Genomic DNA, 239221 nt, shown 5'->3' on the forward strand with positions numbered 1-239221 from the left:
CTTGTCTGTGTTTGAGACAATGCTATCGATCAGATGGATGCGTGCGGGGGTGTAGTGCATATATTCACTCCCACGCATTAAAGGAATTTAAAGCTATGATTCCGTAGAAATACATACTATCAAATATTTATATATATGTGAGCTTTTTGCAAGTCGTGATATGTAATCGAATTATATTTGGTTTAATATCTGTTAATCAATTATTAGCTTTAATTATTTCTTCACCAAACATTTATAGTTTAGAATAGATTATGATCAACAGTAAAATAACACCTGGAGCAACAAGAAAGACAATGTCACGGTCATTGCCCATTAAAGCTCACATTATATTCTGAAAATGTTACAGTTCATGACCAACATGTTGTTTTCGTGGCGAGTCAGTTATAGTTCATGACCAACCAGTTTCAATTCAAAACCAGCCAACTATAGTTCCTGGCCAGCTAGGTTCAGTTAATGTCAAACCAGCTCTAGTTCAAGATCAACTTGGTATTGTTCATAACCGACCTGTTATAGTCTTTGACCAACCTTTTATTTTTCATGACCAAGGTGTTCGTATTCATGACCAACCCGCTGCAGTTCATGATATAAGGGTATAGTTCGTGATCAGTCTATTATTGTTCATTATCAGTCTGTTATTATTCATGATTAACCTGCTATAGTTCATGACCAACCTCCTAAAGTTCATGCCCAATTAATTATTGTTCATGACCAGCTAATTAATGTTCATGTCCAACCTGCTATAGTTCATGTCCAACCTGCTATAGTTCATGTCCAACCTGCTATAGTTCGTGACCAACCTGCTATAGTTCATCACCAACCTGCTATAGTTCATGTCCAACCTGCTATAGTTCATGACCAACCTGCTATAGTTCATGACCAACCTGCTATAGTTCATGACCAACCTGCTATAGTTGCAACTAATTAATGTTCATGTCCATCCTCCTATAGTTCATGTCCAACCTGCTATAGTTCATGACCAACCTGCTATAGTTCATGACCAACCTGCTATAGTTCATGACCAACCTGCTATAGTTCATGACCAACCTGCTATAGTTCATTCTATATGTCCATGTCATGACCAACCTGCTATAGTTCATCATGTCCAACCTGCTATAGTTCATGACCAACCTGCTATAGTTCATGACCAACCTGCTATAAAGTTCGTTCTAAGTTCATAACCAACCTGTTATAGTTCATGACCAACCTGCATGTCCAACCTGCTATATTAATGTTCATGTCCAACCTGCTATAGTTCATGTCCAACCTGCTATAGTTCATGTCCAACCTGCTATAGTTCATGAGCAACCTAATTAATGTTCATGTCCAACCTGCTATAGTTCATCGCAACTCCAACCTGTCCAACCTATAGTTCATGACCAACTTGCTAAAGTTCATGACCAACTTATTATTGTTCGTGACCAACCCTTACAGTTCAAAATCAAGCTAAATAACGTTGACAAAGCATTCATTAACGTACACGCAAAATAAACGGACATGACTTGCAAAACAATGAGTGGACCAAAGGATTACAATCCATACATCCATTCCGATGTTGTGTAGCCCCCACTGAAAGCATGGTCACGTGTTAGTGTTTGTCTACTCACGCCGACGCATGACCCACGTGGCGTCCTGGTATAAATATCGGTTCAAGTACAGCTTCCTGGCTGCGTGGACTTCACCGGCAACGTCACCACCCTCTCTGTCCGTCCAGCATCGACCTGAGCACTTACATCGCCGCCCACGGTACCAACGCCGTCTGTCGGACAGATGCAGGGAACGTGAGAGACATACCTTTGAAGGAGGCTCTGGCGATAATTATCATCGCTGACAAAGACCCACAATGGAGCAAATGGTATCGTCATCATGATCAACATTTGAAGGCAGTTTGTAAACACAAAGTGAACACGCCCACAATCGACGTCAAGGTTTAGACGTGAACGTTGTTTATAGCTCAAGCGTTGAATGTGTTCCATTCCTTGTTCGTCAGTGACCGTTGAAATGGTTGTTTTTCAAAACACACCCGGCTTCCAGTGAGATACAAGTATTTATAATCAACCTTCAACCAGTATTAGGAAAAGACTCAAAGACCCAGACTAAAAAAACATCATTGTCAGTGCTTATTCAGAAAGGCCTGGACAATGGCGCTCAACGTCATGCATATATTGGTTTTGAGTTTTGCTGTATCTGGATTGGTGGGCGGGTTCCACAAATTCAGGCCAACGAAACTGTTATCATATAGGGTTTCCTGCTGTTTTGTAGATATATTCTGTGATATGTCGTGTGTGGAGAAGGGGGACAGACCTGTAGGAGGATATAACTCTAACAAGAGAGACTGGGATATCACTACGAAGAAGACCACCATTGCTCATGATATAGTATTGCTCAGGATTGTGTCGTCATGGCAACGGTCTCTTGGAACCGATGGCATCCATCATGGGAAACACAAGTAAGGCTTTTAAATGTATTTGCATTTTAAATGACCTTTCTTACAATATCAAGAGAATGTTTGGGATTTAAGGTCACTATATGTTTAAGTCATAAAAGCCGATTTTTATTGTCTTTAAAGCAACTTATTCGATACCGTTTTATAGGGTCATTTATCATCCAAAACTTGGTGCCTATTCTCGTAAGTATCCCAGCTAAGACAGATCCTAGCTAGTTAGGACAGGAGTTAGGACATCCTACCGTTAGGATAAGACCCATTCTCGAAATGATCCTATCCTTGTCCTAACTTGAGCTACCGATCCTAGCTAGGATAGCGAGCTCTTCAGTAGGTGAGATAGAAGTTGGGGATTCACCTAAATATTACCCATGATTCATTCCATAAAAAAAAACACATACATATACAATCTCGTTTACAAGATATATGGTAAAACTAGAAATCGAAGTGAAAAGCTTGAAAGCGGTGAAACTCAGCTTTGGGTGGACTTAGTAGATCTAGAAGAAATCATAATTAATTATAGTTCTAATTAAAATACACATCTTGTATCCAGAAAAATAGAGTGAATTAGTACTTGAATAGATTTAAAATATTTAATGAGATTTGAGATTTTTTAATAACTATTTGTTCGAAGTACCATACTTCCAGAAAAAAAGTATTGTTATATACTAGGCACATAAAGAAACTGTGCATACAAAAAGTTAAAATCAAAATTTATCAAACCTGTGTAGACACATAAGGATTCAAACTCAGAGATTAGTGACATGTATCCAACGTGCATGCACGTTCCACGTTCCGTGACGTCAGTGGGTTCGTCCTTGAGACGTGCAATACGTTGTTGCACGTGCATTCCGGGAAAGAGAAACAGAGCAAATGAATGCCACACAATACTGTCACTTTGGAAAGCTCAACCCCTGCCCTTGCGATCGTTCAAAAAATTAAACGGCTATTGAAACGCATAGCATGCCAAGGCTCACGTCTGCACAACGTCATGAGGCCATTGGGATGGTCCGTGGGGGGAATGTCTCAACGACAAGTGGCTGCACATTTCCACTGGTGACACGCTACCAGAACACAAATGACGTCATTGATCGGCCACGTTCTGGACGTCCACGTGTAACAACGCCAAGACAGGACAGATGGATAAGGGTGACCCATCTTCGCCACAGGTTTCAGACTGCAGTGATGACTGCCCGAACCATCCCAGGACTTCGCCGTATCCACCCCAACACAGTTCGACAACGTTTACGTCATCACGGGATCAGACCACGACGTCCCGCCATACGGCCTATCCTGACACAATGTCATCGACAAGCTCGCCGAATGTGGTGCCAAAATCATGTCCGCAGACCCTTGTTTTGGTGGAGAAATGTTGTTTTTACAGATGAGTCCAGGTTTGACATTTCCCATAGTGATGGACGTCAACGTGCCTATAGACGCGTGGGAGAACGTCATGCACAGGCCTGTGTCTTGGAGAGGAATCGATTTGGTGGTGGTTCCGTGATGATTTTGGGTGGAATAACAGCACGCCAAAGAACTCCTTTGGTGATTGTTCAGGGCAACTTAACTGTTGTGGGCTACAGGGATCAGATTCTTCGACCTGTGGCAATTCCTTTTCTGCAACGTCATGGCCCTGGGTTAACATTCCAACAGGACAATGCCCGCCCTCATACGGCAAGGGTTGCTATGGATTTCTTGCAACACCACAACGTTGACTTACTGCCTTGGCCTGCAAATTCACCGGATCTCTCCCCGATAGAGCATGTTTGGGACGAGATGGATAGACGTCTACGCCGTCTTCCTCATCCGCCAGATAACGTCCTTGACCTTGCAACAGAACTTGAGAGAATCTGGCGTGACATCCCACAAGCCTTCCTTGCACGTTTGATAGGCTCTATGCGTCGTCGATGCACTGCTGTTCTCAATGCCGATGGTGGACATACCCGTTATTGAGGTTGTAACATGGTCGTTTGACCCCTGTCCCGCTTGTGGACTCGTGACGTCATTGTGATTGACTTTTCAATTGAAATTCTCCCGACTTGTTATGGTCTCATGATCCCTCCATTAAAGTTTATATGTACCTTTGACATTGTTATCGTACTTATCAACTGGGATAATATTTTGACAATGCACAGTTTCTTTATGTGGCTAGTAATGTTAATATATTCGATATTTTCATCACATAATAGTAGTTTTGAAGTTTTTGAAAAATCATCTATTTGACAAGGAGATCACATTTTTACTTCAGAGTTTGAAAGTCTGCCAAAAAGCAATAAGATATGTGCAAACAATATTTTCATTTGATTTGGGTTTCTTTGGGTGAAAATCATGACTTGATCTCTCATTATACGTCATCTCACAAACTGAAAATTCACCTAGGAAATAAACAGGAGTTACTCCCCCTATCAAGTTGGCCTTGACATTGACATTTAACGGCAATGTGACGTAAAAGACCAATGTTGTGATTAAAAAGCCTTTAAAGGCCGAGAATAGGTAAGAATTGAACAAATCTCTTTTGTAGATCTAAAGAATATGTGCATTGCAACAAGTGTGTCTATTCATTACCGATAAATTGATAATATAAACACAAAAAAAGTCATCAATGATCAAAACTGTGTGCAGTTGGTGAACAAACAAGAACCACACCATGTTGACTTCCACTAAGATAGACTTAGTACAAGTCAGAACCTATCCTAGTATTTGTCCTAAGTTAGGATATCCTAGCGCTAGGATACTTTTCGAGAATAAGGTAGAACACGTATCCTAGACCCTAGGATCATGTGAGTTAGGATATGCCTGCATGCGCGTGTGTATAGGATCGTTTCGAGAATAGGGGCCCAGGCATCCCAACTCCGTTAATCCTTTTCATTGTCCACTGTTTATCGTGTTTTGATGATTTAGAGAAAATATTGCAAAATGGATATGGCACTGAGCACCAGGGAGGCGCAGGTAGGCCCAGAAAATTGACTGTCGGTGACAGGAGGCGGCTTGGTATTCTTGTTTCTAAAAATAAACGAAGGAGTTTAGAAAACTTAAGGCTGGATATGATTGATAGAGGAACTGTAGCTGTCTGTAAGGAGACAATTAGAACTGAGTTGCATGCAATGGGTTGGCAGAAAAGTCGAGGAATTCCATCACCGATCATGAAACCTGACCAAAAGGAGCGAAGGTTGAACTGGTGCTTACAGCATAGAAATTTTAACTGGGACAATGTGATTTTCTCAGATGAAAATTATGTGTGGCTGTTTCCTAATACACTGAAATTCTGGACCAAACAAACTGAAAAACCTTTGTATCAGCGCCCAAAGTACAGTCCGAAATTTAACGTGTGGGGCGGCATATCTGTGTTAGGGGCAACGCCCCTCTGTGTATTTGAAGAGAATATGAACAGTGAGCGGTACACAGATATTCTCGAGGGACATTTACTTCCATCTGCTCACGTGTTCTATGGAAATGTTTTGATTTTCCAGCAGGACAACGACCCAAAACATCGGCCTTGTTTCGGACCCAAAATATGACATTATTAGATTGGCCAAGCTATAGCCCTGACCTAAATCCAATAGAAAATGTTTGGGGACTTATGAAGGAAAGTGTCAATAAGAAATATCTGACAAATATTGCTTACATACATATGGCTACCAACTCAGATTCACGTCTACGAGGACCCGGATTAGAATTTTTCTTCTACAACCCTTGCTTGTAAGAAGCGACTAATTACGTAGATCGAAGCTCGTGACATCAACCACCAGGTGACAATCCACCGTCATATAGCTGGAATATTGCTGCGTCAATCAACACACAAACTTACCAAAGAAGTGTATTTGGCAGGTTTTCCATAAGGCCTTGGAACCGTGAAGATCCGGGCTAGAATTGATCTTCAGTAACCCTTGCTTGTCGTAAGAGGCGACTAAAGGGATCGGGTGGTCAGGCTTGCTGACTTGGTTGACACATGTCATCGTATCCCAGCTGCGTACATCGATGCTCATGCTGTTGATCACTGGATTGTCTGGTCCAGACTCGATTATTTACAGACCGCCGCCATATAGCTGGAATATTGCTGAATGGGGCGTACAACTAAACTCACTCACTTACCAATAAGGTGTTGATGTGGTTATATATATATATCTAATTCATTGGCATCCTGCATTTCTCTTTCAGGTTAGCCAACAAGGACAAAGCCTGAATCCACAGCCATACCTATTAACCAGAGAGAATTCTATGGACAAGAAGACAAGACATGGGGATATTTTACTCCATGTCATTATAAACAGACCGATTTCAAAGACAGCATTTGTGACATTAACAGGTTATGTTACGGACTTTAGACAAGTATTCTACCATGAGTTCTGAAGTTATTCGATTCTGATTGTTCAATCAGAGGTTATCAAACAGCAATAAACCCCCTCTGATTGAAACAGCCGATGCGACAGCTGAATTATTGCGCAAGCTGATCTATATAGTACAAGTTGTACTACAACCCTTCTTTTTCTGCCATTATCGTAGTCATTTTTAAATAATTATATGTGCAATAAATAACATTATCAGATGGTGTGAATTGCAACGTGGCGCTTACTTCAATATTGAAGTGATATGTGGCAGTAGATTTTGCGCAGAAATGGGAATCTGCAAGCAGAAAGTTTGGGGGACAACTGCGAGCTTAGTTCAACGGCGATGTCATGGCGTCACAATAACATATATAACAGTGACGCGTAGTGTAGAACAAAACCTTCCTGCTTAGTTTACTTTAATTAGAACTGCAATCTCGATAATAACTGCTAAATACGTTTCTGTGCTGACTGTTTTCAATGCCTAGCAGATGTTGGAGTGAACTATTACGGCGTAAAGGAAACTTGAGAATATGCAGCTGATTATGTTTGGCTGTTTGTTTGTTGTTTAACGCAGCACTCAGCAAAGTTTCAATTAAATGGCGGCGGTATGTAAATAACTTTATTTTACCTTCATGTAAAATACTTTAATTTCATTGGTCAATGACTCTTTAACAAGTTTCCGTGTCACCCCTCCCAGGAGGGTGACAACTGGAAAGAATATTACCCGCTGCCACGGTAACCGCCAAATTCTCCGCCGAGAAGTTGTATCGCTAACAATCGTATGACGTCATAATATGACGCATGCAGTGCCAGGGGTTCGAAAAACGTTCGATTAGCTGTTTTTAGTTCAATATGTACAGATTTATTTTACCGACTTTCACTGCTTTATTTAAACTATTTTATACATTTAATCGTTTGCACACTCAACTTAAACATAATTAACCATATTTATAGCAGTTTTAAGCTTGTCAGAATATGTTTCACTGATGTTATAAATCCAGTCGAGAGGCAGACGCCATTTTGTGTACATGTCATATAGTCGGTCGCGATCTTGAACATAAAATAAAATGATATTTTGTACATTTAACATGTCGGTAAGATAAATACGTTGTATGCTTCTCCCTCGGGTAATACGGTCTGATGTACGCCTTTTTGTAGCTGTGTCATCCCTCTCCCACCGGCTCGGGTGACACTGCTACAAAGAGGCGTACATCAGACCGTATTACCCTCGAGAGAAGCATACAACTTATAGTGTGTGGACCAGACAATCCAGTGATCAACAGCATGAGTATCGGTCTAGGATACGTAATTAGGATACGATGACATGTGTTAACCAAGTCAGCGAGCCTGACCATGCACCCGGTCTCTCTTGCTGAAGACCAATTACAACCCGAATCTTTACGGGTGAATATTTTTGTGAAGGCTGTTATAGTTTGTCAACTGAACTTTTGGCACCCTCTTTTTCACAATATACCTTTTAACCAAAAATGCCTTCAAAATGTTTTTAGGCATACGCTTTTTATATCTTATGACCTATCTCAGGTTTAAATTTCATAATTTTATGAAGCCATCTTATAAAAATATGAAAAATAGAAGTAGTTATACAAGGGAGTAAAATGATACGATGGAACAGCAAACAACATGGTGTGACTCGCGTGCATCTTGTTTACATTGTTACGCCTGCAAGCAAATCTAAAGGGACTGTATAATCATCACAAATCCATTTTAAACAAGCAGATTTATTGAAGTCTTTAAATACTGGTTGGTCAATATCTTGTATCAAGATCCAAATTTGAGCAACAGCTTGCATATGGTATGCTTTGATACAGTGATGTCAGGACTTCTTTTGAACAATATTTTCTTCAGTTTGCTTGACGATATGGACTCATAACCGACGCATGACGTCCCTCACAACCCTTCTATCGAATTCATCAAGATTTCTTTTCTTTATACTATCCCAAAAAGAAACGCATAGGCCAGAAATCTGTTGCGAAAATGTTGTATTTTCAAACATGTATAACTCGTCCACAAATAGACTTTAGTGCATGAATTTTTACATCAGTTTAGAAGAAGGAAATGTCTATACAACCAAGTGGATAATTTTAGATAACGGAGACGTTGAGCGCGATGGTGACGACGTAGCACGGTCCCGACGTCGGGTCTCCTGGCTCTCAGTCCAATCTCTCTCAACCTGTTCCGTACAGTTTGACCGGATATCCTCCGAAGTCCAGGCACCCTGGCTGCTGTGCTCTCACCCGTGGCAGTACGATCACGCAAATGTAGTACCCGGATGTACCGATCTTGGGCTGCAGTGGTGACTCGAGGTCTGCCTGTACGGGGACGGTCATTTGTTATACCTGTTTGGTTGTAACGAGCTGCAAGCCGTGATATCGTGCTCAGACTAACATTCAGACGCCTGGCAACAGAAGATTGGTAATCTCCAGCGTGCATTCTTTCAATGGCGATGTTCCGTGTCGCAGCGTCAAGACGTGGCGTAGTGATTTGACCTTGAAACTCCTTCAAAACGAATGCCGATTTCCGAAAGTAATCTGGATTTTTATAGCCAGACAGTGCATGCTCTTTGCTGCACAATTTCAACTGGAAGGTGATTTTTGTTGTGTTGTGGCGATGCGTTTTTAATCCTTGTAAGAAATCTCATCAAATAAACATTTTCAGGTAAAGGCGATTTTTTACTTGTGCAATTGTGTAAAATCATGTTATCAACACTTTTGTTACATATTTTGACGATTGTTTGAACACAATAGGTAATTAATAGATTTTTAAAATACAAAACGCCTATGCGTTTCTTTTTGGGATAGTATACGTCCAGCATGGCCTGAGGACGACCCATTCTAACCCGGATCTTCACGAAAGAAAAATTACTGAGGGTAGGTCAACAACCCAGTGCCTTATGACGAGGGTGAAACGAGGACGCAAAAATATGAAACCGATTCACATTTTCATGTTTGAAGGTGTTAAAGATCTTGTCAAAGAGCGGTGTGTAGAGATGTGACGTATGTAGTTTTGCCACCGTGCGACTGTCGGTTGGGTAGTCAGCAGACATGGGTTCAATTACTTTGAAATGTAATTAATTAAATTACAATTACTTTGATTTTCCTCAATTACAAATACAATAACAAATACAATTACACCTTAAATTAAAATTTAATTAATTAAATTACAATTACATTACCAATGTAATTAATTACAATTACAAATTACTTTGTTAAAAAACCAAAACAAAACAAATATATTTCTGTATTCCTTTAATCAACAAGATATCGATGTTGGTAAACAGTGGTCACTAAATCCAATTCATATTTTTGTCATCAAAAAGTGAAATGCAAAATTAGATTATATCTACAATGTACACTATTTTATCAAATTTGTATTTTGCATATTTCTTTGGGCTTATTATCAAATACACACCTCTTCCATCTCTTGTTGCAAAAAACACTTTGTCCACCACTGTCAAGAACAATCAGCCTGGTCTAAGATTAGCACAAACACACATTGTGATATCAGTGAAATACTGTGCGAAGTAGTTCCAAACCTAATTAACTCACTCACACAAGAAACCAGAATCCATGCTCGGTTGTAACAGGGTAACGTAAACATTGCGTTTCAGAATACATGGTGTATGCCCAAATGTATTCACGTGGAAAGAAGTACTACTGTCTGCCTTGTCTCGAGTTGGAACGTTATAGGTATAGGGCCAGGTGATTTTAAAAGATGAAATTTAATAAACACGTCTTACACTCGATGTCATTGGCACAGGTTAAATTCTGGTATCAATGTTACCGATTGCCCTGTTCAAATACACCCGAGAAATCTGTAGTCCTGAATACCATACCATAATCATGAAATGGCATGCTTTTTGAAAGGAACATGTTCTCTCTCAACATATAGAAACGCCTATATTTTGAGAAGCGTGTGAGATGCTAAAATGTATGGAGTCCTAGAACGGACATTGTCATGTTGTCGAATTGCCACATTGTGGAAAAATATTATTCAAAACGGACAATGCACCAACGCGATTATATCCCTTTTAGGATTACTTAGAATAGACACACAACATTTAATTGTTGGATATGGGTTCAAACTCGTGAACAGTCATGTGCCAAGACATCCATTACCACTGTACATCGGGAATCCAGGGTACACCTTTGCTAGTACTATCCATTACCATTGTATGCATGTATTTCATTCTTGACGTATATGAACTGCCTAATGTTGGAGGATAGCCCTAAGTAATGTATGTTTTAAACGCTTACGATTTCTGTGAAACCCATGAGCATGGGTATGTGCGGACAAACAAACATCATATCCTATCGGTCGGAGCGTATCTTGAAATCCAACCTATTACCATCGGATTCACTTTATACACAAAGCATTAAGGAGACGGAGAAAGTCTACAGTCTAACTCCACACATACAAGCTCCTGTTGAGAGCTTGAGGCGGGCACCTGCTTAAGGGAGGTAACTCTAATCCCTTCTGCACCGATAAAACATGGTGTGGGTTAGAGTTTCAACACTACACCGGTCGGTGTTAAGAAACTTTTGTCTGTCTCGAAGTTTTAGTGCAACCGTATCTAAAGTAAGTTAACTGGAGGAGTTAACATTAGAGGAGTAGATAGTAGAATTGTTTATATCCCATGTTCAGAACAGACCCCCCACACTGACCTCTGTAAGTAATTTCTAAATCCATGGACGCTACATATATTTAGTGCCCATTGTAAATGACCGAAACTAACTGAAGCAAATTTGAAGGAAATACAGCCAGGAATAATGTACAGAAAAATTCAAAAGCAAAAAGAAGACTTACACCCGAAAATGTTATTGTCAGGATAACAGAAATATTTGGAGATTTCCAATTGATATGATTATCTCCCGGTATTATAGTGAGATAAACACAATGCTTGATATAAGCAAATTATAAATGTAGCATAATCCGAGTAAAACATTCACTGGTCTTATTGATTGTTTAGAAAAGTATGTATGTAGGACAGTAGAAAAGGCACTGAAAGCCTAATATCTTTGGAACGTGTCATGGAACAAGCTTATAGTGGCATGTAGGTTGTTTTGTTTCCTTTTGGGATGTCATCAGTTGTTTACAATCACTGTCCACAAGAACTTTTTGCCTATTGTCAGTGATGACACATTTTACAAAATTGCAGACAACTTTGCTAACCATTCCCCGCACGATGAGTAAAAGTGACGACCATCATGAACTCTTAGTACTTCTATTAAATTTATGAATTAGCATGTAATCAACTTGGATGACATTATGTTTTAGGTATTGGTTATGACACATTTCCTGTGATGCATGTTGCCATCTGTGTGTCTCTGCAGCACAGGGGCGTGGTCGTGGGTGTGTATGAGGAAGGTGAAGGGATCCAGCTCAGTCAAGCAGGGGAGACAATCAACAAGCAATGTGGTGGGCAGTTACAGCAGCAACTCAAACAGTGAGTGATGTAAAGCACATACACCATGATGCTTTTGGCAGTAAGGAAAACCAATTGCCGTTAATAGTAATTATCTGAAGACAGAGGAGATGCAGGATGGATGTGGAGTTACATTGGGTATTTTTGCTTGATTTACAGATCCACTGACCTCAGTAATTGAAAAAATCGAAAGAACAAAAATTAAAATAACAATATTTCTCTTTATGATGCTTACGGTCAAGATGGCCTTGACAATAAAATATACAAGGTGGTTCTAATCTACTGGAGATTAGTTCGATGAGTGACCATATTTGGCATACTTCTATTTTCAGGTCAGTTTGATAATGCTTAGTTATTGTTGACTGCTGACTATTATTTTCTGTGATGTCAGTAGAACAATCCTGATTGTGGGTTGAAAAAAATTCATTTACAGTATTTGTTGGTTGGTTATCAGTGGACTCTCCAGTATTTCAGCAATATTATGGCTGTAAAATTCTGTGAAGATCTGGGTTACAATTGGTCTTCCACAAGAGGCGACCAACAGGACATGTGGTCAGACACACTGACTTGGTTGACACATGTCATCGTATACCAACTGTGTAGATCAATGCTCATGATATCAATCACTGGATTGACTGGTCCAGAATCGATTATTTAGAGATCGCCATCATATGGCTGGAAAATTGCTGAGTGAGTTAGTCTTAAAGTCTGGACCAAACAATCCAGTGATTGATATTGTGATAAATGATTGAAAAATCGATATGAGGAAATGTATGGTACAGATGAGTCTGACCATTCAATCCATTTGGCTGCCTCTAAATACCAGCATAGATGGCTGGGGGGTTATTCTAACCCAGAATCTACACAGAGCTAAACAACATTCTCTCTCTCTTAAACTACATTCACTCAGCTCGTGAGGATTGGGTTAGAATTGGTCTTCAGTAACCCATGCTTGTCGTAAGAGGCGACTAACGGGATCGGGTGGTCAATGTTGTTGACTTGGTTGACACATGTCATTGTATCCCAGTTGCGTAGATCGATGCTCATGCTGTTGATCACTGGATTGTCTGGTCCAGACTCGATTGGTACAGACTGTCGCCATATAGCAGGAATATTGCGAGTGGCGTAAAACTATACTTACTCATTCACCCATTTCCTTGTCATGATTCAGAGCAGGGAGGAAGCTGAAGGCAGGCAAGACCCGAGTGTTGTTCGGACTGGATGAGGCTGGGTTCTCCTCCGTGGCTGTGGTAGGGGTGGGAAGAAGGGGGTCGGCTTCAACGAGCAGGAGCAGGTGGAGGAGGGCAGGGAGAGGGTCAGGAAAGCTGTGGCAAGTACGTGTCGCTCTATACACTAACACAGACATTGTCATTCATAGTGGTAGGGAATTTGGTGATCTGGTGATTAAAATATGGTAACATTCCTTTTCCATTGTTAAATGTTCTCATGTCATTGTTAAATTAATTTTCATAGTACATAGTCATCACAGTACTATGGTTAAAGACATGTAATGTGGTCTTCGTTCTACACCTGTCTTATATCAGGGGTGGAAATAACTTTAAAATTGCTAATGTACTCCCGATACAGTGGCACATGTAAAATCACTTACCCTGATAATTGTTCCACTATATCGGCCGTTTTCTTGTTGATTTTTTAAATAAACAACATAATTAATATTGGAAAGTCAACTGGACACCGGTACAGTGTGATATACAAATTTGCTTGCCCGACAGAAAAAAACACTGGACTCGGGCGTCAGGCATTGGGTTATTTCCACCCCTGTATATAGTAGTAATGAGCATCTTAGTGCTGAGATGTCTGTTTGGATCAGGACTTGATGCTGATAAATGTTCCTTATGGAAAAAGGGGCGTTGGGGTAGCATAGTGGTTAAAGCGTTCGCACGTCACGCCGAAGGCCCTGGTTCGATTCCCAACATGGATACAATTTGTGAAGCCCATTTCTATCCCCAGCTGTGATATTGCTGAGATATTGCTAAAAGCGGCGTAAGACCATACTCAGTCAGCCAGTCATTGTGGAAAAATAACATAGATAGCTGAACTATCACACACAGTGTTATCTCTCTTTGTCATCTTAAGACTTTTGCCTCCTTATGAAGGAGCAGATTAGAAATTGGTCTTCAGCAACCCACGCTGTAAGAGATGACAAAGAGGATTGGTTTGGGGATTTGTTTGCATACATCCCAGCTTGATACACATGATGTCAATCACTGGATTGTCTAGTCCAGTCTAGTGCAGGCTAATTACCAACCACGATCGTGTAGCTTTAAATAACAATACACTTTGCACTTTTGTGTCAGTAGCTGAAAATGGATTTTCAGGCAGATTCAGTCAGTTTCTTTGTTTCCTAAATATGGCAGGGTCAGGATTGATAATATTTTAACATAAGGAAAGATAAGCTTATGTCTATCACATGCCTGTAAACCACTGACCTACACAATCTCCATGTTGCAGATGGAGTGAGGCAGCTGTCAGAGGTTGGGGAGGTCAATGTGGACGTAGATCCGTGTGGAGATGCTGAGGGTATGTTTCAATGCTGGCACAGTTTGAGAAGCTTTAACAGATGAACTAAGCAGTGCCTGTCCATAGTGAAGATTTGGCATGATCAGATGATCAGAACTCTCCAGTTATGAGAATATGTAGAAGATTATGTTGTCTGTCTAAGTAAAAAGGAGTTGAACTCAAGTCTAAAATGATTGGTCACGTTGAGATTACCTCAGGTCTAATCTGAAGTTAAGAATTGTTCTTGGTTAATTTTGGATTTTATTTATCTATTCTGTTTTTGTTGTTGTCAATCTATATTTTTTAAAGACTGAATGTCAGTCAAAAGGTTCTGTGCTCTGTTTTATAGGTAGGTAGATAAGGTTTTAGGGCGACCTTGGGCCTTAAAAGGCCTATATGCACCCACTCTGTTTTATATGGGCCATTGATGGATTACCTCCCTTGATTCAACTGGTTACCTCCCTTGTTTAAGCGGCTGCTGAAGGTGCCCTGCTCTCTCTCTTCTCCTATGATGAACTGAAGGCAAAGGATTCTCGCAAACCACGTGTCCAAACATCATGCTTCACTGACCACATACAAGGCGACAGGTGAGATACAATGTAGATGGATCGCATCATACCCACAATATGTCGTACCCACTATTCGTCATACCCATGATCCAGATTAACTATGGTCCGTCACAGTCAAGATACATTGGCCCATGGTCCACTGATCCATTTTCCATTGACTCATGGTCCATCATAACCATGGTCCATCATAGCCATGATCCATTGACTCATGGTCCATCATACCCATGATCCATTGACTCATGGTCCATCATACCCATGATCCATTGACTCATGGTCCATCATACCAATGATCCATTGACTCATGGTCCATCATACCCATGATCCATTGACTCATGGTCCATCATACCCATGATCCATTGACTCATGGTCCACCATACCCATGATCCATTGACTCATGGTCCATCATACCAATGATCCATTGACTCATGGTCCATCATAACCATGATCCATTGACTCATGGTCCATCATACCAATGATCCATTGACTCATGGTCCATCATACCAATGATCCATTGACTCATGGTCCACCATACGATCATGGTATCCATTGACTCATGGTCCATCATACCAATGATCCATTGACTCATGGTCCATCATATCCGGCGTCCATTGATGGTCCATCATACCCATGATCCATTGACTCATGGTCCATCATACCCATGATCAATTGACTCATGGTCCATCATAACCATGATCAATTGACTCATGGTCCATCATAACCATGATCAATTGACTCATGGTCCATCATAACCATGGTCCATCATACCCATGATCAATTGACTCATGGTCCATCATACCAATGATCCATTGACTCATGGTCCATCATACCAATGATCCATTGACTCATGGTCCACCATACCCATGATCCATTGACTGATGGTCCATCATACCAATGATCCATTGACTCATGGTCCATCATACCAATGATCAATTGACTCATGGTCCATCATACCAATGATCCATTAACTCATGGTCCATCATACCAATGATCCATTGACTCATGGTCCATCATGCCCATGATCCATTGACTCGTGGTCCATCATACCAATGATCCATTGACTCATGGTCTACCATACCCATGTTCCATTGACTCATGGTCCATCATACCAATGATCCATTGACTCCTGGTCCACCATACCCATGATCCATTGACTCATGGTCCATCATAATCATGATCAATTGGCTCATGGTCCACCATAACCATCGTCCATCATACCCATGATCAATTGACTCATGGCCAATCATACCAATGATCCATTGACTGATGGTCCATCATACCCATGATCCATTGACTCATGGTCCATCATACCCATGATCCATTGACTCATGGTCCATCATACCCATGATCCATTGACCCATGGTCCATCATACCAATGATCCATTGACTCATGGTCCACCATACCCATGATCCATTGACTCATGGTCCATCATAACCATCATCCATTGACTCATGGTCCATCATAACCATGATCAATTGACTCATGGTCCATCATAACCATGATCAATTGACTCATGGTCCATCATAACCATGATCAATTGACTCATGGTCCATCATAACCATCGTCCATCATACCCATGATCAATTGACTCATGGTCCATCATACCAATGATCCATTGACTCATGGTCATCATACCATGATCCATTGACTCATGGTCCATCATACCCATGATCCATTGACTCATGGTCCATCATACCCATGATCCATTGACTCATGGTCCATCATACCATGATCCATTGACTCATGGTCCATCATACCAATGATCCATTGACTCATGGTCCATCATACCCATGATCCATTGACTCATGGTCCATCATACTCGTGGTCCATCATACCAATGATCCATTGACTCATGGTCCACCATACCCATGATCCATTGACTCATGGTCCATCATACCCATGATCCATTGACTCATGGTCCACCATACCCATGATCCATTGACTCATGGTCCATCATAACCATGATCAATTGACTCATGGTCCACCATAATCATCGTCCATCATACCCATGATCAATTGACTCATGGTCAATCATACCAATGATCCATTGACTCATGGTCCATCATACCCATGATCCATTGACTCATGGTCCATCATACCCATGATCCATTGACTCATGGTCCATCATACCCATGATCCATTGACTCATGGTCCATCATACCAATGATCCATTGACTCATGGTCCATCATACCCATGATGAATTGACTCATGGTCCATCATACCCATGATCCATTGACTCATGGTCCATCATAACCATGATCCATTGACTCATGGTCCATCACCCATGATCCATTGACTCATGGTCCATCATACCAATGATCCATTGACTCATGGTCCATCATACCAATGATCCATTGACTCATGGTCCATCATACCCATGATCCATTGACTCATGGTCCATCATGCCATGATCAATTGACTCATGGTCCATCATACCCATGATCCATTGACTCATGGTCCATCATACCCATGATCCATTGACTCATGGTCCATCATACCCATGATCCATTGACTCATGGTCCATCATACCAATGATCCATTGACTCATGGTCCATCATAACCATGGTCCATCATACCCATGATCAATTGACTCATGGTCCATCATACCCATGATCCATTGACTCATGGTCCATCATACCCATGATCCATTGACTCATGGTCCATCATACCCATGATCCATTGACTCATGGTCCATCATAACCATGATCCATTGACTCATGGTCCACCATGATCCATTGACTCATGGTCCATCATACCCATGATCAATTGACTCATGGTCCATCATACCCATGATCCATTGACTCATGGTCCATCATACCCATGATCCATTGACTCATGGTCCATCATACCCATGATCCATTGACTCATGGTCCATCATACCCATGATCCATTGACTCATGGTCCATCATACCCCCATGATGGTCATTGACTCATGGTCCATCATACCCATGATCCATTGACTCATGGTCCATCATACCCATGATCCATTGACTCATGGTCCATCATACCATGATCCATTGACTCATGGTCCATCATACCCATGATCCATTGACTCATGGTCCATCATATCCATGATCCATTGACTCATGGTCCATGATCCATTGACTCATGGTCCCATAATGATCCATTGACTCATGGTCCATCATAACCATGATCCATTGACTCATGGTCCATCATACCCATGATCCATTGACTCATGGTCCATCATACCATGATCCATTGACTCATGATCAATTGACCCATGGTCCATCATACCAATGATCCATTGACTCATGGTCCATCATACCAATGATCCATTGACTCATTGTCCATCATACCCATGATCCATTGACTCATGGTCCATCATACCCATGATGAATTGACTCATGGTCCATCATACCAATGATCAATTGACTCATGATCCATTGACCCATGGTCCATCATACCAATGATCCATTGACTCATGGTCCATCATACCCATGATCCATTGACTCATGGTCCATCATACCCATGATCCATTGACTCATGGTCCATCATACCCATGATCCATTGACTCATGGTCCATCATACCCATGATCCATTGACTCATGGTCCATCATATCCATGATCCATTGACTCATGGTCCATCGTACCAATGATCCATTGACTCATGGTCCATCATAACCATGATCCATTGACTCATGGTCCATCATACCCATGATGAATTGACTCATGGTCCATCATACCAATGATCAATTGACTCATGATCAATTGACCCATGGTCCATCATACCAATGATCCATTGACTCATGGTCCATCATACCAATGATCCATTGACTCATGGTCCATCATACCCATGATCCATTGACTCATGGTCCATCATACCCATGATGAATTGACTCATGGTCCATCATACCAATGATCAATTGACTCATTGGTCCATGGTCCATCAACCATGATCCATTGACTCATGGTCCATCATACCCATGATCCATTGACTCATGGTCCATCATACCATGATCCATTGACTCATGGTCCATCATACCCATGATCCATTGACTCATGGTCCATCATACCCATGATCCATTGACTCATGGTCCATCATAACCATGATCCATTGACTCATGGTCCATCATAACCGTGATCCATTGACTCATGGTCCATCATACCCATGATCCATTGACTCATGGTCCATCATACCCATGATCCATTGACTCATGGTCCATCATAACCGTGGTCCATCAACCCGTGATGCCTCATACCCAAGATCCAATAGACCGATGAACAGTGTTTCAGCCCAGATGTGAGGGAGACAGAGCAGCATGGTATGACACTGTTATATATATACTTTACCCAATGTTTCAGCACGTCAACGAAAGAGTCATGGCAGCGGTGTGACATTGGCAGAGGGGCAGAACCTGGCGGTACCTGATGGAGGCACCCTCCAACTACATGACCCCCAGTATATTTGCCAGGCTAGCCCAGGACAAGTTGAACCAGAGTCACCAGTGTACAGTCACTGTCAGGTAGGCAGACAATGATGTTTCGTATACAAGGAAACAACTATAGCACAAACCTGACCTTGTGATTTTTAAAGTTTCGTAAATGGACAGTCAAGGGGGATAACTCACTTAGTCAACATTTGACTACTATCATCTGTTAACGAAAATATTATCATGTTGAAAATATGTTATGCCAATGTATTCATATATTGGGAAGTTGTATCTTACAACTTGTATGTTTGCTAGTGAGTGAGTGAGTGAGTGAGTTGAGTTTTACGCCGCACTCAGCAATATTCCAGCTATATGGCGGCGGTCTGTAAATAATCAAGTCTGGACCACTGTGCAATTGGGAACCGATAACGTGTCAACCAAGTCAGTGAGCCTGACCACCCGATACCGTTAGTCACCTCTTACGATAAGCATGGGTTACTGAAGGCCAATATTGTAACCCAGACCTTCACGGGTTGTATGTTTGCTAGAATTGACAGAGAAATATGAGGGCTAGGGGTGGCCCTAGTTGCCTGCTTCATCACACAATAAAAACTCTCTTCCAGTTATTGTGTATGTGTTGACATTGTGTTCAGTGTTTTAATCTCCCCTTAAACCCATACACCCTTACTATTAAGTAGACTTTTGTCATCACCTTCTCCCTCAGGACCGCCTCCGTGGTGTAGTGGTTAGAGCGTCCGCCTCGGAGAGCGGAAGGTCGTGCGGGTTCGATCCCCGACCGCGTCATACCAAAAGACGTTAAAATATGGTACTTGGTGGTCCCTGCCTGGCGCTTGGCATTAATGGGTACAACAAGGACTGGTCGGCTCAGAGTCAGAATAATGTGTCTGAGTGGGGTATTCATGCTTCACTGCGGCATGGTATCTCAGTGGGCTAGCACTATAAAACCAGCTTAAGTCTGGGCTAGTACAAGCAGCCCCACATACACACACACACACATGCCCGTCGTCATATGAGTGAAATATTCTCCAGCGCGACGTTAAATCCAACTTCACCTCACCTCACCTTCTCCCTCACTCTCTCTCTCTCTTACCTTTTTCTTTCCCTCCTTTATGCTCCCCAAGGGCACAGGTGTCCCAGCTTCTGGGGCACGGCATCGTATACCAGAAACCAGTGATCCTGGGTTCAAATCCCAGATCCCTCCCTTGTTACATGATTTGTGATAATAGTAATAATATATAATAAAGTTGATATTCGTATTGAGCCTAAATACAAAATTTGCTCAAAGGCGCAGGTCATAGGCTCGTTTGAACAAGTGGTCTTCAGCTCACTTTGAAATATCTCACAATCATTGATTTGCTGGATATTTGGTGGGAGTTTATTCCAGAGTGAAGGGCCTGCTTTGACAAAACTGCTGTCAACGTAGAGTGTTGTTCTTGTTGGGGACATTTAGTTGTTGAAGAGAAGCTGACTGCAGCATTCTCTGAGGTTGGTATCTGGCTAAAACCTGTTCTAGATACAGAGGGGCTAGACCATGAAGAGCTTTAAACACAAACATCAGTAATTTGTAAACAATCCGATGGCGAATTGGAAGCCATTGTAGGTCGTATAAGATTGGCGTATGCAGCATATCCATTCACATTGGTTTCACTGAAACATCCTAGATGTGCATCACTTTGGGCTTTCCTACCAAATAAAGCCAATACACCCTGATACAACTGAAATATTGTTCAAAGCATTGAACTCAACTCACTCACTTCTCTTCACCAGAAACAAGGCTTGGGCTGAAGAACACAAAATGGAGTCCTTCCTGTCAGTGGCCAAGGGCTCAGTAGAGCAGCCTCTCTTCCTGGAGATTGACTATCAGGGTGGGGCACAGGGGACACGCCCATCGCCCTGGTAGGCAAGGGCATCACGTTTGACAGTGGAGGCATTTCGCTGAAGCCTGGGGCGGACATGGACAAGATGAGGGCAGATATGGGTGGGGCGGCATGCGTGGTGGGGACGCTGTTAGCTACATCGAGGCTCAGGCTGCCCGTAAACATTAAAGGTAATCTGTATGCTTGTTTGTAGTGACCCTTGTTTATATGCTTTGGTAGAAGCCACAAACCACGACTGGATTCGAACCCTGGACCTTCTGATCTAAATTGAGATTCCTTGTTCACATGGCCAAAGAAGCTGACGAGGTGACAAGGTATGGATGTCATCTGTGGGATGTCTCCACAGGTTTTCGTTTCAATTTGGTCCTTGGGTAGTATAGGTTTGTGAACCCAGTGATTGTTTTGAGAGCTTCTGATGGAATTCAATGTGAAAATGTTCACGGAAAATGATAACAGTTTGTCTGGATTTTTTCCAGTGTCATGGTCAGTAAGGGATATTTGGGCTGCCTAGTGGTTGAATTATTGCCTGTCAAAGAGCATTGTTTATATGGCCACATATGTGTGAAACATACATCTTAGGTGGCTCTGTCATGAATCAGTGTATGAAATAAGCCACAAATCCCGGATTTAACCAGACCAAATATGGTGAATTTACTCAGATGTTTGGAACATCTAAACATTTTACCAGACCATCGGGCTGGCTAGCTGTAAATTTAGACCGTCCGTGAGAATTCTAGACCATCTCGGGCGGTCGGACGGGCCTTATTTCATACACTGCATGAATACTGCTAATCTCAGAGTAAAGCCTCACTGATTCACCTTACCCACCCTGTTAGAAGGGGAGCAAGTTAAGATGTTATGTCGTATTAGCATTATTTCAGCCATATAGCAACGTGACCAAATTTACACATATACTTAAGTCCACCATCCTAGTATAAACAAGCTGAATAATTTACAGCTTTCGTCTTTCCTTATGTTGGTATGCACACATGATTCTGTTGAAAAGATATTCACTGTGATTCGATGTTAACAATTTGCACTCTCTCTTTGCCGAGATCTGAGTCCTTAATTGACTGACTTGTACTGTGATTCTGCTAATAGCAATTTCTCGTCATCTAGGTCTGATACCTCTGTGTGAGAACATGCCCAGTAGCCGAGCCCTGAAACCAGGCGATGTTGTCCAAGCTATGAACGGCAAAACTATACAGGTACAAATCTCTCTTGAACACCTGGATCCTTCCCAATATATTATTGAATGAGTGAATAAATCATTTAGCTTAGAGAAATTACACATTACCTGTCTGAAGTATAAGATATATTTTGATTATGGAAATATTCTATGGTTTTGATCCACCCTGTTACCATGGTTACAACTTGTAGATTGTTCCTGCAGGTAGACAACACAGATGCCGAGGGCAGACTTATTCTAGCTGATGCGCTCTGTTATGCCGAAACCTTTAAGCCCAGCCTCATCCTTGACCTTGCAACCCTCACAGGTGAGTTACTTCCCCTTGTATTCAAGGGACCTAACCCCTTCCCAATATGTGACGTCTTTACTCTCTGGTAAAATGTGTTTCAACTAATCTGGTTAGAGAATAGTCTTATATGAAAATCTATCTAAAATTACAATCCCTGATTTTCATTTCCAATCATTGCACAATGAAGGATGTGTGGCATTGGTGAGATACAGCATAAGGTATTAGACACACTCACTCACTCACTCGTGTCTTACAGGGGCTGTAGCTGTGGCTCTCGGCAGCGGTGCTACTGCAGTGTACACCAACTCCACTCCCATGTGGGACGTCATCCAGAAGGTATGGGATTCAGTAATCATATTTATTGATACGTGGAATCATTTTGTGTTCAACCTTAGCTGGGAGTTCTTTGACACTGCAGCCACAGCCAATTGTTATTTTCTTTAAAATTCTGCTTGTAGGTCATGTTGTTTTAATTATTTACCTCATGCTGCATGCTTGGCAACTGACAAGGTAGTGATGACTATTAGTTAACTGTGTAATGAGTTATGAATAGATGATGCATTTTAGAAAGTGCTCAGATGAATCATATACATGTTTCTCAGTAGAGTACTACCTGTGAAGATCCGGTTTGGAATTGATCTTCACTAACCCATGCTTGTCGTAAGAGGTGACTAAAGGGATCGGGTGGTCAGGCTCGTTGATTTGGTTGACACTTGCCATCGTATCCCAGTTGCGTAGATCGATGCTCATGCTGTTGATCACTGGATTGTCTGGTCCAGACTCGCCTATTTACAGACCGCCACCATTTAGCTGGAATATTGCTGAGTGCAGCGTAAAACTAAACTCACTCACTCAGTAAAGTACAGATTCTAGTTCTTTTGTTAGGTTGATTCCTATAGAGGATTTGAATCCAAACTCTCAGCGTGGGACATTTAATTGCCAGCACACTAAGCCAGCGATCTAACCCACTCAGTGTAACAAGTTGTGTTCATTATATGCTTGATGTGCAAAATAATAGCTCTGGATCTTTTGTTTTGTTTTTTACTTTAATTTTTTAAATTTAAAATCCTGATTTCCTTCCTCACTTTTAAGAATAATATGTAGCCGTACATACATTGCATTTCCCTGTATCAGATCACTGACATGGGTCTAACTATAATGAGCCTTTCGTTATCTTAGGCAGGTACTCGGACAGGGGATCGGGTATGGCGCATGCCATTATTCAAGCACTACACAAACCAGGTGACCCATTGTGACCTTGCTGACCTCAACAACATCGGCAAATACTCCCGCGAAGGTGGCTCATGTACTGCTGCAGCATTCTTAAAGGTGAGGGTCACGCGTAACTGTACAGGAACAAAGCATCCAGTGCTGGCAGGAGAGACTATCTTGGTGGTCAGATGTAAGGACAGACAAAGATTTTTGCACTTAAATACAAAAGTAATTGAGAAACGATTTGTGCGTTTGTAGACAAGTCCCCAGCTGGTTTTGTTACAAGTTGTTTCTTGTGCCTTTCCTTCCCATTTTTGAGAGTTTGACAAAAAATGTGAATCTTTGTCAAGCAAATGGCCTCATCTTGGTTGCAGGAGTTTGTGACAAACAAGCGGTGGCTCCACCTGGACATTGCTGGCGTGATGATGAACAAGGACGAGGTGCCGTACCTCGGCAAGGGGATGGCAGGTACTGGTGGCCACATACAGACTTGTGTTTATGTAGAACAATTACATTCTTTGATATCCTCTCTTATGCTGGGGGTAGTGGGGTAGCCTAGTGGTTAAAGCATTCACTCGTTAGGCCGAAGACCGGGTTCGATCCCCACATGGGTACAATGTGTGAAGCCCATTTCTGGTGTCCCCTACCGTGATATTGCTTGTATAATGCTAAAAGTGGCTTAAAACTAAACTCACTCATTTCTTATGCTGATTCACTTGTTTCACTGAAATTCTGTAAGTGTTTATATTCTTCGCAGACCTGTCTGAAATTGTTGCCAAATATGGCATTGAATCAGTTCAGTCTCTGAAAATGCCTCACATCTGAAGAAAGGTTCTCACTTGTGAAATAATTACTTGATCAAGTTTAACATCTTGTGTCAATAGTGATGTCACAGGGGTGGAAATAACTTTAAAATTGCTAGTGTACTCCGGTACAGTGGCACATGTAAAATCACTTGCCCTGATAATTTTTCCACTATACCAGCCATTTTCTTGTTGATTTTTTAAAAAACAACATAATTAATATTGGAAAGTCAACTAGACACCGGTACAGTGTGATATACAAATTTGCTTGCCCGACAGAAAAAAACACTGGACTCGGGCAATGGGTTATTTCCACCCTTGTGTCAGTGCTTGGATTCATACATTTAAGGATAAGGAATATGAAAAAGTTATTAATGAATAAGTCTGTTGGCATGTGTTCAAACCAAAACTTTTTTTACATGTGATGTTCTCAGGGCGACCAACCAGGACTCTTGTGGAGTTCCTCAACACCCTGAGCAGGCGAAAGCTGGATTGAGATCTGATGTCAGGACTGTACAGTGTTTCACTACCAGGGACGCAGATGTCACACCTGGTCAGATATGATCCTCCACCTACCTTGTGTGCTTCTCTGGTTCGGAGGAAGCTGCCATGTTTGGATCAGCCATGAATGTGGAGCAGCATGCAGCATAATGCTGGACTCTATATACTACTCAAAGTTTGATAGGGTTAACCAAATGTTATTTTTAATGTCCTCTCTATATATATTATGAGATGTAGTTGCATCATGGAAAGATAAAAAGACATACATATCAAAGTGGCCACATATTTTTAATACTCAAATCTTCATCAAATTTGATTTCTCAAGGGATTGATTTATTAAATCAGATACCCTATACTGTGGGCAATGGGGGTAGCTTAGTGGTTACAGTGTCTGCTATGAAGAATATTTCTGGCCCCGATTTCTCGAAACAAACTTAAGTCTGAGTTTTGACTTAAGTTAGAGTTTGTACTCAAATTTGAGAAAATGCATTTCCTAGAATAAACTGAAATTGATATTTAACTCAAACATAGTAGACAATTTGAGTTTGGTGGATAGATTACTTAAGTTGTTTGGGCTTTTTTTATTTTAAAAATGAAGTTGAGTTAAAACTTCAGCTGTTTCAAATTGTCAAACTCAGTTTGAAATTTGAGTAAAAACTTAAGTTTGTTTTGAAATCGGGGCCTGGTGTCCCAGGCTGGATATTGCTAAACATAGTAACAACTATATTCACTCACCTTATCCCGGAATATGAATATTTAACTGGACTACCCACATTGTGTATTCCATTTGTTTCTAAATGAGAACAATCAATTGCAAAATAACTCAAAATCGGGAATAGCCTACAAAATGCATGCATGGTACATGGCAATGAATACCCTGTACCCAACATCTTTCACTTGGTATTTTTATACCTATCACTGAAAATTATGTTTAAGAAACGATCATGGGGTTATGTTGACATCTTAACAGGAGGGGTGCACAACAGTAGGAGGGAGAGGACATGTACTACAGGTGCTTCCCATGACATGACAGCAAAAGAGGGGTCATCTCATAATAATTTTAGTCACAATATGACTCACTCATGTAACAAGCCACTTCGTCAAAACTGCTTGTGTCACTGCTGATGGTCACAACTATAATATATTTTTCAATTCATCGTTCTCATTTCAAGTCAAACAGACTAAAGGTTTTTATATTTTTCAATTCATTGTTCTCATTTCGCAGACTATAGGTTACAAGGATAGAGCAGTTTTTTTAGAAAGGGAGCTGTAGAGATTGGGGATCAAATGATTAGTTTGTCAAGGTCGTGTGTGTAGAAGATTAACAACTCACCCAGTAGATGTGTATATGGAACTCTTGTTGAAGAAAGCATCAGAGCAAACCATGGATGTGTGTTGTGTGTGAGTGCTTCAGTGTAATAAATATATAATACAGTAAATGGTACAAGTTTGTCCACTTTGTGAACTTGTGTTTACAGTTTGTGAACTACAACTCTGAGAACTGGATAGTTAACAATGCTTGCATAATATACCCGTGAAGATCTGGGTTAGAATTGATGGTCATAACAGGCAAATAACGGGATCGGGTGGTCAGGCTCGGTGACTTAGTTGACACGTGTCATCATATCTCAGTTACAAGTATCGATGCACATGCTGTGGATTGCCTGGTCCAGACTCAATTTACAGACTGCCGCCATATAGCTGGAATATTGCTGAGTGCGGTGTTAAACAACAATCAACTCTCACTGATGAAGATACAACCAGCATGGTAAATATAAAAAATAGCGATAGTGTTTGAAGCACCAGTAAAATATATCAAATGACAACAGTAAAAGCCAATACAGTTTTATTGCACTGTAACAACAGTTGACTATCCTACACAACCATGTATTGTACAAATACAATCCAATATACATATAACTGGTAACAGTGTTTACATGTTTGATTATATGGAATACAACCTCCAGCTACTGAAGGCTTCTGCACCTACATCTTGTAGCTTGAAGACAATTGAACACAGGAGGCAGAGAATTAACATACATAGGATATGAATAGTGAATCGGTGCTAACAAGATTGGAAGCATTTGGGGCAGACTGAATATGCATCCATTGTGATATTGCACTGCATGTCAGCCATTGGTGACTGAAGATATTTCAGCTCTGTAGAGCTTGTCGTAAAAGAGCGAATAACGGGATCGGGTGGTCAGGCTCGCTGACTTGGTTGACACATGTCATCGGTTCCCAATTGCGCAGATCGATGCTCATGCTGTTGATCACTGGATTGTCTGGTCCAGACTCGATTATTTACAGACCGTCGCCATATAGCTGGAATATTGCTGAGTGAGGCGTAAAACTAAACTCACTCACTCAGCGCTGTAGAAGGGTGTAGCCTTGTGGTTAAAGGGTGTAATTTTCATGCCTAAACCAGGGTTTGAATTGTTTGCTGCGAATTCTTTGTTTTCCCTACTGTGAGATTGCTGTAATATTGCTCAATCTGTGTACAAGCTTCCTCACAACACCTATGGTGGATGACCTTGACCTTCAGGAGTCCTCTGAGTAGATGCTAGACGTGTTCTCCTTGTCTTCGTCCCCACCGACATCCTCCATCACCTGGCTGTCCTCTGCCCTTGGCTCCGATTGACTCTCAGTTTGGGACTTGTCAATTTCCCCTTCCCCATGGGTGATATCTTCCTCATCGTCTTCATCTTCTTCCTCCTCTGCATCCATGAGGAAGATCCTCACACGACGTTTGGAGGAAAACAGCTGCAATGGGAAGTCAAAAGTCAGGTGTACATTTCACAAACAACATTAACGTAAGGTATTCATTTCAAAGATGGACAAAAGATAAAATGAAACCAATTCTGCAGTTGAATTACTTTCATAGGTTCATAAGGTGACTTCATAGTAAAAACAGAAGGCAATACTGTTGCCAGTGGGTAAAATGGTGTCCTGGTGCTGTGACATCTGTTCTGGTATGGTTAAAACTTGCTTGTCATAGGATGATTACATTGGATCTGGAGTCAGGCTTGATGAACTGAATGTCTCTGCTCCCCAAAGGCAGGGATCCAAATATATGTTTTCACAAGCCACTGTGAAATATTGGTGACTATGGCATCAAATAATATTAACTCTTCATCGCTACAGTGGTCACCTACTTACTAGAGTGGTAATAACAGTCATGGTCCTATACTCACAACTGTGGTCCCCTACTACAAAATCAGTCCTCTACAAACAACTGAGGTCCCCTACTACCAAATCGATCATCTACTAACAACTGTGGTTCTCTACTACAAAATCGATCATCTACTAACAACTGTGGTTCTCTACTACAAAATCGGTCCTCTACAAACAACTGTAGTCCCCTACTACAAAATCAGTCCTCTACAAACAACTGCGGTCCTCTACTACAAAATCGGTCCTCTACAAACAACTGTAGTCCCCTACTAAAAAATCGGTCCTCTACTAACAACTGTAGTCCCCTACTACAAAATCGGTCCTCTACAAACAACTGTGGTTCTCTACTACAAAATCGGTCATCTACTAACAACTGTGGTTCTCTACTACAAAATCGGTCCTCTACAAACAACTGTGGTCCCCTACTACAAAATCGGTCCTCTACTAACAACTGTAGTCCCCTACTACAAAATCGGTCCTCTACAAACAACTGTGGTCCCCTACTTACAACTGTGGTCCCCTACTACAAAATCAGTCCTCTACAAACAACTGTAGTCCCCTACTACAAAATCGGTCCTCTACAAAAAACTGTGGTTTTCTACTACAAAATCAGTCCTCTACAAACAACTGTAGTCCCCTACTACAAAATCGGTCCTCTACAAACAACTGTGGTTCTCTACTACAAAATCGGTCCTCTACAAACAACTGTAGTTCCCTACTACAAAATCGGTCCTCTACAAACAACTGTGGTTCTCTACTACAAAATCGGTCATCTACAAACAACTGTGGTTCTCTACTACAAAATCGGTCCTCTACAAACAACTGTGGTCCTCTACAAAAAACTGTGGTTTTCTACTACAAAATCAGTCCTCTACAAACAACTGTAGTCCCCTACTACAAAATCGGTCCTCTACAAACAACTGTGGTTCTCTACTACAAAATCGGTCCTCTACAAACAACTGTAGTCCCCTACTACAAAATCGGTCCTCTACAAACAACTGTGGTTCTCTACTACAAAATCGGTCATCTACAAACAACTGTGGTTCTCTACTACAAAATCGGTCCTCTACTAACAACCGTGGTCCTCTACTACAAAATCGGTCCTCTACAAACAACTGTGATCCCCTACTTACCACAGTGGCCGTCTTCCGGGTTCCGCTGACAGCGAAAGAGTGAGCCTTCATATTCTCTAGATGGCGGTAGGAGTGCTCACTGACCAGATTGCCAATATCCAGCTCATTGCTGAAACAGTAAACACATTCACTGAATGTCCTACACAATGACACTAGAGGCTGATAAATAATAACACTGGAATTTGTTGAGATCTGTATTGATTTGTAGTCAGAACGTGCTATTAAGAAATATATGTCTGTTGTGAACAGTATATTTTCTTAAAAATACCCTTGACTTACATTTGATTTAATTGATGAGTGAGTGAGTATGGTTTTACGCCGCTTTTAGCAATATTCCAGCAATATCACGGCAGGGGACACCAGGAATGGGCTTCACACATTGTACCCATGTGGGGATTCGAACACGGGTCTTCAGCATGACGAGCCAATGCTTTAACCACTAGGCTACCCCACCGGCCCGATTTAATTGATGAGGTGCATAGGGCAACACATAAAAACAGAATCTGTTGCAGTCATACAAGGATAGATAAGCAAATATGAAAGCACAAGTAAATGAGAACAAGTGATCTTGATGTGATGTCTCTGATAACATTGTCAAGACTTGAATACTGTAAACTGCAGATAATGGGTAAAACAAATTTTCATAATTATAAAGGGGTAGCGTGGCAGCCTAGATGTTAAAGCATTTGCACGTCCCACCAAAGACCCGGGTTTGATTCCCCATGTGTTTGAAGGCCATTTTTTGTGTGTCCCCGCCATGGTATTGTTGGAATATTGCTAAAAGTGGCGTAAAAGTATACTCACTCACTCATGCAGGGGTGGAAATAACCCATTGCCCGACGTCCGAGTCCAGTGTTTTTTCTGTCGGGCAAGCAAATTTGTATATCACACTGTACCGGTGTCCAGTTGACTTTCCAATATTAATTATGTTGTTTATTTAAAAAATCAACAAGAAAACGGACAGTATAGTGGAAAAATTATCAGGACAAGTGATTTTACATATGCCACCATACCGGAGTACACTAGCAATTTTAAAGTTATTTCCACCCCTGTCATACATTGTATAAATATGATCCAGTCTATCATCATCAAATGAACCGAGCAGCCAAGATTCAAACTGTACGATGTATACATGTACAGAGTAGATGATGTTTCATCCCCAACCCAAGCATTATTTTGTTCTTTAATTCCGCTTCAGGTTCTGAATGGCTGGTCTCCCTAGGGCTCCTTTTCAATATAAAAGCTGTATGATTGCAGTTGGTAAACAATCCTAACCCCAGCAAGCTTGGACCAGATAATCCAATGATTGACATCATGCACATCTTGTAGATGTGTAGATACACAGTGGCATATGATGCATGCAGCAACCAAGCCTGTGAGTATGGTCACCATATCCAGTTAGTCACCTCTTACGACAGGAATCGGTTGCAGAAGACCAATTCTAACATGGATCATCACAGATAAGACCCTCGTGTATGGGTGAGGTGAGGTGAGTTGAGGTGAAATTGGGTTTAACGTCGTGCTTGAGAATATTTCGCTCATATGACGACGTGCATGCGTGTGTATGTGTATGTGCGGCTGCTTGTACTAGCCCAGACTGAAGCTGGTTTTATAGTGCTAGCCCACTGAGATACCATGCCGCAATGAAGCATGAATACCCCACTCAAACACATTATACTGACTCTGAGCCGACCAGTCCTTCTTGTTCCCATTAATGCCGAGTGCCAGACAGGGACCAACAAGTACCATATTTTAACGTCTTTTGGTATGACGCGGTCGGGAATCGAACCCGCGACCTTCCGCTCTCCGGGCGGACGCTCTAACCACTACACCACGGAGGCGGTCCTCGTGTATGGACAGTAGCTGTATGTGATATAACCATTTTACTCCTCACCAGTGATTAAATTACAGTAAGGATCCGTTCTCCTTTTATATTAAATGAATTCATTCTCAAGCATTAGTTTGTGACGTTTGAAACGGATATGTATCAACAAAGGACAGATGTGTCCTCAGGGTATTTAGCTACAACCATGAAGATATAAACATGTTTTGAAAAAAAACATGACGTGTTGACAATCCAGTGAATCATAGTAAATTTACCATAAGTATCCAAGAGAGCCACAGGCTGGATTTTTACAAAGAATATTATTCTGATCAGCTTCAATGTCCAATTTCCCATGAATCTCAAAATATACAAAGAAACCATTTCCTCCCATCACCCGAAGCACCATGAACACAATTCGATTTACCTCTATCGACAATGTATTACTTGTTCCGCTGATAAACATTTCTAATTGAATGTTGGCACTCCGTAATAGACCCCTAGCTGGCAAACACTGCCCCACACTGTCATCCCTACCTTAACCCCCTCAGGCCATGGGGGTGAGGGGACTACTCGGACCTGGTTGGGGGGCCAGCTGTCATAGGTGAGGTGATAATCACACCTTTTTTGTCCACAAACTTCGTTGATAAATGGACATCGAAATTACTAATTACGGGGTTGCTCCGACCAGTAACAGAGTTTCTGTGATGGAATGGGGTAGTTGTTTACCTCTATTGTTTACATGAAGTCAAGGAGAGTTGTAATAGTTTACGAAGTTCACGCCTTTGGGGTTAGAAGGAATATGAAGTTGTAATTACGAGTGTTTCAAAGATTTTCTGGTTACAATAGTTGATTAATACCAAATTACCCCGCTCTTGACACACTTGATGGAGGTGATAATCTTGCTCTTTCGTAAGTTCAGGCTGAGGACAAACGTCTGCTGTGTTGAGAGTTATGTTTCCACAAATTACAAGGAGTGGGGTGTTTTTTTCAAGGACAAGTGGCCACAGGCTGACCTTGAATTAATGAAAGGTGGTTATCCACAGAAGTTTTTTCAAGATCAACCTCCAGAGACAAAGCAGATGCAATCAAGAAACTCAGGCTTGCATGGTGCTACAAGTTCAATTTGAGGACATAGCATTTAAATGGCAATTATCATTCATTTTGAGGCAAATAAGACATTTTAATACTACCTTTTGCACATGCTCACAAATTTGTTAAAAAGAAAATTTTGGATAGCATGCCAGTCAGTGTGAAGTGTCTTGAATCAACATTTACCATTTTGAGTGGCTGATAATGCAATATCTTCTTCAGAAGTCATGAAGTTTTAGTGAAACAATAAATGTTCGCATCATTTCATTTGTCCAAACTTGTTCAGCAACTTACCAAAAACCACTGGTATAGTCTGTTTGCAGTGAAAACGTACCGATGAATTTCACTTTAAACAAAAAAGTAAATCAAATAAAGTGAAATTAAGATTGCGAATCCTTATAATTTTACCTTGCCAATTGAACATTTAACTCTCAGAATTTTATTCAACTTATGATAAAAATTGTTTAACAAACGATCATAGATTCAAATCGTTATTATTGGTTTGTATTACAAGGGGGTACGCGCAGTAGTTGGAACAGTGAAACAAATGCACATGCTGTATGTGATGAGCGTTAACTTACACCAACCCTACTTGTTCTCAGGAGTTTCATTTAATGTGCATACCCCTTGTAATACAAACCAATAATAGCAATTTGAAACTATGATCGTTTGTTAAACAACTTTTATCCTAAGTTGAATAAAATTCTGAGATTTTAATGTTCAATTGGCAAGGTAAAGTTATGACAAATTTACAATCTCAATTTCACTTTATTTGATTTACTTTTTTGTTTAAAGTGAAATTCATCGGTACATTTTCACTGCAAACAGACTATAGTGAGGTTTAATAAATGTGTATGAGTCGACCTGCACGAGCAGGATGTAAGCGATTGATGTATGTCATCGTATCCCTATTGTGTAGGTAGTTTGTTTATTGTTTGTTGTTTACTGCAGCACTCAGCAATATTCCAGCTGTAAGGCAGCAGTCAAATCAGTCATGTTTCCTCCCAAAAGAAATAGCATACCTGTCTTAATATTTGTGACATTCTGATCAAATTCATATATAAAGAATTTAAGAACTTTCACATCCCACATTGCAAGTTAATCAATTTTGCTCATTTCAGACAAAGTATTTATTGAGTGAGTTTAGTTTTACGCCACACTCAGCAATATTCCTGCTATATGGCGGCAGTCTGTAAATATTTGAATCTGGACCAGACAATCCAGTGATCAACATCATGAGCATCGACCTATGTAATAGGGATACAATGACATGTCTACCAAGTCCATTGTGTCAGTAGATGCTGATCCGTCGACCCGGGTTCGATTCCCCACATGGGTACAATGTGTTAAGCCCATTTCTGGTGTCCCCCGCCATGATATTGCTGGAATATTGGTAAAAGCGGCATAAAAAACTAAACTCACACACTCACTCACTCAGTAGATGCTGATGATGTCAATCCATGGACATTCTGGTCCAGATTGGAATATTTGCAGACCATCATCATATAGCTGCAATATTGCTGAGTAATGACTTCAACAACGAACAAAACAAAGATTTTAAGCCTGAGGAGATACCGATAACCTTGCCCACTGATAAAGATATCCTTTGTGATTAAAGTAAGGATGTCCCTTATGTGCAAGCAAATTCAAAGCCATTAAGGGATAATATCAGCTGACTGTTTAGATTCTATTTAGGTATACCCAGTTACAAACCCAAGGGACCATTTATTTTAGTTCAGTACATCCATAGTTCGTAAAACGCATTTCAACTAAAATATACAGCAGAGGCTGAGACAAAAATCTGTTTGTTATAAACATAGTTTACTGTGTTATGGTAATGATGACAGCCAACCAATTAACTTTACTGTTAAATAGGTTAATCAGCCCCAATATCCTTGTCATTTTTCATATTCCAAATAATTCAAATATGCTTTATAAGAACTCCGGTGTTTGACACAATAGCAGAACCCCATGGGTAGTATGTCATGATTGAAAAAGAACATCTTTGGATTGAATAACCAAATGTTTAGCAGCTGAACTGGCTCTTATTTTATGTGGTGCAGTGAGGTAGGCTGCAGGTTAAAGCGTTCACTCATCATGCTGAAGACCTGGGTTTGATTCCCCACATGGGTACAATGTGTGAAGCCAATTTCTGGTGTCCCTGCCATGATATTGCTGGAATATTGCTAAAAGTTGTGTAAAACCATACCTGCTTGCTTACTTTTTTTTATGACCAAGATATGATAATAATGACCAGATATAATTGGCAGTTCTTTAAACTAATTCCTCTTGACTCCAGGTTAATCTAGTACCATGTGTCTTGTTATTAGACATGTCTAGGGTATAAGTCAAAAGGTTCAACACGAGCCACGAGCCCAGATGACAATGAAAGACATCAAAGACGTACATCCCCATCTGGCCACACTCCCACAATCAGTCTGCCACTCAATCCACACCTGACTACATTCAGGAAGTCACAGATATTTCATAAAGATTGACACAGTTTTTATCTGATTGGATGATTAGCTGTACTGAAGGTCAGAGGTTGGAGGACATCTGTGGAACATCTTTGTTCCTCCTTCAGCTGAAGATTCATCAGCGGTTCCCCATGACCCGTCTTTCTCCAGGGGGGCAAGGATCACCGCTGATGCCTGGACCTCCGCCCCCTGAGACACACGCCTTTCCTACCTGACTTCACCCACCATAGAAACAAGGAGGGGTGAGTCCCTTGAAGGAGATAGGAGGCTGACAAGACGGCTCCTGCTCTCTTTGATGAGAGGGACATTAGAGGTGACCTCGGTTGCTCCCCTTGCCCCGTGGACAATGGGATGACCCACCAAGTGTCGAGGAGGACACTGGTATTGTGCCCGCGAGGATCAAGGTTGGATCAGCCGATGAGAGTTAACGGATGCCGCCTCTTGGGACAATGGGGAGTACGCGGCAGAAGCTATTGTTGGTTGGCAAGGCTGGTTTAGTTATTCATGGTCATGGTTATGTGATAATATTTTGATTCATGGAGATTTTTCCGAGAATGAATGTTTTTTGACACAGGAAATATTCTTTGAAATACGAGAATCTGTTTTCCTAACTAGGATCAAATCTAAATATTGACATTATGGTTCTGGTTCCAAAATTGGGAAAGGTCTGAAGAGAAGTTAAGGAAGCTGATCCAGATACAATGATGTCTAACCAAGGCTTCTAACACCACAACCTTGTTTTTTGTTGTGGTTATTGTACAACACAAGCACAGAACCTCATCCCAGCAGATTCATTAGTGACAAAAACACATGACAACCATCATCTACATAGGCGGATCTAGAGAGGGGGGAGGGGGGCTTTGTCCTGAAAGTTTATTAAATAACCATTGAAACTCTCATGAAAATTAACTGTGCACCCCCCACCCCCCTTCTCAAAAAACTGTATCCGCCCGATCTCCTGCAATTTTCTCAATGTAACTTATTCTACTCACATGTGACTGACAGAGGCAATGTTCTCTGTATCACAACTCTACTCACATGTGACTGACAGAGGCAATATCCTTTGTATCATCAACTCTACTCAGATGTGACTGCAGAGGCAATATAAACTGTATCATCAACTTTACTTACATGTGACTGACAGAGGCAATATTCCCTGTATCACCAACTTTACTTACATGTGACTGACAGAGGCAATGTTCTCTGTATCACCAACTTTACTCACATGTGACTGACAGAGGCAATGTTTTCCATATCACCAACTTTACTTACATGTGACTGACAGAGGCAATGTTCTCCATATCACCAACTTTACTTACATGTGACTGACAGAGGCAATGTTCTCTGTATCACCAACTTTACTTACATGTGACTGACAGAGGCAATGTTCTCTGTATCACCAACTTTACTTACATGTGACTGACAGAGGCAATGTTTCTCCATATCACCAACTTTACTTACATGTGACTGACAGAGGCAATGTTCTCCATATCACCAACTTTACTTACATGTGACTGACAGAGGCAATGTTCTCTGTATCACCAACTTTACTTACATGTGACTGACAGAGGCAATATTCTCCATATCACCAACTTTACTTACATGTGACTGACAGAGGCAATGTTCTCTGTATCACCAACTTTACTCACATGTGACTGACAGAGGCAATATTCTCTGTATCATCAACTTTACTTACATGTGACTGACAGAGGCAATATTCTCTGTATCATCAACTTTACTTACATGTGACTGACAGAGGGCATGTGACTGACAGAGGCAATATTCTCCATATCACCAACTTTACTTACATGTGACTGACAGAGGCAATGTTCTCTGTATCACCAACTTTACTTACATGTGACTGACAGAGGCAATATTCCCTGTATCACCAACTTCACTTACATGTGACTGACAGGAAATATTCCCTGTATCACCAACTTTACTTACATGTGACTGACAGAGGCAATATTCCCTGTATCACCAACTTCACTTACATGTGACTGACAGGAAATATTCCCTGTATCACCAACTTTACTTACATGTGACTGACAGAGGCAATGTTCCCTGTATCACCAACTTTACTTACATGTGACTGACAGAGGCAATGTTCTCCATATCACCAACTTTACTTACATGTTACTGACAGAGGCAATGTTCTCCGTATCACCAACTTTACTTACATGTTACTGACAGAGGCAATGTTCTCTGTATCACCAACTTCACTTACATATGACTGACAGGAAATATTCCCTGTATCACCAACTTTACTCACATGTGACTGACAGAGGCAATGTTTTCCATATCACCAACTTTACTTACATGTGACTGACAGAGGCAATGTTCTCCATATCACCAACTTTACTTACATGTGACTGACAGAGGCAATGTTCTCCATATCACCAACTTTACTTACATGTGACTGACAGAGGCAATGTTCTCCATATCACCAACTTTACTTACATGTGACTGACAGAGGCAATGTTCTCCATATCACCAACTTTACTTACATGTGACTGACAGAGGCAATGTTCTCCATATCACCAACTTTACTCACATGTGACTGACAGAGGCAATGTTCTCCATATCACCAACTTTACTTACATGTGACTGACAGAGGCAATGTTCTCTGTATCACCAACTTTACTTACATGTGACTGACAGAGGCAATATTCTCTGTATCACCAACTTTACTTACATGTGACTGACAGAGGCAATATTCTCTGTATCACCAACTTTACTTACATGTGACTGACAGAGGCAATATTCCCTGTATCACCAACTTTACTTACATGTGACTGACAGAGGCAATATTCTCTGTATCACCAACTTTACTTACATGTGACTGACAGAGGCAATATTCCCTGTATCACCAACTTTACTTACATGTGACTGACAGAGGCAATATTCTCTGTATCATCAACTTTACTTACATGTGACTGACAGAGGCAATATCCTCCATGTCACTGACTCTACTTACATGTGATTTAGAGAAGCAATGTTCTCCGTGGTGGCCAGCTTGGTGAACTTGCTGGAGTTAAGGATGGACATGGAGAGTTGCAGCAGCACCGGGCGGCCATCTTCCCCCTCCTCCTGCAGCAGCAAGGACAGCGAAGTTGGGTCGTAGTAGGCGATGTCCAGCACAGAGTGTTGGCTGCATGTCCAGCACAGTGTGTTGGCTGCATCTGTAACAGAAGCGACATGGTCAGAGAAGAATGTTCAGAGAGAAAAAATACATGAGTGAGGTTGATGCATGCTGCAGTCTGCAGTACTGTGATAACAACATAAAAGGTTAGGTCGTACATGAGTGCTTTTAGCAATATTCCAGCAATATCATAGTAGGGGACACCAGAAATGGGCTTCACATATTGTACCAATGTGGGGAATCAAACTCAGTACCTTCAGCGTGACAAGCGAACGCTTTAACCACTAGGCTACCCCACTGCCCCAGGTCATATATGACAAGCTTGAGGTACTGCCCTGCAGGCCCATGGGAAGACAAGCATGAAATACTAGGGGCAATCTTGTATGGGAGGATGTAGGTGTACATGAGACCCACCCACCACATCTGTATGGGAGGATGTAGGTGTACATGAGACCCATACAGCACATCTGTATGGGAGGATGTAGGTGTACATGAGACCCATAAAGCACTTTGCATGGAATGATAAGTTGTTCAAGAGACCCACCCAGCACCTTGTATGGAAGGATCAAGTTGTACAAGAGACCCACCCAGCACCTTGTATGGAAGGATCAAGGTAGACATGAGAAACCACTGAGGACTATGTATGTGTATGACCCACCAAATATGGAAGGATTATGAGAGACCAAGCCAGCACCTTGTATGGAAGGATGAAGGCAGACATGAGAAACCACTGAGGACTATGTATGTACGCAAAAATGAAGCGTTTATGAGAGACCAAGCCAGCACCTTGTATGGAAGGATGAAGGTAGACACAAGAAACCACTGAGGACTATGTATGTACACAAAAATTAAGCGTTATGAGAGACCAAGCCAGCACCTTGTATGGAAGGATGAAGGCAGACATGAGAAACCACTGAGGACTATGTATGTATGTACAAAAATAAAGCTTTGCATGGAATTAAGTTGTTCAAGAGACCAAGCCAGCACCTTGTATGGAAGGATGAAGGTAGACATAAGAAACCACTGAGGACTATGTATGTACGCAAAAATGAAGCGTTTATGAGAGACCAAGCCTCCACCTTGAACTGAAGGCAGACGGTGTATATGAGACATCCCTTTATCCCTTCCAAATCCTACGTTTCATCCTCCCCAATCAGCATCATGCCACCTCACAAAATGGCCGCAAGCTCAATCCCTCCCCTGTCATCATTGCCTTCACGTTGAGGCTTCATAATTAACACAAGATGGATGCCGATGATGCCAATGTAAAACACAGCACGCAAAATCAACTGTGTGACAAATCTTTCACAAGACCTTGTCAAAAGCATCTGCTAGCTCCTAATACATAAGTGCCTTGACCAACTTTACACAAAACTCTTTACCAAGGTTTTCATCAAACTGTTTAAAGACTCTACCCCTCTGAGCTATGCTTTTTACAAAGGATAATGATCTGTCTCGGTGGATGCTATCATTACCAAACTCCTGCGGAGACGCACAATTGCCCATATATACACCATACCTCGGGTTCACAGGAACCTTAAGCCGCTCCAATTCATGTACAGTATGGTTTATTGTCCAAAATGCCCAGACAGATTAGCTGGAACGAATTTCAGAGAATTAACAAGACTTTAAGAAACTTGTAACGCTACATCAAACCCTATAGTTAAACCGCAATTAGGACGAGAAACCAAGGATTTTCATTTTAACCCTAATATCAGGGGATCAAGAACAGACAATATGGAAGACGTATGGTTTGACTGAACCAATAAATAGTTGAGTAATTTGTCCTGAAGGAACAGTCTTGTAGCCAGGTTTTTATTTCAGACAATTCCATCTCATGTGACACTTTAATTCATGTATTGCCAAACTGTGAAAACAACTTTCATGTTTCTCTTATTTTTATGAATATACTGAAAGATTTTGAAAGTGCAAAATGAATTTTCACTTTTGACAAGTGACTGGAAACTTTAATTCAGGCTGGCAACATGACAGTGGATTCAAACTCAAACAGCATTATTGCTTGTCTTCAGGTCTCAATACCACATACTACCAAACTTTATTTCCAACTCGCATTATTAAAGTGTGTCAGCAAATTATTCATTAAGGGGGTAGTGATAGAGAGTCAGTTTTAGGAGTATTTTTTAGAAACAGAAAAATACATCAGTCACCACCTCAGGACCTACAATATATTTCTCTGGAAAGGGAAGCAGAACAATTCTTCACATTAAATTTATTTAACAAATGTTACACTTCTTTGGGTAAAACCAGGGGTGAGTTTTATTCATAGCATTTTCGGTAATAACAAATCTCCTTTTTTTAATTTGAAAATTGTAACCCTCACACATGTACACATGCAGAGAAACAACAGAACCAGAATAGTAAATGGTCCACTGCTCACAGGTCAAATAATGTTTACAAATTCTACAGTTTGTTGGTCTTCATTCCACAAAATTACATTGCCAGTTATTACATTTGTAACAATATGTGTGGCCATGATATGATTTGTATCCTCATAATATGGGTGTAATATCTTTCTTATCCTCATAATATTGGTGTGATATGATTTGTATCCTCATAATATCGATGTAATATGATTCGTATCCTCATATTGGTGTGATATGATTTGTATCTTCATAATATGGGTGTAATATGATTCGTATCCTCATAATATTGGTGCGATATAATTCATATCCTCATAATATGGGTGTGATATAATTCGCATCCTCATAATATGGGTGTGATATGATTCGTATCCTCATGATATGGGTGTGATATGATTTGTATCCTCATAATATGGGTGTGATATGATTTTTATCCTCATAATATGGGTGTGATATGATTCCTATCATCATAATATCATTGGGTGTGGTGGGGTAGCCTAGTGGTTAAAGCGTTGGATCGTCACACCGAAGACCCGGGTTCGAATCCCCACATGGGTACAATGTGTGAAGCCCATTTCTGGTGTCCCCCGCCATGATGTTGCAGGAATATTGCTAAAAGCGGCGTAAAAACAAACTCAGTCAGTCAGTCAGTGCTCATAATATGGGTGCGAAATGATTCGTATCCTCATAATATGGTCGTGATATGATTGATATGTATCCTCATAATATATGGTGATATGATATGGTTTGTGATATAGATTAGTATCCTCATAATATGGGTGTGATATGATTCGTATCCTCATAATATGGGTGTGATATGATTCAGTATCCTCATATATATGGTCATGATATGATGGTGATCCTCATAATATGATATGGTATCCTCATAATATATGATTCGTATCCTCATAATATGGGTGTGATATGATTTGTATCCTCATAATATGGGTGTGATATGATTTGTATCCTCATAATATGGGTGTGATATGATTCGTATCCTCATAATATGGGTGTGATATGATTCTGTATCCTCATAATATGGGTGTGATATGATTTGTATCCTCATAATATGGGTGTGATATGATTCGTATCCTCATAATATGGGTGTGATATAATTTGAATCCTCATAATATGGGTGTGATATGATTGGTATCCTCATAATATGGGTGTGGTATATTTCATATCCTCATAATATGAGTGTGATATGATTCGTATCCTCATAATATGGGTGTGATATGATTCGTATCCTCATAATATGAGTGTCATATGATCATAATATGGTGTGATAGTGTGATATGATTAGTATCCTCATAATATGGGTGGTGTGTATCCTCATAATATGGGTGTGATATGATTCGTATCCTCATAATATGGGTGTGATATGATTCGTATCCTCATAATATGGGTGTGATATGATTTGTATCCTCATAATATGGGTGTGATATGATTCGTATCCTTATAATAAGGATGTGATATGATTTGTATCCTCATAATATGGGTGTGATATGATTCATTATCCTCATAATATGGGTGTGATATGATTCAGTGTATCCCTCATAATATGGGTGTGATATGATTTGTTTATCCTTATAATATAATATGGGTGTGATATGATTTGTATCCTCATAATATGGGTGTGATATGATTCGTATCCTCATAATATGGGTGTGATATGATTTGTATCCTCATAATATGGGTGTGATATGATTCGTATCCTCATAATATGGGTGTGATATGATTTGTATATATCTCTATCCTCATAATATGGGTGTGATATGATTCGTATCCTCATAATATGGGTGTGATATAATTTGAATCCTCATAATATGGGTGTGATATGATTGGTATCCTCATAATATGGGTGTGGTATTATTTGTATCCTCATAATATGAGTGTCATATGATTCGTATCCTCATGATATGGGTGTGATATAATTTGAATCCTCATAATATGGGTGTGATATGATTGGTATCCTCATAATATGGGTGTGGTATGTTTCATATCCTCATAATATGAGCGTCATATGATTCGTATCCTCATAATATGGGTGTGATATGATCCGTATCCTCATAATATGGGTGTGATATGATTCGTATCCTCATAATATGGGTGTGATATGATTTGTATCCTCATAATATGGTTGTGATATGATCTGTATCCTTATAATAAGGGTGTGATAAGATTTGTATCCTGATAGAGTACTTTTATTTCATAAGTTCATATTTCCTCCCTTATTCCAGATGAATGAAAACCCTGTATCATTTGTTTTCAAATTTCAGATAGTCGGGATATTGTAGAGGAGAAACATACAATCTTGGGGGAAATGTGCATATTCTGCTATTTAGATCCAAACAGGAGAATCTCCATACACTCAGGTACTTGAACAGTGTCTGTTATTATGTTCACGTTGTTAACTTGTAATCATCAGGTTAACATGTCATGTTATTAGTGAATGAGTGAGTATGGTTTTACGCCGCTTTTAGCAATATTCCAGCAATATCACGGTGGGGGACACCAGAAATGGGCTTCACACATTGTACCGATGTGGGGAATCGAACCCGAGTCTTCGGTGTGACGAGTTAACGCTTTAACCACTAGGCTACCCCACCACCCCCGTAATGAATTGTATGTATTGCAATACAGGAATAATAAATCAATGTATCATGAGACTAGTATCATAATACAAAACTATATTGCCGTATCAATACACCACTAGTGTTGTGACCAATATTTACTCTATCCAGGTGTTCATACGTATCTTTATATTTTTGCATGCTAATTGCAAGCCTGTCACAATACTGTATTTCCAGATCATACACCACTACTAGTCATGTGACCAATACTTACTCTATCCAGGTGTTTTTACTATAAAACAGTCAAGTGATGATATAAATTCACCATAGATAAAAAAGAGAGACAAAAAACTAATTATTTATTTCTTGTAAGCGATCTAGGAAATATTCTGTCTGTAACAAAGATCACAGGCTTCCCCCAGAAAGTTAAGTGCCCATCCCTTAATTACCTGTGACAAATCCGGATCTTAACCCGGATGTGGGTTCAGCTTACACAGGCTTTTGTTACAGGTATTTACCATCCTATGTAATTACTGATAATATAAGAGCAAGGCCACTTTGTAGCATCGTGTGGCAGTCAGTTAATACCAGCAGCAAACAAGATGGAGTGAGACTTGGTCATGTCTCAAGTGAAATACGACAAATACCAGCCATATGGTAAATAATCAGCTGGTAAATACCCCAAGTCAGCAGATAAATAATCAAGTCAGTAGGTAAACAACCAAGAAAGCAGGTAAATAATCATGTCAGTAGGTAAATAACCAAGAAAGCAGGTAAATAATCATGTCAGCAGGTAAATAATCAAGTCAGCAGGTAAATAATCAAGTCAACAGGTAAATAATCAAGTCAGCAGGTAAATAATCAAGAAAGCAGGTAAATAATCAAGTCAGTAGGTAAATAACCAAGAAAGCAAATAAATACTCAAGTCAGTAGGTAAATAATCATGTCAGCAGGTAAATCAGCAGGTAAATATTGAAGTCAGCAGGTATATAAGGGATGCAGGTAAATAACCAAGAAAGCAGGTAAATAATCAAGTCAGAAGGTAAATATTGAAGTCAGCAGGTATATAGTAAAGGGAGCAGTTATATAATGGTATATAATCAAGTCAGCTCACAAAATCAGTGCTCTAACCCACTCAACCACTGCACCTTCCACAAAAGTGGAAGTCTGGCAACTGGTAGTCTAGACCACAGATTTTGTGTACCCCTCTGATAAGTGTAAATTGGCACAGCTATCATGGCCAAAAGCAATAAACACACACAGTGTCATTTAGAAAGAGTCTAAATGTAACTTGTATAGATGGGATTATACTTTATCATTAAAGTCAGTTCCTGGTACGTTTGTGGTTGTCAGTCACATCTGATAAATATTATAGAATCTCACCCTCAAGTTGAGTGTTTGATATCAAATACATAACACCTATTATTAAAGTTAGCATTATTCCAGAAATATCACACTGTGGGACACCAGAAATGGGCTTCACACATCGTACCCATGTGGGGATTCGAACCCGGGTCCTCGGCATGAGGAACAAATGCTTTAACCACCAGGCTACCCTACCACCCTATTCAATTATGAAGTTAATCAGATCACTTCACACCAGCCTATCAAGAAAGACCTGTCATTTAACAAAGACACCACTGTAGAACATGGGCACAGCAAATATGGCTTAACTAATGGAATCAAACACATTTGAGGACACTCCATGCTTGAGCATCTAAGGCAAATATAGGACACTGGTAAGGTGAGCTAAAATAATCGTTGGCTAATGACTGAGAATATATGTCATGAAAGGGAATAACGTTCCTTTAGAGAGACAGGGCGGTTTGACCGTCACGCTTTGTGTTCTAGAAAGAGCAGTAAATTAAAGTAGTTGTCACATGACCACATCGGCAGGTGGCTCTAGATAAACAATACAGTCGGGTGGATGGGAATGTCGGCCCTTAAGTAGGAGGCAGGTGCCGGTGATAGGGGTGGAGGAGAGGGGAAATATGTGAAACTGGGTATGAGAGACAGCTAGTGAGCCAGTGTGAGAGTTAGTGTGAGTGAGAGAGTGATTTCACAGACTCAAACATTTTTTGGGCAGATGTATAAATTTTCTATAATTTTGCATAATGACTTAAATTAGTGTCAGTGTTATTTGTTCAAAAAGCATGTTCAAAACAGCAAGTGGATCTTGGTTCGGTATCAACATTTTTGTGATTTTCATCTGAATGATTTACATTTATGTTTTCTTGCAGGCTATTTGTGAGTGAGTGAGCCAGTGTGAGAGCGAGTTGATGAGTGAGTGAGTGAGTGAGTAACTGAGAGGTTATTTCATGCGGCAAGATATACCCATTATCTGATGCCATTGCAGAGCATATCATTCATATCTGATCTTTGTCCCAGCTGTCCCAAACATATCATCAAATCACACCCTGACCCCTGATAAATTCATCATACTTTCAAAATGACTGTCATAACAACAATGATTAAAATCCGGTCATAATGACATTAAAATTTAAATTAAACAAATTCGGGATTCAAACATAAAATAATAGCAGGCTCAAGGTCAGATTGATTTCGGAAGCAATGTTTATGATGAATAAATGATAGACATGAGAATGGCAAAACACTGACAGTTCAGTCGGGGGTCTTGGGGGTCTTTTATTGCAGATTTACATAGATCTCATAAAATTAAAAATGAAACAAAAATCCTGGAAATCTGCATAAAATTCTCAAGTCTGATGATAACTTGTCATGACACAAACTCACACAGACTTTGGTTCAGTTAAAATCAAAAGTAAAGATTTCAAAATCCTACAGTTATTTCATCTTTGTCTATGTACACACGAAATACCCAGATCATATTCTAGACGACTGTACAATAGTATCCATTTTTTGCGTCTAGACAATATTTATTCAGGCATCACATATAGCCTTAAGATGATCAGACCCTTTCTTCCATCCAAACAGCCTTGTGATAGAATATACAGATAACCTTCATCTCATACTGGCAAAAAACTATTTTAATGGGATTTGACATAACTGCACAAATTGGCACACGCGTCGCTTAATACCCGCGACAGACATACATGCAGCAGGTGCAAGTGCTGTTTGTTATAAATTTCATCCAATCAGATCTTGACTCAAGGTTGAGCCTCAGTCTGACGTCAGCAAATTGGTATCAGTGACATGACACTTTGTGAGCTTGTAATTGGAACAATTATGAGTAGTCAGATTCAGAAGTTTGCCAGTACAGGTGTGTTATTGTCAGGTAGGATGTTATGATACAGAGCTGGAGATGTGCAGGAAAAATTTGTGAGAAAAAGTACTGTCAGAAATTAAATGAAAATGTGAACTTAAACAACTATTTAAAGCAATCGCTGTTAATATTTAGTTCAATATTCTCACAAACTGAGAACAGGTTCCAGTGCTTGTTGATTAAAGAGATGAATAAAACAATAATTGAGATGCATCTGGTTAAGAGTTAAATTTTAATCAACTATAAAGAGTAGTGTCCCTTTGTGATGCCAGGATCTACTCACTGAGGATTATAATCCCAGATTCAACAAGAATAAGTTACTTTGCGTTTCCTTTCACAGATAATTGGTGCCCGGTAGTTAAATAACTTGTTATGTTGAACACCTGAGTTTGATTCTCCACGTTGATAGAGTGTGTTGAGATCATTTCTGATTTTTCCCCACATCATAATGTTTCAACAAAAGATACAAAAATTCAAGAAATTGGTGAATCAATAACAAAGCATAAAACTTTCAGGATGACAAGTTCTTGTTTATTGCTAAGAGTGGCATTTAACAGCAGACATTAGGATCTTTCAACGTCATGCCTTGAAGATTTTTGCCATGCTCAACCAATGTCCTGCAATAATAAACAAACCTACCGAAGCTCACATGCAATAAAATTTTCCTTTTCAAATATCAATATGATCATAACCATTACGTCCCAAAAGGGTTTACATCATTTTAAAATATTTTCAACAGATTGAAATAATAAGATGTTTATTGGAACGAGGAAATGAAGTGTAAGACATAGAAAATGAAAAATGCTTAAAAGCCTCAATGTGATCATCGTTTATGTTTGCGAAGTTTGTTAAAATACACTAACAGTGGTCCCTCAATAGATGTACAAAAGGGGCAGGATTTCACCCCTCAGAGATGATGGCTTGAAATGGACTCACTATATATTCAGTGCTCCATTAACCTGCCATTAGAGATGATAACAACAGCTCTGAGTCTTTTGTGAAAGGATTACTATATTCAAGAGGATACCTCAAATTGATGCCATTATGTGTAATTCTGTGAAAACATCCCGATTTCAAATTGTCTTTTAAGTGCGATCGATTGAGGACACAAGTCCAGTGAACTGGTGATTATATATGATCTTACAAAGTAGCCTATGGCCATCACTTTGAAGTTAAAGAATAACAGAAAGGGTAATATAAGGGAATTATAGTGCTGGCTCAATATCTAAAATATATACCAGCACATCAGTGTATATGACAGGCTGTAATGTAACCCTGTGTATAACAATGTGAGACATACCCCCATAAACAACCCCTTATTTCCTTCCTCCAATTTAGGACCGCCTCCGTGGTGTAGTGGATAGAGCGTCCGCCCAGAGAGCGGAAGGTCGCGGGTTCAATCCCCGACCGCGTCATACCAAAAGACGTTAAAATATGGTACTTGTTGGTCCCTGCCTGGCGCTCGGCATTAATGGGTACAACAAGGACTGGTCGGCTCGGAGTCAGTATAATGTGTCTGAGTGGGGTATTCATGCTTCACTGCGGCATGGTATCTCAGTGGGCTAGCACTATAAAACCAGCTTCAGTCTGGGCTAGTACAAGCAGCCTTACCTACACATACACACGCATGCACGTCGTCATATGAGCGAAATATTCTCCAGCGTGACGTTAAACCCAATTTCACCTCACCTCACCTCCTCCCATTTAGTAACTTTCAAAATCAATGTAATTTATATTCCCTGTTTCTACTGAGATTCTGGAAGAAGAAATCGGTAGAACATAAAGAATAAAAAATAAGATTTCAGTTTCTTTCTTCGACGCTTTGTCACATTAACATGAGGGTAGGTGTTCTTGTTTAGTAAGAGAGTCAGTTTGATTTCTTTGAATTTAGAAGTTGGAGTAGTAAGGAGAGGATAAAAATATATGGATGAACAACTTCTATGTTACAGTGAGGGGAGGTGGGGTAGCCTAGTAGTTAAAGCATTCGCTTGTCACGCCAAAGACCTGGGTTCGATTTCCCACATGGGTACAATGTGTGAAGCTCATTTCTGGCGTCCCCCACCGTGATATTGCTGGAATATTGCTAAAAGCGGCATAAAACTAAGCTCACTCATTTCTTATGCTGATTCACTTGTGTCACTGAAATGCTTTAAGAGTTTATATACTTCGCACACCAGTCTGAAATTGTTGCCAAATATGGCATTGAATCAGTTCAGTCTCTGAAATGCCTCACATCTTCTCACTTGTGAGAGAATGTCTTGATCAAGTTTTATATCCTGTGAGAGCGACTTTTCAGTGTAGGTTCTAACACCATTATGACTTGCTTGACAACAGTGTTAGAACCTACACCGAAACATCGCTCTCACTGTAATAAGGAAGTTGTCCATCCATATATTGCTATCCATCCTTAGAGTACTAGTCAGTTTGGTTTAACTCTGCTTTGAAGTGTCTGTAGTTATATCAGAGCAAAATGGCTTGAAATAGACCTTAAGTGATGCAGGTGGTAGATGCTTGTCTGATTAGAGTGAGTGAGTGAGTTTGGTTTTTACTCCGCTTTTAGCAATATTCCAGCAATATCACGGAGGGGGACACCAGAAATGGCCTTCACACATTGTACCCATGTGGAGAATCGAACCTGAATCTTCGGTGTGACGAGTTAACGCTTTAACCACTAGGCTACCCCACCGCCCCAACTCTGCTTTGAAATGTCTGTAGTTGTATCACAGCAAACTGGGTTGATGTAGGCCTAAACTGATGCAGGTGGTAGATGCATGCCACATTAGAGAAACCAGTGTCTCACTAGGTGGCAGAATATACGTTCAAAGGGACATTATTTTGTAAGATATAATAATCAGACCTCCAGAGAGTATAATTAAGACCGAGACATAAACAGAACAAAACACTGAGAGATTCCAACTTTGATCAACCAATTGAAAGTAGGTCTCGTTAATCAAATGACTGGAATTTTCCCCTTTCTCCAAAGCGCTATCAAAATATCAGAAAAAAACCCACTTCAATCATCTTGAAGGTTAACCATGTTTCAAATTTACATCCGAGAATAAATAACTATATTTCACACCCCGCTGTAAAAGAAATTTCCATTTCTCAAAGCACACGATTACATCAAAGATTCCTTAGATAAAACCCACATCAAACAGTAAAGGGGGCATGCCCATGAACCATATCCGTCTGGAAACACAAAAGCCATGTCCACAAACCCCCCGTGCACAATGGGGAGCCCCTCATCACCATGCTGTATGTAAAGATCTACTATTTATCAGAATTCTAGGACATCCGCTGTACATGCAGGACAACAATCGCCTACATTCACGATGCACAAAGTGATAAAATCGACAGGTGCAGTGCGCGCATCTGCAGATATAGGTAAACAATAGCAGCACCACGCGCCACCCGGCATCAGTGCTCGCACGCGACACAGCACCCATCACTGGTTATTGCCACGGAGGAGAATACGAGAGTGTCAAGGTTGTTGAGGGTTTAAGTAAAGAAATGGAAGATATAGGGAGATAACGTACTTCCTGTAATAAAGTCCACCTTCAGAAAGAAATACACTGATACATCCTGTATCTTTAACTGGCATGAGGACAGGTTTTACCTGTGGATTTTGACTTTGTTTATTTAATATTAAGCAAGATTTTGATGTTTCAATAGAAAATTGGTTCACCAAAGAATCACACTGAAGTCAAAATATAAGTCATGTGCCCATAGTAAGATGGAGTGAAAGAAAAAAAGAGTTGAAACCCTAAAGTCAATCCAGACTTCAGAATCCAACAAGTTTGTTTCTAATTGGTAATAATTGACAAAATTGGTACATCAAAGCATCACACTGAATTGATAAAAAAGTCAAAATATAAGTCATGTGCCCATAGTAAGATGGAGTGAAAGAAAAAGACTTGAAACCCTACAGTCAGTCCAGACTTCAGAATCCAACAAGTTTGTTTCTTATCAGTCAACATATTCTAGTTCTATAATGGTCAACCCAAGTCTGGTTACTATGGTTATACAGCTGGTTCCATTGTCAGTCCTGTCAGTGATGCCCATATTAACAACAACATTTTTATCACCTGTGGAGTTTTTATAGCTGAAGGGAGTTTTTAAAGTTGAAGGGATGTTTTTGGGTACTTTTTGTTGTTGAACACAACACTCAGCAATATTCCAGCTATCTGACGATAGTCTGTAAACATTGGAGTCCGGACCTGACAATCAACCAATTGACAACTGATTTATACAATTTGGAAACAATAACTTTCATCAACAGTCACCGAACTTGACAACCCAATTAGTCGCCTCGTCATTTGTTTGTTGTTTAACTCCATTTCAGCTAATATGGAGGCGGTCTGTAAATAATTGAGTCTGGACCAGACAATCCAGTGATCAACAGCATGAGCATCGATCTACGCAATTGGGATACAATGACATGTGTGAACCAAGTCAGCAAGCCTGACCACCCGATCCCGTTAGTCGCCTCTTACAACTCCAGTCAGCAATATTTCAGCTAATACGGAGGCGGTCTGTAAATAATTGAGTCTGGACCAAACCAGTGATCAACAGTAATGAGCATCGATCCACAAAATTGGGATACAATGACATGTGTCAACCAAGTCAGCGAGCCTGACCACCCGATCCCGTTAGTCGCCTCTTACGACAAGCATGGGTTGCTGAAGATCAATATTCTAACCCGGACCTTCACGGGTCCCTATGCAGCAGCATCATGAACCCTGCACCTAACTTCTTGAAGCAAACAATATACCTTTAAGGTCATGAATTCTCACAAGTTGTTCTACTTTATCAACATTCAACATTCACACATTTATATAATGTTATAATGAAGACATGGGGGGAGAAGTGCTGTCAAGCATTTTGTCTACACTGACTGTAATTACCTCCCCTGGCTCTAACAAAACATCAGGGTGGTGGGGTAGCCTTGCAGTTAAAGTGTTCACTCGTCAAGCCGAATACCTGAGTTCGATTCTCCACATAGGTACAATGTGTAAAGCCCATTTCTGGTGTTCCCTGCCATGATATTGCCAGAATATTGCTAAAAGCGGCATAAACCATACTCACTCACTAACTCAAACAAAACATCTAATGCCATCGTTTACCCAATCACACATTATACAGTGAAGTCTTTTTTGATTAGTTGCCTCAAACAGGTTGTGTGTGTCCAAGTCAATCTGGCTGATAACCTATCAAGCACCCTGGAATCCTTACTGGCAATGATTGTGGCGGAAAACTCAACTCACTCACTCACTCCTTACCGGCAAAGTGACAAGGTAGAGTATGAATGATCTATTATACTACATTTAGCAATATTCCCCACATTAGGAATCAAACCCAGATCTCAAGCATGATAAGCAAATGCTTTATCTGCTCCACTACCCAGGTAAGTTGAAGGATATGTTCACAGATTGTTGTACTATGCAATATTCCAGGTACATAATTGTGATCTGTACTCTGTCACCTCGAAACAACCTGTGGTTGTTATGGACAAGTTCCATGTCAGCTTGTGATCACATGCAGCCAACTCTAACTAGTGACAAAGATTTCCTAAAGTCATAAGACTGAAAAAAGAGATTCCGTCAAAATTCAGATCTTTCAAGACTACTTTAAAGTGGAACTTTATTACATTGGCCCTTGGTATGTAATAACAATAATAATAATGAGAAGTCTTATAATGCGCTAATCTCCACGCAGCAAAGCATGCTCCAAGCGCTAACACCCTGATTATTATTACCCCGGATAACCCAAGCTGCCTGTTTGGCGCTAGAAGGTTATAGTCACATGACTTTATCCAACCGGGTACCCATTTTCTGCTGGGTGAACAGAGGCAAGCTTGTCCTGCTTGAAAGAGAAAAGTATGTTTCCATTTTTTGGCAATTTTATACAGTTCTAATTTGTAGCAAACTGAAAACATTGAGAATTATAGCAATCGAAATGCAAATAATGTATGTTTATATCTGTTAGTTCTTCTACTAGATATTTACGTAAAGCATTAATTTTGAAAAATAAATATATACAATTTTTTTTGTCATGTAACAAAAATATCTCTGTCATTATGTAAATATCTCTGTTGGAGATGATCTGCATTGTCATCGAATGAAGGTAAGAATCTTTTATATCAATTCCTGGGACACACCTGTATAACACCTGTCTTAACTCTGAATTCTGTGAAGCAATTAAAGCATTCAGGTATAAAAAAGTTCTTATTGATGAGCTTAAGGATCCATGCTCACTTGAAACTATTTTTTATGGCAAATCGGTATAATATTGTTTTGTCATCATTCTTTCCTCCGACTGGGTAAGTATGACCTTTTTATACCGTGCACGTAAAAAATCATGAAAGAAGTGTCGCTTAGACAGCTATAAATGTTTCTGTACTACAACACACTACCCGTACCAGAAGTATGGATGATCATAATCGTATCAAACCACATGAAAGAGACAGACATCCAATAAAATCACAACATGATCCCCTGTCAAATCTCTTGACAATAACTGCCAGAGCCTCAGCATTGAAATAATATTCATAAATTTGTATAGCCCAGTTTTGAGGAAATATGGTATTATTAATTTCCATACAGGTGCTGCTCTAAATAAAGCTCGACAGTATGGGTCATAAACATGATTATATCATTGTACGTAGGGGCTGGGCAATGATGCGGGCCCTTACGGCCAATGGCGGTGGATGGTAATGGGCTTGCGCACGTCTCCTCGCCAGATTCTAAATTGTGCATTATTTTCTTCTTGGATGAGGGTAATACAAAGGCAATTTGTTTGTAGGAACTGAAAGAGATGTGTTATTGCTTATCAAGCCCATTATTAGACCCGTTCACCTTGCAGGTGGGAGACTTGCTGTGACGTCTCGTTGTCAACATGTCACTGTCAAATCTACTGGATAATACACAGGAAGGGGTTTCAGTTTAACGGAATTAGGTGAATAGAAGCCTTGATGTCCGATTGGTCTCAAAGGGGGGCTTTATCTTAGTTTTCTATGACTTATCAGACATGACAAGACACTGGTGTGATTTGCATGCTTCTTGAAATAAACAAAATTTGACTGGGAGGAAAAGACACTTCTTGAGTGAATGAAAGTGAAAGTGATTTGACTGGGAGGAAAGACGAGTGAGTGAGTGAGTGAGTGAGTGAGTGAGTGGGAATCTTGATTGGAACTTTAAACCCCATTTTACTTAACTTCATGAGAGGTGGATCTATCCTCAGCATCTCCCAAACCTCTTTAACTCTGAACCCTTATTACCACAGAAACGGTATATATTTCATATATTTCATATATATCCAACAGATGATACACCTATTATTACACTGGTCATGATCAGACGAGTCAGAATAAGAGAACAGCCATAGTCTGATTTTTTAAAATAATAATAATAAATCAAATATAACCACTTTGATGACAATCACTTCAGCTTCACTAGTAATAGCAGCCTGACGAAGCCTTTTCAGTCCCTACAGGTATCAGGAGTTCAACTCTGCACTACCCGTACAACAGGATCAGGTTACTCTTTTGTAATTTTAAGTAAGTTACAAATAGGTATGTTGTATTACCATATATGGTGATAAAGGACTTTAAGTGTCACCTGTTGTATTGAAGCCCATGAACATATCCACTATGTAAAAAATGACAAATGATTTGTCACCTTTCATACCAGAATATATATACACGTATAATAGCAGTTCATTGGTTATTTATCCAGTACATATAATAACAATTTATTTGTTATTTCTTATCCAGTATATATGTATACAAGTATAAAGTAACAATTCGTTTGTTATTTCTTATCCAGGATATAACAATTCATTTCTTATTTCCTTTCCAGGATATATAATAACTGTTCAATTGGTATTTCTTATCCAGTATATATACTACCCATCAAAAGTTTAGACTCACTAGTGTAAATGTAGCCACTTACTTCAGTCAACTGTTCTAAACTTTGCAAAATATTCCATTCAGTTTAAAGGTACTGTTTACACATGAACTAATGTATTGTAAAGAAAATTCGTAACGTTGAAAAGATTATTGTCATGAATTCAGTAAATGATGAAAATCAGTGAAAACTGGCGAATTCTTTACAAAACTTTACACCAAAACATAGCTGTTCACATGAACGATATTTGCACATGCTTTTTAGCTATTTGATGCATAATCCTCATACAATTCATCTGCAAAAACTTTGCAGTTGGTTCCCCGAAGTTAGTGGAGAAATTCTTCTTCGATGTAACCATATATATATACATAACATATACTGAATGCTTTAGGTGAGTCCAAACTTTTGATGGGTAGTATATATAAACACAATTCAAAAGTATATACAATAACAATTTATTTGTTATTTCTGGATGTAAAAATTAACAAATTATTGGATACTTCATATCCAGTATATGAAAAGTCTCAATTCATTTGCAAGCAGCTGCTTTGGTTTAATTTCTATATCTTGTCCACCAACTGATTTCTGAGTAATAAAAATGAAACTGGTCTTTCATATCAGCTACACAAGCGAGCATGACTCCCTTCCATCACAAAAGGAACACTGTGGCATAAAAGATTACAGGGAAAAAGCCATAAAAACAACCACATCCCATTGTGAACACTATTGGATACACATAAAACATCTGGACATAAGCATCAATAATTGCACTCATATGAGCAAGAAACATAAATTTTTCTTTTATTATTTTCAAATAATAAATGTATTTCAGTACCCTATATGTCTCCAATCTTGTGAGCAACCGTAATATCTGGGAGTTACTTTTCAATAAACCCACTCAGTTGTTCATAATGTGAACAAGCTAACCCTGAATATTTTATGTTATTGAGTCTTATAATGGCTACACAGGATAGCCATGTTTATTTACCTTACAGTCTGAAGTATGACTGCAAGCACCTGCTAACAGCGCTAAAATCTGTGATAGAATGTCACCTCATCCCCTGCATTATTGATAACATCAACCAATCAAATTACATGCTAGACTGAAATCAGCCAATCAGAGATAAGAGATATTGAAACAGGTGGTATAGCAAGGTTGTTATCTTAGACCTTGATTATTACTGTAAACCTTAAAAGATCAGCTCTGACAAATTACAGCAATATTTGAACCTCTTTGTACTGGGCCTGGATCTGTAACAGAGATGACTTAGCTGTTATAGCTTCATTTGTATGATATTCTTCCCATTATGTGATTTGATCCATTCAAGGGAGGAAATAATTGTGAAAATTATTGAGTGATTAAAAGATTGTTGGTGTTTGCTAATGGGCCTATCCCTTGTGAAAATATCTAGTTTCAGAGAAGGATTAAAACATTTTCCAATCAATTTACATCTATGAAGTTTAATTAAGACACTTTCCAATCATTTTATATCTGCTATTGTTCCACACAGGAAACTATTGCATTGAGTAATTAAGGTAATAATTAATTAATCATTTGAGCTATATCTTAAAGTTAGAAGATAAATGAAGACAGATAAACTTAGATTTATGTCACTTGAACCTGTGAAAAGACTTATAAATTATCAGGGATGGTGAACATGAAAGTGAGTGAGTGAGTATGGCTTAATGCCGCTTTTAGCAACATTCCAGTCAACGCTTTTACCACTAGGCTACCCCACCGACCCTGAATATGAAAGACAAATGCTACCAGACCTATGTATTTCCAGACTTCATGCAACTTATGATGATTATCAATGGCTGTTTACCTCAAAGTTGCCATATTCCTTCACCAGAGAAATTTATACTTTCTTCATGGACCTGACATAATCCTACTGTGGATTTGAAACCTCATATTCAGTAATTAAAAATCATGGTCAAGCCATAATCCTACTGTGGATTTGAAACCTCATATTCAGTAATTAGAAATCATGGTCAAGCCATAATCCTACTGTGGATTTGAAACCTCATATTCAGTAATTAGAAATCATGGTCAAGCCATAATCCTACTGTTGATTTGAAACCTCAAATTCAGTAATTAAAAATCATGGTCAAGCCATAATCCTACTGTTGATTTGAAACCTCAAATTTAGTAATTAAAAATCATGGTCAAGCCATAATCCTACTGTTGATTTGAAACCTCCATATTCAGTAATGGTCAAAAAATCATGGTCAGAAGCCATAATCCTACTGTTGATTTGAAACCTCATATTCAGTAATTCAAAAAATCATGGTCAAGCCATAATCCTACTGTTGATTTGAAACCTCAAATTCAGTAGAAATCATGGTCAAGCCATAATCCTACTGTTGATTTGAAATCAAATTTAGTAATTAAAAATCATGGTCAAGCCATAATCCTACTGTTGATTTGAAACCTTCAGTAATTCAAAATGAAAGCCATAATCACTGTTGATTTGAAATTCAAGTAGTAATTAAAAATCATGGTCAAGCTATAATCCTATTGTTGATTTGAAACCTCAAATTCCTCATCATTCAGCCATAATCCTACTGTTGATTTGAAACCTCAAATTTAGTAATCATGGTCAAGCCATAATCCTACTGTTGATTTGAACCTCCTCAGTAATTCAAGTAATGGTCAAGCCAAAATCCTACTGTTGATTTCAAGCAAATTCATAATCCTACTGTTGATTTGACACTTCAGAATCAAATAAAAATCATCAGGTCAAGCCATAATCCTACTGTTGATTTGAAACCTCACATCATGATTTAACATTATGGTCAGGCCACCCGCCTACAGTTGCTTTGTAACCTATAATCATTCAAGTCATGCACACATTGCATGTGTGCATAGTCTGCAACATCCTAGCTATATGAAGATGTTTCCTTAATGTAACATATCTAATATTTGGGATTACACTTTCTTAGTAAAGTACAAATTCTAGTACTTTTGGGGTTGAGTCCCATCCGGGATTCGAACCCATACCCTCAGAGTCAGGCACCAAATCGCCAGCACATAAAGTCAGCCTCCTAACCCACTCAGCTACTGTGACTTCCACAAAATGGAAGTCGGACAACTGGTAGTCTAGACTGCAGACTTTGTGTACCCCTCTGATAAGTGTAAATTGGCATGGCTCCCACGTCCGAAAGCTATGATTGCACAATGCCATTTAGAAAGTGGTCAAATGTAACATATGTCATATTTGGGATTACACTTTCTTATTAAAGTACAAATTCCAAAACTGCAAAACACTTAGCACTGATCTATGCAGTTGGAATAGGATAACACATAACACGTATCAACCAAACCAGCGAATCTGACTACAACACTGTCATTTAGTCCCACAAACATAAGTTATCTTATCTAAAATTATTTAAAGACATACTGGTATTTATCAACAACAAAATCCAAAGGATTTGTTTGTCCAGGACAGAAGAGTGAGTGAGTTAATATTTAGGGTCACATCGGCAATATTTCAGCCATATCGTGACCCAGGACAGAAGAAGAATTGCAGGCAGTAGAACCTGTACAATTTGTCATACCTGAATTATTACAACTATAACTGCTCAAAAGAAATTAAGGACCTGACACCACATTATGAAAGAATTGGGTGATCTTTAACATATTTTGAGTAGTATATGTTATTACAATATGAATTGTTACTTCTTCATTATTATGAGTGATATTTCAGTGTTGATTTTATTTAACACGTAAAATATACTGACTTATCACCCAAATGATAATGTAGTTAATAATACACCTCATAACTTTCAAGACAAGGAAGTGTGGGTAACAGCTTGGTTGTCGGTCGGGGGCACCTGTTGCACAGGGAAGTTCAGTCAACAATGAGATTACACTCATTACACGAGATGCTTACATATTGACTTACAAATCCGCCTGCTCAAAAATGTTTCATGGTGATGATTGAAACAGGTTGGTTTTCTTATTTTGTGATAGAAATAGGTATATGTTGAAAAAACTCATTTAAAGATATATACTGGAAAATGGACTTTTTTTAAATACCTTCAAACCTGAACCTATGGATAAAAACTGGTATCATCTCTATTTGATAGGGACTCCCAAAAAAAATGATCATGATCAAGTCTAAAATCTCAACTCTGCTCTTTGAGAAATATTTCTTGTGAATTTGGAAAGGGTTTTGTTGCATTAATTTTGCAATAGTAATACCGTATCATGGCAGGTAATATAACAAACATGTGCCCTTGTGGACCTTTTCCTATATACCTCAGTTTTAGTCCCATCTTATATCTGTGGGGTACTGGGACCAGACTCTGCCCTGGACCCCCAGTTTAGTACACTATCCAACAAGCTTAGGGTACTGGGGTCAGTTCTCCCCTCAGACACGCATTTTAGTTCCATCTAACAAGCGTGGGGTACAGGAACTAGACTCTGCCCTCAGATCCCCAGTTTAGTCCCATCTAACAAGCCTGGGGTACTGGGACCAGACTCTGCCCTCAGATCCCCAGTTTAGTCCCATCTAACAAGCCTGGGGTACTGGGACCAGACTCTGCCCTCAGATCCCCTGTTTAGTCCCATCTAACAAGCCTGGGCTACTGGGACCAGACTCTGCCCTCAGATCCCCAGTTTAGTCCCATCTAACAAGCATGGGGTACTGGGACCAGACTCTGCCCTCAGATCCCCTGTTTAGTCCCATCTAACAAGCCTGGGCTACTGGGACCAGACTCTGCCCTCAGATCCCCAGTTTAGTCCCATCTAACAAGCCTGGGCTACTGGGACCAGACTCTGCCCTCAGATCCCCAGTTTAGTCCAAACTAACAAGCGTGGGGTACTGGGACCAGACTCTGCCCTCAGATCCCCATTTTAGTCCCATCTAACAGGCATTGGGTACAAGAATCTGCTTACACTGAGGCAAAGCAAATCTTCTAAACACTAAATCTGTGTTTGAATATTTTCCCAAAGACATATCTCTGCAGCTCTTTCAAGCTTTCCAATTATTCCGTTTACACCATTTCCGTGATCATGTGACCCTTTGTCCATATATATTGACACAACAAGTTTGTCTTCAACCATTAGTGCACATCACATAATTACAACAAGACGCCCTACAACTCGCAACCTAAGCAAACAGCAATCTGTTGACTGAATTTCTGAAGTATTTACAGACTCACAGACCAAGTGACAATGTGACATTTCAACTCTGAGAGTACCTGCAGCACTGCCAGTTTTTTGACAAAACGTAAAGAATTCTGTCTTTTTATGTAGCAAAAGATCTCAATCAGCAAGTTAGGGCGATGTTTGAAGATCCCAAATGGATGCCCTGAGTCTGGTCCAACTCGTGTGGAAGATAAAGATTCTGAAAGGACTGCTTGTTTGAATAGTATTAATTATGCATTGACAAATCCTATACATTTTGAGCCCACTCAGCTACCACGCTTCTATCGTAACCCTGTGAGCGCCGGGATCAGCTCGGGACGGGTGAGTCGGTGCTTGGCGCGTGGCGTTTATGTGTTTTTATCTCCATCATGCTTCTCGGAAAGGTCACACCCATCTGTACGCTTCACAGCTCCCGGATTCTTTCAAAAGACATACACGAGACATAACACGCAAAGATGAGGTCAAGGGAGACTTGCTCGCATATCTTAAATATATTTCTGATGATGTAAAGGTCCGGCTTCTACTTTATACTGAGGGACTCCATGTCGTTCAATGTGGAGGCAAAGTTGTCAGACTCACTCTAAGTACTGAATTCTTTTTTTTTGTGTTTAAAAGTTTGAACACTTTAACATTTCTTTTCATTAAATTACATTAAACATTTGAAAAACAGGATATCCCAAAAGTATGGCAGAAAATTGTTTAATCACCCCTAACTTAGTTAAGGGTTAAAAAGAATAACTTAAGTTATCATGTTTTATTCAAGTTGCGAATACTAATTGCTGGACAACTCATTACACATGCAATAATGATGTTAGCTTGCTGCGATATTTTATATTTTACACATATGTTCTACTTATCTACCCATTCCACCCCAGTTATGATTTGTACAAGATGTTACACTGTTCAGTTATAATTCATGGAGTGAGTGAGTGAGTTTAGTTTTACACTGCTTTAGTAATATTCCAGCAATATCACGGCGGGAGGGGCACACCAGAAATATACTTCACACATTGTAACCATGGGTCTTCAGTACTACCAGCCAATGCTCTTTCCACTAGATTACACTGAGATTACACTCATTACACCTGGATACCCCATCGCAGCAAATTTGATGGACGACAGTGACTGTTATAGCACTCACTCACTCACTCATATCTCGCAATAAAACATAAATAAAACAATAAAACATTTACATAAATGTAAATCATTAAGATAAAATCATAAAAATTGTTGAACTTGATTCTGAACCAGGATTCACTTTCTGTTTTGAACATGCTTTTTTAACAAATAACAATTACACTATACTAAGTCATTATTAAAAATGATAGACAACTTATACATCCGCCATAAAATGGTTTAAGTCGAAATTACTGGACTCTCCTGATTCTGAAAGTAAACACAACAGATTCTCATCTTTTCTCCATTACAAACTACATTTGAATCCAAATACATGAATTGGCACTGTTGAAAATAACTGTTCTCAAGTAGACGGACCACCGCATCGAATCACCGAATCACCAAATCAAAAAAACTCTTGAAGTAATTTCAACACTGAATTTCCATTGAATGATGTTGAACATAACTGTAAAAACACAAATGGTGTACTGGATGTTGACAAAAGTAACATTCCCTATTCAATCACATTGCAAAGTAAACTCTTAAATGTTTGAAAGTGTGAATCTTAGTCCAATGAAATTAGCATTTTTGAACACCCCCTGTTTTGTTATTGCAGAGACTTATTTATACAGCTGCTGACAAATTCAAGACAACACTTTAGTTACTTATCGTAATTACTCTAATAAAGCAAGCCTTAAATATAGAAAAGTATTTTTTTAGGTTCAATGAGAATTTAAACAGGGGACAAAAGCAAAGTTTTTAACCAAACAAATTTTCAAAATATACCTTAAAAAATAATGTGTCATCTGTATTTGTCATCTTAAAATAACGTAAATAATATTTGTACATATATACAATTAATCACCGAAACAATCTGTAATTTTCTTAAGAGATTCCCAGTTTTGGGATGATTCTATACCAAACTAAAAAGTTAGGGATCATAAATTCTATTAAGGAAATTGTTTTGTAGAAGACAGAGAACCCAATCATTAAAAATATCCACAAAAATACTGAATATCCCTCCAACAAAATTTGTTCAGAATAGATATATTTTACATAATAAACAAGTGATTTTTCTTCATTTACAGATTAGTTACGGTATTACATTTTTGAGTTGTAAGTTCAACAAGCCCACCATGACTCTCCATGACAGAGGACGACCACACTTTGAGACCATTCAGACCCACCGTCTTCAACAACTTGCTGTCACGCTATGCAAACAAGCATATATTCTGTGGAAAATCTTGGCGTAACTTGAGAATCATGGTCATATTTTTATGAAAAGGTTTGGTTCATGTGACTTTGATGACTACCTTGTTCCCCCCTGTATATTACAGGTATATGACTGTATAGGTATAGGTATGGTTTCGGGGTTACTTATATTTTGTGACCGCCTCCGTGGTGTAGTGGTTAGAGCGTCCGCCCAGAGAGCGGAAGGTCACGGGTTCAAACCCTGACCGTGTCATACCAAAAGACGTTAAAATATGGTACTTGTTGGTCCCTGTTTGGCACTCGGCATTAATGGGTACAACAAGGACTGGTCGGCTCGGAGTCAGTATGATGTGTCTGAGTGGATATTTCTATAAACCCAGCTTCAGTCTGGGCTAGTACAAGCATAGCATACACATACACATACACATACACATACACATACACATACACATACACATACACACGCATGCACGTCGTCATATGACCGAAATATTCTCAAGCACGATGTTAAACCCAATTTCACCTCACCTCACCTCACCACTTATATTTTGTACTTCTTAAGATTAAATATTTCCCGCTCCTGTAATTATGATACAAGTTCAATATGGAAAAACAGTGAGTGAGTGCATTTAGTTTTACACCGCTTTTAGCAATATTCCAGCAATTTTCATGGCAGGGGACAACAAAAATGGGCTTCAAACATTGTACCCATGTGGGGAATCGAACCTGGGTCTTCGGTGTGACAAGGGGATCTCCACTGGCCCTGAATCCTTCAGGGTACTCAACTTTTGTCAGGGTGGCCATCTTTGCTCTTCATGTAAAATCTGCAGCAGCCTCGCAAGAAACATAATGTTTTTACACAAGCCTCTGCTAAGCTCTGGCATCCAGTATCTAGCCCTTCCTCAACCCTGACAGCCCATACTCATCCCCTTTTAGCTCTAGCAACCAAGAGTGATCCACTTCTCGGCTCTAGAAGCCTTCACTCTTCATCTTCAGCAGCCAAGATTCTTTTCCATCTCAGCTCTATCTTCCAACATATTTTCCCTTTCTAAGCTCTCCCATCCAAGATGTCTTCCCATTCTTAGCTCTATCTTCCAACATATTTTCCCTTTCTAAGCTCTCCCATCCAAGATGTCTTCCCATTCTTAGCTCTATCTTCCAACATATTTTCCCTTTCTAAGCTCTCCCATCCAAGATGTCTTCCCATTCTTAGCTCTATCTTCCAACATATTTTCCCTTTCTAAGCTCTCCCATCCAAGATGTCTTCCCATTCTTAGCTCTATCTTCCAACATATTTTCCCTCTAAGCTTCTCCAAGATGTCTCCCATTCTTAGCTCTATCTTCCAACATATTTTCTTTCTAATTCTCCCATCCAAGATGTCTTCCCATTCTCTCTATCTTCCAAGATGTTTTCCCTTTCTTAGCTCTACCATCCAAGATGTCTTCCCATTCTTAGCTCTATCTTCCAACATATTTTCCCTTTCTAAGCTCTCCCTTCAAGATGTCTTCCCATTCTTAGCTCTATCTTCCAACATATTTTCCCTTTCTAAGCTCTCCCATCCAAGATGTCTTCACATTCTTAGCTCTATCTTCCAAGATGTCTTCCCTTTCTTAGCTCTACCATCCAAGATGTCTTCCCTTTCTTAGCTCTACCATCCAAGTTGTCTTCCCTTTCTTAGCTCTACCATCCAAGATGTCTTCCCATTCTTAGCTCTACCATCCAAGATGTCTCAGTTCTACCAGCAATTAGCCTTCCTCATCTCAGCTCTACCAGCCCATACGTATCTACCACTACTAAATTAGAGACTTAGGTTCCTTAATAGTCAAGGGTCATATAACTTTTATAAACTATCTTTATTAAACCTTTTGCAAACTTTATTTTGGGGCCAAGAGTACACAAGAAACTGCTGATGGAACCTGATTGGGTAGGAAAACCAATGTGTGTCACCAACACAGTAAAGATTTATCCTTTAAAGGACCGAAATTTGTTTCAGATTTACTTTGGTGATCCCAGGAAATCTGGAAGAATGGCTCTTTGAAGCCGGGATTATGCACATCTCCCTCTGAGCAGTATCCTCGTGTGTGTAAGCAACATGGTGCAAGGGGGGTGCTTCCATACAGGGATGCTTCTATGCAGGGATCCTGGACGCTGGACAACCATCATTATCATAACAATAAACATTTACCTTGCCATGTTTATTTTGCCAAATATTGCAACAGACCATCAAATCCAAAGCTTTACCGGAAATTGGTTTAGAAAAGTAGGGATTTCCTCAATTCAGGCTGAGGAATATCAAATCAACAGAAATGCAAATTTTCTCACGGCATGTCCAGGTTTAAACCTGAATAAATTACATACAAGACTAAACCTCATTTGTTATAAGTTGGGCCAGTGAATAGAGCTAATCTGATGAAACCAGATTCACGCTGACTTGCGCATAATTCACTCAAAGCTTGCTGAAATGATCCTGGCTTGCGTCCAAGAGAGTGCCAGGCACGTCGCGTACTGTTAAGTTTTAATATAGCGGGACTTGATTGGTCGATGATGACCGAAAGCAGCTGCAGAACACGTGAAGGATATTGAGAATCTTACACTGCAGTGTCATTGAAGACACTCCCTGCCTCATCGTGACTGTAGTCTACCCGCTTCTGTTCTGGGCCACTGATCTCTAATGGAGAGTCCCCAACCGTCTTCAAAACACCTATCATTGACATACCGGAGTCTCGCTACAATGGGCCCATTTGAAAGAAACCTGAGAGCTTAGATGGACATTCTGGGTCATTGCCTGGCGCGCCTCCCCTCGTTCGGCACCCCTACAAACACCTCCCTCTTCTGTTTGCTTGAGCAGCGTTATTACCCAGTGTGTAGATCAAAGCTCGGTTGGTATCATTGTCCCCCCCTCCCCTAATGATTTTACCTGTAATAAAATATAACACAGTAACGCTTAGTTTCCTTCCACTGGGGTTCATAGATAAAAGTGGAACATAGATAAAAGTGGAACGTAGATTTTGTGGTTGCATGAAATGTCAAAGTTACATCTGGCCCAATTGTCTGAGGTGCTGTTTCCTGTTGAAAGTTGTTTCTCTGAGATGTTTTAGTCATATTTAGTAACCCACATGTTCTCAGTGTTGGATACAAGTCCTCCATGAACAAGACTTAAGTGTTTCCCATTAGGCCTCCACTGTATTACCGCTATTGCAATGCGCCGCCTTTCACATGATGCGTATTACAATGCTTTCTGCTCAGAACCTGTATATTGAGTAAAAACATATATGAAGTTTTGTGATTATCTCTATGGTTTAAGTTAAAATTTACATAGACATTCCTTCATACTCAAACTTTTCCATTGTAATTAATTGACAAAACAGCATACTTTACATACTATAAATAATATAAAATAGGAAAATTGAATCCCTCAAAATCAAATCTAAATTCAAGATTTCTGTTATCACAACCATAACATTTGTTTTTTGGCTTTAGTATGTAGAAAATAGGCTCTACATTAACAATTAATTTCACTCACCGTCACACAACACAGAGACTTACAATATATACGGGAATACAGGTTCCAGAATCACAATATACTGCAATACAATTTATTTGCCAATACACAGCCCTGTTTCCTATTGTTACACTTTCTGTCAGTTTTATTCAATTCCAGTTTTCAGTAAGCATTGAAGCATAAAGAGCTGGTTCAGAATTACAGAACTAAACTTCTACTGGTCAATAAGGAGTACTGTCATTGAATTTCAGTTTGTTGTTTAATGCCACACTCAGCAATATTCTACCAATATGGCAGTGGTCTGTAAAGTATTGAGTCCAGACAATCCAGTGATCAACATCATGAGCATTGATCTACGCTACTGGGATACGATGACATGTTTCAACCAAGTCAGCGAACCTGACCACCCAAGTCGCCTCTTATGACAAAAGCATGGGTTGCTAAAGACCAATTCTAACATTGAATGTTAACTTGCCCTGAGGCATTAGCTGTCCAGCTTTTCACACAATTTCAAGCACTGCACATAAACATCTAGATTTTACAGAATCTACAATTCTTAGTGATTACTGAAGCCCATTTTCGGACTATGGCACATATGTACATGTACCACAATCCTTAATTTAAAGAATTGCAACATTGATATTCCATATCAAGACAAAGAAAACATTCGCCAAGACACTTAAAAGTGAAACTTTTATTCAAGAAGCATGTACTACATTACCACCCAAAAGCATCAATTCACAATCTGCTTTATTCAATTAACTCTCACTTCAGGAAAAAGTACCACAACAAATTGTACAAGTCAATTCACGACTCTCTACAATTATAAGACTGAATGATTGATGAACCGTGTGTAATCTGCAGCAGAAGGAACGTCGGGAGGCGTGTGAGAAAGTAATCTCGCCCAGGTGACAAGTCTGTTCTGCCATACACCATACCTACATGCTACACTAAACCCAAAAAACTCCAGACACGTCTACCCTGACCATCTTCCACTCCAACACAATTCCAGCTCGACTAATCTCCCACAGGGAACAATCAACTTTTCATACACTTTTTCCCAACATGCCACAATGAACAACCGTACAAATTCATCGCCCGGCAAAGCCCCACAATTCACTGTAATCTCCCAGCGAACCATGTCAGCATCTGCCTGATTTCCACACTTCCTCACCCCTGATTTCATCCCACTCAAGGACATCCCGAACTTACTGAAAATCCCCTAAAACATTATCCCAGTGCAGTGAAGAGAAAAACATATCAATCGGGTGAAGCTGGACAAGCTATCCCCTGCCCAGGCTGTGGAAATGACAGCTTCTTCGCTTCTTATGATTATCATAATGAAAAGCCATGGAAGGAAAGGAATATGGTTGGTTTAAATATGTGCAAATGATCTGCTTAATGGCGCGATTATTTCCAGAGGTTTTTGAAAGAAGGAGAAAGTTTACTCAAGTCTATCAAGATAATGGCATCAATTGAAGTGCCAGATTCAATGAATCCACAGACCCTGTGGTGTCAATCTGCCATTAAGATGGAAAATTAGGAGAGAATGAGACAGGGAGCTGGATGGGACTACAGCAATGGCTGTCAGTGAACATCAGGAGAATAGTCAAATATTTCCTCTTGAGTAGCTCTTGATGGCTGAGCTCCAAAACATCTTTAGCAGCATCTGTATCATGTTCTCCCAGTAAGCAGATGGGGAACGTTGGCGAAACAATTCTTGTCATATTCAATACTCATCTATTTCATGGGTGGGCTCTTGATGTCCTGGAAGAATTGGAATTTCCAGTGTTATCTGTAACTTTACTACTTGAATATTACATCCAATGTTAAAGCTGGTTATGAAATTTTTCTTATAACAAATTAAAGCTGAAGTAAAATTATGTGTTTATTATCCCAATATACAAATTGGAAGTTTTGATGAGGCCAATTGAGGATAAAGGAATTTAACACTGTTTTCCAAGAATATTGCTCTCATATAGCAACATGTATGAATCCATAGTTTACAGTTTGTGATTGAGATACCATTTCCCAGTTTTACAGGAAATGCTTCCAAGACACTTGATGTTGACTCACGAGGTTGGCAATCTGACTTGAGTTTAGTATATCCCCTTGATGCCAACCATAGAGGACAGAAATAGGTAACAACAAGTTGAATATTTTAACACACTTTTGGTACCAAGCAACTAAAACCACCAACCAAGGCGCTCTCATCAGATGCTCTATCCCTTGATCACTGAATGAGTGGCAAAATTAGGGTATTATGCTAATTAAAATATGTGGGGGTTTTGGTGTCACTAATGCCTTGATATTCCAATTGTGAAAATCAAATTAAAACAACACTGTCAACTTTGAAAGCCATTTTGTTCATCAACACCTGCATTTTGACTTATAAAAATCAAGTTATTCCTAGAACAAAATCTTCATTGGTTTGGTTAAAATTGAAAATAACTGTATCCATCAAGTAAATTTTACTCAAGGTCAACAAATCCAATCTGTTTGACCTAGACACCTCATCGCTATGACAACAAAGTAAGAAGTAACCATAATCATAAAATTGTCTGTAATGATTGTCTGACACCCTCTATCAAAACTGACACCCATTTAGTAAAAATACCATGACAAAATACATTTTCTAATGGTCATCACCTCTGAAAAAAAGCCACTTCAACCCCGCCCTGTCCTGCACAGTGTATCCACACAAGGGGGCAACCTATGGGGGTAATTACGGGTCCCTAAAAGGGTCTGGCTCGGAAGCCAACGGATGGGTCACAATTAGATGGTCCAAAAGGGATCATTATGTAGCTTTTCCTGTCAATTTCTTAACTTTCCATTTCGAAAAGTCAGCTGGATTGTCAACAGTGTTCTAAAGAGGGGTCAAAGATTAAGAAACATTTGTCGTTTCTGGTAGATAAGTGTGAGCACCTGTCATGAAGTTAGAGATGTCGTGGGGATACGGATGATGCTGTTATTTAGGATGGAACAAAATACAAAGATGGGAGGGAGGCAATGTCTTAATAACATAAATACTGGTGTGACGGCTGTCAACACACGAGCATCCTCCAGATGTAGGAGTTGTGTGTCATGGGTGTCCTTCATCTCAATGGTGGAACTACTATATTGCTCTTGACAAGAGCCGAGAGTGCCACACAACATCTTGCTGTCTTGTTAAGAGCTGTCGAGGAGGAGTCAATGTAAGAAAATTATTTCAAAGTTCAATTTGGAGATGGAAGTGTTTTAAAAAATGACAAGAGAAAGATGTAGTCTGTCAAATGTAACAATGTTAATGTTTAAGTGCCAAGCCTTGTTTGGCAAAGGCATAATGTACAGAATGTTTTCCATTAAAGGTTTAGCCTTTACACAGTCTGATTGGGAGTTATGTTGAGACCAAGTCAGCCTTTTCACCTGTTGTATAATATCCTGTAGAACAGACCCAAACAGAAAAATGTCTCAAATATTTGAAATAAATCTGGCACAAGTTTAATTAACATATAGAAATATTTCTAGACAAAATCATAATACACATTTGAATATTAATCAGTGATGTTGAAGATCAATTGACTTGTAAACATATAGAGGTCTTGTTAGAAGTTAATGGCAGAAGATTTTTTTTTTAAACCCATGAGATGATGAAGATGTCGGAGTTTACAGCACATGGTGAGTTGAAAGGCACATGTCACAGTGCTACAAAGCTTCTTTTTCAGTTTACCTAAATACTGTATTTATCATTCCAATTCATTATTAGTATCCCTATAACAAGAGTAGTACATGCACATCCCTATAATATATAAACTTTAACGCAATGTTGAACCTAATTTCAAATCACCTCAGCTCATATTCATAGTGATTTGTTTTTATGCACAATTGATGGAGAATTGAATTTGTGAAATTTCAAAGAAACCATCTATTTCATTAAGCATTTGTTCAAAATTATGTTAAAGTTTTAGTCATTCAAGAAATATCTAAAGCATTTTCAGTGTTTATTGGCATTTGTTAAAAATGATGGTAATTATATATTGTCATTTAAGGAATATGTATAGTATTTTCTGTATTTAAGAGCATTTGTTCAAAACAATGTTTTTCTATATAGCAATTCAAGGATATCTAAAGTAGTTTTAGTGTTTTATAATAGGAGCATTTGGTTACAATTCATTTTAAATATATATAATCATTTGTGGCATGTCTAAAGTATTTTCAGTGTCAAGAAGATTTTTTCAAAATAATGTTAATTTTATATACAGTAGTCATTCAAGGAGTATCTAAAGTAATTTCAGTGTTTAGGAACATTAGTTCAAAATGATGGATAGTGAGGGATATCTAAAGTAATTTCAGTGAGGTGAGGTGAGGTGAAATTGGGTTTAACGTCGTGCTTGAGAATATTTTGCTCATATGACGACGTGCATGCGTGTGTATGTGTATGTGCGGCTGCTTATACTAGCCCAGACTGAAGCTGGTTTTTTAGTGCTCGCCCACTGAGATACCATGCCGCAGTGAAGCATGAATACCCCACTCAGACACATTATACTGACTCCGAGCCGACCAGTCCTTGTTGTACCCATTAATGCCGAGAGCCAGGCAGGGACCAACAAGTACCACATTTTAACGTCTTTTGGTATGACGCGGTCGGGGATCGAACCTGCGACCTTCCGCTCTCCGGGCGGACGCTCTAACCACTACAACCACAGGGAGGCAGTCTAATTTCAGTGAGAATTTGTTCAAAATGATGTTAATTCTATACAGCCATTCAAGGAATATCTAAAGTAATATCAAAATGATGTTAATTCTATACAGCCATTCAAGGAATGTCTGAAGTAATTTCAGTGTTTGCTACAAATGAAACTGTCAGTGCCATGATGATATCTCCAAGGAAGCCAGCTGTAGGGCACACAATCTACCAACCAGTGATTTTCTCCCAGTAACTTTCTCTCAGCGACTTTCTCAGTCACTCCTGACCCACTCTCAATAGCCGCCAATCACTTCCCCTCCCACACCTAGTGTATGTTGTCTGTCTCATTACACTTCCACGGCGAAAATAATGATTCTGTTGAATGCTCACGACAAATGATTAAAAACAAAATGCAAATATTAAAATTAAAACAGATTAAAGTTATAGGAACAATATCAGGCCATTACCTTGTTTGAGGAATGTATCCATCAATATCCACAAAACTGTTCCAAATGATGTGTCTTTTAACAGTTTAATATACGAAAAAGTGATAAATCTTTTCAGGTATTGGTGTATAGTCTCATTGGTCACCCAAGATAGCACACCTGGCAACTAATTGCATAATGTCCGCCTTTCATTAAAAACAGTAATTTAGTTAGCCAATAATCAATGTATTGCCGGTTAATCCTTTGAAAGAAGGACGTTGTTTTTACGCAGACACTGACACGGCAGAGTGTATCCAGTATAGATTAGTAAATCTACATACATAAACACTACCTTTTGACAATTCCGCTGTGTAAGATAAAAGTAATTAATCAATCAGCGTGTTATCGGTTAATCCTTTGATCGATGTTTATAATGTTGAATATTTACTCCAGACACAAGAAATGCCAAATGGGAACCTTTGTCGGGTAATCTAAGTGTGTTACCACTAATTATATCTGTTATAAATTCATTAACTGACCATCAAGTGAATGATGACAAATAACATGTGTAGAGTTTATACCACCTAGCGCGGGTTACAACAAAGGGAGTATTAATTGTTGTATTGCATGTGAAAACTTATGGGCGACACTGTTTTGAGAATACAAACAGATTTTTACATGACATGATTAAATATCGAGGTAAAAAACACAGAAATGGGATCAATTTGGATCAGTCATTATACAAATAGGGCCCTAACGACACCAATCAATTGTGACAGAAGCGTCTATGAAAACAAGTTGTAACTTCGGAAACTAGGAAAAGCAAGTGACAAAATTAAATGACAGTAGATTGTGAGAACATATAGCTTTCATTTTCCACAACAATTGTCACGATTTCAGGTTTATACAAGCCTGTAAACAAGATAATTTACCCCCTAAAATGTAGATGAATTCTGCATCGCCCTCAAAGCTATTCCTCATATGACGTCACAGAGTCGCACCGCTCTGATTGGTTGAAATTTCGTTCGCGGGTGAGAATTGTGCACTGTTGTCAAAAAGGTCGATTTAAGTCAATTAAAGGTCGAAATGAGTAGTTTTAATGACGGGGTTTCATTTATAACGATGCCAGTTAGTGATTTATGTATTTTTACCCCCTAGGGTTTATGTGACCTTTAACGCAATGTTGAACCTAATTTCAAATCACCTCAGCTCATATTCGTAGTGATTTGTTTTTATGCGCAATTGATGGAGAATTGAATTTGTGAAATTTCAAAGAAACCATCTATTTCATTAAGCATTTGTTCAAAATTATGTTAAAGTTTTAGTCATTCAAGAAATATCTAAAGCATTTTCAGTGTTTATTGGCATTTGTTAAAAATGATGTTAATTATATATTGTCATTTAAGGAATATGTATAGTATTTTCTGTATTTAAGAGCATTTGTTCAAAACAATGTTTTTCTATATAGCAATTCAAGGATATCTAAAGTAGTTTTAGTGTTTTATAATAGGAGCATTTGGTTACAATTCATTTTAAATATATATAATCATTTGTGGCATGTCTAAAGTATTTTCAGTGTCAAGAAGATTTTTTCAAAATAATGTTAATTTTATATACAGTAGTCATTCAAGGAGTATCTAAAGTAATTTCAGTGTTTAGGAACATTAGTTCAAAATGATGTTAAGTTTATATAGCCATTCAAGGGATATCTAAAGTAATTTCAGTGAGGTGAGGTGAGGTGAAATTGGGTTTAACGTCGTGCTTGAGAATATTTTGCTCATATGACGACGTGCATGCGTGTGTATGTGTATGTGTGCTGCTTGTACTAGCCCAGACTGAAGCTGGTTTTAGTGCTCGCCCACTGAGATACCATGCCGCAGTGAAGCATGAATACCCCACTCAGACACATTATACTGACTCCGAGCCGACCAGTCCTTGTTGTACCCATTAATGCCGGGCGCCAGGCAGGGACCAACAAGTACCATATTTTAACGTCTTTTTGGTATGACGCGGTCGGGGGATCGAACCTGCAACCTTCCGGCTCTCGGTGGACGCTCAGCTCTACAACACTACACCAGGGAGGCGGTCTAATTTCAGTGAGAATTTGTTCAAAATGATGTTAATTCTATACAGCCATTCAAGGAATGTCTGAAGTAATTTCAGTGTTTGCTACAAATGAAACTGTCAGTGCCATGATGATATCTCCAAGGAAGCCAGCTGTAGGGCACACAATCTACCAACCAGTGATTTTCTCCAAGTAACTTTCTCTCAGCGACTTTCTCAGTCACTCCTGACCCACTCTCAATAGCCGTCAATCACTTCCCCTCCCACACCTGTCATTAACTTCCGATTGCATTTCCCTGTGATTTCTCTTCCTGACACAGGTGATCACAAAGAGATGAACCTTTACCTGGAAAAATTACAGGAACCCCCCATGATTAGCACATGCAAAAAGGGGAGATAATTAGAGACGGCTATGATGACAGCCGGTTGCATGTTCCAAGGAGATACTAGTTAGAGCCCAACTAGTTCTCATGATGACTGTCGAGAGTATAATTACATGTTTGTCAAGGGGAGGGGATTTGTGACTCAATGCACGTAACATGGGTCAATGGCTATCAGAGAATTCTGATCGCACATGAATTGTTTGCTGGTTCTCAACTATAATTACTGCTTTCATAAAAACAATTACATGTTTCGTCTCAAAACACTGATCATGGTTGAACAAACTTGAGTCCAAACAGTCAGATTCCCACAACAATTTCAACTCCGACATTCCTAAAGTTTTACTTCTGAAACTTACAGCTTAATCAGAATGTTTGTAACAATGTTTCTATGAGACGACATGGTTCAGTGCCATCAACATCTTCTATATTTTTTAGGCACTTAACAGTTGACATATTAAGTAACCAAACAGACATTATGACATCACAGCTGCCAATATATACAATACAAGACAGGAAGACCACAGTGTTTATGATGCTGTTATGTTTGACTATAACTGAATGTGATACGTATTTATACAATACAAGACGGGAAGACCACAGTGTTTATGATGCTGTTTAATGTTTGACTATAACTGAATGTGATACATCAATAATTTAGATTGGCGGAATATTTGAAGCAACCAACTCCTTTTTTGCTACGTTTTCACTCTAGTAGATGCAGTACATTGGTAAAAAGATTTTATTGAGTATTATACACAGACAGAAAACACTACAGCTGATTGAACAGTTAATAACAAATTTGGTCAATAAACGAGTCACATCGTTGACAAGTATTTCAGCTTTTAATGATCACGGAATTGCAACACGTTATAAAGCATGTTCATGTCAAGACCAGTCGAGTAAATTAAAAAATGTTGGACTATAACTGAATGTGATACACGTATTTATACAATACAAGACGAGAAAATCACAGTGTTTATGATGCTATAATGTTGGACTATAACATGTGATAACGTATTTATACAATACACGACAAAGAAGTATTTATACAATACAAGACAAAGAAGACCATAGTGTTTATGATGCCGTAATGTTTCACTATAACTGAATTTATTTAACAATACAAGGCGAAGACCATAGTGTTTATGATGCCGTAATGTTGGACTATAACTGAATGTGATAAGTATTTATACAATACAAAGAAGACCACAGTGTTTATGAGTGTTTATAACTGAATGTGATAATGTTGGACTATAACTGAAGACCATGCGTATTTATACAATACAAGACAAAGAAGACCATAGTGTTTATGATGCCGTAATGTTTCACTATAACTGAATGTGATACAAGTATTTATACAATACAAGACAAGAAGACCACAGTGTTTATGATGCCGTAATGTTGGACTATAACTGAATGTGATAAGTATTTATACAATACAAGACGCGAAGACCACAGTGTTTATGATGCCGTAATGTTGGACTATAACTGAATGTGATAAGTATTTATACAATACAAGACGAGAAGACCACAGTGTTTATGATGCCGTAATGCTTGACTATAACTGAATGTGATATGTACCAATAATGTCGATTGGTGGAATATTTGACTCCTATTTGGTCAAATATTTGACTCCCATTTCTGGTGTCCCCGTCGTGATGTTGCTTTTCAGTCAGTTGGATCCTGAATATCTCCTCATTTTTTCACACCAGCTGATGCAGTGCATTGACAAAAAAGTTTTACAGAGTATTATACAGTTAAAAAACACTACCATGTGGTGGTCTGCAGTTGATAACAAACTTGGCCAATAAACATATCATATGATTTACGAGTATTTCAGGTTTTAATTATCATACAACTGCAGCAAAAAAAACAATGTTTATGTCAATATCAGTCAAGTTGATTTAACATGCACAATCAGATTTGCAAAACACATGATTTCTGAATAAATATTCTCTTCCCTGTTCATCAAATCATCAGCAAAAATTACAGTGTATGTGAAAATTAAATACAGTTGGCAGACCAATCAGAATGCAGGATTCTAAATTATTATGGTGGAATAGCTGTTTCTTGACGTCTCACAAAAACTTCACAAAAATATTCATACCCCTGGGTTCTGTTTCACCAAGCTGTCATAGTGTTAAGGTGATCGTAACTCCCATACTCTAAGACTTACTACTGAAACTGCTCTACAGGCCACCGGCGTATGAGTTTATGCAAAGTGGCTAGTCTGAGACTAGTACATTTTGAGTGAGTGAGTGAGTTTAGTTTTACGCCACACTGACAGCAATATTCCAGCTATATGGTGGCGGTCTGTAAATAATCGAGTCTGGACAAGACAATCCAGTGATCAACAGCATGAGCATTGATCTGTGCAATTGGTAACCGATGACATGTGTCCACCAAGTCAGCGAGCCTGACCACCCGATCCCGTTAGTCGCCTTTTACGACAAGCATAGTCACCTTTTATGATCAGAATGGGTTGCTGAAGACCTATTCTACCCCGGATCTTCACGGGTCAGTACATTTTGAGTATCACTAAGGACTATCTGTGCACATGACAAGAAGTGCATTGTTTCAATGTATGCATCACTGATCACTGACATATGCATTCTTTGTTATGTACTTACCCCAGTCATGTATACTTGACATAGAATACATCTACTTAATGATTTACCCAGCTCTTTATTCCTTAACTCATGTGCCCACTGCTTTCCACTTATATATACTGGACAAAATAAGTTAGGGATATTAGTATTTTTATGATTGATATTTTATCAGTGTGTCAATGAATAAATAGATCATTAGTCATAATTTCAAATTTACATATATCCCTAACTATTTTTGTCCAGTATACTTCATCCTGCAGTTGTTATGTATCCATGTACTGTAATGCAAAATGTCCATAGAAAAGTAAATAAAAATGACGAAAAAAAAAAATCAAGACAAGAAGCCTGACAACACAGTACCAAGTATCACACAGTACAGACTCCACAACAGACAACCATTAAAGCCTAGTGTGATGAGCTCTAAATTAAACCAACTGTCACCACGTTGAGCCATAACTTTCACCCAACATTCTGAAAGTGTAAAGAAAGTCGCCCCCTGGTGGGAGATAATTAGAGCAGCCGTCAATGTGGGTATTTTGCAGTGTTACACATTTACATGCCTCGCCAGTTCTGCAGGCAACTTCAAACAGACCAACTGAATAAAGAAATGGCCGGGTATTGTCCAGCAGGGATATCCCTTGGTCAGTCACAATAGATCTTGACCGCCAGAAGTCGCCACTAATCATGAATACAATGTAACTCTCGGTAGGGCTTTCCTGACAACACTTTGTAAGGAAGTGTTTTCTGATGGACCCTTTATAGAATATCATCTATCACAGACAACTCCTCCAGTTCTGTTCTTGATACACAGCAAGATGCTGAGAAGGTGCTCAGGTTTCACTTCCAGTCACTTGAGTTGCACTCACCTGCTTCAGACTTTGCAACAGATCAGATAAGTTTGGAAAAAACCCATTCAGATTCATAAAATTTGTCAAAAAATATAAATCCAGTTTTAAACTTCATAAAACATGGATGGGTAAAGATTAATGATCAAACGCTTTTGAAATAAATTGACATCAGATACAGATGACTGAGAAGCGAGTTTACAGATTATCAGTTATCATATTTAAGGCCTTTTTAGCAGCTTTTCAAGGCCCAACCAACAATTTTATGGAACTATAGAAACACATTTAACTCACAAGTAGTTGAAGACACATAAGGTTGGTGACCATCAGAGGGAAATAACGCTTACTTTGTGATGGAGATTAATTAACACCACTGTCACTGCAAGGTATTTTTATTACCGGTAAGTATTATTTTTGTGTAGAATCATAACTTGACAGGTTTTGCTAAGTAAAGGGGCCTTTTAGGGAAAACAGTGGCAAATATGGCCTTTTCAAGGCTAAAATATATTTACAGACTTTTAGGGTAAAATGTCCAAATTTCAGGCTTTTCAAGCCTGTGCGAACTCTTGACACTTTATACAGTATGCCATTATAGCACTGCATGTCAGGCTGAAGAGGGACGAAAGTCCGAACTAGTGCAGTTCTTAAACATTTACCATTTTGGTGAAACACACACACAAACCAAGAACATCATTCGGACAAACTGGGATTTGAACTCTTTATCAGAGTTTCCTGGCTTGTACAAGGGATTCAATTCTGTATGTCAAATTACAGAGCCTAAGATGATTTGGCCATCTTGGTTTCAAGATATTGTAGTAAATATGTGAACTTGATACTAAATGCATACCTCCGCAAATATGTCTAGTTTAAGATAAATTCAGCTATATTTCAGAACCAACAAACTAACCCAAACAATGTCAGTTCAAATGAAATAGGGACTTAAGAGTAGTCGAATGGTCAAAGCAATTGCTCGTCTCGCCAAAGACCCAGGTTTGTTTCTCCACATGGGTACAATGTTTGAAGTCCATTTCTGGTGTCCCCCGCCATGATATTACTAAAAGCAGTATAAAACCAAACTCACTCACTCGCTCGCTCAAATGAAAGAGAAAACATCCAGTTCCACAAAAACATTTTTATTTTGCCCTCCACAGTAATCTGTTACTTTAACTGTTGAATAGCATCATGTCATAAACACCTCTTCATCTTCCATTTGAACAAAGATGTAACAGTCATGGTTGCATCATAAAATAACATTACACTATGAATCACCGTAAAACTCTCCACATATCTCAGCAGCTGTGTTCTCCTAAACAAATCTAAATTGTTGGAATGTGCATCATGCTGTTTTTCATATTACAATATTGTAAAACAGAAATGAAACAAACATAAAATTTGAAAATTTCAAACAACCATTATCCCAAACTATTTTTCCAGACGACTGCCTCAGTTTATGCTAATCAGCTGATAGAAGAACTTGTTGTTAGCAGACAACACAAAATAACAAATTTTACATGTACGGAGTCAGTAGGGTAACTTCATCATGGAGCCTGCTTTATGAAGCTGCTTGAGTTCCGTGAACCAATGAAAACTCTTCAACCAGCTGGGCCAGTACAAAGACAAACTTTTAATTGTTTTCCACATGATCTGAACTTAACAAATTCATCTTGCTATGGTGTATGCCGAATCTGACATGAGTCAGTGAGCAGCTCCATATCAATGTGACAATAAAGATAGGAACATGCACGTTCACCTGGACTCTTCACACAGTAAATGTAGACAGCCACACTCACAGAAGGATGCTCTCATCGCCTTCTCTTCCAATGCTTATCCCTTGACTTTACAATCAGCACTGACATTGAAACTAAATCCCGTAAACCCAACCACACTTAGTCCAGGCAAACTAGTGGTTGATAGGGGCGGTGGGGTAGCCTAGTGGTTAAAGCGTTGGCTCGTCACGCCGAAGACCCGTGTTCGAATCCCCACATGGGTACAATGTGTGAAGCCCATTTCTGGTGTCCCCCGCCGTGATGTTGCTGGAATATTTGCTCAAAAGCAGTGGTTGTAGCATAACCAAACTAACAATGAAGATCCAGTCAGTGGTTGATAGCATAACCACCTCTAACAATGAAGATCCTGGGAAGTGTTGTCTTCAACTGGCCCGCTTTTAGCAATATTCCAGCAATATCAGCGCAGGGGACACCAGAAATGGGCCTCACATATTGTACCCATGTGGGAATCAATCCGGGTCTTCAAAGCGTGACCCAGTTTAATGACCACTAAGCTACCCTCACGTCGATTGTCTTTTAAGACAAGCATGTGTTGCTGAGTGAGTGAGTGAGTATTGCTTAACGCCACATCAGCAATTTTACAGCTATTCCATTGGCGACATGGGTTGCTGAAGACCAATTCTAAACCCAGAATAAATTTACAGGGTATGTACACCTCTGATGTTTACCACTTCAGTGAAACCCCAAACATGGACCTGATGCTGCAAAACATTAAACATAATCAGTGTCATTTGCAAATCGAACTCGCGATAATAGGATTCTGGCCAGCATAAGGGACACAACTCTGACCAAACAAACAAAAAACACCTTGAAAAAAACTGGCCTCATCAGCAGGAATCCGATAGACAAACACTAATCTGATGGACGACTCAGCTTTCACATGAAATATTAAGTAAAAATAGCCATTGTACGAGTACTGAAGTACGCCACTGAGCGTGCCCAGGAAGCCAAGTCACAGATCTCTACCAGCTCTGCCACTGATGTTGGCCAACATTATGTACAGGGGTATTAATACAACAAAGGCATTTGTCACCCGAGATGACCAGACATCAACTACTCACACCAAGACGCAAACACAAGTGACAGGTGCTTGTCTCCAGTAGGCCCAATCTCAAACACAAACACGAGCAGATGATCATAATGGTCAGCACTTGGGTCGAAAACTGTCTAAACTTAGAGCCTCCGAAATTAGGAACGGGTGGCCATGATGATGATAATCTTACAGTCAACAACTGAGTTAAAACAAAGACAACAAAATTTGAAAAAGAATTCAGGACCTTTCCTGAGATTTATCTAGGATCCCTAACAAAGATCCACTGAAAAACTGACGAAAAAGACATATCGTTAGGTTCATATTTTAAATTATGCTGAAGTTCTTTCTCCCCCTTAAATGTTGAAGTATTTTACCAATAAGGACAAATGTTACTTTTTATCCAATTACTAACGATATACAAATCAATCTTTAATGCTGTAAGTAATAATAATAATAATAATACTTAAGTGAGTAAGTTTAGTTTTAAGCCACTTTTTGCAATATTCAATCAATATCACGGTTGGGGGACACCAGAAATGGGCTTCACACACTGTGCCCATGTGGGGATTCGAACCCGGATCTTCGGCTTGACGAGCGAACACCTTCACCACAAGGCTACCCCAACGCCCCTTTAATACTATAAAAACAATCATAATAATACAAACCTGAATTAGGGATGTCCAAAGTTTTGGAGCTCTAATTGCTACTTGGTCTCTCTATACATTGGGCCAAATCATCAGCCTATACAAAATTGGATAAATCCCTGTACTTTCTTGCAATAATAAAACACGTTTTCTGACTTTTTCAAAGAAAGAGAGATCAAATTATATTTCTACACTCAATATCAAATTCATCACAATTTCTATGAAGATACTACAGTTTGTATTTAATAATAAGAAGAACAAAGTACTGTAACATGATTTAAACTGAGGTTTCTCCTTGTCTTTGTTTTACATTTCAACATAAGTCCCTTACAAACTATAATGAATTTCTAAAATCTAAGGAATTAAGTAAAGATAAACCAAACTCCAAAAATATATACTACGCAAAATTCATTAGGAAGACTGAGATATGTAATGCTCTTACAGGTTATTCAACTGGGTATTTGTGTTCAAACTGAAATGAAGTAGAACACACTTCAGTTCCTTGACAATACTGAATACTATTTGTCTGACAACTCCAAGCAGTCAGTCACATTCAGGCCTTTTCAGGACGCCCAGAATATCCCTATCAAAATTTGTATAATATAGTTCTTTCAGATAAATCTTCAACATCACCACATAAACTGGTCTACCTTACAGTAGGAGTCTTGCTGTTAAAACATCATCAGCAATCGGATGATACAATCAGATGTATCTGATACAATCTCTGCAAATTGAATAATGATACAAAACAGCCATTTTGCCCCAAACAGAACATAATGAAGGTAGCTTGAGTATAACAAATGACCAATGATTTGAGCAAATGAACAGATCAGAATCTTCCAGCAAGCATTCAGGTGACCTATCGATCCAAGACTGTACAAATCTGTTCTGGTTCATCTCTGATTGACAGATAAAGAGGCCATTGAGGGTTTTCCATGCATTTACTGATACGGACAAACGCGGCAAACATCAAAGCCTTGATACAACCTCCCAGTTTTATTGTCTGCTAGCAGCAAGGATCAAAGATTATTTAGATAACGGCCTTTAGTGTCCAAAACATTGAAAGTGTGATAGAAAAATGACTGGACTCTGGTTCGATGTACTTCTGATAGACCTTACACTGAGTTAATGTTCTCTGGTTTACTGACGTTGTGTAATAGGTAAAGGAAGACTGACGCCAAATACTCATTCTTGAGTATAATGACTTGGACTATTGTCAGTGTTATTTGTTCAAAAAGCATGTTCATAACAGCAAGTGAATCCTGGTTCAGAATCAAGTACAACAATTTTGTGATTTTTATCGTATTGAATTACAGGTATGTCACGTTTCATTGCAGGCTAGTTGCCTTTGAGTGAGTGAGTGAGTGAGTGAGTGAGTGAGTGAGTGAGTGAGTGAGTGAGTGAGTGAGTGAGTGAGTGAGTGAGTGAGTGAGTGAGTGAGTGAGTGAGTGAGTGAGTGAGTGAGTGAGTGAGTGAGTGAGTGAGTGAGTGAGGAGTGAGTGAGTGAGTGGGTGGGTGGAGTGGGTGAGTGAGTGAGTGAGTGAGTGAGTGAGTGAGTGAGTGAGTGAGTGAGTGGGTGGGGGTTAACGTTCTGAATAGTTATATGACTGACAGCTTAATTCTTCAGGAAAGCCTAAAATGACAAACATCTTTGACGTTTACCCACAAGCATATGCATAAGGCAATTCTGAGTTTTTGAACCAACAATCATATGTTTCTTGAAACACCAAAGGGACACAACTCTGTGGTGCTTTAGATGGCCAGGCAACCTGTGATGCCAACAGAGGGAAGGAGATGAGGTCAAGAGGGTGATTCTGAAACAACATTATCACCAAGATCACACAGCTGGGTCCTATACTGACCTTTCATTCTGCAACAGTCAAAAGACCAAAAACAGCCAAAAGGCACAGACACCGCCATCATAAAAACTACATCTCCCTGTCTTCAACAAATATTTACAACAACTGATTTAACGCCCTAAACTTTTAATTTCTGTTTACATATAATTAATTTCAAAAGGTACAGGGGAGGAAGGAAACGGAAGTCAACAAAAGCTGAAAGGACACAGCAGTCATCTGTCAAAATAGGCCAATATCACCCGAGGCCAAAAAACAAGATGGCCGTGTTTTCAAGAAACAACTTAATTGATATCAAATCTGATACAAAGAAATGTCTGTTGAAAAACCAGCATCTGTCCAGCACAGAGGAGGGAAATACATGATAAAGAACTGTTTTGAAATATTTTTATTTTCTCAAATAATACGGCTCTATCCTTCCCGATGTAATTTTTCAGTTAAATATACCACTCAACAGAAGTTAAGGAACACCCAATAACATATTTCATAAAACTTATTACTCTGTCATGGGATCAGGTGTTCTTTAACTATTTTGAGTATTATATAGAACACAATTAAACTTTATTTTCTTATATAGTACTGTCCGATCCTTCCCTGTAATTTTTTGGTTCACTATACTACTCAACAAAAGTTAAGAGCACCCAGTTATATATTTCATACTGCTTATTACTGTGTCATGAGATCAGGTGTTCCTTAACTTCTTTTGAGTTGAATCTGTATATCAATACAACTTTCTTCATACATATAGCATGCCAGTCCTGAGTGTAACTACTTGTTCTTGTCAAAAAAATTCACCATTTATAAAAAAAAAAAAATATTAATGAAAATAATTGTGTCCCACAGCTCTTTTTCTCAACAGTTACAATGATATTTTGTACTTCATATGTCCTTCTATCGATCTCACTCTTGAAAAATCTTGAACTTAATATGTGACACAGAAAGGTTAATATTCTTTTCATATAAAAATGAGACCAAGATGATCATGTTGAAACGCCTGTTTGACAAAATCTAAGGAGACATCATAGCTGAACAAGACGTGCATGAAGCATCTCATTCAATGTCCACCTGTGATGGATGACCTGTGCCTAGGGCTGAGATGCAGAAGGAGACATCACTGATGAAGCAGACGTGCAAGGAGCAGACGTCATCTCACCCGATGCCCGTCTGTGATAGATGACCTGTGCCTGGGGCTGAGATTCAATGAAGGATGAATCCTTCCTTTTGTCTGATGAACACAAGATACTGGCACTATTAACAAGTTATTAATGCCAAATTAACCCAGCAAATGCCCAATAAAATCAAAACAAACCTGAGGAGGGAAGAGTTGACTTACAAAATATCAACACATGAAGCGACTAAGGGCTGTCAACACAAACGCCATGGGGCATCTGGTTAGTGAAAAACCCTGACCTTTTCTTAAGAAGACTAGAATCTCTTTTTGTAACCTTTTCAGTCATTTTTTAAAATCTTTGCTGTAACCTATTCAGCTCCTACATAATTCCATGAATAGATCAAGGGTGCTTTCTTTGTTAGACGATAACACGCTGTGAATCAAAATGGTTGTCAAATTGCCATCGGATACTTTTAGTAAGTTTTGAATAAGGAAGTCAGCGTGAATGTTTTTCGTGTGCTGCTCTATCTATCATGTATCAGAGTGTTCTAAGGCCACTCTCTTGTTATTTCTTTGTACAAAGGTTGTTTTTTAAGACTCTTGGTCATCAGAAGGATAACAACAAAAAAGACACTTCAGATTTTTTGTTAGAATTGACTTTGCTATTTCTTGACACTTAGAGGCATAATTCTAAAACGCCAGTGCACACAATAGTTTATGCAAAGTAAGCCAAACATTTTTAAGTGTAAAACTCAATAAGACAAAAAACTTCTTATTAACAGACATTTCAACAATTACAACTTCTCACACTGCTTATTTAATCCTTAACTGCTATCAATTTAGTCACAACTGTTGACAACAACAGGAAAATATACACAAAAAAATGAAATACAAGCCCAGCCCATTCTAAGCCAAGCAGTCAATTGATCGTTGTGATGTAAATGTTTTTCAGTTTCTTGAAACATGTGTGGCTCGCTCAAAATGTAAGCAATACGCAATATTTCATTCAAGTATTCAAGCAGAGATGCAAAAACATTTATCAACAAGACTGGTACAATGAAATAACGTCATCATCCTGTGTCAACTTTTATTTAGTTTATAAATATTGCATTAATACAGAAGTTTATCTTTCCACAATTAAATCATCACAACTTAACTGTACTAAATTTAGATGTAACGCTCACAACTTCAAAGATTTACCAAAACTGTAAATGTAATAGATATCAAATGTCCATTTTGTAATCTACAAGAAGATGAATACCATGTATTACTTATATGCCCCAGGTATTTAGAAATAAGAGAAAAATATCTGCATTATATTTTCTACAACCAACCATCAATACAAAACTTCAGTATGCTACTTCGCATGGGAAATGTTGAATTATTGTCTTAGGTAGCCCTTGTGTTGTACCACATATTTTAGGTTGAGAACAAATGTAAATTGTTAATGGGTATCTATTGATTTATCTATGTCCCTATAATTCCCAAATTTACAGGTTGCGCATAAATTCACTGTTAACATTTTACACATGTACTATTGGCCTCAGGACCAGTTATATAAATGAAAATCTGTCTGTCTGTCTATGTACAAAGAACACTCTTTATTGCGACCCACACCAAATTTCACTTGTTTAAAACATGATTAACCTGAGCACAATAGTGGATTTGTTGATAGGCTACTTCTGATGACATGACTGACTGAGTTTGGTTTTACCCCGCTTTTAGCAATATTCCAGCAACATCACAGCGGGGGACACCAGAAATGGGCTTCACACATTGTACCCATGTGGGGACAACATTATTGTTGATAGGCTTTAACCACTAGGCTACCCCACCGCCCTCTGATGACATGAACATGTGTGATTGTTGGGGAACCTGTTTTTATGGGAGCCACAGATTATCCCATGGTTTAAGCCACACTGTATTATTGCAAAGGGCGATATTTCGAGGGATGACTATTTTTCTGCACATCAAAAAGTAATCTGAATATATAGCCATTAAAAAGAATGAAATGACGCTGAAGAAAAATTTCATTTGTAAAACACTGGAATCTTCATGCTTTGATATTTCTTAATATATCCTAAGAATTAATACATGGCCTTAAAATTTGCTTTTCAGGTCAGGAATTGTCCAGTCATCAACAATAAACTTCAGTTGAAACACAGTAGCTGCATATATGCTATCAATATTTTCTGACAGTTGGCTCGGTGTTGAATTAATTACATACTTCTACTGTCACAAAACATTCAGTGATCTACATAATGTTTTAGAGCTGACGGTTGATACTGTCAGGATTTAAATTACATCTGTCAGTATTATGATCCAGATGAGTGCACCATCCCACATCAATGCTGTCTAGTATGCATAACTACTAACATCCACACAAAATAAGCAAATCACATGAGGCGAACGTTCAACTTAAAAGTCTTTGTAATTGTGAATATTTAATGGCAAACTGTCTTTCAGCATGAGTTTCTTTTATGGGTTTCATTTGTGATGAAATTTGTATGGCAAAGATTTTTATATCTCTTAATAACATATATTGATGTAACATACAATTTTTCTCAATACACTTTATAATTTGGGGATTAATATTTTTTTGTGGAAATTTACCATGTGAAAATAACATTGATTGCCTATACCATACTATCACAATAGCATTGAATTGGTCTTCAGCAACCCATGCTTGCTGTTACAGGTGACAGGGATGGTTAGTCAGCATGTCTAACTTGACTGATGAATGTCATCACATCACATTTATCGGGAGCTATACTTGTTACTTCAGTCACAGGATCGTTTGGTCTATTAAACTTATTACAGACAGCAGATCCCAGCTGTGTATATCTTTTCTTGTTGTCACTGGTTCATCTGGTCCATTTATTACAGACAGCTGATCCCACATGCACAGATATATACTTGTTATGCCATTCACTGGATCATCTGGTCCATTTGATTATTTACAGACAGCACATCCCAGCTGTGTATATCTGTACATGTTATGTCAATCATTGGATGGTCTGACCCATTTGATTACCGGTATTTACAGACAGCAGATCCCAGCTGTGTTTAGCTGTACATGATATGTCAATCACTGGATGGTCTGACCCATTTGATTATTTACAGACGGCAGATCCCAGCTGTGTATATCTGTACATGTTATGTCAGTCATTGGATGGTCTGACCCATTTGATTATTTACAGACAACAGATCCCAGCTGTGTATATCTGTACATGTTATGTCAATCACTGGATGGTCTGACCCATTTGATTACTTACAGACAGCAGATCCCAGCTGTGTATATCTGTACATGTTATGTCAATCACTGGATGGTCTGACCCATTTGATTATTTACAGACAGCAGATCCCAGCTGTGTATATCTGTACTTCTCATGTCCATTCACTGGATCATCTGGTCCATTTGATTATTTACAGACAGAAGATCCCAGCTGTGTATATCTGTACATGTTATGTCAATCACTAGATGGTCTGACCCATTTGATTACTTACAGTGCGTGTGAGTGAGGTTGGTTTTATGCTGCTTTCAGCAATATTCCAGCAATATCACGGCGGGGAACACCAGAAATGGGCGTCACACATTGTACTCATGTGGGGAATCGAACCTGGGTGTTGGGCATGACAAGCGAACACTTTAACCACTAGGCTACCCCACCGCCCCCTGATTAGTTACAGACAGAAGTCATACAGCTGGAATACTGATGAGTGTGGTGTTAAACAACAACCAAAGGAACAAACAAATAAACGACAGAATGCCATTTAGAGAGTGGCCAAATGTAACATATGTTATATTTGGGATTACACTTTCTTAGTAAAGTACAAATTCTAGTTAATACTTGAGTCCAAAGTCGCAGTGGCTGAGCGGGTTGGGCGGCTGACTTTGTGTGCTGGTGATTTGGTACCTGAATCTGAGGGTGTGGGTTCTAATCCCAAATGGGACTCAACCCCAAAAAGTACTAGAATTTGTACTTTACTAAGAAAGAGTAATCCCAAATATATCATATGTTGCAAATAAAAGATGTTCATCACTTTGGGCTTCTTCCCATATCAAGCTGACACACCTTTACCCAACCACTCTTCCCACGTGTATGACCAGCTCAGGTTTCCTTTTAAAGACTGAAAATATTATTATTGTCATACTGATTAATATTTCAAAGTATTCAAATATTTTATTCTTTACCGTCCACTTGAATCAGAACAAAAGCCCTCACGTTATTCCCCAATGAAAGATGCTTCAGGCTCATGTCTGTATCGCACTCTGGAACTGCTACTTCAAATCTGAATAAACAACAGCTTATTAAAATCTCTTTTCATCACCGAAATAACCAAACTGAACCCAAGTTAATCAAACAAGCAAATTAGGCAAATAGTACTTCTGGGGTTCAGGAAAATACCCAACACAAACATATTTCAAGTGCGGATATGAAAACTAAACAACTCTCTTCCTGCACTTTCGACCTAAATTATTTGAAAAGGTGAATAAAGCACAATCATATCCCCTACAATCCCCTAACCCCTCTCAATCCCTAACCCAAGCATCTTGTGAGGTGCAAGTTTAGGCCTATTTTATTCTAATTGCCTTGTATTTGCTCTTGAAATCCACACATTTCCTGATCAGATTTCTGTTGGTGGCAGACGGACTCAACCTACAGCCCTGTTGACACAGGCTCCCTACTCCAAGTGAGAAGTCTATGTCTCCAACCTGGCCGTCTCCTCCCCTTAATTGATTGTAATTATTTGATTTTCGCCTTAAAGAATTTCGACCATGTTGGAGAAGAACTGACCAGAGGGCAGCCTCGGACTGTCCATGACTTTAACATCTTCATCCTGACTGTGCCCTTCTGACGGATCATCTGCCACTGTTTGGCCAAGGGATTTACTCCTTGTGCATTGAAAGGATGCTTTTTGCCTCGCTGTCTATTATTGTTGACCTGTGCTGTGTGTTCCTCATTATTTCCGAGGTCCTCACTCAATTGGTCGAGTCTCTCCTTGGGCGAAATATCATAATGTTGTCAAAGTCTACATGACAATGATGGCTATTCTTGTCGGTTTGTCTGCAGAAACATGTCCACTTCCAGCACTTATGACAGTCATTGTGTATGATATTGTCTGGTCTATTGTTCGAGGTATCGTCAGTACATGTAGATGTGCCTGAAAACACAATTATCTCCAGGAAATGCTGCTGATAGCTTTCAGGACAGGACTTGGTAAATACACTTCCATATTGCTGGCAGAAGTATGACAATTGAACACCCAAATGACTTTTGTGGAAACAGAACCTTACAATGCATGGATGACAAAGGATGTGATGCCCAATAAGTGCCTCTTAAATTGGACCAGGGAAGGGTTTAAAATTCAAACTTTCCGTTAGGCAGGTGTGATTTATGCAAGAGGAACTTAGAAAATGGTTATAAATACCATTCCAATAATTTAGTGTTTTGTTGTTTGTCACTTAAAAGACCAGACAATCCAGTGATTGATGATGCTAGCACTGTTCCACACCATTGGGGTACAAGGACACATGCCATCAAGCCAAGTCCTTGAGCAGGACCATCAGGACTATTCATTTGGTTTAGTTTAGTTTAAAAATATTTTATTCACAAAATGAGAAGGATCGGGGTCAAGTTGTTACAACATATAAGAGCAATGACACAAGAGTACAGTAGTGAGTGATGTTTCTGTTTGTTTTTTGACTTAGTAAAACAATTAAAGCACAACCAAGAATGTCTGACAAACGTCCAAATATGTCAGTGGACCGTAAGTTTGCAATATATGGATAGATGGGCAGACTGATGAACAGAAGCATGGATGGATGGATGGACAAAAGGATGGATGGATGGATGAAAGAAGGATGGATGGATGAATGGACACATGGATGGATGGATGAACAGGATGAATGGATGGATGGACAGGATGGATGGATGGACAAATGGATGGATGGTTGGATGGACAGGATGGATGGACAGAAGGATGGATGGATGGACAGAAGGATGAATGGATGGACAGAAGGATGGATGGATAGATGGACAGAAGGATGGATGGATAGATGGACAGAAGGATGGATGGATGGACAAAAGGATGGACAAATGGATGGATGGATGAAAGAAGGATGGATGGATCAATGAACAGAAGATGGATGGATGGATGGACAGAAGGATGGATGGATGGACAGAAGGATGGATGGATGGACAGAAGGATGGATGGATAGATGGACAGGATGGATGGATAGATGGACAAAAGGATGGATGGATAGATGGACAGAAGGATGGATGGATAGATGGACAGAAGGATGGATGGATGGACAAAAGGATGGACAAATGGATGGATGGACAGAATGATGGATAGATCAATGAACAGAAGATGGATGGATGGATGGACAGAAGGATGGATGGATGGACAGAAGGATGGATGGATAGATGGACAGAAGGATGGATGGATAGATGGACAGAAGGATGGATGGATATATGGACAGAAGGATGGATGGATGGACAGAATGATGATAGATCAATGAACAGAAGATGGATGGATGGATGGACAGAAGGATGAATGGATGGTAGAAACAGACACAGGAGAAGATTGACAGTTAAGGGAAATATTATAACATCATAATACAAAAGGTACAGAGAAAGAAAACAAGAAGACAAAGTCATCAATATCCCCCGCAATGGCAAAATACTCTTCATGATTATGTCTACGAGTTATGATTATGTCAAATGGTGACAAATATAGAAAGGTGTGTATATAGAAAAGTGGAAGGAGAGTATTGAAAGGTTTTGAAAGTTCTGCTCCAGAAAGAAGCACTATCACCAATTTCAGTGTAAGTCAAACTTGTTGCCATGGAAATGCCAAAAATATTTTATTCAGAATTCCAAAACAACCAAAAGGCACCAGTACACCACCAGATCTATCTATGTGCCACGTTTGGTGAAGAAATATTGAATGGTTTTAGAGTTCTTCTCCGGAAAAGAGCACAACCACCAATTTCAGTCTCAGTCAAACTTGTTGCCATGGAAACGCAAAAAATTGTTTATTCAGAATTCCAAAACTACCAAAAGGCACAAGTACATGACCAGATCTATCTATGTGCCAAGTTTGGTGAAGAAATAGTTAACAGTTTTAGAGTTCAGCTCCGGAAAAAAGCACTACCACAATTTCAGGCTAAGTGAAACTTGTTGCCATGGAAACACCAAAAATATTTTATTCAGAATTCCAAAACAACCAAAAGGCACAAGTACACCACCAGATCTATCTATGTGCCAAGTTTGGTGAAGAAATATTAAACGGTTTTAGAGTTCTTCTCCGGAAAAGAACACAACCACCAATTTCAGTCAAAGTCGAACTCGTTGCCATGGAAACGCCAAAAATATTTTATTCAGAATTCCAAAACTACCAAAAGGCACCAGTACACCACCAGATCTATCTATGTGCCAAGTTTGGTGATGAAATAGAGAACGGTTTTAGAGTTCTGCTCCGGAAAAGAGCACTACCACCAATTTCAGTCAAAGTTGACCTTTTTGCCATGGAAATGCCAAAAATATTTAATTCAGAATTCCAAAACTACCAAAAGGCACCAGTACACCACCAGATCCATGTATGTGCCAAGTTTGGGGAAGAAATATTGAACGGTTTTAGAGTTCTGCTCCGGAAAAGACAAATGTGCACGGACGGACGGACGGACGGACGGACGGACGGACTATGACGACGCCGACACGGACGGAGTCCATTTTAATACCCCCCGCAAAACGCGTTGCGGGGGATAACTACTGGAATTCATTTGGACTCCTCTAATGACCAGCATTGGTATTGGGAAACTTGTCTAATCTCCACTGGTTGGTCCAAGAGTATTTGACAAATACAGCCATGGTTTGCTTTGTTTGTTGTTTTAGGCCACACTCACCAATATTCCAGATATATGGCAGACATACGTAAATAATCCAGTCTGGATAGGACAATCCCATGATCAACAGCGTAAGCATCTATCTATATAACTGGGTCATGATGACATGTGTCAATCAAGTCAGCAAGCCTGACCACCTGATCCCCTTAGTCGCCTCTTACGACAAGCATGGGTTACTGAAGGCTATAGTCTGTTTGCAGTGAAAACGTACCGATGAATTTCACTCTAAACAAAAAGATAAATTGAATAAAGTGAAATTAAGATTACGAATCCTCATAATTTTACCTTGCCAATTCAACATTAAAATCTCAGAATTTTATTCATCTTAGGATAAAAGTTGTTTAATAAACGATCATATCGCTATTGTTGGTTTGCATTACAAAAGGGTATGCACTTTAAATGAAACACCGAGAACAAGTAGCGTTGGTTTAAGTTAGCGCTCATCACGTACTGCACGTGCATTTGTTTCACTGTTCCATCTACTGCGCTCACCCCCTTGTAATACAAACCAATAATAGCGATTTGAATTATGATCGTTTGTTAAACAACTTTTATCCTAAGTTGAATAAAATTCCGAGATTTAAATGTTCATTTGGCAAGGTAAATTTATGAGGATTCGCAATCTTAATTTCACCTAGCTTGATTTACTTTTTTGTTTAAAGTGAAATTATTTTTATTTTATTTTATTATAGGATATTTATATAGCACACATATCCACGCTGGTAATTCATCGGTACGTTTTCACTGCAAACAGACTATAATTCTAACCTGGATCTTCACAGGTGTAAATACAACCATGTGCAACATACTCTTAAAACTTAAAATATAACTGAACCCTGTAAGAGGTGTAACAAGTGAACACTATGTCCACTGTGCCACCCTGCTACCCCTTAGTTTTCTCATAAACTCTAATGCATGACCTACATATTGCAATCTCCACTGCTCAATTTAATCAGCAGATGTAAAAAAAAATATCTTCCATTCTAAACAAACTGTTATCTTGCTGTCCCATTTAACATCACTCCTGGACACTTCAAAAGAATCATTTTATCATTTTAATCCTTGTTTGACCAGCCAGAATGTCAACGCTTTATGGCTGTTTAAATCTGTCCCCACATTACTGAAACTTGATCTATCGATGTGATAGAAGAGCTGGTGTTGGCTCCATGGCAGTGTTTGTGTCCTTGCATGGTGTGTGGAGATAAGAGGTGCAGCATTTCATGTAATTAATACAAGATTATTGTAATAAGGAAACATAATATCATTTTCTGTACAATTTGCAAATTGATTGTTTGTTTTTTGGTTTAGCGAGATGGGGAGCCGTTGAATTGGTCTTGATTAGAGACGACCTTGGATCATTGTTGTTCATCTGTGTGTTATATTTCAAGTTTTTTTATTTGCGTTTTGATTAATGTTGCACTCGTATGAGAGAGGCCTGTAAATAATCCCATCTGGACTAGACAATCCAGTGATCGATAGTATAAGCAGGACACAAGAGTGAAGCAGTGACTGATGTTTCTGTTTGCTTTTGACTGAGTAAAACAATTTTACCACAAGCAAAAATGACTGACAAACATCCAAACATGTCAGTAAACTATACGTTTACAAAAGAAGGATGGATTGTAGGACAGGCAGACAGATGGATGGATGAACAGAAGGACAGCAGGATGTATAAATGGACGGACTGATGAACAGACTGATGGATCGATGGATTAACAGAAAGAAAGGATGAATGGAATGACTGATGAACAGACTGATGAATTGATGGATTAACAGAAGGATGGATGAATGGAATGACTGATGAACAGACTGATGGATCGATGGATTAACAGAAGGATGGATAAATGGAATGACTGATGAACAGACTGATGGATCGAGGGATTAACAGAAGGATGGATGAATGGAATTACTGATGAACAGACTGATGGATCGAGGGATTAACAGGATAGATGGATGAATGGAATGACTGATGAACAGACTGATGGGACAATGGATTAACAGAAGAATGGATAAATGGAATGATTGATGAACAGACTGATGGATCGAGGGATTAACAGGATAGATGGATAAATGGAATGACTGATGAACAGACTGATGGGACAATGGATTAACAGAAGGATGGATAAATGGAATGACTGATAAACGGACTGATGGGTCGTTGGATTAACAGAAGGATGGATGAATGGAATGACTGATGAACAGACTGATGAATCGATGGATTAACAGAAAGAAAGGATGAATGGAATGACTGATGAACAGACTGATGAACTGATGGATTAACAGAAGGATAGATGAATGGAATGACTGATGAACAGACTGATGAATCGATGGATTAACAGAAAGAAAGGATGAATGGAATGACTGATGAACAGACTGATGAATTGATGGATTAACAGAAGGATAGATGAATGGAATGATTGATGAACAGACTGATGGATCGATGGAATGACTGATGAACAGACTGATGAATTGATGGATTAACAGAAGGATGGATGAGTGAAATGACTGATGAACAGACTGATGGATCGAGGGATTAACAGGATAGATGGATGAATGGAATGACTGATGAACAGACTGATGGATCGATGGATTAACAGAAGGATGGATGAATGGAATGACTGATGAACAGACTGATGGATCGAGGGATTAACAGGATAGATGGATGAATGGAATGACTGATGAACAGACTGATGAATTGATGGATTAACAGAAGGATAGATGAATGGAATGATTGATGAACAGACTGATGGATCGATGGAATGACTGATGAACAGACTGATGAATTGATGGATTAACAGAAGGATGGATGAGTGAAATGACTGATGAACAGACTGATGGATCAATGGATTAACAAGGATCGTTGAATGGAATGACTGATGAACAGACTGATGGATCGATGGATTAACAAGGATGGATGATTGGATGGATGGACTGATGAACAGACTGATGAATCGATGGATTAACAAGGATCGTTGAATGGAATGACTGATGAACAGACTGATGGATCGATGGATTAACAGGAGGATAGATGAATGGAATGACTGATGAACAGACTGATGGATGAATGGATTAACAGAAGGATGGATGAATGGATGAACAGACTGATGGATAGATGGATTAACAGAAGGATGGATGAAAGGAATGATTGATGAACAGACTGATGGATCGATGGATGAACAGAAGGATGGATGAATGGAATGACTGATGAACAGACTGATGGAATGACTGATTAACAGAAGGATGGATGAATGGATGAACAGACTGATAGATCGATGGATTAACAGAAGGATGGATTAAAGGAATGACTGATGAACAGACTGATGGATTGATGGATTAACAAGGATCGTTGAATGGAATGACTGATGAACAGACTGATGGATCGATGGATTAACAGGAGGATAGATGAATGGAATGACTGATGAACAGACTGATGGATGAATGGATTAACAGAAGGATGGATGGATGGACAAAAGGATGGATGGATGGATTGACAGAAGGATGGATGGACAAAAGGATGGATGGAAGAGAGAATGATACATGGATGAATGGACAAATGGATGGATGGATGAACAGAAGGATGAATGGATGGATGGACAGAAGGATGGATGACAGAAGGATGGATGGATGAAAGGAAGGATGGATGGATGAATGAATGGACAAATGGATGAATGGATGGATGGACAGAAGGATGGATAGATCAATGAACAGAAGATGGATGGATGGATGGACAGAAGGATGGATGGATGGTAGAAACAGACACAGGAGAAGATTGACAGTCAAGGGGAATATTATAACATCATAATACAAAAGGTACAGAGAAAGAAAACTACTGGAATTCATTCAATGGACTCCTCTAATGACCAGCATTGGTATTGGGAAACTTGTCTTATCTCCACTGGTTGGTCCAAGAGTATTTGACCAATACAGCCATGGTCACAAATACAGTTTGTTGTTTTAGGTTTTATGCCACTCTCACCAATATTCCAGCTATATGGCAGACATATGTAAATAATCCAGTCTGGACCAGACAATCCCATGATCAACAGCGTAAGCATCAATCTATGTAACTGGGTCATGATGACGTGTCAACCAAGTCAGCGAGCCTGACCACCTGATCCCCTTAGTCGCCTCTTACGACAAGCATGGGTTACTGAAGGCTATAGTCTGTTTGCAGTGAAAACGTACCGATGAATTTCACTCTAAACAAAAAGGTAAATTGAATAAAGTGAAATTAAGATTACGAATCCTCATAATTTTACCTTGCCAATTGAACATTCAAATCTCAGAATTTTATTCAACTCAGGATAAAAGTTGTTTAACAAACGATCATAGTTTCAAATCGCTATTGTTGGTTTGCATTACAAAGGGGTATGCACTTTAAATGAAACACCGAGAACAAGTAGTGTTGGTTTAAGTTAACGCTCATCACGTACTGCACGTGCATTTGTTTCACTGTTCCATCTACTGCGCCACCCCTTGTAATACAAACCAATAATAGCGATTTGAATTATGATCGTTTGTTAAACAACTTTTATCCTAAGTTGAATAAAATTCTGAGATTTAAATGATTCATTGGCAAGGTAAATTTATGAGGATTCTAATCTTAATTTCACTTAGCTTGATTTATTTTTTGTTTAAAGTGAAATTATTTTATTTTATTTTATTATAGGATATTTATATAGCGCACATATCCACGCTGGTAATTCATTTTCATGCTAATGCTATTTCACTGCAAACAGACTATAATTCTAACCTGGATCTTCACAGGTGTAAATACAACCATGTGCAACATACTCTTAAAACTTAAAATATAACTGAACCCTGTAAGAGGTGTAACAAGTGAACACTATGTCCACTGTGCCACCCTGCTACCCCTTAGTTTTCTCATAAACTCTAATACATGACCTACATATTGCAATCTCCACTGCTCAATTTAATCAGCAGATGTAAAAAAAAATATCTTCCATTCTAAACAAACTGTTATCTTGCTGTCCCATTTAACATCACTCCTGGACACTTCAAAAGAATCATTTTATCATTTTAATCCTTGTTTGACTTGCCAGAATGTCAACGCTTTATGGCTGTTTTAATCTGTCCCCACATTACTGAAACTTGATCTATCGATATGATAGAAGAGCTGGTGTTGGCTCCATGGCAGTGTTTGTGTCCTTGCATGGTGTGTGGAGATAAGAGGTGCAGCATTTCATGTAATTAATACAAGATTATTGTAATAAGGAAACATAATATCATTTTCTGTACAATTTGCAAATTGATTGTTTGTTTTTTGGTTTAGCGAGATGGGGGAGCCGTTGAATTGGTCTTGATTAGGAGACGCACCTTGGATCATTGTTGTTCATCTGTGTTATATTTCAAGTTTTTTTATTTGCGTTTTGATTAATGTTGCACTCGTATGAGAGAGGCCTGTAAATAATCCCATCAGGACTCGACAATCCAGTGATCGATAGTATAAGCAGGGACACAAGAGTGAAGCAGTGACTGATGTTTCTGTTTGCTTTTGACTGAGTAAAACAATTTCACCACAAGCAAAAATGACTGACAAACATCCAAACATGTCAGTAAACTATACGTTTACAAAAGAAGGATGGATTGTAGGACAGGCAGATAGATGGATGGATGAACAGAAGGACAGCAGGATGTATAAATGGACAGACTGATGAACAGACTGATGGATTGATGGATTAACAGAAGGATGGATGAATGGAATGACTGATGAACAGACTGATGGATCGATGGATTAACAGAAGGATGGATGAATGGAATGACTGATGAACAGACTGATGAATAACAGGATAGATGATGGATTAATGGGACAATGGGGATAGATGGATGAATGGAATGACTGATGAACAGACTGATGGATCGATGGATTAACAGAAGGATGGATAAATGGAATGACTGATGAACAGACTGATGGATCGATGGATTAACAGAAGGATGGATGAATGGAATGACTGATGAACAGACTGATGGATCGATGGATTAACAGGAAGAGATGGATGAATGGAATGACTGATGAACTGATGACTGATGGACAATGGATAGATGAATGGAACAGATGAACAGACTGGATGGAAATGGAATGACTGATGAACAGACTGATGGATTGATGGATTAACAGGATGGATGGATGAATGGAATGACTGATGAACAGACTGATGGGACGATGGATTAACAGAAGGATAGGATAAATGGAATGACTGATGAATGGACTGATGGAATGGACAGACTGATGAATGGAATGACTGATGAATTGATGGATTAACAGAAGGAAGGATGGAATGACTGATGGAATGACTGATTGAATGGAATGACTGATGACTGATCGATGGATTAACAGAAGGATGGATGAATGGAATGACTGATGAACAGACTGAAAGGATGAATGGAATGACTGATGGAACATGGATTAACAAGGATGAATGGATGGACTGGATGAACAGACTGGATAGATTAACAGAAGGATAGATGAATGGAATGATTGATGAACAGACTGGATGGATCGATGGAATGACTGATGAACAGACTGATGGATGATGGATTAACTGAAGAACAGATGGATGATGGATTAACAGAAATGAATGGAATGATTGATGAACAGACTGATGGATTGATGGATTAACAGAAGGATGGATGAATGGAATGACTGATGAAATGACTGATGAACAGACTGATGGATCGATGGATTAACAGGAAAGGATGGATGAATGGAATGACTGATGAACAGACTGATGAATTGATGGATTAACAGAAGGATAGATGAATGGAATGATTGATGAACAGACTGATGGATCGATGGAATGACTGATGAACAGACTGATGAATTGATGGATTAACAGAAGGATGGATGAATGAAATGACTGATGAACAGACTGATGGATCAATGGATTAACAAGGATCGATGAATGGAATGACTGATGAACAGACTGATGGATCTATGGATTAACAAGGATGGATGATTGGATGGATGGACTGATGAACAGACTGATGAATCGATGGATTAACAGAAGGATAGATGAATGGAATGACTGATGAACAGACTGATGGATCAATGGATTAACAAGGATAGATGAATGGAATGACTGATGAACAGACTGATGGATCGATGGATTAACAGAAGGATAGATGAATGGAATGACTGATGAACAGACTGATGGATCAATGGATTAACAGAAGGATGGATGAATGGATGAACAGACTGATGGATAGATGGATTAACAGAAGGATGGATGAAAGGAATGATTGATGAACAGACTGATGGATCGATGGATGAACAGAAGGATGGATGAATGGAATGACTGATGAACAGACTGATGGATTGATGGATTAACAGAAGGATGGATGAATGGATGAACAGACTGATAGATCGATGGATTAACAGAAGGATGGATTAAAGGAATGACTGATGAACAGACTGATGGATTGATGGATTAAGAGAAGGATGGATGAATGGAATGACTGATGAACAGACTGATAGAACAATGGATTAACAGAAGGATGGATGAATGGAATGACTGATGAACAGACTGATGGGTCGATGGATTAACAGAAGGATGGATAAAAGAAATGACTGATGAACAGTCTGATGGGACAATGGATTAACAGAAGGAATAACAGGATAGATGGATGAATGGAATGACTGATGAACAGACTGATGGATCGATGGATTAACAGGATGGATGAAGGGAATGACTGATGAACAGACTGATGGATCGATGGATTAACAGGATGGATGAAGGGAATGACTGATGAATTGATGGATGATAGATCAATGGACAGAAGGATAGATGGATTAACAGAATGATAGATGGATGAATGGACAGACTGATGGAAAGTTGGATGGATGAATAGATTGATGGACAAATGGCAATACATGTAAATGATAAAACAGACTACAGAAAAAAACCAGGTCAACTATGATTATACAACAAAGACCATGCTGAACGACTATCTCACCACAAGCTCATATGGCCTTGACCTTGCCTGATATCCACTTATGTATGATACCAGCCCTTACCTGTATCAAGCACTACACTTACAAATGATTTACAACAATTATACAAAAACACGATTTATCAAACAAAGACTTTACTTGTGTGAGACCAATTCCTTGTCATGAGTATCAATATTTATGGACACGTAACAAGTACTTTAGTCAGTGAGAAACATCTGCAAATCTTCATGGCCACAAGAGAGCACCACAAAATCGGAAGAGGCATAGTGTTTAAGTGGAAGATGCGATGTGTGCACTAACCAAAATTTATAACATGTACAGTTCAGAGTTCATTAGCAACAGAGAAAGGGAGAGTGAGAGAGTGAGTGAGTGAGTGAGTGAGTGAGTGAGTGAGTGAGTGAGTGAGTGAGTGAGTCCTGAGTGAGTCCAAAAGTGTTATCATTCTAGTAAAACCAACCAGCATGTTTATGATGCTGTTAAACTTACAAATATTCCCAAGTGATCCAAGATTCAAAACTATGACCAGCAGATCCTGGCACGAGTAAGAGATGCAACTCTGTTTAGATAATTGTACAGCTCATGCTCTGTTTCTTCCACTGAACATATAACATGAAACTGCTTCTGTTCACCTGTGACAACTGTAAATCAAGTGTTGATCCCTTGCATGAATTATGACCTGAGATTAATACGAGTAGCCCTATTTTTAACTTGAAAAACTAAACTAGTCATCAATAACATTGTTTATATGAAGCTTTGAAATGTTTGCTACTGTTTCGGCCCCTCTGCAGACAACCTGACAAGACAAGCTGCCAATATGTTGGCTGTAAATCATCACTGTCCTAATATAAGCAAAGAACTCCTACATTTTTCAAATTATTTTCATGCATTTATTTATTCCATGGATAACAATATGCAAATACCTTATCATCATGAATGACAGGCGTCTCCAAGGCAACACGTTCTCTCCAGGAACAGTTTGTGGAGACATGTACAGGAAGTCATAAAAATGTCATGCAATATTCAGACACATGACATCTGAATATGACTTGAAGGTTTTTACCTGTTGTAATGCATTATTAATTGAATCCTTATAATATAAATATTAAAACTACTTAATACCTGTTACCCAAAAAATAGGTTCATTGTTCATATCACCATCGATTTTAAAGCTGTATTAATAGAGAAGCCATTTTTTCCCTCATTAAAACATTTTTTTCCGACAAATCCAATAAAACCTACATCACAGCTTTCCTTACCTACCATATTCTTGCAATAACAATCTCCAGCACGCTAAAATAGATAAGCTGAGGTTACACTTATTAGTAAACACCAAGTGTATTGATTGGTTTAGTTTGAGCATGCATTTTGTGGAGTATCATAAGCATGTATTGTGTGGAGTATCATAAGCATGTATTGTGTGGATAATTAAAAGCAGGTCTTGTGAGAAATATTATAAGCATTATGTGACCTTTATTTGGAATAATTTAAGCATGTTTTGTGTACAATATTCTAAGCACATCTTCTGTGGAATATTCTAAGCACATCTTCTGTGGAATATTCTAAGCACATCTTCTGTTGGAATATTCTAAGCACATGAAATGCTATGTGTACTTCTTGTGTGGAATATGAGAAGTGCAAGGAATATTGCGAATATGCCTTGTGTAGATTATTAGTACCATACAAATCAACAAGTAATTATATTGCTTGTCATTATTGTCAGTTCTAGATCCAAGACGTTTTCTTTCCATACAGACCCGTGAAGGTCCGGGATAGAATATTGATCATCAGTAACCCATGCTTGTTGTAAGAGGCGACAAATGGGATCGGGTAGTCAGGCTCACTGACTTGGTTGACACATGTCATCGGTTCCCAATTGCGCAGATCAATGCTCATGATGTTGATCACTGGATTGTCTGGTCCAGACTAGATTATTTACAGACCGCCACCATATAGCTGGAATATTGCTGAGTGCGGTGCAAAACTAAACTCACTCACTCACTCTTTCCATACATGGCACAGAGCTACAGGTAACCCATTGGGTCATTGAGTTATGTCCTAGCTTGTGTTCATTTCAATTGAGCATCCTAATTTTCCTTTGACTCACCAAATAAATTGTACCCACCTCACTCAAACTCAATTAGGTATTTTGCCATTTTCCATTAATTGTAAAAATATATTGAAGTTTAAATGTTGGTTTACATGTTTGTTATTTATATTTTGATCTGTAATATAAGAAACGATAAGGAAGACTGCAAGCTGCCAAGTTCATGTGTTGAAACAGAACCTCTCAATATACATCAGTTATTTCATCTATCCACTGGTATGCAAGCTAAGATTTGACATTTTTGTGTGTACGCTTGTAAGATCAAATTGATTGAGTATTTACAAAAATTTAAGCATACTTGTATGCAATAGATTAACAGGAATTTTCACATAAATATTAGCGTAATTTAGCAGACATGCAGCTTATCTGTACCACTGACGGAATGTGCTGAACTAACATGGTCCTGACATCCACTGCAGATGATCATCCAGTTCAGTGACATCCAAACAATCAGATCAACTGCAAAGACAACACTACCCAAACTTCCAAACAGGTTTCAAAATAGCGCTGAAACAGTCAGATAACGACCTTTCTTAATCAGGTGTCCCATGCTGACAGATGGACGGAAGGCTCATCACAGTCTTCATCGGCCATTGTCACGGCAGACATTAACACACCTTCTGTTCACACCTCTACAAACTTTCAGACGTTGCATCATCGCACAAATGTCAACAAGTTGGGCAACAGTCCCTTGAATGGTTTCCACTGATCATGTGACGGTTATCATTAGTTTAATTGGGTAATCGTGGCTCCTTGAATACAACATAGAGGGTCCTACAAGGGAGGAGATTAGTGTTAATACAGTGAGACTTAAGGACAGTGGGCTATGCGTTATAGGGTTTATTCAATGGGTAAACCGTTGACACCAGGGGGCAGTCTACAAGAGTGATGAGATGTGGCATGATGGATAATTAGATACAGAATGCTGATTGCTTCTTAGAAATAAACTCTATAGATGCTTGAATAGTCTCTATTGGGAAGATGGTAAACTGGTTGTCTCTTTAGAGTGTTCCCTCCTACTGTTCGTGTGTCACAGGCACAATGAGTCATATGCCTGTCATGATGGAGGTAGAGTGAGTGAGTGAGTGAGTGAGTGAGTGAGTGAGTGAGTGAGTGAGTGAGTGAGTGGAGTGAGTGAGTGAGTGAGTGAGTGAGTGAGTGAGTGAGTGAGTTTAGTTTTACGCCTCACTCAGCAATATTCCAGCTGTATGGCAGCAGTCTGTAAATAATCAAGCCTGGACCAGACAATCCAGTGATCTACAGTATGAGCATTGATCTGAGCAATTGGGAACCGATGACATGTGTCAACCAACTCAGTGAGCCTGACCACCCAATCCCGTTTGTCGCCTCTTACGACAAGCATGGGTTACTGAAGATCAATATTCTAACCCGGACCTTCACGGGTCAACATGACAAAAGTATTAGACAATGCAGCCATGCTGGAGAGAGATCCTGTGACGTGACACCTTGAACAAGACACTTGCAGAAAACTCCCTCCCCTCCTCCCCTTGCGACTCAGCATGAGAAAAGATTACATGTCAGTTTATGATTTATGAATGTTTACATGATACGCAGAAAATCCAAGGCATGAATAAATGCACTATGATGCTGCACACAGGTTTTTCCATACTTTGTTTGTGTCAATGACAGAATATCTTAATTCAGACCTGACCTTGTTAACAAAACAACAGATTGAACACGAGTGAATTTGGTTTTATGCTGCTTTTAGCAATAATCCAGCAATGTCACTGTAGGGACAGATTGTACACAGAACTACAGTAAACTATTTGTGGTACTGACTGACTGAGTTTAGTATTACGCCGCTTTTAGCAATATTCCAGCAATATCACAGCGGGAGACACCAGAAATGGGCTTTACACATTGTGCCCATGTGGGGAATCGAACCCGGGTCTTCGGGGTGACGAGCCAACGCTTTAACCACTAGGCTACCCAACCGCCCCCCTATTTGTGGTAAATGATTGATTTTTTAATGCCGCATTCAGCAATATTCCAGCTATATGGCAGCAGTCTGTAAATACTCCAGTCTGGACCAGACACTCCAGTGATCAACAGCATGAGCATCTATCTAACTGGGATACAATGACATGCCTTGACCAAGCCTGACCACCCAACCCTGTCAGTCAACCCTTATAGTGTAAACATATGTTATTAAAAATAAATTGAACTAGGATTGGCAAACAAGCCGTAATGGCTTATTTGAATACCTCTCCATTTCATTGATACATGAATAAAACAAATATTAAATAATATGCAGCATGATAGGAAAGCAAACAACCTGCGTATTGAACATCAATAATCATTCATCAAACATATGCGAATTTATTATAAAAGTATGGACAGATTTTAGTATAAAAGAATTTATAAGTTTATTTTTGTTTGGATTACCATTTAGGACAGAATTTAAATTATATCCATGTTCGTAAAAATACATGCGATATCTGATGTTGGAATAATTAGGACAAGTAAAGAAGTAATGTAAAGTATCCTCATAGGGGTGACCACAGGAACAGAATGGATCAACTGAAATGTGCCGTTCAAACGTGCGCTTTCAAATCATTGCACCCAAGTCTGAGGCGTGAGTGGATAATTTGGCAGAAACGTGTACCAAAGTTTTTATTTAATATATTAAACTTAAGTGGTTTTGATGATTGCAATACATTCACCTCTTATGACAAGTACGGGTTGCGAGACATCTAATCACTCCACCTTCAATGACAACACATACACAAAACAAGTGAAGCCTATTTATAAATAAACTCTCATCTGCTGAGAGACCGCGTCCGTGGTGTAGTGGTTAGAGCGTCCGCCCGGAGAGCGGAAGGTCGCGGGTTCGATCCCCGACCGCATCATACCAAAAGACGTTAAAATATGGTACTTGTTGGTCCCTGCCTGGAGCTCGGCATTAATGGGTACAACAAGGACTGGTCGGCTCGGAGTCAGTATAATGTGTCTGAGTAGGGTATTCATGCTTCACTGCGGCATGGTATCTCAGTGGGCTAGCACTATAAAACCAGCTTAAATCTGGGCTAGTACAAGCAGCCGCACATACACATACACACGCATGCACGTCGTCATATGAGCGAAAAAATTCTCAAGCACGACGTAAAACCCAATTTCACCTCACCTCACCTCACCTCATCTGCTGAGGCTTGAAAAGAGACAATGGACAAGACAGAACATCTAATGCCTCAAAAATACTGCCATTTATGAGGTCTCTGAGATGATGTCAGCAACAGACAGCAAAACAGACAAAACAGACAGCAGACAGCAATACAGACAACAGACAGCAATACAGACAACAGACAGCAGTACAGACAACAGACAGCAGTACAGACAGCAATACAGACAACAGACAGCAGTACAGACAACAGACAGCAGTACAGACAACAGACAGCAATACAGACAACAGACAGCAATACAGACAACAGACAGCAATACAGACAACAGACAGCAGTACAGACAACAGACAGCAATACAGACAACAGACAGACAACAGACATAATACAGACAACAGACACAATACAGACAACAGACAACACAGAACAGCAGTACAGACAACAGACAGCAATACAGACAACAGACAGCAATACAGACAACAGACAGCAATACAGACAACAGACAGCAATACAGACAACAGACAACAGACAGCAATACAGACAACAGACAGCAGTACAGACAACAGACAGCAATACAGACAACAGACAGCAATACAGACAACAGACAGCAATACAGACAACAGACAGCAACACAGACAACAGACAGCAACAGACAAACAGACAACAATACAGACAACAGACAGCAGTACAGACAACAGACAGCAATACAGACAACAGACAGACAGACAACACAGACAGACAGCACACAGACAACAGACACAGACAGACAGCAACACAGACAACAGACAGCAGTACAGACAACAGACAGCAGTACAGACAACAGACAGCAACACAGACAGACACAACAGACAACAGACACAATACAGACAACAGACAGCAATACAGACAACAGACAGCACAGACAACAGACAGCAATACAGACAACAGACAGCAGTACAGACAACAGACAGCAATACAGACAACAGACAGACAGCAATACAGACAACAGACAGCAGTACAGACACAACAGACAGCAAGACAGACAACAGACAGCAGATACAGACAGCAGACAGACAACAGACAACACAGCAATTACAGACAACAGACAGCAGTACAGACAACAGACAGCAATACAGACAACAGACAGCAATACACAGACAGAGAACAGACAGACACACAGACAACAGACAGCAATACAGACAACAGACAGCAATACAGACAGACAGACAACAGACAACAGACAGCAATACAGACAACAGACAGCAGTACAGACAACAGATACAGACAACAGACAAATACAGACAACAGACAGCAATACAGACAACAGACAGCAATACAGACAACAGACAGCAGATACAGACACACAGACAGACAATACAGACAGACAACAGACAGCACACAGACAACAGACAGCACAATACAGACAACAGACAGCAATACAGACAACACACACAACACAACACAGACAACACATACAGACAACAGACAGCAATACAGACAGCAATACAGACAACAGACAGCAATACAGACTGACACAGACAGCAATACAGACAACAGACACAGCACAGACAACAGACAGCAATACAGACAACAGACAGCAATACAGACAGACAGACAGACACAACAGACAGACAACAGACAGCACACAGACAAGACAGCAATACAGACAACAGACAGACAATACAGACAACAGACAATACAGACAACAGACAGCAGTACAGACAACAGACAGCAATAGAGACAGCACATACAGACAACGAGACAGCAATACAGACAACAGACAGCAATACAGACAACAGACACAGACAACAGACACAGACAGACAGACAGCAATACAGACAGACAGACAACACAGACAGACAGCAATACAGACAACAGACAGCAATACAGACAACAGACAGCAATACAGACAACAAGACAGACACAATACAGACAACAGACAACACAGACAACAGACAGCAATACAGACAGCAATACAGACAACAGACAGCAACAGACAGCACATACAGACAACAGACAGCAATACAGACAGACAGCAATACAGACAACAGACAATACAGACAACAGACAGCAGACAACAGACAGCAATACAGACAGACAGCAATACAGACACAGAAAACAGACAACAGACAGCAATACAGACAACAGACAGCAATACAGACAACAGACAGCAATACAGACAACAGACAGCAATACAGACAACAGACAGCAATACAGACAACAGACAAAGTACAGACAACAGACAGCAATACAGACAACAGACAGCAATACAGACAACAGACAGCACAGACAACAGACAGCAATACAGACAACAGACAGCAATACAGACAACAGACAGCAATACAGACAACAGACAGCAATACAGACAACAGACAGCAATACAGACAACAGACAGCAATACAGACAACAGACAGCAATACAGACAACAGACAGCAGACATACAGACAACAGACAGACAACAGACAGATACAACAGACAGCAATACAGACAACAGACAGCAATACAGACAACAGACAGCAATACAGACAACAGACAGCAATACAGACAACAGACAGCAATACAGACAGCAATACAGACAACAGACAGCAGTACAGACAACAGACAGCAGACAATACAGACACAACAGACAACAGACAGCAATACAGACAACAGACAGCAATACAGACAACAGACAGCAATACAGACAACAGACAGCAATACAGACAACAGACAGCAATACAGACAACAGACAGCAATACAGACAACAGACAGCAGACAACAGACAGCAATACAGACAGACAATACAGACAACAGACAGCAATACAGACAGACAGCACATACAGACAACAGACACAGACAACAGACAACAGACAGCAATACAGACAACAGACAGCAACAGCAATAGACAACAGACAGCAATACAGACAACAGACAGCAATAGACAGACAACAGACAGCAATACAGACAGACAGCAATACAGACAACAGACAGCAATACAGACAACAGACAGCAGTACAGACAACAGACAGCAATACAGACAACAGACAGCAATACAGACAACAGACAGCAATACAGACAGCAATACAGACAACAGACAGCAATACAGACAACAGACAGCAATACAGACAACAGACAGCAATACAGACAACAGACAGCAATACAGACAACAGACAGCAATACAGACAACAGACAGCAATACAGACAACAGACAGCAATACAGACAACAGACAGCAATACAGACAACAGACAGCAATACAGACAGCAATACAGACAACAGACAGCAATACAGACAACAGACAGCAATACAGACAACAGACAGCAATACAGACACAGACACAGACAGCAATACAGACAACAGACAACAATACAGACAACAGACAGCAACACAGACAGCAATACAGACAGCAATACAGACAGCAATACAGACAACAGACAGACAACAACACAGACAGACAATACAGACAACAGACAGCAATACAGACAACAGACAGCAATACAGACAACAGACAGCAATACAGACAACAGACAGCAGTACAGACAACAGACAGCAATACAGACAACAGACAGCAATACAGACAACAGACAGCAATACAGACAACAGACAGCAGTACAGACAACAGACAGCAATACAGACAACAGACAGCAGTACAGACAACAGACAGCAGTACAGACAACAGACAGCAATACAGACAACAGACAGCAATACAGACAACAGACAGCAGTACAGACAACAGACAGCAATACAGACAACAGACAGCAATACAGACAACAGACAGCAGTACAGACAACAGACAGCAGTACAGACAACAGACAGCAATACAGACAACAGACAGCAATACAGACAACAGACAGCAGTACAGACAACAGACAGCAATACAGACAACAGACAGCAGTACAGACAACAGACAGCAGTACAGACAACAGACAGCAGTACAGACAACAGACAGCAATACAGACAACAGACAGCAGTACAGACAACAGACAGCAGTACAGACAACAGACAGCAAGAGACCAAGTAATGACTTTCAGGTGGGAGAGCTGTGAAGATGTGTCCCCATCATGATATTGCTAGAATATTGCTAAAGGCGGCATAAAACACACATTAGCAATTAATGTGCTAATCAATAAAAGCTTGATGTGTACACATTTAATCTGAAAAACCACTTTAAGCCTGACAATAAACACAAACATAGCCCTAAACAATGCTTATTGTTTTATTAGTCCAACTGTTTTGTCATTAATTATACTTGCTTCCAGCTGTTGCCAGTAACCAGAACTACCCAACGGATCAGATCCCCGATCCCGGATCTATCGCTTCCTTCAACACAAATATTAGATGGTCACTTTGACATACATATGTCGCCTTCAGATTTATGAGATGTTGAAACGCAATAAACTGATAAACAATGTTGTCTAACAATGACGGTAAGCGTGCTGTGTCACCCGATACCATCTCATGGACTCCTTCATTCACTCGAGGCAGACGGCCATTCACACATTGTAATGCGTCAGGATAAATACCATTTCTCATCTTCACACCTGCTGAGAAGACAAAACAACTTAAACTGGCAAAAGTTTATTTAAACATAGGATATTTGATAGCAGTGAAACTTAAAACATGCACTTTTCATGTGTGAGTTTGTTCAAATGAATGTCATTTCAAGGCTTGCGTTATGTCAAACGGGGCTGACATATTCCATAACGAGATGAATATTTGTTTGTTAACGCTTCCCAGCAATATTCTAGCTATATGATAGTGGTGTGTAAAAACGTCGAGTCTAAACCTGACAATTTAGTGATCAACATAATGAGCAACAATCAAAGTCTTCAGGAAAGTATGACACATAATCCACCAATCACAGAGTCTGACCAGTGATCCATAAAGTTGCCTCTAATCAGGGTTTAACGCGACGCGTAAATGTGCGTCCAGTACCCACAAATGTAGAGAATGGACACAAAACAAATTCACTCCGTCCAGAGGGACGCAAAACATTACTCATTGTACCCACTTATTATTGTTATTAAAGTGTTTGGTTGTTTCTTTCAGAGCAGTTACATGCATCATTTCATCCATCAGTCCACATGATCAATGATTCATTCCAGGCTCTAAGGAAATTATCAATCATACAGTTCTCTACACCGTTACTTCACAGTACCCTTGTATTGCCTGCAAGGACCACCATTATAGAACAAACTTTATGGATAACAACTTCTTTTTATTCGTGAGTGCTACGTTTCGATACAGATTCTTGTACCGTTGTCAAGCATAATGGGACATGAAGAGGGGGGAAGTGTATATATACTGGATGTGACAATGTGACAAAGAAAACAACATAATTAACATAATTGGCTAGGCAGAAGGCTGATGAAGCCAGAGAGCTCACCGAAGCCATCCGCATCAAACGCCAAAAGCCCACCATCAACCGAGACCAAGGATACTTCATTCCATCTGCTTATGATGCACTCGTCCACCAAGCCCAATCCACTGTATAAACTCACTGCTGTATAAACATGTCATTATCATTTGTACATCATTGGCTTCTACGCCTGTCCTTTGTCTACTCTCTGGCTTCATCAGCCTTCTGCCTAGCCAATTATGTTAATTATGTTGTTTTCTTTGTCACATTGTCACATCCAGTATATATACACTTCCCCCCCTCTTCATGTCCCATTATGCTTGACAACGGTACAAGAATCTGTATCGAAACGTAGCACTCACGAATAAAAAGAAGTTGTTATCCATAAAGTTTGTTCTATATTGTACTTCCCAACTTCTAAAATGCCACTCAAAGAAGTTAAGGACCACCATGTTTTTGAATGAAGGTAAAACCCTGTTCTAATGATCAGTTTCTGTTTTTCAGGATCAATCCTAACCTGGTATCCTAGGTGTTACTTTAAGTAATAAATAAGTAACAATGAGTTAAAACTCTTCAAAATGAAATTTGCTCCTATGTGATACATCCATCATGTACCCGTGAAGGTCTGGGTTAGAATATTGGCCTTCAGTAACCCATGCTTGTCATAAGAGGCGGCTATCGGGATCGGGTGGTCAGGCTCGCTGGCTTGGTTGACACGTGTCATCGGTTCCCAATTGCGCAGATCGATGCTCATGCTGTTGCTCACTGGATTGTCTGGTCCAGACTCAGTTATTTACAGACCGCTGCCATATAGCTGGAATATTGCTGAGTGTGGCGTAAAACTTCACTCACTCACTCACTCCATCATGAATGTTTACATAATCTTCCAAAAGAGATTGGTTCCAGAGCAGTCAATCTCAAGTGATCTTTTCAAACAACATCCCAGAAAGCCTGTACCCCCAAACCCCATATACTACTTAAAACCTGCAAGTTCTACAGTAGCTACCCTCGTACCTCGTCTGTCATACCAACTCTGGGGCGGTGGGGTAGCCTAGTGGTTAAGGCGATTGCTCGTCACGCCGAAGACCCGGGTTCGATTCCCCACATGGGTACAATGTGTTAAGCCCATTTCTGGTGTCCCCCGACGTGATATTGCTGAAATATTGCTAAAAGCGGCGTAAAACCAAACTCACTCACTCACTCATACCAACTCTACAACAAATATATCCAAGAAAGCTTGTACAATCATATAATACATCTTTTTTTAAGTCTATTTTACTACTGTTTTAGTGTAGAAATTAAAAAAGTCTCTCAGCTCCTTAACATACTTTATTAAGATTATTTTCTAATTTTTTTGCTTGTAAAATGCATTCATTTCAGCGACTAGATATTAGTCTAGACAGACAGGAAACACTAGATAATTTACACAACATCCTTAAACTGCAAAGACCTTATCAACAGCTTGTAACAAATCAGTTCATATAAATCACAGCTTTCAATTCAAATAGTTCATTATTAACACCAAGCAGAATAAAGCAATCCTGAATGCATCTGATCATCAAAGTAAGCTTCTCCCTGCATGCTAATTAAATATTACAGAAATCTTTTCCATACGCTGAACACAGCTACATGGAACCGACAATAAACCTCAAATTACAAAATCAAAAGCCGACAATATAGTAAATCAACTGAACAAGATCACATCCATTTATCTGACCATAAATCTAAACACAATTTTCAAATAAATCAGCCACATTTGGCCAGAAAGCTACAATAACCGGTCAAGAGAAGCTGATACCTGATTCTTGTTTTATAGCCCCGAGATGAAGGTCATCTCCCATAATGCTCCAGTGTCCATCCCACACCTTGTATGGATGTCCGCAGGGGTAGTATCCACACCTTCCCGGGATTTACACCTCCAATAAACCGACCAGCAGTAGGTCCGAGGGGGAGATGGTTTATGGTGCAATTCGGACCTCCAACAGTTTATTGTCCACAAACACTTTGAAATTTTATTAGAATTTGGGATATAAAATGTTGCCTTTGCCATGGGGTCGGATTTTGGAGAATCATATTGCAACATACAAGCTTTGTGAATACCAAGTAAGGCTGAATGGACACAGTGAGTAGATGTATTGAGAAGGATTGATAGTGATGGATTGTCTGGGCAATGCCTTAGTTAACAGCTTTTCATGATTACCACCTGTCTTGGAAGAATTTACATTGTTGTATGTGAATAAGTATTAAAAATCCGAATATCTATTTTTTTTCTTAACATTTGTTATAAAAGTTCTGCAAATGTATATTTGTCAATTTACATTGTTGTATGTGAATAAGTATTGAAAACCCGAATATCAATTTTTTTTCTTAACATCTGTTATAAAAAAAATATAGGACTTTATTCCGGAGGACCTTTTTTCTTAGGCAAATTTAGTACTTTTTTACCGGTACTTTTTTTCCGAGGACTTTTTTTCCGAACACCGAATTTAAGAAGTTCCATATTAAAACCTACCCAAGTTGTTCCACAGTGAGGTGAAAGAACATCATCTGTCAATTCTTGAAAATATCCCTCGCTTGAAAGTCCTAAAGGAATTTAACAAGTTCCTAATTAAACAAATCAAAGTTGTTCTTTGCAGCAGTGAGGTGAAAGAACAGCATTTGCCCATTCTTGAAAATATCCCTCTCTTGCAAGTCCTAAAGGAATTTAACAAGTTCCTAATTAAACAAATCAAAGTTGTTCTTTGCAGCAGTGAGGTGAAAGAACAGCATTTGCCCATTCTTGAAAATATCCCTCTCTTGCAAGTCCTAAAGGAATTTAACAAGTTCCTAATTAAACAAATCAAAGTTGTTCTTAGCTTAGCAGCAGTGAGGTGAAAGAACAGCATTTGCCCATTCTTGAAAATATCCCTCTCTTGAAAGTCCTAAAGGAATTTAACAAGTTCCTAATTAAACAAATCAAAGTTGTTCTTTGCAGCAGTGAGGTGAAAGAACAGCATTTGCCCATTCTTGAAAATATCCCTCTCTTGCAAGTCCTAAAGGAATTTAACAAGTTCCTAATTAAACAAATCAAAGTTGTTCTTTGCAGCAGTGAGATGAAAGAACAGCATTTGCCAATTCTTGAAAACATCCCTTCTTTGCAAGCTCAGGTGGTTTTGCAGTGCAGTATGGAATATTTCAGTAACAAGAAAGTTCTTTAGTTAGTGAAATCATCTGCAGATCTTCATGGCTACAAGAGAACATCACAAAATCAGAAGAGGAATAGTGTTCATGTGGAAGATGTGACGTGCACTAATTAAAACTGAACATGTACAGTTCAGAGTTCATTAGCAACAGAGAGAGGGGGTGATTTGTTTCTGCTTCCAGCTTTAATGCTGCAGTATAAACACAAGAGACATTGTGAGTGAGTGAGTGAGTTGGGGTTTAATGCTGCTTTGAAAAGTATTCCAGTAAAATCATGATGTGTGTGTGTTGGATCTGGAGAATGTGATGCAGGCATTTGATGTTCACCCCTTTGGTGAAACCTGTGAGTTTGGTGCTGCCAAACATATTCTGATAGAACCAGGATTCGAACCTACATTCACAGGTTTCTCGCTTGCCCAGAGGACACAATTCTGCAAAGCCAATTAGCACCTTAGCCAACAGGCCACACCCAGGTGTGATAGTGAGGCGGTTGAGGGAACAGTTACAAGTGTGGTTGAAAGAGGTGGTTAGGGCAAATGTTAAAGTAAGTTAGTAGAATGAGGTGGTTGAGTGAATGATTGACAGAATGGTTCAGGGAATGGATTAATGAATGGTTGATGTGGTGGTTGGGTTAGGTGGTTGAGTGCATGATTGAAAGAATGGCTCAGGGAATGGTTGAATGAATGATTGAGGTGGAAGAGTGAATGAAAGAATTGTTTGAGTGGTTGAATGAATGGTTGTGGTGATTGAGTGAATGATTGAAAGAATGGTTCAGGGAGTGGTTTAATGAATGGTTGAGGTGGTAGTTGGGTGAGGTGGTTGATTGCCAAGAATGGTTCAGGGAGTGGTTGAATGGTTGAGGTGGTGGTTGGGTGAGGTGGTTGATTGCCAGAATGGTTTAGAGAGTGGTTTACTGAATGGTTGAGGTGGTGGTTGGGTGAGGTGGTTGATTGCCAGAATGGTTCAGAGAGTGGTTTACTGAATGGTTGAGGTGGTGGTTGGGTGAGGTGGTTGATTGCCAGAATGGTTTAGAGAGTGGTTTACTGAATGGTTGAGGTGGTGGTTGGGTGAGGTGGTTGATTGCCAGAAATGGTTTAGAAGTAGGTGGACTTAATGGTTGGTGGTGGTTTGGTTAGGTGGTTGATTGAATGATTGAGTGGTGAATGGTTTGAATGGATTGGTTGATTGCCAGAATGGTTTGAGTGGAGAAGTGGTTTAATGAATGTTTGAGTGGTTTTAATGGAATGGTTGTGGTGGTTGGGTGAGGTGGTTGATTGCCAGAATGGTTTAGAAGAGTGGTTTAATGAATGGTTGAGGTGGTGGTTGGGTGAGGTGGTTGATTGCCAGAATGGTTTAGAGAGTGGTTTAATGAATGGTTGAGGTGGTGGTTGGGTGAGGTGGTTGATTGCCAGAATGGTTTAGAGAGTGGTTTACTGAATGGTTGAGGTGGTGGTTGGGTGAGGTGGTTGATTGCCCAGAATGGTTTGAGGTGGTTGATTACCAGAATGGTTTAGAGAAGTGGTTTACTGAATGGTTGAGGTGGTGGTTGGGTGAGGTGGTTGATTGCCAGAATGGTTTAGAGAGTGGTTTAATGAATGGTTGAGGTGGTGGTTGGGTGAGGGGTGGTTGATTGCCAGAATGGTTCAGTGAGTGGTTTAATGAATGGTTGAGGTGGTGGTTGGGTGAGGTGGTTGATTGCCAGAATGGTTTAGAGAGTGGTTTACTGAATGGTTGAGGTGGTGGTTGGGTGAGGTGGTTGATTGCCAGAATGGTTTAGAGAGTGGTTTACTGAATGGTTGAGGTGGTGGTTGGGTGAGGTGGTTGATTGCCAGAATGGTTTAGAGAGTGGTTTAATGAATGGTTGAGGTGGTGGTTGGGTGAGGTTGTTGATTGCCAGAATGGTTTAGAGAGTGGTTTACTGAATGGTTGAGGTGGTGGTTGGGTGAGGTGGTTGATTGCCAGAATGGTTTAGAGAGTGGTTTAATGAATGGTTGAGGTGGTGGTTGGGTGAGGTGGTTGATTGCCAATGGTTTAGAAGTGGTTTTACTGAATGGTTGAGTGGTGGTGGTTGGGTGGTGGTTGATTTGAAATGGTTCAGAATGGTTGAAGAATGAGTTGAATGAATGATTGTTTAATGAATGGTTTGAGTGGTTGAATGAATGGTTGTGGTGGTTAAGTGAATGATTGCCAGAATGGTTCAGAGAGTGGTTTAATGAATGGTTGAGGTGGTGGTTGGGTGAGGTGGTTGATTGCCAGAATGGTTTAGAGAGTGGTTTAATGAATGGTTGAGGTGGTGGTTGGGTGAGGTGGTTGATTGCCAGAATGGTTTAGAGAGTGGTTTACTGAATGGTTGAGGAGGTGGTTGGGTGAGGTTGTTGATTGCCAGAATGGTTTAGAGAGTGGTTTACTGAATGGTTGAGGTGGTGGTTGGGTGAGGTGGTTGATTGCCAGAATGGTTTAGAGAGTGGTTTTGAATGAATGGTTTAGGTGGTGGTTGGGTGAGGTGGTTGATTGCCAGAATGGTTCAGAGAGTGTTTACTGAATGGTTGAGGTGGTGGTTGGGTGAGGTGGTTGATTGCCAGAATGGTTTAGAGAGTGGTTTTAATGAATGGTTGAGGTGGTGGTTGGGTGAGGTGGTTGATTGCCAGAATGGTTTAGACTGAGTGGTTTACTGAATGGTTGAGGTGGTGGTTGGGTAGAGGTGGTTGATTGCCAGAATGGTTCAGAGAGTGGTTTACTGAATGGTTGAGGTGGTGGTTGGGTGAGGTGGTATGATTGCCAGAATGGTTTCAGAAGAGTGGTTTACTGAAGTGGTTTGAGGTGGGTGGTTGGGTGAGGTGGTTGATTGCCAGAATGGTTTAGAGAGTGGTTTACTGATGGTTGAGGTGGTGGTTGGGTGAGGTGGTTGATTGCCAGAATGGTTTAGAGAGAGTGGTTTTACTGAATGAGTTGTTGGGTGGTGGTTGGGTGAGAGCTGTTGATTGCCAGAATGGTTTAGAGAGTGGTTTACTGAATGGTTGAGGTGAGGTGGTTGGGTGAGAGGTGGTTGATTGCCAGAATGGTTTAGAGAGTGGTTTACTGAATGGTTGAGGTGGTGGTTGGGTGAGGTGGTTGATTGCCAGAATGGTTTAGAGAGTGGTTTAATGAATGGTTGAGGTGGTGGTTGGGTGGGGTGGTTGATTGCCAGAATGGTTCAGTGAGTGCTTTAATGAATGGTTGAGATTGTGGTTGGGTGAGGTGTATGATTGCCAGAATGGTTCAGTGAGTGGTTTTATGGTTGAGATGGTGGTTGGGTGAGGTGTATGATTGCCAGAATGGTCCAGTGAGTGGTTTTATGGTTGAGGTGGTGGTTGGGTGTGAGGTGGTTGATTGCCAGAATAGTTTAGAGAGTGGTTTACTGAATGGTTGAGGTGGTGGTTGGGTGAGGTGGTTGATTGCCAGAATGGTTCAGTGAGTGCTTTAATGAATGGTTGAGGTGGTGGTTGGGTGAGGTGTATGATTGCCAGAATGGTTCAGGGAGTGGTTTTATGGTTGAGATGGTGGTTGGGTGAGGTGTATGATTGCCAGAATGGTCCAGTGAGTGGTTTATGGTGAATGAGGTGGCGTTTGATTGAATGGTTTAGAGAGTGGTTTACTGAATGGTTGAGGTGGTGGTTGGGTGAGGTGGTTGATTGCCAGAATGGTTCAGAGAGTGGTTTAATGAATGGTTGAGGTGGTGGTTGGGTGAGGTGGTTGATTGCCAGAATGGTTTAGAGAGTGGTTTACTGAATGGTTGAGGTGGTGGTTGGGTGAGGTGGTTGATTACCAGAATGGTTTAGAGAAGTTTAGAAGTGGTTTTGGTGAATGGTTGAGAGGTATGATTGCCAGAATGGTTGAGGTTGAGGTTGTTGCCAGAATGGTTTAGAGAGTGGTTTACTGAATGGTTGAGGTGGTGGTTGGGTGAGGTGGTTGATTGCCAGAATGGTTTAGAGAGTGGTTTACTGAATGGTTGAGGTGGTGGTTGGGTGAGGTGGTTGATTGCCAGAATGGTTTAGAGAGTGGTTTTGGGTGAGGTGGTTGATTGCCAGAATGGTTTAGAGAGTGGTTTACTGAATGGTTGAGGTGGTGTTTGGGTGAGGTGGTTCATTGCCAGAATGGTTTAGAGAGAGAGGTATTGAGTGGTTTTGGGGTGAATGGTTGGGTGAATGGTTGAGGTGGTGGTTGGGTGAGGTGGTTGATTGCCAGAATGGTTTAGAGAGTGGTTTAATGAATGGTTGAGGTGGTGGTTGGGTGAGGTGGTTGATTGCCAGAATGGTTCAGAGAGTGGTTTACTGAATGGTTGAGGTGGTGGTTGGGTTAGGTGGTTGATTGCCAGAATGGTTCAGTGAGTGGTTTAATGAATGATTGAGGTGGTGGTTGGGTTAGGTGGTTGAGTGAATGATTGAGGTGGTTGAGCGAATGATTGAAAGAATTGTTCAGGGAATGGTTGAATGAATAATTTAAGGTGGTTGAGTGAATGATTGAAATAATTGTTCAGGGAGTGGTTGAATTAATGATTGGGGTGGTTGAGAAAATGATTGAATGAATTGTTCAGGAAATGGTTCAATGAATGATTGAGCTGGTTGAGTGAATGATTGAATGAATTGTTCAGGGAATGGTTGAATGAATGATTGAGGTGGTTGAGTGAATGATTGTAAGATTGTTCGGAGTGTGGTTGAATTAATGATTGAGGTGGTTGAGAGAATGATTGAAATAATTGTTCAAGGAATGGTTGAATGGTTGGGGTGGTGGTTGGGTGAGGTGGTTGATTGCTAGAATGGTTCAGTGAGTAGTTTAGTGAATGGTTGAGGTGGTGGTTGGGTGAGGTGGTTGATTGCCAGAATGGTTTAGAGAGTGGTTTAATGAATGGTTGAGGTGGTAGTTGGGTGAGGTGGTGGTTGGGTGAGGAGTATGATTGCCAGAATGGTTCAGTGAGTGGTTTAATGAATGGTTGAGGTGGTGGTTGGGTGAGGCGGTTGAGTGAATGATTGAATGATTGCAAGAATGGTTCCATGAATGGTTGCATAAATGGTTGAGGTGGGGGTTGGACAGGTGGTTAGGAGAGGTGGCTGAGAGAGTGAAGGGGTGTCTGGTTGAAGGAGTGTTTGGTTGAATGAGGTGGTTGAGTGAATGACAGATATTTGATCTTGAGTTCAGCTGATGCAGGCATGACAAAGGGACACCACTCTACAAAGTAAATTACATCACTTAACCCTACTGAGCTACCTACTTGTATAAAAAAACTCAAGTAGGGAAGCGATATAAAGCCAGAAAAACAAACAGAATAGCTCAGTCCATCCATAACAACTCAAGACTATTGTTTTCTTAAAAGTAAACAAATTTACCTGTACAGGTGAATCACAACAACAACAGTCCAGCTGACACCACCTGCCAGGTAAACACAACAATGCACACCTGTAGCCCTAATACAGGTGATAATTGTTAATTACCCACTGAATGACGTGACAACTCAAACAGTTAAGATAGAGCACACAACTATTGACGTTATACAATGTTAGAAGAATGACCACCAGGATCTCCTAGGATATGGACTGATTGGACAAGAATGAACCCATGTCTTGTAGTGAAAACACACCATCATTTTTCCTTCACTGTTTTTAAGTGGAACACAAACCACTTTACACCAATAAAATGTCATGCCTCACAAATTTTATTGGTTAGTTTGTAACACAAACATACATAATAAAATGTATTGATATAATTTTCTAAAACAGATACCAGCCAAAAAAGGATTTTTCAATTTAACACAGGATTTGAATATCATATCCTTAAATTTGAAATTCTCCCGACATTAATGGCAGAGTTCTGTATGTAAACAAGTCACCGGAAGATGACATATCCCTCAAGTCTGGTGCAGTTGGCAAAAGGAGCTAGGGTACTTATGTCCAACTTCACTGCCATTGGATACCAAAGAAAACTAAGCTAGATGTCGACCAGACTACCACAATATTTAACAGTTTTGTAGTTATGCACCAACAAACCATACCCTCATTTTCAGTAAAATCAAGCTTTAAGCATGAAAACAGAAATATAGATATCTGAAATCATCGAAAGGCATTCACATAAGACTAATCTGTATAGCAGGTTTCCGAAAAAAAATGTTCAGTGGTTTAGGAGTTCTGCTCCATGAAACTGAAAAAGGACCGATGGACACCCTGGTCGCTATATCTCCATTTTTCAACTGGGGAATAAAAAATGGTTCAGGTTTCAGAGTGGAATATTCTGTATCATCTGATGACAGGATTTATACATCATATGTTTTTGGAAAGCAGTGTTCACGTGCACTATATAACGTAAACGAGGTAACTTCTTTGAGTGGCATTTTTAGAAGTTGGGAAGTACAATATAGAACAAACTTTATGGATAACAACTTCTTTTTATTCGTGAGTGCGACATTTCGATACAGATTCTTGTAGAACAAACTTTATGGATAACAACTTCTTTTTATTTGTGAGTCTTGAGAGTTTGATACAGATTCTTGTACATGCTTGACAACGGTACAAGAATCTGTATCGAAACGTCGCACTCACGAATAAAAAGAAGTTGTTATCCATAAAGTTTGTTCTATATTGTTAACAAGGTGTTTTGCACCACACAGGCACTGTAAATTACTGGGTTGGTGACTTTAACATAAACTTGTCTTTCAAAAGTTAGTGAGATGTTTTACAGTTGTTCGTGTGATCAGTGAGTAAAAATGTTTCTTAAACGTCTGATAACCCAAAACATGAGGATATTTCCCAGCAGGAAATAAAGTGGCTGTTTGACAGTCATGCTGGCCACTGGCTGTGATATCAGAAACTGTAATAAGAAATTGTTCATACATAATATAATCTGCATTATCCCACCCAACTTCAGACACCAAACAAAGGCTAATGGGAGATTTGACAAAACATGTCAATGACAGGCGGTTTACACAGTCACTTCTAATGCATTGTTTCCATTAGTTACTGTTGCAGGTCAGTGTGGGCCTCGCACAGAGCAGACAGGGTGGGCTGGGTCACGGTCAGATAAAGATTACTGTGTACATTTAACAACCGTATAAACCTGGAGCTCAATTGTAGTGAGTGAGTGAGTGCGTTTGGGTGAGTGAGAGAGTGGGTGGGTTTGAGTGAGTGAGTGAATGGGTGAGTTTGGGTGAGTGAGTGGGTGGGTGTGGGTGAGTGAGAGAGTGGGTGGGTTTGAATGAGTGAATGGGTGAGTTTGGGAGAGTGAGTGGGTGGGTTTGTGTGAGTGAGTGAGTGGGTGGGTTTGAATGAGTGAGTGAATGGGTGAGTTTGGGTGAGTGGGTTTAGATGAGGGTGGGTGGCTTTGAGTGACTGTTTGGGTGGGTGAGTGAGTGAGTGAGTGTGAGTGAGAGTGGGTGGGTTTGAATGAGTGAGTGAATGGGTGAGTTTGGGTGAGTGGGTTTAGATGAAGGTGGGTGGCTTTGAGTGACTGTTTGGGTGGGTGAGTGAGTGAGTGAGTGAGGTGGTGAGAGTGAGTGAGTGAGTGAGTGGGAGGGTGAGTGAGTGAGTGAGTGAGTGAGTGAGTGAGTGAGTGAGTGAGTGAGTGAGTATTACACCGCTTTTAATATTCCAGCAATATCACATCAGTGGACACCAGAGATGGGTTTAACACATTGAACCAATGTTGGAAATCAAACCCGGGCCTTCAGAGTGATGAGAGAACACTTGATCCACTAGGCTACTCCACCACCTTGATGCAGCCAGGGGTCATCTTATTACCACTACTGTCATCAACATGACATCAGTATGTCAGTGGTATAGAACCAGCAAAGATTGTATGTAAAACTATCCATGCCAACAGTTACTATAGACATGTTCCATCCCGGAATCCAAATTTGAAAATGAAATACTTTCAAAGCAGGAGGAAAAGAGATAAGGAAGAGTTCTCACATTGATAATTAAGAGTAAAATGGCATGTTGAGAAGAAAATAGATACATAAGAACCCTTGACTGGAATGCTACATCACTGTGGAATATGTGTTAATGAGTCAATAACACCTTCTTGTATCTCAAAATATATCTTCCCTGAGATAAAACACGAACATTTCAAATTCCTTCCCGACAAAAGTTATTATTTCGTCCAAAACATCCCCATCCATCAAAGCTGGATTGTGCTTGGAGAACATCAGTGTCGCACTTTAGCCCCCAACAAGTATAGTCTTGCTATCGAAGCTATCTTTTATGAAACAAACACCAAACTCGACAGGTGCAGAGTCTATTACTGGAGCAACCCTCACTGACAACAGGGATAAAAATAATCCCTACCAGACAAGACTAATGCTGAGTGTCTGGAAATATATGATTTTCATAGAAAACAGCAATGACATTCTAATTGAAATAGGAATGGAACATATGGAAAATCTAAACTTGCTTCTGTTGGGACTATAGCATTACAGTAAGGGCTCAGCAGCAAGGAAAATAATATAATTTGGAGACTGATCACTGCATCATCCCTGAAATATCATTGATACAACTGCGAACTTACCAGAGGGACATCTGAACACTTTGTCTATCCATTACTTCACTTCAGGGCTCAGAAGCATTTGGGGACTGTGCGACATGCACAAGACATGACATCGATGCTGGTGCATTAGTGAGTGAGTTGCTTTTAGCAATATTCAAGCTATATCATGGCGGGGGACACCAGAAATGGGCTTCACATATTGTAGACATGGGGAATCGAACCCAGTCTTCGGCGAGACGAGCGAACGCTTTAACCACTAGGCTACCCCACTGCCCCTGCTGGTGCATTATACTCTACCAGTGGTCATGCTATCAACCACTCATTTCATACACAAGTTGGATGACATAGCTTGACCATTGCTGAATGTGGCCCAAACTCACTCACTCAACTACTGAATCAAGCATTCATTTACACACACTCACTCACTCATGTTGGATGTCTTATGATGGAAGCCAACCTGTTCTCAACAACATCATACTTCCAAACTAATTTGCTCACTCATCCACTTACCCACCACCTCAACTCAACTATTCAAGCGCTGACTCTATGGTGTACCCACCCACATACCCAATCACCCATCCACTCACTCACTCACCCACCCACCCACTCACTCACCCACCCACCACCTCACCCACCCACTCACTCACCCAATCACCCACCCACTCACTCACTCACTCAATCACCCACCCACCCACTCACTCACCCAATCACCCACCCACTCACTCACCTATCCACCCTGCCACTCGATGTGTTGGGCTTGGTGAATTGGTTGACTTGCATGCCTTCATGGCAAGGATTATTAAACACTGAATTTTTCTGGGCCTGACTCATTTAGCTACAGACTGCTGTCATATAGAAGTGTATTACTGACTTCGACAGAAAACAATACAAAACTCATGACACACAAGTGAACCTTGGCTCTGTTACATGAGTGAGTGAGTGAGTGAGTGAGTGAGTGAGTGAGTGAGTGAGTGAGTGAGTTTGGTACCCATCTGTTATATGAACTGTTGTTGATTATTCTGCTCACTGAATCATCCCTGAAATATCATTGACACAACTGAGAATCTACCAGAGAGACACCAGAAAACGTTTATATATCAATCACTTCACTCCAAAACAAATCTTTATTTAAGTAAGACGACAGGCCAGTCTGTGACAGCAAACTAACAATCTGACGCCTTCATTTTTTACCTGTTCTCGTAACACGCACATGTGAAATCTGCTTCTAGTAAGGGTGACTTTTCAAATATGCAACCAAAAGTCATTCAACATTTCATATGGTAACCTCCATTCATATAAATATTCATACATTATCACTTCAAACTGCTTGATTTTTTTTGATGTTTTAGAAACTATTATTTTGTTTGTCAAAGTCAGTTTACACAAGCCCAGTCCTGCACAGACATCAAAAGTGGTTTTCAATGACCTAATTAGCATTTTATGAACAATGTCCCATGTGTAAGTTAGACACAATAACTTTGCTACAAACGATACAGCCAAGACCAACGTTTGTTGGACAGCAGCCAAGGCGAACGCCAGTCAATGTAGTTTGTGCATTGACACTGTTAAAAGCTAAGCGTGTGTTCAGACCCATCTGTAGGAGATAACCTCTATTCGAGTTTGGTTGGCACACGCCAACTTTGGGTGGCTAGCGTTTTTATTGTCGACTACGATACTGGCACGGTTCTGCTCCCAAAGCACACAGTCCCCAACCCATGAAACTCCGCCCCTTTTACAATGCTATCACCCTATTGGCTGACCTGACCAAAAGCTTTGAGTCTGAAGTTTGCATAACGAGAGGTCTCATTCACGAGGCTGTGGGCTAGTGTGTGTGCAGACACTGCACAAACTCGGGTTGCATCCCAGTGCACCACCATGTGCACTTGCAGTCAGTAGACGTGAACTTGCAGACGTGATCCTCTTCTGAAAGCTGCCAGAAAACTTGGCCAACATATTGGGCACACAGAGTCCTACAACCACCCTTATCATCCACCAAGCAGACTGCAGCCCTGACCTCCCATCTACCTGTCTCGCAGCCCTCTCGAGCGGCTAATCTTGGCGATACACCGACTATCACACTGTCCCGACATTGATTCAAGAAGCAGGACCTTATCAGTACCCCCGGGGCCTTTGGACAAAGACTGGCTGTGGCTAGGAAGGGGGTGTGACAACCGGGAGTGATTGGCGAGTGGCCTCATCAACAGTTCTGCTTCAGTGACCGTGTGGTGTCACCCACGTGCCGCTCAACTCTCAGTCATATGGACTAAGTGTCTACACTGATACACACTGGTCAAACCTACAGTGACTCAATGTACATCTAGATCACAGCTCCATCATGTTGGGATACATTCTACTTCACCTCCTCATCCTGGGTGTGCTTCAAGCAAGCACTGAACCGGTAAGGAATTCAAATTTCATTTCAGCTTGTGCAATCTTCATTCACCGTTCTCTTTGGGCGCATCTGTGGAATTTTAGTTTTTAAAGCAGCTCAGCTTTTTATAACTCAACATGGTAAACTTTAGAAACTATTACAGACACATCAAATATTACTATCAGCCTATGTCCGATGCAACTCAAAAATGTCTCAAGTGAAATGTTAAATTTTAAAATTACACTAATGCAAGTTTTTTAACTAGAGAATGCCTTAAGGAATCAGAGCATCAGCCATCATTTATATTAAAATTCATACTTGTGAAAAAATCATAATTCAAAATTAATACTTCCAGAAGGTAAAAATGTATTCAAATCTAGATCCAGGGTTTAAAATGATGGATGTTAATATGAAATCTGATCAGGCTAGAAAATTCCATTCAAACATGTAATACTTCATCCCCAGGAGAGAAAGATAGCGAAACTGTATCTACCTGAATTTACCTGTAACGAGTAAGACAAGTGCTCATTGACACAGTTATCCATAACGATTACAGCCAGGACAATAAGTGGCTACCATCTCAACCTGCTAAGTCTGGGCCCCGAGGCACGTATAATGTTGCATGGACCGTCTCCAGACTTTGAAACAAGACAACAGGGTCATACATGCTGATGTCTTATTGTCATCTGGTGACACCGGATATAATCCAATTAAACATTGTTCAAAGATCAAACATGCTGATTAGGATTTAAAAAGATACTAAACTTATAGCCCGAAGTGATGAAGATGAATCATTTGTTCGAGCAGATCAACAAAATAGCCTCTGGTCCAAACTATTTGTGGATTAAAAGAAGAAAAAACACAATAACATGACCTGAAGGTGTATCTTTGACAAATATTCAATGAAACACTGTTTTAGCTTTTCAATATACATACATCCAACTGCAGTCTAAACACAACAAAGTAGACAGGGATATTTTGTCCCTCCCAAATTTTCAACTCTATTTTCACGATATTACATAATGAAATCAGTACTGGTTCATAAAACATTTAGGGAAAAGGTAATCACAGAATGGAATAATTCAAAAGCAGATATTCAGTGTTGTGGTAATAGAAGCGCCAACATTGGCACAGGAGTCTGAGACAAAGGAAATCAATATTTCAACCTGGGGAATAACTCCATTGCAGTATGTGCTCTTGTTCACACCAAACCAAACCAAAACCATCCAACTCCAAGACTTTTATTCATCGCTGACTCACTAATTACATGAATAAAACATCTGATGTGATTAAGATGATTAATTGTTGCTTCACAGGATTATTTATGCTAATTTATCCGAGGCATATATCTCAAAGCCAATGAACATACAATAATATGCACAGTTCTAAAACATTTGTTTTTGGGTGAATTTGACATAAGATGGATTAGAATGATAAATTACGCTTACAAACAAACACTATTCAAATAAATAACTCTGTAAGAACAACTGAAATGATACTACCCTATTCTGACCCATAAAGCTTCAGTTTGAAATCACACCTGGATACTTCAATAAAAACTAATATATTTTGGAAAAAAAACAACCTAAACTATAATTACCAATTTGAAAACACATTAATATATTTCACAAGAATCTTACCATTGATCCAAACACCTCATTGGAACAGTAAAACGCATCAATACCTATCACCATTAACCTGAATGACACGCTAACAAAAGCCTCTCACAAAAAACACTCGTAACTCATCTCTTAACATAAACCCTAAGATTTGAACAATATTTGTAGTCAGAGAGTGGGGAATGATTTTTATTCCGCCTCCATATCCCGCTGTCTTAGAAGCAGGATGACACCGGGGTCGAGTCACAGTCTACAGCTGAAAGTGTCTGTGCGTGAAACTCAGTAAGCTTTTATTATCACCGAGCTATAACAAAAGACAGTCATAAGTTTAGAACAAGATCCTGTGGCGCATTATCTCTCTCACGAACAATCAAAGCCTCTTCTTAACAGCCGATAGTGAAAATAACTGTGAAGCGGGAATATACGCATGTGTAACTGATACGAGCTGATAGTTCAACATGCTTATTTAACACAGAGGCTGGTACGGCAGTTATTCACTGAGTGACAATAATAAACATGTCATGTCAACGTCTAAACGTAACGATGGGTACACAAACCTTCCCCGCACAACAAGCATGGCCGCATAGTATTGGAGACGCTCTCATGACAAGGTTTTCAATCTCACCAATTACCGACAGGGCGTCACTTCATCCAGTATGCCTATCTCTAAACACAGTACGACAATTTGAATTGAGTCGAGTACTACTGGTTTTGTGAACACAACTCAAAATTGCCGGCATATTTCTTCCTTTCTTTTCTCTCCGTTCTATACATGTAGGGCAGGTAGTGAGGAGATGTGTGTGTTGATCAAATATATATCGGCTGGCGGTATGACAGGCCACGACCCAGAGTTTACGTAATATACAGCGCGGTTTGTGTCTCGAGATTGTGTTTTACGTTTGGCTCGTGCAAGAAGGTAGTCAAGCGTGGCTTAAGCCGTCCATACCTTGCTGCTTTCACTCTGTGCATTCATTGTGCAATGGCCACAATAGAATCCTGAAGGGTAACAGTTTATGTGCGAGATCGTGGTTTTGTTCGCTACCGTGCCAGCGCACAGCCAGTGGCCACAGACAGAAAGTCTGTCCTATAAATCACAAACGCAAAGCACTATCTGAACTTAGGTTTGTTCCAGTTTGTATACGTATTCCAAATTGGGAGGCTGGGTGAATGAAAGACCTGAAAACAGCACAATGACGAGTCTCACTCACGCTTAACTGCTGGTAGCGAGGCATTCACATTTGTCATAGTAGTTTATAGAAACATCCAGGTCAACTTTCATCTGTCTTGGAAACTATACAAACATATTTAATATTCAATCATGTGTTCCATCTTGTTTCAAGTCGACTGACATTTGACTTTACAGAGTCATCTGTGTTTTAGTAGCAGTTGTGTGTATGAACAGAACTTATTGCTCCCAGTATTCAACATGTTCTTTTAATAATGATACTTCCATTAGTGAGTGAGTGAGTGAGTGAGTGAGTGAGTGAGTGAGTGAGTGAGTGAGTGAGTGAGTGAGTTTTATGCCACACTCAGCAATATTCCAGCTATATGGCGGCGGTCTGTAAATAATAGAGTCTGGACCAGACAATCCAGTGATCAACAGCATGAGCATCGATCTGCACAATTGGGAACCGATGACATGTGTCAACCAAGTCAGCGAGCCTGACCACCGATCCCATTAGTCGCCTCTTAAACAAGCATGGGTTACTGAAGATCACTATTCTAACCTGGACCTTCACTGGTATGAGTGAGTGAGTTAGCAAGTTAGTGAGTGAGTGAGAAACCTAGAAACATAGTCAGGACAGAATGTATTGAATCAGTACTGACCATCTTCTACATACCTACAACTAAACTATAACAAAATCCCATGCAAGTCAAGTTTTCCGTATCTAAACATGTAAAGATTTTCTGGGTTCTTTTCTCAATGGTATACCACTCCAAAGAAGTTAAGGACATCTGTTTCTATCCTCATATTACTTCAGAGGGAGGGAAAGGGTGTAGGAGTCAGTGAGAGCACGGGAGTATACAAAGAAAGTATCATGAAAACATTGTTTTTCAGTAACAATTCAAGATATCGTCAGATTAACAGGGAGAACTATCAACCAATTACTGCAGTATATCCCTCCTAAGCTGACTCAGATTAACCCAGTCTGGCAATCGGACCACCTGAAGTTCACTGACAGCTACAACTGTGAAAGACCAAACCTAAAATTTGCCTGCCATAACCCAAACTAACATCATTCTTACAAAGACTCTACAAGCGTGATACATTCCATAAATCGCCACTGAGACCACATACAACGAAGTCCACCAAGGCTGCCAATTACTTGCTAACCTTTTCAATGGTATATAATGACAACTAAGTAGGAAATTGTTGCGGTGGTTACACGTCAGGGAGGTGTAAATTGCCGTTCCCCTTCTCAAACCAGCTTGTGTACATTTTCCACGACACATTAGAATATTGCTTGCTAATTGCTGAACATACTGAACAACCAGATTCCACCTCAAGCCCCTTTCCTGAAGGTTTCAAAAAATGTAATTAAGCTGGACAGAGGAAATGACTACAAATCCTAATCTCCCTCCCCAGCAATACAGAAATCCGATCACGTGTTTCTGTAGTGAATGTAAGTCAAGTCTACAGGTACGCCTACCTGAGATTACCTGGAGTGACAAAGGAGAAACAATTACGTTTCAGTGACAGGTTGTGATTAGCAATCAATGTTATTTACCTGGGAACAAAGACTCGTTAGTATGAGGTGTGGTTTCAATCTCACACCTTGATAGTGAAATTATTCACTTGACTTATGCAAGAACATGGCTGATTAGAATACTCTCACAATCAAGAGACATTTGTTCCAGGAGATTAAGAGTTTTTAACTTTATCATTTGAGCTGTTTAACGCAGTGATAAGATAAGAAAATCAATTTTAATAAATCAGGGGCCCCGGCTTGAAATCAAGCGCTTTTTCTTCAACGCTTGTGGAAACAGCTGTTAACTGTATTGAACTTTAAAGGGACAGATGGTGGTTGTTATTTGGACAATACTTAAACAGTCATTATCATACTAATAAATAAATAGATTATCATACATTACATGCAGCCTATCACAAATCACACAAAAGATGGTGCACCATCCAAGTCATTATCGATAGAAATATAATCCACTAAAATGGAATTTTAATACTTTAAGAGCCATTATATAAGTTAGGAATAAACCGCTTTAGAAAAGCCTCCTAAAGCCAGTCTAACACCATTGTGTGAGGAAACAGGCACAGAGATGGGATGACTTCAAAGTAGGAAATGCCATAAAAGTTACATAATTGGTCAAAAGATAAAACCCTCCCTCCACAAAGAGGCACACCGAGGTAATAAGTTCCACATCAAATTCTCACAAGGGAAGGTTTACAATGCAATATCCCATGGTGGGTGTTGTATCCGTATGAATGTAACACTTGTGAGATCCCATGGAGGAAGTGAAGCACTTGGCCAACACAATACAGGGAACCTTTAAAAGGGGACAATACCGGGTGATGACCAGGAACAGCTGATCGACAGAGAGGGGAGTGTGAGGGATAGATTAGGGTGGGGATAGAGGGGTGGGGTCAGGAGGTTGAGGTGGGGGATAGATATGGGTTGGTGGGGACAGAGGAGTGAGGACAGATGGGTAGGGTGGAGATACAGGGGTGGGGACAGAGAGGTAGAGACAGAGAGGTAGAGACAGAGAGGTGGGGACAGAGAGGTAGAGACAGAGGGGTGGGGACAGAGGGGTAGAGACAGAGGGGTGGGGACAGAGAGGTAGAGACAAAGGGGTGGGGACATAGGTTGAGGTGATGGATATATATGGTTAGATAAAGGACTGAGAGGAGTGGGATAAGTGCAGACAAGGGTAGGGACAGACAGGGGGGGAAGGGGCAAGGAAAGAGACAGGAGAGACGGGGATAGGGGTTGGGGCTCGTGACTGACAAAGATAGGTGTGAAGGCAGAGTGACAGACAGTAACTTCAGCTTACACAATACAAAACAATCCCACGCCAAGAACAATCACTTTCTGAACAGACAAATGGGGGTGGGATGGCTGTGGCTCAAATCCTGAACTCATTCATTACAGACAATCCCCATGACACCCAGACACACTTTGTCTCTCTGCTCTCCTACAAGGAAGAGTTCAGGTCTTTTCAGCCCCAATAGCTCATCTTCATCACCTTCCTATTCAAGTCCTGACCCCGACTGTCCCCGTGGGAACATCCCTGGCCTATATCCAGCCCTTCCTGTCAACCCTCGGCAACATTACAATCACAGTCTCTTCCCCAGGGAGCGCCTCTCGTCACAATCTCCCTTGGTCTATACAAGTCACCTTCCTGACACACAGCAGTATCCAATTGAGCATAAATCACGATGACCTTCTCCTGTAATTACCCACAGTAACAAGAGACAGTCACGATTCTGCTGTCCATCGTTTTGACCAGTGCGGGACATCTGCAGGACATATCGCTCAAATCTTCAAATCGCAATCCTTTAGGCAAACACTGCGCTCTCTCTATCGCTGAATGTAATTGGATCATCTTTAATCCCAGCTATTAATTCTTCATTAGTCTGAGAATCATGTCACTTCTATCCCAACGCTATAATAGCACAACCAACAACAGAACCTCCTCCCCCACCTATCTCCCCGACAGCTAATTTCCTGTGGGACACAACAGTTGGAGAAATATGGTGGTTAAGTGATCTTTAATTGAATTCTTTATGCTACAACAAAATAATCAATCTTGCATAAATCTTTCAACAATGAATCATCCACATAAAGAAAGCCATGAAGCAAAATCTAACTCCATGACAGAATTTCTATTTGAAGACAAGAACTGAGACCTATTTCAAACAGAACTGACAGCAAACGACTTGCATGATTTTCGTCTCAATCAGCCCTTTCAGAATGTAGCAAGCTTAACCCATGAAAATCTTCCCGAAATACTTCAAAATGTTTGAGCACAGACGTGAGACAACACAAAATGGTGGGTGAACAAAGACATTGCCCAATCTAGGGGCTAATAAAAAAGTCAAATATTGACGACACGGTGTGAAACATAATGAGAGCAGCATTAGCGGAGTAGTCATGTACCGTAAGCTTCCACACCAAACTGCTCCACACCGTCAACTCCGGCACAATCCCAAGTACACAGCCTTCTCAAACACTACCGCAATGTCTTAAGACCCCAATGATGACACGAGACTTTCTCACAGTAAACTATCAGTCGGACCGACTCAACTTCCTGTCACCTCCAGAGTCGAGACTTTAGGCTCCCTTTGCCAGTCACACAAAGCTTTCTCAGGACTAAGGCAACGGCAAGTCTATGCTGATGTAGAGAGTTACGACTTAAGCAAATCATTATAATACTTCGGCTTGGTGGTCTGGTCTATTCCAGATTATAAACTAAATACAGGAATGATATCCAGACTGTGACCTTATAAATATTTAAATTAATCACATTAATTAGATCAAAAGGATCTGCTGAACATCTCAAAGAAAAATTTAAATAATCTTCCTTTGTTTAGCCTACAGCCACTACGTCAGACTGATAGTTCTGGGATATGTGCGCAGTTGGCCAAGATCCAAGATCCCTGTCGTTCCATTAACTAAATACATCCCCTATCCCTCCATTGACAATATCTACAACAAAGGTACAATGAACACCTTCCACTTAAGTTTCATTCCCCGCAGGTACAACAATGCCTTGCCCATCAAGAACATGGAGGTGTTAGGCACCTCGTATACTCAGGTAGAAGGTGTGTTATCTTAGTTTCTAGTAAATGGCTTTTTGTTGTTCTGCTATCACATTTCATAACACCTTTATTCTTTATGGCGTTAAATGATAATTAATTCCTTTAAAATCCAAGCAGGTACCGAATCATACCATGAAATGGTTAAGAATAGGAAAAAGTACTGCAATTATATGGGTGTTAAAGAAATAGCAAGACAACTTTATGTGAGAAGTTTAGATAAGGCCAATCTTATTTCTTGCTGTACGGATCCGCTGGTCGTATTTTTTCAAAAATAAGAAAACAAATAAAAACTAATTTTCCGCGCTCCAAAAATATAATCCTAGTATTTTTATTGGCCAAAAAAGTAAACTTATAAGAAAATCCTTTCAGATTGTTTTTTGCCCCATATACACTTCAAAATTATACTTTATATTTTAAAATAAATTTTTCCCGCCATTTGTCCTTGACATTGACATAAATTTGACATATCAGATACATCATGGACCTTGTTTAAAAAACCTGTTACATTAGGACTTTCATCAGGGTAATGATTAATGCCCCGTGTGAATTAACAGTAAACTTTCTGTCCCCTCTAGGCTCAATAAATACTTCATAAGTGGTCCAATCCATTTATCTATCAGTTCCACACGTCATAAACGTCTTTGGGTGATCGATCAGTAACAACAGTTTTAGAGTGATGAGAAGTGTAGCCATCTTCTGTCACGATGTAATGACACTGTCGGGTTGTACCCCGAAGCAGGACTTGGGAGTTAAAACATATACGTTGTTTGGCATTTGGATAATTACATGTAATTTATTGTTGTATAAGAAAGTTTATTATTAATAATCTGAATGGAATTATTGTTTCAAACCAGGACTCATGTTTTAGCATCGCTGATGGTTTGTATGAGTTTTGCCAAATGAGAGCCCACTTTTAGGGGTTATTGGTGGTTGTTTTGTGAGTTTGATATGTTTCCATAAACCATGTATGCTTGTTGAAAGGTTCAGCATAAGGAATATTTTGTATGTCACACCAAAGCCCTGGCATGTTCATAACAGAACACAAGCACATAACTCGCTGGGAATCACAGCATTCAAAGCACAATTTATATGACAGTTTGGCCTTCACATTTAGGTTAAATTGTTTTCTGCTTGCAAATTGCTCAGCATGGATAATTGTGGGCATATAATGAGCTGAATTCTGGATCAGGATATGCAAATGATTGACCTGTTTGGAATGATCAAACTTGAACTGGTGGCCATGCTTAGGTTTGACAGGCACTGTATCAGTATGCCAAGCATTTTTAAAAGGTTTCCACAGACACTGTATCAGAGGCTCCAAGCCTATGCGGGACAGTGGGGTAGCCTAGTTATAAAAGCGTCCGCTCGTCACCCTGAAGACCCGAATTCGATTCCCCACATGGGTACAATGTGTGAAGCCCATTTCTGGTGTCCCCCGTCGTGATATTGCTGGAATATTGCTAAAAGCAGCATAAAACCATACTCACTCATACCATAGATACTTTATCAGACGTTCCAAGCTTACACGGCACCAATCAAATGAAAGTGCAGCTCAGGTCATGTACAAAACCTGAAATAGTTGGTAGCCATTGCATGAGACCTACTGTGCTTTCGAGAGAGAACTTTTCGAGCTGTTGTCAGTCTGTGGAAAGGTTTTGGCTGAGGTGTTTTTAGAGGCCTAGCAAAAGGTCTCGACTTCTATGTTGAAGTCTAGGCTTATATACATTCCAGGATGAGGTCCAGCAAGAGGTTTTCTGAGAAATCTATTCTGAAGTTAATCTCGATGTCTACAGAAAGGTTTAGGCTTATCTGGAAACATACAACATGATCGAGCAATAGGTTCTTAGGATGTCTTGGCTGAGGTTCAACTTAAAGTTTTGCATATTGTCAATAGGCTTAGGTACTTAGATATTTCTAAAACAAAATGACTAAAATCAAGGACATGTAATTGTCTAAATATTACCAAGGGCAGATTCACCATTGAGCTCTTAAGACAATTTGAGAGTTTCAAAGACTTGCTAAATATTCATCTCAAAGAAAAAATTGTGTTCAGGTCCTGGCTTTTTGATATTCAACCCAACGAATACAAGCGTCTTTTGTTTCAATGTGTATGCTTGTTGATGACGATGCTGTTGATGTTGCTGATGCTGATGCTGCACAACAAACAAGGTGCACCATCTCTCGTAACGAAACACAATGACAAATTCCAGTCATGTGACATCAAAGTGTGTCTCGTCCTCTTCAAACAATCGATGTTTCTCAACGTGCCTCCTGGTCACCCTCGTGAATGAGAGTCATGCGTCCCACTGGAGTTTGCTTTACCGTACAACCCCAAACAACCCTCCCCTCCCTCTTCCCATCCCTGGGCTGTAGCTTGCTTTACCGTACAACCCCAAATTACCCTCCCCAAAATCAACCCATCCCCCTTGAGTTTACTTTACCGTACAGACCCAAATTACCCTCTCCTGCCTCAACCCATCCCCCATTAGATATTTCTACCATACAGGATCAAAACAAAGATTTGCCAGTGTATGCCATCAGCCCCATTTATATTTTTAAATGCTGTCTCACTAAGTATTTCCACACTTATATATACCCTGGATCTAATACTGTAAAGGAATATAAAGACATGAGCCAAAACACAAGGTGCCTACGATCGCGTTACCGTTTCAGTTTCTTGTACTTCTGACCTCAGAGATACATTACGGTATGACATGGCAAACATCCATGTTTACAAGTAAACATCAATGGGGCTTGAGTACAATACAATCTAGCAAAAACATTTGACATGGAAATTTGACCCAGACTTCTCACTGCAATAAACGCCATGCCAAAGGTTCTTTGTATCATTCATTGAAACCAAACTATAAAATTCGTCAGTCAACTGCAACGTCTAACTCCATACACAGGAAAAACCCATGTTAAATTCAAAGCATGAATGAACTTGATGTAAAGATAATGCTGACAACATTAACATTCAAATTTAAATATTTTTGATTACATTCAACAAAAAATCCACTGAACTACTTAAATCAGCTCATAAAAGAAATACTACTTTTTTATAGATGTTATTGAATTGTTGACTGTCAACAATTGCTGGGGGTTTAAATTTAAACATTACATGCATAAACGTCTCATATCGACCGGGAGATAATGCAAATAATATCCCAGGAGACAAAGTCACGTGGAGAGGCAATTTCGCCTGCAACTGTACCTAACTTTATGACCTCCTGTTCAGGAGAGTCGACACTGACATAGGCCCCTAGTGGGCGGACGACATACCGTCGGGATCTACAACACATCCTGCATACAGCCCTATCAATTAAATGTCTCCGCCCTTGGTGCACGTTTTCAAATAACTTTCTATTTCTCTTTCACACGTGGGTGAATCTGAACTCAGACTACAGGAGAAAATGGGTTCAGCACAGGACATGTTTGAATTTTTAGAAAGGGAGTCTTAAGAAACTCTTATATTGTATCGGATTATATTTCTGTTTGATACTAAACTTTCTATTAAATGTTTTCTTTTAATGTTTATTCTTTTTTCTTTATTTGTAACTCAATAATCAACACAATGAATTTCCAGGATTATTCATCTAAAACTTTTCAAATAGGTATGTGTCACTCTGTACATTCAAATTCAGTTGAATATAAATGATATTTCATGTTTAGTGCAGATAAAAAATATCTATTTCCGACTTCATGACTGATGAGGACAGATTTAAATGTCAACCCAATCCAAGTTATTCCGAATTCATTTCCGTCACGTGACCTATAATTACACGCTAATGACCCGGCCCAGACACAGATTTATAACACTGTCCCAACATTTCTATCAGATCAAACACGGATAATCCACCACATAACACCAACCACAAAACCAGAGTTACCAAAGAATTTAATTACGATTCTTCCACAGTCCCTCCCCGAGGGTAACTCCGCCTATTCTCTTATGCCCAGGATAAGGCCTGTCAACATGGTAGCCCATGATAACATACCTTGCTAACCCAGGTCGAAGGTTGTCTCACCTCACATAGAACCCAACTCCCCAGTTGGCCATGCCCAGATTTTGTTAAATCCTTCACGATATGGGATAGCCCGGGGCATTATGGGAGGTTTTGTTGATACTGACATGGGGTCAAGATGTCCGAACGTTTCTGTCTCTTATTCACACGGCTAGAAAGTAATTGATGGAAAATTATTTTTTTGTCAGTTTGCGCTCCTAGCTATATGTCTAAGCCTTCCTGGGCGCCATCTGTCACATGCTATGTTCAAGTTTTGATTTCAAGCACAACATTAATATTCTGTTGTCCAGATAGCTGGGTGAGTGCATCGTAAGACAGTGTTATAATCTTTAACAGTACAAACTTGCAAAGTAAACAAGATGGCTGATTCTATGAAAACAGAGACAATGAGCAGGGTAAACCAACACTCTCGTGCTTGCTGGCAAAACACGTCATTTGTCCAGCCATAAGAGATTAATTTTTCAAAATATCATGTTCGCTGATCGCCAATAAAAAGATAGTGAGCAAAAATATCACTTCAACTTTCTCAGGTTCCAAGCTAGGAGAACAGGGTATTTGGTCCAATAAAGAATGTTTATGTTGTAAACAATATTCCATAATAGAATATGCCAGCAATATTTATGCAACAAAAAATAGTTTAGTTTTTTATGTTTTCCTTGCATAAACGCACAGCATATTTACAAAGGAGCCCTGTTCAAGACACCATTATAATATTACCAACTGCAAGACAGTTTATAAAAGTGCCATGAATTTTGGTTATTACAATGTGTTTGGTCAAATATTTAATCATGATCTTCATTGAAATAACTCTTAAAATTATAGTCCCTTGGCAATAACAAAAATAAAAATTTCAACCCAGTTAAATTTTTGGAAAGATTTAAAAAGTGTTTTGTGGTACAGGTAGTTTATGACAGTTTTAATAGCTGTTTGTGCTGGTTGTTAAGTGTTTTAGACGTGGGATCCCACGTGACCCTTCTGTGACAGCCATGTAGCTAGCGGGGACATCGTAGCACAGCAACATGTCCACCTCAGTCCGCCATCACATAGCTCATATGTCTCCTTGACAAACCAAACACACAGCTCTCCCTTGTACAACACACTAAATATATTCATTTATTCCGAGGAATCCTCTTTACTTTGTCAAAACTTTTAGCTTACGTCAACTTCAATCAGTAACTGGACAATTTTACAACGTGTTTTTTTATACAGTCTCTTTTATAGGAAGGTTTGTTTCATGTTTTATTCATTCAGATTGAAGAATTAGCATTTATGACAGGTGTGTCGAAACAGAAAGCCTTTCCACAAACCATATTCTGTCTGAGTCTTTGTCAAATATTACCATAAGCATGTCAAATATCTTCCAAATTTATTCAAAAAATTTCAGCATAACAACATCTTTTTAAAAAAGAACCAATTTTCAATCAAAAACACTTAGGTTCGCAAACCTCAAACATTCAAATATGGCTGAAGTCGACACCACTTAATCAGAAGGATCAGCTTTAATGTTTATCTGAAGGGGAGAGAACTCTTGTTGTAGTGGTGTAGTCAAACCAAAGCGAAACCAAGCCATTGACATCAATCACTGGTGATGAGGACTCAAAATGGCTCTCACGTTTTCCCTACAGTGTATGAAACCCACTTAATCATACATCAATCATACGAAGTCCGAGTGACACTGAGATGTGATAGCAGTGAGTACCTGTTGAAGCTCTTCATTTACAAAACATGTTTGCAGTCAGTCTATGATACCACTGAATTTGACCGGTGGTCAGCCATGGAGAATGGTCTGAAGTTTCCCTTGACTACACTTAACCATCGGCCCGAGGGGTTGTCATTATACACAAAATTTGCACAACCACTCACAGCATCCACTTCAACAATTTCCCGAAATGTCAAAATTACACATGCATCCGGCTTCACGTTGTGCGCCTGTGTTTTATGGCATGTGTTGTAGGTTGGTGTGAAGGTGAAATATATCCTCTCAGGTCGACTGATCAGCCCCTGTCAATGTCATGTTTGGCCTGCAGCTTCAATGGTATCACTCCCTAAGCCATCTACTTATCAACATAAGTGTTCCTTGATCTGCCCCCTTGGGGCCACTGGTAGACCTACTCTCGGACATGCAAATATACGAGAACAAAGACAAAACGCTGTGGTTTAATGGCCATTTAATGATCTCTGAGACACTTGATTTCAAAAGGAAGGGTGACGTGAATAAGAGACTCCATGTTTCCATTTCCATTCTGAAACCTTTCACAGCATTTGCTGTTTAATGGACAGAAGACACAGAATATATGTTTTTCATGCCCTCAAGTTTTGTTTTCTTGCATATGTTGACCAAGATTTGAAGCCGAGTTAGCTCATGCTAAGACGTGGTAAAAAATGAGTTCACGAAAGTTGAAATGTTTGTGATGAATGCAGCCTGAGTAATCCCCCCCTACACTTAATGGTATATCACTGTCGAGCAGTTCACCCTCAAAACAGCTCACAAAAGGCCCCTGAGGTTAAAATGTGAATTATGTAGAATTCGCTGTAAAGAACTTTGTATTTGATGTTCTTGTGTTTTCCTTACTGTTGAAGGATTGTGTCTTCGTTGCGAGTGACACAGTAATATGTCACATGACCTAGCTCACGATTCTCATGGCCTTTGCCAGTATGCGGTACACGTGGACATGCCAAGATAGACAGGCCTGTCCTGCTTAACCCTTAATCTATGCCCTAGTACAAGGTCAGATGTAGGTCACAATTCCTCGACATTTTCATAAACCTTTAACTGAATGTATTCATATGGAAACACATCTTTTTCTCTCCATAACAACATCTTATTTGTAGGTGTTTTCATCGGTTTGATATTTAAAATATTTCACTGCGTAGGGGTTAAAGAATTTCCTCAACAACATTTGTCTTAATACTGTAGATTCGGACACAGTGGGAGACGCCATACTTCTCAAGATAACATTTTTCAAACGCTGACTCATTTAACTTCGCTGACATTGAAGACTTGTTTGACAAATATCACCTGACATTTTATTGAATAAAGCCACATAAAAATCTGATTTCCGATAAGATTATTACAAGCTATATCAATATTGCTACATGTCGTGTGAGACAAGCATTCAGATCATGACTTGCAGTCCTGTTATAAATGCATCCACTGTTCTCTGCCGGGACACACGATACCAACACAAGAATGATATGAATTAATCAATGCATAAACAACAAACAAACTTAATCCTATTCAAGTATGGAACACAATGATGCATTAATTGAAGTTTAAGGTCCAGCCAAGCCTTCAGACATTTTTCAATATCCATGAGTGTGTTTATTTAAACTGTATTAAAAGCTGCATGTGGGATTAATGAAGGTATAACCAGAAGAACCATTGTTTGTTAGTTTTATTTGTTTGCTGGTAAGTTGTTTAATGCTGCACTCAGCAACACTCCCGATATATGATCTGGACCAGACAATCAAGTGATTGACATCATGAACACCAATTTGTACAGCTGGGATAAGATGACATACAGTCAGTCTTAGGGTTGGGACGATACACTATGTCACGATACGATACATATCGCGATATTTTACCTGCGATACTATACGTATCACGATACATACACCTTGAAAGAATGAGACAATATTAAATGAAACATGAAACATCAACATCAAACTGTTTATCAGTTTTCCTTATATTCTGTAATGAATCATAGCTTAAATTCATACTTTTATTTTTATTTTCCAGATACAGCTTCCATCTTTTGCAAAACTTCAAGCCAATTATCCCGGATACTGGAATTTCGGGGGACGCCTCCACAATCATCATCTATTGACGATGATCGGAACCCACAGCAATCTTCTTCTACATGACACAAGTGCCTTACGCCTGTCCTATGCACTAAACAAAGTCAGTGGAGTTCACTCCCTTGGGAAAAATATCATCCGTTTATCCAAATACGGAACGGACAGCGTTCCTGGTAAAGATGGCTTGCAGTATATATACCACCCAATAGCATATGGACCTTTCATGGCAGATAAATATGGATACCCAACTGTGTCAAAATTACACCAAATGGACCCTATTGATACAAAGAAGAATTTCTGGGAAACAGGGTATTCTTCGAGTGATAACATACACGAAGAAGCTGAATCGGCCAAAAGGTCATGTTGCATTATGGGACTGTAACCATTTCCACCAATCAAAAGATTGGATTGCTGGGCATAGTCTAATCACTGTGGAATTCTGGGAGTCACCAGGTAAACTATTTTTATCATATATTCAAAATCCATACCAATATTATCAATATACAATTACTTATTGAAGTATTATCTCTTTTTTTTCTAGACTATAAACCCCAGTCTAAAAATTTTATTGACAAGTGTTGACATATTTTATATTAAAGGAAAAGATTGCGAGATCTCAAATTATTTTTCCAACCTTTTAAGTTTGAAACAGTAACAACATACTTGAGGTTAATATGTTAAGCCAACCAGTTCAAAAGGGCTTTGCAATTTAATTGTGACATCATAATACTTTGAGGATGTCACAATGGTCAGAACATCAATGTGGTATACAGTCGAGCACTGTTGTCTTGATATTCATGGGACCAAGAAAAAATATTGAGATATCCGAACCTCGACACATCCGACCAGGGCACATCATCACATATCTCCGGATTTTGCCGGGACCAAGATGTTATATCGAGACAACCGAGATATCGAATTATCAGAGTTCGACACAACAGTGCTCGACTGTATTTCACTGCAGCAATATCTCCTATGTTAGCCAATTTGTGAAGATAAATTTGTTTACCATGAATGATTTATCTGTTCCAGATTCCAACTGTACCAATATGGAGAGTAAGTTTTCGTCAGACTACCTTGGGAAGCCTGAACTGGCACCGCTGCCACCAAACTTCAAGACATTATTAAAGCACAAATCGTGGAGAAAAAAGTTCATCAAAAAGTTTTTCCTGGAGAAGACTAAAGATGGAAAGGCTTATTACTGGTGAACCTACATTCCAACTGTGTTGAAAAATCACGCTGCCATTTTAAGACCTGAATCTGCAAAGATGGACAATTTCTGGTCGCTATTTATAAAACCACAGCTATGACGCCTTCAAATCTTCCACAGACTGCGCCAACCAAAAGCATTTATGAATAATGGCCACCGATTCCGGTGGCATTTATACACTGGATGATTAATGTCAAGTAACTCTTGAATAACAGGAAAAGAATGTCCTGGTGAGGACACACGAAGCACTTTTTGCAATTCAGCAAGTTTTAATTCTTTCCTGACATTCCCGTGTAAACAATTATGGGAGAATATTGAACATGCAGCTCACCTTCAACAATCGTACAAAAAGAAGATATTCTTATGATTGAAGGAACACTGAGCAAAATGTTTCGGACAATTCAACAGGGTTGTACATTCTTTCCTGACATTTCCATTTGAAGGAACAAACAAATGTCTACATGGTATTCTTTCCTGTCATTTCCATTTCAACAAATGTCTACATGGGAGATTTTCAGAACAAGAAGCTCACCTTCTCCAAAATAATAAACCGGACTGTTGTGACTGAAGGAAGTGTTTTTTTGGTTTTGAACCATGGACTTTTTCACTGATCACCACAGACACAGTGCCTTTAACTTTCTCCTTTCAACGTCTATGCAAGATGTTCATCATAAGTGAGGAATTGTTGAGAATGAAGTCGAATGTGAAATTAGAAATTAGACTGATGTGACGTGTCCGGATTTTGATTGGAAATTCACTGAATGTTGCTGATTCCAGGCTGCTATTGACAAAGTCATATGTGTTTCAAGAATTATATGTGGACTAATTTAGCTTTAAATATTGCAGATTTGAGGAAAAGACTGCTTTTTGTCATATATGTGGCCTAATGCCAAATCGTTGTTGTATACAGTATTAATTTATAAGAATCAGTGTGTTGATTTGTGTATTGTGTGTTGCGGACAGTATGTCGTGTGTATTGTGATGTCTGTGTGAATGAAATAATGTGAGAAAACAAGGAATTCTGGGATATTCCGAAAATCAAAATAAAACAGTTGTCAAAAAAGCATTCATCTTGTATCAAGCTACATGAAATATCTAATAACAACCCCAAGATAATAACTTAAGTAAATTAGTTAATAGTATTCACGAACAATCTTTTAATATAAAACAAACAAAAAGTAAATAATAACACATGATACTGACAGACTTGTTTGTGTATGCTTTTGATGTCATGTGACGTGACTGTGATTGAGTCTTTGTGTCGAGAAATGAATTTGAAATAAATGTGTTTCAACTGATTGGTGCTAATTTATATCACTTCCCCTTCAATGTCTCTCATTAATTCTTTACCTTTACAACATAACTGCAAGTTAAAAATGTTAATAATGAATTATACCAAATCTGTTCAAATCAACTGAATTAAGAATTCATCATACAAAAGGGGATATCTGATATAATGTGTACATTATTAATCATATGTATATATTTAAACTGATTATATAGCAGTTTTGTGTCTAGACTGAATAGCCAACAAATACAAACAAAGTTTTAAACCCAACAAAGTCCAAACAAAGCCATCATTCCTCTCCAATGTATAACATGATCATAAACACAAAATCATATTTTTAAAAATCATCATTTTGAATACTTTTTTTTCAAAAACTCAATTAATTCTATACCAACAATGCTATATGGTATTTATTCATCAAGTACTTTCATGGCCAGTATCCCATACCATTTGTAATTCTTGATTCTCAAGTACATCATAAGAAATATGTCATTACATTATACCTGAATGTTGAGCCTGAATCTTTACAAATGCTAAATAAACAAATCACCTTCAACAAACAATTAATAGTACAAACATCCATACTCCTTTAACCAAGTAAGTAACATTGATGGGGGCAGTTTGATGATATGCAACCTCTTCAGAGTACTCTATCCTACCCTAGGTTTTGTACCTAAGGCAGAACCCATCTAAAGTTTAAGTATTACGAAGATAACCGCCGACACAAGTGGTTGGATCCTGACGACACAGTTATGTTGATAACGGAAACCCAAACAAGGTCATTCCGTAGTGACTGGTGTCCTCCCCACCCTGCTATACAAATTCTGGTTTACCCAATACACTTTATAGCATACATTTCAAATTGCCATACAGAGAGATCGGCATGTATGCCTATACAAATGAAGCTAAACATGCTGGAGTATGATGCAATATTTACAACTCTGTTAAGGACCAACACATCCTCGTGTTATTCAAAATAATCGGGGCAGTGAGGTAGCCTTGTGGTTAAAGCGCGTTCAAAGACCTGGGTTCGATTCCCAACATGGGTACAATGTGTGAAGCCCATTTCTGGTGTCCCCCAAGTGATATTGCTGGAATATTGCTAAAAGCGGTGTAAAACAAACTCACTCACTCACTTAAAATAATAAATCAAAGACACACACAGGATTCTTCCCATTAATAAAGTTAATCTGTGATGGATTTTAAAACACTTAAGGAAAACCCGATTCTTACAATTCTGAAAGCTAATCTATCATGGAAACATTCATTTCTTATGAGCAGTAAATTTCAAGCCGCCAAACACATACGTCTATTGCTTAGGGTATGATACTGTAATGATTGTACAAATTTCAAACTGTAATTGTAAAAATGTTTGTACATTTATAATGCTTTTATAATTTTCTATACAGGTAGATTATTTTTCAAAGGTTTGAAAATATAATCTTATTTGAAAATAATATTTGATAGAACTGAATTTTGAATATCAGTTAATAATGTCAGATGTACTTTGACTGAATGTAATAAAATAATGGATAAAATGATTTTTCAAATTGTAATTAACTAATAGCAGCAAAAATAGAATTGAATTAAGACATATTGTAGCCTTCACTTTAGCATATATTTTCATTCAAAAAGTATTAAAGTGTTCTGAAACAAGGGTTCCATGATTGGAATACTACTGGCATTACAACATGCTTAAATTGTATGTACAAAACAAGTTGAAATCGGTTGTATGTATTGTGTGGAGAAGCTCCACTCAGCTGTATCAAATACAGACCAAATCAACGGACATGGCGAACAAAGTCACCTGTATCAAATTTAAAATTAACAGAAAAAAATCAACCAGATACACAAATTGACTTTTCTGCTTTGGGCCCCATTTTTCTGTTGACCTTGGTGAGGTGACCGTTGTGGTGGTGAGGGTAAATGTTGTGACTCAACCACACAACTTTGACGACAATTAAATCACAGGTACGTTGCCAAGTCTCTGATGTTGTAATTATAAATGGCATAATGATAGTCATGTACATAGCATGATTCTACAGGTGAGAGAACAATGATTACACAGAAATAAATCAAATGAAATAAAAATCTTGAAAATCATTTGAGTTGTTGTTGTTTATCTGCTGAAATATGAGTTCTAGCTTTGGAGACAGTGTTTGGAGTAGTGTGAGAAAAGTGGATCTCTACATTCACAAGTTTTATGTACCCTGATTGGATAGTTGGAATTTGACTTTATGGGATTGGGTGGGCGGATGATATGATGACAAGAGGGGAGGCGGCGAAGGACGGATAATCAGATGGATAGAAGGACGTGAGGAATGATGGAAGGAGGGGAAGAAAGGTGGATGGGGGAGGGGATAGATAGGTTGAAGGAAGGATGGGCAGACTAGATGAAGGATGGATGGAGGGATACGATAGAAGCTACAAAAGGGAGATTGCAGGAAGGATGGATGAAAAAAGAACAGAAGGAAAAATGGAGAGATTGCAGGAAAAATGGGAATGGGAAAATGGGTAGATGGATCGGTGGTACACAGATGGCAGTCTGTGACTTATGCCACTAGTTTGATGTGAGTATCTGGTGGCATGATGAAAAATGAAGCTAGTTTAGGCGAGTAAATGCAATAGCATTTGGCACATATTGGGTGGGTGGATGGGTGGAGTGGATGAGTTCAGTTGTACACCGCACTCAGCAATATTCCAGCTATATGGCGCCAGTCTGTAAATAATAAAGTCTGGACCAGACAATCCAGTGATCAACAGCATGAGCATTGATCTGCGTAATTGGGAACTGATGACGTGTCAACCAAGCCAGCGAGCCTGACCACCCAATCCCGTTAGTCGCCTCTTAGGTTGCTGAAGGTGAGGTGAGGTGAAATTGGGTTTAACGTTGTGCTTGAGAATATTTTGCTCATATGACGACTTGCATGCAATGTGTATATGTATGTGCAACTGCTTGTACCTAGCCCAGACTGAAGCTGGTTTTATAGTGCTAGCCCACTGAGATACCATGCCGCAGTGAAGCATGAATACCCCACTCAGACACATTATACTGACTCCAAGCCCACCAGTCCATGTTGTACCCATTAATGCCGGGCGCCAGGCAGGGGACCAACAAGTACCATATTTTGACGTTTTTTGGTATGAAGCGGTCGGGGATCGAACCCGCGACCTTCCTTCTCTCCGGGCGGACGTTCTAACCACTACACCGCGGTGGTCGGTTGCTGAAGGTACATTCTAACCCGGACCTTTGCAGGTGTGGATGGGTGGATGGATTGGTAGTTGGATGGATGGGTTAATGGATGGATGGGTGGATGGATAAATGAGTAGATGGATGGACGGATGGATGGATGGGTGGGTGGTTAGATAAGGACAGTGTAGTGGCAATATAATTCAGTTGGGATGGCACTGAACTTTCAACTCCAAGTGAGAGGAGATGACGCATGGGAGGGCCCTACAACCTACTAGTGAGTGTGTGTATCTCAACTTTAAACTGGATTTATTTTGTGCGTATTTCAACCAAGACCAAGAAGGTTGTGGAGTGAGGCAGTTGTGAGTTACTATGTTTCATGCGTACGGTACAGTCAAACAAACACCAGGGCTCACGGAAGGATCTAGGTCACTACTGAATAAGTGAGTGAAGTGTTCAACACCAGAACAATATAAGGGAACGCTCACACCATTCAAAGCCGACCTTTCAACACTTGCAAACACACTGGTACAGCTGACAACCCTAAAACTACCCAGTAGAAGCTCTTGCAGACTTTCTAACTGAAGGGATAGACAAGGTTAACTGAAGGGATAGACAAGGTTAACTGAAGGGATAGACAAGGTTAACTGTGGGATAGACAAGGAAGCTGCCTTGGTTAAACGTGACAGCATGTAAGGCAATACTGTATGCTGCATACTCTGATAACTCACTTAAATACCATCTTACAATGTCACAACGCACTCTCTCACACTGGCCTCCTTCCGTTCGACTGGGATATCATTCAAACCAACATCCACTGGGTGAGTGAGTGAGTGAGTGAGTAGGTGGCTGAGTGAGTGAGCGAGTTGGTTTTAATGTCCCTCTGAACTTTTGTTCGGTTATTTCATGGTGTATCTGCTTGTCGACATTTATCAAAAGTCTGTTAAAAAATCCACTTTTAATGTGCATGGCAATTAGCATACGTTTTGTACATTTTGTTATTGTTAGCTGATCTTACTAGACCAAACAATTCATCAGACCCAGGCTTCAGTCAAGTATGGCGCCAACAGACTTAACATTATTAAATTCAAGCTAAAAAAATTCCGGATTTTGAAAATAGATCCTGACATTCTTAAGGAACACAACTATGTGCAGTGAATTGTGATGTCTTAAACATTCATTAGAAAGGTATCTTTTCCTTCTGTGTGTGTGTGTGTGTGCGCATGCATATATGTTTGACTGAAAATGTCTCTCTGTGTGTGTGTGTGTGCACGCTCGCAAATATGTTTGACTGAAAATGTCTCTGTCTGTGCGTGTGTGTGTACGTGCACGAATGTTTGACCGAAAATGTCTGTGTGTGTGAGAGAGAGAGAGAGAATATGTGTGTCGACAGAATGTGTGTGCAAGTTTGACTGAATATGTGTGCATGAGAGAGAAGAGAGGGAGAGAGAGAATATGTGTGTGTGTGTGTGTGTTTAAGAGAACATGTGTGCAGGTTTGACTGAACAGATGTGAGTATACACACACATGCAGAAACATACCAGAAACGGATCATGAATACTAAGTCATAGAGTATTGACCAATCAGCATACACTGTGTTGGTTCATGGGCACCCCCTCAAATTTTGCAACATCAAAGAGCAGAATTTAGGGTGACTTACATAACCACACAATCATAATATCACATCAAAGTGTACTTTACATAAATAACTCGGAACAAGTGATCCGAACAAGGACGAAGTCCATTAGAAGCCTTGACAAAGCCAGCAAGTCCAGACAATAAGCCTTGTCTCTATGTACGCAAGAAAGTTGATATACAGCGAGTGGCTCACTGCTCTGTGTCCTGGTAGTGATTCAGTGTAATAATGGTAATTAGTGTGTGAAGGAATGCGACACAGGGCTAGATTGTACACAGCTGCCTTGTTGCAGAATGCACAGATTTACATCGGCCGACCATCTGTCATATTTACATGTCTCTGATAAATCATTTTCATATTTTGTTTTGAGGAAAACAACCTGGTTTTTAATAGTTTATAAAAGATGTGTTTTAAGAAAGAATGCATTCATTAAGACTGCAGGTGCTTGTGGTGCGCATGTCATGCATGATGACACAAACTGTATAGCAACATGGGCTGCTGATGTTCTCAACAGATGCGGAACACACACAGGTCAATCATGGTGGTTGTTGGGATTTTATGAATGCTTCAAATACAAAGCCATACCATACAGAGACATGTCATAAATGATTGGTTGTTGTTGTTTAACGACTCACTCAGCAATATTACAGCTATATGGCTGCGATCTGTAAATAATTGAGTCTGGACCAGACAATCCAGTGATCAATAGCATAAGCATCAATCTACACATTTGGGATTTAATGACATGTGTCAATGACAGTAAGCCTGACAACTTGATCCCGTTAGTCGCCACTTACGACAAGCATGGGTAGATGAAGACCAATTCTAACCCGGATCTTCACAGGTCACATGTCTTAATACTGGGGCTGGTTATCAAAATCAAAGAGATCACTAATCATTAACAAATGAACGATTAATTATCAAAATGTATCAGACATTCTTGGAGAGTGAGTGAGTGAGTATGGTTTTATGCCACTTTTAGCAATATTCCAGAAATATCACGGCGGGGAACACCAGAAATGGGCTTCACACATTGTACCCATGTGGGGAATCGAACCCGGTCTTCGGCGTGACAAGCAAACGCTCTAACTACTAGGCTACCCCACCGACCCCATTCTTGGAGAAAAATGAAAACATGTCTGAAAGGAAACATGATACATGAATCACTTACAGTAACAGTCTCCTGAAAATAACTGAAGCAGCAAATAAATAACTTGCATTGTAGCTGGAAATGAAAACTTTCTTCCATCACAATAGTTTATGTAAGATATAAGCCATGACACAATTTCCATAATCAACGATCATTAATAATTCTTCCCATAAAATATTTTTTCCACCGTCGATTCTTTAAGCCAGCCCTACTTGATACCCATGGGAATTAGTTCAAATGTCATGACGGCAATATTTCATCCATGCTGGGAGTAGACAGATTAAAAAATCAACATTTTCTAAAACCCTGGAACCGAAAAAAACATCCGAGATTTATACTTATGCAAAACGGTATGTAAAAATATACTGAAAATTACACCACAACATAAATAGTATTCAGAACATATAATCACCACTTAACAGGCTAAATGCTACCTCTGCCACTTGCATGGTACCCTAGTTGAATAGGTCGATGCGCATGATGCCAATCACAGGATTATCTGGTCCAGATTTGATTATTATTATTATAGATTCGGTTTGGAACTGATGTCACTATCTTCATCGCCAATATATCTTTTCACATGTTACGATCCCTTTGCAAAATCATACAGAATGACCTCACTGACATCATAAGCATCAATCTCTGCAATCGCAGTGACATCCATCAGTCGAGTCACTATTCTATGTAAAATAGTGAAGCATTTATCACGTTTATAACAATATCTTGATTCGAGAGCTGGTTTTAGCCTCATGACATTGTTCTCAAAACAAAACCTGGGTATTTACCACAAAGGAATGACGCTTCACTACAGTGGATAATGTGAGAGAGAGAGTGAGAGAGAGAGTGAATTTTTTTCTCACTTTGCACAGTTGGACAATCAGATTGTAGCTTGTGAACTTAATATGATTGGTTAGAGGCATGATTATATAGCAGACAGACCAATAATTATCATAATTATAATTATAAGAACATAATAATATTAGAATTATTACAAGAGTCATCAGAAGATGACAAATTCTCCCGGCCCCAACAAATTTGAAAGAACAAATCATCTGACAGTTACTTAAAGTCCAACTTGATTTTTTGGGACTAAGTCCAAATCAGGAAATCATGGAAATCAGGAAAAGTATAAATGCCAAAATCTGCAAATAGCAAAAGGCACCACTTCAAGATCTGTTTGATATATCTGCCAAGTCTTGAAGAAAGATATTGAACTATTTTTGAGTTGTGCTCCAGCAACGAAGCCCACCTTCCCTTTTGAGACTAAGTCCAAAACGTTTCCATGGAAACCATGAAAAATATAAATGACAAAAATCTGTAAATAGCAAAAGGCACCACTTTGGGATCTGCCTCATATATCTGCCAAGTTTTACTGAAAGATTTTGAACGTTTTTTGAGTTATACTCCGGAAACAAAATGATTACAGACGGACAGATGGAGAGATGAGAATTAAGATTCAAATCTAGCACATTGTGTGAGCCAGGGGACACTACTCTGAACAGTGATTCTGAGCCACTGTGTCCCACCACAAGGTCCCCAAGTAACATGCATGGTAAATAAAAACATGTCACAGAAGCAACAGGATCCTACCTTTCTGAGTCAGATGTGGCACTGCTGTTGGGGTTGGAGGATGCCAGTGTTCCAATGGATACGGCCAGGATGCCGCTGTCTGTGTCAGTCCTGTGTAGAATTGTGGAAATGTACAACATCTTGAAACACATTTTTTCTCAAAGGGCATATAAGTAAACGAAATAACATACATAGCATCAGAATTCCATGGAACATTGCTAAAAGTAGTAACATTGCACAAGAGATGATTATTAAGTGAAGCGCTAGTAAAATATTTGAGCATTGTGACAGGCAAGGGGAATATGGACAAGGGGAAATAACTCTTCACATTTCGCTGTAACTGGTTTTGGCCCATATAGCCTTCTTGTATCCGTTTTACCTTCAACTACAATTAACATTACATGAAATAGGACGACACTACCAAGACCAACATCACCAAGAAAGAATGAATGTGGTCAAACCTGTTTGGGGATTTTTCTAAAACAACTTTTACACATGCAGCGGGGGTCAATTCAACACTCACCCAATTGTCAATCTTGTATGTTTTAATAGCCAACATAAAATTTACAATTGAAATTATTATTTCATTTCATGTGATTATACTGTTATGGATCTGTGATGAGCGTGCTACCTGTTGGGGTCTGTGGGTTGCTGGAGCACAAGGAACTTGTCACATGGAAGGAAGTCTGCTGTGAAGACCGTGTAGCACCTTTGTCTCTCGACATCTGTGAACCTGCAGTAGATAAAAGGTCACTTCAGTACAAACATCAGCTCACCAAGACAAACATGTATCAACCTGTTACCAAGATCACTTCCTGCCCTGACAACGACTAACCACACCCTGAACTAGAACTCCTTCCTCTAACAACTACTCACCCAACCTTGGTACTCAAGCACAGTGAGTGAGTGAGTGAGTTTAGTTTTACGCCGCACCCAGCAATATTCCAGCTATATGGCTGAGGTCTATAAATAATCAAGTCTGGATCCAGGGATCAACAGTATGAACATCGATCTACGCAATTGGGATGCGATGACATGTGTCAATCCAATCAGCGAGCATGACCACCCGATCCCGTTAGTCGCCTCGTACGACAAGCATGGGTTACTGAAGATCAATTCTAACTCGGACCTTCACGGGTCCTCAAGCACAGTGAGTGGATACAGTTTTACGCAGTTTTTAGCAATATTCCAGCAATATCACGGTGGGGGACACCAGAAATAGGATTCACACACTGTACCCATGTGTGGAATCAAACCCGGGCCTTCGGAATGACGAGAAAACACTTTAACCACTAGGTTACCCCACCGCCCCTCTCAAGCACCCTATCTGTTTACAACACTGTAACCCCCTCCCGCTCGGACCCTTAAGCTTGCTTCCTGTTGATGATTCAGCTCTGAATTACAAATCATGTTTCAGTTGTTATTGATCTGCAATAGTATTTAAAAGTGAGTGAGTGAGTGAGTGAGTGAGTTTATTTTTACGCCGCACTCAGCAATATTCCAGCTATATGGCTGCAGTCTGTAAATAATCGAGTCTGGACCATACAATCCAGTGATCAACAGCATGAGCATCGGTCTGCGCAATTTGGAACTGATGACATGTGTCAGCCAAGTCAGTGAGTCTGACCACCCGATCCCGTTAGTCGCCCTTACGACAAGCATGGGTTACTGAAGATCAATATTCTAACCCGGACCTTCACGGGTAAGTATTTAAAGTAAACCCTTCATCTTGATCAAGCAAAGTTCAACTTACTGACAGAAGACCGGCTTCCTAGGAGTGGAATCTTCAGGTCTAGAAGGAAAACAAGGACATTAGTAATAATCCTTTAGAAGATCTTTCACAGTGGCAGTAGCATTAAGAGAGAAAATGTCTGCCGTAAGGACACAAGCCTGTCTGTGGTTTACAACTACACACAGCAATATTCAAGCCATTTAATCAATTATCAATTATGGACCGGATAAACAGGTGATTGATGTTCTGAACAAATTCCATTCAGCTAAGGTAACATCAATCATCTAACAGGCATGTCTGGGTTAACCCAAAATGCCCACAAGGTCTCAAATTCTCTGTACCTAAAAAATGGCACCAAAAAAAAATTTTAAAAAAATAAAAATCCATCTCCACTCATTCCTGAATGACTTTCAAACCAAAACCCAGGAATAAATGTATGATCATTGATTATTTAGAGTTCAGGCTAGCTATTCTCGAAACGTTCGTAGCCTTACAAACTTCTTAAGCACATTCTTAACACATTGGCTACGATCAAAGTTAACAATTCTTAGGACTATGAACGTTTCGAGAATGAGGGCCCAGTACTACATTCTGGCTTTGCCTCTTGCATCGCCTACCTTGTGAGTGTGAAGAGATGGTTGGTGCACATACAGTGGAGGGACTGGCCTATCACAACCTGAAACACACAACATTACATGCACATGTACATATTTCACCATGTATTTTGTATGTTTATAATGTGATATTGTCTCTCATAAGTCGCTGAGTGACTGGTCGAAGTACATTTAATCTATATTTTATTGTATATCTGTGATAATTCTATGTGCTTTAATGTAACTACACTGACTGACTGAGTTTGGTTTATGCTTTTTGCAATATTCCAGCAACATCACGGCGGGGGACACCAGAAATGGGCTTCACACATTGTACCCATGTGGGGATTGGAACCCGGGTCTTCGCGATGGCGAATGTAACTACAAGTGAGACATAAATAAAATCATCTGTCTGTCTATATGAAGATCATAGGCATGTCATCCATTTTTATTTATCATCTCATATTACTAAAAAAATGTAACGGAGTAACTGATTCTTTTATATTATACTTAATCCGTCATGTCTTGACAAAGCTGACATTAGGCTACCTCAAGGACCTCAAATACCATAACTAGGAGGACAATAGCTGTAGCATTCAGTACTGCAAGACAAAGCTTTAACCTCTGGGCTACTCCACCGAGTCCTGGATGTAAACTGAGATAGGTGGAATAAACACAGTAGGCTATGGCTGACTGACTGACTGAGTTTGGTTTTACGCCGCTTTTAGCAATATTCCAGCAACATCACGGTAGGGGACACCAGAAATGGGCTTCACACATTGTACCCATGTTGGGATTTCGAACCCAGGTCTTCGGCGTGACGAGCCAACGCTTTAACCACTAGGCTACCCCACCTCCCCTCAGTAGGCTATGGTGTTCTGATAGGCAATACTAGAGACGCTATAAAAGTCACATGTTCCAAACTGATACTAATAAGTTTATTTACCAACCAAAGAAAGAAAGTTTTACATCCACTAGAGTTGGTGTGTTTGGGTTAAGTCTGCATGTAGATTCCATTTCGGTTATATCAAGTGCCAGCTAGACATGGGTACAAAGCTGAATTGCTGCGAGTCTTTGATGTTTTCCATTATGGGATATCCATGACAGGGCTCGATTTAAGAGATGTTAACCTACTTGCACCAGGTGCAACCTAAGATAAAACAGTTGCACCAGCCAGATTTCAGTTGTACTGCTTTTATTGCATTATGTAATGAAAGAAATATGCTACTGAATTATTAAGAAGTTTACCCACTCAAACATTGACTTGCACTTGGTGCAAGTTAGACTAATAACTAGGTTGCACTATGTAATATTGGGTTGCACCAGTGCAAGTAACAAAGCACTAAATTGAGCCTTGCATGAGCAAGGGCATAATGCAGACAAACCAAGAAAGACCAGGACAAACCTGGGATTTGAACCCACGATTACAGGTTGCTGCTATGATTACAGATACAATCTTGCACAGCACATTGCAGCACCTGAGACAACTGACAGGTGTGGCCTTTTAATCTGATTTATGCTTATCTCCATACAAATATGGTTTGTACTGACCGCTGGTTTATGGAACACTGTTGTGGTCATCAGCTCAACCAGCTGCTCTTGGAGCTGTACAAGAGAGTGGTTGCTATCTACTGGGTACAGCACAGGGCTGTCTGTAATATAAACAACACAATATCCCATCAACCTATGGATCACTGTTGTGGTCATCTACTCCACCTGGAGCTGTACAAGAGAGTGGTTGCTATCTACTGGGTACAGCACAGGGCTGTCTGTAATATAAACAACACAATGTCACATCAAACTATGGATCACTGTTGTGGTCATCTACTCCACCTGGAGCTGTACAAGAGAGAGGTTGCTATCTACTGGGTACAGCACAGGGCTGTCTGTAATATAAACAACACAATGTCACATCAAACTATGGATCACTGTTGTGGTCATCTACTCCACCTGGAGCTGTACAAGAGAGAGGTTGCTATCTACTGGGTACAGCACAGGGCTGTCTGTAATATAAACAACACAATGTCACATCAAACTATGGAACACTGTTGTGGTCATCTACTCCACCTGGAGCTGTACAAGAGAGTGGTTGCTATCTACTGGGTACAGCACAGGGCTGTCTGTAATATAAACAACACAATGTCACATCAAACTATGGATCACTGTTGTGGTCATTTCTAAATTTTGTAACAATTTCATATGGGCACAAAGTAAATGCAAAATAGTATATTTGAATTAAAAAAACTACATAATAATGACAATTGTGCAACATAAAACAGCATAAGAACTTTTTTGAGTCCATTGAAACTGTTGGGACGTAGGTACTGTATGTGTCTCACCTGTATGGAAAGTGCATGTACTGGGGTACTGTATGTGTCTCACCTGTATGGAAAGTGCTTGTACTGGGGTACTGTATGTGTCTCACCTGTATGGAAAGTGCTTGTACTGGGGTACTGTATGTGTCTCACCTGTATGGAAAGTGCTTGTACTGGGGTACTGTATGTGTCTCACCTGTATGGAAAGTGCTTGTACTGGGGTACTGTATGTGTCTCACCTGTATGGAAAGTGCTTGCACTGGGGTACTGTATGTGTCTCACCTGTATGGAAAGTGCTGGTACTGGGGTACTGTATGTGTCTCACCTGTATGGAAAGTGCATGTACTGGGGTACTGTATGTGTCTCACCTGTATGGTTGTACTGGGGTACTGTACCTGTATGGAAAGTGCTTGTACTGGGGTACTGTATGTGTCTCACCTGTATGGAAAGTGCATGCATGTACTGGGGTACTGTATGTGTCTCACCTGTATGGAAAGTGCATGTACTGGGGTACTGTATGTGTCTACTGTATGGAAAGTGCATGTACTGGGGTACTGTATGTGTCTCACCTGTATGGAAAGTGCTTGTACTGGGGTACTGTATGTGTCTCACCTGTATGGAAAGTGCTTGTACTGGGGTACTGTATGTGTCTCCACCTGTATGGAAAGTGCTTGTACTGGGGGTACTGTATGTGTCTACTGTATGGAAAGTGTGTACTGGGGTACTGTATGTGTCTCACCTGTATGGAAAGTGCATGTACTGGGGTACTGTATGTGTCTCACCTGTATGGAAAGTGCTGTATGTGTCACCTGTATGGGGCTTGTAATTGGGGTACTGTATGTGTACTGTACTGTATGTGTCTCACCTGTATGGAAAGTGCTTGTACTGGGGTACTGTATGTGTCTCACCTGTATGGAAAGTGGTACTGTATGTATGAAAGTGCTTGTCACCTGTATGGAAAGTGCTTGTACTGGGGTACTGTATGTGTCTCACCTGTATGGAAAGTGCTTGTACTGGGGTACTGTATGTGTCTCACCTGTATGGAAAGTGCTTGTACTGGGGTACTGTATGTGTCTCACCTGTATGGAAAGTGCTTGTACTGGGGTACTGTATGTGTCTCACCTGTATGGAAAGTGCTTGTACTGGGGTACTGTATGTCTCACCTGGAAGTGCATGTACTGGAAACTGTATGTGTCTCACCTGTATGGAAAGTGTACTGGGGTACTGTATGTGTCTCACCTGTATGGAAAGTGCTTGTACTGGGGTACTGTATGTGTCTCACCTGTATGGAAAGTGCTTGTACTGGGGTACTGTATGTGTCTCACCTGTATGGAAAGTGCTTGTACTGGGGTACTGTATGTGTCTCACCTGTATGGAAAGTGCTTGTACTGGGGTACTGTATGTGTCTCACCTGTATGGAAAGTGCTTGTCTCACTGGGGTACTGTATGTGTCTCACCTGTATGGAAAGTGCTTGTACTGGGGTACTGTATGTGTCTCACCTGTATGGAAAGTGCTTGTACTGGGGTACTGTATGTGTCTCACCTGTATGGAAAGTGCTTGTACTGGGGTACTGTATGTGTCTCACCTGTATGGAAAGTGCTTGTACTGGGGTACTGTATGTGTCTCACCTGTATAATAATAAGTCATCTTAATCAGAATCTGATTCTGTATGTGCCACCTTTATAACTTGCTCACAATCAGACACTTTGTCTCACCTGTATGGAATGTACTGGCATTGAGGTACTGTATGTGCCACCTTTATAACTTGCTCACAATCAGATACTTTGTCTCACCTGTATGGAATGTACTGGCATTGAGGTACTGTTGCCAGGGGTTGTTTGATGTGTCAGGTGGAGAAGACAGATTTTCTTTCTTTAAATACTGAAAACAGCATAAAGAATGATTGACAAACTCAACAGACACCAAACCAACAATGACAGGCATTAGATTATCTCCCTTGGACCATGATGCAGTTTCCAATACAAATGCACTGTGGTTAAGCTTGCTGTTACCACTGCAAGTTAACAATTCATCTATATGATGGCAGTCCATAAATAAGTGAATCTGAACTAGACAATCCAGTGATTTATATCATGAACATCAATCCACATAATTTGGACTCAATATGACTCAACCAAATTAGTGAGCCTGGCCACTCAATCCCTTTAGTAGTCACAATGAATGGCTGCGTAAAATCAGATATGTTTGTATACTATGCTCAGTCATATCTAGATTTTGGAAACCTGCACATTGAATGGCAAAGCAAAATGTTTACCTTCCATGACCAACCATGTAGGTATCCACAGGCCATCACACAGAAAAGTATTATATCAGTGATTAATAATTGATTTTCATGAGATACTCCAGGTCTCCTATAAGCCTTTAACATTGTTTACCTGCCCAACCTTTTCCAGTTTAAATCCTGACTTCTTCCCGGAATCTGATTCACCAAACAGGTTGTTGGCTTCCTGGAAAGTACACCAACACAAGAGTCAACTCAATTCATAAAAACTATTTTGTGGGATCTTCAATCAATCACGTCACACTTGAGCTTTTATGAATGTTTCAAGTAATTTATCCATCCAATGTGGAAATCAAGTCAGATAAAATAATGCATGCTGTAGATGATATCAGATCTTCAATTAATCACATAACAACATCTACACTTGTATGGGATCTTCAATTAATCATATCACAAGATCTACACTTTCATCAGATCTTCAATTAATCACATCACAACATCTACACTTGTATGGGATCTTCAATTAAACACATCACAACATCTACACTTTTATGGGATCTTCAATTAATCATATCACAAGATCTACACTTGTATGGGATCTTCAATTAATCATATCACAAGATCTACACTTTCATCAGATCTTCAATTAATCACATCACAACATCTACACTTTTATGGGATCTTCAATTAAACACGTCACAAGATCTACACTTTTATAGGATGTTCAGTTAATCATATCGCAAGATTTATACTTTTATGGGAAATCAATTAATCACATCACAAGATCTACATTTGAGCTTTTATGAATGCTTCAAGCAATTTATTACATACAATACAGATTAAGTCAGATGAAATGTTGCATGCTGTAGATGATATCTTATTTCAATACAGGTTTATTTGTTTGTTTGTTGTTTAACACCACACTCTGCAGTAATCCAGCTATATGATGGCAATCTGTAAATAATCGAGTGTGGACCAGACAATCCAATGATCAACATAATGAGCATTGATCTACACAATTGGTAAATGATGACATGTGTCAACCAAGTCAGCAAGACTGATCATGAGTACCTTATCCTGGTAGTCATCTCTTACGACAAGAATGGGTTGCTTGGTACCAGAATCCCAATGAGGAATGACTTGGGTTTTATGCTAACTTTTGTAAGCACTTGTCAGCCTTATTTCAGTTATTACTAAGAATCTGAAGCATCTATATAAGATTAGACAACAGAATTCTTACTGGAGAAAACTGTGTGAAGTTGTCCCGCAGAAACTCAGCCACAAAGTTTACATCGTGTTGTGTCATCTGCAAATAGAAAGACATGACAAGTCCACAAAGAACATATCTCAAGTATCTATTGTTCTATCAATACTTAGCGTTCGCCCGGAGAGCGGAAGGTCACGGGTTCGTACCCCGACCGCGTCATACCAAAAGACGTTAAAATATGGTACTTGTTGGTCCCTGCCTGGCGCTTGGCATTAATGGGTACAACAAGGACTGGTCGCCTCGGAGTCAGTATAATGTGTCTGAGTGGGGTATTCATCCTTCACTGCGGCATGGTATCTCAGTGGGCTAGCACTATAAAACCAGCTTAAGTCTGGGCTAGTACAAGCAGCCGCACATACACATACACACGCATGCACGTCGTCATATGAGCGAAATATTCTCAAGCACGACGTAAAACCCAATTTCACCTCACCTCTATCAATACTTGTATTCATCAATGTAGCAATGTGACATAAGATTTCCGTACATCTCATCCAAATATGAGAACTGCAAAAATACACCTTTAATTATCAGAAAGCGAGTAAAATATCATATTCCATGTTTCTCACAACTTTTAGCAATGTTCCTGAAAAATCACAACAAATAACCCTTGGAATAAGCTTCACACCTAGTATCCAGATACGGAATTGAACCCAGGACTTCTGTATAACAAGCAAACACCTTAACCACTAGGTTTTCTCATCACAACTTAACTCATGTTTCAAACATCCCAGTCTTACCTTGCTCAGTTCTGCTGGTGGTTGTTCATTCGAAAGACGTAAAATCACTGCAAAGATAATAACAGTTACATTAAGAAAACATGCCCATGTGTAACTTTAACACTTAAACAAAAATGACAACATTCAACACTGATTATTATGGTTTCACAAGCTGAACTAATGATCTTGATGATAAATTAAAACAGAATCTTGCCCTGATGTCTTCTGATATTAAATATATCAACACTTGCCCATGTATAAACCATCTTATCCAGCAAGCCAAGACTCAACTGACTAAATTGATATCAAAGGACATAAGGTTTATACTCAGTCTATAACTTATGTAACAAGTAAAACATCTTACCAACGTACAGCCATCTGAAAAATGCCTTGAAATTCTTGATGCTACCATCAATCACCCTAAAATAGAAAACAGTATCAGTTATCTCCCCTTGGCCATGTAGACTGACTGACTGAGTTTGTTTTTTACACCGCTTTTAGCAATATTCCAGCAACATCACGGCTGGGGACACCAGAAATGGGCTTCACACATTGTACCCATGTGGGGATTCGAACCCGGGTCTTCGGCGTGACGAGCCAACGCTTTAACCACTAGGCTACCCCACCGCCCCTTGGCCATGTAGAAATTAAACAGGTGACTATATATATTCCAATTCATATATATTCCAATTCAAAACAATTAACACACCTGAAAATACACAATCTTACTCTCCCAAATTGTAATCTATGACCTTAATTTCTCTAGTACAGTTTACTGAATGGATTGGTAGTTGGAAGTAAAGTTCATGCAAAATTTTACAAATATTAACTTCACCATATACTTAGAGCTTCAAATGTTCTTAAGTGAACGTAAATCAAATCAGTATTTCTAAACAGTGTTCACCTATTTTCTTTGAAATATTGAGAAACAAAAGAACACATTGAACCAATAATGATAACAGTTATCTCCCTTGAACTGCATGCAGCCAAGTATCTTTCCACTACTGGTAGCTTGTATTGCTCACTGACAAAAAATCACGAAGTCCGTCAATGGGAGCCTATGTTACTCGGCCAACAATTATCAATTCCACCAATGGGAGCCTATGTTACTCAGACAACAATTACCAATTCCACAAATGGGAGCCTATGTTACTCGGCCAACAATTACCAATTCCACAAATGGGAGCCTATGTTACTCAGACAACAATTACCAATTCCACCATGGGAGCCTATGATACTCAGACAACAACTACCAATTCCATTAATGGGAGCCTATGTTACTCGGCCAACAATTACCAATTCCATTAATGGGAGCCTATGTTACTCGGCCAACAAATTACCGATTCCATTAATGGGAGCCTATGTTACTCAGACAACAATTACCAATTCCACAAATGGGAGCCTATGTTACTCGGCCAACAATTACCAATTCCATTAACGGGAGCCTATGTTACTCAGACAACAATTACCAATTCCACCAATGGGAGCCTATGTTACTCAGACAACAATTACCAATTCCACCAATGGGAGCCTGTTTTACTTACTGCTGTAGCTGACTGGTGTTGAGCACAAAGCTTCCTGCAAGCTGCACAGCCTTCTGTAGATCTGTGGTGTCGAGACCCAGCACCCCGAACTTGTCGTACCACAACGACATTCCCCGCAGCTCACTCAGATGGTACACCAAGGCTTGGCTGACACTGTAGGGAGAAGCACTCATAAAATCTCCACAACACCCCAGGAACATATTGAAAATGACATTGAACATGACAATGAACATGCCATTTGCTAAATTACTGAAATATATGAATATTGAAATAATATATGAATTATCGTTCAGAAAAGGAACAATTACATGTATTGTTAGTAATTGTTAGTAAACTTACCTCTGGATTATGGTAGCCTTATTCTTGTGGATACACAGAATACATACAGAAAATCAAATTTATTTTAACACTAAGTCATAGCTATTCCTAGTGGTATACCTAATCTACCCCTGAGTTATTTCCCTTGATCCTTACGTCACTGTATTGTTATCCTAGAACCCTTCATAATTTTTCTGAAAACAACACATCTATGACATCTTCTAAGGACAAATTCGTGGGGAGGACACAGGGTGGAAACTACTCCCCATAATCCAGGGGTAAGTTTACTAACAATTACTAACAATACATGTAATTGTTCCTAATTATAACGTAAACATTCCCTCTGGATTATGGTAGCCTGAATCCCAAGTAAGGAAGGAGGGTTACCCTTGGAAGATACTACCCTCTATACCACTAACTGAGAGTTGATTACTCAACCTCCTAAGAATAACTATGACTTAGTCAGAGATAAATAATTTATCTCCAGATTGTTCAGTAGCAGTGAGGGAATACATTCCCAGAGATGGAGAGTCTTCTAACTTCCTACAGTTATGGTTGATATGATAGATATCATGATAATCCTAATCCGTAATAGTAGGAATTATATAATACCTGATGCCATAAAACCCGGGAATTGTCCGATACTAACATGAGACTCTTCCCGTACAAGCGATTCCCCAAGCAACGGATCGCTTTTAACAGTGCTAACATCTCCCGACACTTAAATGCAGATTCACCTCTGACAGATTCCACACACCTTGAATCTGCCAAATGTCCATGTGTGCACCCCAACCCGTGTTCGAGGCATCCGCATAAAGCGTCAGATCCAGTAAACGAGGACGTAATGAAACTCCTGGCAACACATTCATGTCCACCGTCCACCATAATATCTCCCTTCGGAAGAAGCTATGAGAAGTTCCAAGTCTTCCATCCCGAAACTGGTTGAGCCAGATCTGCGGGATTCTCAATCTTAGTCTTCCTCTTACAGTATAATCCTGGATTCAAGTGAGAGATCCTAGAAGGGACATCCATGAACAAACTGATGCAGCTGGCCTCTGTAACATATTGGTTATCTTGGTTGATATTTCCAACCAACGATCCTGAGGAGTATAAATACGGCCTGCTCTTGAGTCCAAGATTGCTCCCAGAAACTTGATTCTCGTGGAAGGGACCAGTTATGACTTGGTAAGATGAACTATTAGACCCAGATGCGTAAAGACGTGGATTATAAAGTTGGTTTGCTTCATGAGAACCGCTGTCACCACATTCCTTGCCAAGAAATCGTCAAGATAACCGTGTATCGCAATCCTTTGTGGATGAAGAAAAGCCAAAAATCGGGGAGATTATTTTTGTGAACAACCACGGCGCTAGAGATATTCCGAACGGCAGCACCCTGAACTGAAACCTGCAGCCGTTCACCGCAAATCTTAGGTATTTGTGAGATCTTGGATGAATAGGGATATGAAGATACGCATCCTTTAGATCTATGCTTATAAACTTGGAATCCTGACGAATCAAGGTGCGTAGGTTTCCAATTGATTCCATCTTAAACTTTGGCAGTTTCCTCAAAAATAGCTTGTTCAACACTTTCAAGTCTATTATCATGTGCATTCCGTCCGAATCTTTCTTGGGGACAAGGTATACCAGTGAATAAAACCCGCATGATCCCCTGGAGGAAGTTCTATGATTGCCCGTTTCTCCAGTAGCTGATTTATTGTTAAGTTTGCTCCCGCTAAACGTTGGCCTTGTAGACAAAACAGACGACCCTCTGGAAAACAAGTCACTGGAGGCTGCTTGTGCCAAGGAAGAATAAACCCCCTGCTAACGACAGACAGGACCCACTGTCTGATGTTATTAGTTTCCAATTGTCTAAGTATCTGCCCCCTACTGGAGATTGTGTCACCGGACATACAAAGTCCAAATCCAATATCATTTTGAGGAACGTTTCCGATTCATAAAGAAGAGAACGCTGAACAGTGAGACTTGAGTCAATATTTCTTGGAAGTTGATCTTGATCCACGAAAAGATCTACCTCCCCTACCTCATGGAAATCAAAGTGTCTTTCTTAACTCCCGTATAATCTTGAAACACCGGTGGGAGCAAGGCAAGAACTTCCGCAGAAAACCAGTTTGAATAAGATAGGGTATCAATCACCGAACAGGCTGCCGTATCAATTCCTTACAATCCTAGAAAGTACAGAACGGTGCATATTCACGAGAGCCTCTAGCATCCTGTAACTGTTTAAAGTCCTTGTCTAAACTTGGTTGATTGGCTGGGATAACACGATCATGAATGGAATAAATGGGTTTATGAGAAACCCTAGGCAAAGAACTCAAGTTCGTAGCCTTGGAGAGGCCTAAGTTGTAATTCTCCAACACTTTCTTAAGTGATGATGAACGTGGTAATGACAGCCTGGGCAACTGTTCCGGGGGAAGACAACCTGATAATCCGAGTTCCAATGGAATATCTATCTCCTGCTCGTCTGACGGCAGTGGTAGAGTATTAGGATAAAGTCCGTGCAAAAGTTCCAGCTTTTCCTTAAATGACCAGCCTGGCTTAAAATCCTGTGCTGACATGTCCATAGGTTGTACCGTCAACAAGCCTTCTTTAATGCAAAACTCCGGTTGTGAAAAAGGATAAACCGATGAATCCTCCTGATCCGTCACATCAGACATTAACGGGATTAAGGGCGGATTGTCTGTGTCAAAATAACCTTGCGGGTCCGTAGCCGTGTCCTCTGAACAGCTAGGCCCGTGCAAATCAGACTGCTGGGTTGATACACCGTTATCCATAGCAGCCGACCAAGTGGCCTGGCTCAAGTCGGGGCGGGAATCACGTGCCGTCTGGACCGAGTCAGACCCATGAAACGCTTGCAGCCCGGTCTCCCCGTGGGAGAAGGTAGCAGGCTGTATGCGACAGGGAGCAGTCACGGATGACTGGCTCCCGGGGACAAAGGACGCGGAGTGTGTAGCCTGAGCCACGGTCACCCCGGATCCGGAGCCGGCTGGGCCGACTCCATCCCCGTCGCTTGAAGCCCTAGGCTTCTATCCCTGAGGGGACCAGCCTCCTACGTACACCAGGGCATGATAACCGGCTTTCCCGGTCATTGCACCCCTGGTTTCCGTAGGAAGTGACTTTGGCCCCCGGCTCTTGCCATCGACCACTAAGCCACTGCGGATATCTGCCGTCTTGCTAGATAAAACAGGATCCTCCAAATGTTTTGACAGGCGATTAAATTTTTCGTTATTCCTCATGTCCATATCCCGTACAGATTTATCCATGGCCACCTGGATATCGGACTTAAATCCTGCCAAAAGTTCTGAGAACGCAGATATATCCAACTTGGGAGAGGATTTCTTTTAAGATCTGGAACGAGACTTCGGTTCAGATTTAATAGATAAAGGCGGAGATCCCTGAACTTTATTCGACTTAGAACATTCTGATGACGATGAACTAAGGAACGAGATTTGTCCATCAACAACCAATCTTCTTCAGATATTTCCTGACACAATAAGCATCGATCCAAGATTGAGCAAGGTAAGCCTTTATAACAGGAAGCACACAGAGAGTGGGGATCAACATCCGCCATGAATTTCTGACATTGCAAACATTTGCTCTGCGCCATACTTGTCAATAAAAAAGAGCGGGAAAACTTCAGATCCTAAATACGTTGGAAATATATCTAATATAAATGCAAACAGCAATGCAATTGAATATTAAATGGAATGCGATTTGTAACTGACCAATATATGAAGAATTGAAGTCTTGATTTGAAATGAAATTTCACTCGATTCTCTGCACGTCATGCAAGAAGACCATACAGAAAAATTATGAAGGGTTCTAGGCTACCATAATCCAGAGGGAATGTTTACGTTACAATTACTTGCATTAACAAGGACTGTCCCCATGTGCAATATTAAGTGTTGCCATATCGATAACCAAAATTATTCAATACATGCCAAGTGAGTGTTTCTGTCACCTAACCAACAACTTCTGTTGGCCGACAAATTTCTTATCAGTTTATCCAAATAAGCTATAACATGTAACTAGTGTTCACTTTTTTATTAGTGAGTGAGTTTAGTTTTACGCCACACTCAGCAATATTCCAGCTATATGGCAGCGGTCTGTAAATAATCGAGTCTGGACCAGACAATCCAGTCATCAACAGCATGAGCATCGATCTGCACAATTGGGAACCGATGACATGCATCAACCAAGTCAGCGAGCCTGACCACCCGATCCTGTTAGTCGCCTCATACGACAAGCATAGTCGCCTTTTGTGGCAAGCATGGGTTGCTGAAGACCTATTCTTCCCAGGATCTTCACGGGTCTCACTTTTTATTAACTTTGTGATATCAACAGGAATGACAGAATGTTAGTGAATACTCCTCAAGGAGCTGAGACTGCAATTTACTCCACCACCACAATAAAGTCATGTGTGTCAGTTTTTGTGGTGAAGCACTCCAATTTATCAGTTGCCAATTGTTATCATTATATTGAGAGGACAGTGTTGGTGTGTCTGATGTTAAGTGAAATCAAGTGAAAACCTGTGTCAAGTGATTTTAGTTTGGTCTAGTAAGTTCAGCTAAAAACAAACTAAATATACAGTGAGTAAATGAGTGAGTGAGTTTGTTTTACGACCCTTTTGACAATATTCCAGCAATATCACGCCAGAGGACACCAGTGATAGGTTTCACACATTATACTGATGTGGGGTATTGAACCCGGGTCTTTGGCATGATGAGCTAACGCTTTAACCACAAGGCTACAGCACTGCCCCAAAATATACAGAAAAATTGTGCTTACAGTTGAAGAAGTGTGAGTAAGTGAGTTTAGTTATTCCAGCAATATCACAGCGGAGGACACCAGAAATGGGCTTCACACATTGCACCCATGTGGGGAATCGAACCCGTGTCTTTGGTGTGACAAGCGAACACTTTGAGCACTAGGCTACCCACCGCCCCTACAGTTTAAGTAGACTCACAAAAACGTCACAGCAGGCTGAAATTTTTCTGAAACAGACTTATGTCGTGTCTCCTATTTTAGCATTTATAAGTTGCCTTTTTTGATTATTATCTCCTATTTTCCTTACCTCTGTAAATGTTTCACAACCAGTTTCTGGATGTTGGAATAGGATGTCTCAATGGAATGACCTAGTTTCTTCAAACCCTGCAATAAAACACGAAGATTAAACAAGGCTGTACTTATGAATATTTCATTAAATCTGAGGGTATCAGTTTGTGAGTCCTAAGATCTTGCAGCAGTAACATTGGTCCCAGTCCAGGTGGAGGGAAAGCAGCGTGATCTGCAGGGTGGCAACATCACTGATCTCACTTGACTTTCAAGGACTCTAATGTCATTGTTTGATCAAACTATGATGATGCATGCGTACATCCAGCATTCAAAATAGCTACTGGCTAGCTGATTGTGAATCGGGACAGTAATATGTTGTTAAAACTATCACGACTGGCTAACTGAAAATCTCAGATAATTTGTTCTTTATTTAATGCACATGAATATGAAGAAGTCAATTATTAAGGAGTTAAAAGTCTGTGCACAAAATTTTCATGATATTTATTATCTCTTGTCACACAAAGATTGCTATATAAAAAATGGGGCGACAATAACTTACCATCTTCAATTACCAAACATCACACAAATTCTGACCGATGTGCATTTTGATATTTATATTTTGCAGGGCCAGAGAAGTATTCCACACGATTTGCAAAGCACTCTCAATTATTTTGTGGAGAAATGAAGTTTCTAATAACCCCTTAAATACAAAGACTTACCCTGACTGACTGACTGACTGACTGAGTTTAGTTTTACGCCGCTTTTAGCAATATTCCAGCAATATCACGGCGGGGGACACCAGAAAATGGGCTTAACACATTGTGCCCATGTGGGGAATCGAACCCGGGTCTTCGTCGTGACGAGCCAACGCTTTAACCACTAGGCTACCCCACCGCCCCCAAAGACTTACCCACACACAAGAGGTGGGTGAGACATTCTGCAACATGCTTACCTTTTCTGTTAGTTCATGCTGCAAGAACTGCTCCAGCTCCTCACTGAAAACATACGGCCACAATGTAAATTGTAAATAAAACCACAGTGGAACTGTCTTCCTTAAACCATCTAACAGTATCGAGTCATCATATTGCTACAACATTGCTTATGTCAATACTGACTGACTGACTGAGTTTAGTTTTACGCCGCTTTTAGCAATATTCCAGCAATATCACGGCGGGGGACACCAGAAATGGGCTTAACACATTGTGCCCATGTGGGGAATCGAACACGGGTCTTCGGTGTGACGAGCCAACGCTTTAACCACTAGGCTACCCCACTGCCCCGCTTATGTCAATACAAAATTTTCAATTTCATTAACACTTCAAAACTGCCTTACACCTTATGCAGGAATACCAGGATAATGTTGTCTTCCCAAATATTTGATAAACTCGTGTAGATCATTCTTCAGTTCCAGAAAATATGGAATGGTTTGTTGGAAACAGAATTAGTTATGTGAGTGAAGCAGTCATAAAATACCTAAATGTTGGCCAGGGAAGAAGAAGCTGGCCAGTGAGTGAGTGAGTGAGTTTAGTTTTACGCTGCACTCAGCAATATTCCAGCCATATGGCTGCAGTCTGTAAATAATCACGTCTGGACCAGACAATTAAGAGATCAACAGCGTGAGCCTATATCTCTCTGCCATTAATGTTAAAGAGAACTTATTTCATATTTTCTACTGTTACAGTAGATAAAAGTAAATGAAGGGTGTGTGTGTGTGTGTATGTGAGGTGAGGTGAGGTGAGGTGAGGTGAGGTGAGGTGAGGTGAGGTGAGGTGAAATTGGGTTTAACATCGTGCTTGAGAATATTTCGCTCATATGACGACATGCATGCGTGTGTATGTGTGGCTGCTTGTACTAGCCCAGACTTAAGCTGGTTTTATAGTGCTAGCCCACTGAGATACCATGCCGCAGTGAAGCATGAATACCCCACTCAGACACATTATACTGACTGCAAACCGACCAATCCTTGTTGTACCCATTAATGCTGAGCGCAAGGCAGGGACCAACAAGTACCATATTTTAACGTCTTTTGGTATGACGCGGTCGGGGATCGAACCCGCGACCTTCCGCTCTTTGGGCAGACGCTCTAACCACTACACCACGGAGGCAGCTGTGTGTGTGTGTATGTGTGTGTGTGTGAGAGAGAGAGAGTGGTTTTACATCGCTTTAAGCAATATTTCAGCAATATCACCACGGGGCACACCAGAAATGTTCTTAACACATTGTACCCATGTGGAAAATTAAACCCGGGTCTTCATGACGAGCAAATGCTCTAACCAATAGGCTGCCCCACCGCCCCTATATGGTTGTGAGAATGTTTATAAAAATGGCCCCTGAAGTAAAGGTCAAGAGAGCCAGATGCCATCTGCCCTACCTGGGTGTACCGAACAGAAGTAGTTCCAGGAAATCGTTACTGACGCTGCTGCTCTGCCCACTCTGAGCTTTCTGAAAACAAAACCACTGATACATCAACATCAGAGACACAAATAACATGTGGTGAGGAGACACAAGGGACACAAGCCTGCGCAGCATAGTGCCTCAGACAACAGGGCCACCTTCACCCCTTGAAATGGAGGCACAAGGGATGATTTTGGGTCACGGGAAATGTCAAATTGAACAGTTGCAATAACATGGTCATGTTATGGAATGTATTAGACATTTTCAAACGGCTGACAAGAAGCATTTTAAAAATATTTTTTCTTGCAGAAAATGAAATCTTTTGTCCTCAGATGACAATCTCACTATTTGCTTACACCTTTCTGTCAAGTCTGGAGTAAGTGAGTGAATTGGGTTTAAGACAGCTTTCAATAGTACTCCAGTACGATATGGAATGTCAGCTTAATGCCCAAAGTGATGCACTTTCACCACTGTGGTGAAACCCACAAGCACGATTTGAACCATCACGTTTTTGGTATGCACAGTGAGTGAGTGAGTTAATATTTATCATCAGATCGTCAATATTTTAGCCATACCGTGATGAGAGAAACTTATACAGCAATAAAAAAGTATGAAATATATTTTAAGGTTATAAATCCTGTCTCCAAAGGACAGTACAACAACTAGTACATCACATTTTAATAAAAACTAGTTAGGGAACATATAAAACAGTAAACTGGTAAGTGACGACACAATATTGAAATGGGCTATAGATCGTGATAACTGAAGGTAGGACACCATACTAGGGACCATGTTGGTATGAGGACATGACACCAAATAGCAGTACCTAAGATAAAAACACAATGCCATTTAGAAACTAAAAAAGTGTAATTCCAAATATAACATATGTTACATTTGACCACTTTCTAAATGGCATTGTGTATTCTAGGGCTGCAATGAATACACTATGTGGCGAATATGATACGTATCATGAATTTTGGGTAACGAATACGAATGATTATTCACGAATATAATATTGTAGTTAAGTGATTGATGCACTTTATGGAATGTCCATGTTGACAGTTTTGATTTGTCACAGCAATAACCAGTGATCTCATGACACTCAAATTTGGTATGTAATAGTTATAGTCGACAGTACCATGTAAAGTTTTGGCAAACTAACATGACTTGCACTTCTGCAATGCTAGTACATGTTCCATTCTTGCATATCTCACTTTGGAAAGGACATAAGGGTTCAAGTAAAAAATGCTCCCTTAAAAATATTGTAAATATTCGTTAATATTCGGTTCTGGTGACCACGAATAACGAATTGAATTCATGAAGGGCTACGGTTCGATTCAGTGAATATGCGAGAGAATCGTTACAGCCTTAGTGTATTCACAGCTTTCAGCCAAGGGAACCATGCCAATTTACACTTATCAGAGGGGTACACAAAGTCCGTGGTCTAGACTACCAGTTGTCCAACTTCCATTTCCAACTCAGCGGTGGCTGAGCAGGTTAGGCGTCTTGACTTTGTGTGCTGGCGACTGTGCCTGACTGAGGGTGTGGATTCGAATCCCGGATGGGACTCAACTCAACAAAAATACTAGAAATTGTACTTAACTAAGAAAGAGTAATCCCAAATATAACATATGTTACAAGTACCAAAGGTGTCAGTCAGAGTAGTCTGTCTCACAGTCCCTGAACCACATTATTTTCCATTCTGCCAAGCCCTTCCTGCAATTCATAAGTCCAAGAGCCCGGGGGTGATTTTTGTACCGAGAGAGGCCAAAAGGTTTGAACATGTATTCTGATGTAAAAGTGCCTCACGAATCCAAAAACACTTATCTTGAGCGGCATATGAATTTTATTGATATATTTGTATTCTTTGCACATTTTAACATATTTATAAGCCTTTAGTACCATATTATATTACATTTTAGTTTCAATACACTGAACCTCAGGTTGTAGAACGACAAAAATTCCTTAATCTAAGAAGAAAAACAATATGTAATTGCTCTACATTCTACTCTGTTGACCATTTTACATTGTGAAATTAGACATTGACCTTTCTTCTTCACTTTGCAACCACTTTGGGTCAAATACTGAGTATTTATGGTTGGGAAGTGTCATTTGAAGTGATGCATCAGTTTACCTGAAAAAACTGCTGAGTCATCACTTCAGCGCCCCCTAGTGGGCTAAAGCCACAGCTTTGATTTGTAAGACTGATTTTTTGGGATTCGTGAGGCAATTTTACATCAGAATACATGTTCAAACCTTTTGGCCTCTCTCGGTACAAAAATCACCCCCGGGCTCTTGGACTACTAGATGAACCATATCTAGATTTCCTTAGGTTCTGAATCTCACTTTTGCTTTTTCAAATTAAAGAATTGTTTGTTTCTATCAAAATTATACAGATTCAGATACTAAATCTTGTATAATGTCAAAGGTATCTACACCCTTGTGATTGTGAGTGAGTGAGTTTAGTTTTACGTCGCACTCAGCAATATTCCAGCTATATGGCGGCTGTCTGTAAATAATCGAGTCCCGACCAGACAATCCAGTGAGCAACAGCATGAGCATCGATCTGCCCAACTGGGAACCGATGACATGTGTCAACCAAGCCAATGAGCCTGACCACCTGATCCCGTTAGTAGCCTCTTACGACAAGCATGGGTTACTGAAGGTGCATTCTAACCCGGATCTTCATGGGTCGGCTTGTGATTGTGACAAGAACAGTGTATTGCTCAGAGGAATTAATGTAAAATACATCTGCACAATATAAGTGGCGAGTGAGTGAGTGAGTTTAGTTTTACGTTGCTTTTAGCAATATTCCAGCAATATCATCACGGGAGACACACAATGTACCCATGTGGGGAATCGAACCAGGGTCTTAAACGTGACGAGTGAACGCTTTAACCACTAGGCTATACTTTGTGAGGTGAAATAAATAAATATTGAGCACAGAAATGAAAGGTGTGTTTTTAATGATAATATAAATCAAAGTGTTACTTCAATAACTTTTTTTGCCCATTTGAATTTTATTTCACCAGGAAGAATGAAAAACTTCTTACAATATGAAAACAAGCCACAAAGAGTCCCATGTTGGCCATCTGCATTATCAAAACATATCTCCTCAATCTCATTTTAACATTATGTGATCCTGGAACAGCTTGTCATATAGATAAAACACTTACTTACGCAATTTTATCACACTTTGAAGATAAGTCTATTCTTCCTAATCTTTCAATCCACACACACCGCAGCTTAAAATCTTACTACGGAAACAATTAAACAGTTAACTCCTTGTCATTACTTAAAACGTGCCATTCACTTACAATGAAACAAAGATATCAAATTTATCTACATCGGTCAAACACCAGTGCCCTGTAATCTGCAGTTTCATTATACACAGGTTCTCTAATAGCCAGACACCTTCCCCTTTAATCAAAGTGGGCCAACACACGACTTAATGTCCTGTATTAATCTTCAATAATTAACATAACGCCTCACACACACCTATGAAAAACCATTTGGAAATAATTCAGTGTTGTGGGTCACTTAAACAAACATCAAAGGCATGGGTTAATCCATATCTCCCAAGTCTCAAAGCTATCTGTTTAATCTTTAAGCTGCTGCAAAAATGTTATCTGACAGACAAAAAGAAGTTGGTCCTGCTAATTAGCAAATGAGAGAGTACAGCGGGGGTTCTTTAGAAAATGACAGTTCAAGAAATAATATTATCCATTCTATTGATCCATGATACAACTGATACTCACGGCTGAACAATGCTATTGTTACTACACTCATTAAAATTAGCCTTGGGGTGGTCGAACAGGAAGCTGCACCCCTCAGGTAGATGTACCTGTGGTGGATTGCCCTTAGGGGGGGGGAGATGAGTGTTGGGGGACTGGGGTGGGTGTATGTGTGTGACAAACATACAGACAATGACAAAATTATGTATATGTTTCCAAGTTTTAAAAAATATCTCAACAGTACTAGTGGGGTCAGGGGGGCGTGCGTGCATGTCTGAGATTATCACAATGACCCTGACATTGAGTTACGAACATGCAAAAGTGTTATTAAAATAATTCAACAGTGTTCGGAAGGTCATGGGCGTGCGTGCGTGCGTGGCTGTTCGGGTGCATGCATACATGCGTTCATTCATGTACGCACATTTTACTGACCCTGACAAAAAGTTTTGTACATGCCCAAGTTAAATAAAATAATATAGGAATATATCCATGAATATTCAAGCAACCATTAAGTCTGAGCTGAGCTGGAAAAGGGATGAGAATGGAAAAGAGGTTGTTTTATGAACACATACTAAAGGATTAGTAAGAGCAATACTGTGAGTGTGTTAGACATGGGAAGCGAAGTTTATATCAGATGAAGAGCAATGAGGGATGGTGTGAACAGTGTGAGAAGATGACAGGGGTGTGGATTGAGTGGGGGTTACAACCGGGGTTGAGGGGGGCACAACTGGGCTTGAGGGGGTTACAAGTAGAGGTGGAGATTGGGTACAAGTGGAGTTGGGGATTGGGGATTAAAGTGGGGTTGGAGATTGGGTACAAGTGGGGTTGGGAATAACAAGTGGGGGTTGGAGATTGGGTACAAGTGGGGTTGGGGATTGATACAAGTGGGGATTGGGATTTGAGTACAAGTGGGGTTGGGGATTAGGTACAAGTGGGATTGGGGATTGGGTACAAAGAGGGTTGGGGATTAGGGTACAAGTGGGGTTGGAGATTGGGTACAAGTGGGGTTGGGAATTAGTTGTACAAGTGGGGTTGGGGATTGGGTACAAGTGGGGTTGGGGATACAAGTGGGGTTGGGGATTAGAGTGGGGTACAAGTGGGGTTGGGGATTAGGTATTGGAGGGTGGGTACACGTGGGATTGGGTTACAAGTGGGGTTGTGGGACAAGTGGGGTTGGGGATTAGTTACAAGTGGGGTTGGGGACTGGGTACAAGTGGGGTTGGGGATTAGGTACAAGTGGGGTTTAGGGGGAGTGGGGGATTGGGTACAAGTAGGGTTAAGGGATAGGGATTGGAGATTGGGGGGGTTGGGGATTAGAGTGGGGATTGGAGATTGGGTACAAGTGGGGTTGGGGATTGGGGTTGGGGATTAAGTGGGGTTGGGGATTGGGTACAAGTGGGGTTGGGGATTAGGTACAAGTGGGGTTGGGAGGTTGGGGATTAGGTACAAGTGGGGTTATTGGGGTACAAGTGGGGTTACAAGGTACAAGTGGGGTTAGGGGGATGGGATTGGAGATTGGGTACAAGTGGGGTTGGGGATTAGTAGTGGGTGGGGTTGGGTACAAGTGGGGTTGGGAGAGGTGGGTACAAGTGGGGTTGGGGGATTTACAAGTGGGGTTGGGGACTGGGTACAAGTGGGGTTGGGGATTTGGGGGTTGGGGATTGGTTACAAGTGGGGTTGGGGGTGGGTACAAGTGGGGTTGGGGATAAGAGTGGGATTGGAGGTGGGTACAAGTGGGGTTGGGGATTAGAGTGGGGTTGGGGGTGGGTACAAGTGGGGTTGGAGATTGGGTACAAATGGGGTTGGGGATTAGAGTGGGATTGGAGATTGGGTACAAGTGGGGTTGGGGGATTAGAGTGGGGTTGGAGATTGGGTACAAGTGGGGTTGGGGATTAGGTACAAGTGGGGTTGGGGATTGGGTACAGAGTGGGATTGGAGATTGGGTACAAGTGGGGTTGGGGATTAGAGTGGGATTGGAGGTGGGTACAAGTGGGGTTGGGATTAGAAGGTGGGTACAAGTGGGGTTGGGAGTGGGTACAAGTGGGGTTGGGATTGAGATACAAGTACAAGTGGGGTTGGGGATTGGGTACAAGTGGGGTTGGGGATTGAGTACAAGTAGGGTTGGGGATTGGGTACAAGTAGGGTTTGGGATAAGAGAGGGTTGGGGATTAGGTACAAGTGGGGTTGGGGATTAGAGTGGGGTTGGAGGTGGGTACAAGTGGGGTTGGGGATTAGGTACAAATGGGGTTGGGGATTAGAGTGGGATACAATTGGGTACAAGTGGGGTTGGGGATTAAAGTGGGGTTGGAGATTGGGTACAAGTGGGGTTGGGGATTAGGTACAAGTGGGGTTGGGGATTAGAGTGGGATTGGAGATTGGGTACAAGTGGGGTTGGGGATTAGAGTGGGATTAGAGATTGGGTACAAGTGGGGTTGGGATTAGTTACAAGTGGGGTTGGAGATTGGGTACAAGTGGGGTTGGGGATTCGTTACAAGTGGGGTTGGGGACTGGGTACAAGTGGGGTTGGGGATTGAGTAGAAGTGGGGTTGGGGATTGGTTACAAGTGGGGTTGGAGATTGGGTACAAGTAGGGGTGGGGATAAGAGAGGGATTGGACATTGGGTACAAGTGGGGTTGGGGATTAGAGTGGGGTTGGAGATTGGGTACAAGTGGGGTTGGAGATTGGGTACAAATGGGGTTGGGGATTAGAGTGGGATTGGAGATTGGGTACAAGTGGGGTTGGGGATTAGAGTGGGGTTGGAGATTGGGTACAAGTGGGGTTGGGGATTAGGTACAAGTGGGGTTGGGGATTAAAGGAGTGGGATTGGGGATTGGGTACAAGTGGGGTTGGGGACAAGAGTGGGATTGGAGATTGGGTACAAGTGTGGTTGGGGATTAGAGTGGGGTTGGAGATTGGGTACAAGTGGGATTGGGGATTGGGTACAAGTGGGGTTGGGGATTGGGTACAAGTGGGGTTGGGATTGGGTACAAGTGGGGTTGGGGATTGAGTACAAGTGGGGGTTGGGGATTGGGTACAAGTGGGGTTGGGGATTTAGAGTGGGATTGGGTACAAGTAGGGTTTGGGATTGGGTACAAGTAGGGGGGGGATGGGGTACAAGTGGGGGGGATTATTGAGTACAAGTGGGGTTTGGGATTGGGTACAAGTGGGGTTGGGGATTAGGTACAAGTGGGGTTGGAGATTGGCGGTTGGGAAGGAAAAGGAGAGAAAGAGCAAGAAAATGGGAGGGATGGAAGGAGAATGAGGGGAGAGAAATGGAGGGAGAGAGAGAGGGAGGAAGGGGAAAGTGGAAAAATGGAAAAATGGAGAGGGGGTGAGTTAGAGAAAGAGGGATAGGTGAGGGAGGAGAGAGAGGGAGGGGAGAGGGAGTGGGAGAGGAGTGAGATGAGAGAGAGGTGAAAGTGAGGGGTGAAAGGTGAGAGAAGGAGCAAGAGAGTGGGTGAGAAGGGAGGAGGAGAGAGAGAGAGAGAGGGAGAGCAGGAGGGAAAGACAGGCAGACCATGGTGTTAGGACTGGGTGAGACAGTGTGAAGGACAAGCCACCACATTAAACATCCTCTCCTGTCACGGCAGTGTAGCTGTATGCACATCCCACTGGGATGGCAATGTCACACCAAGGTCACACTGACCATCAACACTTCATGCCCCGAGTCTAATAACATTTCAGTAATAAACCATATAAGGTCCACCTAACACAACTGTGCGTAGAAAACCATGGCCATTAATCCATTGAAAACTGAAACGGTACTTTGGCCTGGAGATTGTCCATAAAAATGCCACAGATTTAATATGTTGAAAGAAAAGGTCTCATAAGAAGTGCTTTGCAGACACTGTGGGTGTCAGTCTTTGAAGCTATGGAGAAGTGTTAATCCCCACTGAACCACCAGTCTTAAGGGAGGACTTAATGTGCCAGATTTATCTGATATGATGTACTTGGGTACAAGTGGGGTTGGGATTAACAGTGGGGTTCGGGATTGAGTACAAGTGGGGTTGGAGATTGGGTAGAGTGGGGTTGGGTGTGTTGGAGGGATGGAAAACATGACCACTACTTCACTGACAACTACATTGACAACACCTTCTTAGACAACTACACTGACAACACCTTCCCTGACAGTTACACCGACAACATTTTCCCTGACAACTACACTGACAACACCTTCCCTGACAACTACACTGACAACACCTTCCCTGACAGTTACACCGACAACATTTTCCCTGACTACTACACTGACAACACCTTCCCTGACAACTACTGGGTATTGTTTGTTTATTGTTTACACTATACTCGGCAATATTCCTGCTACATGCTGGATGATAAATAATCGAATCAGAACCAGACGATCCAGTGATCAACTTTAGACAGGGTAACAACAAGTACCATCTTTGAACATCTTGCAGTATGCTGCCTCCACAAACACAGACACCATTCAGATGTGACATATCGGTATGCTGCCTCCACAAACACAGACACCATTCAGATGTGACATATCGGTATGCTGCCTCCACAAACACAGACACCATTCAGATGTGACATATCGGTATGCTGCCTCCACGAACAGACACCATTCAGATGGGACATATCAGCAGAGAGATACGAAAACAAACAGTGGCTCTATTTTGTCAGCACATGGACTAACAGCACACAGTCAAGGTCAACTAAACACACACAGGACACATTTGCCATGCCAGCTAGATCTGGGTAGATTTGTGTGTTAGTTTAGTTAGGAGGTGACCATTACACATTTTGAACACCGGGTTTTAACTGATCGAGTTTAAATGAATTCCTTGATGACATCCAAGTCAACCTGACATCATAGTATGAAAGTATGAATGCAAAAACAATAGTGAGATCAAGTTAATAACCAATTCTCCTGACTGACTAAATACATCATCATCATTGCCACCACCATCACCACCACCACCACCACCATCATTAATAACATCAACAGCAGCAGCAGCAAAATCTTTCTTCAACATGGATGATGGTCATCAGTCCATACAGCTCAAGTTCCAAAGCAGCCAAGTGGAAACCTTTGACTGACTGACTGACTGAGTTTTGGTTTTACGCCGCTTTTAGCAATATTCCAGCAACATCACAGCGGGGGACACCAGAAATGGGCTTCACACATTGTACCCATGTGGGGATTTGAACCCGGGTCTTTGGGGAGCCAAAGCTTTAACCACTAGACTACCCCCCCCACTCGAAACCTTTGAATTACACATAAACACTGTTGTTTCCTAACTGTATTGCATGAAATATAAAGGTTGAGAAAAGTCCAAATTCAATTATTATCAAAAAGTATTAGAATATTACAATCTGTACACAGTATTTCTTGTGAACATAAATTTGACCCAGAATCTACATAAGCCTTACAAGCAAAGAATTATACTCATTTTCTATGCATTAACAGTTACATACTTCACAATTAGATCACATGCTCATAAAACATATTAATTCCAAAACACTTTTTTTAAAGCCAGATGGACTGAAAGTTTAGTTTTACGCGCTTTTGAGAATTAGATCAAGTGGCAGAAATGCTCATATTAGCCCATGGGGAATCAATTCCAAAACATGCTTTATTTAAAGCTACCCCAGATGGAAAGATGGAAAGAACAGAGAATTGGATGATGTTTTATAATCACCTGTTTGTGAATCATACAAGTCACATATAAATATGCATCATAAACTCAATTAGCCATATCTGATGGTGCAAAATAGTATTATCAAAGTGCTCATTGCAAGACATGTTTCTTGAGAATGTTAAGACTAAATATCAGACAAATCCATTAGGAATTTATCCCATTTGAAAGGACTCCCTACTTTTGAAAACAATAATCTTATTCACATAGATTCACAATAAGATTACATTTATTGCAGTAACTGACTTATTATATAATGGGTCGTTGAAGATCTGTTACATTATTATAAATGAAAATAACCTATTTGCAGTAATAAGCACTTGGTTGCTCATAAAACAAATTGACAAGCTTACTAAAACTATAAATTTGATTTCTGAGACTGAGCTGTAGAAAACAAATTTAGCTCATACATTGCTGAAACTGAAACATTTTTGCAGGGTAAAAGTTGCCAGGAAAATGATAAACCCCTTCTTTGTAGACTAAAGTACTGTCGGAAATAGAAAAAAAAACAAGTTTTTAGGCTGTTACTCTGTATCCCTAAAATTGACAAATTTCCAAATAGCATATGTCGAAATAACCCACATCGGCCTAACTGGGCCAAGATGCGTAATAGTATATCCAGAAAAGCATGTTTACTCGTAAAATCAGGCAAAACTTAGAAAAAATACGAATAGCTGCTCAAAACAATAGATCGGACTATAGATGGCTATTAGGTCGCTGAGCCAGGTATGACGACAGACCGTCGACTCACCTGTCATGAAATGCACGTCCTGCCTACAAGCACAAGGGGTCATCTCAAAGATATTTTATGCTTTTTCATGTGTGTTGAAAATGTCTCACCTATTGATCATAAAGTTTATGGTGAGATGCCTAAAAGGGTATACCCAAGGAAATCTTAAATCAGCCATCGTTTTAAATGTCTCAAATTATATAGGTGGCATGACCACCCGAAGATCGACAGGACTGGATATTATTTGTATATTGTTATGACATGCCGTTTGCTTCCCAGTTTAATTCCCCTAAAGGATTATCTTATCTCAGCTTATATCTCTATCCCCGAGCCCGAGCCCGACCCCAACCACCGTCTGCGACACCCGTCCTGGTTTTGCTTTTGGGACGACCCCCTCCTACCTGTTTCTTTTTATAGTGATAGTGAGACTCCATGGTAGCTACATCCTTAATAGTTACAGTATTAACATTATTATTTTATACGTCAGCTATCGTTTATAATGAAGCTAAGTTTAATTACAAAATGGACATTTGAAAAGTGTCCTTTGTAATATATCATCACACACTTATTTGCATAAAGCCATGGTCTGTTCCAAATACGTCGCTTTGGACAGAAAAAAACTCATTTCTCAACTAATCTCTCCTCAGTAAAGTCCTTTTTCTATGTTTCCCTACCACTGAGACAGTAGTTAGGCTGAACTTAGTTTAACAGATATTTCACACTTTCACATATCAACTACATAACTTGTAGATATCAATCAGGGGTGGAAATAACTTTAAAATTGCTAGTGTACTCCGGTACAGTGGCACATGTAAAATCACTTGCCCTAATAATTTTTCCACTATACCGGCCGTTTTCTTGTTGATTTTTTAAATAAATAACATTATTAACATTGGAAAGTCAACTGGACACCGGTACAGCGTGATATACAAATCTGCTTGCCCGACAGAAAAAAACACTGGACTCGGACGTCGGGCAATGGGTTATTTCCACCCCTGATCAATGCGAAAAAACAGGGTTTTTTCTATTTCCGACAGTACTTTAATGCTTAGGCTCTGAATATTTATAATGTTGATAAAAACTTATCAATATTTAAATTGAAAAGTAGCCCCAGTGAGAAGAGAGATTCAGAACCATAGGGAATCCAGACTTGCTTCATTTTGGGCTGGAGCACTGCAGGGAGGAAGGGGAAATAATGCAGTTCAGGGACTGTGAAACAAACTACCTTTCTAAGCTACTGTTTTCTGCAAGAAGTCTGCAAAATACACAAGCAAATATGGATGTGGATTAACGTTACAGTCTCAGCAAGGGGGGATCATAACCACTAATTACAGATTGGTCTAAAAGTTGCTCAGAGGGCGTTTACTGGAGTGGGTCACTTATGGTAATATCAGATTAAATTTCAAATAAATACCAAACCCGTTTCAAAGAGAAAATCCAGTACAATGAACCATAACTGCCTGCCTGTCGGACCCCGGGTTGATATATACGATACAGCCTGACACAGCCCCTGGGTGACAGACTGGACAACAATGTCCCTGTGGGGGTCAGGGTGGGGCCTTTCTGAGCCCCCCCCTAGCTGAATCACATAGCAGGGTAACGGTCAGTAACATGGAGGTCACTAAAATCCACTTTACATTTTCCCCTGCCAATTATAAAGAAGGAAAAGATCAACAACCCAAGAGGTGAGATTTATTGAGCTACTGGCCTATTTAGCCTGTTTACAAACACAGCAATAAAAGTGATCCTCACCGTTTTAGCCCTAATGAGATTCAGCCACCCTTTTGTGAGACTCTATACCAGGAAGTTTGGATTAATTAATGATGAATTGTACAGTGTATTGGAGGGTAATCTACCAGTCAGGTGTCACCTATAATCACTGCTCTCATTCATCTACAACACTGCAATCAATGGCTATCAACTTGTTCTTGTCAAAGTTTCATGTTTCAAGCTCGTTGGTGTTCAAATTTGTTAGAAATTGTTCTTGTATTCTTTACTGCATTTCTGACTGAAGCTCGCTTTTAGCAATATTCCAGCAATATACGGCGGGGGACAAATGGGCTTCACATTGTGCCCAGAAATTGTTCTTGTATTAACGCTTTAACTGGGCTACCCCCCGCCCGGGCATTCATGAAGATTCATGTTTATTCTGCTTTACTTTCAACAGTTCTTGATATCCTGTATCCTTCAAAAATGTTATGTTTTAATTTTTATTTTATGAAAACAATTATGAAACTATTACAGATATTTATAGTATTATTCTGACAAAAAAGCGTGTTATATATTTTCAACTTAATCAATATTGGAGACTGTATGGTTTGGTACTGCTGACACTTTTTATTATTTCATCCATTGAAACCATGATATTAATTTTAAAGACAGTGTTTGGGTATTTTGGTAGGAAAACCAGTGACAATAATGGCTAGTATTACTTGGTTTGTAGGCTGTTTCTATATGTCGTCACTGTCCTGTCAATGTGTGAAGCCCATTTTTTCACCTACAGTTTCATTTCCACTTCCACCATCACTTCTGATTTTCAGCAATCCTGCACACAGTAGGGACTCTGGGTGTTTCCGACTTGCCACCCCTGACACCTTGGTGAGGCAGTGATTGTCCCTCCCTCGGGACCACCTGGCCATAGCTCACACCCCCTATAATGAAGTCTTCCTCCCTCACCTGGGTCTCTGGGGGCACCTGTTGACATCACAGTCTCCCAGGACAGGACAGGTCTATAGTCTACCTACATCAGGGGATACGAGTCTATAGTTCCCAGTCTTCTAGGGATACCCAAGACACTAGCTGTTACTTTCTGTTACATCAATGCCATCCACAACCAACAATTACTTTACTGACAGCTAGATTTGAATAGGATTTTTCCTATCCAGTTCATCCCAACCCTTTTTCTTCAATACCATTGTTCTTATGAACCCCTGTATCACATCTCTTTCCCCTTCACAGATCACATGCTCACAAGAACAAAGGCCATATAATTACAAGAACAGATACAATGTAAGGACTAAAACAAAGACCATGAACAGACAAGAACAGAGACTGCAAAGCAACAAGAACACGGAAAACATAAAGACAAGAACTGATCATACAGAGGCCTTCACTACAGAGGCTGCATAAAGAACAGAGACCAAGAACAGACAAGAACATAGATGACGAACAGGCAAGAACAGGGACCAGGAACAGACAAGAACATTGACCAGGAACAGACAAGAACATAGACCAGGAACAGACAAGAACATTGACCAGGAACAGACAAGAACATTGACCAGGAAAAGACAACAGACACCATGAACAAACAAGAACAGACAAGAACAGGGACCCGGAACAGACAAGAACATAGACCAGGAAAAGACAACAGACCACAAACAGGGACCAGGAACAGACAAGAACAGAACAGGAAAAGACAAGAACAGGGACCAGGAACAGACAAGAACATGGACCAGGAACAGACAAGAACATAGACCAGGAACAGACAAGAACAGGGACCAGGAACAGACAAGAACAGAGACCAGGAACAGACAAGAACATTGACCAGGAACAGACAAGAACAGAGACCAGGAACAGACAAGAACATTGACCAGGAAAAGACAACAGAGACCAGGAACAGACAAGAACAGAGACCAGGAACAGACAAGAACATTGACCAGGAACAGACAAGAACAGAGACCAGGAAAAGGCAACAGAGACCAGGGGACCTTTTCACAAAGCAACTTTTTCTAAGGTTAACCTTAACTCCCATTCTTTAACATCCTCTAATATAAGGTTACCTAAGTGACTTACGATCACCTTAGTGCTTTGTGAAAGGACTGACTGACGGAGTTTGGTTTTACGCCGCTTTTAGCAATATTCCAGCAACATGACGGCAGGGGACACCAGAAATGGGCTTCACACATTGTGAACTATTTTGATATTTAATGTTAATAAGTTACGTCCCCTGATTCTTTACACCAGGAACATATCACCATGGACATGTTTATTTGGAACATCCCATATGGATTGAAAGGATTTGAAAACAATCAATGAAGTTGCTGGCCGAGATTATTAAATATCAAAACTATATCCTACAAAATATTCGATAAAAAGAATCCTCTCTCAGACTGGTGTCAGTACATCAAAATTCTATTTCAGATCAAGTTATCAGAAGTATCCAATTGAGACTGAATCAGTACTTAAATAAATGTTAAAAGTTTCTACCTGAACGTTATAATTATCCTTGACCAAGACAAGATGTCTCTGTGATAAGATTCAATCTGGGGGCAGAACGAGTTGGGACAAGGATTTAGCATGATGGAAACAATTTTCAACCCATTCACCAAGCAGACGTTGAAGGACAGTCCATCCCAACATGTCAGGGCTACTGATGCAGACAATGGGAGTTATGTCCTGGAAATCACCTGGCACACAACACCGAAACCAGACACCCATATGAGCTTGCAGCTCCATTTTTCATAGCTTTGTTCACCAATAATAAGCAGCTATCTAATATACGTCAGTGAGGTGTGACGAATATATTCCCGATATGGTCACGCATTTGTTCCTTGTTTGTCTAAGGAGAGTTTATTGTGTTTTATGTCAAGGTAACAAAGGTGCGTACACAAAGGTAATGTATACTGAACAAACCAAGTTAGGTATCACTGATATTATAGGAGACATTCATTGGCAGTGAAGTTCATATAGTTTTAGAACATTGTCAGTTTTTACATGGCATGTTTGTGCAATAAAAATATCTTGTATCTTGAAGTTTGAACCCCCGACAACACAACTGTTTATAAATATAAATATCCCCCTGAATGTACATTATCCAGAGGTAAAGATAAGCTGTGTATCTGCGAAAATTACGCAAATATTGATTGAAAACTCAATTCCTATTAGTCTGCTGCGTAGGAATACACTTGATTTTTTGTAAATACTCAATAAATTTGATCTTACATGCGTACACACAAAAATGTCAAATCTTAGCTTGGAGGTTACTGAGGACAGATAAAATAACTGAGGTATATAGAGAGGTTTTATTTCAGCACATGAACTGGGTAACTTGCACTCTTTCTTATCGTTTCTCATATTACTGATCAAATATAAACAACAAACATGTAAATCAACATTTAAACTTTATCATATTTTTACAATTAATGGAAAATGGCAAAATACCCAATTGAGTTTGAGTGAGGTGGGTACAATTTATTTGAATTCTCAAAGGAATATTAGGATACACAATTGAGATGAACACAAGCAAGTACATAACTCAATGACTCAAAAAGTTATCTGTAACTCTGCTTAAACCTTACCATTTCTGTTACACATGTATAACAATGAAAACACATAAAAATAGAATAAAAACACAAGTATTTGCATTCTTGTACATGAATAATAAATGTCCTTAAATATATTACTCTTCTTGATTCAATGTATACTTAAGGAAGACATGTAAATGAAACAGGCAAATAAGTCATATGTACTGCTTGTCTGTCCAGCTCATGTCCATTGATTAAAAGGTCCATTTCCACCCAATAGATGTGCTTGTTTTCAGTATCAGAACAGATTAGGACTGTGGATAGTGTGTTCGCTCAACACACCAAATATAAATGATCAATTCTCATAATTCACACCTATCTATAATGTTAAATGTTTTATTTATATTGTACACTTTGCAACAGAAACCAGCTCTTATGTCTTTAGACATGTGACGATTTTAGGGTGTGATGTCAAATCCTAGCAAAAAAACTGGATGTCTTTTTCAAAGAACAAATAAAATCTCCACAGGATCTATTATTTTTTCAACAGCATTCTTGTTGATATTTTCAAAATCCTATGTATGATGGTAAAGTGACAGCATCTAATTGAAAACTCAAAATGTGAACTGCAACTTTGAAAATACCAATATAAAAATAAATAACCAATACCAGCCATGCATTCATTTGAACATTACTATTTTCTTGCTTTTATTACATAATTTTATGTTGCTTAATACAAAATTCAAAATGTGAAGCGCAACTTTCAGAGAGACTGATAAATCATGAGTGAGTGAGTTTAATTTTACACGGCTTTTAGCTATATTCCAGCAATATCATGACAGGGGATACCAGAAAACGGCTTCACACATAATACCCATGTGGGGAATCAAACCCAGGTATTCGGCATGACGAGCGAACGCTTTAACCACAAGGCTTTAACCACCAGGCTACCCCACCACCCAGATAAATCATGAGAAGTCTCTTATTACCATTACATTCATCTCAATTTCATTTTTTAATATTCTTTTTATTTTGTCCAGTTTTACATTGGTACATGGACTCCAGTCATGTTTAAATCCAAATCATAGATTTCATTAAGAAAAAAACATACATTATGCAGAGGTTAAAACATCATTCAGAAAACAGAAGGTGGCAATTACACGATTAATATTTTTTGTGTGTATTTTTTTAATAAAAAATCTAAATAGGAACCATTACCTTAAAAAATACTAATAAATCAAAATAAATCACCTGTATCAGACAATACTCATCTCAGTTTCAGGGTTTATCATATTTTTGTCATAATTCACTTCAGCTTCCTGTAAGCCAAAACCTCATTGTGTTAATACACAAATGGTGAGCACAATGAGAGTATACCCACTGAGGTCGACACAATTAACACAATACAGACTCTACACACAGGGTACAGGCAAAGAAAGGCCTAAAGCACTCTCTACCCAATATTGGTTGTATTCCCATACTGACATCGACTGGAGCATCCTGTTGTCAACATCTTGATCATCAGTCAACTGAAGGAAGACTGCGACCACATGGCCTTTGTTGCAACAATATCTGCATATTCATAATACACCATTTTCCTCGGAGCACCTGTCCAAAACTGAATCAGATTTATGTGTGCATAAATCCACTAATCTGTTAATCAACCTTTGGAAAGAGTCCATAACATGCCTTTTGGTTTTGGGGAAAATATAATAGATAGATTGACAAATCACATAGAGTTCCTGATGAGCTTTGTTTCAGACACTTTTCATGCAATTTTGTATGCAAAGAATTCAAAATTGACACGGGGAGGTGGGGTATATACTGAGTGAGTATAGTTTTACACCGCTGTTAGCAATACTCCAGCAATATCACAGCAGGGAAGCACCAAAAATGGGCTTCACACATTGTACCCATGTGATGAATCGAACCCCGATCTTTGGCGTGACGAGAGAATGCTTTATCCACTAGGCTACCCCACCGCTGTTTAACATAAAAACTTCACCCAGACCCTAATACAGACACAATTACAGACTCTGACCTGATTGGTCCTTGTCGTGTTCCCTAATTATCAGAAACCAAAAGTGATTTGTAACAAGACACATTGTTCTAACAATAAAGGTAAGGTACAGTACAGATGACAACTTCTTTATTTTATTACCTACGAGGGCGAAAATATCGGGGTTCATATATTTCATACGATGCCCTTGGGCAAAATATCACTTTGTCATGGTGACGTGACGTCATGAACAATGCTATGACGTCACGTTTCTTCTGTGACATTGCGTTCTACATGCGGCGACGGCAGGTAGCCAGCCTATGTTTGAAAGTAGATTTGGGTTTATATTTTCCTCAATTTGACGACTTTGGTAATAAACAGAATATCATATTCGTGCCCATATCATACAATGTTTACGACACTCGTGCCTAAATATCGGTATATCCCTCGCTCTCGCTCGGGAAATACCAACATTTAGACACTCGTGTCCTAAACATAGTATGACAAGGGCACTCATATAATATCCTCTATATATTATGATGCAATGTTTCAGTATAGATTTGTATACCATTGTCACAGGACTCAGTTGTCAACAGTATACTGCTCTATAAAGAAGATGTCACCCATAGAGATGTCCTTGAGCAATGAGTCCCTGACCTTGAACCTATTTCACTAACCATCGAGGCAGTCTAGCCTTCTCGCGAAAACAGAAGACATTAATGGATGCCTGATATCAGACTGTTTGTTTTCCATCGCAATTAATACACATCTGTGACCTGAGACAGTTCTTGTCAACAACTTAAATCCCCTTGTTTAATAAAATGCCTAGTCTGTCTCACAGTCCCTGAACCACATTAATTTCCCGACTGCCAAGCCTCTCTGCAGTGCCAAAGCCCTAAATGAAGCAAGTCTAGATTTCCTCAGGTTCTGAATCTCTGGTCTCCCCGGGGGCTCCTTTTCAATATAAATAGGCTTGTTTGTTACTATCAAAATTATATATATTCAGAGACTAAGCCTTAGTCTATAAAATGCCTTGCAGTGTTCCAGGGGATGCCAGAGGTGGCCAGAGGATGCCAGTGTTTTCATCCTTCCCTCATGATTACAACATTCAATAACTTGTAACAAGCCAACGATCCCAACACTACACGATATATTTAACAGTAGCTATCAATAATGGAATAAACACCTTCCCATACTTCCAGGTGAAACAGACACACTGCTACTGCTTGACAGGTGTGATGAGAGGTGACTGACAGATAGCAATTACTGGTCAGGTGTGATAAGGCCAGTTGGTGGGCCCCTGACAGGAGGCCCCTGTGGTGTGGACAGTCTCCCAGTTTCAGACTGGTTATAGCAGGACATGTAATACTCCAGGTGATGAGGCTGGTTAACCCCCTCCATCGAATGCTACTGTTGAAATTTACACACATGCCATGAGTACACAACAATTGATTAAGTCGCAATAATAGAAAGATTTTTTGAGATGTCAAAACTTGTTACACATTTTGGGGCAGACAATACAGTAGAAGAGAATAAAGAGTTGAATCTAAGAAGTATGATTCCGTGGGAAAATATGTTGACAGATACATGCAAAACTAGACATGTTTTTAACTCAAACCATGAAGTTAAAGTCTTTGAATGTCATTTAGAAGTGATACACATAAAGGTGCGAACATATAGATGTCAGCTTATATAGTTTGAGGAACACGATGTTTTGAAATATATTCTTATGTCTTCATCACATAGCCCAATATTTTTTAGATATTCATCCTACAACAGTGTATTTAGTACTGTCTGACAATGTTTTTCGCAACAGCCTGAAGCATAATTATTATTTTAAGCAGTTTGAGGGACAGTATCAGCATAGATGTTGTTATCAGTCACGCCAATAAAGTAATACAACATACATGTCAATTACATGCAGACTGCCATGTCCATATAGCAGTTCATTATCACACGGCCACTAATTGCAGTCATAAACCCCAATGATGCTTCACACCAGATGGAGCCAATTAGCATCTCAACCCTACAATCTGTACCTTTACTGCCAGCCTTGCTCAATTGCCTTACTTCAAGAAAAACATGTTATTCTGGTGACTGAGTCTTTGTATTTAGTAAGTCCAGTTAGATGAGAAGCAACAGATGGGGAGGCATAAAAGAAAGATGAGAAGGTAGGGAGAACAGGATGGTGGTGGAAGGAAGGAGGAGGGGAAAAAGGATGGAGAGGAGGTGGTTGGGAAAAAGAAAGGAAGGAAGGAAGAAGGATGAGTAGATGAGAGGAAGCTGGGGAAGGAGGGAGGGGAAATAGGAAGGAAGGAAGAAGGATGAGAAGAGTGTATTTGTTTGTTGTTTAACGCCACAGTCACTATATTCCAGATATATGGCAGCGGTCTGTAATTAATCCAGTCTGGACCAGACAATCCCGTGATCAACAGCATGAACATCAATTACGCAATTGGGATACGATGACATGTGTCAACCAAATCAGTGAGTCTGACCACCTGATCCCGTACGTTGCCTCTTACACGTTTTTAATCGGGATTTAAATCATTAAATATATATGCCTATATTAATCCTGAAGACATATAGGCACCACACACGAAAAGTCAGCTCAGTGCTCATTCACATCATCACATCAGCCTGACCACTTGATCCAGTTAGTCGCCTCTTATGACAAGCATAGGTTGCTGAAGACTAATTCTAACCTGGATCTTCACGGGTAAGTAGGAACAGTAAATCAAGGAGGTAGGAGAGTGGGAAGATGGGAAGGAAAGAAGAAAGTAGGATTAGAAGAGTGTGGAAGATGAGAGGAAGATGTGAAAGGAAGGAGGCAGCAAGATTGGAAGGAAGGAAGAAAGTAGGCAAGATTGGAAGGAAGGAAGAAAGTAGGATTAGAAGAGCGTGGAAGATGAGAGGAAGCTGTGAAAGGAAGGAGGCAGGAAGATTGGAAGGAAGGAAGAAAGTAGGATTAGAAGAGCGTGGAAGATGAGAGGAAGCTGTGAAAGGAAGGAGGCAGCAAGATTGGAAGGAAGGAAGAGAGTAGAATGTGAGAAGAGGGTAGAAGAAAAAGGGAGGGGAGGCAGGAAGGAAGGAAGGAGAGAAGAAAAGAGGGGGAAAAAGGAAGCATATGTGGGTGACAGGGTGCAGATTAGGAAGAAGGCGAGATAGAGGCACTGAGCTGGTCAAACCAAGCACGATTACTTCACATACAAAATACATAATATGAATCTAAGTATTCTTCAGCTTGAAGCCTGCTTTAAGGAAAAAGTCTAAATGTCTCTCACACTTCTCCCTGCCTCAGGTGTTTTATGCCCTTGTGGGTGCAAGGAGACATATAATGGGGCTAGCACATTACAGGTACATCACAAGCAGATGAGGGCATTTTTAGAGGAAATAATTAAACGAAGATGACAATAAATCTTGGCTCAAATCTGTTAATCCTTTCAGTCTGTTTTCTTGGCATGTCCTCGGGGTTAATGGCAGACATATTTATTGTTGCAACATGTCCAGTGAAGGCTGATTCTTGGCCAGGTCCATCTGGTAGATAAATCTTCAAATGATGTTTTTGGTTCATTATCAGAAACTTCTTTTGAAAATTGCTTCAAATTTCCTTATTACACTTGCTCAAATGTAAATACAATAATATGGATTAGAAATGAAAAATAAACTAGTGGAGCGATATGATGTGGGTATCATAAACCCAAACCACATTTCAAACTTGTGTATTTTTAAACTGTCATTTGCAGTCAAGTATTCCAACAATCCAACATAGAAAAACTGTTATATCTTCCTTATTGAAACATCCTTGAATACTGACTTCCAGCACAAGTCAATACATCCCAGCATAAGTCAATATATCCCAGTACAAGTCAATACATCCCAGTACAAGTCAATACATTCCAGCACAAGTCAATACATTCCAGCACAAGTCAATACATCCCAGCACAAGTCAATACATTCCAGCACAAATCAATACATTCCAACACAAGTCAATACATCCCACCCTAACTCAACAAATCCCAGCCTAAATCAATACATCCCAATATAACTCAGCAAATCCCAGCCTAGATCAATACATCTCAGTTTAAATCATACATCCAGGCACATGTCAATACATAAAATCCCACACATCCGAACACAGGAAAAGTGAATGGTTGAGAAAGCAATAATTACATTTCTTGAGCATTATGCTCCTACAAATAGCAATAGCAGACTTTAACCTAAAAAATTCAGAATATTTTACATTAAAACAAATTCAACATATCCAAAGAATTGAAACTCCATTTCACCAACAGACTGACTGACTGAGTTTGGTTTCACGCCGCTTTTAGCAATATTCCAGCAATATCACGGCGGGGTACACCAGAAATGGGCTTCACACATTGTACCCATGTGGGGATTCAAACCCGGGACTTCGGCGTGACGAGCCAACGCTTTGACCACTAGGCTACCCCACCGCCCCCTTCACAAACAGAAGAATAGTCAAGGGTTTAAGCTGTATTGTTTGGGTTCACCTGGATTGATTGTGGCCCTGACAATTGTCAAACTGTTGGCAGTCAAGGGTTTGGACTGACATAGTGGGATTAGGACCCAACAACACAAAACAACACTTACAGCAGCAGCAGATGTTGTTTACATAAGACATTACACCGACACCTCACAATGTGCTGTTGCAGTAGACATATGGTAGGCTCTATACTTTGAACACCTGGTGCTATAAAACACACAATCACCTAATCAAGGGCGGGGTGTTACTACCTGATGTACTGCAATAAACATTCGGATTAACTACTCCTGTTTATACACCGGGAAATAAGTAACATGTTTATTGGTTGTTTGTAAACAAGTCCTTCAAACTGAGAAGATGTATAACAATTAACTAGACAACCAAATGACAATGAGTAAGTGAGTTTTGGGTAAAATACCTAACACTTCCTTTCACCATTCCACGACCTTCACTCCTACCTGTCCCATAGAACATAGTGTTGATTCAGCAGTGATCAGAAAACAATCTACCGGCACCCTCAGTACTTCTCATAACCCCCATCTGCATTCTACCCCACCCCACACAACAGTTAGTACCTTTTTATGAGTTGTTAAGATCATTTTGTTATTGAAAATTTGTAAAACAGTGAGTGAGGGAGTTTAGTCTTACGTGCTTTTAGCAATATCCCAGCAATATCACAGCTGGGAACACCAGAAATGGGCTACACACATTGTACCCATGAGAGAAATCGAACCCAGGCCTTAGGCGTAATGAGCGAACGCTTTAACCACTACCCCTTGTAACACAAGGAAAGGAAAGGACTTTGTTAAAAACATGAAATGTTAAAGTCTCCTGTATAGCTGTTCAATAAAACATCCCCAACTATGTAGTGGTGGTCTGATTAATTGAAATAATCGAAGATTGGTCGCAAAGAAACGACCAAGCAATCGATCATGTTTTCTCATAATCGAACACAATCAATTTTGGAACACTTGTTTGCAATAACAATATTTTTCACAAGGTTGGTTTTGTCTGTTAGATTTCATTAGCACTACAAGCTCTTCCAATTCATGATTGAATTTATTTTAAAGACTCCATGAAATTCATGTTCCTAACATGCTAGTCATCCTTTAAAGATGTGAAATTTGCAAATGCATTTTGTGCAATTTGCAAAGAAAACGAAAGAACTACATGTTTTTTTCTTTATCTTTTGTGCATTAACAAACATAACCAGGAAAATTTGATAAATGACGCTAACCAATTATTTTCGATGATTGATCGGTTGTAATGAACCAATCATCAATTATGAGATTGAAACCAATTCCCAACACTACAACTATGATTTCTTTGAGAGGCATTTTAGAAGTTGTGAAGATGAAGGAAAACTGATTTGTATGGATAGTCAACTTCTTTATTGCAATGAGTGCGATGATTGATGGTTGTGAAGGTACTAACACCAATTATCAAGCAAGTGATACAACAACTACAACTATGGTCAGAAGTCACCTCGGCGGAGACAAATAAACATTTCGACCCGCATCATTGGTAGTTATAATAATACGAAAACATCAACCTTAACTTGCCATAACTACACAACAAACTACACAGCACTGTGTAACCCAACATGCTGCTGATGGGGGTAGCCGTGTTGATTGTTCCCATTGTTCTAGGTGTGGGAGATTACAGGTGTGGTCACAGATCACTGCCAGGCAGGTATGGGGGTAATTAGTGGGTGTTGATCTCTGACACTTGCTGTGAGGGAGGGGGGCTTATCTAGTTGGGGAACAATCTGCCACTGGCACACTTCAGGAGTGTGGTGTGGTGTGGTGTGGTGTGGTGTGGTGTGGTGTGGTGTGGTGTGGTGTGGTGTTGTGTGGTGTGGTGTGGTGTGGTGTGGTGTGGTGTGGTGTGGTGTGGTGTGGTGTGGTGTGGTGTGGTGTGGTGATGGTATATTTTAAACATTCCTATGACTGGATCTCTCTGACTGATACATTTTATCTTTCTTCATCAAAGATTGATCTAGACCAGCTCAGTTGCCAACATTCAGTCCAAAATCTCCCCAAAAAAGGTCTTTGAAAAGTCCCAAATAATAAATTTTCATTCATTCAAACATTTGAATGCAATCACATACTGCAATGTGAATGGAATCACATACTGCAGTGTTAAAATACATCTAAAATGAAGAAAGTAAGAACATATAAAACAATGAACCTTGCTCCTGAATCAGATAAATGCACCCTGTGTAAGGAGGAATTCAGACTGGGGCCAATTAAACTGTAGACTGACACAAAATTACATACTACTAACTCCAATGGCCTGCTGTGAAAGGAGTTATTTACGCACATGTGAAAGTCAGCTATATAACCTTGTTTGAAACAGCCTTGACAACATTCTTCTGATTAATTAATCTCACATCCTGCAACCTTCACCACCCATATGCTCCATCTCTTAAAAAAAATCCATCAACAACTAATTTGCAAATTGATTAAACCGATTGAGAGAATCTGCTATAAATTCCATGAACAGCTTCCAATTTTCAGATTCCTCAAGATCTAACAAAGTCTGACCATATAACATGGATGAGATCACTTAATCCTATGACAGAGTATGACACAACACCAGACCTAGACGAGCAGACGCATGCCAGAAGCAGACGTCTGCTTTCATCCACAATCCACTCAATCAACAACTGGCTAAGATTGTTATTTTATTCCCTTTGCAAAGCCAGCCTGTTGCTGATTATTTGGCCACAATTGTATCAGATTGAGGTGCATCAGTATTTAGATGCCAACCCTTTACCCAGTCTAAGTGGTGAACACACTGTGTAATGGATCATGATTTGACAGAATGTACTTGAATCCAGACAAGAGGCTCTTCTCTGATCAGAATTGCATTTAACCTGTATATTCCTGCCAGAAGGGCTAGGAAATATTATGTAATGCAATAATGTTCAAAAGACACATTTTCTAATAATAAACTTGAGTACATTTATTACTTCAAAGTATATAAATTTTACAGATTTTAAAACTATAAAATGATTCAGACAGCTGATTCAATATCTATGTATCATTTATCATATTCGAAATATTGAAATAATATTTATTCATGTTTAAAGATTCAATTCTTCACACCTCCAAAAACCCTTGGGGAATTTTTGATCAAACCCCCAAACACTTGTTCACTCAACCTCCAAACCCTCATTGACTCCCCTCCCAAATACCCTAGTCCCTTAGTCCTAGCATACTTCTCCCCCAAAGTCCCTCAAACCCTTGTTTATTTCTCCCCCAAAGTCCCTCAAACCCTTGTTTACTTCTCCCAGAAAGGTCCTCCAAAGCCTTGTTCACATGTCCCATCAAACCAACTAAGTCTCTCCCTCCCACCCATGTCAAGGTATCCTTGGTTGTTACGGTGACATAACACTCGATTAATAGTCAACTGTTATCTACCAACAGTTTAATATTGACACTGACGGAGACATACTTATCTCCTGCTATCAACCTAACAATTACTTGTACACTCCATTGCATGGCCTGATGTAACATTTCCTCTCATATCTACTGGACATGTTTGTTGTGCTGTAACATTTAACAACACGATATGTCAGAGCTGTTCTTGGTCCACTTTGTATATCAGCTAACAATTCTTCAAGTATGGATCTGATTCAGAGAAACATTCCATACAGGAGACATCAATCCATATCATATCAAAGTCTTTGTCATCTCAGTGCCTCGCTCAAGATTGAGGGACAGTTCAAAATGTCCATTTGGTTGTTTATTACAAGCTGAGGTCTCTGGGAAATAATTAATATATAACATGTTCCTGCGTGAGATATATTTGTTGAGTTTCAATTGCCCAGCAAGGGATACAACCTACCTTTTTGTCTTCAGCAAATTTGAGCAGCTTTGAGTCCATGGCCATAAGGATGTCCTCCCATGCTTCAGACATCTGCTGGATTGTCGTCTGGAGGTACTGAGATAGAGGGGACACATTTTGACAATAACATTTACTGCAATAGAGTGGGGGCACATTTTGACAATAACATTTACTGCAATAGAGTGGGGCACATTTTGACAATAACATTACTGCAATAGAGTGGGGGCACATTTTGACAATAACATTTACTGCAATAGAGTGGGGGCACATTTTGACAATAACACTGCAATTGGGGGCACATTTTGACAATAACATTACTGCAATAGAGTACTGCAATAGAGGGGCACATTTTGACAATTACACTTACTGCAATAGAGTGGGGCCACATTTTGACAATAACATTTACTTGGGGGCACATTTTGGCACATTTTGACAATAGCATTTACTGCAATAGAGTGGGGCACATTTTGGCAATAGCATATACTGCAATAGAGTAAGGGGCAATAGACATTTTGACACTAACATACTACAATACAAAGGGGCAGATTTTGACAATAACATACTCCAAGAGAGTGGGGGCACATCTTGACAATAACATGTTCTGCAACAGAGTAAGTACATTTTGACAAAAACATACTGCAATACAAAGGGGGCAGATTTTGACAATAACATACTCCAAGAGAGTGGGGGCACATCTTGACAATAACATGTTCTGCAACAGAGAGGGGCAAATTTTGACAATAACATGTACTGCAAAAGAATGGGGCCACATTTTGACAATAACTTCTGCAAGAGTGCGGGCACATTTTGACAATAACATGATCTGCAACAGAGTTGGGGAAAAGTTTGACAATAACATGTTCTGCAACAGATTGGAAGCACATTTTGACCTCTTATAATAAGAACAGTTGCTGGGGCCTTGTATATTTCCCAGATTCTCCACAAGTCTAGTCAATACAGGAAGTGCTGCCATATATATTGTAACTGATGTGGTAAATTTGGTGAATAAGTTAATGTACTGGATGTCATATCAGCTTCAACCACTTACCCCCATCAGCGTGGCTATCTGTCCATACTTCAGGGCCAGTAGTCGAAGTTCCTTATGTCGCGATGCAAAGAGGGTAGTATCATACTGTCAAATATACACATGGAATATTGTCACAGTAATGTTAACAAAGCTTTGTTTCAATACATTTAACCAACATGACTTATCTACAATTAATATCATATTATATTATTATATCATCATATTAATAACTAAAACGTCATTAGTTTCCACTATTCAGGCTATATGATGGCAGAAACTAAATAATAGGTGAGTTGAAATTGGGTTTAACGTCGCGCTGGAGAATATTTTGCTCATATGACGATGTGCATGCGTGTGTATGTGTATGTGTGGCTGCTTGTACTAGCCCAGACTGAAGCTGGTTTTATAGTGCTAGCCCACTGAGATACCATGCCGCAGTGAAGCATGAATACCCCACTCAGACACAGTATACTGACTCCGAGCCGACCAGTCCTTGTTGTAACCATTAATGCCGAGCGCCAGGCAGGGACCAATAAGTACCCTGTTTTAACGTCTTTTGGTATGACGCGGTCAGGGATCGAACCCGCGACCTTCCGCTCTCTGGGCGGACGCTCTAACCACTACACCACGGAGGCTGTCAACTAAATAATACAGTCTGGACAAGGGTGCTGTTGTTCAAAACAACCTTAGTGCTAAGATCGCTTTGTACAACGGCACCCAGGTCATTAAGTGTTGATGTTGTGAGCATAAGTCCACATTGTTAAGTTACGACACCTGTCTATGAACCAAGTCACCAAGCCTGTACGCCAGATCCATTTGGTGCCTCGCTCCTGCCAGCATCGACATTGCTGTTGATCATTTCGAATCGGGCTTTTTTTTGTGAGTGTTTATTGTTCAACGCAGCACTTAGCAATATTTCAGCTATATGACGGCAGTCTGAAAATAATCGAGTCAGGACCAGACAATCCAGTGATCAACAGCATGAACATCAAAAACTACGCAACTGGGATACGATGATATGAAACCAATTCAGTGAGTCTGACCACCTGATCCCATAAGTAGCCTCTTACACATTGGGATTCAAATCATTAGACTTACAAGATTTAAAAAACATGCCCATTTTAATCCTAGAGACATAAAGGCACCTCACACGAAAAGTCAGCTCAGCGCTCATTCACATCATCAAAATGTCTGTTTCGATATTTTAGTTAAAATCACTAAATATTTCATACATCAGTTAATCAAAGTCATATTTTGTCCAGCAGTTCCCTTCTAGTTCATTGAGAAATACTGGCCTATGACTGCCATGGACAATAGGGTAAGAATGTATATGCAGACCGTGAGGAGATAGTAGTCGATATCATCGGACATCTCAAGGGTTGACTCCACAACCACCGACAGACAGTGCAGGTCCTGAGATAAGATGGCCGAGTGAACACGCCGATTCTGTTGAAAAGAAAAAAATGTTGAAAAGAAAATTCAACAGTCACACACGATACTAGCTCTTTGTTATATATTGATCTTTGAAACATGTTCCTCGGATCTACAATTGTCTAAAATGATTCAGTTCTCAGAAATTTGTCACTGTCTGTAAAAATCATGAGCATGGATAAGGTAACGTCAACAAAAGATAATAATCAAGTCGTATATGGGATTCAAACCCATGATAATAGGATGAAGAGATACAAGTCTGCACAGCAAATTGCAGCACTGTGAATGATTTGTCAGCCAGGCACCAGACTTGAAAATGAACAAAAATGTCTAAGTATATTTAGTATGTTCCATCATATGTTGCACTGAATTCAGATTTTCTTGGTAAACTGTGTTGCCTCAGACTGGTCCTCCCCCAATTATGGCATCCGAAGCTGGACAGTGTTCAGGATTATAATGAAACTGTCATCCTCACGTACCTGTGAGCCATCTTGTAGACTGATGGAGACGACGGCTGCATGGAAGATGCCGTAGACAAACATCTGAAGCTCATCACGATTTGTTCCCACAAGCAGCAAGTTCAACCTGTATCAGAACAAAACAACCAAAAGGCACCAGTAGACCACCAGATCTATCTATTGCTGAGTTTGGTGAAGAAATATTGAGGCGGTTTTAGAGTTCTGCTCGGAAAAAGCACTACCACCAATTTCAGTCAGTCAGAACTTGTTGCCATGGAAACACCAAAAATATTTTATTCAGAATTCCAAAACTACCAAAAGGCACCAGTACACCACCAAGATCTATCTATGTGCCAAGTTTGGTGATGAAATAGTGAACAGTTTTAAAGTTCTGCTCGGAGGAAAAGACAAATCTGTACACGGACATGCGGACGTGTATATAGAAAAGTGGAAGGAAGTATTGAAAGGTTTTGAAAGTTCTGCTCCAGAAAGGGCACTATCACCAATTTCAGTCTAAGTCAAACTTGTTGCCATGGAAACGCCAAAAATATTTTATTCAAATTCCAAAACTACCAAAAGGCACCAGTACACCACCAGATCTATCTATGTGCCAAGTTTGGTGAAGAAATAGTGAATGGTTTTAGAGTTCTGCTCCGGAAAGAGCACTACCACCAATTTCAGTCTAAGTCGAACTTATGTTGCCATGGAAGCGCCAAAAATATTTTATTCAGAATTCCAAAACTACCAAAAGGCACAAGTACACCACCAGATCTATCTATGTGCCAAGTTTGGTGAAGAAATAGTGAATGGTTTTAGAGTTCTGCTCGGAAAAGAGCACTACCACCAATTTCAGGCTAAGTCAAACTTGTTGCCATGGAAATGCCAAAATATTTTATTCAAATTCCAAAACTACCAAAAGGCACCAATAGACCACCAGATCTATCTATGTGCCAAGTTTGGTGAAGAAATATTGAGCGGTTTTAGAGTTCTGCTCGGAAAAAGCACTACCACCAATTTCAGTCTAAGTCGAACTTGTTGCCATGGAAACACCAAAAATATTTTATTCAAATTCCAAAACTACCAAAGGCACCAGTACCACCAGATCTATCTATGTGCCAAGTTTGGTGATGAAATAGTGAACAGTTTTAGAGTTCTGCTCCGGAAAAGACAAATGTGCACGGACAGGACAGACGGACGGAATCCATTTTAATACCCCCATACGCAGCGTTGCGGGGGATAAAATTCTGGAAAAGAATCTTATGATAGGTTCGGTGGTGAGTGAGTGGACAGTTTTGACGAGTCATAAACAGATGAACTCTCTCTTGACAACCCCAATCCATCCCCAAACAATTATTGACTTAGTTTCAAATAGTTTAGTGAGTGAGTATGGTTTTATGCAGCTTTTAGCAATATTCCAGCAATATCATGGCGGGGGACACCAGAAATGGGCTTCACACATTGTACCCATGTGGGGAATCGAACCCGGGTCTTCAGCATGACGAGCGGACACTTTAACCATTAGGCTACCCCACCACCCCTAAAAATCGTTTAAACAATGCAAGACGTTGATAATTATTGAAAACATCTTTCATCAATGAACTGGGATTTCTGTTTAAAGCCCATCACAACCAGATCATGCATCAATGTTTATAATGAGAACATCAGATCATATCGCATCACCATACATCACAACCTGACTTTACTCTGGTCGCCATCACAACCAGATCATACATCTCTGCCATCACAACCAGATGTACATCACCTGGTCGCCATCACAACCAGATCATACATCACATATGTCTATTATCATCATCACAACCAGATCATACATCACCTGGTCACATACATCACTGGTCGCCATCACAACCAGATCATACATCTCCTGGTTGCCATCCACAACCAGATCATACATCACCTGGTCGCCATCACACAACCAGATCATACATCACCTGGTAGCCATCACAACCAGATCATACATCACCTGGTCGCCATCACAACCAGATCATACATCACCTCCAGATCATACATCACAACCAGATCATACATCACATACCAGATTATACATCTCCTGGTCAGCCATCACAACCAGATCATACATCACCTGGTCGACCATCACAACCAGATCATACATCACCTGGTTGCCATCACAACCAGATCATACATCACAACCAGATCATACATCTCCTGGTCACCATCACAACCAGATTATACATCAGATGGCCATACCAGATCACCTGGTCGCCATCACAACCAGATCATACATCACCTGGTTGCCATCACAACCAGATCATACATCACAACCAGATCATACATCTCCTGGTCACCATCACAACCAGATTATACATCTCCTGGTGGCCATCACAACCAGATCATACATCACCTGGTCGCCATCACAACCAGATCATACATCACCTGGTTGCCATCACAACCAGATCATACATCACAACCAGATCATACATCTCCTGGTCACCATCACAACCAGATTATACATCTCCTGGTGGCCATCACAACCAGATCATACATCTCCTGGTCGCCATCACAACCAGATCATACATCACAACCAGATCATACATCTCCTGGTCGCCATCACAACCAGATCATACATCACCTGGTCGCCATCACAACCAGATCATACATCACCTGGTCGCCATCACAACCAGATCATACATCACCCTGGTAGCCATCACAACCAGATCATACATCACCTGGTCGCCATCACAACCAGATCATACATCACCTGGTAGCCATCACAACCAGATCATACATCACCTACATCACCTGATAAGCCATCACAACCAGATCATACATCACCTGGTCGCCATCACAACCAGATCATACATCACCTGGTCGCCATCACAACCAGATCATACATCACCTGGTCGCCATCACAACCAGATCATACATCACCTGGTAGCCATCACAACCAGATCATACATCACCTGGTCGCCATCACAACCAGATCATACATCACCTGGTCGCCATCACAACCAGATCATACATCACCTGGTAGCCATCACAACCAGATCATACATCACCTGGTCGCCATCACAACCAGATCATACATCACCTGGTCAGCCATCACAACCAGATCATACATCACCTGGTCGCCATCACAACCAGATCATACATCACCTGGTCGCCATCACAACCAGATCATACATCACCTGGTCGCCATCACAACCAGATCATACATCACCTGGTCGCCATCACAACCAGATCATACATCACCTGATCGCCATCACAACCAGATCATCACATCACCTGGTAAGCCATCACAACCAGATCATACATCACCTGGTCGCCATCACAACCAGATCATACATCACCTGGTCGCCATCACAACCAGATCATACATCACCTGGTCGCCATCACAACCAGATCATACATCACCTGGTCGCCATCACAACCAGATCATACATCACCTGGTCGCCATCACAACCAGATCATACATCACCTGGTCGCCATCACAACCAGATCATACATTCAAATATTAATGTTTGCTTGTATGTTTGTTTGTTGTTTCACATCACACTCAGCAATATTTACCTGTTTGGCAACGGTCTGTTAAGTATCAAACAAGAAGAAAGACAAGGCCACCATTGATATCATAACAGATAAATGTACTTACTGTTGTCCTTTAGATAATGTCCCATAGCTGAAAAATATTACACTTGCAATATTATTGCTGATCAAAATCTTGCCAATACTCATGAAGGAATTATAAATGAATTCATTTAACCAATCCACACTGGAGCTGCTTTTCAAACCAATAGACAAGTAACCGGGGCTTTCATTCCCACACAGAATACACATTGAGAAATTTACAAAGTATGCAGATTACATTAATTCCATTGCCTATTAAAACGACATTCTGTAATACAAGGATATTGACATATATGATATCAAAAGACCAATGAGAATCTCAGCAATGTTGTAGCAATGTTGCAGCAATGTTATACTGCAACTTAAATTACATTTGTGATGTCATTCCATTGTCTGCTCACTCCATTATTTTTTAGGAAGGGAGCAATGTGTACCATTTTCAAATGTAAGACTTTGATGGTTCATTTCATTTTGACATTCTGACATTTAATTTTGATAACAGAAACATTACCAATACTTTGAATGTAATTTAGTAGAGTAATATCCGCATAACTCTCCATTCCTTAAATATAATGGGCCTCGGCTCCATTATTTGTAAGAAACGGAGAGTTACTCGGACATTACCCTCTACTGTATGCATCACCTTTTGTTGAGAGGTTGTAATTTGGGCAGGTAATCTGCAGAGCTGTCCTCGGGGTAGGGTTCCGCTGTCCATTCTGCTCCGTCTGTAAACACCTGTGATATCCAGGTCATGCTAGTTACCTCCCCTTCCACCGTCATCGTGTGAAGGACTTCTGCGTTCTCCACGTCACACAGCTTGAGCTGGCCAGACTTGTAGCCAACTGCCAACACTGCAAACACAGACTCCAGTGTAACATCACACCAAGTCTAAGTGATCATCCAAAACAGATATACTGATACTTTGAAAGACATCTTTGAAGTTTTTAACCGGGAATCCTCGTATTTAAGCACTGTCATTATTAAGCCCATGGGTTTAATAACGAGATTTGATTTTCGAATTTAGCCCATGATTTCAACGCAACAGTTCAAATTTTAAAAGAGTTCTCCCAAATTATAATAGTTATGATGAAAAGATGATTAAATTTGTTCATGGAATAAAATTCGTACCATTAAAAGTTTTGTTGTATTTGACCTCCTCTCGAATTTAAGCGCCAGGCTTAATTTCAGAAAAATGTTTCTTAGATGAAATGGGTCAAATTCAAAATTAAGCCCAGGGCTTAAATACGAGGATTCCCGGTAATTTTCAGCAACATGGCCACAAAAATTTTGTTTGTTTGGTATTTAACGTCACACACAGCAATATTCCAGCTATATGGCGGCGGTCTGTACATAATCGGGTCTGGACCAGACAATCAAGTGATCAACATCATGGGCATCGATCCATCTTTGGGATACAATGACATGTCAACCAAGTCAGCGAACCTGACCACCTGATTCCGTTAGTCGCCTCTAATGACAAGCATGGGTTAATGAAGACCACATGTCTGAGGCAGCTCAACATAAAAAAAAATCGTTCAGCATCATGCCGACAGTCCTTATCACACATACTCCAGAAGGAGCTGAGAATACTTCAAAAAGCCACCCCCAACATCTCCCATGCACACATGTGGCTACATATATTTTTATGGTTTGATTATACTAATAACATTTCAGGTCTGACCTTTGCCATCTGGTCTCCATGCAAGTCCTCCAATTGTCTCCCCCTCACCAGGGGGCGCTAATGTCCACACTTTCTGCCATGACAGGCGATGCAGAATCACCTGAACAGAAAAACATTTTCATAAAGAATCTGATAAATCAGACCTTCACTAGAAATATTGTGACATAAACAAGCTCCTTAAGGTTACATGTGTACACAGTAACAAGTTATCAAAATTCCATCAGTATTGGTTCAAAAAATATTTTCAGGGACACATCTGCTTACCTCCCCTTGGATATTAGCAAGTGCCACCAGGTCAATGCGAGGAGACCAAACCATGTGACAGATCTCGTTAGACACATGCTTCTCATCTACCTGACGAAAAGCCTCTTCAGACATCTTCTAATGATTTAATGATCTGAAATAAATAAAGATTGGTATGGAATAGACATAGGACTTGGATCTATAGATGACCGTCCAATCAAACGTGAGACAAGCATCTACACCGAGGCGACACCATGTGGCAGATCTTGTTAGACACATACTTTACATCTACAAAAGACAAAAAGCTTTTTCAGACATCTTGTAATGACTTATTAACATGAAAGAAAAGACTGTATAAAATTGAAGCTATTTAGATCTATGTCAGTCTTTTTTCCATGGCAGGTAACTACTTCACACAGTAGCATTCGATAGCATTGTCATGGTAACAATTCCTGCAGTGATATGTCGTGTTTGCATCCAGGAAAGATGCAGCTCATTATCACTCTGTCCATTGGCCTTGAATTCCTAATTCCATCTGCACTGCACTGCACTGCACTGCACTGCACACCCATTACTGATTTTAGAGTAAGGGTTGTGATATATGTACAAATTCTAATGTCTTCTTTATCAAATTCTTATTCTTTATAAATCACATTTGTGTGAGATTCATGATTACATCAATCCTAAACAGGAGATCTGCTACAGCACTCACAATCCACCAGTCTGGATTGGACGTGTACCTATATTGTTCATATATCCAGGATTCCAAATTAAGTAATCATGTCCATAATGCAAGGGACTAAAAATGTCATTTAAGTGAGGTAGGGTAGCCTAGAGGTTAAAGTGTTCATTCATCACACCAAAGACCTGTGTTCGATTCCCCACATGGGTACAATGTGTGAAGCCCATTTCTGGTGTCCCCCGCCGTGATATTGCTGGAATATTGCTAAAAGAGGCGTAAAACCAAACTCACTCACTTCTTGTGCCCTACACAGTAATCTTGTTGGAATGTTGCTAAAAGCAACTAAAGCTGAATTAAATCGCATGTTCCTCTACACAATCATGCATGTACCTCAATACAATTTGTGAAAATTAATGTCTTGACACAGTGCATCATTCAAAGCATCTCAGAAGTTTTTTGTTTTCCAAATGAAATGTAAATATTTGTGACAATTATTTTTTCTTCCTCGTGTTACTGGAAATTCAATTCCAAAACACATAACAGAATTAATAGCATGTAGGCAAACCTTGGATTAACGCTAAACTGCTACAACCTACACCAAAGCTTGTTTGAAACACAAATTCACAAGAATTTTAACCATTAATACCATGGTATTGTTTTAATATTAATAAGTGTCTACAATCCTCTTCCCAAAAGGCTGAAATCTCTTGGTAATTGTACCACCAATATTTGCATAGAGAGTATGGTTCAACTCCAAAATTTAGCAACATTCCAGCAATATGATACAAAAGATACCAAGAAAAGGTTTAACATTTGTCCAGACAATATGCACCAATGCATGTGTGTAGTAGAACAAGCAAACACTATATTTATGATAAATACAGTATACATAACTATGACTATTATGTAGACATTGCATTTTCTGTAAAATATATTCAATATAAAGACTAAATGTTAGTCTACATTATTCTGTGAAGTTACACTTACCATTTTCTAAACAAAATTTTTTATTCAAACCAAACCATTATTTCATTCGAAACAAATTTATATCAAACTGTCCAGAATTATATTTCATCATTAATGAAACACTTCAGTTTGAGACTAAAGAATGCACCAAGCTTCTGCACAATGCCAATATTTCACAAGCATCATCACCCATGGCAATCAGAGGACAGCAGGAACACTCCCTGTGACTATGGACAACAAATCTACCATGTCCAGACCAATCTATCTCTCCTTACTGTATCAGCATAATGGCTATTTGTATTCAGCTATGTACCAATATTGCATTGAAAGTGAAAGTGTCCTTTATGTCCGACTCAGCCTGCACTGTGATGTGACTGAATCCGGAGATGAATGGCCATTAACACTCAGATTAAAACAGTCAGGGAACAGAAAGCATTTATCACCAGTGTGGTTTAATTGCTGTAAATGTTCAGAATGTGTTACCCTCCATTTCCACTAAACAGATGGGGTAGTGTGGACATATGTTCCCCTTAGTCATCTCTACACTGAGTGAGTGAGTGAGGTCACGGCAATTTCTGATCGTATCGGGTGAACCGGTTCGCAAAAAGTGTACCACAATAGATCATATTGTGAAGTTCGAATTGCAATAAACCGGTTAACAGTATTATCGCCCACCCCTAATTACATATGTAAATCTTTTCATGTGAAGTTTGTATACCCGTAAAGAAAACTTTACAAACATTATAACTTTGTAAGCCAAGTTATCATTAAATTGAACACTTTGGACAAAGCACATTACTCCAGATTTACAAATAAACGTTTCACTCAAAATACATTCACAGTAAAATTATTTACCAGTAGGTATTTAATTCAAAGTAGTCTCTTCCAAAGTCGGTTTTAAAGTGACTCCTACCAGATTAACTCAACACGACAAAAAAATGGGAAAGATGGTCTCTTAAATCAATGTATTTTCATTCATAACAAAGTTGGTTGCTTTAACTATTAAATGGGGTCTGCACTGAACAGCACCCTCCATTTATTTCCAAACAATTTTAAATGCTAGTCCATAAACTACACTGAATCTAATGACAATAAACTTGACACTATCACGAAAGTGGATTCCAAAATGTGGGGAAAATGACAAAATGTCCTCCATTTGCATTCAGTGGCCTGCCAATAAAAACAAATAACTGTTACCTTTCTCACATAAAATGACCATCTCCGACAAAATGTTCCAACATTTAGATTGACTCAAACTGATCCTATAAAGTACAACCTCATTAGGAACGTATAGAGCAAGAATTACAAACAGTTATCATGTTCAACATCTTAAAGAGACCCATTTTGAATCATCATTTTTATCAGAACAACCAACAATGGCCAATAATGGCATAGGATTTAGCTCTAATGGTCTCCAAGTTGGGATGATTTCAAACGGTTAGTCCAACGACATTACAACCACTATCATGCTTGAATCAAAACCAGACATTCTTATCTACCTTCTCCAAACACATCACAGAAAACAGAAATGAAAAGGCTTCATAATAGAAGGCAGAAAATCAGGAAGTTCTATTCACTTCATTAAAAGCCCTCGATTGCTTTGATGACCAAAGGGGAGAGATTTTACAGCCATGGTCACATGACTGGGAGGAGCTGGGCTTAATCCTAGTCAGTTCTGCACCTCTTTGATCAGCTGATGTAATGGTCACTATCTGGTCCTGATTTCAAACACTGCTCTCTTTTCAATGGGCTATTATTTTCTCCCAAATGGATGACAAAAATAAGCTGGCATCATAAACATTTATGTCCTGTGTTAAGCTAGAGCTGGTCAGTGTTAGAGTCAGGTTGCACAATCTTATGTCCGGTTTATTGGTTTATAGAGGGCAGGGAGTGGATGACCAACACTTTCCCAGTTTGTCCAGTTTGTAATTCACAGTTGGAAAAGTGGTAAAAGTCATGAAATGACATTCGGCAAAGAAACATCAGCTGATTTGCTACCTGATCACATAAACTTAAACGCCAGCGAGCAGATTACGTAACTTGAATGAGTGGGAGCTAATATTGAGTTTCAGAGAAGGATGGAGCTTATGTCCATGACTGTAGATGCAGGGAAATAAATATACATCATTAGAGTAACTGGTCTCCATAAAACATTTATGTGAAGCTACTAAAATGTACAGTTAATTAACAGTCATCTGGCTCTCATTCAGGCTGAGCAGTTCTCGGACAAGAATATTGCAGGAAGTTTCGTAATCAAAATAGATTGTATTATGATAAAACTTGGGATTTCAATAAGAATATATCTTTCAGAAAAATGCCAAAAATGGTAAGAGTTCTGTGAAACAAATTGTTCTTCATAAAATAATTCATTACAATTAATTAAATCTTCTTCAATCCTTCACAAACGTGAAGGATTCCTTTTTATTTATACAATTTAGTTTCTAAATAAACTGTTCAAGTTATGAAAAATTACATTTCTATTACATCAAATACACATATCATGAAGTTGGATATAACTGAGGAACTGCAAATGTATTATAGGGAGGGTAGGATTATGGAAATATTACATAAATCCAAGGGGTAAAATATTATAGTCCTCAGACTAATCTCCCTTCCCTTAATAAATGAACGCTTCATTACCTGACTATTTACTCTTTATCTGGAACAGTGAAGACTTGTCACACACCTCATAAAGGAGGGCTTAAATCTTTGACCTCTGCAGATAAAATGTTGGATATTTCACAAATTACATAAAACTTTTTCACTAACACTACGCAAGAGGGAAAAATGCCCAAAATGTGTGAAAACCACTAAAAGTGAGGAATACCTGAGAGTCGGTGACAAAAGTCATTCAATCTGTCAAACATTTGTGTTATACAATTTCCTGCAGACAATTGTTGGGTGAAATACCTAACACTTCCTTTCACCATTCCATGACCCTCGCTCCAACCTGTCCTATAGAACATAGTGTTGATTCAGCAGTGATCAGAAAACAATCCACCCTCAGTACTTCCCACAACCCCCATCTGCATTCTACCCCACACCCACAGAACTCACTGTTGATGAAGTAATCTACCCCCAGCATACATCAGAGTGAGTGAGTGAGTGAGTGAGTGAGTGAGTGAGTGAGTGAGTGAGTGAGTGAGTGAGTGAGTGAGTGAGTGAGTGAGTGAGTGAGTGAGTGAGTGAGTGAGTGAGTGAGTGAGTGAGTGAGTGAGTGAGTGAGTGAGTGAGTGAGTGAGTGAGTGAGTGAACAAGCGCATGCGCGCGTGAGTGAGTTGGGTTTTAGCAATATTCCAGCAATATCACAGTTGGAAAGACAAAAAAAGGGTGGGGAATCAAACATGGGCCTTTAGCATAACAAGTAAACACCTTAAACACTGGGCTGGGTTTTGAGTGAGTAAGTGAGCAAGGAAGCCTTTGTGCATGTGGAAGTGAGTGGAGTGGTTTGGGTGAGTCAAGGTTCAACACTGTTAAAGCACTTTTCAAGCAATTTCACACTAATCCACAAACAATCCACACAAGGAAAATGAACGAATATCCCTCACCCACTAACCCCTATCCCATCGCAATTCAGTTCTCTGTTTGCAAGACAGTCATGACACAGTCATGGAATTGTGCCAATGTCCATCACCACAGTCTCACCCCTGCCGGAAACAATACTCTGTTTATACAGTAGCCTGCCCGAGAGCAAGCTCGACCATGTCCTATCATCTGTCATCCCCATCTCAAACACTGAGGAGAAAGCCACAGATCCTCTACTTCAGTCCTGTGTCAGGAAAGCCATTAACAGAAAGGATAAAAGATGGTACTGTTTGGAAAAATTCAAATTAGGCACTAATGAGTTTGAATGAGGAAACAGACTACGTTTTTCATTTTACTTCCTGTTCTACAGACAAAACACAAGTCTGAAGAGGAACAAATGATATTTGCATGATAACGGTCTTATCATCTATAACGAAATGTTGCATCCATTGTTATGAAGAAGTCGTCTATCCATAAAAATTGTTCCGTTTCATCATTCCAGCTTCTAAATGTCACGGGACGGTGGGGTAGCCTAATGGTTAAAGCGTTGGCTCGTCACGCCGAAGACCCGGGTTCGAATCCTCACATGGGCACAATGTGTGAAGCCCATTTCTGGTGTCCCCCGCCGTGATGTTGCTGGAATATTGCTAAAAGCGGCGTAAAACCAAAACTCAGTCAGTCAGTCAGTCAGTCAGTCTAAATGTCACAAGTCTATATTTCTATGTTCTATACTTAGCAGTGAACTGAGTTCACAAAAACATCATAATGATATTACATAGATGATATATAATGAGTGCCCATGTCATGCTATGTTTAGGACACGAGTGCCTAAATGTTGGTATTTCCTGAGCAAGAGCGAGGGATATACCAATATGTAGGCACGAGTGTCGTAAACATAGTATGACATGGGCACGAATATAATATTCTGTTTATTACCAAAGTCGTAATATTGAGGAAAATAAACCCAAATCTACTTCCAAACATAAGCTGGCTACCCACCGTCGCCGCATGTAGAACGTAATGTCATAGAAGAAACGTGACGTCATAGCATTGTTCATGACGTTACGTCACCATGAGAAAGTGATATTTTGCCTGAGGGCATCATATGAAAAATATTAACCCGATATTTTCGCCCTCGTAGGTAATAAAAGGTTTATCCTGGCCAGTATTTGATATGAATATATTGGACTGCATCTAGAAGCTGCAGGCAAAGACTAGAACTCTTCAGGTCCTCAATTGCCGGCGCCAGGCAGGGACCAAAAGCATATTGCAGCAGTTATTGTAACTCATTAAAAAATTGCAGCATTGTAACTCATAAATTCACATATAAACTTACTGCATGCCATATGGACCCATACAAATAAAAAACTATGGACCCAACACAAGATCTACTGCTAGGAGCTTACAGGCATGTGTTTATTTCAACACTGACCTTGGCCTACAAAAACTTCAGTCCCTAATAGTTAATTTCAAGGGTCCATGAAGGAAACAGTAGGGTCCTGTAATGTAATGAAATAGTGTTGTGTAATATATTGCAAGATTTCAAAATCACCATAATTATTGGGAACAATGAATCTTGCAGGACATCTATCAGAATGCACCATATTTTTTACCTGCCTTTATTCTAGACACTTGTCCGTACAGGACTCACGTTTTTCAATTGTGTTAAACATTATAAACATACTTTTCATAAATATCACTTTTCCTTTGGTGAAACTCTCATTTCAAGATGGTTATTGCTTATTCTTATCATTATCACTACAAAGCTTACAAAACGGTCAAACTTAAAACTTTATTCTTATGTCAGCATGACTTTGCCTGGTCATGAGTACATTATCTTAAGTTTTACCATCAAAATAGACATGATTACCTGTTTTGCAAATGCCTGGTGTCATAAACAGTTTTCAGTGATCTATTTATATCATTTCTACCTCTATTTTGCTTTTTTTGCCTGTTTTTCAAGACCAGTTATTCTCAGGGGAATGGCCAGTTCAATCTGTTTGGGCATGAAATCAAGACCAGTTATTCTCAGGGGACCCAGCCGAACCAAAAGCTAACTCCCATTCTCTAACATAGACTTACGATGTTCTTAGTGCTAAGATCGCCTGTGCAGGCAATCGCTAATCTCAGAAGTTACCAGTTCTGAGAAACCCATAAGCATAGGTAACCCAGCCTAACCTGGTCCTTTATTCTCGAAACGTTCGTAGTCCTAAGAATTCTTAACTTTAATCGTAGCCAATGTGTTAAGAATGGGCTTAAGAAGTTTGTAGGACTTAAGAAGTTTCGAGAATAGCTAGCCAGGTCTACCTTCAACCATCAAGAATTGGAATGGTGGTAACATGACCAGCGCAGGTTTCTGGAAAGGCCAGCTAAAAAAATGCAAGACGAATGTCACTAATTTCAAAAACATTTGCCAAAACCAGCTTTCGAATTTTTACCACTCATAAACACTCAAGATGTCCCGAATATGCCAGCTTCTCAAAACAAAGGCCATTAGTGATGGTGCCAGGCTATGTTTGGGGTGTGTAAGGTATGGCTGAGTGGCCACAATGTTGACTCTGTGTCAGTATCTTTAACTGCTAGCATCACTCAACCCCAGCCCACGTTGTAATGACTTAAACACTCATGTCCCTGTACCAGGATGAAGTATTTATTTGCTTCAAGATTCGAAGCACTTAACTGTAATCCTCCTTCTGCTTCGTGTATCTTCCCATGGGAAGGTGTTAGAGGTGTGACGATACAGAAATTTCACGACACGATACGATACGTATCGCAATATCTTGGAATGATACGATTTGATTCGATGCATATCACGATATGCTATCTTTAGTTATTGTCTTTAAAAAAGTATATTTTGATAGCAGAGCAAAATTTTGACATAACCATCAATTTCTCATGGGTCAACGATACATATCACAATACGAAAAAAGTATGGAAATATTTATCATCAGATAAAGTATCATGATTATCAATACTACGATATATCATCATAGCACTAGAAGGTGTTCCAAGTTTACAGTTCCGGCAACATATATGTATAGCTTTGATAACGTGATTTCATAATCCTGTTGGATCAGAATCAACAGTGTTACTAACAAAAAAGATTGAAGTGAGTGTTATTTGTGTCCATGTATTTTATGAGTTCTTTGAAGGGCATTTAGAAGTGATGAACAAGAGTCGAAGATGTTTCGGGACATCAACTTCATAATTTGTCAAACGTAACATTCCAGAGCTAATTCTAACTCTTTCTTCTGCAGTTCTTCATTTGAAGAGTCTGGAGCTCAAACTAGTAGTTCACACAAAATATCTAGATTTTGGATGAAATCACCTAACCTCTGGATTTTCCCCAGTCTCTGACAAATGGTTCCCTTGTCTAATTCTGAACAAGCACTCAAACTTTTCTTGAAGTACATGATTTGAAGAAATACCATTTTCAGCACTTTTCGAAAATTTGAATATAAATTCCATGACAGGATGAAATTGATGTGCACATCGGCCCCCCACCCCTCCCAGCAGTATGACAGGTCATGCCCTGGGGGGTAGTGCTTTATGGGACATCCAGCTAGGCCCACTATTCTTATCTGTCAGTAACACTATGCTACTTGTGTTGGGAGACCAGACATACCTCTAGGTCAGGATTAATACCATCAACTTCCATAAAAGCAAATTACGAATGGTCAAACTGTAGCATAATGTCCATCATAAATGCAATGATGTGCATTGATGAACTGGTTTACAAGCATGAAGCTTTTCCAGCCTTTGAAACTCTCCATCTGTCACTTAGAGGTTCAGACAGAGACTATAATACAAACTACAAAAATATTTATAAATGGTTTCATAAAATATATGAAAATTGTTAGATTGAATGAAAAGGTAATATTTCATGGTTTCATATCAGGAAATGAAAAGAGACATGTTGAATATATTGAAATTTAAACATAATCACTAAGTGTTAAATTTTATTTTAAAATATTTTCTCATCAGCTATTTCAAATTTTGGTTGGTTTGCTGAAAAAGCAAAATTAAATTTTACTTGTATTTGTAAATTAGAAAAATATTTTACTATGTCAGACAGACTATGACAGGTTAGAGTCAGACATCAGCTGTCAGACATCAACTAACTTGTCAGCGGCTTGCCAATCAGCGCATACAGACATCACCCTCCTCATAGTGTCCACACACATAAACTTTCCTCACTGTCCCCATTCTACAAACATCATTAACCTTGTCAAGAAAGCACATGATTTCCCTAAATACATCGCAATGCAAACTGCACCTAATCCCTCCCATGCACAGCTAATTCCATCAACTTAGGACCTAACTAGCTTGGATCAGTTCTGGTGATCTGACCAGGATAATCAGCAAAGAAAACAGAAGGGTTAAAACTTTAATTAGTGTTGGAGTGCTCCTATCTGGCTGCCAATAGTTGTGTCTGGAGACCTAAGTCCAGATTCAGCCCTTAATTCCAATCCCCCTGGTTTATGCATGCAAGCTGGTCAATGTCTACTGGATACAATCTATACATAGGCAGGTCATCAAATTTGGGTACATTCAGACTGAACAAGCCATGCAGTGCTAGACATGCTAAAATTACACTTTTATGACCCATGGCTTGCCAAGCAATCTTTATGGCAATTGTCATGTTCAATTTATGTTGGTATTGTGAATGTCTGGCAACAATAAAAATTTCTTAATCTGTAAGCATTCAACAAGAGTGAACATAAATACTCAATAAGACAAAACAAAACAGAAAAGGCAATGGCAAATATAAATAACATAAACACTTTCTTGTAGATACCAGTTACAAACCACAGTCCAAACATTTAAAAAAAATACATTCACACAATCATAGGCAACATATAACATGAGTCCAACACACTTACAGCCAAAAGTTAAACATTCGCTTAAATATCCTATGGAACTTGTGTTAGTCTTGTGTGATGATAAATTGTTAGTGCTGGTGCGAATAAATGATTTGGCATAATTTCTAGTTCTTATTTTAACAACTTGCAAGTGGAAACTATAACGTCTTATATGTTGTAGGCACAAAACTTCAAACTGAGATGAAAATGATTCTGTATACATTTCTCATTTCTAAAAGTAACCGCTTCCAGTAACTATCACCTCTACGTATATATTCAATGTAAGACAAGTTTTATATAACTTGATTTTCTGCAGCTGCTCATTTTATTGCTAGGCATAACCAACACCATATCGAACATATTTATTATTCAATCATTTATCTGTTATTTTGTATCAGTATTATTCTTTTGTTGTCAAATTATTTCAATTTTGTATCCAGCTATTGGAACAATGTACTGGAGCTGCGTTTATATAAGCCACTAGGTTTGTTCGCCTATCCATGTTTCTTTGATGAAATAAAAATATGTTGAAATCATTTCCTCTTGTGTAATAGGACTAAACCCAGGAACAGGTATTCCATTGCCATTTGATATTAAACATTTGCAGGAAACAGCCGTTGATGAAGCAACTATCAAAGTGTGTCATTGATGTGTTCAAACCTAATCACTTGCACACACCATACTGCAACATGGTGAAAATTTTCAATTTGTCAGGTATCTAAGAATGCCTCACATGTCCTGCAATAAATTACCTGCTGCATATGTTGGTTGGATCATGCCACATGTGTGGTAGATCTAAACAGATTCTCAAAAACAAAGAAACGGTAACTTCAGATAGTTGTAATTAGAACCAAACATGCAAATTACACTGGCAAGATTGATCAGCTCTATTTGTTTCTGGAGAAAGTAAGTGGTGCAAGATGTACATTTGGGTGAGAAAATATCGCTATTGTTTGAAAACATTTTAAGTCAAATCTCAGTTCGGTTATCTTGTCAGGGTAGAATGTATTATATAATGTCAGTAAGAAAAGAAACTTTCGAATGCATGACATTATTAATAATTATCTTTATCCACTGCACGGAATTGCATATTTTGTTTTGCAAATGATAAATTATCCCTGAAATTTCATAACAGTAACCAATACTTAAATTACAGTGTAACTTGTAACGAAACTAGTAAGTGTGTCATCGCAAGTATCAATCCAGATTCAGACATAACCAATAAGCATATAGATTAACATAAATAAAGATCACTATACTGTCAACATTGGTCACTATTATGTCGGTTGACAGTGCTAAATACTGCTTCACACTTGCATCGTTGTCTGAGTTACGACTGAATGAAAGGGAAATACGGTGGTCTGACTCCACTGTCTGACCTAATTAGGCACCACAGAAATCGTGTTGAGCTATTGTTTGCATATCTACCTAAACAATTCTAAGTCTTACTCTATTATCGCACTCGATCGCCATTCAAAACATCAAGACTTTCCCACATGGAACCAACATCCGGTAACGCATGGGCAGTGGAGTGTTTTCCGCCAACCAATTAAATCGCGTCTTTCAAAGCGAACGCCCAATCGTCGAGCTTGTTTGCAATTGAACAATAGATGGAGGACTGCGGCGGCTGTTTTGACTTGAGAAGGAGAGAGAACATAAAATTCTCCCATCCTGACTCGCTTCAGACATCACAACTGAACTCAATCGCAACACATGTATCTCCACTATCCGTGGACTACCAATCTGACGAGATACATACTTTAGATCAGGATATATACCAAACAACATTAGGTGAGTGACAGACCCATACTGCCATATTTTAATGTGGAGATCCGATTCCCGAGTGACAGCTCATTGCCGTGAAGCGTATTTGTTCCGTTCACAATTATACGGATATCGGGATACAGAGCTTATGCGGAGAAGGATCTACAACCTACAGATTATTGGATGTACCATGTTCCTTACGATCTTCAGCGGCTGAGTCCATAAGCTTGGCGTATAGAAGCATCCGGTAGAATATTTACAGAAGTAGACGCACCGCTTGTCTCCAGTGTTTATTGGATTTTGTCTTTTGTCACGGTAAATCAGTTGATCAAGAATTTCAGGTTCCTGACATTTCGACAAAGAAATAACTTTCAGAGTCCCAAACAGCCTTTATCTCAATAATTTGATGAAATGTTAACGTGTTCATTAATTTTCATTATTTCAACATATCCTGTTAAACTTGAAAATGTCAAGTATAAATGTATTTAGGCCCAGTAGATTCAAACATTGACAGATGACATTTCATTTTTGTTGTCGGATTATTTCCATTTTCATCATTGTTTTGGTATCATTGTAATTTTCTCATAGCTGGCAACAGCTAACACACCTTTGTACCAAGAAAATGTGCCACTATTAATATATTCATAGAACCTAGGTTAGATCTGGTAATATTACATCCTTTGTGGTAAAAAGCTCATTGGCTGGTATTGATTTTCATAGAATTTTATGTGCTAAATATTTATCACTGATAAATAAATCTGTGATATTTAATTAATGTGAGCACAAGTACATAGTTGTAAAGTCCATTTCACATAATTTCAGCATCAGTGATCATACCATTGTCCCACACCCTTTATTATGTGGGTATTAAATGCTGTAACAGATGATTTTGATTTAATCCTTGTGGTCCTAATTTTCTTGGTCTGTAAATGATGGACATAAATTTTATAACAGTTATCCAGGTGTCAGGGCTGACTGGAACCTAATTGGCTCCCTGCTGGTCAGTGTAGGTCTGTTATCTAACTGTGTTGGCCAGTGAGCTGGTCAGATGTGTGGCCAGAGGCTGGTGGTTCACATCTGCAATTACTCAAGGCAATCAAGCTTAACTGGTTACATGGAGGGTCTGAACACAAATTTAAGAACTATTTTCCTGTTTGATACATATATTTTTACATTCACTACAATTTTAGTATTTCAAAGAAATCAATCTAACACTTTGAACAAAACTGTTTTAAACATTGTTTCAGTACTGAAACTGTGACCAAGCTCTATGGGTGTAGTCATGCATGAATTTCTGTTGTAATTGAATAAATAAATGTCTGTATTTCATAGCTATAAAATATAAACCATTCATCAGTCACGGTAATAAAAGTCAGGTTTGACCAACTAAATTACAACTTCCATCTTGGTCACCATACCCATCGCAGACTAAGTATTTTTAAATCCACATTTATTGATCATGGTGGTTAGGTCTTAAGATTTCTGCAAACCTTTGATCTCGGCAATATCCCCTTACAATGCTTTCATTCAGCTGTGCAAGCAAAGCATTTCCTCCCTACTCCCTATTTATGGTCAGACATCTGAATGCCTAACATGGCCTGTGCCCTTTTCATCCTTGCTCTACCCTCCCTCATCCTCCCACCCTTTCTAACATGGATCCACAGTTTTCTTCCTCCTGGATAATAAAGATTTCTCACTGTCTCGGGTAGAGCCCCTATTACATGTGGTCAGTAAACCAGCTTTATTACTGGATCCTCGCAACTTTGAACCTTGATGGCTGTAAATTCCGGGTGTTGGTTGCAAATCTTCAGGATTGATGCATATTCCATGCAAATGTTGATCTGACCTTGGGATCAGGAGATTTCCACTGATGTTTTGATTGCATATTGATGACTTGGTTGCCACTTAAAGTGTCCATGAGAATTCCTCCTTGTCGGATCTGTTTGTGTATTTTATTGCTGTATTGTCAGTGGATGGTTGCTATTTGGGAAAGTCCTCGCATCACATTAGTTAAATAGATTAATCTTGTGAAAAAGAAATGTTCTGTCAAATGTTAAATGTAAGTCTGAGCAATGTGCTTAGTATGTATATTTTTCTTATTTTATCAATCATGTACAACACCTTTGTCATCTTTGGTGCAATATACATGAGATTGTTTATTTGACACATGCATTTCATGAAATAAAATATTAAAAGTATGAAATTATAATTATAAATCCATATACTTTTAAGACTAAAGTACATATCCTATGACAATACTAAAAAGGGTGTTTTTTCACAAGTTTACATGATTGACATGATGTGAGAGACAGACATCCACATGAGTCTGATGTCAAATTGCAGTTTGTCGGTTTCACCTAGGCTGTAGGCTATTTCACTCATTCAAGTGTCAGAGGCTGAAATCAACACAGGTCCTGCCAAGGTTGTTTATAGGTCCCCCCTGCTACCGTTCTCTAACTAATTGCGATTCCAAGCAAATTGGGATATTCCCAATTAGTGCAGTGTAAACAATTTAAATGCTTCTGTGGCCTCATACTTCAGAATGTTTTTATTTACGTATTGCTTGTAATGATAGGAAAACATTTAGAATGAATGATACTCAGACAGTTAGCAGTAGCTGCCAGATATGTTGGCAACAATTAACACCTGGCCTCTTAACGTGTACCCTATATTTAGTGGTATGGAAATTGATGTTATGAAAATTACAAGCATTTATCTAGAATTTCAATTCATGGAGAAAAATATTCTTTAAAGTAATTATTTAGGTCAATGTCTGATTATCTTTTTATGTTTTGAAAGCTTTCATAAGAATTAATTACCTTTAGAAATAGACATGATGAAAAAAAGGTTGTCTTTGATGTTCCCTGAATCATATTGAAATGTGCAACCCATAAGAAATGTTTATTCTGTCTAATCCCTATCTCTTTGGTCAACCCCTAAGGAGTCACAATACTCAAGTTCCAGTAAGGTTGCAGCTAATTTGGGGATTACCCAGTTCACTGAGACAATGCCACTGTGTCACAATGGATCAGTAAGAGCATTACTTTTTGTATTGTTTTCGGACCTATGATTGTAAAGAACACATCATCTCTGCCAGCAGCCCCTTTGGTGATTCATTAATCCCCACTGTGAAAACTCCACTACACCTATCTGGTATAAAGCTTGGCCAGCCCCACCAGCTCTCAGTCATGTCCACAGCTTCAGGGAAGATGTTTAAGATGCTGAGGCAGGCTACTGTTAATCATCAAAGTAAGACAAGGGATTACATAACCATGCCAGTTTCAAATCAAAACCATGCTCATAGCTGTTTGGAGGTTGGCCTGTGGTCATCTGCAAACTGACCGGTGTGGGAAACACAGGACCCTCAAGTCAGGCTGTTTGGATAAGGGGTACCCCTAGTCTGCTTATTTGAATTCAGTGCCCTGTTCTAGTGTAAAGGCTGGTGGTCTCCAGTTGGGTATTGTCCTTTTGGGCCATTATTGCTATCAATGCCAATCATTGCCCTTGTCACTTTTCTCCCTTTATTTGAAATCGAGAAAACATTGTATCTTTTAGAATGAATGTGCCTCTTAAATTTAGAATCATTGAGTTTGGGAATAGGCTTTTTTCAATGCGCCTGGCCTGAGGTACACCCCATTAAGAAATAATAGAATTATTTTTTAGAATAATTGTGTAGACATAGGGTCTGGGATTTTATGCGAATGCAAGGGACCATGGGTGATCTTGTGGATTTAATCATGCTGATTTGAATACTGTTTATTCTGGTGGCCGTTATGAATCTGTTTTGCCTCAGGATGTTTGATATATGACTACTCCTTTAAACACTCATACAATACATTGTCTTCTTCAGCATCATGACCCTCCTCACGCAAACAAATAGGTTATAGATAGCTTCTTCAGCTTTAGAAAACCATGAACTTCATTTTAGTGAGAGCATGTCTGTGGAATATTCTACCCAAGGCAAACCCAAAGTGGACACTGGTGGTTATTTTGTGGCCTGTTATTGACAACTGATGTCTTTTTCAGCCATGTCTCTGACGATGTCAACAGTGAGGCGTCGCCAGACAGAGGCAGAAAAGAACCTGAATCGACTGCGCAGTGTCCGCCCCGAGAAGCTGTCAGCAATGTGCAAGATGCACCTGTCATTCCTTCTTGACCTTGACGGTGCCAAGTTGGAGGAACTTAGCAATGAAACCACGGACAATAACAAGCCTGATAAAAAGAGGGGTTGCTCCACTCCATTCTCCAAGAAAAAAGGTAAAGAGAATATTGATGCTAGTTATTAATTCCTATATAAACACTCAAAGAAAGCTTGTTTTTATCAACATGGCACACCCTCTGCAAGTGAACTATCAAAAACAACTTCAATACCTTTCTCTAAGGAAAAAAACAATGCTGATGTTAACAGTCAGTTTAAAAGACTCATCAATTTTCATATCTCCATGCAGGTGCTACAAGTGTTTGAAATTTTAATTGTTTGAATTTTCAAGGATAAGCTTTGCAATTAACTTTGCCCATATAGTTGTGAAGTCCAGTTTTGTGTTTCCTGTATTCAAAGTCAGATTGCCAGACCGTCACTTATTTTAATAATTTGAAGTTTTTTGAAGTATCCAGCTTTCCGACAAGTTTAAGGTCAAAACCCTTTGAAGTCCACTTGACAGCTTCTCATGAATATAGGATGTCCATTGAACCATATGTTGATGAGAACCTTATGCTGGATGCATTAGCTCATAAAAGTTGTGTCCATGGTCAGTTGGATGCGAATCTGATCTACAGCATGTGTTTCTGATTAAATTTCCCCCCAGAATTAACTGCGAGTCTTTGCTCTCTTAGTTCAAGATCATCCCTGGTATCACTCACCAGACTGGTGTCTGGCAGATGGATTTACAATCTAAAATTGACATCAGGCCCATAAACTGTTGGGATGTTTTCACAAGGGGTATGGAAGCATATAAACTCCAGCTGTAACACCTGTTACTGTTTACGATTTCTGCAATCAACACATTTACCCAACATCTGTTAGGTAACAGGTTATTTACATCATATATTTCAAATATTGCTTGTTCATTTCATCAGCAAATGGCGTTAATGTAAGACAGGTGTATGACATCATGTAACTTAGAGCCGATTTTAGATCTATTCCCCCCCATTGTGCTGAATTTCCCTTCAGGTGACCATTAATTATTTATCTGTACATTTCAAAATTTGCATATCATTTATACTTGATGTCTATTGCTTGTCATGCTCACATGATTGATAGCTTGTCATGTTGTGAAATGGGCATAGCTGGTACAGGATGTTAGGTTGGTTTGAAAAGGACACTAGGGGTTTGACATTAATCCCACCCCTATTTCCACTTAAATGGATGATTGGCTTTAATCCAGAAATAAATTTAAAGGTTACATGGTTCTGTTGGTGTATCAATTCTCTCTGTCAACAACTAAGCAAGCAGGATCTGTCCCCTCATCGACAAGCCTGATATGATTAAGGGGATTATGTTTTTCGTCATTGTTGGCATGTCTTTGACAGTTTGCAATGTCAACATAAATTATATAATTTCCTTGGCCTTGCATAGCATTGATGAACTTGGCAAACACCCTCCACTATAATGGATCTCTACAGTCAACACAGTGTTGATAGTGTCAAGTGAAGATGGGAACTCCCCAGCAACTGAACCTTATTCCCACCCTCCAAGATTCACTTGCAAAGAAACTGTTAATCTTCAGCAAGACCACTCAGCTGACCACAAGGGCCCATTCACCAAACACTGCTGGTCACTGATGCAGAAAGCACCTCTGCCAAGTCAATCAGCCCTAACGTCCATCTTTGATGTCCCGTCACTCTCAAATGGCATTAACGCCCTAGTTCCTTCCCCATGCTGTCCATGTTGAGATGAACCTTCTTTTGATTTACAGGGACATTTAGTTCCTATTATGCATTGTTAGGAGGCCTTTATCAATTTTATGCCTGTAGTTGCCCAACAGCAAGAAGGAAGCCTTGAGGGAGATATGGTCAATTGATAAGGTGTTAGAGCTCAGTGTTGTCCCTCCTTTGATATATGCTGCTATCTACCCTGGCCTAGCATCTCTCCATATCCTGGGGGCAAACTCTCTGCTTCCTCCTCCCACCCTTTGATATTTGCTGCTATCTACCCTGACCTACATCTACCTGTATCCTGGGGCAAGTTCTCTTGTTCCTCATCCTCTACTCTATCCTATGTCCGAGATAGGACCTGTGGTGCAGTATCAGTAAATGCACATCATATCTACATGGCGTAGGCAGCAAGTGCCACATGGTCTGTCATTGCAAGACCAGTAGGTCTGATGGTCTGTCATTGCAGGACCAGCGGGTCTGATGGTCTTGAGAAATGAATGGCTTTGATTCCTTTAACTTTGCATGCAGGAGATGGCTTGATCCAAAAAACATAACCAACATTTCAGATACGCAAGAAGTCATTCATATTCCTGGTTTAGTGTCTAGTGTAAGGAGGCTTGGCCAACAGCTTGTATTGTCTACATAGACACACTATCTTTCCATTTGCATCCTTCGAAATTTGTCCATCTGTTTGCTCAAGATGACTAAAATGTGCTGAAAACATAAAAAGGATTTAATGATTGACTAGTAGCATTCAGTGACATTCTGAACCAATGCTTCAAATTTGCTACAAACTGGAACTGAATGAAAGTGATAGAAAATGTAAATTCAGAAAACATTTTATCTTCTTGACGCAGTACCAGCTATCAACTCTGACTAGTCTTCAAAAAGTAACCTAAGGCTGAATTTTTTAATTCTTCTGTAGAACTGAAGGCATTACTTGTGATCAAGTACACAGGGAAACAACAGGTTCTCATCTCAGTACCAACAGAATTGTGTTTCTCTAATTGTCATCTTCTTTGTCTGTAATTGTGTTATGATACCCTTGTTGGGAATGTAACACTTGAGTGTAAGTTCTTCAGCTCAGTTTCTCATTCAAGGAAGTTTATTTGAAACAGTAACAGATCTTTTGTACCATTGAGACTCAGACACCATAATGCAATCCACATTTCTTTAAATGATGTAGCACGTCACCTCTAAGCCTGCACTTGAAACCCCTTTCATTCAGCCTTTTCATGTTCATGTTTCATTATTGCTGCGTAAGCTGTCCTACCTTATCATAGAATTCTACACCCTGTCAGTCTAATGGTGTGGTCACTCAATCTGCTTGAACTTGGCCAACTTGCACCTCTGCCCTATGCCTTCCATCACGGGATGTGGCTATTCTTCCCCTCTCCACCCAGCCATCCCACAAGCCCAGTCCTCTAAAATTACACATACCCAATCTGCCTAATGACTTCCTCCATGCACTGCTTCCATTGTCTCTTGCTAATCCTGTCCCCACCCTCCTGGCCCTGCCTTGCCCTCAAGCACAAACCCCGCCTCCCCACCCCCTTCTAGCCTGTTTCTTGCAACAGAAGCCTGCATACAGTCACCATTCCTAATGACCCTATGCCATTCATTGCATTATATCACATCTCCAAGCCGTCATCATCCCAACCATCATCTGACTCAGTCTACCATCCACTTCTCCCTCCCTCCCCTCCAGGTTTTAATTGCATCTTCTTTCTGCTTCCCCTTCCTCATGTAATCAGGGGTTCTGGGGCCACAAAAGACTTGCTCTAATATTTGTTCTCACTGTAGTGACCTGCCCTTGATCTCCTGTGCTAATAGGTCTTTGAAAGATCTACCCTTTAACTTAAAACTTCACACTTCATTAATGATGCCCGCTTCTATTGTTTGGGTTTTGGTGTAGAAAGACTCTTTCATAATTCGTCATTGAGGACACTGATTTAACCAAAAGTAATTGTTCCCTAGACTTTGTGAGCACCTTGTGTAGCTGTTCATATTGTTAAACCACTTTCATATTATGTCCTTTATTGATGCCAAGATATAAGTTATTTACAGTGAGACCATTCCAGTATTGATATAGCATGAAACCTATTTAGTCTTGATGAATTATCTATTAGAGAAAGTATTCATTAAAGCCAGGACGTGGTTGGGGATCTTTTATGTTTTTATATCACTTGACCTTTGTACTGAAAAAAATTGATTTGATTAAATATTCTCAAAGATCACATATGGCTGTCATTGAGCTTTACTCAGACTGACACTGTCCTGTTAATTATTCATACAACTTACACTAAGAGTAAGAGCCAACACGATTTATGGCTCTCTCACTGACTTTTGTTTGATAAACTTGACTACCATGGTTGGTTAAGCTGATCATTTATTCAGCAATCTTTTGTCATGGAGCTTTGTTCCGATACGTGTCAGGGAGTAAAATCGATGTCAGTTTAGGTTGAGGCATTTGTCCCTTGGATCATCTTCAATAAAAAACACTTTACGTAATCAATAAACGAAAAACCTCTAATTTTTGTTTTTGTCGGTTCAGTGAACATGCAACAAATGCAACCTTATCAATTGTTTCTAATGATTCTAAGGCAAGAATGATTTTTTAGGATAGATTGAGATGAACATTTACAATGTTCCTTTCTTTGATAATTGTAAAAATTGTATTCTTTTATTTTTCCAGGAAAGGGTCTTTTCGGATCTCCAGTAAGCGAGGAGAATGTGGCTCATGTGTACCAGTTGATTGAGTTCCTCGGAAGACCTGAGAGTAAGTTTCTAAATGTAGTCCATGTGACCATGGCAGGTGTTATTTGTAAAGGATCCATACCAGTACATGTGATGTTCAACAGTTGCCTGATAAAGCTGACATGTTAAGTCTTGAAATGACCAAGGCAGAGACAAGACAGATGGCTGGAGAGATTCAATACCAACATATCTGGACTGTCCATTTCAATGTGTGACCCCATGACCTTCAGCATCCTCCACAATGACCACAAGACAATGGTCCAAGTGGAAGTGTGTCTTTCACCAGTGAGACAAAACAGTCGGACACTGAGAAAACAATGATGCAACTGGACCGTTTTCTCAGTGATGTAACCCCTTGACCACCATCACTCTGATTGTCCAGTGATGTTGGTGGTCAAACTCACCTGTACCAGTGATGTCATCAGCAATCATTGCCACTTACTCCAGCTTGTCAGGGACCAGTGTAGGGTAGACACACTGATGTAATGTCAATGTTGATCTGATATAACTGTGTTGAAGAAAAGGCTCCAATTGCAACCAGTCATCCATGGAGGGAGACTGCTTTGAAGTTCTCCTTTGATATAAAAGCTTGCTTTTGGGCAAGAAAAGGTTCTGGATAATCCTGTACACTGGTCAAGTATCACACTTGGACCACTTGGACACAGAAAAGTATTCAAGGAATGAAATGCCCAGCATGTGACTGACCTTGTATTGTATGCAATCTTGATTGTCATAATATTAATGAACGGCTTGACCCAGCTAGCAAGCAGTTGGCTGGACTACTACAAAAAACACAGACCAAGCTTGAATTGCAGTATTTGAAGTGAAGAGATCAAAGGCAGGGGGTCAGACTTGACCACTTAAATTCAGAGTGGAGTTTAAGGTTCTCAAGCAAAGAAACTACAAATGACCTGAATGATCTCAGCTCCTTTCTATCACATTTGAATAGGAAATAAGATTTGAAAAGACAAAATGGCTGAATGGCTGATTGTTGAAACCTGGAAATGACATGAACTTAACCTTGGTCTAATTGGTCCAAGGGGGTTTTGTATTTGCTTTTGTGATACAGGATTTCTCAAATTTGTTCCAGAGAGGACACAATCATTTTCAAATTTAAATTTAATCCCCTCCATCTGTGTTTAGATTGATCTGCCATAAGTCACCCACCTCCAGTGGGTGTAATTGGAAACCTGAAACTAATTGAAATGTTCTTGCAGATATTGCCAAGGAAGGCCTGTTCAGAAAGAATGGAAACATCTGCCGCCAGCGCATCTTGAAAGAGCTGCTAGAACAGGGCCACAACAACCTCTGTCTGGATGATGGCACCTTCACCGCTCATGACGTTGCTGCAGTCCTCAAACACTACCTTGCCGAGCTCCCTGAGCAGCTTCTGACAGAGAAACATGCAGAGGCACACAGGCAAATATTTGGTAAGTATATTACAATGATGTGCTTCGAGACTGTTAATGTTTACTCATGAAAATATCTGAAAGCTCTCAATACTAAACTACGGTGGATTTGTACAGTATAATTACTAGAATTATAATTTATGGAAGCTATGAGAATATATTATTTCAGATGGTACTGATAAAATGACAAATCAATTATGTTCGGCTTATTGGATGACACCTTTTGTTAAACCAGACCTTCAAACTGAAATGTTTGCCAACTACCTCACTAGGGCAAGGTGCAATGCCTGATATTTACACAGGTGTCATTTAATGATGATATGCTAATTTCATTGCAGACATGGGTCGTGATGTGTCCGAGAGTGACCGTGCCAGGGTCAAGGACAAACAGCTCATGGCTCTACAGCTGCTGTTCCATCTTCTGCCCCGAGAGAATGCTCTTCTTTTGGAGTGTGTTCTTGACCTTCTGCACAAAGTTGCCAAGGTCTCAGAGAACAGGATGACATCACAGGCGCTTGGAACGATCTTCACTCCTCATCTGTTCTGTTCAAGAAAGGTAAATATTTCATTATTCATTTTCATTTCTCAATTGTTTAATTTAAGTAATTGTTTAAAATCACAAGCAATTCCAGCTACATGACAGCAGTCTGTAATTATCCCGACTGAATAATAAAAGTCCAATGATTGATATTATGAGCATCGAACTAAACAATCAGGATATGATTCCATACACAATTATTATACATATTATGTCTATAATATATATAACAATTGAAATAGTATAATATTGATAATATCTGTTAAGATAGTTATATTTCATTCCTCTCTTGTCCCCAGTTGACTCCTGCAGAGCTCCATACAGCCTCCATGAGCTCGGCCAAGGCGGTCAGCTTCCTGGTGGACAATGCTCAAGCACTGTTCAAGGTGAGACACATTACAATGCTTTAATTTATAAACATCAGTTATTGTTTCACTTTGTATCATTGCTGTATAAGATTTGCTATTCATAGCAATGTATAGTTCTCGTATATCAGTGACAGGTTACTATAGACAGTGTAATAAGTTAATGTTGTCTGTCACAGATCCCTCGAGAGTTGGCAATAGATGTGTCCAACTTTTGGCGTGAAATGGAAGACCCAAATTACAACAGTAACAGACCTGATTCCTCCGAGAAGAACAACAACATCACCAGACCCAAGGTGAGTAACACATGACATCTTCATTTACACAGTACATCAACATCGACTTCCGAGACATTCTGGAATTGGTCCAAGGTCAATTTTATTCTATTCTGGTCATGAGGCAACCAAACAGATTCAGTAGTATAGGCTTGGTGACTTGGCACCCCAGTGGTGTGGATTATCAATCTCTGGATTGTCTGGTTCAGCCGTTTACAGTCGGTATGGTAGCTGGTATGCTGAGCGCCAGACTGAGATATACAACCATACACACATTTCATGACGTCCAATTTCCTACCTTGTATCCTTATACTCAAATTCTGTTTGATCTTGCAGAAATGGGGAAGTGGCCCAGCCTTGAACACACTGGTGTGCTACATTGACCGACCTGTTTGCCAACAGGCGGACACTGCCAATGACACCCAGGTGGCTCTCGCAAAGCTTTACGACCACGTCCAGGCCATGCCAGAGTCAGCCAAGAAGAAGAAACTACTCAAGCAGGTATGTTGACATTTCTGTGTGATATATGTCAGGTTTTCTTGAGGTTAATCTCACATGTCCGTTATCTGTCTACAAGATTTAAGGAGATTTTTTTCTAAAAGGGATAATGAGAAATGATTAATTATCATTGAGATGTTATAATCTGTTCATGCAATTCTTCTTCTGTTTCCAGTTCAACCGTGCAAGTAGTAACACACAGCCTAAGAACAAACACACAAGAAGTCGGACATTTGGTGAATCACTCAAGGTTAGTTCAGGATTCATTGACAATAGACCAGCCCCTTTAATTGGACTATCCAAGCAGACAAGTGAAGCATTTTGCTGAAAATATCCAAAGCCTTATCAAGTTTTTAATTTGGACTGCTTGATTCAAAGTCGGAAATCTGTGGTCATTTAATGCAATGTGTATTTTCTCTCCCATCAGAAACACTTCCCAGTTCTCCACAAACACAAGCGCCGTGGCTCGAATGACCCTGCCCAACTTACAGAGAACTTGAACTGGGGATTGACCAAACCCATCCTCATCGAGGAAGTTGACGATGACAAGGTGACGATTATCAAGTGTGGCAACTCACCACCCACACCCAACAACAACAAGGAGCCCAAGGCTAAAGTGGTAAGTAACATTCAGTGTAGCAGTGTACACTCAATTTTGAGAATCATCTGCCCTCGATATCTATGTTGAGTATTAACTAAGCATTCCTGAAAGATCGCTAAAACTGATGACTTACTACTACTGTTTAAAGAGACAGAATGAGGTTTAATGTCATTAGGGGTGTCACGATACACCAATCTCACGATACGATAAGTATCACGATTTTAAGGTCACGATACGATACGTATCGCGATACATAACTTTCGAGCCTTTTCATAGCATTACCTTATTGGCAACGTACGCATTCGCTGATTGGTCCATCAAAATAGTCTAGCCAATCACAAAAGCTGTTAGTTTCCAACCTATTTTTTAAGGAAAGCTAGCTACATCTATTTATCGGAGCGGTCTTGTATAATTTTACTATCAAGACTTTGAAGGAGATGGATATAGCATAAAAATTTGAATCGATAAAGTTTTAAAATAGGAATCGATACACGCAAGCATGTATCGCGTATCGTATCGTCAGTAAAAATGTATCAATGAATCGATACATTAGTGTATCGCGACACCCCTAAATGTCATGTTCAGGATTATTGAACTAATATAGCTATGTGCATGAAGGATGTGAGTGAGATTGTCTTTGTTCGGACGAATGTTTTATGGTGCTATCCTTCTGAAATACGATGTAGCACTAGTCAGATAAAGACTCCGAGCCATCTACCGATTCTTTTGTCCCTGTAATGCCTAGCAACAGGCAGTGTAACAAGGAGTACCATCATTCGACATCTGTTGGTATGACATGGCTGGGGTTCGAACCAGTGACCTTCAGCTTTTCTGGACTGCTCTTTCACCTTGTTTTGTGACTAGTTTCATAGGCGATTGTCATCTCATCTTTGTAACATTTGTCAATGGTGATTCTGATGGTTGGGGTGATTATTTTCTGTTGCCATTACTTCTGTGATGACATCGTGACTGATTCCATGATTATCTTTCAGGCCTCCAGCCCAGCCGTCCATATTGTAGACATGAGGGACCACAACACACACAAGACTAACACACGGAAACGACGCAGTAACGAAGACATGGACAGGAATGTTCCCTTCAAGAAAGACAACCAGGAAAACATCAGTTCCCAGAAACATCCATCTGCCGAGAACGAGATCAACTACATGAATGTCAACATGAATGTCAGGAAGACACTGTACTTTACACCCGAACGAAACAAACCCATCGCCATGGTTTCACCCATCACTCAGTCTATGTGCAAGGCACCAAAATCTGTGCAGGTATGTTCAGTTTCATCAATTTTCAAAATATCATTTTTATAATAATTTGTTTAACTTAGGTTTTTATATAGCTCATAATCTAAAGAATGCTTTCATGGTTAACAGCTATTTTGCCAGGAAGATTGGGGTCAGAATGAGTCACTGACATGGTTGATGTCATCTCCAAATTGTGTAGATTGGTGCTCATTATGCCAATCACTGGAATGTCAGGTCCAGAATGGATTATTACAGGCTGCAACCATATAGCTGGAATATTGCTGAATGGTATAAACAACACACATTCTCAAGAAATATTATTGAGTCCATGTAAGCTGTCATTATGTGATGTAGATTATGATTTATAATCAGAACTTACTAGACCAAAATACCATTAGACCAGTGGCTAAAGTGGTTAAAATGACAGTGAATTGCTTTTAATGTTTCTAAATCATTTTGTATAATTCTGTTATCCTTTGTTTCAGAAACAAGTGCTGACCCCTCGGTCCAGAAAAGCTATGTCCCTCGTCCAGTCGCCCATGGACTATGAGAGTTCCATGTAGTGCTACAACAAACACTCTCCACAACTTTCTTACCTCTTTTCTTCGCTCTTCCTTTCTATTCTTCGCTGTCAGATTTGTAAATAACTTATAATGTAAAAATACTTAGTGCAAAAGCTGAACAGAAAGTGCTAAATATTTGGGTACCACCCGGAAATTATTGTGATGTGATGTGTTTGTGAACTGTCGCTGAAAGATGAAGCCCATCAGCCAAGCTGAAGTGGATGCAGCATAGAAATATTTGATTCTCGAGTGAATATGATGTGATTGCCAATAATTGTACAGTTGTGCTCTGCACATATGCATGTAAATCTGCACAACCATGTAAAGATGCACGATGAGTTGTACAGAAGATAAGTGTATGACAAATATTCTTATAATCATGAATGGCAGAATGGTATGATAATCACCAAGTGCTCATTACTATTATCATTACTGTGAAGTGTATCATATTTCAAATATTTTACTACCTGCTGATACTACTGGGAACATTTAAACAACATTCAATACTTTACTCTTCACTCAAGGCTTGAGTATTGTGTGTGCTTTAAATAGGTAGGCCCTCAATAGTACAGAAATCAGCCTTGACTCACCCCTGTACTATTTTGGTTACCATGTTCGTTATTTATTTTGTAACATTCATTCAAAATTGTTTGATTGTAGCAGTTTCCTTTTTATTTGCTTGTTATTTAAGTTAGTTTTTGTCATTCCTATTGCCAAAATTTTAGTAGGAAGTTGAAACAAGCTTTAATTTTAACTTAACTGAAGCTTAGGATTTCAAGGAAAACTCTGCATTTTAGAGTAGAAGCTGCGTCAGATTTCCTACTGCAATGTTAGAAATGCTAAATGGTTGCTCAGCAACATGATTGGAGCATTTTCGTGTGTGTTAAGTGTGTGCTTTAAGTGCTAAATAATCTAAATAGTGTTTTAATATTCTGTCATTCTGTGAGTGGGCACAGAAGACAATGATGATGCCACTCGTGACATGTAATTAAAATAAAGATATATATAAATACATAATAGTTTGGTATTTTATTCTCATTTCTGGAGATGTCCCAGTTTGTGATGGTAGTGTCTACAGCAAACGGAACAGGGTTAAAGATACTAGCCCAGCAGTATTGAGGCTACTCACTGGGCTACACATTTGCTGGTATAATCTAGTTCATATTGAACACACCAGTGGATTAGTGGGATTTACCTAATTGTGTCCACCCTCAGGTCAGAGGTCACACCTGTTCACTGATGTCTATCCTTTTTTGGGGTGGTGATGTGAAAGCACAAAATTTAGATTCAGGTGGCCATTTTAAGGTCCTTTTGGACCCTAGACACCCTTTTGACGTTAGATACAAAGTTCATACAGTGTCACTATATATGTATAATAGTCCTGCTTATGCTGCCCACACTGTAACTAGGGTGTGTGCAGGGATTAAGATGTTTCATGTTGGTGGCAAAAACTCACAAAACGTCACCCAGTAAAACCCAGAAACATGTATATTGCGCTATAAAGTTTCTGGGAAGTACTAGAGAGGGTTTTTGACTTGTCAACTCTTGGAAATCTATGATGGTTGGATTCTTGATTCAAACTACGCAGGAGACACCCATACAATTAAACTGAATCACAGTGCCATACAGACCATTGAGACATTGATTACCATGACATTGTGACCATTGTGACATTAATTACCGTGACATTGTGACCATACAGACCATTGTGACATTGATTACCATGACATTGTGACCATACAGACCATTGTGATATTAATTACCATGACATTGTGACCATACAGACCATTGTGACATTGATTACCATGACATTGTGACCATACAGACCATTGTGACATTAATTACCATGACACAACAATCAAATGACATCACAAGTCTCTCTGTCACAGAAGATGTCAGCTGTACTTTTACTACCCCAAATACTGTTTACAATGTGAAAAAAAATGATACAAAACAGCTGCCCCTTTGTCTTCTGATTCCAAATATATCACTTTACATTGAAATACTGGGTATTTAATACCAAAAGACCTTCAGTGACATTCTCTTTGTGAGTCTCCCGGACTCAGTTTCAAACCAGGCACTAATTACTAGGTCTTAACCTATACTTGTTAACGGGCAGCAGAGCATGGACTCCTTCCTACCCCTTTATCCCTGTATTCTATCTCAACACCTTTTTATAGCCACAGGGTGAATGAGTTTTAACAATCAAACCTGACCCAACATCCCCAATCAGAAGCATTAAAAATTTTGACAAAGGAGTTATAACTTACGCTCTGATAAATATAATAGAATAACAAAATCTATAATCTCATTAGTTTATTAAACCGTGTATGAAACCATTTTTTCTGGACAGCTGGAAACATGTCTAAAAACGAACACCAATTGAAAGTCAGCCAACACAGGAACACATGTACGGATCCACACTACAAAGAATAATCAATATAATAAAAAGCATCTATCCGAAATAAAATTTGTCCATATCGTCATGAACTTCCTGAAGCAATCCAAGCATGGTTAGTAGATCCCTCCAGGGGAGCAACTTAATAGCACCACCTCCCTCCCCTCTATAATGGGCAGGTGGGGTCCCCCTTTGCTGACCACTGCTAATTGCCACGGGGACACATAAATTTCTTTTGACACTTCCCTATCCTTGTGTCCATTTAGCCATTGTTACATGTGACCCCATTTAGCAGTTGCTTTTTCCGAGAGTGTCATCAGAATAAAGGTCTCTGGAGGTGATAACAACTTGGTGGGAGGGATTTGAGTTTATGTGCCACTTTCTGTACAGGTCAAGTTGTGCAAGATACTCTCATTAATCTATTTCACAGCGAGGTACGTGGTTCCTGTCGTCTAGAGTATCCAGGGTTGAAAGTTGAGTAGTGTGGGTCCCGTGACAGGTGCTGCCAAAAACAAAGAACACATCAGGCTGCAGTTCTTGGGTATTGGTAGACTAACGTCTGGTCTCTGAAGATATGTAATTGTATAAAAAATAATTCCTTTTATGTTGTACAAAAAAGGAGCCCCATGTAACATAGATTAGGTAGAGATTCAGAACCTGAGGAAATGTAGACACTAAGGTGAGGTAAGTCACTAGCTTAGTGCAATTAAAGAATGGGAGTTAAGGTTAACCTCGAAACGTTCGTAGCCTAGCTACGAACTTAGCCTTACGAACTTCTTAAGCCCATTCTTAAAACATTGGCTACGATCAAAGTTAAGACTTCTTAAGGCTACGAACGTTGCGAGAATAAGGGCCCTGCTTCTTTAAGTGTTAGGATTGCAGAAAGGGCTAGGTGGAATAGAAAATACAACATTTTGATGTTCAACGATTGTGCGACAGACTAGGGTATTAGACAAACATATACTGGACAAAAATAGTTTGGGATATATGTAAATTTTGAAATTATGAATAATGATCTGTTTATTTATTGACACACTGATAAAATATCAATCATAAAAATACCAATATCCCTAACTTATTTTGTCCAGTATATGAACTAACCTGACATGTTCCAAAATGCATTCCGTATATTACAAATACATGTACAAAATATGCTTATGGATCAACCATTGTATTTTCTTGGGAATGGAGGAAAAGGGGAAACATAATTTGTGGTCAGACTTGTTCCATGAAATACGCTGTTCATTGGACCCGAAGCTGCATCATAAAATCTGAGTCGTGTTACTCTACCTGACGTTAACGTTGCCTCCATTTTCATTCCTTGAAAAATAAAACATTTTTCTACTTCAGTTTTCCCGCCGCTCTGGAAATGTATGCCCCATGTGGAGCGCACTAATAAAAAAACAAGTCCGCTTGATCTTACTACTTCTATGTTTATTTAAAAATACGTTATGTACATCATACATTAATTTAAAGATCACTCAGATCTAAGCATTTACATCCACATAACTTCATATCTATATACACTTTTAAGAAGTTCTTACCCTGCAATAACCCTACTACCCAATTTCAAATTGCTCTGTTTATATACCATACTTTAATATTACGCAAAACTTCATTTTGTTAATGGCATTGTATTTTTGTTCTGCTGCAGATTGAAATATATGTAACGCAGCTGTATATGGGCCTATGGCCTTTCGTACAATAAAGCATTGACACATTGACTCAAAAGTGAACTAGATTTTAAAATCTCTTAAAATAAGTTACACAATCAGTGAAAAACAATATGGTTTTTTTCTTTTGTTTTATACACTTGTTTTTCTCCGTTTGCCCAATCTCTTGTCAGTTGAGGTTTTAGATGAGAAACACATAAAAAGTACGAGTAGCCTTACGGCGAAATAATTTGCCTATTTCGAATTTCTGCCCAACACAAATCTTGTCTGGAACAAATATCTTGCAGTAATACTGATGGGTCTTTAGGACAATATTACGGCGTAATACTTTCAACCAGGCACAAGGGTTAGTTTCAATAACAAATTTGGAATTAGTATCTTCAGTCATCCAATTCCTGATTAACCTATTTTAAATCATTCAGTAGCTGAATGACAAAAAGGACCATTGGGATTTTACCACATCATTAAATACAGATAATGAGTTTGTGAGTAGTGTGTAGGAATGTAGCACATCATCTGATTGGTAGTGTCATCCTGAAGACTAAATATCTCATGAGTACTAGCACAACCCCACCCTGACATGTACCACACACATATCATCTTATCTTCTCCTCCACAGATGGTCATGTTAACAAGTACTTGAGAATTTACTCCCAACAAGTAATTATTTTGAGCATGACACCTTGGTATAGAGTTGTTGAAGGTTTTATAATATCATTATGACGGTGTTTATTTTAGCAGCATTTTGAAAATGGTGTTTTTGCTCAGGTAAGATCCCTTGTTAAGCAATCATTACATCAAACAGGATTTCTAAGGTGTATTTTTTTTGTTTATGCTGTTTAAATTTATACGTGATTTTCAACACGATTGCGATTTTGATTTGTACAAAGAGCGTTTGTCTGGGGAGAGGTATAGCTAGGTCTGTGGTTCGATCCTCGGCGGCGTCTCACCAAAATACGGTACTTATTGTTACCCTGTCTGGTGCTTGACAGTATGAAGTGGAGAGAGAGAGAGGGAGGGAGAGAGAGAGAGAGGAGGGAGGGAGAGAGATACGTATGTACGTGCAGTAATCCTGAACACGACCTTTAATCCCACTGCACCCCACTTGACCCCTGGCCCCTACATACAGTTTATATAAAGGTGAACGGCCTCCCAGAAGTAAACACATACACCTGCTTGTGCGAAGAACATCCTGACCACAAGACAGGATTAACATTTATCTGTCTCCACAAAGGCCACCAACCTCGGGACCAGCCATTTATTATCAGAAGAGTCAGTATTTTTGTAAGCTCCGCCGTACAGCAGAAAATAATGACCCTACTCTTGTGCTCATCTTGATCCTTCCCTAGCGACTTGTATGTTTAGAGACCCTCCAGATGCAACTGAAAAAGTGGTCTGTACCGAATTCCCTCCCTCACTCCACGTCCATAAAACTCACTCACTAACTCACTCACTCGAGACGTCCTATTTGATACTCCACACCCATGGGTTCCATCAAACTAACTCACTCACTCACGGAAATCTTTAGTCCGTCAACCTTCCCCATGCACTCGAAGCGTTTCAGCAAGGTCACTCACTCACTCGGGGAGATTTTTGTCTGTCAGTCTTCTCCTTGAATTGAAGAATTTCATCAAACTCACTCACTCATTCTCAGCTATCAATATATACTCTTAGACTAACGCATATTCTCTGAATATATACAGTATAGTAACAAATAAACCCATTTAAATTGGAAAGGAGCCCAAGTGGAATGGGAGATTCCTGAACTTGAGGAAATCTAGACTTGCTTCAATTAGGACTTAAGCATTGTAGGGAGGGCAAGGCAGTAGGGACAATAATGTGGTTCAGGGACTGTGAGACAGACTACTGTACTCTGTTCTCCAGGATCTGTGAACATTCTACCTGTTCTCATAGGTTTCACCAACGAGGTAAAACACCTGCATCTCAACAACCAAAATGTGAAAATAATCACCAACTGTCCAGACCAACTCAGCCAACCTTTAATATCCATCAAAAACATCTATTTTTTGACAAATGTTCATTCCATATCACTTCACGACAGCCTAGCATTGTTCTGTACAGCTCGTACATGCCCCTCCTTAACCTCCAATCATTATTTAATGACCCCCCCTTTCCCCAAGGCCCCGTCAATAATGACCCCCAATGCGGGGCTGCCAGGGGTTCGGTGAGATAGGGGGTGATGAATGCGGGGACAACCACTATCTCTGCTGATGTCATTTTAATCATGCTGATCACCGTCCTGAAAATTCTACATCAGCCAAATCTCAGCCCAAAATATATGTGACGGATTCCTCAATGAATAGCACCTAGTAATCACCTGCTAATTATCTCCATGGACATTTACTAGCGGGGGTCCGCCCCATGTTGGCTAAGCTTACAGAAATCTTTTTAGGATCAAAGTTATTGTACCTTTTTATGAATGTTGGAGAAAGAGATTAGTGGGATTTATACGTGTATTGTGTATGTTCTGTTTGAGGTACTGTTTAGATGAAAACTAATCCAATATGATAGGTGAAAGACGTATAGACCCCGAGGAGACGTGTTGAAGTTTGATGGCCATGTTCAGAGTGACGGATAGCCACACACTGGGTCCACAACTGAACATTGTAATTTCGTATTTGTGATGTGCAAAATATGGTTTTGTAAATCCCTTTTTTGTCAGATATTTATGAGAAATGTCTATTTTTTAGACTTTCCCAATTCACATCACCACTGGCTCTACAACTTGTGATTTTGTGTGTGTAATAAATTTTGTGTAAATCCTTTTTTGTTAGATATTTATGAGAAATGTCTATATTTTAGACTTGTCCAATTCACATCACCACTGCTTCTAAAAGCTGTGATTTTGTATGTGTAATAAATTTGTGTAAATCCTTTTTGTCATATATTTATGAAAAATGTCTATTTTTTAGACTTTCCCAATTCACATCACCACTGGTTCTAAAACCTGTGATTTTGTATGTGTAATAAATTTTGTGTAAATCCTTTTTTGTCATATATTTATGAAACATGTCTATTTTTTAGACTTTTCCAATTCACACCACCATTGGTTCTAAATACTTGTGATTTTGTGTTTGTAATAAAACTTTTTGTTAATCCTTTTTTGTCATATATTTATGAGAAATGCCTAGTTTTTAGACATTTCCAAATCTCAACACCACTGGGTCTAGCTCTTGTAATTTGGTATTTGTGTATGTGTAATGAATTTTGTGCAAATCCTTTCTTGTCATTTATATATGAGAAGTGTTGATTTATAGAATTTTCCAATTCACATCACCACTGGGTCTAAAAGTTGTGATTTTGTATGTGTAATGAATCTTGTGTAAATCCTTTTTTGTAAAATACGTGTATTTATGAAAATGTGTTTAGACTTACTATTTCATTTTATCCCTTAATAATACATCACGTTTGGTATCTGTATAGAATAACTTCTCTGTCCAATATAATACGTCAGATTATCACTGGATCTAGCACTTAAGACAGTGTTTTTTTATTAGTGTATGTGTAGTAATTGTGTATGTTTGTTACAGATTTATGAGAAATGTTTACTTTTCAGAGATTGTTTCATATTATCTCCGGTCTTTATGAGAAAAAATGTTTATAGACTTACTCTTTATTTTTATCCTCACTACAGCATGTCTAGTATTTGTATAGAAATACTTTTCTTTCTATCTATTATATATATATTTATGAGAAATGATATATTTTCAGACTATCCATTTCACATCTCCACAGGGTCTTGCACTTGTAACATTGTATTTGTGTATGTGTAATAAATCTTGTGTAAATCCTTTATTGTAATATAAACTTTATGAAAAATGTTTTTAGACTTACTATTTCTTTGCGTCCCTTAATACTGCATCATGCCTTGTATTAGTATAGAAATACTTTTCTATCCACTGTAATAGTTAATATTATCACATGATCTAGCACTTAAGACAACAATTTTGTATTTGTGTATGTGTAGTAATTTTGCGTACAAATTCTTTTTTGTTATAGATTTATGAGAAACTTCTGTTTTTAGACATTGATTCATATTATCCTGGTCTAGCACTTGCAATTGTAATTTTTGTATTTGTATGTGTAGTATAGTTTGTGTAAATCCTCCTTTTTGGCTATATATTTACGAGAAGTTTTCATTTTTAAATATTTCATTTTATCCCTTAAGACATGAAGTAGTATATGTATATTGTTCTTTCCACTATAACACAGCAGGCAGAGGTCAGTGATCCATACGTTCCCACAGCCAGCATACCCTGTGTCTGCTAAAGGTCAAAAGGTTGCTACAGGAATAAGTCACAATCTGTATGTTTTCTTTCCAAATGATATATTTTTATGATATGTTATTTGAATCCACCAACCAGAGCTCCTGATGTCTACAGCCACTATATAGTTATGGTTTTGTTTCGCTGCTGACTTTGTAACTTGTGCATTGTGTTGCTACTGTGAGGGTACAGCTAGCCTAACGCATAGTCCCTGGCTAGGGCTGGGACGGGTAACCCGGATACGGGTGGGTGGGTGATGAGTTGGACCCGGGTACCCGTTATGATCATGTGAGGGTACAGCTAGCCTAACGCATAGTCCCTGGCTATAGGGCTGGGACGGGTAACACGGATACGGGTGGGTGGGTGATGAGTTGGACCCGGGTACCCGTTATGATCATGTGAGGGTACAGCTAGCCTAACGCATAGTCCCTGGCTATAGGGCTGGGACGGGTAACACGGATACGGGTGGGTGGGTGATGAGTTGGACCCGGGTACCCGTTATGATCATGTGAGGGTACAGCTAGCCTAACGCATAGGCCATGGCTAGGGCTGGGACGGGTAACCCGGATACGGGTGGGTGGGTGATGAGTTGGACCCGGGTACCCGTTATGATCATGTGAGGGTACAGCTAGCCTAACGCATAGTCCCTGGCTTTAGGGCTGGGACGGGTAACACGGATACGGGTGGGTGGGTGATGAGTTGGACCCGGGTACCCGGCTCAATACCCGGACCCGTTATGATCATGTGACTAAAACATTAAACAATGTGATATATCATTCTTTCATGATTAAAAATGTAAACGGTTGTATTGTCTTTGAAGATTTAGACATAAGTTACAGTCACTTCTTTTGAATATAATACAAGGTTAAGATATTGAAAAAGTCGAAATTTTAGCCTACTAGCTGAAGAATATATTACCATTTCTTGCAAATATGATGTCAGGAATTAACATAACGGGTATCCGGGTAGTAGTAATAGGGGTAGGGTACCCGGGTAGAAATTTGGACCCGCCTCAGCCCTATCCCTGACATTATTAACTTTTGAAAAAAAACCAGAGAACGCCATATAAACTGAAAAAAAGGCCCAATGAGACGAGAAACTTGTTTTAATTCAGGCCTTGTACAAATCTTTGAAGATACTGATGATATCATCCAAGTCTTTGGTAGCAAATATATCAACATTTAATTTAGTTGATGATGCAAGTCTAAAACGAGTGTTGAGATATATGCAATCAAAAGACATGAGGCCTAAGTTTGCATTATCATCCCAAATCATTTCCCCACATTTTTCAGCTAGTAAACAATAATATTCAGAGTATACAGCTAATGTCATTAGTGCTGTCATGTAACGGTGACGTCATGGCAACTGACGATGTCACAATGGTCTGCAAAGCATTGTCATAAAATTTTCTTTGCAGCCAAAGCAACATTTCCAGACGAACTGCGCTAGAAACAAACTAGGTAAAGTATATAAGAAACTTACAAGTCGCACTACACTAGAAACAAACTAGATAAAAGTCCACAATAAACTAACAAAACGAAGTTCACTAGAAACAAACTAGGTAAAGTCCACTTGAAACAAAGTTGGTAAAGTCCACAAGAAACTAACAATGCGAAGTCCACTAGAAATAAACTAGATAAAGTCCATAAGAAACTAACAAGACGAAGTCCACTAGAAACAAACAAGAGGAAATCCACTAGAACCAAAAACGATAAAGTCCACAAGAAACTAACAGGACGAAGTCCACTGGAAACAAACAAGACGAAGTCGACTAGAAACAAACTTGGAAAGTCCACAAGAAACTAACAGGACGAAGTTCATTAGAAACAAACTTGGTAAAGTCCACAAGAAACTAACAGGACGAAGTCGACTAGAAACAAACTAGGTAAAGTCTACAAGAAACTAACAGGACGAAGTCGACTAGAAACTAACAAGGCGAAGTCCACTAGAAACAAACTAGGTAAAGTCCACAAGAAACTAACATGACGAACTTCATAAGAAACAAACTTGGTAAAGTCCACAAGAAACTAACAACGCGAAGTCCACTAGAAACAAACTAGGTAAAGTCCACAAGAAACTAACAAGACGAAGTCCACTGGAAACAGACAAGACGAATTCCACTAGAAACTTGGAAAGTCCACAAGAAACTAACAGGACGAAGTTCATTAGAAACAAATTTTGTTAATACCACAAGAAACTAACAGGGCGAAGTCCACTAGAAACTAACAGGACGAACTTCATAAGCAACAAACTTGGTAAATCCCACAAGAAACTAACAGGGCGAAGTCCACTAGAAACTAACAGGACGAACTTCATAAGAAACGAACTTGGTAAAGTCCACAAGGAACTAACAGGACGAACTTCATAAGAAACAAACTTGGTAAAATCCACAAGAAACTAACAAGACGAAGTCAACTAGAAACTAACAGGACGAAGTCCACAAGAAACTAACAGGACGAAGTCCATTAGAAACAAACTTGGTAAAGTCTACAAGAAACTAACAGGACGAACTTCATAAGAAACAAACTTGGTAAAGTCCACAAGAAACTAACAGGACGAAGTCAACTAGAAACTAACAGGACGAAGTCCATAAGAAACTAACAGGCCGAAGTCCATTAGAAACAAACAGAAAAACTAACAGGACGAAGTCCACAAGAAACTAACAGGACGAAGTCCACAAGAAACTAACAACACGAAGTCCACAAGAAACTAACAAGACGAAGTCCACAAGAAACTAACAACACGAAGTCCACAAGAAACTAACAACACGAAGTCCACAAGAAACTAACAACACGAAGTCCACAAGAAACATGGCGAATTAAAGTAACTGATGGGATCATCATCCTATAGCCAAGAACTGTCTCTGAACTAACTTTAATTAACGTACATGTCTCTTAAAGGACAGTTAATTTAGATGAAATGTGTTTTAAGTTTGACCAAATGATTTATCAAAGTTAATATATGTTTATTGTTACTGTAAGAACACCAATATCAGAATTATATCAGAGTATGTTTACCTTGAACTTTATACTTTTGACGCAGACCCACCTATCTCCATAAGACTTTATTGAGTTTATTTTCTGATTTACTGATCACCAGTAAAGAGTTTTTAAAATGTTTTATTTAGGAACATTATTTAAACAGTGGATTGTTGACAGACAACTATAAAAACTCCCTTTCCCTTACAATAACACAAATAAAATACGCGTATCTTTTATTGGATTCGCGGTTAATTTGTTAAAATACATGCTGAAAAGAAATTATTTCATTTTAATCTGCTATATATTTGATATTAGCTCAGCTTTTATATTTTATGTTTAAATTCCTATATTAAATTCAGTTTCATATATTTTCTATATAGGTTTGTGTACACCTACTTATACAGAACATGATATGATAAAGTTAAAGACGAATTAATTTTGATTTAGATTTCATCACTGCATGAGTGTATACTGTATCAGGGGCGGTGGGGTAGCCTAGTGGTTAAAGCGTTGGTTCGTCACGCCGAAGACCCGGGTTCGAATCCCCACATGGGTACAATGTGTGAAGCCCATTTCTGGTGTCCCCCGCCGTGATGTTGCTGGAATATTGCTAAAAGCGGCGTAAAACTAAACTCAGTCAGTCAGTCAGTATACTGTATCATGACTTTGAGCTTTGTTTACTTAGCATGTATTTAATTTGTTTCCCATAAAAACTAATATCACCACCATCAATAAACATAATACTATGGAATCCTGGAAGTGACATTGTCTCGTCACATTGTCCCTTCTAGGATTCCATATAATGCGCCAACATATCAAGAATAATATTTTAGACAGGTCCATGTCAAAATCCAAAACGTGATTAATGTCACTGTAAACACACAAAAACAAT

General features: G+C 39.7%; 4 protein-coding genes and 2 long non-coding RNA genes across 6 annotated transcripts; 5 read left to right on the top strand and 1 right to left on the bottom strand.

Moving 5' to 3' along the window:
* The first annotated feature begins 11241 nt into the window (after nucleotides 1-11241).
* On the top strand, nucleotides 11242-26046 carry LOC124272632 (cytosol aminopeptidase-like). Its single transcript, XM_046707831.1, is given in 16 exon segments — nucleotides 11242-11364; nucleotides 12120-12232; nucleotides 13383-13480; nucleotides 13483-13545; nucleotides 14684-14752; nucleotides 15204-15323; nucleotides 19626-19677; nucleotides 19679-19783; nucleotides 21479-21578; nucleotides 21581-21758; nucleotides 22708-22796; nucleotides 22982-23084; nucleotides 23323-23402; nucleotides 24246-24395; nucleotides 24653-24746; nucleotides 25516-26046. Coding segments are annotated over 16 exon segments (1563 nt in total). The 5' UTR covers nucleotides 11242-11277; the 3' UTR covers nucleotides 25578-26046.
* A 107-nt stretch (nucleotides 26047-26153) lies between these two features.
* LOC124272633 lies at nucleotides 26154-27021 on the top strand. The gene is made up of 2 exons (XR_006897377.1): nucleotides 26154-26769; nucleotides 26815-27021. It is a non-coding gene; the product is annotated as an uncharacterized LOC124272633 (long non-coding RNA).
* A 929-nt stretch (nucleotides 27022-27950) lies between these two features.
* Nucleotides 27951-212635, bottom strand: LOC124272606 (anaphase-promoting complex subunit 4-like). The gene is made up of 26 exons (XM_046707806.1): nucleotides 212538-212635; nucleotides 201075-201207; nucleotides 200811-200910; nucleotides 199773-199980; nucleotides 199155-199181; nucleotides 195548-195653; nucleotides 194976-195083; nucleotides 193659-193742; nucleotides 192611-192706; nucleotides 166866-166936; nucleotides 165447-165489; nucleotides 164514-164590; nucleotides 159104-159256; nucleotides 157924-157979; nucleotides 157581-157627; nucleotides 156814-156879; nucleotides 155728-155799; nucleotides 155125-155212; nucleotides 152567-152667; nucleotides 151040-151098; nucleotides 150444-150482; nucleotides 149322-149423; nucleotides 148712-148801; nucleotides 38258-38437; nucleotides 29890-29998; nucleotides 27951-28345 (listed from the first exon to the last, which is right to left on the bottom strand). The coding sequence occupies exons 2-26, from the start codon at nucleotides 201186-201188 to the stop codon at nucleotides 28124-28126; spliced, it is 2418 nt and encodes an 805-aa protein (XP_046563762.1). The 5' UTR covers nucleotides 201189-201207; nucleotides 212538-212635; the 3' UTR covers nucleotides 27951-28123.
* On the top strand, nucleotides 59477-64350 carry LOC124272634. Its single transcript, XR_006897378.1, has 3 exons — nucleotides 59477-60260; nucleotides 61881-62077; nucleotides 63999-64350. It is a non-coding gene; the product is annotated as an uncharacterized LOC124272634 (long non-coding RNA).
* On the top strand, nucleotides 122847-139993 carry LOC124272631. Its single transcript, XM_046707829.1, is given in 4 exon segments — nucleotides 122847-123456; nucleotides 138589-138944; nucleotides 138946-139100; nucleotides 139680-139993. Coding segments are annotated over 4 exon segments (750 nt in total). The 5' UTR covers nucleotides 122847-123393; the 3' UTR covers nucleotides 139856-139993.
* A 66-nt stretch (nucleotides 212636-212701) lies between the features above and the next one.
* Nucleotides 212702-227997, top strand: LOC124272635 (rho GTPase-activating protein 19-like). Its single transcript, XM_046707832.1, has 12 exons — nucleotides 212702-212879; nucleotides 216879-217109; nucleotides 221422-221505; nucleotides 222701-222913; nucleotides 223231-223448; nucleotides 223730-223816; nucleotides 223975-224091; nucleotides 224407-224571; nucleotides 224744-224818; nucleotides 224996-225187; nucleotides 226162-226452; nucleotides 226914-227997. Exons 2-12 carry the CDS (start codon nucleotides 216881-216883, stop codon nucleotides 226989-226991), a joined length of 1749 nt encoding a protein of 582 aa, XP_046563788.1. The 5' UTR covers nucleotides 212702-212879; nucleotides 216879-216880; the 3' UTR covers nucleotides 226992-227997.
* Nucleotides 227998-239221: the final 11224 nt, after the last annotated feature.

The sequence above is a fragment of the Haliotis rubra genome, unplaced genomic scaffold (genome assembly GCF_003918875.1).
Source record: "Haliotis rubra isolate DU_JTF1 unplaced genomic scaffold, ASM391887v1 Scf171, whole genome shotgun sequence".
NCBI classification, from domain to species: domain Eukaryota; kingdom Metazoa; phylum Mollusca; class Gastropoda; order Lepetellida; family Haliotidae; genus Haliotis; species Haliotis rubra.

Coding starts and splice junctions, on each gene's coding strand:
- LOC124272635 (XM_046707832.1), top strand. CDS start 216,881: ATGTCTCTGACGATGTCAACAGTGAGGCGTCGCCAGACAGAGGCAGAA. Junction 224,819..224,995: donor CATTTGGTGAATCACTCAAG/GTTAGTTCAGGA, acceptor CTCTCCCATCAG/AAACACTTCCCAGTTCTCCA. Junction 225,188..226,161: donor AGGAGCCCAAGGCTAAAGTG/GTAAGTAACATT, acceptor ATTATCTTTCAG/GCCTCCAGCCCAGCCGTCCA.
- LOC124272606 (XM_046707806.1), bottom strand. CDS start 201,188: ATGTCTGAAGAGGCTTTTCGTCAGGTAGATGAGAAGCATGTGTCTAAC. Junction 159,257..164,513: donor GTTGTGAAACATTTACAGAG/GTAAGGAAAATA, acceptor TTCTCCCTACAG/TGTCAGCCAAGCCTTGGTGT. Junction 157,628..157,923: donor TTTCAGATGGCTGTACGTTG/GTAAGATGTTTT, acceptor TTATCTTTGCAG/TGATTTTACGTCTTTCGAAT.